This window comes from Mesocricetus auratus, unplaced genomic scaffold, assembly GCF_017639785.1.
Source record: "Mesocricetus auratus isolate SY011 unplaced genomic scaffold, BCM_Maur_2.0 Super-Scaffold_100025, whole genome shotgun sequence".
Taxonomy (NCBI): Eukaryota; Metazoa; Chordata; class Mammalia; order Rodentia; family Cricetidae; genus Mesocricetus; species Mesocricetus auratus.
The window spans coordinates 5,886,023-6,170,461 of NW_024429206.1; the positions used below are offsets into that span (position 1 = coordinate 5,886,023).

The window sequence follows — 284,439 nt, forward strand, 5'->3', positions numbered from 1 at the left end:
TCTTCTCTTTCCTTAAAAAAATAAAATAAAAAACAGACAAAACCAAAAAAAAAAAAAAACCACCAGGGTCACATGACCTCAAAATTGCTGTGTAGCCGAGGCTGGCCTTGAACTTCTGATCCTCCTGCCTCCATGTCCCAAGTGCTAGAACTGTACACATATGTTGTCATGTGCAACACTGTTTTTAGTCAAGTTTTTTCTTCTATATGTAAATACATGTGTATAAATATATGTGGTACATATATATGTATTTATGGGGAGGGCAATACAGAGACCAGGCTTGTTTTTTTCCTTCTATGTGGGCTCTGGCTGGGGACTAAACTCTGGTCTTTGGGCTTCGCAGAAAAGGCCTTTACCCAGTGAGCCATCTCTCCGTCCTGTGTGTGTGTGTGTGTGTGTGTGTGTGTGTGTGTGTGTGTGTGTGTGTGTTCAGGCACCGAGACATGGGTGTGTGTGTAGGTTGGAGGACATGTGGGCTCTGGCTCTCAAAGTCAGGTCATCAGAATTGCACAACTGCGTGGCCTCAGGAGATGGATTCAGATTGCTAAGCTTGACAGCAAGTGCCTTTACCGGCTGAGCAATCTCACTGGCCCATAACAGCACCCCCCACACATCCACCCAGTGTTGCCAAAATATGTCTGAACCATCAAAAGTACTTGAAGACAGCGATGTAAATCGCAGCATTCGCCACAGTTCTGTCTGTGGTGACATCTACCATCACACATTTTCAGTGCGACGGGAAAGCAGAGCTTAAAAAGGAGGGAGGAGGGAGAGGCAATGAGCTCCCGGTACTGGAAATCAAATCAGGTGTTCACACGTGCCAGAGCTGAGACTAGAACATGTGACTCAGACTCTGAAAGCCAGTACCCCCTCACCATGCCACTTTCCTAATGTGGCAGGGAAGAAACCTGGAAGAAGCTCTCACCCCACAATTCTCCAGCTCCTAATCCACTGTTAGAGAAACTGGGGGTGTCAAAGGGAGGTACTGGCCCACATTCACGCAGAGAACAAGAACTCACATGCAGGAATTAACCATGCACGCGGTGTTTAAGTAAAGGCTCCTTTTTATACTTTGCTTACTTTTTATTTTATGCGTGTTGGTGTCTTGCCAGGGGTATTGAGTCCCCTGGGACTGGAGTTACAGCCAGCTGTGACCTGCCATGTGGATGCTGGGAATTGAGCCTGGGTCCTCTGAAGGAGAATGGCCAATGCTCTTAATCACTGGGCCATCTCTCCAGCCCCAAGCAAAGTCTTTTATTGCCCTCAGCATTCTATGGGGCAGGAATGAAGACAGACATAGCGGGTAGAGTTGTCCTCCATAGGGAGCCGAGGAAGCCCTGTGTAAATCCGTACAGCCCTGAGTGAATGTGTGTGCTGTTGACATAGGCATGGCCATATCTGGAATCCCAGAGCCTCAGACCCAGAGGGAAATGGAAAAGCCTTTCTGGTCCCTGTGTGGACGTTGATAGCATGTGTAGAAATATCCACGGATGCTCCCCCCCCCCCCCCCGGATATTCTCAGCCTGGAGACTGCTCCTACCAAGCTTAACCAAAGATGTCTCCTTGTTCAGCCATACACCATACACCCTGCCCCTCTGTTCAACTCCATGGAGTAAACACAGAGCTGCTGGGATGCTGTGGCTTCTCCATCAGAGTCTGGACTACCCACCTGATCCCAGATCCTCTCTGTGTTTGTCCTTTCTGCATTTCTTCCCTGTCCCAGTCAGGTTTAAGTCCCTGGAACCATGCAAGGACATGTCGGTCCTCTTTGCTCTGTGATGACCACATCCTAATTTGGGGGCTTAAATGACTTGACAGACATCTGAGGTCCCTGTCTGTCTGTCCAGTGGGTTCCTTGGGTCTAAGTTACATGTACCTGGGCTGAATGCCCAGAGTGACACATTTAGTGCCCAGATGCCATGGCTAGTGTGGCTACAGCTGCCCACATCCCTCTCCCCACCAGCCTCCTTGATTAACCAGTTGGGGCTTCCCCACAACATGGCAGTTGCAGTGGCATCCTACATCTTACATGGTGACTGTCTTCCACAAGAGTTGACATTCTAAAATTTGGGATGTATATTCTCCTTTGGTGTCTGTTTGTTGTTGATGGATGCAATGCTCTATGCCAGCCCAAATGGCGGCTGCATGGTCTTAAATTTCATGTACCCCACAAAGTACAAAGATTACAGCAAACCCAGAGATCACGCAGAATCCCACCATGGAGAAATCTGCTCAGCAGCCATGACAGAGTCCAGCTCCTGATTGGATGCCAGACATTCTGGAGACAGGTCTCTTCCTGCAGGTGAATTCCTGAAGAGAAGAAGGTAATCTGGAGATAGATTCCAGACACTCAAACACAGGACAGGCACCTCTCAGTGGACCTCCACCACTGTTACCCGTAAGCATGACTGCTATCTCTGCCGCTGTTGCCGCCACCGCAATTAACCGCAATCATTACTGCTCTTACCACCACTGCTCCTGCCACAGTTAACTGCATTACTGCTCTCAGTACCTCTGTCCCCACCACCACCACCACGGTTAGCCGTGGTCACTCCTGCTATTACTACTACAGTTACCATCAGCCATAAACTCCCATAATGACAGTTACTGCCACCCTTTTTATAACTAAGAATTACGTCATTATAACTATTGCCACAGTGTTTGTCACCACTATTGCTGTCTGCGCTGTACCACTACTACCGTTGCCGTTACTGCCATTGCCGCTAGCACTGTTACCGCTGATTCCACTCCTGCCAGTGCTGCATGTTGTTACCACTTGACTGTGCTGCTGATTTTCCTTTCTCCTTTTTCTATGGTGTTTCAGTGTGTGCGTGTGTGTGTGCACATCTGCATGCCCGAGCATGACCATGAGTGCTCCATGGCATTCGTATGAAAGCCAAGGTCAGCAGACAGCCTTGGGTGTTGGCCCTCACCTTTGTTTTGGGACAAGGTCTCTGTTTTTTTTTTTTTAACTGCTGTTTCTGCCAGCAGCTGGCCTGCAAGCTTCTGCAGTCTCCTGTCCAGGCCTCTCAGTTCCTCGTAGGAATGCCGAGACTACAGATGCACTCTGCTGCTCCTAGCTTAACATGAGTTCTGGGGATTTGAACTCAGGTCCTTGTACACAGCAAGTGCTTTGCCCACTGAACCATCACCCCTCTGTAGTAATTGTCATTGCTACTTTTAAATTCTCATTGCAGAGGTAACATACTTCCATTGTGTAAAAATTAAGAGAAAGAAGAAAATAAAACTCATTCCCAAATGCCACAATGCAATGTCCCCGCTCTGTCCCCATCCTCAGCAGACCTGCAAGGCCTTTCAGGGCTGCCTACCTGCCTTGCCCTGCTGTTGCTTCTCTGGTGGCTTCAGTTAGAGCCAACCCCTGGCATCCCAGGACTTGGTCTACATTTCCTGCCTCTGGACTTTTGTACATGCTCTCTGTGTGGTACACCCCTAGGGACTAGCTCGCCCCCACAGGAGCTCCAGTGTGGTGAGTCTTTAGGCCCTCTTCCTCCTCCTTTTTCTCCACCTTCCTCCCTTGCCACTCCTCCCCTCTCCTCTCCCTCCTCCCCTCTTCTCCTTTCCCTCCCCCCCACCTCCTGCTTCCTCTTCTTCCTTCTTTTCAAGCAGCTAGAAGATACTCTGCCACTGAACCATACCCTCAGCCCATGCTTCTCTCTTTAATTTTAAGTGGCCAATGAGAAGACGATCTTAAAGCAACAGAAAAGTCACTTATATTAACTACATATGTAGCTCCCGCCAAAATTCTGAGAGACGGACTCCCCAGCCCTCGGTTCAGCCCTGGGCCTCTCTGCCTTAGAGAGTCTTAAGGGGTTAACAGGGAGCAGTCGGGCCCTTCAATGGCGCCACAGCCCTTTCCGTCCCTCTTCACCTCTTCCGACCCTTTCCCAGCTCTCCATTTGTCTCCCCACTCCCGCCACTGCCGGTGCACTGCACCCAGAGGCAATTTATGAAGCAGATGTTTACTGCAGGATTTTACACGTGCTTGGTGTCTCGCCAAACATTATAGTAATTGGAGGCTGTGTTTAATTACTGATCAATGTAAAGTTAGGACAAGGCAGGTCTGGAGATGCCTTTGGTCTGGGCTCTCTTCTCTGTCTCAGAGACAGCAGGGGTTCCTGGCATTCCACTGCTGATGCCTGCTCTGTGCCAGGCACTGGGTCACCATGGTGAGTGTTGCTCTGGGCCTGGGAGAGGTGATTTGCATACAGGCGATCCATGATAGCTGGGTGCTGGCTGCAAAAGCACAGTTTGTGACTTCTCAGGCTATGTCATTAGAACCAGCTCGGCCCCTGCTTTGCTTTCCTTGGCCACACGCTCCAGGGAAGCCGGCACGTCATGAAGAATCAGGGGACTCCAGCAGCACCGTGGAAGGATCGAACAGGGAGGACCTCAGGTCCCCGTGAAGACTGCAGGTCCCCATGAAGCTGCATGCTGCAGCCCTAGTTGGGCTTGCAGATGTCTGGGTCTCAGTGAGAGAGAGCATCGTGGTTGTGTCCTCATGAGACACTCAGCCAAGCCACCAGGGAAGCCAGTCCCAGGCTCCTGTCCACAAACCAAGGGCCCAAATGCTTATGTTGTCACCATATTTTAAGGCTTCCTGGTTAAGAAGGAAGCATGGGAACCCTGACAAATACAAAAACAGCACATGTGACAAAGGAGTGTCCAGTGACTAAACAGCTGTGTAGGATGCAAATGACAGGTTAGTGGAGATTTGTCTTTTAAAATACTGATTTAGTATGTGTATGTGTGTGTGTCTTTCTGAGAGTGTGTCTGTGTGTGTCTCTCAATGTGTGTCTGTCTATGTCTGAATGTCTGTCTGTCTCTGTGTGTGTGTCTGTCTATATCTGAGTGTCTGTCTATGTGTGTCTATGTATCTGTTTGAGTGTCTGTCTGTGTCTCTCAATGTGTGTCTGTCTATGTCTGAATGTATGTCTGTGTGTGTGTGTGTGTCTGTCTATATCTGAGTGTCTGTCTATGTATCTGTTTGAGTGTCTGTGTGTGTCTATGTATCTGAGTGTCTGTCTGTGTGTGTCTCAATGTGTGTCTGTGTGTGTCTATGTGGCAGGTGCACTCAGAGGTCAGCAGAGGACGTCAGGAATGCTCCTCCATCACTCTCTACCCGCTGCTTTTGGAGTGGGGTCTCTCTCTGAACCCCAAGCTTGTGGTTTCTGAGCTTGAATGGAAACCAGTGAACCACACCAGTGCTCCCATCGCTGCCTCACTCACAGGTGCAAAACAACCAGCTTGTTACATAGGTGCTGGGATCCAAACTCTGCTCTCATGACTGTGCAGCAAGTACTCCTAACTGCGGACTCCTCATCTCTCCAGCCTAGATACTAACATCTGGTGCGCGATGCTATGATACCACCATCATAATAAGTGTGAATGAGTTAAATTCACCAACTAAAATGGCAAATATTATTTCCTGCATCACAGAAATTGCATAACAGACACTATCAAACCCACTTCACAGGTGAGGAAGCCAAGGCTCAGAGTGGGGAAGAAACTTACCCAAGATCACCCAGCTCAGGGATGGTTAGGTTGGGATTTGAACCCAGGCCCTCCTAACTGTAAAACCCAGTGATTGTAACACCATACTGCATTGTTATCTCCTTTGGATAGAAAAGGAAACTGAAATCCAGAAAGGGTCTCTGAGGGTCCCCAACAGTGACCATTTCAAACCTGGAACAAAAAATGGGAATCTCACCCACGATCTGGCTGCTACTGTCACTGAAGCTCTGCTATCAAAGCATAATAAGGATATGAAAGGCAGCTGGGACCCTGGGCCATGGCCATGAGGCCCTGCAGGGTCGGGTGGTAGGGGATCCTGGGGAAAGAGAGGCATTGGCACAAAGCATAGGCAGGGGTGCGGGGCAAGGCAGCTCCATGCACTGAGCCGAGCTTCTGTAATTACACCTGCTGCAGTGTAATTTGTATCTGGGTGATGAATGTTTGCATTTTCGGGCCTGATTGCCCTATTTACGTTTGGGATTTGCTGAACTATTATTAATGTGTCCTGGAGGCCTGGGCAAAGGGCAATCAGGGAGCTCCCTTTCTCCATATCTCAGGGATCTGAGTCCCCATCCCTTTACATCTGACCCAGGCTTTCTCAGGGTTCTCGTGGACCAAGTAACAGCAAAGTTGAGTTGAGCTGAGATTTCCTAACCTCTTCGAGACCTGTACACACATAAGTGTGCACACACCCAGGCACAGCCATTGCATCCAGATGCACACTTACCCACGTATGTTTCATTGACTTACACACCAACATGCACACACGGGGGGTGTCCATGAGTAAGCAGAAATACCCATGTGTGTGCACATTTAAGTGTATATGCATGCAAACAGATGCACTATGTGCAAACTCTCCCCGTGGATGCCTGCTGTGCTATGGGCAACACAGTAGATGCCTGGGCCTCCTGACCCCAGATTGGTGACTGTTGAGAATATGTACCACCTGCCCAGGTGGCATCTCCCAGCTCTGCCACTCTCGTTGACTGTGTGACCTTGGAACAGGTCACCTCACCACTCTGAGCATCTCATAGGGTTGTTGTGAGGATTAAATGAATGGTCAGAACATATTATTCACATGCTTGGAATGCAGACAGTGAGCTGTTTTGTTGAAGGGAAAACTAAACATATTTTCCCACACCCGTGGACTCAGGACATGCCCCAAAACCTACACACACTTGCACATGTACACACACTCACATGTGCATGTGTACACACTCACATAGATGCCCATGTACACACATGCACATGTATACATGTATGCATATTCACACAGGCATGTGTACGAGCACTCACATGCACATGTACACACATGCATGTGTACACAGTCACACTTGCATGTGTATACACATTCACACACATGCACGTATGCACACATACATATGCAAACACTCACCTATGCACATGTACACACATACATGTGTATACACACTCACATGTATGTGTGTACATGCACATGCACACACACACACTCCTCCTGTCCCTTCCTCTGCCATCTCTGCCTGCTCCCTCCCTTACTGGAGCATCAAGGGCAATCACTGCAGACTGCAGATGGTGAGATGAGCACTGTGACCAGATCCCTAGACTGGGGATGAGAACTCACCAGAGCTCAGCCCAGCCACCTGCTGACAGAGGAGCCAGGCCTGGCAGCAGATGAGGCACCCTGCAGAACCACCCCACTGGTGGTGACAGACTGTGAGGGCCCAGTCTACTTACTTCCTAACAGGATTGTCGAGGAGGAAGTGACTTCAGTCCCATGCAAATGAGAATGAAAATTATGCTAATTCTTCAAGTATGGAAGCCAAAATGTTCTCTTCAGCAACTAGATGTTTGCTCCAAGACACAAAGGCAGAGGGACACTGATTGGAGTCAGGAGATGTGACACATCCAGGCCACATGCATACATGGACACGCATACAGATATCCCATTCCTAAGGAAGCACCTTCGTATACACATGAGAACACATGTGAACAGTCCAGCTGCGGTCCAGCTGCATGGGAGAAGCTGGGTCAAGGCAGGACTCAGTACCTCATCACATCTGCTCTTGTTCTCCGAAGATTGTGATGAACCACTGCTGGCCCATATCTGGGTGTGGTGGAACTGCCAGAGACAGTGGATGGTGGGATGGTTGCAAAACCCGCCCTGTGGACAGGACTGCTCTGACCTCTGAGGGCACCAGACATGCAGATACCCCATGTGTACATCTGTCTGTGCAGTCAATACACAGGGGTGGGGGGGTGTGCTCACCAACATTCATCTCTCTCTGCTTCCTGACTGTGGTGCAATGTGACCAGCTGCCTTTGGCTCCTGTGGTCCTATCATGGCTTCCTCACCAGGAAGGGCCATGCTCTCCAGTTGTTGTTGTCAAGTATTTTGTCACAGATAGAAAAGGAGCTAAAACCGACCATGAGACACGATGGTGGCGTGTGGCGCGCAGTAGGTGCCAATACATGGCAGCCACACTAGAGCTTCTCCACGGGGGACCTTCAAGGCTGAAGGAGGCACTCCAAGGTTCCCAGTGGCTTCAAGGTCCCTTGGCTCTGCGGTTTTCCTCAGAATCTATCAGCCACCTAGATTAGGAGTGGTGTCCCCCCCCCCAAAAAATGGTGACACTGCAGTCCTTCACCTGTGCCAACCTCTGGCCTAACTAAAGTGAGGAAACCGAGGCCAGAGTCACCAGGACCACCCTAGAGCTGGCAGTGGGGTGGTGCCTCGGAGGAGTGATGCTGGGAGCTGTGGTCCTCCCAGGCTGGGCTCCTACTCACCTCGTGCTCTTCACCTTCTGCTACTCTGTACAGAAGCAGGGCTTGAGGGCCTCTGCTGGGTGTCCCATTGAAGAGTTGACTCCTCCAGGGTGGCCAGGACCCAAGTAGTGCCCCCAAATAAAATCAAGTCATGTGTAAACATGGTAACAGGTGTGGGTATGCCCCGAGCAGACAAGATGTCCATTCTCATCCTGTTTCACGATCCTAAGCAGGAAGCAGATAACCCCAAGTTCAAGGTCACCCAGTGCAGTAGCAGCAGACAGGACTCAAACTTGCATCTTTGGGAATCAAACTCCTTAACTGGGGAGCTCTGGGGCTTGCCCTGTGAGGTAAGGCAGAGAGAAATAGGCTTGCAAACTGTACCTACCAGGTGCCCAGCAGAGAGACCTCCACAGCCTCCCAGAGACAGGGGAAGTGGCATGTGACCCCAGGTGCCCATAAGGATCCCCCACTTCACCCTCTAGGATGTGCCGTCTCCCTGCGGTGCGGGAAGGAACACATTAAATAAGGCCATGAATTTATCATGAAGGCCTGGAAATGAGCAGGCTTATCATTTATGGATGGAATAATTAAGCCCTGCTCTCCACAGGTTCACCGAGGCCTGCACCGGTTGCCAGGCGCTGCCAGCAGCTGAACTAGGAACCAATCTGAAGCCATCATTACCATTCTCACCCCATGCTGTGGGGGGAGATTCTACCCAGGCCCCACCCCCTGATCTCATAGAAATTGGCCAAAGGCAATTCAGGGACAAGCCTTTCAGAAGTGCAGCCTGTGTGGGGCCACACACACAACCTTAGATGGAGGTAGTGGCCCTAGCTTCTCAGGCAAAAGCCATCCCTAGATGTGACAGTTGGAGGATGTTGGTTGGACCTACCCTTGAATTTTGACTCTGCATCACTCCAGCTGTTTTTCTAGACTGGCTGCCTCCCCTCTCTGAGGCTCAAAACAGTGGGCAAGTGAAGATACGGGGCAGTGTAGACTGCTTGCCTAGCACACGTGGGGCCCTCGATTTGATCACTACAGGTCTGGTGCTGTGTGCCTGTAATTCCAGAGTTCAGGAAGTGGAGGTAGGAAGATCAGAAGTTCGAGGTCACCCTTGGCTACATGGAGAATTAGAGGTTAGCCAGGGCTACATGAAGATTGTCTCAAAAAAATAAATAAATAAAACCAGAAACAAAACAAAAACCAACCAGGGGAGCCAGGCAGTCAGTGGTGGTGCACACCTTTAATCCCAGCACCCGGAGGCAGAAGCAGGCAGATCTATGAGTTCAAGGCTAGCCTGGTCTACCAAGCAAGTTCCAGGACAATCAGGGCTACACAAAGAAACCTTGTCTCAAAAAAACAAAAAACCAGGAGCGTGGGAGCATTTTTCAACATACCTATATATACCTAGTTGTATCAAGATTGAAAAAATAAAATTAGGGGCAAGGGAGATGGCTGGATAAGTGAAGGCACTTGTCCCATAAGCTTGGCAACCTGAGGTCTGTATAGGAAGCCACAGAAACATGGATGGAACCAATTCCACAAAGTTGTTCTCTGACCTCTACATACAGACCATGGCATGATTGCCTATGCACATACCAGTACACACCACATACACAGGGTGGGGACTAAAGTTGATTTTTTATACGTTAAATTAAAACAAAATGCCACTTCATGGCCTCCGTGTATTGTAAAGAGCCCAGTATAGCACATGTGCCCTTAGATTCAGTATTTCATTGCTTCTCCTGATGGTCAGACAGGTAGGAATCAGAGGCTCAGAGAGGCTATGGGACTTGGCCAAGGATAAACAGCACCACGTGAGCAAGACATTGCTTCCCTCCCTGTCATTCATGGGAGGGCTTGGTCCATTCACCCAGGCAGACCCCTCCCCCAGCTCTCCAGGTCATTGGAGAGAGAGAGAGAGAGAGAGAGAGAGAGAGAGAGAGAGAGAGAGAGAGAGAGAGAGAGAGAGAGAGAGAGAGACTGTGCGAAGGTGAGTCTGACTGAACAAGTCTGGCACTGTGCTCCGTGATCCTTGATGACTTCATTTTATTCTGCAAACTATTCTCACAAGCCAGGGCCACAATTATTCCCTGTTCTCTCTCTCTCTGTCTCTCTCTCTCCCTCCCTCTCTCTTCTCTCCATGTGGTGGGGGTAGGTTGCACACACGTACATGTACACCACAGTGTACGTATGGAGGTCAGAGGGTAACCTTGTCCCCTGCCCCTGACTTTTAGAGATTTTCCTGTCTCAGCATTCCATTCCATCTCTCCATAGCGTGCTGGGATGATGGAGGCAAGTTACTGACCTGGTTTACTGAGAGTCCTGGGGATGTGAACTCAGCAAGGATATCCACTGAGCATCTCCCCAGTCCTCTTCTTTCCATTTTAAAGGAGAGGGAATCAAGGCCAGTGCTCTGTCCCTTATCCCATGTCACACAGCCAACAAGGAGGCTCACACAACTTCCTGGGTCCCACCCCTGCCAGACATGGGTTCAGATGCTCCTAGCAGAGTCCAGGACCACATCTTCTATGCCACATTTTTCCTGAATGGGCCCAAGCCTTCAGTTTACAGATGGGAACACTGAGGCCCCACCATAGAGCTTGTCCAGCCTGGCCATTGGTGGAAGGCACCAAGGCAGATGGGATCAGAGGGTCTTCTGGCATCTGCTTTGGGGAAAGGGTCCAGACCCTTCTTGCCTTCCTACCCCACCCATCCTCCGTTGTCAAGGCAACCACGCAGGTGAGGCTCATCACAGCTAATCCTCTAATTACCAGCCACCTCTTCAATCGGCGGTAATTACTTTGGGGACACAGTTAACCTCTCATTAGGAACGCACGGCCGCTTTCTCCAAAAGCACAGCGGTGACATGCCTAGTAATTTACCGCCCCGGCTCACGGGCCGCTTTGTGTTTAACTCGGGGCACCATCGCATCCCTGTCATTACTCCAGCCCGGTTGTCATGACGATTAATCATTCAATCCCTCATCAGCAACTTTTGCCAAATGTCACCCTGCTCTTGATCAAAATCCATCCTGCAGCCCGACACTGGGGGACTAATGACTTGGAAATGGGCCTCTCTACTCCTGGGGGCTTCCCACAGATGCTTTCAGCTCCTTCAGGAGAGGATAAGTACACTGGGGGGGCAGGAAAATGGGGGCATGTTGAGCTGTGTGTTAGACACCTGAGGGCCAGGAAGTGTTTAACTCTGATGATGATCCATTTTCTGGAAGAGGAAACTGAGGCTCTGGGAGCTGGGTTGTTTACCAGTGAGTAAATATGGAGACATCCTCCGTCTGTCTAGATCCGATGCTGGGCTCCTTCTGCCAGGACAAAAGGCATCAAGAGACAGCAGGGAGCAGCTTAGGGGACTGTTAGGAGCACTGAGGCCTCGGGCAACAAGCCACAGCCTCTGGCACACCTCAGAGCCCGGGGCAGAGACCAGCCGGGACATATCAGCATCAAGATCACAAAATCACCTGAACTAAGGTGACCAGCATCTGAGTAACCCAGGCTGGACCCAAACTTTCCATCTTCTTGCCTCAGCCCCCAGGTGCTGGAACTCGAGGCATGTGCCACCGTACCCAGCTTAGACTATGAACCTGACTCTGGGAGCGTGGAGCCTTACTGTGGGCTCCAGTAGCTCTGAGCCCCAATAAATAGTGGGGAGTACATTCAGATGGGGTGCAAATTGCTGCTTAACCTATCTCATATCACACACCCTGCCCCGACCTTATGTTACTAAAGGGGAAACTGAGGCCCAGAGGAGCCAGAACAGTTCAGAGTGAGAAACACAGGGGATGTGGTCTCTCTTGGATGCCAGGGCAGCCAGGCAGGGTGGGGTAAGCTGTGTGGTGCACAACTCCAGGGCACTGTCCGTGAGGGCATCAGCATGCATACCACCCTCTCTTGGAGTTAGATAAAAAGATTTTGTTCTACACAACAGCTTCTATCCCACTCTGGTCCCCAGCCTCCTGGGGAAACCCAGCCCCCTTCTCTGCTGAAGGAATCTCTCCTCTACCCCTCCCGGAGAATGTTCCTGCTGGCTGAGCCCGCCAGCATGTGTGAGACATAATTACAGCACGTTGTAAATGGCATTAACAGACTGTCACAGCAGCCACATGGTATTAGCAAATGGCTCTGTCTTCATCACACATTCCCTACAGCCCTGGCTGGAGCACTTCCCAAGGGGTCTTCTTCCAAGTCCAGGTTAGGGGATCTCCTTGTGGGGGGTGGGATGGGGGTCCATAATGCCACTCACAGAGCCCCACCCCCACAACTACACTCCCTTCAGAGAGCTGATCCAAAAGTTAGGAAACATGAAATGCCAGCCTGGTTCAGCCTAGTCTCCATGACGGAAGGGCATCCCTTTCTCAGATTGATACACACCAATGTCATCTTGTTAAGCCTTGTGACTGTGACAGAGATGGCCCTCTGGGTTGTACTGTGGCTCACAGGCAGAAGCTGATGGTCCCAGTGTCTTTCAGCTAATGAGGGAGGGATCCAAACCAAGTTCTGACACCTCCCCAGCCCATACTTTTCCAGTTACATGGTTACCTGTGTGGGAACTTCATCAATCAGTTACAATAGATACTGTAGCTGTGAAGATAATTTCCCATAGCTACCTGCCCACCAAAAAGTTACCTCCTGATCTACTGCTGTTGTAATAACTTTGTTTCTGCCTAATTTTTCTAGGCAACAATCCCACCAGGGAAAAAAAGAACCATTAGTCTAGTTTTGTTTTTGTTGGGTTTTTTTTTTTTTTTTTTTTTTTTTTGGTCTTGGAACTCACTCCGTAAACCAGACTGACCTCGAACTCTCAGAGATCGCCTGCCTCTGCCTTCTGAGTGCTGGGATTAAAGGCATTTGCCACCACTGCCCAGCTTGCAACTAGTCAATTTGGAGAGGATTTGGAACCAAGGCCCAGAGGGGGAAAGGCACTGGCCTCAAGCTGCATAGCTCTCTGTGTTAGAGTCAGAAGAGACTGTATTCCAGTTCCTGCCAACCAGCCAGGTGGGGGATGGGGGAGTGTCCTCATGCCTGTGCTAGAGACCTAGAGGCCCAGAGGGGGCATTTCCACTTCTGGCTTTGCTGTCCTCTCACCTGGCCCGTGGGCACAGTCATTGCCACTGATGGAGCAGGCCTCCCGGAGGCGAGTGACAGAGGACAGTGGGAGGATAGGCTGCCTTTGACTGGTAAGCAAATGTCCCGCTGAGCAGGCCATATTTTATCCAGGCCACCACCTGTCAGCTCATTTGCTTACAGGTGCTCTTGGGGAGGAATGATCTTCGATTTAGCTCAGGACCCCAGCAGACAGAGAGACAGTCAAGGCCAAGGCTAGGTGGGAAGCCAGGGACCTGATCTTGAGATCCCCATCCCCTGCCTCCTCCCAACCCTCACTCAGCTCTACAACCCTGCTTTGGGAGAAGCTGGCCCTGGTCCAAATCACCCCATTCTCAATGGCTTGGTGCCTGGATCTCCACTCTCCAAGGCCTTCCAAAAATCTCCCCTTCCTCTGCCAAAATAATTCAGGGATAGGAGTCATCCCAGAGACCATCCGTGTCTGCTGCTTTGTACACAGCCTCATTTTATCAAGATCCCTCCCCCCACAAGGTTCCACTGTGTAGCCCTAGCTGTCCTGGAACTCACTCTGTAGACCAGGTTGGCCTCAAACTCGTAGAGATCCTCCTGCCTCTGCCTCCCGTGTGCCGGGATTAAAGGCGAGAGCCACCACCACCTGCTAAAGCAGGGATTTTTACATCCCCCTCTTTTTGCATGAGGAGTGTGACCCTCACCAGCCTGGAGCCATAGTCGCACAGTGAGTGCAGGTGGGACCTGACCCCTCTTCCTGCTAGATATCCCAGGACACCCACCTAGCCTGGTTCCCTCTAAACCCTGCCTTTTGTGTTTTCCAGACTCTGTTGACCTTACTTAACTTTCACTTAACTTTCATTGAATCAGGCTTTCACTGTATAGCCTGAACTGGCTTGAACTTGAGCCTCCTGGGTGCTGGGGCTGTGGAGGTATTGCCCCTGTGCCCAGCTCCAAAGTAATGGTCAGGGTCATATTTACTGGGAAAAAAATACTTTAGCTTTACAGAAACATCATGTAGCCAGAACAGACATGTCCCTTATACCCCTATACCACTTCCTCCCATCTTAGCCTCTTATGTACAACATGTCACATCCATGTCACAACATGGATGAGCCAACGTTATCAGAGCTCTACTAATCAGAACAAAATCCTTAGTTTTGACCCATGGTCCGTTTTCTTTCCTATATCCCTGTATCCCATTAACAGTAGCTTTTCCTTAGTTAATTGGGACAGTTTCTGGAAATTTCCTTGGTTTTGTCTGTTAGTGTGGTGTGTGTGTGTACATGCATGTTCCTGTAGAGGCCAGAGGTCAACATCAGGTTCCTCTACCACTTTCTGCCTTGGTTTTTGAAGCAAGCAAGGTCTGTCACTGAACCCATGGCTCAGAAATCGACTAACTAGAAGAGACCCCTAAGGCTCCTCCTGTGTCCTCCCCATTCTGGGATTCCAGGTGAGGGCTGCCATACCTGGCTTTTTATGTGGGTGCTGGAGATCCGAACTCAGGTCCTCATGCTCGTACATGCTTCCACTGAACCACCTCCCCAGGTCATGTGGGCTCTGACCAGATAGGGTAACACCCAGGAGGGCATGAGATGGCCTCCTCCAGGTACCTTGGGGAGGAAGACCACAGAGGCAACATGTTGTCCACAAAAGACCCAGGGACCCTATCTTAGTTGGGATTTTTATTGCTGTGAAGAGACACCATGACCAAGGCAGCTCTTATAAAGAAAACATTTAATTGGGGTGACTCCCTTACAGTTTCAGAGGTTTAGTCCGTTATCATCATGACGGGGAGCATGGCAGCGTGCCGGCAGATGTGGTGCTGGAGTAGTAGCTGGGAGTCCTACATCTTGCAGGCAACAGGAAGTCAACTGAAGCACTGAGCCTTATGCTGAGCATAGGAAACCTCAAAGCCCCCCGAGTGACACACTTCCTCCAGCAGGGCCATACCCACTCCAACAAAGCCACACTTACCAATAGTGCCACCGCCTGTGAGATTATGGGGACCAATGACTTTCAAACCACCACAAGCCCTGTCTCCTACTTGATCACAGCCTTCGCCATGAAGCCCAAGGAATGTTCTGAGGCTTCTCTGTATGAAGTCTCTCCATACTTCTCATTCTGTGCCTTCAATAGGAAGCCACCTGAGCAGACTGACAGATAGGACTACTGGGCACCTCCTTCTCAGGGAAGAAGGTCCAGAGAGTGACTCTGCCAAGGAGACCATTGCCTTTACCTGAAGCATGCTGTTTTCCCGCCAGTGCGTTCTCACCGCCAATGTTTCAGACCTCCGTCCCAAGTCTATTCTCTCTATGCCTTTTGAATGACACTTGCTGCTATCCCCCTTGGCTGATCAACATCCCCCCGCCCCCCGCCGCTCCCCTCCCCCCAAATCTGTTCTGAGGCAATCTCATTCCAACGGGGTTTTAACAGACAATCTTCTTAAAATAGTTTCTGGAAGCAAAGTCATCCGAGGTCGCAGCACAAGAACAGAGATTCCAGCTGCAGGACATGTCAGGTCTTTTATGCGCTGATAGCATGAGGAGTGAGCCACTCGGGAGGACCTGGGAGACAGTCCTCCCCATGGTGCTGCTCCTACAACCCTGGTCCCAAAGGGAGGACCACAGCCACTAGGAAATCATTCGGTGAATGGAGGTGGGGGTGTAAAAAAATTTGACACCAGTAAAAGGTATCTGAGTTAACTCCAAATCAAACATATAACAGAGCCAAGAGCGTTTCCCGCTGTGCCTGCTGGTGTTCCATCTCGGGATGCCACTGCAGCCTTGTTAGAACTGCGCATGCGCTTAGTGCTGAGCGCGTACTCGCCCCACACGTTGCCAGCCAACATGGCCTGATACCCTGTGGCTCAGCTTCGAGACTATACGAGATCAATTGCAGTTGCTTCTACTGCAGGGTTGTCTGCTCTTGTAAAAATGTCATGGTTTAATTATGAAAGACAAAGATTTTTAATATTTTTCTGCCATCATAACCAGCATGTGTCAAACTAATATTCCTGAGTTGTATTGTGTTAGAATGCCCACAATTTTCTTAAGTTATTTTATGTGCGTGGGTGTTTTGCCTACATCCATGTCTATGTACCATGTGTACCTGATGCCCACAGAAACCAGAGGAGGGCGTCCGCCTCCCTGGACCTGAAGTTACGGGCAGTTGTGAGCTGCCATGTGGGCGCTGGAAATTGAACCAAGTCCTCTAGAAGAGCAGCCAGCGCTCTTAACCCCTGAGCCGTCTCTCCAATTTTCTCATGGCTTGCTGGGAATAAGTGATCTGTCCACCATTTTCATTGTCTGTGTGCCTAGGGCCGTGGGGTGTTTCCGCAGTGGGGGGGGGGTGTGGAGTGGCCTGCTGAGAAGGTGTGAAGTAAGGAAAAGCAGGCAGAGAAGAGAGAAGGGGCGTGAGTGGAAAGTGCATGGGGGATGGGGAAGTAGGCTACGAAGAGAGATGGACACGTGGATAAATAGAAGGTTTTGTGATTAATGGATGGGTGTGAACGGGTGATTTGATACTGATACGTGGGTGGATTGATAACGAAGGGTGTGCTGACTAGTTGTTTGTCATCGACACAGACTAGAGTCACCTGGGAGAAGGGGACCTTCACAGAGGAAACCGACCTATGGCAAGTCTGTGGGACCTTTCCTTGATTGGTGATTGTCTTGGGAGAATCCGCCCACTGTGGGCGGCGCCACCCCTGGGCAGGTGGTCCTGGGTAGTGAAGCAGCTGAGGAAGGCATGGACAGCAAGCCAGTGAGCGGCACCCCTCCATGGGCTCCACTTCACTTGCTGCCTCCGGGTCCCTGCCCTGACGTATCTCGGTGATGGGCTGTGATAGGGAGCTGTGAAGCCAGTGAAGCCTTTCTTGCCCGAGTTGCCTTGGGTTGCGGTGTTTATCCCAGCAATAGAAAGCAAACTAGGACAGAACGGTTGGTTGGGCAGGCTGGTGGACGGACGCGTTGGTGGATGTTGGCTCTTGGCTTTGATCTTTCCCTTCGTCCGTACTAAAACTGTCTCACCTCTTGGTTGCCCATGGGCCCCAGAACCAGGGCCTGAGTCGTCGTTGTTTGCAAATGGTATTGAAAACAGGGACAGCAGACACTGCCCTGCCTGCAGGCTAGTCACTTGGCATGCTCTGCTGTCTTGGAATGATCTAGAAGGTAGGTATTGATATTTCTCCCCACCATTCAAAGAAAGCAAATGAGAACCAGAGATGTCAAATTCCCTAGCAAGAGAGAAAGAGAGAGAGCTGGAGATGGACTGGAAGCTGAGATGGAAGTCTTTTGGTTTCCAGGATTTCACCAATGACCAGGGTCCCAGCCTACAGCCTCCTCCCGCTCTCTCTGCTCTGGGAGCTCAGGCAGCTCAAACGGAAACTGGCAGAGGTCTCCGGAGCCGGGGTTGGGGTGAGGCCCCGGCACAGCAGTGCTAGGCGGCAGCAGGGAATGGACACACCAGGATCCCAGAAGCGCCAAGCCTTCAGACCAGGTGTGCCAGCCTAAGTGCGTGCACATGCTTTTGAAAGGGTGTGTGTACATCCAAAGATCAGGATCAGGGGGTGTTTTATGTAGCTGCCTGGATTGCTTCCAAAAGATGATTTGAAGTAGTTGACATTAAAGAAAAAAAATCTCTGCCTAGTTAAAATTATACCATTAAAATTAGAAATACAATACAAGGTCTAAGAATAAATGCTGTTGGGAGCAGAGAAGCGCCTCACCCTCATCAGGGAGAGCGAGTGGGGGAAGGCCTGTGCTTCTGATGGAGGGGAGAATCTGTACCCAAAAAAGGCTCCACTCCCTAACTCTTGCAAGGTCAGCATTCCCTTATAAATAATTTAAAAGGCATTTTAAAGAAGAGTTTGAGCTCCCCATTGCCTATGGGGAGGATTATTACGCCAGAAAATGTAGGTTAAAGTCAACAGCAATTAAGTCTAAACCGATCCTAAGCCTCCTAGTAGCCATGGCAAAAACAAACAAACAAAACGAAAAACACAGATTAGTTTTACTAGTCATGGTTTACTAAAAGCAACATTCAAAGAATAAAATGACAAATTTTTAAGAAGTTTTCTCAGGCGCTAAAGCCTGTGTGTGCCCTGAACCACTCTGAACACTAGATGACACAGAATGAACCTGGGAAACATCATGATTTCTTGAGATGAGTCTCACTGAGGAGCATAGAATAGAACCAATCTTCAATCCTCCTGCCTCAGCCTCCGTGGCACTGGGATCACAGATATGATCCACCACACCCAGTCATGGCTTACCATGGCTGTCTCTGACATCCTGCATCCTGGAGGCAAACACACTACACTCTACACAGGATTCTGTCTTCAACCCTCTATGAGTGTTGAGGCTGCCTGGTGTGTGGGACTGGTGGCAGGCCTGGAATTCGACCTGATTTAATCTGAGGGCCAGGGAAAATCAACACTCAAGACAGTGATATTTGCTGGCAGGAACAGTGAATGAGGCCTGTCCCAGTGTGAGTCTAGGCAGGCCAGGCAGAGTTGGACACAGGGCTTGTCCTCTGGTGCACAAATGGGACCAGCCTGGCCAGTCTTTGAAGTCTTCTTTACAGAAAGTCATAACCAGGACCTCCATCCATCAGGCAAGGGCCACAGCCAACTCTACAGCAAACCTGGAGATCAGACAATCAAGGCTCAAACCCCTGAGCTGGGATGTAGCCTAATCAAGGCCTAGTTGTGAGCTTGGACAAGGACCTTGAACTTCCAGGAGCCTCAGCTTCCTTGGGACAATGACTCCACACCACCCACGTCCACCCCAGAACCCTGCAGAAAGACCCTGTGTCCTGGCATTAGCTCCCATCACCCAGCGAGGGTGGAACCTGATACACTGAAAACAGAGGTTCTCTGGAATCCCCTGACAGGTCTTGCTAACTCCTGAAATACAATGGAAAACAGAGCAAGTAGATTCCATCTCTGGACAGGTACCCATGGCCTATCAGACAGCCAAAGAGGCTCCCTGACTCCAGAAGACCAGCTGACAGACCGAAAGATCCTATCCAGGGATGCCCATCTGCAACCTCCCAGTCCAGCCCAGGGAGCCCCAAGCAGAGCTGGGAGGGCAACCCAGTGCCAGCTGATCTAGGGACCCTAGGAAGTGCTTAGGGCTATGCATGAAATGAAGGTGAAATTCTGCCTAAGATCCTGAGCTGAGATTTGCATAGCCTTCACCAGCCTGAACCACTGCTCTATGGCCTGTCAGCAGGAACATCCCCTTAAGCTACCCCATGACCTCTCGGTGCCCAATTTCCCCTCCCCCACAGCCTCCAATCTGATAGATTTCCCTGGTCTGCCCTGCCACAATGACTAATCAGAGTCCTGGCCCACTATCTGGAACTCAGAGACCTGACAAATGACTCTGCTTGTGGGAGTTCAAGTTAGACACAGAGTTCGCCTACACCCCCAAACCACCCAGGGTGCCTCTGAGACAAAGAGGTGGGGGAAGCCTAGGGACAGGGGAGCAGAAGGAAGGCCCTTCCACACCCTCTGAGGGACTCAACTTTGCCACTCCTATGCCGTTTAACTTTAAGCAGACTCTCTGTCTCTCTGGGCCTGGTATGCAGAGTCCTGTATCTCCAACCTCCCAAGTGTCCAACTATTGACAGTCACACTGGTTCAGTCCCACTTCCTGGGAGTTGGGGTAAGGTATATGTATTCTATGAGCATGTTTGTTACAAACTTCATTGTAAGCAATCATTCATTTCATTTTGCTTTTCAAAACAAGGTTTCTCTGTGTAGCCCTGGCTGTCTTGGAACTGATATTAAAGGTGGGCCACTATGCCCAGATTTAGCACCCGATTTTTTTTTTTTTTTTGGTTTTTCGAGACAGGGTTTCTTTGTGGCTTTGGAGGCTGTCCTGGAACTTGCTGGTCTCGAACTCACAGAGATCCGCCTGCCTCTGCCTCCCGAGTGCTGGGATTAAAGGCGTGCTCCACCACCTTGGGTGGATTTTTCTTATTTAAAACTTGTATTATGGGCAGGTGGTGGTGGTGTCTACTCAGGAGACAGAAGCAGGCAGATCTCTGTGAGTTCCAGGTCAGCCTGTTCTACAGAACGAGTTCCAGGACATCTGGGGCTACAAAGAGAAACCCTGTGTCAAACAAAACAGGAAAGGAGGGAAGGAAGGAAGGAAGGAAGGAAGGAAGGAAGGAAGGAAGGAAGGAAGGAAAGACTTGTATTAATTTTTTTTCGTATGTGTAGGTCAGAGGACAGCTTGTAGTAATTGGTTTTCAACTTATACCATGAGGAATCCGGGGACTGAACTCAGGTCCTCAGGCTTGGCAGCAAGCACCTTTATCCCCTGAGCCATCTCGAAGGTCCTTCTTTTGTATTTTCATTTGAGAATTAACATAAACCAAAGGGAAACAAAGAGAAAGTATGTCCAGGGTGTCCCTCACTCTTGGGGTGAGAGAGGCTTCTCTTCTGTGGCATAGACTCTAAACACTGGGAAAATGTTTCCTGAATTTTTTTAAATACCATCACATGTAACCATGGCACATATTAATGTTCTCTCTGTGACTTGCCAAATTTAGAGCATCAACAAAAAGTAAACTCGGTCCAGGCTCACCACGCTTACCAATTCCTGTGGTATAAATACTCTGTTGTTAAACTGGTTAGTGATGGAGGAGCTGAGCGGGAGTGGAGGTCTCACTGAACAGTGTCTACCTCATAGCTTACCCGATCAGTCCCTGAAGATGCCCTGTTGCGGGCCACATAGATCAGGGCAGACTGCTTGGTTAGCTGACAAGTCTTGGGTTTGATCTCTATGTGAGGGAGAGAGAGAGAGAGAGAGAGAGAGAGAGAGAGAGAGAGAGAGAGAGAGAGAGAGAGAGAGAGAGGGAGGGAGGGAGGGAGGGAGGGAGGGAGAGAGGGAGGGAGGGAGGGAGGGAGGGAGGGAGAAAGGGAGAAAGGGAGAGAGAGACAGAGACAGAGAGACAGAGACAGAGAGACAGAGAGAGAAAGAGAAGATACTGCAATGGTATACACCTGGGATCCCAGCACTCAGCAGAAAGGGGCTAGCCGTGGCTACATAACAAGTTTGAGGTCAGCCTGGGCTACATGAGAATCTGTCTCAAAAAAGGTAATTAGGATGTGGTGACTATCTGTAATCCCGGAATTCCAAAAATCGAGACAGGAGGATCCAAAGTTCAAAGTCTTCTTCAGCAACATCGTGGGTTTGCTTCAGCCTGGGATTCTTGACAGAGAAGAGAGTGTTCAAACAACAACCTGACGTGAAAACTGACCAAGGATGCACTATGACGGATTACTAACAGCTATGACATATTTCACTGTGAGTGATTACATGGTGTGGGAAGTGCAGTCTGAACTATGTAAGGAAACCCTGTCTTCGAAAAAGAAAGAAGGGGCCAGGTATAACTCTGTGATAGAAACACCTGCCCAGCATGTTTCTGCAAAAATCAGTCATTCCATCCATCTATCCATCCATCCTTCCATCCACCCACCCACCCTCTCACCAGCCCACCTACCCACCCACATATCCATCCATCCACCCATCCATCCATCCATCCCCCACCCATTCATCCATCCATCCACCCACCCACACACCCATCCTCCCATCCCAGTGTGGTGATGATAGAGCATGTGTGGCCTTGGTTCCTGGGAGGAAGGCTGGAAGCAGCAGTAATGGAAGTATCTTTGTTGCTGTTTCAGTTTGAGCTTGGCTTTTTTGAGACAGGGTCTCCCCGTGTAGTTTGGCTGCCCTTGAACTAATGATCTTGCTTCAGCCTCACAATGCCTAGAGTACAGGCAAGCATCTGTAGCATCACACCCACGGGGCTTTGCTTATTTGTTTTAGGTTTTGTTTTGTTTTGTCTTGTCTTTTTAAGACAGGGCTCCATCTTCCCCTGGCTGGCCTCAATTTCCTCAGCCTTCTGTCTCCACCTCCCAAGTGCTGATACCACAGCCATGGACCACCAAACTCAAATTTACACCTGGAGTTTTTCTGAGAGCTGAGATGCTTCAGAATGGGGGTTGATGAGCAGGAGGACAGAGATGCTTCAGGGTGGGGACTGATTTCATCCTGTGTGCAGTGGTCCCAATGGCAAGCACTTCCCTCAGTTCTTTAAGCCATTTGGCCACCTGTTAAACAGGAGGGGAGCCTTGGGTGGAGTCAGTGGGTCCTACTTATGTGGGAGCGGACTGGTGAGCCCTGAGCTTGCAGCTGGTGTCAGAGCTGAGGGCAGCTCTGCTGGGGGCTGTACCATTTGCATGTGGTGTCAGAGCTGGGGATCAGATGTAAGGGGGACCTGTAGCACACCAGCTAACAGCTGAGCAGTGAGTGTAACTGTGGCCTCTGCTCCAGACTCCATGACTGTGCCTTGGCACGTGCCCTGCCTGCAGCCCTGTGCCCTCTGTCACCTGCACTTACCTGCACCTGTCACCTGCAGCCCATTACTCACTAGCCAGGGTAGCCTCTGGGTCAAGGGCCATGTCCGGTACTTGGGAAAGGGAAACAAATGTGAGGTCTATGGTGGGAGCCCTGAAGCCCTGGCCATGGCCCCAGGACCCTTGAATCCCTCCATGTGTCCCAGCCCCCAATGATGAACTCCTACTTATGCTTGGAACGAGGCTTCCGCAGCCTCTTCTGGGTTCCAGGGCTGTCCTGGTAACTGCACAGCAGGGTCTCCCCTTGGCTGGCATGCTGGACTGCTCCTAGCCAATAGTAGAGCTTAACACCCTCTCTTGAAGCAGGACAGCTGTTTGCCACTCATCTGGAGTTCCTGGGTTGGGTGGGCACAGGCTGCCTCAGCCCTCCATGGGGCCTGAGTGTGCGATGCAACATGTTTGCCCTCTTCCCATCACTCCCAGCGCCCCATACCCCCTCCCTCTTCTCTCCAGCTTAAATAATCATTTGCATGCCAACCTCAGTCTCTGGGTCAGCCTACACCATAGCACTACCTCATGGAGCTCATTCTAGTTACAGGGCAAGTCTTAAGACCACCTCCCCCTCTTTCAAAAACTTCTAACATTAATGGAGACTCTACAGGGAAACAACAAAACAAGGCCCAGAAAGCTGCAGACATGCCTAGTGAGAGCAATCAGGAGGGACTCCCTGGAGGAGGTACAATGCATGAGAAGGGGTGAGAAGGAGTGAGGAGGGAGGAGGCTTCGAAGGCAGGTGCTCCCATTTAAAAAATCAGTCAAGGGCTTCCTTGAGAGCAAAGGCTTCTAGAAGGTCCCACAACCTGGAAAGGGGAGCTGAGATCTGCCTCTGTCCTGTGCTCAGCTCTGGGGACCCCGGGCCTGAGAGGGAGCAGGAGAGACAGTGTCCTAGAGATATTTGGGTTGTGGGAGTGACTAAATAGATCTGAGCATGGATCATGTACACATGTGCATGCGTGCACGCACAAGTACACACACACACACACACACACACACACACACTCACCTTATTTAAACCACAGAAACACAGCAGGGACAGGAGCCACTGCCAGGCCTCCAAGGGCTTACTTGGCTCCCTCACTATGCACGAATGTGCACTAGCCTGAGTCTCCCAGCTGGGACCCAGCTGACCTCTGAGGAGGAAGGGTACAGGATGGATAGCTAGCTCTGTGAGCTGGCAGGAAGGTGCTGGAAGCTGCACTCTCTTTCTTGCTCCCTGCCCTGTCCCCTCCCCACCAGTGAGTAGTGGCTGCCCCCTTCAGAGCCCTACAGTCCTACACTAAGGCTCAGGGAGGGACATGAATGTGAGGCTTAGTCTGTCCATAACCATGAGAGACAGATATTACCCACATCTGGAGGCCAAGATGGCCCAGTGTGTGCAGGGGGCCTGGGAGAAGTGTCACTCGCCTGGTCGGGGGTCACTTCCATCCCACAGGAGGCCCAGACCCTGGCTCAGCCTTACAGCTTCAGAGGCCTTTTGTAGAGGTGGCTGGGCAGCCACCGCCAGCCAGGAAGGGACTTCAAAGGCTTCTCTAATCCCTGTGACATTTTCTGACACAGGAGTTTGCTTTTTTATGCTGCACATCGAAGCCCGGGCTTTGTAAATAACCTCATAAAAGCAGAGGGGCTTATAAAGTTAAACAATAAGTCACCAAGTCTGAGCTGAGAGGAGACAGGAAGTCAGCCCTTAGTCCTGCTCTGCTCCTCCTCCTGGCTGAGCCCCAGGAAGGGAGGCACTGTGGGAGGCCAAGGGGGACAGGTGACTCAGAAACCCCTTCCTGCCTCCGTAGATGGCCTGTTTGAATTGACTGGTCCATTAAATCATTTCTTCAACTCTTCATTCTTTTAGTCAATCGACAGACACTCCCCAGCGCCATTCAAGTACAAGGCCCCTGACCTGGCTGGAGGAGTGTGGATTTTGGATTTGCTGACATTAGAATCTGAACACTGTGACTTCCTGGCTGGGGGACTTCTGGAGGTCACTGTCCTCCGTTGTGGAAAGTGGCTTCGGGATAGCACCAAACCATTTTAAAGATGAGGAACATCGTGGCACAAGAGGGTGGAGACGTTGGGCTGGATCCCCACCAGGTAGGGCTGGTCCCGCATCGCATTAGCCTCTATTGTTACAATCAAGATATGCCAGCACCCTGCCAACCCCCCACCCCCACCCCCACCCCCAGGCTTCCTGCCCAAGCCATCCCAAGGGAGCAGCGCATTAGTTACCAGAGCTGAGAATCACATCGCACACAAGCTACCAGCATCCTGGCTCTTGGCAGAGATGGGCTGGGACAGCCAGTCTGCAGTCTTGACCCCAACTAACCACACAAACTGGTGCCACATCTGTCCTGGGGAGGCAGGAGACACATCCAAAGTGACCTCAGCAAGGACACTTGATGACAGAGGTGAAGGCTGAACTGGGATAGACAATGAGAAGTCAGCCGGGCCAAGGAGACCTGAAAAGGCAGCTGAGGCAGAGGGAACAGACTAACGAAGATGAGACGACCCTGCAGAGCACAAGCTTTGTCGCATTTCCAGAATTTCCCGAGTTTTCTATGACTCCTCATAGCTGGTGTCCCCCACTCTGCCTCCCTAGGTGGATGTCCTTATACCCACCGTGACCCCTTGGATCCAAGACAGGTCTAATGGAAGCGAGTATCCAAGACCTGTGTGTTGGGGGCCCTCGCTGAGCCTCCCGGGGTTTAGACTTTGCACCCTTGGCAAGTCACCTCCCCAGTGGTCCTGAAATCTGCAAACTGTAGCTCGGGTGGGAAGGAGAGTCTCCCATATCTAATAAAGCCAGCTCCCCTGCCATCCTCATAGGGTGGGTTCCCAGAGGAGGAGCAGTGACAAATCCTGTCCCAGCTGGGGAAGGGACAATGGTAGTCCCCCTGGGGATGGCTGACCATCCCTGAGACCTCTGTCAGCTGTCTCCAGTGCTTTGGGGCTTAAATGCAGGCTGAAGGATTTGAGCTAGCTCCTGACCCTGGACTCTCTGTGACACCTGATGGGACCCTCTGCTCCCCAAGCCCAGGCTCAAGTCTCTATACAGGGGACTGGCCTTGGTAGCTGAGACACCTTGAGAGCTCAGTATCATGTGCTCACTGGCCAAAGGAGAGGCGGTTCCTGAGGGCACCCTGATGTCCCCATCTGGAAAGCAGCGAAGGTGGTGAGGCCACCCCATGAGTGGTTCTTCAGCTGTGGGATGTTTTATATCTGACTTGCTGGGTTAGGTCAAGTGTTAAACGCCCGCACCTGCGGAGCTGGAGAGACATTTCAGCTCTGAGAGCATACCAGGCTCTTCCAGAGGACCCGCCGAGTTCAGGTCTCAGCACCCACATCAGATGGGCCACAACCACCTGTATTCCCAGCTCTAGGGGATGTGACACCCTCTTCTGGCCTCAGCAGACACCAGTACACGTGTGGCATACATACACATTAAAATAAAAAAAATTCAAAAATGTTTTTTCAAGACAGAGTTTCTCTGGGTAGCCCTGGCTATCTTGGAACTCACTCTGTAGATCAGACTGGCCTTGAACTCACAGAGATCCACCTGCCTCTGCCTCCCGAGCACTGGGATTAAAGGTGTGTGCCACCACCGCCTGGCACAAAAATAACTTTTAAAAATTGTCAGATTATAGATGGGTGGTGGTGGCACAGGTGTTTATTCTCAGCACTCGGGAGGCAGAGGCAGGTGGATCTCTGTGAGTTCGAGGCCAGTCTGGTCTACAAACCTACACAGAGAAACCCTGTCTCCAAAAACAAACAAAAAACAACAAAATCCTGTCAGATTATAACAGTTGAGTACTTACTGTATGCTTGCTGTTGACTTTGTGAGATCTTGGAGGTGTCTCTTGCTTTTCTCCCCATTTGACACGCGAGCAGACAGAAACACCAAGTGTGTTAGGTATCAGAGTGCACGGGAGGGCTGAGCCCAAAGGAGGCCTCTGAGGTTATTTTCACCTCTCCCCCGTTCCCTTCCAGGCCAAGGGCCCAAGCTGCCCACACTGCCTCCAGTGATGACTGGGGGTGTCCTTCATGGGACCTCAGGAGTTACAGATATTCTGACATTAACTAAATTAGACCTAAGCCAGTGCCCATCATCCTAGAAGAGGCAGGTGAGCGAAAGTTCGTGGTTTACCTGGGTTACATAGTAAGACCTCATCTCAGTAAGACAAATAAGCAAAGCAAAACAAGGTAAGTAAATAATTGAAATAAAGTTGATCCCCAAAGGTCCCTCTTAGACTCAGGGATTGTGGGCAGCAGATGGCTCCCCAAGCTCAAGGCCTGGGGTCCGCAAGACCAGGAATCCTCAGTTATATGCCAATGCCACCTACGCTGGGCTGGTCTAACTGTGTGGTGTCATCTCACACGCGTCTACTTGGGCTGGGGTGCCAGGCTATTGTCTGATGATGGGGAAGGGAAGGGTGGTACCACAGTGACAAGGTCCTGGGATTGCTACAGACAGCCCCCTTCCGCTCCCAGCCAGCAGCCCCCCACCCGCAGAAGCCCAGCAGCTTCACTCCGCACAAACCTCATTTATCACTCTAAGGGGGGCAGTGCCGCCTGTCCCTGGGGACAGCGCCACCGTGGCCCCATCTTGATTGAAATCCAGGCCCAGCAAACACTCCACATGGGAAAGTGGCTGCTTGGAACCCGGCATAAATAACAACGCGGGCAGGAGGCACAAATCCACCGCTAATTATGGCATATCCTGATTAAATGGGGTGCGTAAATAAATATTGCAGCAGGAAGATGAATCGACCGGCAAGGCTGCCTAGGCTGGCGGGGCTAGGAGCCCCCCTTGTCTACTTCGCCCTGGTAGGGTGAAAGGATCTGGCTGTGGCCCAGCTGTGTGTGGGGCGAGAGGGCGACTGTCCCGCCCGCGGTCCTCGGTTTCCTCCCGCGCCAAGCAGAGCCTCAGCCACACTCTCTGGCCTGTGACTGCGTGTGGTGATAAACACGGAATTCAGGGCCCGGCAGTGCCGGGAGCCTCACCGTGACTCAGGTTCCCCCTTAGTAAACTGCATAGTGGAGGTCCAGCAGGAGGCGGCTCCACCGGATGGAACTGACGCTACCCACAGGAGCTGTGGTTCACAGTGGAGGGTCCCAAGGCGGCCCCGGGGAAGGCCACACCTCCCAGCCCTGCCCTGCAGCTCTCCAGAGACCTTTGTGTTTGCCTTCACGGATGCCATCTAGTCATTTCCGTGGCACCGTCATAATAGCGGCGAGGAGGAGGGGCAATCATTCTGGAAAAGTTTAAATCAATTAACTCGCTTCCAGAAAGCAGGCTGGGAGACGTAATGGGGAAATAATGACTTTTCTCCACAGGATCAAATGACAAAGACCAGAGCCAGGCAAGGATGCGGAGAAGCAGGCTTGGTGGCCTGTGTGGCCCTGGACAAGTCTTAGTCCCGTTGTAAGGCTTGGTTCCCAGGGAATGGGCTTGAGCAAAGCATGGGCCTGGCTTCTGGATAGCACACCTACCTATTCTCCCTTCCTTTACCACAACAGGCATCACTAATGGGTTGCAGCATCATTCTCACTCGGCCCAATCCAAGCCAGCTTTGCCTCCTAATGGGTCTAGTTAGCACACAGGCATCAGGCTGGGTTTAGAGAGTCTCCATGTTCCCCTCTGTCATGAGGCTAACACTCACCAACAGGGTCAGGTCTGCCCATCATGGCATTAGTAACAGTCCTTAACACTCAGTGTTAGCTGTGGGCCAACCACTGTTCTTAATGTCTTAATGCATAAAATCAACGCATCACAACCATCAGGTCAGGCAGTTATTATCACAACTATCTTACATTAGACAAGAGGAAACCAAGGCCCAGAGAGGGAAAGACAAAAGGTCACACAGCTAATAAGTCATGAGGCAAGGATTCGAACGCATGCCCCTGTCTTTCCTGCACCCTTCTCTTGTCATCAGAAGGGTCACCGTCTCTCCATGCTAAGCTCTGTGCCTAACTTAACACACAGCATCAGTTGGAACTGTGATTGGCCTCATTTTAACTGGGGCTCTGAGAGGTGATGGCCCTGTTCAGGGTCCCGTGGCTGGCTGTTTGCTTGGGATGAAGTGGTACCTTCCAGTGTGTGTCGTGGTCCCCATGGGCCCGAATACTGACTGTCTACCTTGGCAACTCCAGAGAGGCACCTGGGACCTGGCACAGCCAAGCAGCAAATGGATGAGGGATGAGCTAGCAACTAGGAGCCTGGTTCACCCAGTCTCCTGACACCCATCCTCTCACCCCCAGCTGGATGCTAGCCTGTTCTTTATTGACACACCGGCCCTGACACTGTGACCCCTTCTCTCCTCTTCTCTCAGCCCTAGATGGCCCTGGAGGCTTTGCTTTGTGTCAGAATCCATCACAGGAGGATAAAAATTCCCCAACCCTGCCTCACCGCCCATCTTCCTCTGCAGCTACAGAAAAAGGACTTGCCAGGATGGAGGGTGACAGTTCCCTCCGGTAGACTCAGCTCACTGAGTCCTCTCCCATGTCCCTTCATCACCTCCCAGCAGCTGGTGGAGGGTTCTTTTTTTTTTTTTTTTTTTTGGTTGTTTGTTTGTTTTGTTTTGTTTTTTTTTCGAGACAGGGTTTCTCTGTATTACTTTGGAGCCTGTCCTGGAACTCGCTGTGTAGACCAGGCTGGCCTCGAACTCACAGAGATCCGCCTGCCTCTGCCTCCTGAGTGCTGGGATTAAGGCGTGCGCCACCACTGCCCGGCAGGTGGAGGGTTCTTGGCAGTTGTGTGTGGGATTTGGGGGAGTTCCACCTGGTGGCCCCCAGCAGTGCCCAGGGTAGTGTCTCTCAGAGAACCCACAGAAGCGACAGAGGGTCTGAACTCCTGAATAGTTACCTGCAGCAGCATTCTTCCTTACTCTGGGCCTTGGTTTCCCTGTTAGTGAAATAGCTGGGTTGATGAGTTTTTGGAGTTTGTTTGTTTTTATTTTTATTTTCATTTTTCAAGTCAGGGTTCCTCTGTATTGCTTCTCACAGAGATCCATCTACCTCTGCCTCCCAAGTGCTGGGATTAAATGTGTGCACCACCAACGCCTGACTTTGTTTTTTTATTTTTTGGAGACAGGGTCTCAGGTAATACAATCTGGCCTCAAGCTCACTGTGCAGCCAAGGATGACCTTGAATTTGTGATCCTCCTGTATCCCTGTGCTGGGATGACAGGCACATGCTACCGCGTATGGCATATATGCTCAGGGACCTTGAACCCAGGGCTTCATCTGTGTTACATAAGTTCTCTATCAATGGAGAAAAAAGAAAAAAATCCAGATGGGCAGTGGTGGTGGTGGCGCACTGCCTTTAGTTCCAGCATTCTGAGAGTCAGAGGCAGGAGAAACTCTACGAGTTCGAAGCCAGCAGCATGGTCTACAGAGTGAGTTCCAGGACAGGCTCCAAGGCTACAGAGAAAGCCTATCTCAAACAAACAAACAAACAAATCGTAAGCCAGGGTCTGGAGACATGGCTCAGCGGGTTAGAGCACATGGAGGATGGCAACCTCCCCTAACACCAGTTTCCAGAAATCAGACACCCCCTTCTGGCCACCACAGGCACAGCACCCATGTGGTGCAAACACTAATATACATAAACTAGAAATAAAATTTAAAAAGAAATCAAACAGCTGGTTCACATGCCTTTAATCCCAGCACTTGGGAGGCAGAGACAGGTGGATCTCAGTGAGTTCCAGGACAACCAGGGCCATACAAGAAACCTGGTCTGGAAATGATACAAACAAACAAAAAGAAAGAAATCAAATGCTAAGTCTCATGATGAACCTGCTCTTGAGGAAGCTGGTGGGGGAAAGAGTGTTGTGATTCCTCAAATGCCATCTTTTCCATCACCCTCTGTCAAGCCCTGTCATGAATTTCTGGTTCTCGTGTCTCCCTAAAATCCTAACATTCCTAGAAAGAATTTGGAAGTACAAGAATTGTTCATTCCTTCCAAGTGTTTTGCTATGAAGATGTTCAAACACACAGGAAAATTGAAAGACATTTACAACGAACCTTAAATACCCTCCACCTAGCATGTGCCATTAATATTTTACTGTACTGGCCTTATCAAATGAGGGCACCCTGGCAGCTCACTCGGAAAGGGGTGTGCTGGGTGTAAGAGGAATCGGTACAGATGGCACCAGCTACGTCGAGGGGTGGACCCCAGGGTCGCTGGTGGGCACGAGAGCAGCTGTCTTTCACAGCCATTCAGGGATGCAGACGCCATCCATCTTTTGTCCCTGCCCTGCCCTCTGCCTTGAAGTAGACAGGGAAATTGACAGGGAAGAAGCCAGTCACTCCGCAGGCCACGCTTAGTCAACATCACTGGCAAGAGCTGTTCACACAGCCATCCCAGAAAAGAAATAGCTCACTGGGCACCTGCTCCCAGCCTTCATTCCACCCAGAAGGGGCTTGGTTTTCTGCAACTAGTCTGCAGTCTTGGCACATATCCGCTGTGGTTGGGTAACCCCCAACATACGGAGTCATTCCAGCCACCACCCCCCATCTCTGGAGTACCCTGTGTCCAATCAGAGGGGAACTGAGCAGCTGTCCCGAGGAGCTTAACACTGTTCTTACTGTCTACCCAGGGTCTGTCCTGGCAATTCTTTGTTCTTAGCTTCACCTTTCCCAACAGAGAGCCATGAGATTTCCCAGCCCGTGAAAGTGGGCGGAGCTAAAACTAGAAAGCTGGAAAAAGGCCCAGGGTCAGTATATATGTCTTCTTAAATTTGTTTTGTTTTGCTTTATGTGTGCATATATCTGTGTCGGGATGTGTGCATGTGTATGTAGGTGTTGGGTCTGCGGGGGCTGGAGTTACAGGCAGTTATGAGCTGCCTGATGTAGGTGCTGGGAAATGAACTCAGGTCCCTACGGGAGCAGTATGTGTTCCTAAACACTGAGTCATCTCTTCAGTGCTGTTTTTCTTTGTTTGTCAGAGACAGGGTCTCATAGTGTAGACCATGCTGGCCTGGAAGGCATGATCCTCCTGCCTCGGTCGCCTGTATGCTAGGATTACATGTGTGTGCCTATGTCTAGTTTTGATAGCTTTGCATTGGCACATTCTGTGGGTCTAGCCCAATTCCAAGGCTCTTGCAAGATGCTTCCAGAGGAGTGAAGATGCTGAGGCCCAGAGTGATGGAGAGCTACCCTAAGGCCACCCAACCAGCAGCTGAGATTCGACTCCTAACGTCTCCTCTTGGCCCTCTTTTTGCCCCTGAGGCTAACCTTGGGTTTTTGTTTTTATGTGTGTATTTTGTCTGCATGTGTCTGTGCAGCATGCATGTGCCTGATGCCTACAGAGGCCAGAAGAGGGTGTCAGACCCTGGAAGTAGAGTTACAGACATGTATAAGCTGCCACACAGTTCTGGGAATCGAATTTAGGCCTGCTGGAAGAGCAGCCAGTGTTCATAACCATTGAGCCACCCCTTCAGCCCCTGGTGCAGCTATTCTGATGATGTTCATCCTATATTTTTTTTTCAGGGCTGAGGACCAAAGCCAGAGGTAGTTCCCACTGGACTAACAGCATGTTCTTTTGTGGGAGAAGTAAAGTGACTAACCCAAGGTCAAACAGCCAGTTTGGGTTCATATCTGGTCTGTTGGACCCCAGTGGAACACATGTTGGTGTCTGTGCTGTTTATAGTCTGGCACCAATGTACTAGAAATGTTTGAAGGGTGACAAAATGCCTTCTCCATTGACTGCGCACAGCACATTTTGAAAGCAGCTTAACAGCCCCTCACAGCTGGATCCCAGCCAGAAAGGGCAGGGGAAGGGCCCTCTCCTGGAGTGCTCTGGGTCAGAGCCCAGGGTTGGTGGGGACTGGGCAGGAAGGGACCAGCCTATCGAGGACGACAAAGGGTCCAATCAATGCTATCTCTCCAGGCCATGCCTGGCCAGACATTGATTTCTAGTGCTGCTATTAAGTCCCTGTTTATGTAACGCCTGAACTTTGCACAACTGAACATTTAATGTGTGGAGAGGGCTTGTTACCATGAAAACCGGGCTGCCCTGACAGCCGGGATGCGGCCATGTCCCTGTTTTATTGGCCTGGACAGAATGTATTTTAGCCTTGATAAGTCAATAACTTTTTATACAAAAGGAAGTCTGCCAGGAGGGCTTAGGACCCACTGCCTCCTGGTAAGAGGGGAGGCACAGCAGCTGGCTTTAATCCCTGGGAATCTCTCAGCCACTCAGGGCCACAGAAAACCAGGCCTGGTCTACAAAGGCCAGCGCCTGCCTGGAGGGTTGGGGCAGGGACCACCCTCACTGCCAGTCTCTGTGTCTGGTTACTGAAAGCTTCCAGCAAAGTTGGAAACACTGACTGGAAAAGACCCAGGAAGGTCAAATCCCAGTTCCACCCTCCTATGACCTTTGAGCAAGAGCCAAGGTCACCAAAGGCCACATCTGTAATTAACCCAATCAGTGAGTCTTTTTCCTTGGCTTGTGCCAGGTTTACAGATCAAAAATCAGAAGTACTGAGAGTGATGGCTCCTCACAGTGATCCCCAAAGAGCTTCGATCGCCATTGTCACATGTATTTCACAATAAGACATGAGCCCATTTTCTCATTATTGTATTGAGGCCAATACCCTCAGTTTTCAGATGTGCAAACTGAGGCCCAGGGAGTTGTCTCCTCTATAAGAGGGTGGTACCCACAGCCCTATGTGCTTCCAATCTCAGAAAAACATAAACACAGGATTAGCCCTCCAAACCTCTGGTTCCCAGGCTCAACCGATGACAGCACAACACTCTCTCTGCTGAGCTTGCCTCAGAATCCCCTTTCAAGACAGCTGTGTTCCAGGTGGAACTTATATGGAACTGTATGTTCCCAAAGGGCTCTGTGCTCAAGTTCTACTCTGTCCCAAATTTGCTGTGTGACCCTGGGGCAAGTGCCTTCCCCTCTCTGGACCTCCTGATCCACAGCGATATAATAGGAGAACGTTAATGGCTCTGGGATTCTCAGAGAGTCCTGGTACCTAGAAGGAACACCCACGACACCTGACTTCCTGTTCTAACTCTGCCCTCTTCTCAGAACCCCTGAACCTTTCCCAACTCCACCAGCAAACACTGACCTAGAAGCCACAATGCAGGGTAACTGTGTGAGGCCACAATAAGCAAGGACACCTTTAGGGGCTTGGACAGATACCAGCCGTGGTGAATTCTGGGTAGGGAAAGGTGTCTTCTAATGAGGAAGTAGCTTTGTTCCTTTTCTGCCATTGTGACTTAAAAACACCCTGACAAAAGTAACTTGGTCATATGACATCCATCGGGAAGAAGAGACAAGTGCCTGCCAGTGTTTGGCTTCCTTTCTCCAGTCTTAATACGGTCCTGGATCACCTGCCAGGGGAATGGTGTCACCCATCGTGGGCACGCTTCCTATCTTAATATATTCCAGACAGTCGTCATCATCCCCCCCCCCCCATGTCCACAGGCCAACCTGATCACCATCCCACATTGGAACCCCTCACCCTGATGATTATCTAGATCCTGTCAAGGTGACATCTAAAACTAGTCATCACAGGGGTAGGGGAGGGTGACTCAGAAGAGAAAACAGATATGTTTGACCTAGGACCTGAACCACACTAAGCCAGAGGTGCAAAGAAAACTCTTCAGGGTGAACAGGGTGGGTGGGGAGGGGAGGCAGCCTCTGCCTAGCTGGGGGGGGCAGGGTGGGAGGGACAAGGGCGTGGCAGTCGGGAAGGGGTCAGAGGGAGCAAGGGTGGGCTGTGGGTGGGGAGCTCCACAGAAGCTGCTGCGGAGCCAGGCAGCCTGGGCCTCTTGCATTAAACCTCTGTGGCATGCCGCTCTCACTACCCCATTCCCTTTGCCCGCCCCTCCCCTGTGAGGGGCTCCAGGTACTGGGGGCGGGGCAGGTGAATGGCAAGGTTACCAGGGCTCCCTCCCTCCCCCCTTTCTCCCCGAGAAGCATAAAGAGCTCTTTCTTCTCTGCTTATTAATAGCTCTGATTAAATTATCTCTGGAAAACCTACATGGTGTGCACCAATGGGGGCTCGCTCCCTCCTGGCTGTGGCCTAGATTAGAGCAACCGGGGCAGGTGAGGCGACTGGGGGGCAGGGTGGGAGGCTGAGGCCGCCTGCTCCCCTGCCAGAATCCAGGCCACCTCAGTCCCAGCCTGTGACCCACTGGGACTCACTCACTCACTGCCAGCTGGAAAGCAGGCGGTGGGGGGGGGGGATGGGCGCTGCATTGGCCACCTTTCTGGCTATTTCTTGCTCCTGCCCACTGCTCACAGTGGGCTGTCAGTGTGTGTCCTACACCACCTGCCCAGCACTGGGGCAGCACCTGCTGGGGGCAATCTCTCCCCGGTACCCTGCATCAACCCTCTTAGCTGCCTTCTCAAGGACCACAGCAAACCTAAGTTCCACAGAGCCCATGTCTCCATCTGTCACTGCAGAACCTAGGGTCCTGCACAGGACAGCTGTTAGAGCACGCTGGATATATGGGCAACTAGCGACAGAAATGGGACAACCAGGCTTCTGTAGTGAGAGCAGGACTAACCTCCCATGTGGGGCCATGGATCTCCTTCTGAGGGAGGAAACTGAGGCACAGAGGAATGGGATCACATGGAGGTACACCCCCACCAGTTGTTTCCATGCCGCCTTCATGTTCGTCCTCTACAAGATAAGAAAACAGAGCCCCTGTAGTCCCAGCCATTGGGGAGAGTGGAGAGGTAGAGACAAGCAAATCTTCGTGAGTTCGAGGGTAGCCTGGTCTGCTTAAGGAGTTCCAGGCCTGCTGGGATACCTAGTGAGACTGTCTCTGAGAGAGAGGGGGGAAGGGGGCTCACTTGTACAGTCCCAGCACTTAGGAGGCCTGAGGCCGAAGGCCTTCCCTAAGGCCGGGTTGGGCTCCATAGCAAAACTCCATTTGAAAGAAAAATATCTGGGCCACCTCGTTCGTAAATTGGAAGATGAATTCAACACACCTTTCTTGAGCACCACCTGTTTGGAGACCGGTGCTAGGGAGCCCTGGGGAGCTCCAAGTTTAGGGAAACAGACGAATAGCAGACTACATGTATCAGGAAGTCGGAAGACCTTTCTCCCATAGTAGGTGGAAGTCAGGAAGGCTTCCTGGAGGAGGAATCCCATTACCTGCAATCTGAAGGAAGAGCAAGAGTTGGCTGTCAGGGCCCTGGGGTGGAAGAGGCACCCCTGAGGTAGGATATACATGTATTTCAACAAGATTGGTGTGTAGGGTCTTACAGGAATGCTGAGGGGGTGAGGTAGCCCCAGACTTCCCTGTAGTCAGTGTTCAAGGGCTGGCCTGCCGGGGGGTCCTGGTGACTGTAGCAAAGGAATTGTAATGGTGTTTCCAATCACATCATGTTATTATTGGATACCACTTAGAGCAAAGGCCAGAACTATGACCTCACCAAGGTGGGTCTGTGAATGCCTGCTTGTTTGGTTTGTTTGGTTTGTTTTTCGAGACAGGGTTTCTCTGTGTAGCTTTGGTGCCTTTCTTGGAACTCACTCTGTAGACCAGGTGGACCTCGAAGTCATAGAGATCCACTGCCCGGCTTCAGGCTGAGATCTTGCTGGGCCTTCAGCTGCGTGGAAGACACCCCTCTACTAACACTACTGCCCCCCAAAACCCACCGTTAGAGCCTCACAAGCTCCCTGACTTTACAGGCAGGTGGCCCCTTCAGATCTAGTCCCTAGCTGCTCCACTGCACTGTTTGGAGTCACGCCAGACCCTTTGGAAACTACTGACCCGCATCGGGGAGAGGTTGGCAGGAAATGGGCCCAGAAGAGGCAAGAAACACGTTGTCAATCAGTGGCTGGTGAGGGGCTCGATAAACCAGGCGGAGGGCTCTGGTGTTCAGGTTCCAGTTCTGTCATTGGTGACCTTGGGCAAATCCCATGACCCTCTTCCCATGCAAGATGTGGGTAGTAATTTTATACGCACAGGCTAGGTGAGAAGGGGCCACCTCGGTGACCTACACACAGAGAATCCCAGGCTTCGAGGAGGGTGTGCGTACCTTGGCATACTGTCCACCTTCACCCCTCCAGTTCTCTGCTCCTAGACTCTGGCTGCCACTGCCTCCTACCCTGTCCCAGCTTGAATCTGGTCTTCCCACCTGTCCTTGCCCTGGGTTCAGCCATCGAGTCGCCTGGGCAACTCGCCCTGACGTCAGGGCTGCTCTGGCAGTTGGCCCAGAGGGGAAGCAGCTGGCAGCTGATCCTGCTTCCAGGTAAACCTCCACCCCCACCAGCACTCAGGGAGCAGGGAGAGGGAGGGGAGGAAGGACAGCAGCCACTGAGAACTAGAACGAGTAGGGAGGCCTGGAGCTGCTGAGAGCCTGGCTCACAGTGCTGCCCTGAGACCCGAAACAGGGCCAGCTTCTGCCCTAGATAAGGAATGGGTGGCCTACTTGGGCCTGCCCTACAGGTCCCTTGCCAATGCCTCTCCCAGGTTCTGGGAAGGGGTTGGTTGGCTCTGGAAAGTAGGCTAAGGCCTGATTATAATCCTCACAAAACCCTGGACACACTCCCTAGCCCTCCAGAGCGGAGGACCACAGCTAACACGTATTGAACGCCCATGTTCTTCTCTCCTGGCAGTAATTCTCTCACAACAGCCTGATCCAGGGGGAATTAAAATGCCCCGTCTTCTCATTTTACAGACAGGGAACAGATACCGAGCCCTGAAGATAAATGGCCAAGGCCAATGGCAAGCAAGGTTCTGGGGGACCCCAGGCATCATTGAGATAAAGCCTAAGGTGGAGACTGGATGGGTATCTCCAATTCTTTATGTTTCTGCTTGGAAAGTTTGATGTCCACCTTGTTTTGTGACAGACACCTCACAGTGGAGGAGACTGTCTCTCCCGGGATTCAGTTTGTAAAGGAGAATGCTACCTGTGGGCTATCAGGCAAATAAGAATGGAAACAGCTGGGGCTGGAGAGATGGCTCAGCAGCTAAGAGCACTGACTGTTCTTCCAGAGGACCTGAGTTCAATTCCCAGCACCCACATGGCAGCTAACAAGTGTCTGTAACTCCAAGATCTGACACCTTTACACAGACACACATGCAGGCAAAATTCCAACACACATAAAACAAAAATAAATAAATTAAAAAAATGGAAACAGCTACCATGCCTCAGTTTCCCTATCTGTTAAGCTTCACCAGGCATTGTGGCTTGTGCCTATAGTTCCAGTACTCTGGAAACTGAGATAGGAGGGTTGCTTGAAGCTAGGAATTTGAGACCAGCGTGAATGACATGCTTGAGAGAACATTGGCACCTGCCTCCCAAGGTCACGGCATACATCTGCGGGATGTCACTTACAAAGAACTCAGCATGTAGTTTGTGCTTCACAGATCTCAGCGTTGATTCCAGAACTCCACCACCATCCTCAAACGCTCCGTGGAACAAGACATGCAGGGCCCTTCACATCTTACTTTCAGCCGTACACTGAGAACAAGTGCCAAACTGTAATATGTAGGTCCTAATACTGATCTCACAGTTTTGAAGACTACGTATAGTAGTATAGTATGCACTTTGTCATGTGGTTAGGGTGCTCTGTGTGTGTAGGGGGGTAAGGAGGGAGGGAGGGAGAGAGAGACTGGGCTCTGTACATTTGTACCTTTACCATTTAGCTACACTCCAACCTTTTTATTATCTTAGCACGGTGCCTACCCTCAAATAGGCACTCAGTAAATAATACTTTTTTCAAATTCTAAGTTTTTAACAAAGGGACTACAACTACCAACATGCCCTGCGCTCCCAGCCGGGGCCCCTTCGCCGGGTTTAGGCACGCAGCATGCCGGGAGTTGAAGTCCTCTAGGAGCCGACCCCGCCTCATCCCAGCTTGGGGAAAAGAGGTTGGAGAGCCGCCCTGCCGGCCTTTGAATTTTGCCGCGAAAAGCGCGCGTGGCAGCCCCCGTCCCCGCCTCGCGGAGGACGCGGCTCCGCGTCACCGTGGTAACCGCCTCTCGGCTGCTGCTGATTGGGCAGTGACGCGGGGGGCGGGCTGGGGGCGAGACGCCGCGGAGGCAGCGGGCACTCGCGCCTGTCAGTCGCGCCGGAGCGGAGCAGCGGACAGCATTGCTGGGCCGGCAGCTCGGCGAGAGGCTGCGCGCGCCGGCCAGGCCAGGCCGAGAGCCGGGCCCGAGGCTAGGCGAGGGTGCCGGGCGGTGCGAGGCTACGGTCCCGGGAGCTCCGGGGTCACGGGTGCGGGAGAGACCGGCGCACTGCCTTTGCTGCAGCGCTCGAGCCCCACGCCGGGTGCTCGTCTCTCCATTCTCGAGTCTGCCCTGCGCCTGCCGGATTCGCAGGTCCTCAGCGCCAAGGCCCGCGAGGCTGCATCCCAGCCTCTGCCGCTCGCTGCGGCTGCCACTGCCGCTGATCGCCGGCTTCCCCTCCCCCCACACCCGGGGCTCGGAGCAGGAGGAGGAGGGGCCGGTGCGTTCTCGGCTCTGCTCTCTGCAACCTGCGGGGGCCGGTGCATGCCGGGCTAGGAGCCGGGGCCGCTGCAGGTGCGTGCAATCCTCCGAGGAGACGGACTCTTCACCCCCGGGCAAACCCGGGAGCTGCAAGCAGAGGGCGGGCGGGCAAGCGAGAGGAAGCAACAAAGACAGGCTGCAGCTGGGGCTGGCGAGAGGGGCTGCGGCCGCCGGCCTCCCAGCGCGGACGGAGAGGGCGCCCTGGGAGAGGCGCGGGCAGAGCTACCGCGGTGAGCCGGGCCCCGAAGGGAGTCGCAGCGCCTCCCGCCGGATGCATGGAGGACAGTCTCCGGCGAGGATGCACCGCCTGAGCGCGCGAGCGGCTGGGGACCCGAGCGGACGCGACCGGTGCTGAGCAGAGTAACCCCCTTCCCCGACTTCGGACAGTGCTTTCGGGCATAGGAATCGCCATCACCTACAGCTCCCTTTCCCACCCGAGGAAAAGCATCGGCCCCCAAGGGGGGCCTTCCTCGGGCAATCTTTATCACCCCTGCATGGCCGCGATGCGCAGATTGGAGCGTCGTGGCCTCTGAGACTTGGTGCCCTTCGCCTGCCTGGCTGACACAGTGAGTTGCGGGACACGGGATTTTGGATTTGAGCTGGGGATAGCCACTGGCAACCGGGCAATCTGTACTGGCCCCCAAGGGGCCCTGGGCTATTGAGGGCCCAGAGGCAGCTATGCAGAAATCTGCCCCTGTTCTGTCCACATAACTTGTTTGGACTGGCTAAAGTGAAGGGTGGGGACCCCTGGTGGGTATTCTGCTGGGCTTCGGCAGATGCCTGAGAGGAAAGGTCACCCCACCCATGAAGCTAACAAAGGTAGTGGCTCTACCCTCAGGAAATTCCCGGGGAACTCTTGTAGTTTTGTAGGGGTTGCTTGGGGTCGTCCAGGATGGGCCAGCATGTAGGGTCTACAAGATCCTGAAGAGCCAGAGGTCGTGGCGTCCCAAAACTTATGTCTGAGGATCGTGTCCTCTGAGGCAAGACATTTGTGTCTCTATTGTTAACAAATAACTCACAAAGACAGCATGTTCCCAGCGGGCTGCGTGTGACATCACTGCTGACCTCTGATGTCAGAGGATTGTGGTGACAACGAAACTAGCCTTGACCCAGAGCCAGAATGGCCAGAGCTGGTTGTCCTCGGGTAGTAGAAGGCGAAGGCCAACTCCTTCCGTCCTTCCCACTGCAATCTTATGACCTAAATCCCCAGTCACCACCTGAGGTGGGGGAGGGAGGCAGTGCCAGCTGTCCCCGCTGATGCTTCCTGCCCATGAGGACAGGTGTTCCGGACTCTGCCCCATAACTCCCAGACATGCAGCCTCCCACTTGTAAGCAGAATGCTCAAAAGGAGGCCTTGGTGAACCCCATGGTGTTCCCAGCCAGCAGCCAAAGTTCCCAGGGTCCCCAGAGAAAAGCATGCTTCAGCCTTCGGGGCAGACTGCTTCTCTTTAAAATGGGAATGCTCTGCCCGGAGTCAGAAAGAGAGGAGCTGGGACCCTTCTGTTCCATGTGTCTGCTTGTCTGTCTGTGCGTCTGTCCAGGGAACCCCCTGCTGTTCACAACCCCAAGGTGAGGGGGCTTTGGCCCAGCTGGGACTCCCGCCTAAGCCGTCTCCTTCCGGTGTTTAAGATGATTTTGACAAGCAGTGTGATGGCTGCCTCCTAAGCAAATGCAGGGCAAGTCGGAGCCAAGGTCTGGATATGTCCAACTCTGCTGGGGCCAGAGGGCATGGGTGGGGAAGACAAGAGCCCCCAGTCCCCACCACATGCCAACAGCAGCCCTGTACAGTGCGGAGAACTCCTAGGCCAAGTCCCAGTGACTCATCTATGCCTGTCCCAGCAATGACAGCCAGGGTCAGATATGGGTACGGTAGCTACGGTCAAATCCTAGGAATGGTGGGAGGACCCGGTGTCATTGCTCCCTCAGTGAGGGGACAGGTGAGAGCCAAGAAGAGTGAGGGGCATTCTGAGAAGCCAGGACTGGTCTCTCGGTACAGACAACACCTCCCATCCTCCTTCCAGGATCTTCTAGTGACAGGTCAATAAATACCAGGGAGGCTGCTTTGGGGACTCGGTGGGGCGATGGTATTTCCAGCTGAAACAGTTTCCTTAAACACAAGCTTCCGAGGACAGTGCTGCTGCAACAGCAGATTGGGGGGGGGCAGGGGAGGCTGTGGGTACGGCCTCTCGACACTTCCCAGTTTAGAAACAAACTTGGAGTGCGCGCCAGAGACACACACAGGCGGTTGGAGGCCCTCTGTGGAGTATTTACACTCCCTCAGCCAAGGCGGAGGGAAAGGCTGTCAGAGTTGGGCAGCTCCTTCTGTTCCTTTCCCTCGGCTCCCTGGGCTTGGCAGTGAGTGCCAGACGACAAGCAGGGGAATGCCAGTTTACCCAGCGTCTTCCTGAGTGCCAGGCGTTTTGCAGCATCTCAGCTGCTGCTTGGAGTGTCTTGTGCTGTGACCCATTTCTCGGATGAGAAACCTAAGGCTCGAGCCAAGGAAGCGATGGTCTTTTTGTAGGTGTTCAGCCAGGCGGCTGCAGAGGGTTGGCCTCAGTGACCCAGGCTTTAGAATCTTCAGGACCTCCCTAACCTCACACTCAGGCACAAGGGGAGGCGCCCTGCCCTCGGATGGGTTCGTGGGTGAAACAAGACAGGTGGAGCCCAGTGGCAACTTCTGCCAGGTCTTGTGATCTCAGCCTGTTGCCTTCCCCTGCTGGGCCCCTTTCTGTAGCCCTGGGAGGAGGAATGTAGCGCATAAAACCCACCTGCCAGAGATAGTCAAGGAGCCAACCTTGGCCCTGTGTGTCATCTGCTTAGAGGGCCATGTGGTGGCCCTGGGCCATCCAGGGACCTCAGCTACCCGGAGCTCCTGGCAGGCTCTGCTGGTGGAAGGCTGGGTTATAGATGGCAACAGGATTTAATGCCTGGAGCTCCTGGCCCAGCAGCAGGTAGGGGCATACCCCAGGAAGATGGCACTTGAGTCTCCAAAGTGGCGAATAGAAGAGCAAGCCTGGAGGTACCAGAGTGGTTCGGAGCAGGGTGGCCTTGAGGTGGCTTGTATCCTGGAGTCTTAAGTGACTAGAGGCAGGTGTGTGAAGGAGCAGCACCCTACAGTCTTTCTAAGTGCTCGGGCAGCGTGCACTTGAGGCTCCCTCCTCACAGTGCCGCAGTTCAACGCCCCGAGCTGTGGAGCCTTACAGCTGCTCTGGACGAGGTATAGGCCCTGCCTGGTTGCTTGATGCCTTTGATAAGAAACCCGAAGCTCCCCAGGGAGGCTTATTGCAGGGTGGCCGACTGTGCAATTGGTTGGGTCTGGGCCTCTGCTTATGTGACTCTGCTGCATGGCTTTTGACTCGCTGAGGCTTGGTGTCCTCATCAATGAAGAGCTACAGGCAGTACCCACTTCCCAGGGGCGTGGTGGGGATTCCTCCAGGGCTCACTGCAGGCCACAGCCTACAGTAAGTGTTCCATAGATGTAGTTTATACCTGCAATGAGCATAATCTCCAGCTGTCCCAGTGACTTGGAACCCAGAGAAGAAGACCCAGCTCTGGGCTGGGGGTCCCCTACCCTTTCAGCACCCCAGCAAGGGGGCCCCCACGTGGTGAGCCCACATGGTGAGCACACGTGGCTCCCATCTGAGTGCCAGGGGCTTTGGGGCCTGGCCAGGGCATCCTCCCCAACCTCCCTCCTGCCCACTCTGCTTTGCCAACCCTCCCCAGTCAGAGGAAGCAGGCAAGCAGCTCGTATTCATGAACCGTAATTCAATCAGGCAGCGACTCCTTGGGGCTGGGTGGGGGTGAGAACGAGGAGGCGCGGACAAAAGGGCCGCTTTATTACCTCCTGCGGGCCGGGAATTGCTGCTCTCCCCCAGCACCGGCCGGAGCCGCCCTTATTGTGTTAACCCATTTGCGTGTCAAGAGCTATTGTGCGCTTTCTCGCCGCCGCCTGTGCGGTGCAGCCGAGGGAGAAGGGCTGCGCTGCCGGCCGGTCACCTCCGCGGGCGCCGCCCGCCGCCCTGATTGGTTGCTAAGCGATTTGCATCCAAGGTAATCACTTTTATCTCAGAAGGATGTCGACTATAATTATAAGCTACTGACATCTTTTGAAATCTGCCTAATGACTATTTTAGTCTGCCCGGGCTGGGGGTGGGGAGAGGGATTCTGCGAAGGGGCGGAGGCTGTGTGTGTGTGTGTGTGTGTGTGTGTGTGTGTGTGTGTGTGTGTGTATGCATTCCTTCCACCTGGACCACTGATTGCTTAGTTGAGAAACAGCTGAGGGCCTACTGGGAGCCTCAAACAAAAGGCAAGCCAAGCCAGTGGCTGGTAGGGCGCTCCTAGCCATCCCTGGTGGAGTTAGTGCCATTTCAGAGATGGAGAAATTGAGGCCTCTGAGGAGCCAGGTGACCAATAGATATCTCAGTCCCTCTCAGACCCCCTAATGTGTTTCACTGGGGACCAGAGGATATGTTCATGCCTGTGGTCACACAGCCAGGGAGCGGCAAGTGACGGAGGGCAGTGGATTCCTGCAGTCAGGATGGGGGTGGGAGCATGGGCAGTGAGGAGGGGTAATTGGGCTGAGATTCTTTTGCCCTGCCATCTCTAGTCCCCTTGGATAGACACTTAGTCCCAATCTGATGAGGGATCCCTGGTGTGCCCAGTGTTGCCCTGTCTTCCAAGAAGAGGCTTCAGAGAGACTGGGTGGGAGCAAGGGTGGCAGGAACCCCAGGAGCAAAAGGCTGTAGCTGCTCAGGGTGGGAGAATCTGCCCAGCCCAGGATGCATGAGGGTGTCTGACCACGAGGGAGTACCCTTGGCCTGGCCAGAAAAGGACAGCTTATAAGAGGGGAGAGTGGGTAAAAGAGAGAGAAGCTAGTGTTGGAGGGGATCATCTCGACGGCCAGCCTACGGATCCCATGTGGTCCAAGGAAAGAAGGGCTTCATCATGGGGAGGTGAACAGGGGCCATGGGGTCCTTAGGCCTGTCTGGGGTGGAACCCCAGTTTCTCTTCCTGTTGGGTATGTGTGTTCCCATACAGATCAATTTATTGACAAGAACAGTTCTCCAGTGGGCTTGTGGGTGGGAAATTTTTGTGTGTATAGACAACTCTTGGGAGACAACTCCTGGGAGCTGTGAGGATGTGTGAGCGAGGCTCACCTCCTGGCCGTTACCTCAGCTCCACCACAAGCCCTTGCCCCAGCTCCAGCTGCTGTGCCCCCCCCCAGGAGCTCCTGTTATTGTATAGAGGCCCAGGGGACAATGGCCTGGGAGGTCAGGAGTTGAGGCCAGAGGATGGCTGTGAACAGGCTCTCAGAGACTTCGACACAGAACTTAATGACCCAGGGCCTATGGGGAGAGGGGCCTCCCTGGGAGGAGGGAATCACACCACCGGCTGCTTCAGGATTCACTCCTGGCTCCCGCAGGCTGCCTGGCAGAGCCAAGGCTGAGCTTGGTGCTGATGGAGGCGGCAGCAGCTTCTTCAGGCCATGCACCCTCCCCATCTGTGTGACCACAGGATCCTCATCTGTCAGGTGGGCCAGAGTCCACCTGAGAGGAAGGCTGTGAGGCTGGCTAAGGTGAGAGCGGGTGGCTGGGGAGCAGGAGTGACCATTGCTGCCCAGTCAGAGGGCTTCTCCCCTCCTGGTGCTGGAGACAAAATTACAGAGACTTGAGTAGCCTCAAAAGATGGTGAGTGCTGAGGGAGAGGCCTCAGACTCTAGATTGGGTGACTGCCACACTAGAGGGATTCCCTGTGCCAGCAAGCCAGGTGGTGATGGCCCTGGTCTGCCCCTGGGACTCTCAGCTCTCCCAAAGCGTGTGGGGACTCATAGGTAGGAACTTAAGTCAGAGAGGAAGGGCTTCATGGAGGGGGAGGTCCTGTTGCTTTCTGGTCCTGCGCCCTTTAAACTCCTCTGCCTGTCATGAGACCTGGAATTTCCTGCACTGGCCTTTGGAATACTCATTTAACGCCCCTGTTGTCCTGCCAAGAGCACTTGTATCCCTGTTGTTTAAGTGGAGAAGTCGGGTGAAGGGGACCCCTCAGGCCAGGGCCCCATGCCAGGGAGGAGGGTCCTCTTCTGTGCAGGCCAGGGCCGGGAAGGTTATCCTCCAAAGATGCCTGGGCAGGAGCCAAGGGGCCTATTTATTGTAGGCCAATCATCTCTTCACATTTTACACAACCTTGAGTCAGTCACTGCCACCTATCTCAATCCAGACGCAGTATGTGCCTTAAAATGTCAAGGATGGTAATTCCTGTGGCAGACCTTGCCAGTCAGTCGCCGCCCTCTTCCCCTGCCTTGTTCCTTTCCTGACCTTGGGCTGCTTCCAGCGCTCTGGGCAGCTAGCGCCAATCAGTCATCTGGGCCTACGGGCTAAAACAAGGTCGGCTGCCTGGCCTTGATGAGCTCAGGGGTCCCTCTGCCATCTGTGGTTCAGAGGCCAGGGGACCACACCTACAGACTCTGAGGGACCTTTTTCGTGTAGGGGTTGTTCCAGAACTAAGTGTGAGGGCCAGTTACTGCCTGCTGTACGAGTTCCAAAGCACCTGGAATCCCTTTACAGTTTGTGTTTATTGATCTCTTCCGGGACACTCTCTCATTCATCACCCCACTGGGCACCCGCGTGCCTCTCTGTACCCCAGTGACGAACTTGGTCCATTTTACAGATGAAGAAGGTGAAGCTTGGCACAGCAGAACACTCCTCACACCTGGGACTCAGAGGCCATAGCCTGGGGGTGTCAGACAGATGTGACAGCCTCTTGAACAAGCTGACAGGCAGGGCTAGGAAGAGGGATGTGCCGGGCAGGAACGGCGTGACAGGTGGGTGGGACCCTCAGGAGGGGACTGGGAGGGGCCAGATGCTGGCCTTGACATTTGGAGGTGGCAGCTCTGAGCAGCAGAGGAGCAATGAGGTACCATCTCCGTATCTAGTGCCTCTACCAACCAGGGTGTTGTGCTTGATACTCCCTGCTTCTGGGCTACTAGAAGCCACCACGGGAGTACCTGGTGCATAGGAGGTAGACAGCCCAGTAGGTTAGATGAATGTATGCATGGCTACAGGGCAGAGATGTTCCTGAGCCCAGGGGATCCAGCTGCTAGGTGGAAAGAGCCCAGAGTCCCCCTCTCCAGGAAAGACTGGAGCCCCCAGGCTGGCAGGGGAGTGGCCCAGGAAGGAGACTCAGCAGATACCTGGGGTAGGGGCCCTATCAGCCCCCCACAGCCCTGTGGCTGTCTGAGGCCTCTTACCGACCTTGTGCTGCTCAGTGTGCACCTGAGCAGCCTTGCCCAGAGGACAGTGTGGGCCCGGCACTTGGGGGGATGAAAGATGAGAGTTCGTGACCATTTTTTAACTCAATAAAGGGAGAGACAAGCTGCAGGCTGCAGGCCGGAGATATAATTAGTCCGCAGCAGTGGCGCTTTCTTGATTTAGCTTCTGAGAGAACAAGACAAGGGTGTGATACCCAATTAGCAGTGACATCTAGTCGGAGCCCCAATAGCTGAGATAGCAAGCTGTTTTTATGACTTTTCTCTCCCAGCATGGAGCGGGCAGGGAAAGGTCCGTCAGGGCCTTATTTCTTTCATCATGGGACAATTATTAGTGATCTCAGGATGTCCCAAAGCCAAATGAGACATTCGTTAACCCAAACAACAGAACATCCTGGGGCAGCAGCTGGAGCTGTATGCCGGCACTAGGAGCCAGGGGTAGCAGGGGGACGCCGGTGGGAGGAGGCACACATGCAACGCCCATTGGTTTGGCAGAGCCGGCCGAGACCCTTGAGAGCGTCTTGGCACCTGCCTTGGTTTCCCTACCTGCTTCCCCTAAGCGGAGGCTGAACTAATTCCTCTGGGGACGAGAGTGAGTCGGATCTGGCCTTCGGCAGCTCTTCTTGGCACCGTTCTCCATCCCTTCTGCCAACTGGGCCGCGGGCTCTGGCTCCTTGGCCCTGCACCTGCATACTGTACTGTGGTTAAGGAACCCCCATCGTGGCATTCAGCATCTACCCTCTCGCCTGTCCCAGGCCCGGTTTCTGGCAGGGCCCGACCATGATTAGCCTCACTGTCCACCTCACTGCCCTGCAATCCAGGCACCCACCCCTAGCCAAGGCCCCACCCAGCTCTCTGCCTATCCTGGTGAACTCCAAGGTGGCTACCTAGAGAATGAGCTGATATGGTCACTGTCACGTCCTATTCATCCAGCCATCCATCAGGCCCCAGTCCTAGGTTCCTGGGCTACTGCCCATCCTGTGGAATCTTGCGTCGCCCCCCACCCCACCCCTCCCCAGCTCCTGTCTGTCAGTGTGGAGCCCTCCACTCATGGTTCAGACGGCTGACAAATCCAGCCATGCAAAGTGGGAGTTTAATTGCAGACAGTTTTTACGGATCATGGGCCCATCTGTGCTACCATATGCAAAAGGAAAAAAATCCCCCTCTTTTTTTTTTCCCTCTCTCTCCCCACTACAATCCCAAACTAACTCAAAAAAAAATATTGTCAGAGGTTTTTTTGGCTGAAGCCAGTACAGCACAGAACCGGGGTTCATCTTGGAAACTTTCTGCAGGGCGAGCCTGGCAAGGCTAGTGCTCAGCTAGCTGCTCCCAACCCCACGGGCTTCCGTCACCTCTCTGGGCCTCTGCATGTGTCATGGGTGTCCTCCTCATACACCTGGCAGGGGCCTTCCACATGACCTTTGCAGCCATGTGTGAGAGAGCAACGGGTTTCTAGGAAGTGGAGCCCTGGTCGTGGGACTGACATCACCAGTTGCCCTGTCCCCTGATCCCCCTTGTCCTGATGCCCTGCCTCGCTGTGCATCTGAGCCCTTGCCATAACAGAAAGGCAATGGTGGGGGGGGGGGTGGGAAGGGCTAGTCCCAGGATGGCAGCTTCTGAGAGGATCTGCCTCTGATGCCGTCTGTCCAGAGGTGTTTCCAGACTGACGTTAGTCTGTTTCTCCTCTGTGCCTCAGTTTCTTCCACTGTAAACTGGAGAAAGGATGACAGGGTGTTCTACACAAGTGCGTTTAGCGCTGTCATCTCTCTTTATCGTGAGGCTGTGAGCCCTGTCAAGGAGGCCCTTCTGAGGCTCTCAGCCCTGTCCCCTGATGCCTTCCCAGGTTCCTAATGGGGACACTTGGCGTCTTTGGGAATTCATGGGTGAGTACATGAGCAAGGATTGCAAGAACAATTCAGCTCATGCACAGGGGACTCAGCATGAGCGTGAACCATGGGTCTGTGAGCTGAGTACGTGACAACCCAGTGAGTGCGTGACAATCCATGTGTGCATGACAACCCAGTGTGTGCATGAGGGGACTGAGCATGAGCGTGAACCATGGGTCTGTGAGCTGAGTACGTGACAACCCAGTGTGTGCGTGACAGTCCAGTGTGTGCATGACAATCCAGTGTGTGCATGAGTGAGTACATGAGATCCAGTGTGTGCATGAGTGAGTACATGACAATCCAGTGTGTGCATGAGTGAATGAATATATGTGCAGTCCAGTGTGTGCATGAGTGAGTACATGACAATCCAGTGTGTGCATGAGTGAGTACATGACAATCCAGTGTGTGCATGAATGAATACATGACAATCCAGCGTGTGCATGAGTGAATGAATATATGTGCAGTCCAGTGTGTGCACGGGCGAATGAGTACATGAGCCAAGGCGTTGAGTACCTGAATGAGTGAGCAAGTGCCTGAGTGCCCGTGTGAGCAGATGTGTGAGCGACCTAGTGAATCAGTCAACGACATGCAGCATTTTCTCCAGGGAGGAGGCAGTATAGGGCCTTGGTCTGTCAGGAATTTGGGATTTCCCCATACCCCCTTTTCCTAGGGTTTAAAACTCACCTTGGGTTCGTTTCAGGTAAGGGAAATAGACTCAGAGATCAAGGGATTCTCCAAAGTCATGCATCTGGAGTCAGGGCAGAGTTAAACCTCTTGACAGGTAAGGCGACCAAGTCCAGAGATCGGAAGAGATTTGGCCAAAGTCACACAATAAGAAAACCGCAACCAGCAATTGTAGGGTTCTTCCTAGTCCATGGGGAACTGAGGGCCTCCAGCCAAAGCCAGACCAGCTTCCCCTCTCTGCTCACCTCCCCGCCCATGGGGCTCCCCACTGTTTCTTCATCAGCATTATAAACTGGCAACCCCGTAGGTGCTAGCAGCTAGGCCCACACTGGGGTTCCGTCCTGTGCCCAAAGTCTGGCACTTGGCGCAGCCCTCCAGCAGCAGGTAGCCGGGAAGTCAGGCTCCAGGCAGCCTCCCCCCACCCTGTGGTGATCACCAGCTCCCGATGTAATCATTAAAACTATTAGAAGGAAACGTTCGCTTGAAGCAAATGTCAGGCGCCGAGTTGTGCTTTGTAAACGCTCACAATTAATGCCAATCAGGCCCAGAAAAAAGCCGGCCCGGAATCCTGTCTGTCTCATCTCATTTGTCAGCTGGTGCCGCTCCGTGTCGCACATTTTCATACAATTGCTATAAACACAAAAGGGAAACTCCACAGCATTCCCAGGCACCCGGATGGTACGCCGTCTTAATTACCTGGTACTCCGCTGTTCACTTGGCTGCCCCAGCTCAGGCGGGCAGGCGGGGAGGAGGGAAACAGGGAGATGTGTGGAAGGGTCAGGGTTCCAGGGGGCAGCAGGGGCGATGAGTCAGGTGAGAGGCCCAGCTCTCCGGCCCCACCCGCTGCAGGCTGCAGGGTTTCTAGGGCTCTGGACCTCAGGGTCTGAGAAGTGAAATAAGAAAATAAAAATCTGCTAAAGACTTCCAGGGTCATTGGTGGGATCCTGGCCTACAAAGCCTAGTGTAGCTCCTGGAATGGCTGCCCGCCTCCTACGTAGCCAGGCACCAGGACACCACTTGTGGCCTTCAGTTCCTACCCTGAGCCTTTAGGGAATCCCCTTGGTTAAGCTTGCTGGACCTGGAGACACCATGAGTCGATTTTTCTCATGGTACTTTAGATCCTCTGAGGGTGAACATCATCTTATGTTCAGGGAGGGTGAGGCATTGAGGTCTTGTTGCAGAGCTCCAGTCTCTGACCGTGGCACCATCCAGTCGCTGTGGAGTTGGGAGGAGGTGAGGTAGCTCTGAGTCCCTGTGTACAGTAGTTGTTTAATAACCAGCAACTGCTGTCATGCCACCACCTAAAGACAGGACCTGAGAGTTTGGCCTGAGAGTCAGTGCCATCAGTTTTGGGCTTTGCCAGATGTGAGGTGGGTTGCTCGGTCTACTCAATTTCCTGAGTCAAACTCAAGAGATGCACATGGATGCCTAAGCCTATGAGATTCCTACCTACCTTCTATCCCCCAAATGGAACAGTTCCCCAGACTGACACCCCAGGTGGCTGGACACGTCACTGTCATAGTCCCCCCTCGACAGAGGGGAAACAGAGGTTTACCCTTGCCCCAGGCTTGTGTGACTAGGAGGTGCAGAAGCTGGAACTTGACGCCCAGAACCCTTGCTGTCCTCTGTCCCCTTCCCCATGGCACCTAGATGGGAAGCCTCACCACAGAGCGCTGTATACCCTCCCAGGATATTTCTGAGGCTCGTGCTCTCTGTGAGCAGGGTCCTCTGGGGCCAGACTGGCTCCACAGGGACACACTGGCCTTTGTGTCTGCTCAGCCGGCTGGGCGGCCAGCAGAGCAGGGAGAGGGTGGCGTGGCCGAGCCAGGCCAGGAACAAATGCTCGGAGAGAAATAGAGGCCCCTTTGTGTGGCTCTCAGTGGGGGAGGGGTGCTGCCACCTGCCACCCCATGTGATGAAGAGGCCAAGCCCTTCTCAGAGGCTTGCCCACCACCCACGGGGCCAGCCGGAAGTCTGTCATCCCTCATCACCACCAGCCACCTCATTTGCTGTGGGCCTACTGTGTGCTGCAGTGGGGACCAGGCCCCTATGAACCCTGATAAGATAGTCAAACGTTATGGCTTGACACCGTGGTTGTCGTGTACGGTGTGACACGGGGTGCCTTCAGTGAAATGAGAGCCAAAGATGGCCCAGCCTCAGACACTGGTCCCTGCCTATAAGGGGTGGGCAGACACAAGCAGCAGTGTCAATGCTGTAAGTCCAAGTTTAGGGTCAAGTGCAGGATGCCCTCAGGACAAAGAACCCCAACCTCAGCTGGGACTCTGAGGCCATCCGATGCTTGTGATATCCAACCATGGTCTTTGAATCCCAAGGCAAGGCGCCGGCGGGGTCCTAGGTGAGCGAGGACTCCGAGAGCTGGAAAATGGCTAAGGTTACCTGAGCTCTGTTCCCAAAGCTACACTCCTCTCCAGAGTGGGAGCCATGGCCACCCACCTCCCAGCAGAACAGCTGCCACCCAACCTCAGAGATGTGAGCTGTTGGGTTGGCTCACTTCTGATGGCCAAGGGAATAGAAGGTTTTGGAAGAGTCTCACTGTAGTCTAGGGCAGCCTAGAACTCGCTCCATAGCCAAGGTTGTGCTGGACCTCCCAGAATTCTCCCACTTCAACCTCCAAATGCTAAAATGAAAGGCATGCACTGCCATGCCAGCCACATTTCTTTTCTTCTTTTCTTTCTTTTTTTTAATTGCATGCAGTCAGCAGCACAAAGAAAAGCCGTGCACAGGCAGACGCGCACGCTTCAGCGATGCCATGTCGTCTGGGCAGGGAGCATGTCAGAGGTCCCAGGTCAGCCCTCCAGCCCTCAGAGCCCACCCCAAGTCACTGCAAACACCCCCGGAAGACACCCCTACTGTGTCTCCTCTACCAGAGGCAGGAGGCAGGGCCCAAGCCGTGAGGGGCACCACCCAAACAGCTATAATCAGCAGCCTCGCCAAGACTTCAAACTCACCCAATTATCCTGCGAAGGAAAAAAAACACAAAATGAAAACAAATTAACATGTTTGCATAGAAGCTGCTGCAGCAACACACACAGAAGCCTGCGCACACGCTCATGCTGGCATGTGCCCTGGCAAGGCTGAGCTGTACTGCCGCCGCTGGCCCTCTTCCTGGCACCTGCCTGGACCAAGACAGGAGCTGGCCCAGTGACCGAATCATCCCCACACTGGCTGGGCATCGCCTCAGGCTACCAGCTTTTGGTTTCTTTTATCTTTATTATTTTTTAGATTCATTTATTTTTATTTTATGTGCATGCATGTCTGTGTATGAGTGTCAGATCCTGGAACTGGAGTTACAGACAGCTGTGAGCTGCCATGTGGGTGCTGGGAATTGAACCCAGATCCTCTGGAAGAGCAGTCAGTGCTCTTAACCGCTGAGCTATTGCTCCAGCCCCTTCTTTTATCTTTAAAGTGCTGGGTATTATTGAACCCAAGACCACATTAGGCAAATGCTTGACTACTAAGCAGTATTTACAAAGCTTTATATTTTTTTCCTTAGTAGATGAGTACTATTTATTGTGTACTAGATTTCTTCCACCTGGTCTGTTATGAACTCCTTTCTAGAGATGGGAAACCAAAGCACAGCTGGCAAATGGGAGAACTGAGTGGGAATCCCAATGCTTTTAGCACTGCAGGTGAGGGTCAGGGCTCCACCTGGCCTCTGAGGACCCCTGCCGTCTCTAACCTGTGTCTTTCCTTGCTCATTACCCACACGGCCCCCCTTTGCCCCATGCTTTCCTCATGTCTAGAAGGACTTCAGACTCTCTGTCTAGGATGGAAGAGCTGTGGCCTCAGCTCTCAGAGGGTTGGGAGATTTAAAAATTCAAGACCAGCGTCTGACTGTGCATCAGTGAGTGTTTCCTCCTAGAACACGGGGATAGTAACAGTCCCCGTTTCAGCCAGGTTAGGACGGAGTGGGAGACTGCTGGCTGCAGTATCATTCCTGGAGACTTCCCCGGTAGCGGTTCCCCACCTACCATGCCTTGTGAACGCTGCCTGCGCCTCTAGCCCCACCAGCCCCTGCTGGGCATGTTTGGGCTCCATACCAAGGCTCCCCTGACCTTGGAGTATTCAGATGTCCAGTCACGGGCCCTCCTTCCCAGGACGCTGTCAGCCCTGCATAGTGCTCTCTTGACTCCCTGAAGTCACAGAGCCCACGGGCCAGGTTCCTGGCGTGTCTTGTCATCTGTGGGGTCTTGCAGTGTGGTGCATGCAGGCCCTTTGAAAAGGGTCGGTGAACATGCCCTGTGGAGCCCCCTCCTCTCTCTGGGAGTTTAGGAGGGACACCCTGCTGGACTGAGTCCCCTCTGCATCACTGCCACCATGGACAGATCCCTCACTTGGCCCTTAGTATTCATCTCTGTCGTCACCACCAAGAGCCAAGAGTGAGTGACAGGCGAGTTCTCCTCAGTACACATCAACCAGATCAGTCTTCTCTGCACACTTCAGATGGGGAAACTGAGGCAGCAAGGGACTTAGGGCAACCCTGCTGGGGAGTGGCAGAGCTGGATTGGAAGTCAGTTTGGGGTTTGCACTTCAGCCGAAGAGCTGCTTTGTGTTTCCTGGAGCGGAACCTACCAGGAGAGATGGGATTAGTGCTTTGTGGCTGGAGAAATTGGGTCGGTAGGACACCAGGATGGGGCTGGTGGTTTGAGGGCGAGGTCACTGGCCTTAGATGGTCCCATTGACATCAGCTTCTTGACATACATCGTGGCAACTAAGTAAGACCAGGACAGTGGCCACCCCTGTAGGGGCCAGTGCCTACCACCTCCATGCTCAGAATCTCCCATAGGACAGCTGTCCCAGTGGCTTCCGAGTCAAGTAGGCATGGGCTCGTGTTCAGGCCCACCAGGTGACCTTGGACGGATCCCTCTTCTCCCACGGCATCTGTAGCTTGCCCTCCTGGGTATGGGAGGCCTGAGGGGTGAGTCTTCTGCCTACCTGCCACTAGAGGAAGCAAGGGGACACCCCTCCTTCAGGGCCTTCCCAGCCTTTCAGCCTCTGTAATGCAGGTCGGGGCAGTGTGTGTTTTTTCAGCCCCAAGGACGGTTGACGGTGAGCCCAGGAGGAAGCCCCCCTCCTCTGCTTGCCACCCCTGCCCTGAGGGGTGTGTGCTCAGCCCTCTGTGACCCACTGTGCCAGTTTGTCATGTTGAGATGGTGAACTATGTGGTGAGGTGGGGTGGGCGAGATCCGACAGCCAGGTAAACCATCTCACCCAACCACACAGGAAAGAACCCCCGGCGTAAAGGCCCAGCCATTCCTGCCTGATTTGAGGCCCCCACAGCGTCACTGCTGGAGGCCCCTGCAGAAGCCACACAACCTCTCTAGATCTAACCTCACAGAACGCTTTGGGCGGGGTGTCTCAGTGAGGTAACATTCTGTATCAGGTAACTGCGAACATGGGTCTGGAAGGCCCCTTCCTTCAGGGGAGAGGCCTGTCCTAAAGGCCACCGTAGAGTTGCAAATGGTGGCAGGTAGCCTACTCCTCCTGGAGTTCTGAGGAAAGATACAGGGGCTGGGCTGCAAACAGTCTCCTCCCTGTTTCAAAAGAAGCATTCTGCTTTCAATATTTGGAAGTGACAAGTCTGATGAATGCTAGAAGCAGCCACCATCTCAAAGCCCTGAGCCAAGGACTTGGTGCCATTTGAAGGAGGATCTGCCCGGGTGTTTCAGAAGCATCCAGTATGCACCTTGCAGCAGTGGCTGACCTGGGCGGAAGGGCAGGCTCCGTGGAGGGTGTGTGGGCGTCACTGCGTCCAGGGTCCAGTCTGTCCTGAGTTCACTGAACTGCATGCTGAGCCCAAGCTCTGGGGAGCCACCTGTCCCCCGAGCAGCCTGTTGTCTGGCATGTGCCGGCGCTGGGTGGCCCTTGCTCTGCACACATCTGATCCCGTCTTTTCCACGTCGGATCATTTGTAACTGTCACTAGGCAGTCGGCCCATTGCTGATTCAGTCTTGGCTTTGTGCTGTCACAGCCGTTTTTCCATGCAGACTGATGGCGAAAGGAGGGCCCATCCTTGATTCCACTTCTCAGCAGCTGTGGGGAGGGGTGCTCGTGTGTGTTGACCTGCATACATGTGCACAGGCATTCCTGCACACGCGCATGTACACACGTGTGCACACCCTAGCCTCCTGCCTCTCACCACTCAATAGGATATGAAGTGAAATAGGCACCCAAGGGGTCCCTGGCCTACTGGCTTCACACGCGCATTCTCCTCTGTCCTCTTAAATACCCACTGTGTGCTCCAGCATGCACACAGTGGGATCTGTGTGCTCCAGCAGCACAGAGCCTTAGCCGTGGAGCAAGAGACTGACATGAGGGTGCCCTAGGAAGTCATTAAGGAAGGGTGGTGATTGGGTTGTGGCCCTGGGGAGGGTGGTTAAGGAGGACTTCCTGAGAAGGTGATAGAGCTGAGGGGGTGGCCTGGCAGGGGACTACCACTTGCAGAACATGGTGACAGGGACCGACTGGGGACAGCAGAGCCAGGTGCTGTTCACAGGTGGCTGCCGAGTCCATCTCCTCTAGATTTCAAGGCTCAGTACAGAAAGGAACGTGGCACACCTTGTCAGTGCCTTAAGGTCTAGCTGTGGACCTTTGGGATTAAGCAAGGTGTGTTGCTATATTAATTCCTCTTGGCTATAGAGAATTTATACTTAGAAATGGAGCTTGCCTAGTTCTGTTGGGCGGTGCTGTGCTGAGACACAGAACCGGAAACGTAAAAGCCCTGTCTGGAGGATCAGAAAGAAAGCCAGTGTGGCCAGGCAGTTAACAAGAGGACAGGGGCTATATAGGCTGTCCTGAGGAAGATACTAGAAACGCCTAAAAGTCAGTGGGGGTGGGGGATGGGTTGTAGGTGGAAAACTTGGCCTGGACCCTGAGGGTAAAGAGCAGTGTGGAACCTTTGGGGCCTTGGCTCTCCCAGAGCCAAGTCTATGGCAGAAGGGTCGCTGCTGGCACTTGTGCTGGCTCCCGAAAGCTGAGTGCTTTTTCTCTCTGCCTCGGCTTCTGGTCCTCTGTCTGTCTGTCTGTCTGTCTGTCTGCCCACCCCCCATCCAGACCTTCCTCCACAACAGCTGCTGCCTGTCCCATGAGTGGTTTACCCTGAGCCTTCTATCTGTCTTCCGACAGCTAGAGATTCTGAAAACTAACAAAACACAAGAGACGCTTGTCCGAGGTAGAAACATTAGGCTCCAGAAGGCACAAAGAAGAAAAATACAGCTCCCTCCCACAAACACCAAAGAAAACTGCCTCACAACTGAGCTGAAATTCGAACCAGGTGCTCCAGCTCTTGTGCTGGGTTCTTTGGAAACCGTGGTGCCCTGTGCCTGGGTGACATGGGGATTTTCTGGCTCGCAGCAGAGGTTGACAGCTGGAAACTGGACCACGCATGTGACTCCCTGAGGCTCACAAGCTCCCACAGTCACGTTGGCAGCCTAGCAGCAGAGCTGCCCTGGGGCAGTGTCTTCATCCTGGCCATGTCCTGAAGATGTCACTCAACCCTTGCCCCAGATGCTCCTCCCCTACACCACTCATCTCTCCATCTTTCAAACATTTTTGGACCATTCCAGCCAGCCCGCCTCCCCTCAGCTCTGTATAAATCCCAGTATCCCTCTCATCCCAGGAAGTTTTCTCTTTTCTCCATCACCCAATCACTAGGAATCCTGCTCAGCCATGCTGCTTCCTTGGGTGTAAGGTAACTGTCCCTGTGAGAGAGTGGGTTAAATGTGGCGATGTCTGACATTCTGAGTCAGTGGGGAGCACACAAAGACCTCCCCAGCCCTTGGTGCCCCTTCTGGCTGCCTGGCTTAACCTTAAATTATGGGTTCAGGAACTTGGGGTGCTCTCCCACTTTACATAGCTTTAACTTTGCATACAGCGTTGCCTCTTCAGAGACCCCTCACACCCAGGGTTACCTGATTACATGTTTCTTTTGGGACCCTCTGAAATATACGACCCTCTCCAGAAATACTGGGCTAGGGCCTGCCTTCCAGGCCCACACCCTCACAACACCCACAGCTCATATTGACTCCTGGCTTCTCCCAGCCTTTGCTGGGATGTAACAAGGAGGGACCCCAAGCTTCACACCTTGGGGTCTGGTACCGTAGAAGAGTTTCAGAAGGTCAGAACTAGAGAGGGAGTCTGCACGTCCCCTTAGCTAGAACCTGGTCCATCAGCACTAGTCCCCTGCTTCTGCCTGGATTAGGGACGAGGTTCCCCTCCAGTGTGAGCTTCACGCATCTACTCATTGAGAACAGCCTTGGCTCTGAGAGAGGATCAGCTATGTCATGACAATGGTAATGACCGATCCTCTGTCATTGCACTGGGAGTGTCTTTGAACCTTCATAGTGAGTCCTCATCACTGTACCTTCAAGTTTCTCCCAGTGCTGAGTTCACACTTGTCCATCTGAAGCCGACCACTTGTCCATCTGAAGCCGACCTCCTGAGGTTAAGGCCTGACTGGCTTCACACAAACTAGGCGCTTTGAGTGCACACGCTCACGCCTGCTCTCATCTGGGTGTGTTCTGCAGCAGCCAGTGACCTCCCAAGGTCTTCTCGTTAGTCCCTTGGGATCATTGCTGTTGAGTATGTTTCAATTGGTCTCACTTGAGTTATCTCCCATGGAGGCCTGGTGTATACCTTTACAGATTATGGAAAGGAAGTTTTAAAAGTTGGTAGTGTGTGTGTGTGTGTGTGTGTGTGTGTGTGTGTGCGTGCGCGCGCACGCGCGCGCACATACACCCAGGGATGGGGATGTGCATGCATGTGGAGGCCAGGGGACAACTTTGGGAATCTGTTCTCGCCCTCCACCTTGTTGAAGCAGGATTACCCTAGTTTTTGCTGCACACTCCAGGCTTATCGGGGTGTAGGAGCTTCCAAGCTTCCTTGAGCCTCAACCTTCCTTCTCACAGTAAGAATGTTGGGATTAACTGGCGGTAGTGGCGCACACTTTTAGTCCCAGCACTCAGGAGGCAGAGGCAGGAGGATCTCTGTAAGCTTAAGGCCAGCCTGGTCTACAGATGAGTTCTAGGATAGCCAGGGCTATACAGAGAAACCTTGTCTCAGATCCCCACCACTACCACCACAAAAAAGTGTTTGGATTACAGATAATTGCCACTATAAACAGCTTTCTCCTGTGGGTTTCCAGGATCAGATTCAGATTGTCTGGCATGGTGACTGCCTCCACCTTCTGAGTCATTTTGCCAGTCCACGGAAAGGAGACTGATGAAGCGATTGAGACTCAAACCAAGCTCAGACATAGGACTGTGAGTTAGTTCAGGGACAGAACTCAAGCGCCTGGACTCATAGTTCAGGACACAGTACTGCCACCTTCCTTATGGGATTGTTCGGTGGCCTTCTTCTTGGTACTCCCAGGCTGGGTAGGATGACCCCCATCATGGTGATCCCGTCCTGCCTTATTGTCCCTCTGAGTGTCATACCTCCTCAGGTCTGTGACAAGTCAGCGTTTGCACAGGACCTGGCACACAGTAAGGGCTTTGTCTGGTGTTCCCAGAAGTTGGCATGTGTAGAGAAAAGCAGGCACCGCTGATTCCAATGGCTACTGGCTTCCATGCCCTCTCAGAGTTGGCCCCGCCCCTTTCCTGGGACCTTGCTCTGGGAGCTAGCCATGGTTCTGAAGGACTTGAGTGGGCTGCCTACCTTGCATCCCCTGCCTCACAGGGTGACACGTGCTGAGACCCATATCTTGCCCATTCTTCCCTCTGGAGATGTTTCCCTGGGGACCTACTGTGTGCAGGTACTGGTGAGCCACACAGGAAGGTTGGAGATCTACATTAGGAGCTACGAGTCACTCTCATGCACCCTAGACGTCTTCAAAGTCCCATGGAATCTGGGCTTCAGGTGAAAGTCAAGAAACATCATAAAGAATATTTGCCAGGCAGCGGTGGCGCACGCCTTTAACCCCAGCACTCAGGTTCGAGGCCAGCCTGGTCTACAAAGGGAGTTCCAGGACAGCCAGGGCTACACAAAGAAACCCTGTTTCAAAAAGCAAAACTAACAAGAGAGTCTTCTGCCGGAAGGAGGGGCTAAAGTGCAGTGCAGGAGCCGGGTCCACAGCGTGTGTGTGTGGGGGGGGGGGGGGGGCTTGTGATGGGAGAGGCTGTCTAAGTGTTCCTGTGGCTGCCGTACGATGCCATGACCAAAAAGCGACCTGGGGAGGAAGAGGGGTGCTTCCTCCCAGAACTCTCAGGTCACACTGCATGCTGAAGAAGTCAGTGCAGGCACTGAGGCAGAGCCCTTGGAGGAACATTACTTCCTCTCTGGCTCTTCATGGCTTGCCCAGCTTGCTTTGCCATACACCCTAGGACCACCAGCCTAGAGGTAGCCCCACCCACCATAGGCCTGGCCTTCCACCTCAATCAGTAATTAAGAAAGTGAATTGCCAACTTTGCCTACAGGCCAGATTTCATGGAGACATTTTCCTAGTTGAGGTTCCCTCTTCCCAAGTTGACTCTAGCTTGTGTCAGGTTGACGTAAAGCCAGCCGGCAGAGAAGCCTACCCAAGCACTCTGCTTACATCCAGATTTTGAAATTGCCACTTTAGTTTTTGTTTTACCCTTTGGCCCAGAACTAACAGTGTCTCTGGCTCTGCCCTTCCCAGACTAGAAAGCTAAAAATAGCAGAAGAGGACCGAATGGGAGAGGTGTCGGGCCACACAGGAGCATATGGGGCGGGCATCTTAGGCGCCTCAGGCCTGTGGGGTTGGGGGTAGTAATCCTGTCTCGGGAGACGAGGCTCCCCATCCCTGCCCTCAAAAGAGTGAAAATCCCCTTCTCTTGCCAGCCCTACTGGCAGGGGGAAATAATCACTTTTCACAGGTCCCCTTATCCATAGCCCAGCCCTGGGCCTGTTTAATCAGCAGTGCCCACCCCTTGACTTGAAGATTCCCTGGCTAGAGAGATGGAGAGAGGGGTTAAAGAAAATTACCCTGGCCTCCTCCATGCTAATGTAATCTCTAACCAGATCTGCCCAGCCGCAGCTCAAATTGCTTTTTAGATTAACATTTAATTATTAACAGGGTCCCCTGGAAGGCCTTGGGCTCTGGGAACCCGGGGTGGGGGAGGGAACAACAGGAAGGAGGCGGGGTGGGCTTCTGCTCTGGCTGCCTCAAAGAGACAGTGATGGGAAGAGAGACCAAGAACAAGGCAGGGAGAGCAAGGGGGTCAGGCAGGGAGACACAGCAAGGGGAGAGGGAGGTGGAGAGGAGTCCTGTGGGGTCTTGTGCAGCCTAGGGACCCTTGGCACTTCTCTGCATTGTGCTGACTGGCATTTTCTGAGGAAGTGACTTGTGGAGGGGTAGTGCTCTCTCAGAGGCGCACAGCCAGGCTTTGACCCCAGTGCCTCCAACTTAGTGCTGTTTCTCCTTCCTGGGTCTGGGCCTCTCAACACTGCAGGACTCTTCCTAGTTCTAGAGGCGTCTGTGTGGTCAGGACAAGGTGAAAAGGGAGGCTTCTCTGACAACCAGAGGTGAGCAGAGCCTGTGTGAACACCCCAGGTTTCCTGTTTCTTCTCTCCACTCTGGGTCCTGACTCCTTAAGGGATAGGAGCTGCATCTATTTATATGACAACAGGCCAAGGACCCAGCCCTGGGTCTCACATATAGCTGATGCTATGGATTGTTCTGAAAAGTCAAAGGGTGGCATGCTCCCACTTCCAGTCTGGCTAGTTCCCATCAAGTCTCAGCCAGGGAAGGAGATGCAGAGAGGCACTGTACATCCTCATAGTCACTGGAGACCTCAGAGCCCAGCCCTTGCCTAGCGGCCGCCGCCGCCATAGCTCCCTGTGGCTGCCTTTCCTCTCTGAACTCCTCATGCTGGTAGGCCTGGTGTGACCTTCCTCTCCAGGCTGCAACTTGTATTTGGCCTTGAGAAGAGCTGCAGACATCTGCTTAGGCAGTTCTAGATAAGGGCAGAGATGGATGCTGGAAGGGGCACAGGCTGTGGCCTTCATGGAGTCATAACCCTCCCCAGAGGCCAAGTGTTTCTGTGCATTCAGCCGTACTCCAGGGACAGACTAGATTGCCTTACCCCTTGAGGCAGGTGGGCATGTTTTCCCTATGAGGGAGAAGAGGCTGGCACAGTCTATTTTCAGCTTACCCTGGATTTCACCAGGGAGGGCAATTCTGAGTGGGTGATATCCTGGAGCCTTATGACAGGTCATGCTTACATATGTCGCATAGGGGTGGCCCCCCAAAAGGTGTTCTCAAGTGTTACTGCCCAGGTGAATGGGGGGGCAGGGTTCCACCTTCTGCATGGCACGCATGCTATGTTCTGTTGAGTGGTTATAGAATGTGTGGGTGGCCTCCAGGGAGCCTCTGTCTTCTTTCTCTGCCTCTCCTCTCTTCCCAGCCCCTCTCAGGGTAGAATCCAAGTGGATTGTGGGCTCTGAGGGGAACCAGGGCTTTGCAGCTGTCCCTCCGTGGTCCCTTGACTGTAGGCAGGGGCTTCTGGGATTCCCCCGACTACGATGGACTTGCCGTACAGTGATCTGAGGGTTAGGATCTGATACCCTTGGACTCTGCCTATTAAAAATCCGTCTGATCTTGTACACATTGCGCCTCCCACACACACACGGTGATCATTTCTTGCCATGTGAAAGGAGGCTAAAACCAGCCTCTAGCCAGGGCCGCCCTGCCGGTTGGGTTGAAGGACAGGATGTACTCAGATCTCCAAGCAGAGTGCTGCATCTAAGTGCTGTCCTCAGTACCCAGCACCCTGCTAGTTTCCCATTCTCCCTCCCACCCCTTGGGACTCCCTGGCACCCCCTGCAGCCAGACCCAGAGGAGCTGATGACAAAAAGGTAGCAAGGCTAACCTCCCACCCCCAAGACGACTCTGAATAAAATAAAGACGGCCCGTAGACAGCGTTCGCTCATTGTTTGCCACTCGGGCATCAGACTTAATTCTCCTCAGCTCAGAAAGTTTCTGTCCTCCTTCCCTCCCCTGTCACAGCTCTTATCTACAGTCCAGCTATGAAAGGGCACATTGACAGCTGGGGGTGTTATCTGGTGGACGGGACCTTTTCCTTGGGTGTCTCCCAGATAAGACGTCTTATCAGCCCCCACGTCAGGGACAGTGCCAGAGCATTCTAATCATTGAGGCTTGCGACATTTTCCCTCCCATCCCCCACCCCCTTTTATTATCAAAGTCACAAAAGGCCTTGAGCTTATAAACAGTCTGATTTGCAGACAGTGTGGCTCTCCAGATGGTCCCCGCTGGGCTAGATGGTGATGGTTTTGTGCTAGAGGGTTGAGGGACCCACCATCTGCAGATGGGGTGGGGCTGGGGAAGGAGAAGGAGAAGGCAGGCCAGAAGTCACAGGAAAGGCGTGGTTGTTTGTTTTTTTTTTTTTTTTTCAGACAGGGCTTCTCTGTGTAGTTCTGGCTATACTGGAAATCACTCTGTAGACCAGGCTGGCCTCAAACTCACTGAGCTACTCCTGCATCTGCTCCCGAGTGCTGGGATTAAAGGTGTGCACCACCACCACCTGATGGCATGGGTTTTTAAGTGCCCACTTCAGCCCTATTCCTGGCTCACTGTGTGACCTTGTGCAGGATCCTTGATGTCTCTGGGCTTTTCATCTCACAATGGCCAGTTCGTTTGGTGCAGCCATTATTTGGGTGCCTTATTTTTACGTTATTTTTATTTGTATGTCTGCATGAGGGTATACCGTGTATACACATGTGCTGTGTCTTCTGTGTGAGGGTGTGCCATGTGTGTACCTCTTGGAGCTGGAATGACATGGGACCTAGAAACCAAACTCAGGTCCTCTTTAAGAGCAACAAACACTGTTAACTGCATAGCTGTCTCCAAACATCTACTTATTAAATGATTATTCCTGGCCAGACACTGGGGAGATGGAAACTAATAAGACATATCCCTCGCCCCATAGAAACTCACAGTTCAGCAGAGATGGACAGACATGAAGTTGGCAGTTACAACTCGATATGATTAGGGCTGTGGTGAGGGGCACCCAGATGGCCAGCCAAGCCATCTGAAATGGCCCTGAATTAACATGGCTGGGGGGCAGTGCCATAGGCCCAGGGTACAGCAGGTGCCATGGTCGGGAGGTATGAGGCTGTTAGCCAAAGGAGGGCCTTGTGGGAGCATTGAGAGATTGGCGGCTGGGAGAGAGCTGGACCAGTCAGAGAAGGTTGGTTATGTTAGGAGTTTAAAGGCCAAAGTGTTGGGGTGTTATGGGAACTTGAGGTGGGCATCTCACTCCCCATGATGCTTGGCTGGCCCCTGGCTTATCTGAGATCATCCCCCCACAACCCTCCATTTCCCACAGCAGGGCACAGGGTTTGGAGAGAATGGACAGTGATCTGGGAGACTTGAGGAAACAGAGAGGCCCCCTGTCCACCTCCAAATGAAGCTGGTGTCCCAGGCTATGTATGGGCCAGTCAGCCTGGTTCCTCCAGAGGTGAGAACTGCCCTGAGAAGCTGAGAGGAGCCAGAAATGGACATGGTCCATTCCCTCCCAGCCTAGTGGCCCCCGTGGCCCCGAGACTGCTTGGACATCCTAGCTCTGGAGACTAGAGGCCCTGGGAGGCAGCTGGGTTACTGCAGCAGGCAGGCTGCCCTCATTCAACAGCTGCAGCCCGTCATGCCCTTTTTAGCTCCAAGTGTGCTAGGGTGGGTGGCCCACCAGGGTGCCCTCATCCTGGAGTGAGGCTGGAACTCTGGCCTCCTGCACCTGGTCAGAGAATGGGTCAGGATTCTAGAGTAATATGTGGGGGGGGTCTGCTAGAAGACTCATGGAGTGGCTCTTACAAGCCAGAGATCAGTTCCAGCCAGGGCAGGAACTGGGGGGAGGGGACTCTAGGCTTTAACCTCCCTGTTCCTAGTCAAGGCTGCCTGGGGGCCCCAGGTTCTTCCCCTCCAGACCAGTACCACTTGTGAAGAGAAGGGCGTGGGCAGGTTTTGTGCATCAGGGTGGCAGGAAACAGATGGGGGGGGGGGTTGGGAGAAGTGGGCGGGGTCAAGGTAAGTGCCACAGGCCACTCACACCTGTGGGTGTACCAGCCGAGCCTCCCCGTGGGCTGTCAACATGTCCATTTCAGGGGCCCACCCCCGTGACGGAGTGTGACACAAGGTATACACTGCATATCTGCAGTGTGTGTGGAAGCCCGGCACACTCAGTCCGAATGCTGTGCACTGTGACCTCAAGGCGGGATGGTGGCGTGTGGCGGCGGTGGCCCCAGCAGGCCAGTTTCTGCCACCTGCTCCCATCCCAGGCCCCGCTTTCTGCAGTCAAGGACTTCCATCCCTGCAACGAGCTCCACTTCACTCCCTCCGCAAGCTGTGTCATTTCTGCCTGATTGTAATGGCATATTTTAAAATTACCAGAAATCAAAGCTGAGAAGTGGATATTGCTGCTTTTATTGCCTCGCTCACTGTGTTAAGACTGGCAACTGGGGGAGGGGGAGGCTCTTCCCCCTCCCCCACACCTATCCATCCCCCACTTCCTTTTTCTTTCTTTCTTCTTTTTTCTTTCTCTTTTTTTTTTATAGACAGTAATAGGAGAAAATTGGTTTTGAAACTGAATAAAAGTCCCTTTCAGAGGAAATCTTTACTCGCGGGTACCTCTGCTGAAAGTAAAATAGAAGCATAATGAAAGGTGGTTACGTGATGATTGTCTTTCATTTACCGAGAGGCCAGGACAGACGGGAGGCTGCCACCGTCTCGGGGAATACAAGATTGGAATAATTGCACCGTAACAAGGAGCTTGTTGTGAAATTAGTATCCTAAGAAAGTGGTGAAAAAAGGTTTTTCCTCATGAATACTTCATTATTAGAAGCAGCAGAATTCCGGGCTTCAGACACCTGTTTAGTATTAAATACCTTCCCTCTCTCCCCTTAAACACCCCCCTCCTCCTTTTCAGCCAGCTCAGGATGGAGGCAACCCAGGTTGGCTGCCAGGGGTGGGAATGGCTGGTGATGGGGAGGACGCAAGGACCTTAGGGTACCCAGGCTGAGCCCTTCTCTGTGGCACAGAGAAAGGATCAACCCCCGGGACACCCCCATCTTCTACGGTGGCCTCTAAGGCTGGCTTGTCAGGGTACCACACCCTCAGGAAGGTGGGCTTTGTGGGGGCATGTGTGTGTGCTTCCTGTGTCCCCTTACCCCTGGTGTCTGTCTGGCTTAGGTAGGTGAATAACAGCATGGGCTGTGGGGAGGCCCATCTCAGCTGCCATCTAAGGACTGCTGTGGGTGGCTCTGGCCCTGCCCAGGCCTCCTCCCCAGGACACCATCCTGACACTTTGTCTCCAGGGGTGATATGACAACACTCCAAACAGGTGCTACCCGAGTGACTTATTTGTGCAAACAGGGACACTGTACCTACTGGCCCTGCCTGAATATTCCTGACCAAATGGGCCCATTCCCTGTGAGCTGGGGTCCACACCAACCAAAGGACAGCTTGTTGGAGGGGTGACAATCTGAAACATTTGGGGGTGACGCACACACTTGAGCTAGCCAAAGGTACACAGGATTCATGAGTTCTGGCCATGCTGTGGTAGAAGGACACCTCTGATCCCACCCCGCGATGCCTTTGGGGCACGTATGGATGCCTCACTTTCCTCCTCTGAAGGAGATGCAATGTCTGTTCTGAACATCTGCCCAAAAGCAGACATGGTGGCAATGCCTCTGGGGGACTATATGCTGTAGGCTAGCCTGGAATACAAAGAGAGAGAGAGGTCTCAAAAACAACCCATCTGTGATGTTCCTTGGGGTGCTGGGGAGAGCAGGAGGTGGCTTGGAACAGCTCTCAGTGACCCTTTGTCTCCCTCTGCACAGGGACCCTGCTGCAGAACGTGCCCCACCTGGGGCTCCCAGCTCAGCCATGCTGGCCTGTCTGCAGAGGACTCAGAACCCGCCCGGCCAACACCTGGTCTGTCCAAGCAAGAGCCTGGAGCTGCGCAAGTGTGAGTGAGACCCGTCCACTGCCTCCTGTTCCCTGTTCCCTCCTCTGCATACCCTGCTTTCCCCTCCTCAGGCTTCTGTAGGGTGGGCCATGGCCCAATCTGACCCCCGTCTGGGGTGTTCATGCAGGACCTCTACATTGAGATACCTTGGGAGGCCTCTGCTCATCCCCCAGGGAACCCACCCGCCACATGCGTCCAAGTCAGACTACATACTTCAGGACATAAAGCAGGGATGGGACATGGATCTCCAGCGAGGCACAGGATATTCTGCCCTGTGGCCTCAAAGCGGCTGTTTACACTGTTGCTGCTGCTGCTTCAACTATTTATTTATCTTGAAAGTAGCATTCTTGTCCAACATTCCTAAGGAAGGAAGGAGACCCAAGCCCCACCCCCTCAGAGGCAGCTGTTGTCCATTTCCTGTGTGCCCTCAGATGTTTTATGAGCTCTGGCAAATGCTCACACATCTGATACGGTCCAGCGCCTCGCTGCCTCGCTTGGCCATCCATACTTACCAGGTCACCTGCCAAAGAGCTGCCTCTTCCCGTGTCCCCTTCTCTGGCAAGGATGAGCCATAATTTATTCGGTCAACCCTCTATTTAAACTGTCCACAACCTGTTGATTTGATGAGCAGTGTAGCAGTAAGCCCCGTGTTGTCACCAGGTGTGATACAGCGGGGGGGACGGACGGACGGACGACACGGGGGACTCTGGAATACAGGCTCAGGGCAGGTTGGACACGTCATCATGCTGGTGGGTGTGGTCTGATAGCTTTAGCTGTTGCACCCTGGGGCATATAAAGGTCCCACTTCCCCACATCCTCACGCCCTCCAGAACAGACCCTGACACCTGGGCAGTGGTGGGCACAGGTTTATGTGTGGTTTTCATTTGCGATGACAGAAGTTCAGTGTTTTTGTGTCATACCATTTGTTCTAACTTTGAGCATTCTGTGTGTCTGTTGGTCCTTTTTTTTTGATGGGGTGGTGGGTTTGTCCGTCTTTATTGATCTGTGGGAGCTGTGGTACGTGACATGTGAACTGCATGTCTCCCTGGTTTGTCCTTCGTGTAGATTCTGATCTCTTGTTTAGAAGTATATGACTTACATGCTTCAAAAGGCCTCTCTGTTTTTATAGTGTTAAAAAGTGTTTGCAGGTCAGGCGATTGGTGGCACAAGCCTTTAATCCCAGCAACTGGGGAGGCAGAGGCAAGTGTATCTCTGTGAGTTCCAGGCCAGCTTGGTCACCATGGTGAGTTCTAGGACAGCAGGGCTATGTAGAGATACCTTGTGTCAAAACAAAACAAATTGTTTCATAACTTACTGGCTTTGAAGTATGAGGTTGAGATCTAAGTGTCATCATCAGTAGTCAGCCCGGTACTGGTCTCTTTCCTTTCTGTTTGGCGACTCTGGGGCTTGAACCAGGTCCTCACTGAAGCGCTAAGCAAGCTCTTTTACCACTGAGCTAGCTATCAAGGGTCACCATGCTCTCATCCATATTCATCCTCCCCACCCCGCCCGCCACCCCCAGTTCACTTTTTTTTTTTTTTTTGAGGCAAGGCCTTAAGTAGCCTAGGCTAGCCTTGAACTCACCGTGAAGTCAAAGATGACTTTGGCCTCCTCATGCCTAGGTCACACTACCACAGCTGCTGTTGTCACTGCTGAGGGTTGGAAACTTTGGTGAGTTTACTGAGCTATGACCCCGTTCAGCCAGCACTCACAGTCTGATTAGCATCATACCCAACGGCAGCTGCCGCCTCCCTCCACCCCTTCTCCACAGAGAAGTCCAACTCTCGGCTTTCATAAGCGACTCACTCATGTGTGTTCTTTTGTGGTTGTTTCTCTGTCATTGCATTTCTTTCTTTTACGAGTGAGCACGTACACAGTGTCAATCAAGCACACGGGGAGGTCAGAGGACAGCTTATCTCATTCCATCATATGCATCCCAAAAATCAAACTCGGGGCCTTCTGGCTTGGTGGCCAGCACCTTTACCCACTGAGCCATGCGGCTGGCCCAGTGTGGCAGGTTCTCCAAGGTCGGCCACATTGCAGCATGGATAACATATGCTGACGTTCACTTGGCGCTTCGTGCTCCTTGGTAACCCACTCCAGATTCCCATGGTAACCTTGTTTATTTGCCTTCTGACCTGAGCAGCCACTTACTTAGGGGTGTTGTTCATAGGGGGAGTGCATACCTTGACAGATGGATCCCCGGAGAAATGGTGTTTTGTAATGCTCTTTCCCTCCCAGAGCGAGGCATGCCTGTATGTTCAGACTTCCTCCTGTGTCCCCCGGGAATGTTCTAAGTCACTGCATTTAGCTCCCACACATTTGGGGGCCAGTCTGCTTCTGGAGAGGAGAGCATTTTCGATGTGCTGCGTCCCGTCCCATCCCTGCCCCCCATAGCAGAAGCTGGTCATGTGACTGCAGCCGACTCCTGCCACCCTCTTGCATTCTGTTGTTACAAGAGCTTTCCAGTTTAGTCTCTCCGGTTTTATAATAGTGAAAATGATAATCTACTCACTACCTTGTCTGAGACCAGCCTCGTGTGGTCTGGCTGGCTGCAAACTTGCCACGTAAGTGAGAATGCACTCATCACCATATTGCTTCCACCTGTAGGGAGTTGGGATTACAGGCACGCACTACCAGCTGAGTTGTTGTTGTATATGGTGTTTTTCAGACAGGGTCTCCCTCTGTAGCCCAGGCTGGCCTCAAATTCACCAACATCCGCCTGCTTCTGCCTCCCCAGTGCTGGGGACTAAAGGTGTGGGTGACCATGTCTGGCTCCTAGTTTACCTTGGTTTTGCTGACTAGGGTTGACGTTCTGACTGTCATCCCTGGAACCCTGACGACGACAGTGGTAGCCGCCATCCCACATACTCTAGTGTGCAGATGGCCCTGCCAAGGAAACACTAGCTGTGAAATGAGTATTTGATCAAGTTAAGTCAGTCTCCATTTTATTAAAGTTTTACAATCAAAAATGGGGGCTGGAACATTTCCAGATGGCTTTGCAGGTTATGAGCCTAGGATTGGTGATGTCACTGGATACCTTCATGTACCCTTGCATTCTGGTTGAACCCCACGTGGTCATGGGGGAATCGTTCTTTTATAACGCTTTCAGGCTTGAATCTGTTATTTAAGATTCTTACCTTAGAGGTTTTTTTTTATCGTTAATGCAGGGTCTTGTCGCCCTAACCCTACTCCCCTGCCCTGCATCAGAACAATTAGGTGTTGACTGTCGCCATCTGCAGCTTCCCTCCCTCCCTGGACACTTGGTGAGCGAAGTGGAATTGTCTGTTGTAAAGCTTGCTCAGTTCCAGGGCAAAACTAAGCCAGTGTGTGCTGGGTGGGGCTGGGAGCCTTTTAATGCTGTTTCTTCTCTGGTAATTGTCTTAATTATTCTCCTGCTCCGTGAATGGGTCTGATACATTTTTTGATGAGGTTACATAGGGATGAACGTAGTAGTGTAATATGATCACCCTGACGCCGGATGTTTTCTTTGTGTTTGTGTGTGCGTGTGCAGCTTCATGCGCAACTCAGGGGCCAGAGGACCTGAGGTTCCCACCCTTGTCTGGGACGTCTCTCTCCTGGCCGGAACTTGCTGATTTGGCTGCCAGTGAGCTCCAGGCGTTGGGCTGTTTTGCTTCTCCAGTGCTGGGGTTACAGTCACGTGTCACTGCGTCTTTTGTGGGTTCTAAGGATCACAGGCACTTTGCTGAGCCATCTCCTGGCCTCTTCCCCTGTCCTTGATTACATTAGCTAATGATACGATCTATTTCCATTCCCTAAAGATCAATCTATAGTATTTATTAGGAATATTACCCTTTTAAGGGATTCTAAGTCATTGATTTATGTTTTTATCTTTATTAAAATCTTGCTGCTTTTTGAAGTTATTTTTGAGTTAGAGGCTTAGAAATTTTTTATTTCTACTTTGTTTTTTAAATTACACTTATCTGTGTGTGTATGAGAAAGTGGACGCCACAGCTGGTGGGTGGAGTCAGAGGACAACTTGCAGGGTCAGTTCTCTCCTTTCACCATGCGGGTTCCAAGGACTGAATCGGGTCTCAGATGTGGCAGCAAGTACCTTTACCTACTGAGCCATCTTGCTGCTCTGCAATGATTTAAATTTTTTCTTTTTTAAGAAAAAGGCTACAAAGTCTACACTGGTATTTTGAATTTTACTTTCTAGTTGTTTTACGGTTTTGGTTCTGACTTTTCTGAGCCCTAACTGTCCATCTAAGCATGAGGGGTGTAGGTGTGCAGAGATGCCTCTGAAAATTTATTGAAAAGTTTTTTTGTGTGTCTAGGGCCATACCACCCACAAATTACCAGATCTTGTTTGCAGCCCTTGATGATACAAAGTAACCTTTGGTTTTGTCAATGAGAACTTAGAAGAAGGCAAGCCTGTCTCTGGTCCAGCGGTTGGCACACACACTCATTCTCCTCTCAGTCTTGGAGGTGGAGCTAGGTGCCCTCCGCTAATGAGCTAGCTCCAGGCTGTTTCTTCTTGTAGACTCCATACAGATACCGCAGTGCTGTTTAACGTGCAAGGGTTAGTACTGTAAACCTTCATAGTAATCCTAAAGAAAGAAAAAATGTAACACATTGGGACCTGGATGAGATCGTAAGATAATTAACCCCTGCTTTTGAACTCACGTTTTCTTGACACCTTTGCCAGTTCTCTGAGTAACTTTGTTTCCATGTGACTCTAATGCTGTGATTGGGTTAAGCTTTGTGATCAAACACAAGACCTCCCCCTTTACTACTTACGGGGTGGGGGTGGGGGATGCCTTCATCCATTGCTCTCCACCATCTCCCTCTAAACGCAGTGCTCACCGGGTCGCAAAGCTGGATGCCCAGGCACTCCGTACCCATACAGCCAAGGGTCTGGACTTCAGTGCTCGTGTTGGCAGGGCAGGCACTTCAGACGGAGCCCAGTTGTGTCATTTTCCCTGGAGAAAATGGTGGAATCGGTGTGTTCAGCAGTTGCTCTTTGGAGTTGACTTTACATTTGCAACCTCAGCAGCTGCACGTGGCACCTTCTGGTCCCAGCTAGTAAAGACGATGGTGCTGTGCTGTAACCAGCCCCTCGTGCCCGTCCACAGACAGCAGCACCGTCACTGTGGCCTCAACTCAGCCCCTGGTTTTGTTTCACTGTGTTTTCAAGACATAAAATCAGCTCGCCAATGTGTTAGCTTTACGTTCCATCATCGGAAGTTAGGTGGCCTCGGATAATCCATGTTCATGATTTCGTGCTTCCCAAATGCTCCATCTCTTATATCTCTACTTGAGAGGGTTAAAGAAAACGGAACTTCATGCCGCCCTGCACCCACCCCTGTATCCTTGTTTTCAAACTTAGGTGTTCCCTATCCAGTTACTTTACCAAACTGCATGGGTTGACCAGTTTGTACCTCTTTCCCAGAACTGCTAAGCCCGGCTCCTAGCTTTCATTCCGCCCTTCCCCTCTGTCCTCTCCTCTCTCTCCCCCTCCCCCACCCCTGCACTTTGTGGCCCATTCTCTCCTTCTGTGCAGCTGCTTTGTGCTCTTGCCTTCCAGACACAGTTGCTGTCACCTGTCTCCCCTGCAGTCCATCTTACCACAGCACTGGGCTGCCATCTCTTCGATTGCGACGGTCTTCTCTTGGGATGTAGTTTTTATATCAACCATGACCTTGCCCGGGTTTTGTTTTGATGAGGTCTGATGCTTGCTCACCGTGGCTTACCTCTGGAGAAAGTGAGTTTGTCCCGCCCAGCTGTTTGCAGGAAGTTCATGGTTCAGAAAAGCTGAGGCCAGGCCCTGTGACTGGACTTTTAAAAGTGTCACAGATGTGGCCATTGCTCCCGGGCTGCAAAGCAGATGGGACATGGCTATGTGATTTTGTTCGTAATCCTGTGTTCTCTTCAGCCAGGTGTGTCCCATGTACCCCTCCTGTCTCTCCTGAAGGGGCTTAGGCTTTGTATTTGGGGTGTCCCCATGGCCTTGGGGAGCGCATCACCACTTTCCTGCAGTGCTGTTTTTTCACCTGACCTGATCTTTACAGCATGCATCTTTGCATTCAGGCCTTAGCAGCCAAGTGCACTCTACACGGGGGGAATGGCTCGTTTAGACACTGCTGGTTGTATCTGGGATGTTTCTAGTCAGTTCATTTCTTCTAGGAGGGCCTTGCGCTCACAGGATCTGCCCTTGTTCGATAGGATCTCATCGTGTAGTCTAGGTTGGTCTCGAACTCCTGGCGATCCTCTGGCCTCTGCTTCCCAAGGACTGGGATCATAGGTGTGGGCCGCCATGCCTAGTTGGGCAGTGGCTGCATTTCCTCCTGCTCCAAGGCTGGAACGGACGGAAGAGCACAGAAGGTCATCGCAGACACACTTCTCCCATCCAGTCCTTACCTCCACACCGACCAGAAGAGATGCAAGAGAGAGCAAGATAGGAGAGTGTACTGTGTCCCAGGCGCCGCTGCCAGCCCCTCCCTCACACCCGGGTGAGGCTCCTGCCTTTCCCATCTGGGTGTGGCCAACAGGAGAGGAGCCCTCTCATTTCTTTTGTCCCCAGAAGAACTTGGAGTGGAGGGGCTGGCCTGGGTTGCCACCAGGGTAGGAAGGTCTTGGCCAGGCTATGGACAGAGTAACCTTGGACAATTTGATCAGTCTCCTAGGACATGTGTCCCCTTCTGTAAAGCGAAGGGACAGATGAGGAGGATAGAAAAAGTCTAGCCCTGGCCACCTGTGACTGATAACATCTAAAGATTCAGAGGGTGGGGAGCCGGCTTGAGACCCTGTCCTCCTGTATGAGGGGATCACAGTGGCCTGACTTAAAGAACTGCAGCAAGCACCAGCTGCCACATGTGCCCAGAGCACACCTAAGGGACCAGCAGTGGCGGCCTATTCTAGGTAACTGCAGAAAGTGACCTGAAAAGAAAGAATAGTGTGTGTGTCCTACCCTACCTTAGGCCTAAAAGCTAAGTCTTTCCAACTGTCCAGGGTCCCCAGCCTGACCTGATCACCCACCCCCACAGAGACCTTCATCTCAGCGATGCAGAACCTCACCAGCTGATACGAATTTGCCTTTCTCACTGCAGTGCTAATACACAAACCGAGCTGTGTGCTACCACAACCACAGGCTCTGCAGAGAGCCCCCAAGGCGTAGCTGGTGGGGGGGCAGCTCAAGGACTGGGGCTCTGCTGTACCCAAGGCCACTGTGGGGGGATGGGCAGCTGCCCAAGAGCAGTGGCCAACTAGTCCAAGACCTTGCCCCCCCCAGGAACTGAGATGGATGGGTCTGAGAGGTCAGCAGCCAGACCCCACACAGGGCATGTGTTGTGTGACTTTAGGAGAGTGACTGACCACTATGACATACGAATAAGAAGGGAAGGAAAACTTCAGGGACCAACAGCCAGTTCCGATGGGTTGCCTGCCATCTTCCCAACCCCCAGCTCCTGTCTCTACAGCTGTGTAAGAGGGCCCCCCCCCATGGCTGAGAAACACTGAAGGGCATCTAACTCAAGAGCAGGTAGACTTTCACCCTGACTCACCCTTCCCTACTGCTGGGCATTCCCTATGGCCTACCCCAGTGAACTTTGAGCCGCTGGCAAGATGGCTCAGCAGGTAAAGGTGCTTGCTGCCAAGCCTGGTAACGTCACTGCAATTCCTGGGACCAACATGGTAAGGAGAGAACTGACTCTAACCTCCACATGTGTTGTCTTCACTCTGTCAAAAATGTAGGGGCTGGAGAGATGGCTCAGAGGTTAAGAGCATTGACTGCGGTCCTGAGTTCAATTCCCAGCAACCACATGGTGGCTCACAACTATCTGTAATGAGACCTGGTGCCTTCGTCTAGCCAGCAGGTATACATGTATGCAGAACACTGAATACATAATAAACAAATCTTTAAAAAATAAAAATTAAAAGAAAAACTGTAAGGAGCAAACATTCACTCACTGTGTCCTTTCTGAGGGGGTCTGGTATGCTGGGTCCATGCCCACTCCATCTGGAAAATCCAGGCAGACTCAGTGTTGGTGAACCTAAGAGCTCAGAACAGGGTGGGAGTAAAGGCCCCAGGCCACACTGCCTGTGCACAGGGCAGGGGGAGGGGTCCTGGCAGCCAATAAGACAGCAATAGAATATGAACACATCAGGGTCATACATAGGACATCTGGGAAAAGACAACTTGAGCAAGAGTGACTCTAAACCAACTTCTACAACAGAGGCTGCCGGACTTTGTGTAATCCCTAACTTTCTGAGAAACTGCCATACTGATTTCCACAGGGGCTGTACAAATTTGTACTCCCACTAGCAATGAAGGCGTGTTCCCCCTTACTCCACATCCTCACCAGCATAAGCTGTCATTGGTGTTTTTGATCTTAGCAAATCTGATCGGTACAAGATGGAATCTCAGGGTGGTTTTGATTTGCATTTCCTAAAGTGTCTTTCCACCATTTGAGATTGTTGAGAATTCTCTGCTTAGATCTGTGCCCCATTTTTTAATTGGATTGTTTGGTAGTTTGATGTCTAGTTTCTTGAGTTCTTTGTATATTTTGGAGATCAGCCTTCTCTCAGGTGTGGGGTTGGTGAAGATCTTTTCCCATTCTGTAGGGAGCCAGACTGTGTTCATTGCTATAGCTCTATAGTAAGAGTTTGAAGTCAGGGATGATGATACCCCCAGATGATCCTTTATTGTACAGGATTGTTTTGGCTATCCTGGTTTTTTTGTTTTCCATATGAAGTTGAGTATTCTTTCAAGGTCTATGAAAAATTGTGCTGGAATTTTGATGGGGATTGCATCGAATCTGTAGATTACTTTTGGTAGGATTGCCATTTTTACTATGTTGATCCTACCTATTCAAGATCATAGGAGATCTTTCCATTTCCTGACTAAAGAAAGAAATTAAAGACTTGAAGTTCTTGTCATACAGGTCTTGTACTTGTTTGGTTAGAGTCACCCCAAGATACTTTATTTGTGGCTATTGTAAAGGGTGGTTTCTCTAATTTCTTTCTCAGACCATTTATTATCTGTATATAGGAGGGCTACTGATTTTTTTGTTGTTTTAGTTATTCTTGTATCTGCTTACTGGCTTTTATTGAAGAAATGTCTGTACAGCCCCTCTTTCAACTCCATTACTTATCTTTTCCTCGGGTTATCCAGGCCCCATGTGTATTCTGGGTCCTAGTCCTGTTTCATGTGCGTGATTTGTAAGAATCCTCTCCCGTCCTGGGCTATCTTCCTCACACCCATTTGAAGCACCCAAACTGTTTAATTCTGACGTCATGTCCATTGTCAGGTGCTTTTGCACAAGGTCCTGTATGACCCGAGCTGTTGTGTGGCCTGCTGGGTTTTCTAGTCAACAGTGAGACCGTGCGGTGGGTGGAGGTGCCTGCTGCCAAGTCTTCGGACCTGACCTGATGCCCAGGACCCACAAGGTGGAAATAGTTGTCATCCCTGTGCACACTTGGAGCTTCCTGTCCACCATCACATATAATAAATAAAAAGGTTTTGAAAAGTTTTTAACTTTTCCATGATAGGTCTTGATTACAATCTAGAGTTGATTTTTGTATATGGAAATGATCCAACCTCAGTATTTCGAATGCAGCTGTCTGGTTATCACCACCAATATCTCCATACCTAGTTGTCTTCAACACCTGTCACTGGAAAGGTCAACTTCTTCCTCCTGAGTGCTCATGTGAATCTGTCCCCTGAGCTGCTGGTGCCTCTCCTTATGCCTGGTACCTATAGGGGCCCGGTCATTTTAACTCTTTATTAGGCTTCAGAATTAGAAATTGGACTTTTCTGGATTCCCAGAAAGTTGGGACAAGCTTCTTAGTCCCAGTCCATGGACATGGGGTACCTTCCCATTTATTCCATTCTTTCAACATTTTATCACCTTCAGATTATTTTGTCCTTCTGTTAAAATTTGTTCCTGTTATTTCTGATGCTGTTTTAACAGAATTAAGCTTTGTTTCTGTGTTTTGTTTCTCCTAGGGCCTTGTACCCCTGAGCTACATGCTCATCCCTAGTATTTAATTTTATTTTCTGAAATGTGAGCAGATAGAAATAGAACCGTAAGAAGGCAGGGGACTGACTAGCAGTGGGTAAAGGGCATGAGACCCGGAAGAGGAGGCTTGGTGTAGCAGGGCTGAGTCAGGCTGACCCGTGTGTGGCTAGCACAGACTAGCGTCATACATGGTGGAAACAGCCAGGCCGAGGGGCAAATAAGAAATCATGAGGCTTAGGTGAGGGGCAGGCTAGTTAGGGTGGAGAAGGATGAAGTGACACAGAGGCCAACCCAGGGCTCCAGCCCGCCTGGGGGTGAGGAAGGCCCCGGGAGCGCCTGCCTGCCTGGTGCAGGATGTGCAGGATGTCCCCTGACTAGCTCTCGTGGCTTCCTCCCCATGCTTGAGCATCTGAACATTCTCCCACTCAGTCTTCACCTCCATCCCGAGAGAGACAGGCCAGAGAGCTGTAGACAGACAAATGGGGATGGAGACAGACAGACAGACAGACAGACAGACAGACAGACACACACACACACACACACGAGGTCCCCAGCCATTAACAAACAGAGCATGCCTGGAATTATCCAGGGTCCGATCCTCTGGTTGACCACCAGGGGTCAGTATGTGCAGCGGATTGGGGTTCCTGGGACAGCCAGCAAGGTGCCAAGCAGCCATCCCTGTGACTGCTTGAGTCCTTCCCAATAAAGACCAGAGAACAGCTGCTCTCCCCTGCCCAGTCGCCACCCCCACCCCCACCCCGAGCGGCCTCATTAGGCATTCTGCTGGTGCCACCAGCTAATTAGTGTCACGTTAATTGAGCATTCAGGAGGCTGCCACCTCCAAGGGCACAGCGTCACAGTGAAGGGGAATGCAGATGGAGGGTGGTGCCCTGGGACTTCCTGAACCCGTGTGAGAGAGGCAGGGGCTGGACGGAAGAGAGGAAGTCATCTCACTGGTGGCATTATCGCTCTCGCACTCCTGTGGGAACATGACAGCACCCAGAAATCTGAGGTTCCCCTGGAACTGCTCTGGGGGCCGGGCCACCAGGGGAAGACCCTGTTGTAAGTGTGCTGCCCCAGCCCCAGGCCCCTGAGCGGAGCCTGCCCTCCCAGAACCTCACGTCTTTCTGTCATGTGTAGCTAGCCCCAGTAAACACCTCACAAAACATCCTGCCCCGCCCAGCCTCTTCAGTGATACAGGCCTGGATCCTGCAAGGGTATCTGGAGCACAGGGCCAGGAATTCTGGGGTGGTGGCTTCCCACTCTCCCTTGGACAAGCATCTCGTTGCACGCTTAGGTCTCCTGGAACCCCCTCTTCAGCCCCACGCTGGAAGGAACACAGGCTGCCTGAGGTTGGCATTGTCAAGGTGAAGCCCATGACCCAGTCCCACCACTTAGCCTCTCCTGTGCTCCGTGGCCCCCATAGCAGAGCCCCGCCCTCCCTTCCCTTCCCACCACCACTGGCAGCAGTGCAGTGAAGCCCTCTCTTGTCTCCCTGAGGCAACATTAAACCCCACTCAGAGGGCTGGTTTTAATTGGCTTAATATACTCGTTAATAACCGCGTCTATTTAACACACCTGTAAAAGGCCCATAACATTAACTTAATGGCAGCGACAGCTCGCCCGGCACTTCCTGCCAGCCTTTTAAATCTCCAGACAAGCCGTTAATGGGGGCTTCCTGGATGGAGATGGATTAGGGGAGAGCTGAGCTGGGAGAGGCAGGCCAGGTCACCCTTACTTGATGCCAACCCGCATGTCTAACCTTTTTGGAGCACTGGGCCCTTCGAAGCAGACTCAGGAGGGCACAGTGCCTGACCCAGGGGAAGCTGTGACACTGTGTGTGCCTTCAGGGTCTGTGACGGGAAAGGAGGCTGCCAAAGGAGGTCTGGGTCAGGCGGCCAGCACCTCCATTGAACAGTGTATCTTACTGAAGGCTGTTACAGAGGAGCTGAGTGGGGATGTCACACAGAGCTTCAAAGAGATCATTGTCACGCTGGCCCAGGCCCAGGCCTCCCAGGAAGACTAGTCCTCTGCTCCCCCACCCTCCGGGCTCAAGCAGTGAAGCCAACTTAGCATGGGCTTGGCAGGGGCAGCCACACCCTGAGGGCACACGGGGCAGACCTGGGAGCTAAAAGCTCGTTCTTACTCAGTTGGCCTACTTTCTCCAGCCAGGCCCACCTCATGGTCAACTCAAGATGAACAACACACTGACGCATTAACCCGTTAGTCCCCTCAAAGCCCCATCAGCCCTACTTACGCCACCAGCAAGGGACCAAGCCTTCAACACAGGGGCCCTTCAGGGGATTATATGTAATATGGTGTCTCCCCTGGGAACCTACCATGTGGAGCTCACACCAGATGACCACGGAGGCCTGGGGTCTGGACATTTGGGCTGCTGGTCCCTCTGCTCAGATCCTGTATGACTCCTCCCCCCCCTCTCCTCTTCTCCCCCCTACTCAGAAGTTGCATCCTCACTGACCACTGGGTCCTAGCCACAAGCCCTTCCAGCCCACCATTCAGCCCACTGGACCTTACTGTTGATTCCCAGGGTAGCACATCAAACTATCCCAGGAGTCAGTGCCAGGCAGCCGCTATGCCCCAGACACGACAGTGAGGAGCTGCCCAGGGGTGTTCCCGCGGTGGAGGGAGAAGGGTCTAGGGTCTTCTGAACTCGAGGTACCTGTCTTATGGCCTTTTACCAAGTCACCACGAGTGGTAGTGAACACCTTTAATCCCAGCACTCGGGAGGCAGAAGCAGGTGAATCTGTGAGAAGTTTTGTGAGGTCTACATAGTTAAGTTCCAGGACAGCCAGGACGACATAGAGAGACCCTATCTTTCAAAAAAAAAAAAAAAGTCGCCTCGTGAAAGTCACTTAGCACCACAACTCTACCTACCCACCCACACTACAGTCTTCTCAATATAATGAACCCACTAATCCAACTCATGTCAAACTAGGGCAGCCAGACACCGCTATTTACAGTAGACGTGCCCAAGAATGCGGATGTGTCCACGACACCTGTCAAGCTGCCACCATCCCGTTTCTGGGGCTTGTTGCTGCCCACCATCCCCATGCAGGGTGCTGGCTCCTTCCCTCGCTGTCTGCATGGTAGACTCAGGAAACTGAGTGTGCAGCCAAGGCAGTGGCGGGGTCCCGAATGGACGGGCTCCAGCGTCCACAGTGCCCTATGGGTAATGGAGCCCCAGCCGTGCACAAGCCAGTAGAGGGAGCCCTGAGTGTGGAGGCCAACTGCGGTCGGTCCACTGTGGTCCCTTCAGCGATGACAGATGCCACTGAGACTCCCAAACCAACCAGAACACAGGGAGTGGGTTGGGTGGGGGTGGGGGGCCGCGGGGGCCGGGCTTCCCCAGCGAGGCCATGCAGCCTCCCCCAGCCCCCAGAGCTCCACAGCCCCTCCCATAAGGACCTTTCCCTATTCACTACTGCCCTGTGTTTACTAAGCAGACCACGTGGTGGTGCAAGCACTTGTAATTGGTTTTTCTCCACTGGAAAGTCTGGGACTTTGCCAACCTGGGCCCAGGAGCCAAGTAGTTTAGGGTCCCAAGCCAGGTCCACTGCAGAACAGGCTGTGTTTAAAGCACTGTGGGGTAGCCAGAAAAAAAAAAAAAAACAAAACAGGTCTTTTAGGGACCAAGGCTTAAGCCGGGGATACCATCTCAAAGGCGTATATGGGGTCTACGATTAAACCAGGCTGTAATGGGAGACTCCAGCAATATCGCTGTCACCATGTCCTGAAAGAGGCTCACTAAACACCAGCCCAGCCAGTCCCTGAGCAGCTGAATGATGGCGCGTGAGGGTGGCCTTCGGCCCTCAGACATGCCCCAGCCCCGCCAGGCACTGCCCGGGATGGAGTGACGGGGACACAGAAGACAGTCTGAGTTAGTCTGCCTTTGACTGGCTGTAACCTCCGACCTCTTCACCTATAAAATGGGGACCCGTGTGTCATCTTACCATGTGACAGGTGACGACCCTGTGTGAAACCCAAGGGCCTCCTGGCTGAGTGTCTGGAGGGGTGGCTGGGACTGAACATGGCTCTCATTACCTCTCGAGGTCCAGTGTGACTGGGTTCTGTGGGAGAGCCAAACTTCAGAAACCCGTGGTCCTTCCCAAGGGTCCTTCTGGCTGTACAGTTCAACCCTGCCTAGTGTGGGAACCTGGAGACTGCAGGGGCTTGAGTACCAGGTGGTGAGAATCACTAGGGAAGCAGGGCTCCAGGCTGGATGCCACATGTCACACAGTCCCTTCGTACATCGCAGAGATGCCGTCCCCACCCTCTCACCGTTGTCCGGCCCTCCACACACAAGCTACTCAGAAAAAGATGGATGCAGGGCCCGCACCTAGCCCGTGAGGCTCTGCATGCAGGACACACTCTCCCTCCAGAGCCACCACCTGCAGGATGGCCCACTGGCCAGATGGGGGCGAGGTGGGCCCTCGCTTGGTAAGAGGGCCAGGGAAGCAGGCATTTCCTCCCCTTTCTTAAGGTTCTGAACACCTAATTTATTCCATCCATTAGATAGATTTTGTAGATTTAATCATTTTCACAGTTGGTGGCTCATTGGATACTCAAGATAAACTCCGAATGAAAGCATAATGCAGAGGACAAATGAGTTTTCACACCACAATGGCAGAGCCTTGCTTGGAAAGAGAGTTTAAGGGGAACAAAAATACACACGGCTATCATTTTTTCCCCCTCCCGGCAGCTGCTTTTGCTGAGTCTGGTAGGTTTCCACAGCTAATTTCACCAGTTTTGTTCATCTGTAAAATTGCATAAAAGTGACATTTTTGTGCTCATTATAGCAACTGCTGATTTATGGCTGGCAAATGAAGAGCTGGTCCCTTTTTCACGGGACTCTCAGAGCGGTGCTAAGCGCCCATGAAATTGCTTGTATAATGTAGTTTAAATCCAATCGCAGAGAAAGATTCCCCCGTTGGCCAAAGTGACATTTCCATTCTCCACACCAAGTTTATTTTAGGCCACTTAGGAGCTGGGGATGCCCAGAGCAGGGTTGAGGTGGACTTACCTTCTGTGCCCAGGTTAGGCTTAACAGACGGAGAGATGGAGAAATGCTACCCTGTTCCATGTTGTCACTGTCTCCTTCTGCCCTGCTGCATCTGGGCCTTGCTGGCCCACGGGGCTGGGTGGATCAAGCCTGTTCTGTCCTGTGTACTGTGGCATGTGAGGCAGCCACCAGTCTGCAGAGCCCTAGTCATGACAAGCATATTATCTCCAACTGTTTGGAGTGCCCGGGGTGGTGAGAAGCCGCCCTCAGGTGCACAGGCGCTGCCTCTGGCAACCCTGTCTGGGAGAAGCTGCCTCTGCTGCCAGCCTACCTAACACAGAGAACCACCGGCCAGGCTAAGGTTGGACCAAGGCCATGAGGGTCAGGGCTCTGGGAGGACCAGGTAGGAAGCCTCCAGCTGAAAGGTCGTCATGGGTGTGTCCCTCCCTGGTGAGGCCCTGCCCCAGGCCAGGCTTGAACATTGCTCTTCCTCACCACCGCCGAAATGGACCTAAATCCTCACAGCCACCCTCGGGGGAAATGGAGGCTCAGCATGGTGAAGCCCCTTACCTAAGTCCCCCAGGGTTTCGATAGCCCATCACCCACTGTGTGCCTCCCGCCACCGGGGCCCCTCGGCACTGCCGCCCTGGCACCGTTATTATACCCATTCACCAAGTGAGAAAGCTGAAGCTTGCTAAGCACTCAGTTGCCTAGGCTACACACATTACCAGAGTTCCACCCAAGCTCTGCCAGCACCAGTACAGGTCTTCCTGTGTGTCACTCCGAACCCCTCTCTGTCACCCCACCTCAGAGGATCCAGCAACTCACCTGCCCCATGGCAGAGCCAGTAGTGACTGTCTATGGTGGGTAAGTCTCACGATCTAGAATGTCACACACAGTATCAACAGGCCAGCCACCATGGGCACCCGGTGTTCGAGTCATCCCATCCAGCCCAGAATGCCAGCACAGCTACTCCGTGTTGCTGGACGTGGGGGTAGAGCTGAAGATGCCTGGTTGGTAGGGCGCTTGCCTGGCACTGTGAGGCTCTGGGTTCGATTCCAGGCATGCATAACAGATGTGATGTCATATAGCTGTAACCCTAGCTCTTGGGAGGGAGAGGTAGGAGGACCAGAAGTTCAAGGTCATTCTTGTATACACATCAAGTTTGAGGCCAACCTGGGACACACGCAGGGCCCTGTCTCAGAGAGGAAAAGAAGTGGCAAGCTTGGCTGTGGCCGAGGAGGGGTGGGGCGTGTATCTCAACCTTGGACGCGTGTGCAGGTTCCCCTGTGAACCTTACGCTTCCGGGAGTGTGGGAGGAGCAGAGGAAAAACCAGTGAGGGACGGGGACTCCGCGGCTCCCGGGAGTCCTGGTAGGGAAGGAGGGGTTGTGGCTGCCAGCCTGACTCTCACTGTGCCTTCTGTCTCCCTGCAGGTGAGTCAGTGGCCAGCCCTATGCGTTCCTCCCGCTACCCCAGCCCAGCCGAGCTGGATGCCTACGCCGAGAAGGTGGCCAACAGCCCACTGTCCATCAAGATCTTCCCCACCAACATCCGAGTGCCCCAGCACAAGCACCTGAGCCGCACAGTCAACGGCTACGACACCAGTGGCCAGCGCTACAGTCCCTACCCTCAGCACTCCACCGGCTACCAGGGCCTGCTGGCCATTGTCAAGGCTGCGGTCGCCTCCTCCAGTTCAGCCGTGCCCTCTGGACACACCAAAGGCGTGCTGAAGAGTGTGGAGGGCAAGCGGACTAAACTGTCCCCGGCCACCGTGCAGGTGGGCATCGCACCCTACCCGGTGCCCAGCACGCTGGGGCCTTTGGCTTACCCGAAGCCACCCGAGGCGCCCGCCCCACCGCCCAGCCTGCCTGCAGCTGCCACTGCCACCTCTGTGATCCCTCTGCCGGGCCGGGGCCTCCCCCCTGCCACCCTCCAATCTGCCCTCTATCCATAGCATCCTCTACCAGCTCAACCAGCAGTGCCAAGCCCCAGGTGCTGCACCAGGCGCCTGTCAGGGCGTGGCTGTGCCCCACCCCAGTCCAGCCAAGCATGGCCCGGTGCCCAACTTCCCTAGCATGGCTTACTCAGCCACAGCCGGTCTGCCAGACTGCCGGAAAGGCACAGAACTGAGCCAGGGAGCCACACCAGCACTGACACTGCCTGGGGCCACCAAGCCCGCAGGGTATGCAGACGGTGGCCTGGATTACCTGCTGTGGCCACAGAAGCCACCCCCACCCCCACCCCAGCCACTTAGAGCCTACAGTAGCAGCACTGTAGCCAACAAGTCCCCGGAGACTTGTGGCGGGCGGGCATTCGAGAGGGCCAACGGGTCGCCCCACAACTGTGGCGTGGGGCTGCCCACCAGCTTCACCGTGGGCCAGTACTTCGCTGCCCCTTGGAACAGTGTTCTGGTGACGCCTACTAGCGACTGCTACAATCCAGCAGCAGCTGCAGTAGTGACGGAGCTGGGGCCCGGAGCTGCCAGGGAGCTAACGGCGCCTCCTGCAGACACACTCTCGGGCCTGGCCAGCAAGAGTGTGTGCAACACAGCGGTGCTGAGCAGCAGCCTGCAGTCCCTGGAGTATCTTATCAATGACATTCGGCCACCCTGCATCAAGGAGCAGATGCTGGGCAAGGGCTACGAGACGGTGGCTGTACCGCGGCTGCTGGACCACCAGCACGCCCACATCCGCCTACCGGTCTACAGATAAGGTCTGCCCCGCGGGCACACGGACTGACGGGCGGATGGACAAGGTGCTGGGAGTTGCAGGCCACAGCACAGGGCAGGATGCTAGCAGGGCGTCCCACCTGCCCTGGGGCCATGTGTCCTGCACGGCGGTGGGCAGGCAGATCGACCTCACACAACAGGGCTTCCCCCTGCCCCCAGTTTGCTGCCCTAGGAAGCAGGGAGGGTCCAGGGCTGCCTGTAAGGCCCATCCTTCCTCCTCGGGGGCGGGGAAAGAGGACCTTCGGCAGACAGGAAGTTCCTTCTGGGGCTCCAGCAGAGGCCCTCAGACCAGGGGTGCTCCAGTCAGCCAAGCCACCCACTCGGTTTCTACCCACAATGCCCTAGTCTCTCAGAAAAGGAGCGGAAGGAAGCATGGGGGTCCCTGGGCCCAGAGTGCCCCATCCCCACCAACTAACCAGGTAAAGACCACTCCGACTCCAGACTCCTAGAGGCCTCAGGACAACTCCCAGCCCCCCAGCCCCGAGCACCCTTCTTACTAGGAATCATGCCCCACCCTGCGCTCTCCACTGGCTGGACCCCACCTCTTCTCCTTCCCCTCGGGTACACCTTACAGGGCTGTTGGGGACAGCTGGTGCATCGCACAAGGGCACCCTGCCCAAGGAGATGCCACTCGCCTCCTAGACTTGTATATTTATTACAGTCGTCTGCATTTCGACAAAGGGGCACCATTTTCCTATTCGCACAAAGATGTCACAGGGGCTAGCAAGGGGCCTGTAAATTCAGACTCTGTTCACAAGGACGATCTTGCTTCTTGGAGTGTGGGGTCTCCTGGGAAGAAGTAGTGAGGGGGTCACCTACTGGCTATAACTGGAATACCCCACCCAGCTCCTTTTCTGCACTCGCCCCTCCTCCCAGGCCTGCACTGTTGGGGGGGGCGGGGGAGGGCGTAGGTAAGTCCAAGAAGTGGTCAAGGCCCTGCAGTCCCCTGGCCCCAGGCGCTCGCTCCGGAAGCAGTACCGTATCTCTCCAAGGCCTGTCCAAGCACTAAGTGCATTTACAAATCTCCGAGAATGTTTTTTTATACTAAAATTGACCATTATATTCTACTGTGAGAAGTGCAGTCTGCACTATATTGTTTTAAAAACGAAGAGAAAGAAAAAAAACAGAAAACAGATGGTGTCTCAGATGTGTGCTTGCTGCAAAGCTGTTGCCACTCTTGCTGGCTCCCTCCCTCTGGGATCCATGGGAGGGCGCCCCAGGGAGCCTGGTGGGCGGGGTGGGGTGGGATAGCATAGCAGTGTTCCAAGCCCCACGTTATTACAAAGCTCTGCGAGCTTGGTGCTACCCCATGCATTATGCATCATCTTTGGTGGCCAATGGTCCATCCACAGGAGCGAAACCAGAATCAACCCTGAGCTCTTTCTAATGCTGAGTGGCTCCTAAACCACCCCCACCCCCATTGTCAGTCCCTCCCCAGCCCCTTTCTGTTTGTCATCCTCCCAGCTTAAATGGTAGCAGAGTAGCTGGGGACAGGCTTGCCATCATCCTGGTCAGCCCAGATGATGCTGGACTAGACACCTATCAATCCTGTCACTAGGGGCTCACCAGGGACCAGTAGGACCTTGTCAGACACAACATCCTTGGGAGGCAGGAAGTCTCCTGCCTGAGGCCACAGTGGCGTGGGCTGGGTGCCCACACGGAGAAAGGTAAGAGACCTGTCCTACAGTCTGCCGGGGGTGGGGTGTCTAGGTTCAGAGCACTCAGTAAGAGGGGAGCAGGAGGAAGGGTCCAACCCCACAACATGAGGGCTTCGTTGTACCCTGTCCCCACCCCTGCTTGTCCCCAGCTCCATTCCTGGCCAAGAGCCAGATATCTATGCCAGGAAAAACTGGGACCTCCAGTCTGAGGCAGCCCTCCCATCCCACATGGAGCCCGGGCTGGTGTGGTGGGGCTTAGAGCAGAGGTCCCGCCAAACCTTCAGCCAAGCCTTCAGCGGCGGCGGCAGTCTCCTGAAACCTTCCTGCAACCCGGAGTCCACTCAAAGGGAACAGTTTCAATGTGGACATAGCCAGGCTTTTTCGTGGTAAGTGCAGGAGCCAGGCACCATCTGATAGCCCAGGGGATACATGAGACCAGGCGATGGGTTAGCACGCAGAAGACAGCCAGGGTGGAATCACAGAGAATCAGCAGGTGACAGACATGATGACCTCAGTGACCCAATCAGGTGAGAATGAGATCATACCTGTTTCCCAGACACAGGACCCAAGGAACACCTGCAAAATAATGGCAGCCCCACACCCCCTAAAACCAAAGCCAGTGGGACACCCAGAGCCGAGACAGGCATAGCAGCAGCTGGACAGGGTCTGAGCCCCAACTGCCACACAGAGCTGCCCTTAAGTAAGCTTTCCTCCCCAAACTGGCATATTGTGATGAAAACAAAGTCGTCAGGAGCATGATAGAAGGGTCGGCCAGTCAGCCCTGTGGCTGGGTTCCTTCTCCCTAGGCCTCAGTTTCCCTTTCTGGGAGCTGAGATGGCTGACCTGAAGGACATTCTAGATGTCATGGCACTGACCCATGCTTTCACAGGGACCCTGGATGGACAGGACAGCCTTGAGACAGGTCAGGCCACCAGAGCGATAGAAGGTGACAGTCAAAGCAGGCTCAGGACCAAGCAGCTCCTGCCGGCACAGAACGGTGCACAGGCGAGTCTGGTGAGGCCCACCGCAAGCCCACGGCCTCCTAATCAGGGCTGCCCTCCCATTCCATCTCCTAACTGCTCTATGCATGGCTGGAGCAACATACATGCTCCAGGCTTTGTTTGCCTTCAGAAGCAGGGGTTGGCTCTCTCCCCCTGGAACTATCTTGGGCTCCCGTGTCTCCAGGCTGAGCAGATGAGGTGGCCAGGCATGCTGAACTACATTCATGGCCACAAAGTCAAACAAACCGAAGAGCTGAAGAGGTGGCTCGGTGGACCTGGGTTTGATTCCCAGCATGCAAAGGACAACTGCATCTTCCAAATCACTACAGCCAGGGGCTGAGAGCAACTGGGACAGACCTAATGCCTTAGGTACCCAGCACTGCCCCAAACAAGAAACAGCACTCCCGAGATACACATAGCACCGGCATAGCAAAGACTCCGAAAAGGTCTGCAGGCTAATAAATACCCTTTAGACTTCAGCCCATTATTCTGCCAACATTTGAACCTAAGTTTGTGTTTCAATTAATGTCCCAGGGAACAAAACTTAGTTTGGAGAAACTCTGTGTTGCAGTGGAGGAAAATGAATGCCTCCTCTACACACACACACACACCACACACACACACACACACACACACACACCACACACCACACACCCCTGCCTCAGTTTCCCCAGTTGTAACACAAAACTTCATAATGAGCTGCAGGGGAGTAAGGATTTGACTCCAACCATAACCAGGAGTCACCGGGCCTCATACCTAGATTCATAGCATCCTATTAGGGATGTCAGTGGGGCAGATCCGGGAACACACATTGGTTTGTTTGGGGCAGGGACCCTAGAACACGAGATTCCCTGCCTCAGGTTGCGGACTAAGCTAAAGTCCCTGGCACTACCTGAATGATAATTAACAGTCTTGAGAAGTAGTTGTTAAGACCAGAGTTCCCGTGAAGCCTCACTTGACCTGACCCCTTTGCTTTAATCGCCAATGTATCCATTATTTCCCAAAGAGCTTTAAACTTGGGGGACAGTGGCAGTCACACATGTATGCATGCTCACCCCTAATGAGCCCCTCCAGGAGGGAAGTCAGAGATCCTTGAAGGGACAGGGTGCCAAGAGAGCAAGGAGGTGGGGGCTGGGGGCCTGCTGACTGTCAGGGTCCCCACGCAGAAGCAATGGAGGGAGGCAGAGGTCATGAGGGCACCAAACTGGGTTCAAATCTTACCTTTACTGTTGGTGGCCCTTGCAACGGTCCTGGCTTCTCGAATGCCATAGAGTTCTGATTTGGGGTCTGGCTGGCTTCTGAATCCATTAACTATAGCTCACTGCACTATCAGGAAAATAAACCAAGGGCTGGAGAGATGGCTCGGCGGTTAAGAGCACTGGCTGCTCTCGAACAGAGGACCCGGGTTTGAGTCCCAGCATCCACGGCCATCTGTAACTCGTTCCATAACCTCCGTGGGCACTACACTCACACGGTGCACAGATAAACACGCAGGCAAGACAAGGATAAAAATAAACCATCTTAAAAAATAATCAAGGAAACTCAGCAGCATCCTAACTCGTTCACATCTCAGGCATCTGTGGGTTTTTCGTGAGCTCTGCAAACTCACCTGGGGCACGTGGCTCCGCACCTGCAGAGACCCTCACGCCCGCCTTGAGGCTGACCGTGACCATCTGCTCACATCCCATTGGTTAACACACATCACGTGGTCTCACCCAGGTGAAGTGAATTATGCTCAGCTCACAGCAGGGGCGAAGCAAAGTGGACAAGAAATGGGGCGTGATGGCTCACACCTGTCGTGCCTGCCTGCACTCGGGAGGCGGAGGCAGGACTGAGGGTTCAAGGCCAGTCTGCGATATGGGGCGGAAGTAAATAAGTAAAAACAAAGAGAAGAGCTGTGGTGCCATCTAGCATTAACTGCTACAGGCTAACTTTCCTGGGTGGGGGAGGTGGCTGGTCCCCCTCCTCAGTCCCGCCTTGGGGGGGGGGAAGGGACGCTAGGCAAATAAGATCTGACCAATGAGAGCAATCCGCTTCCCTGCCCTCAGAGATCAGCTTAGGACGGACAAGTGTCCTGAGCCGTCCCAGTAAGAGGCAGCCCTGGGTACGGCTGGAACGGTGCATGAAGTGGCAAGTGCCCTGGACCAGCACCCTGGGAAAGCCGGCCTGGAACAAAACCCACAGGAAAGAAGCCGGGGTTGAGGCCCGAAAGACGGAATCTTGAGGACCCAGGCTGAGCCCCTGGATCCAGCCATGCCTGAAGCCAGGATGCATGGTCATTCTCCTCCAGCTGGGAGGCTGAGTTAGGGCGCTGCGTTCGTGGCCAGCTCGAACTACAGAGCAAGTTCAAGGCTGAGCTGGGCAGCCCAGGCGGATTCAGTCACCAGGTCATACCCAGACGTCTTGTCACATACAGCAGAAAAAGTATGTGAGATACTCGTGGGGAGTATTAAGGCTACCAGCCTGGGCCATTGAGACGGCTCAGCGTGCAAGCGTGGTTACCACCAAGACAGGTGATCTGCATTCGGTCCCCAGTATGCACATAGTAGAGGTAGAGAAACCGGCCATTGTCTTCTGACCTTCGCACATGTGTGCTCCCATGCACACAAAAGCAAATAAAGGTAACAAAGTTTAATTAAAAAGAGGGACTGGAGAGGTGGCTCAGTGGTCCTAGGTCCTAGCGGTCCTGTTGTGACCCACAAGTCGACTCACAACAGTAACTCCAGTTCCAGGGTACCTGCGCCCTCCTGTGGCCTCTGCATGCACTGCATGCACCACGGTAACATGCAGGCAAAACACCCACACGCATAAAAAAAATTAAATTTCAATTTAAATAGTGCCAACTTTGTAAGATTCCCCACGAGATTAAAATGGGGTGACAAGGAAGCCTGGAGGTGTCTGTGTCTGTTAACAAAGGTAGGCCTGCACCATCATAAAGTCTGTGAGAAACACTAGAGACCCCTGCAGAACGGGCCTCTGCAACCCTGAGCATGCAAGAGTGCAGAACGGACCTCTGCAACCTGAACATGCAAGAGTGCAGGGAGGGTGGGATGTCTTTGTAGGCCTGCACTCACGGGGTGGCTGTGTGCCCCCGAGCAAAACTCCCCTGAACTCATGGGAGGTTGGGGTGTGGCTCCATGACAGAGTCCCTGCCTAACACACTTGAGGCCCTGGGGTCCATCCCAGAACCCCAAATAGCACTAGAGAAGATGGACTGGGCCTCAGGATAAGTGGGTCCATGCCCCGGCCATTGTGAATTATGACTTATGAATTATGACATCACAATGCTTCATTGTGACATCACTGCCCAACTGTGCCATCACAGGCCTTCCTAGGCTGGCTATTCCACGTGAAACAGCTAATTCTCAGAGTGTCCCAGCTTGGTGACACAGCCCTGCACATGTGGGAGCTTTGGCACTTTCCCAAAAATACTGTCCCACAGATCACTAACGGGACGGGACGGGACGGGGGGGGGGTCAAAAATTCACAGCACGGCCCTAACCACAGGTGGCTCACTTGCCCACCATTGGGAAGTCTGAAAACATGTAGCATCTGTCAAGTCCTCAGCCTTAGAGACACTTCAGGCAGGCACTGGAGACACGTCACAGGGAGGATCATGGCCGCTGGAGGGAGGGGCTGGAGGGACAAGGGTGGGCAGTCTCGGGTGCGGTGTGGGCTGAGACTGAAAAATCAAACATTACTTTTTTTTTTTTTTTTTTTTTTGGTTTTACGAGACAGGGTTTCTCTGTATTGTTTTGGAGGCTGTCGGTCCAGCCCGGCCTCGAACTCACAGAGATCCGCCTGCCTCTGCCTCCCGAGTGCTGGGATTAAAGGCGTGCGCCACCACCGCCCCGCAAGACATTACTTTTTATTTCTTCTTTAGATGGGATCTCATAGCCCAGGTTTGCCTTGAACTCATGGTGTAAACTTGAATTGTTGTTCATTTTGAAACAGTCTCACTATGCACCTCTGGCTGGCCTGGAACTTTCTGTGCAAACCAGGCTCTGGCCTTGAACTCTAGAAAGCCATCTGCCCCTGCCTCTGAGGATTGTGTCACCATGCCTGGCTAAAGAGTGATTTTTTTTAACACCCCCCCCCCCCCCTTCACACACACACAATGAACCACAGCCCTTCTCGGTGACATTGCTGAAGGCAGAGACAGGACATCTGGGGCAAGGACCATAGCAGATGCTTCTGAAGCCTCCCCGGATGCCCTCAGCCTCCTTTCTCACACAGCTCTGACCTGCTAGGGATCACGTCTGCCATTTTAGGGATTTACTGCGTCCTGTGTGCTGACTGGCTGAAGCGTTAGACACACAGCCCTGGCCAATAGTCTGAGGGCAGAGGCGAGGCTAAGGTTGTTCATGGCACAGGCTGAAGAGAGAGAGGCAGAGGCAGCCCTTTGAGTCTTCCTGGGGTGCCTGGATCTGGCATATATTGTGTCCCTGTGGGAAGCCAGTGTGGGAAGGCCTGCACGAGCCCAAGGGCCTCACATGTAGTTGAAACTGAAAACCTAAACGAGTGTAGAACCGGGCTCTTTTATGACTCGGTCCTGGAATCAGCCAGTATCAGTGGGATTTTCTGCCATGCGGGATGATAAATTCTAACTTTTCTGTTGACTGGCTGTCTGAACCACACAACTGTGTGTGCCCACCACAACCCTAACCCTGTGTATTTGGGGAATCCCAACGAGTCACTGTATCTTCATCCCTTTTAGTGGCCAAATCCTATTCCATTATATAGCTTCATGGCAGGCCAAATCCTATTCCATTATATAGCTTCATGGCATTTTGTTTATCCACGCACACCTAAGCCTGGGAAACAGGCTTGTGGCCGTGTCCTAAGGACCCTGAAAATTCCTAAGGAAAGGCTGGAGCCCAGTTCCCTGCTCTGAAGGAAGAGCCCTCTGGAACCTTCTCCCATGTTTTCAACCTCACTGTCCCCAAACCAGGAGCACCCAAGACAGACAGGGCCTTCCCTGTGTCTCCAGCACACACCTTCAGAGAACAGCCAGGTCCCATCTTGTTTTGTGACCACCCAAAGAGCAAGCCCAGAACCTGGGATTATGCACACAGGTACGCCCACCTCAGCCAGAGTCAAGGATGATCAGCCAACCCCACCCTGCTCAGAGCCCCACCTGCTCCAGCTGCAGCTGCCCCACCCTGGCCTAAGGGGAAGGCTCCTGGCCTAAGGGGAAGGCTCCTGGCCTGTCACGTGGCTCTTCCAGCTGCAGTCCTGTGGGGTTCTGGAAAGGCCCAGCGAGGTTAGTCACCCTGTCTCCTGGTCACAAGGTGGGCTCAGGCCTGGCCTGACACCCAAAGTCCCTGCAATGGTTTCTGGGACTCCTGTTGAGAATGCTAAGTGGGCCGCTCTTGCTGGGTGCCCTGGGAGGCTGGGCACCCCCAGGCTCCTGGCCCCAACACAGAGGGAGAGTTGGGCTGTCAGGAAGGACGGTGAAGATCCGGCTTCCTCCTGTCACCATCCACATCCTCTGGCAAGCAAGGACACAGAGGCCCAGATGTCACACAGAGCACAAGATGCCACGGCCTAGGTGTAGGCAGAGGAGGAAAGCCAGTGTGCAGCCCGGGCTGTGGACTCTGTCCACTACAGCTGCCTTCAACTGTGACCTCCTCGGGCACGCATGCTCCCTGTGGACGCCACAGGATGGGAGGTGCCCGCCTGAGCTGGGGAGGTCAGAGGTGACATCGCCAGCTATGACTCCTTTTGAAGAGTCCGCAGGTGTGTGGGGACCTCTCCTTGTGCCAGCAGAGCAGAGTCCTGACAGCATGGATCCACTGCCTCTCCCTCCCCCCCATCCCTGTCCCCATCAGTGTCTCCTCCCCGACCGGCCCTGGGCCTCCACACAGCACCCATCACTCTTCCCTTATCTCTGCCTCCCACCACGCTGCCCCATGCTTACCTGTCTCCCAAATACCACCTCCCCGGGGTCATACCAACACCTCCTCCTTCACACCCGTGATCACACCCAACACCTCCTCCTTCACACCCGTGATCACACCCAACACCTCCCCCATGATCACACCCAACACCTCCACCTTCACACCCGTGATCACACCCAACACCTCCACCTTCACACCCGTGATCACACCCAACACCTCCACCTTCACACCCGTGATCACACCCAACACCTCCTCCTTCACACCCGTGATCACACCCAACACCTCCTCCTTCACACCCGTGATCACACCCAACACCTCCTCCTTCACACCCGTGATCACACCCAACACCTCCCCCAGGATCACACCCAACACCTCCACCTTCACACCCGTGATCACACCCAACACCTCCTCCTTCACACCCGTGATCACACCCAACACCTCCTCCTTCACACCTGTGATCACACCTAACACCTCCCCCATGATCACACCCAACACCTCCACCTTCACACCCGTGATCACACCCAACACCTCCTCCTTCACACCCGTGATCACACCCAACACCTCCTCCTTCACACCCGTGATCACACCCAACACCTCCTCCTTCACACCCGTGATCACACCCAACACCTCCTCCTTCACACCCGTGATCACACCCAACACCTCCCCCATGATCACACCCAACACCTCCACCTTCACACCCGTGATCACACCCAACACCTCCTCCTTCACACCCGTGATCCAACACCTCCTCCTTCACACCCGGATCACACCCAACACCTCCCCTGGGATCACACTCAACACCTCCCCGGGATCACACCCAACACCTCCCCGGGATCACACCCAACACCTCCCCGGGATCACACCCAACACCTCCACCTTCACACTGGGATCACACCCAACACCTCCACCTTCACACCTGTGCTCACACCCAACACCTCCACCTCCACACCGGGATCACTCCAACAACTCCCCCGGGATCACACCACTAGCCTTTCCCCTGCCAATACTCGAGTGCCTGGTTCTCACCAGCTCTCCCGTTCTCCCACCTCCCTTGGTGTCGCTGTGCCTGTCACCCTCCCATTTCCGTCCTAATCCCCACCATCTCCACAATGAATAAACAAACATTTATTGAGCACCAATGGCCCCAGTCTCTACAAAGCACAGAAGGCCTGCCCTAGCCAGGGCTAGCTGGTCAGGGCGTGGCTGCTGCAGGGTCCCCGCGTGAGCTACAGCCCTGGCCGGGTCCCAGTGCAGGTGGGGTCCTGCCATGTCACTTTCCTGAGGAGAGCAATAAATAATGCACAGAGGGGCGGGGCCTCAGCCCTGAGCTGGCTTAGATGACTCCATGGGAGTGAACAGGTGGCCAGGAGCCCCATCCCCCACGTGGGGAGGAGCAGAGCTGAGGGCAGGAGTCTTGGTGGAGACCAGAGGGTCCTGGGGCCTCCCATTGCGTCCGTAGGCCCTCACCTCTGGTCTCACTAGTGGGCGTGGGAAGACACAGGACAAACGGTGAAATGCAGGCGGACAGCAGACAGGAGAGAGGGCCAAGGCTGGGCTGCATGCCCTGGCCCTGGAGCAGCCCCTAGAGGGGAGCGTCCTCTGCCCTCCACTTGGGGGCGTAGCCCTGCTGGTGGCGGTCACAGTTGGGGTTCCCCAGGTTATCCAGGGGCACCACCACCTCGTCTGGGCTCGTGCTCTTGTTCAGCTCCACCACACGGGGCACCACTGAGGACCAGCGATCTAGAGGGAGAATACAGAGAGGGAGAGAGTTGATGGGCGGCTTGTGCAAGCACTGGGCGCCACTGAATACTGGGCACTCTGCAGTGATTTACCGAGAGAGGTATTAGGAGGGTGCTATCACGTGCTGGTGGCCCCTCCCACCTTCCTCTTCTCTGGAAAGGAAGAGTCTGCGGCCAGACAGTCCCTCCTGGGGGGGACCCCCACCACACTCACCCCTGCCCAAGTGCCACACTCACCCCTGCGGAGGCGCCCCACGGTGTGGGAGAAGCCATAGTACTGGTAGATCTCGCTCTTGCCTGGGTCCTCGTTAATGATGCCCAAGTTCTGATTCCAGTGAGACCAGTTCACCTCGTCCACCCTGGCGGACAGAAGCAGTTGGGGGGGGGAGGTCTGCAAATACTGTCCCCAACCCCATGTCCCCTCCCTGACCTAGCACTTCCCAGCGAGCCCCGCCCACACGCCAAGCCTCCACTCCAGTCACTTTCTAGTCCACAACCACATCCACAGCGCTGGGCGGCTGTCACCAGTTTCCCAGAGTCCTCAGTGCTCACTCACATGCAACAGCCCCTCCCCCTCCCTGCTCCTGGGTGTGCCTGCCCTGTCCTTTTACAGGAATATAAATGAAACCAACAGCCCCATGGGATTTCATGTCTGGCTTCTTTCATTTAGCAAGTGGTTCTCAACCTGTGGGTTGTGACCCTTTTGGGGAGTCACAAATCAGGTATCCACATTATGATTCACAACAGTAGCAAAGTTGCAGCTATAAAGTTGTTGGGGGCCACCACAACATGAACTGTATTGAAGGGCTGCTGCATTAGGAGGTTTGAGAGTCACTGGTTTAGCATGTTTTTAAGGTTCATACACGCTGTGGCAGGGATTAGAACTTCCTTTTTAACAGCCAAATAATATTCCATTGTATGGATATACCACACTCTGTTTGTCTGTTCATTCCTTAATGGATATATTCCTTGATACAGTATCCTCTTTTTATTAAGACATTGGTAAAGTCTGGGGATCGTCTCTTAGAACAAACTGGCCCAATATAAGTTGTGTTTCTTAAAGTTATTCTGTGTTACGTTCCATACAACCTCTATTTGTGAAGCAACAGCTGCATGAGACGCAGCAAGAGAGATGCATTTGCTGTTACTATTTACTGATGAGGAACCCAAGACCTGTGATGGGCGCTTCTTTCCTGGTCACAGAATTCTAGACCTCTGGAGGGGGTGCTGGTGCACCTCATTCCCCAGATAAGCAGAGCAGACAGGGCCTGCTTCCCAGGGGCATGCTATACTCTACGCTGGTTGGTGGGCTCTTGTCGAGGAACAGAACACCTTCTAACAAGTAAAGGCATCAGCAATGTGGGTCATCTGCAGATGAGTGGGGGGTCCCAAGCCCCCAAGATGATGACCCCTCAGCCTCCCCATTTCAGACACCACACAACCTCACCCATGGGCAGCAGACAGCGGGTAATGCAATAGATGAGCCCCCTCCCTTCCCCCCATGAGGGGCCATGGAGCCTCCAGGCATCCCAATATCCCAACATGTATAGAACGCCATTGAAGGTTCTAGGTGCCAAGGATGGCGCCATCATCATGCCCACCTCACAGTCAAAGGAACCGAGGCTGAGAGAGCAAGACCCCCTTAAGGGACTGAATTCTAGAACAGCCTATCAGAGCCTCAGGATGCAGTGTGTTGGAAACCCAGGCTCCCTCTGGAACCGGCCCCTCTGGCTCCAGTGCCTCCAGGCCTCACCTGAAACACCATCTGCGGTCTGGAGTGCCGTCTGAGCTCTTGCCCACAGTCACCATCTCTCCAGATCGGAAGGCCTTCCTCAGAAACACCGGGAAGGAACGCTCAATGTCCAGGATGGTGGTGGCCCACTGCGGGAGCAAGGACACGGGTGCACCGGTAAGCTTCCCCGGCAGGCGCCTGCTTCACGGCAACCATGAGCCAAGTAAACGCCTTTTTTCTTTAGGGCAGGTCTCATGTAGCCCAAGCTAGCCTCAAACTCCATATGTAGCTAAGGCTGGCCTTGACTGCCCCATCCTCCTGCCTTTACCGCCCAAGTGTTGGGATGTATGTGTCCACCACCACGCATGATTTTTAAACAGTTCTGTTGTTGTTGTTTGGGACGGGGTTTCTCTGTGTGACCCTGGCTGTCCTAGAACTCACTCTGTAGACCAGGCTGATGTCTGAGTCAGAGATCCACATGCCTCTGCCTGCTGGGACTAAAGGCATGTGCCACCACACCCAGTTTAAACAACAGCTCTGATTGGCTGAGCCCGGTGGGTAAAGTGCCAGCCTCAGGGGCCTCCTGCCTAGAACTGGTCCATAAACCCTTTTTCCCAGGAGATCCTGTAGAAAAACAAAGCAAAGCAGACCAGGGGCAGAATGGCCATGGGCTGTGGCCATGTCACAGCAGCGACCACTCTCTAGGGCCTGAATACAATAGAGACAGTCTCCCCTGTAGGTATAGCATCTCTCCCTCACCCAGGACTGCCAGGCGGGGAGGCTGCCATTGCCTGGGCCCCAGCCCTTTGCAGAAGGGCCAGGAGCTGGGGCTTAAAAGGGGCGGGGGAAGGGTTGCTTCACTTTTACATGACATTTTTTTTATGGGGTGGTCTGGTGAGACTGTGGCTCAGAGAAGTTGTAACACGGGAAAGCTGGGAGCAGACCCATATGGATTCCCTCACACTCAGACCAGAAGGGTGACGGGGTGTGGGGTGGCCATAGGTTTGACATTCACTGTGAATTTTCAGGTTTGCGGATGCAAATGGCCCGGGAGTCCCAGATTTCCAGAACACAAAGAACCCTCTTCTGGGAGCAGCTCTCCAGCCACAGGCTACTTCATCTCTGAGCTGTGGGTGGGAGCAGAGAAAAGCCCCCAGAGAACACTGAGCCTGCCACAAGGGGGCGCCGCGGGCCTGCTGTGTTCATGTGGATGGGGCTGTCAGGCATGAATGCACCTGAAGTCAGAGGACAACCTAGGGTGCTGCATCAGCGTCCATCTTATTTGAGATGGGGTCGCTTGTCTGCTGTTTGCACCCCAGGCTAGCTCGCCTGTCTCCAGGGGTCCTCCCACCACCCCAGGCTAGCTCGCCTGCCTCCAGGGGTCCTCCCATCCCATCCTCCCATCTTGCCATGGAAGCCTAGGACTCCCACACCCAGCTTTACAAAATGGATTGGGGGATCTGAATCCAGGCCCTTTTGTTTGTCGTGTGGCAGGCACTTTGCCTGGAGCTATCGGCCTTTCCAGGTCCTATTCTCACTTCTGAATTAAGGTGAGGCACAGGCTCAGCACAAAACCCCTTAAAATGTCTGAGCTGCCCGCTGTGGCTTCCCTCGGGAGTTCCTAGGCTCCTGTGTTGATGGGGTTTGAAGTGTGAGGGCATTCCCTGCAGTCAGCAATTAAGGTCAGATGCGGCCTAGGCAGAGCCGACACGAGAAAGTACCAGAAGACAGACTCACAGTGAAGCCTCCACCACAGCAGGATTAAAGCAAGAGGGCTCTTGCCAGAGACAGCACCATACCTGAACTTCCAAGCCTCCAAAACCATGAACCAAACGAATCTTTATTCTTTTCGTTGTCGTTGCTTTGAGAGACAGGGTTTCTCTGTCTAACAGCTCCGGCTGGCCTGGAACTGGCTCTGTAGACCAGGCTGGCCTGGAACTCACGGAGCTCCGCCTGCCTCTGCCTCCCAATTGCTGGGATTAAAGGTGTGCGCCACCTTCGAGACCAGGCTGGACCGACAGCCCCCAAAACGAGAAACCCTGTCTCGTAAAAACCAAAAAAAAAAAAAAAAAAAAAAAAAAAAGCCGTGCGCCACCAACCGCCTAACCCCTTTCTTCTTTATAAATGGCTCTGCTTCAGGGATTTTTGTTACAGTGACTGAGAATGGAGGGAGGCTCTCTGAGCATGCTCCGTGCTGACAGCTGGGTCCCCTGAGCAGGACCACGGCTGAAGTGCAGAGAACTAAACAGATGTTTGGGGGTGGGGGGGAATGGAGCAACTTTTTAAGACCCAGGCAGTGACAGTGCTGGAAGGTGAGGGATGCTCGTGCCAGCCTCACCTGCAGCTTCCAGATATGCTTGCTCTCCTTGGACACCTGGCCCACAGTCTCACCCATGAGGGCGATGAGCATGTTAAGCAGAAGCACGAAGGTGAGGATGATGTAAGTGACCAGCAGGAGGATGAAGACCACCGGGTACTTGGCGCTGCTCAGCATCTCCAGGTCGCCCATGCCGATGGTGAGCTTGAAGAGGTCCAGCAGGAAGGCGCTGAAGGTCTCGCTGTCGCGGCAGGCGGGGTACGTGGGCACCGTGCAGTTCTGGTCCTCATCACACACCTTCATGTTGGTGCATGGGTTCAGGAGGGTGACCAGGGCTGCAGAAGGGACGGGAGGGGTTGAGCGGGTATTCCTGCTGGATGGGTGGGAGGGGCATGCGGGTCTCAGGTTAACCAGCAGGAAGCCAAGCCGGCAAGCACATGCAGAGCCTGGGGCGTCTCTGCACTCCCCCCAAACTCTCTGAGGAGTTAGGGGTTGTCAGAATGGAGTCTGGAGCTACCCAGCCTCATTATTTTCTCTCAGGGCACATTTTGTGGTACCTTCTGGAGACAGGGTCGGTAGTTATAAATGACCAGTGGGTGGCTATGCTGGCATCTAGTGTGTGGGGTCAGGGATGCAGCTACATCCTACAGTGCATGGGACAAGGGTGGCCAGACCCTATGTGTCCCCAGAAGTCCTAACGCAGCCTGTCATTTGCAGAGCATTGGGCACTCCTAGAGACAGACTCCACCCAGGTGCCTCTTCCCCCTCCACACTCCCAGAGATGAAGCACAGGGCTGACCACCCCATCCCGCTGGTCCCGGAGACTCGACTCTGTAAGGGCCCTCATGTCTGCACACATCCCATGCTGTTCTTGGCGCCATCTTTTCCTGCTAAGTCCAGATGGAGCTGTGTAGCTTTAGCAGCAACAAGCTACCTACGCTACCCCTAAGCCAGCCAGGGCAGGGAGCCAGGGCAGGGAGGCTGAGGCCCGGCACTCAGCAGGCTGTAGGAAGCTACACTGCCTTCAACTAAAGAGTGTGGTCAACACTCTTCAACTCACAGACCAAAGCAATCAAATTGTGTAGTGGATACGCAAACGATGTGTGTGAAGGACTCTAAGACCTGATTTAGGTGCAACAGAAAAATCATTCTGTGCTCCATTAGCAATGTCTGCTTTGGGCACAAGCGTGAGTAACTTGAGCATGTGCGTTCTGCTTGTGTCATATCTAGCCCTGACCTATAACCTAGTGTACCATAACCTGACCTCTAAGTTTCAGCTTTAGTTTGCTTCACAGAAGTAGATAATATGCCACTTGCACATTTACTGGCTTAAAAAATGTTTTCATGGGGGCTGGAGAGATGGCTCAGAGGTTAAAAGCACTGACTGCTCTTCCAGAGGTCCTGAGTTCAATTCCCAGCAACCACACGGTGGCTCACAACCATCTGTAATGAGATCTGGTGCCCTCTTCTGGCATGTAGACAGAACACTGTATATGTAATAAATAAGTAAATCTTTTTTTAAAAAATGTTTTCATTACACTCATTTAGTTGAGTGTACCTATGAGTGGGGGCGGGGCATACACACACGCCATGACACACCATGACACACATGTACGGGTGAGGGGATGACAGTCAGAAGTCAAGTGCTTCCTTCCACTCTGTGGGTCCCAGGGATAAAACTCAGGTCATCAGGCTTGACCGCAAGCCTCTGCGCCCACTGAGCCATCCTGCTGGCCCTCCATTTCGTAGCTTTTGAACACATGCAGCATATGGGACCTCTCTGACCTGAGACTGCTCATCTGTACTGGGATGTTGAAGGCTTTCGCCTTGCAGGCTTGCTGGTAAGGGGAATGCAGCTTGGCTGGTCTTGGCCCCCACCCACGGGGATACCCCTTGTCCTCAGCCTATGATGGCGTCCCTCCTAGGCCTGTCACCACCACCACCCCGCACCCCCACGCTCACCTGAAGCATAGCCGATCATGAAGAGCAGGTAGACCAGCAGGAACCGGAAGAGGTCTTTGAAGAGGATCTAACGTGGGAGGGGCGGGGGTGTTATAAAGGAAAGGGCACACACCGGGCACACAACCCTCCACTCCCCTGTCCCACCTTTCTCTCCAAGCCCCACTCTGTCTTGGCCCAGGCTGGAGCAGGCCCACCGTCCCCCAGCACTCGTCCTCAGGTCTACAGATCACAGAACAGGCATGCTGGGAGCGCAGCGAGTCCCTGTGCAAACCTTCTGGATCATGATGCTGTAGGTGCCGGTCAGTTTCAGCCCTCGGGTGAAGTAAAGGGCATTCATCCAGCCCAGCGTCAGAGCAAAGACCATCACAGCCAGGTAGGCCTCGATCCCTGCCAGGTAGAGCGCCGCAGAGACGACCACCAGCACGGAGTAGATGAAGCTACAGGGCAGTGGAGATGGCGGGGAAGGGGGGTGAGACCTTGCAGGAGACCGTGCAGGAGAGTTGTTCTCAAACCCTTCAGGGCACCAAGAAGTCCCAGTGCCTTCAAGACCCCGGAAGACAACAGGGGTACCCGACATCTCAGCATCCAGTCAACAAGGTAGTGTGATGTCCGTCCCCCCGGCCCCCCCCCCCGTAGAGACAGGGTCTATTGTGTGTCCTTGGCTGTCCTGAAGCTCACTCCGTAGGCCAGGCTGACCTAGAACTCCCTGAGACCTGCCTCCCTCCTGAGTGTGGGATTAAAGGTGTGCACTGCCACCACCTGGCTCCAGACACTGGCTCCTAGGCCCTACAAGACCCCAAAGCCATGCCTTTGGGAGTTGTTAAGAAAGATCAGAGGGCTGGAGAGATGGCTCAGGGGTTAAGAGCTCACTGTTTCACGAAGGACCTGAGTTTGATTCCCAGCACCTAGATCAGGCAGCTCACAACTGCCTATAACTCCAGCTCCAGGTGATCTGGCATCCTCTGATCTTCTACACACACACACACACACACACACACACACACACACACACACACACACTCATACACACACATAAAAATGAAAGAAAATGGTTAAAGGAAAGAAGGAAGGAAAACTGGCGGATTGATTCGGAGTTCTGTGGAGATTTTGTGGCTAAATTTCATAGTTTTCTAATTCTAAAGGAAATGGAAAAGATGTAGCACACGTACAGTAATTCCCACATTCTGTGACCTGGGCAGACATCATTAATCGATAGCAGCACTTCTCCACACTAAACAGAGACAGTAGCACAATTCTTTTTTTTTTTTTTTTTTTTTTTTTTGGTTTTACGAGACAGGGTTTCTCTGTATTGTTCTGGAGGCTGTCAGTCCAGCCCGGCCTCGATCTCACAGAGATCCTCCTGCCTCTGCCTCTCGAGTGCTAGGATTAAAGGAGTGCGCCACCACTGCCCGGCCAACAGTAGCACAATTCTTAATCACAAGCCAACACTAGCATTTAATCACCAGCATAAGAGGTCAAAATTCTTTCTCTCCATTGTATAGGTGTACTCCCTAGCAAGCAAGCCTTGCCATGCCCAGCCTTTTGATTATGGCTGCCTGGCTGGACGAATTCACTGCTAATAGTGCCACCTCGCCCCACTATGTGGGTGGCCATCCCCACCCGGAAGCTCCGCCCTGGCTCCTCTACTCACTAGAGCAGCTGGAAGGAGCCATCAACGAAGAGAGAATTCACCCCAGGGCACTTCTTCATGAACAAGTCTTTGATCTGGGAGAGAAGAAACAGTCAGTGGCAGGAGAGGAGGAGTCAGGGGAGGAAGGGGAAGGGATAGAAGAGAGGGAGGCAGAGTGGAGGAGGGGAAAGGGAGCACGGGCTCAGTTGCTGAGGGAGGAAAGGGAGAGAACAGAATTATAGGATGGAGAAGGGAGAAGAGAAAGAGGAGGAGGAAGAGGGAGAGGAGGAGGGAAAGGAGGAGGGAGGGGGAGGAGGGAGAGGAGAAGGGAGAAGAGAAGAAGGAAGAGGAAGAGGAACAGGATGTTATGAAACAATCTTTTTGTACAATGTGAAGATGTCACTCTGACTGGTTTAATAAAAAGCTGAATGGCCGGGCTGGAGAGGTGGCTCAGAGGTTAAGAGCACTGACTGCTCTTTCAGAGGTCCTGAGTTCAATTCCCAGCAACCACATGGTGGCTCCAAACCATCTGGTGCCCTCTTCTGGCCTACAGGTGTACATGCAGGCAGAACATTGTGTTCATAATAAATAAATAAAATCTTAAAAAAAAAAAAGCTGAATGGCCAATAGTGAGGTGGGATTTCCAGGCACAGAGGATGCTGGGAAGAAGAAGGGTGGAGTCACCATCCAGAGGCATAACAAGCAGCATGGCCGTTATGAAGTAAAGGGAGCAGAGCCGTGTGGCCACACACAGATGAATAGAAACGGGTTAAGTCACAAGAGCTAGTTAGAAACAAGCCTAAGCTATCGGCTGAGCTTCCATAATTAATAAGAAGTCTCTGTGTTGTTAGTTGGGAGCTGGCTGGAGGGACAGAGAAATTCTGCCTGCAAGAGGAGGAAGGAGGAGAGGGGAAGGGGGAGAGGAGGGGGAGGAGAAGCGAAATGAGGAAGAGGAGTAAAAGCAGGAGGGAAGGAGAGGAGGAGGGAGGGGAGGACTCTGCAGGCAGATGGCACTGGGCCAAGCACTCACACTGGTAAAGAAGAACAGGACTCCCGTGAAGAGTGTGATGATCTCACCAGCCAGCCTCAGGTAGTCCACTGTGGTGCGGTAAGGGTAGGGTGGCTGGGGAGGGTGCGACAGGTCCTCATCTGCTCTCAACATTTGGCCCCACCCAGGTGCTCCCCACTGCCCCAAACACCTGGGTCCTGAGCAACGCCCCCCTCCCCGTCTTCAGGGCGGCTCCTGCCCTGGCCCAGCTCCCGAGCAAGCACTCACCGTGCCCTCCAGGGGCTGGTAGTAGGCCGTGAGGGTAAAGATGACCATGGCACACAGATAGGAGACCACGTTGATGTAGAAGGACACGGCCCCAAACTTGCGCCACTTGTCCCTCAGCAGCTCGTTGATGGGCTCCACAGCCAGCATCTCATGGCGGTTCTGTGAAAGGTGGGGTGTCATGGCTGCCTTTCCGTGCAGGGGATCCAGGCAGGCTCACTGCAGCAGGGCTTCCCTCTGTCTATACTTCCTCTCCCAAGCCATTCCCCGCTACACTCTGAGATCCTCAAGGAGGCGGGTGGTCTCGGTGCTCAAGGTTCTACACAGTTCTGCCTCAACTTACCCTTCCTTGAGATCCTGTGGCACCACATAACCAGAAAGTCCTCAAGGAACATCTATTCTGGGCCACCGAGATGGCTCAGCAGGCAAAGGTGCTTGCTGTGTAAATCTGAGGACCCCAGTTCAATCCCAGAAGCCCATGTAATGGTGGAAGGAGAAAACAGATGCCACAAGATTGCCCTCCAACCTCCACATGTTCACTGTGGCACACACATGCTTGCACACACACAGTAGTTGAGCTTGGAGTCACCCACCCAAAATCATAGCACTTAGGAAACTGAGCCAAGGGGATTACAAGTTCATGAACTACATGGCAAAAGCACCTCTCAAAAAAACCAAGGATGCAGAACTGAAGAGCAGGCTTGGAACACCACACAGAACCTGGATTCAGTTCTCAGCACCCACACTGTGGCTGGCAACCATCTTTAACTCCAGATCCAGGGGATCCAGTGCCCTCTTCTGGCCTTGATAGGCACTGCACACATGTAGCGCACATACATAAATACATACAGGCAAATAGTCATAAACATAAAATAAAAATAAATAAAATCTTTTTCTTTAAAAATGGGCTGGGCTGGGCGGTGGTGGTGCATGCCTTTAATCCCAGCACTCGGGAGGCAGAGACAGGCAGATCTCTGTGAGTTTGAGGCCGGGCTGGACCGACAGCCTCCAAAACAATACAGAGAAACCCTGTCTCGTAAAACAGAAAAAAAAATGGGCTGGACAGATGGTTCAGCAGTTAAGAGCCTTGATGCTCTTGCAAAGAACTTGGGTTCAGTTCCCAGTACCCACATGACAACTCTCAACTGTCTGTAACTCTAGTTCCAGGGGCTCTGGTGCCCTCTTCTGGCCTCTCGGGGCACCAGGCATGGACATGCATGCAGGCAAAACACCTACACATAAAATGAAATGAAATTTTTAAGGGGATGGGGTCACCAGGTGTGGTAGCACACACCTTTAATCCCAACACTCGTGAGGCAGAGGCAGGCAGATCTTTGTGAGTTTGAGGCCAGCCTGGTCTAAATAGCTACTTCCTTACCAGCCAGGGCTACATAGTGAAATCTTGTAAACCCAAGGGGCTGGGAAAATAAATCAGAGATAGAAGACTTGCCTAGCAAGTACAAGGCACTGGGCTGGTTCCACGGCACCACAAAAATCAACCCCCCACACACACTTTTTGCATGCTCCCCAAATCTGATCTTGCTGAAAGTATAAATTCTTGGTTCCACATTCAGAGAGTCTGATCAGGGAACAGGTTTGGGACACTTAGCGCAACAACACATCACTGATGTGCCATAATTCTCCAGTGATGGATTTTTCACCCAAGAGCAGACATCAATAGCTGAGCCCTGCACAATAGCGCTCTACAGTTCTCCCAGAAGATGCTAGCTGTGGGTAGGTTTACACTGGAGACACAACACCTACAGCTTGGATCTCTGAAGTCGGGGTCTCATCTCAGGAGTGAGAGGACACCTCAGTGCCAGAGCCATGAGCCACAGCAGTGCTGGGAGGCAGGCTACCCAACCTACCCCACCCCATCTTCTACTCATTGGTTCAGCATGCTGTTCATCTAGTGGCTGGGATCCCGTGACAATGTGGCCATAAAGGACTACCGTAGCCCGTTCTTCAGAGTTATGGGACGGACCCACTAAATGACGGAACATTTACACACAGCACCGAGGCACAGGGAGAGTATTCCCTGATGGAAACTGGTATTTACTAAAGACTGCTCAGTGAACAAGGCTTTCAAAGCTCTGTATTACAACCACATATGACAATGGCTGATGGAACTGTGTCCGTTCCATGATTTTCTAAAATGGACTCATCTGGTCCCCCAACAACCCCGCACTACAAATGAGAAAGGTGACTCAGAGACATTGAGCCACTCACCCTGCGTCACACAGCGTGTATTTGACAGAGTAGGACCCACATCCAGGACCTACCTGTCCCAAAGTCCGCCCTCCCACAAGCCCTGTTCTGCTCCCTAGCTGCTGGACACTGTCCTGGATGTTTAGTTGACCCTGGTCTCCTGCTTTAGGTCCCAGAGGCCGCAGCCACAGCCGCAGCCTGACCACCCTCCCAGCCCCGGTGCTCACCTCAATCTTGCTGTTGTAGACCAGAATCTCCAGCACTGACACCTCCTCCCCACACGTGTCCAGGGAGGACAGATCATAGAGGGAAGAATACACAGGCCCGTAGGCCCAGTCCTTGAACTTGCGAGACAGGTGACGTGTGTCTTCATCCGTCACCTCCCGCCGGATAATGTGCTGGAAGACCTGCAGAGAGGACGTTTGCTCTCAGACAGACAGATGATTGATAGAGATTGATAAGAGACATATCTGACAGACTGACTGACTGACATATATGACAGGTAATAGACATGATATATGATAGGCGATAGACATGACTGATAGACAGATGACAGACAATAGGTAGGTAGATTGATTGATTGACTGATAATAGACGGTTGATAGGTAGATAGATGATAGACAGATAATAGGTAGATAATAGGTAGATAAACAGTGGATAGATTGATTGATAATGGACTGGTGGCAGACAGTTGATAGAGACAGATGATGACTAAACATAAAGATGATTGATATATACAGACAAAAGTGATAAACGTGATAGATGACTGATAGATTGTCAGGTGACAGATGATTGATAGAGACATAAAGATGCCTGTGGTGGTGAGAGAAAATGGCCCCCAAAGGGAGTGGCACTATTAGGAGGTGTGACTTTGTTGGAGTGGCCTTGTTAAAATGGCCTTGCCAAAGGAAGTGTGTCACTGTGGAGGCGGGCTTTGAAGTCTTTTATATGCTTAAGCCACACCCAGTAATACAGACCACTTCCTCTTGCCTGCAAGTCAAGATGTAGGACAATTACCTACTTCTCCAGCACGGTCTTCCTGCATGCCACCATGTCCCAGTATGATGATAATGGGCTGAACTTCTGAAAATGTCAGCCACGCCAATGAAATGTTCTCCTTTGTAAGAGTTGTTATGGTCTTGGTGTCTCTTCACAGCAATAGAAACCATAGCTAAGATAATTATAGATGGCTAATAATGATGGACAGATATACAGAAAGATAAATGATTGATACGTTGAGGCACAGATGATAGGTGGTTGATGACAGACAGACAGACAGATTTTCAATGCTGGGGTAGAACCCAGGGCCTTGAGTGTTCTAGACATGACTTCCACCACTGAGTTATTTGCCTGGCCTTCCCTTCGCCTCCTCAAGTCACCCAAGTTGTCCTTGAACTTGCTCTGTAGCGAGGCTGATCTGAACTTTCAATTCTCCCACCACAGCCTCCCAAGTCACATGGCTGTCCATGGTGCTTGGGTCCCATGGCTAGTCCTTCACCGCATCCTGAGCACTTGTCCCCACCTCAGCTGTATGTGCCTCACCTCTTTGTCACAGCAATGCTCCACCAGATAAGGAAACTGAGGCACACAGCCAGACAGGGTGGGGTGGGGCCTGAGCCCCCACTGGGAAGCACCGAAAACCACAGCCCGGTTCCTAACTGCAGACTACTCTGGCCTGGCTCTCAGTCAGGGCAATGGCACCTCCCAAGGGACAGTCAGGCAGTATCTACAGACATGTCTGAGGTCACAGTGCATGGCAGGGGTGCTGCTGGCATCAGTGGATCAAGGCCAGGATGTCCCACAACACAGAAGACAGCACAGACCAGCCCACACACAGTGTCCACAGTGAGAGACTAGGAGGAGAGGGCCCAGCTGAAGGAAGGCAGCAGGGCAGAGGCTGGGAGCACTGCAGGGCCAGAGCCCTGGGCCTCAGTTTACATCAGTGACTTATCCTGACTGACAGGGGCGGGACAGGGAGCAACAATTGGGGATGATGTAAGTCGACCTGCAAAGATGGATATGGGGTAATAAATGCCAGTGACAGCTCCAGGGGGAGCTGGGTCCACTCACCCCGATCTTGCCCGTCTTGGCAGCCATCATGAGGGGTGAAAGGCCATCATTGTTGAGCACGGTCTCCAGGTTGCTGTCAGGGAAGAGGCGGGAACACTTGAGAAGCAACAGGTCGTACATCTTGGTGACAAACTTGGTGTTCTCTCGGGTGTTGTCGGCGATGGCCACCAGCGCATGGAGCACCGTGTTGCCCCGGGAGTCCTGTCTCCGCATATCTGCTTTCTTGTGAGGGTTCTCCGTCAGGTAGTTGACGATGTGTGGCTGGTTGGTGCAGGCTGCCAGGGACAAGGGCAGCTCCCCTGGTGCCAAGGAAACGGAGAGTCAATGCAGGGGACCAAGGTGGGGCTTTACCTGCCATGCTGGGGATGGGGACAGATGCCACCACCTGCTCCACACAACTTTGTGTGGGCCTGGGGCTTCTCATGGTGACTGCTGGAGAGGCAGGGCTGGCATTCTGGGGACACGGCCCATGCAATCTGGAAGCTGTGTGGGTCTGGACTCCTGGTGACAGGACTCTTTGTGGAACTTTGGCTCTGAGTCCCATGTCAAGTGTGGTGTTTGCAGGGTGACGCTCAGAATGTTTCGTTGGTTCAATTGTGGCAACACAGTGGCAACTGTGACTGTAAGATCCCACCCTTCGTATGGCGTTAGTCAGACCAAAGGACACTTGCATATTAGGGTGCAGGATGCTGACACCCCACCACAGCCCTCATCGTTCTCCTGATCTCCAGCTATGGATGGGGAGACTTGAGTATCATTCAGTCATGTGCCCAGGGGGAGCAAGGTGAGGATTTGAACCTCAGGCCCTTCTGAGCTTTCTGCAGAGCTCCCATGCTGAGGCATGGCCTCAGCAAGCAGGACCCTGGGGATCCATGTCATAGGAAGGGTCAGGACCTATGGTACCCCAGCTCTGAGTGTATTGGGCGTCACCAGACCTGTCCCCGGTCTCCCACCCTCAGCCACCCCTGCTCACCAAAGTAGAAGTAGCCGCCCTCATCCTTGGGCTGGAAGAAGCGGCCTCGGGCCTGGGCGTGCACATCGGCTCCCTGGGCCACCAGCAGTTCCACATAGTGCTTGCAGCGGCGTTCAATAGCGATATGCAGGGAGGTCTGGCCTGGGGAGGAAGGCAGCCAGGCTCTGGCATGGCAGGGGTTCAGCCACACTCACTGAGGGGTACAGAGTGGGCTACCAGATGTGGAAATCGGGCTAGGGACCTCAAGGCCAAGCCTTGGCCAGCAATCACCAGAAGACTGACGTGGAATTTGGGGTGCATGATGGGCAGGGCCTGCTGAGTTCTGAAGCAGACCTTTACGCTCACAGGAAGAATGACTTGAGGGATCCAGGAGTGAGGTCTCAGACACACGAGCTTTAACCCTGGAGGCGCGATGCCCCTCCAGGCCTCAGAATTTTGACTGCTCAGTGTGAGTGTTATCTTAGAGTCTAGCAGGAGGGGAAGCTTCTCAGGGGACACTGATGGAGTATACAGCCTGGAAAGATGCCCATGGCATAGTGGAGGAGGAAGGGAACCCCCACCCAGCCATGGGGTCAGCAAAATCAACCCTGGAGGTCAGAGGGGTGACAGGTTAGCTAGTTTGGTGACTCTCTGACACACCCATGAACTTCACAGACTTTGTTGATATTTTACAGTCTTAGTAGAGGTCAGCTTTTGTTCCTAGGCTCTCGGAACCAGAGGGCAGAGAACTTCTGCACAGGACACCTTTGCCTCCCGGAACCTCTGGCTCAGCATGGTGCACTGTGGAGCCTCAAGTGGCCTAAATGCCCAACCCCACAGCCTCTAGGGTTCAGTTTCCTAGATCATGGGAATCTCTCATCCTGAAATTCAGAATAGCAAAGGGCAAGGGATAGTTGCTACCCATTCATTCATTCAATCATTCATTCACTCACCCATCCATTCAGTAATGGCATGGCATACCAACACTGCCCAGCCAGACCTACCGCGGTAGTAGATGTCTCTGAAGGGCGAGTTGATGAACTCGCGCATGTTGCCTGTGCGCTCTGCAATGTCCAACAACACTGGGATGGTATCATTGCGGCCATTGTGCAGGTTCAGCAGCGCCTTGGGTAGGCAGGTCTTCCCTGTGGATGGCTCTTTGGGGGGAGGGCAGGAAGAGGAGAGGGCTTAGATCCTGGCTGTGAATTTGGGGCAGGAACAGGATCCCTGGCCTAGCTGTCCTGTCTCTGAGATGCCCTCTGCCTGCTTGGTGGGGACACAGTGTCCCTCTGGGCCTCACGGTGCACAGGGTGTCCAGGTGTGTGTGGTGATAGATACACTTTGACATATAGGAGACCACAGCCTAGACTGGTGTGCACTTAATCATATTTGGGGATCTCTCTTTGACACAGGGTCTCATTACGAACCCCAGGCTGGTCTTGAACACTCCATCTTCTTGCCTCAACTTCCAGAGTGCTGGGATTACAGGTGTGTGCCACTGTGCCCTGCACTTGAGGGAAGTTTTCGTTTTTATTTTATTTATGTGTATGGGTGTGCTGCCTGTACATATGTCTGTGCGCCATGTACATACAGTGCCCGTGGATGTTAGAAGAGGGCATCGGATTCCCTAAAACTGAAGCTGCAGGTGGTTGTGAGCCACCGTGTGGGGGCTGGAACTGAGCCAGGTCCCTCTGCAAGAGCAGCAACTGCTTTAACCACTGAGCCACCTCTCCAGCCCATAGAGGGAATGTTTTAAAGGGCTTTGTAAGCAGAGTAAATGGGAATAGAGAGCTAAACACCACCCAGGCTGGGACAATGTGGGTACATGTGTGTACATGTACATGTGCGCATGTACGTGTGTGTGTGTGTGTGTGTGTGTGTGTGTGTGTTAAAAAGAGTAACCATACATCTTTTTGTTGGTTTTTGTTGTTGTTTGTTTTGAGGCAAGGTCTCACTGTATAGCTCAGGCTATCCTGGAACTCACTACTCAGACCAGGCTGGCCTTGAATTCAGAGATCCGCCTGCCTCAGCCTTCCGAGTGCTGGGATTAAAGGCATGCACCACAATGCCCAGCCCCAACCATCCATCTTTACCACAGGACCTGGCAGAGCCTCTCTCCTCCCCTCTGTCCTTCCCCGACTTCCTTCCTGCGTATACAGGTGTTCCCATGGTATGGTGGCCAGAGGTCAACACTGGGGGTCCGCCTCCATCTCTCTCCACCTTACTTTTCAGACAGAGTCTCTCATTGAACCTGGAGGTCACTGGTTCAGCAAGGCCGGCCCTGAGGAATCTGCCTGCTCTCCCCTCCCCAGAGCTGGGGCCCCTGGCATGCGCCATCTTGCCTGACTCTTTCCATGGTTGCTGCATTTCTGAAGCCAGGCTCTCAGGTCTGCACAGCGGGCACTTCCACACTACTGAGTACTTCCCCTTTAATCAGCTCTGAAAGCAAGACATGCCAGCCAGCACGTGGCCACTGTGGGAACACAGAACCCTGTGCCATGGGAAGAGAAGGGTCACAGTGTCCCTGAAATGTGGACTGACTCTGCGGAGAAGGTGACATCTTAAGACCAGTGGGATGTCTGGGGGTCCCAGAGATGGGGTAGGTGTAAACGTTTTCCATAACTGTCCAACACCTTTGGAGGTCTGAGTCTGCCAGGAACCTGTCACCTCTCCCTGTGTCGCCAACACGCTCTTCCAAGTTTCCGTCCTTCGTTGTGATGTGTTTGGTTATAGGAACTAGCATCTATCTCTAGACAATCATTGAAAAACAAATCCCCCACTACATTACCAATCTTGCCTGGAAAATGGATTCAAGGTGGGTTGGGGCGAGGACCTGCTCTGCAGGCTGGCACCTCAGGGTGGGAGTCGTGGCTTCCCCTCTAGTTCAGCAGCAACCAAGGGGACACCAATGATTCAACCAATGATTCAACCAATATAGTGGTTAGCAGGACCCCAGGGAGCAATGTGCCTTGTATACATACATATCAATGCTGCACTTTGTGTCCTGTGGGAGAGAGTGTAGGACCACCTCCCCAGATGCAGGGAGAGCCGGAAGCCTGGGAAACTTCCAGTACAAACACCAGGAGTGAGCATGCCTGACAGCCTTTCTCTGCAGCTGCTCTCGCCTGTCAGCTGGCCCAGGATGGCACCAGCTAGCTGTCTGTCGAATGCACCAAAGACTACACCTTCCCACAGGCTTCAGGTAGGGGCTGTCCTGAATGCTGGCCAAAGCCCTGGGGGCTGTGCAGATGTACCCCTCCCCAATCTCTGGTCTGGGGGTGGCATCAGTATCGTCAGACAACCACCAGCTGTCCGTGCCAACCCAGGTCCCCTCCCAGCCCTGGCGTCCCATTCCCCCAGAATACTGTTCCCATCAGCCTACATCCCCAGCGGGGCCCCTTCTTCCCACACCTGCCCCCGGTGTGTCTATTTTAACCATTTTTCTTGTACCCCCTGGACTGTCACCTCTGCTCGCATCACCCTGAGCCAGGCGCAGTCTCTCACAAGCCCAAGCTACTCCCCTGGTGTGACCAGCCTCTGAGATTCTCCTTCATCCACATGGCACACAGCAGCTGTTACAAGTCGCCTCAGAGATCACGGTGGGCCAGCTGTCACTTCACTGCCCCCCAACCCGAAACACCCCTCCCTCCCTTCCTTTTCACGCACAAATGCAACTCACTCAGACTTAGCTTGGGATTCACATCCTCCAGGAAGCCCTCCTGGGTTTCCTGACATTCCAGTATGTCTCTTTTTTTCTTTTTCTTTTTCTTTTTTCTTTTTTCTTTTTTTTTTTTGTTTTGAGACAGGGTTTCTCTGTGGCTTTGGAGGCTGTCCTGGAACTTGCTCTTGTAGACCAGGCTGGCCTCGAACTCACAGAGATCCGCCTGCCTCTGCCTCCCAAGTGCTGGGATTAAAGGCGTGAGCCACCAATGCCCGGCCCCGTATGTCTCTTGTAGACACCTTTTTACGGTTTTAACTGTACTTAGTTCTGTGGCTGCTTGATCAATGTCTGCCCCACCTGGAAGCCTGAGAGCCACTTGAGACCGAGGCCGTTTATCTGCCTTCCTCATCCATTCCTCATTTTCAGCCCTCCCCCCAACTTCCCTACCTAACCACCCACGGGGGCCCAGTGCCTGGTACTTAATTGGTGCCCAAAGGCATCTTGATAAACCAGGAAGAACTCACTAAAGGAGCCACCCAGGCACCTCCAGTGACACCAAATCACAGCTGGCACAAGGGAAATGGGGAAACTAGGTCCTGGGCCCAGCTTCTATGCCCTCCTCCCAGGTTATGGAGAATCTGGGTCCAACCACTGCTAAGGAGGAAGCAATTCCTCAACTGACCACCAGGGGGACTCTCTGGCTATGGAGCCTGCTGGAACCAGAGGCCCTAAATTGCCCATTGACAAACAGGAGGTTGTGAAACTACCCAAATTGGGGGCAGGGGACAGATAGTCCACCCTGAAAATTAGATGAGCTCATCAGCCCTCCAGCCAGAAAAACACGCAGGGGAGGAGCCAGGTTTGGTGAAGCCAGAAGTTTGTACAATTTGGGGGCTCTGTGGTAAGACCGTGAACTGTAAATACAAAAGCCAGTCTAAGACCCTAGACAGAGTTTGTTCTTTGCAAGAGAGGCCGTAAAGCTTTGCTGGTGTTAGAAGTCCACACTAGGGCCCCCGGTATCACATTACAACCTCAGGCCCAGCCGAGTCCCCCACATTCCCACTGAAATGTCTAGGGTTTCTGGATAGGGCTAAGAGACCCTCGCCTCAGCCCCAAGCCCAGAAGCCAGAAGCTTGGAGGACCAGCTCCTTGGGACTCTGTCCTGCCCAAAGTTCTGGGACAGTGGCCTTGCATCAGAGCTACTTCCTAGAAGACTCCCTTTGCCTGACGTGTGGGGTGCACAGGAGAGGGGGTACATGGCCAATATGTGCCACCAACATACTCTGTGACCTCTCCAAACTCCAAACTTGCACCCACCACAAAACTGGGCATCACAATACTTTGTTGAATCCGGTAATTCCCAATGGACAGACCCAAAGATCTGGAGGGAGCTGTGACCGTGTAAAGAATCGGGTTGAGGAACTGGACGGACAGCACCGTAGTTAAGAGCACTGGCAGTCAGAGTTCAATTCCCAGCAACCACATGGTGGCTTGCAGCCATCTATAATGGGATCCAGTGCCCTCTTCTGGTGTACAGGTGCACATGCAGATACAGGTGTATATGCAGATAGAGAGCACCATATACATAAAATAAATACATCTTTTTAAAAAAGAAACCTTGTCTTGAAAAATAAATAAGAACAAAGTAAAATAAATAAATAATTTTTTAAAAAGAAATCAGGTTGATACTCCGTGAGTTCAAGGCCAGCTTAGTCTACAGAGTAAGTTCCAGGACAGGGCTGTTACACAGAGAAACCTTGTCTCAAAACTCCTGCCACCACCCGACCCACCACCGCAAAAAATCAGGTTGATAAAAAGCAAAATATAACAGTAAGGGGGGTAAGGGGGAAAAATCAAACCAAAAGGAACAGTCTAGACAACTCTGGGGAAATGTGACTCCCAGCTTTGGTGATCTGCTTTGGCACTGAGTTTACCCTGAAGTCTCAAAAAAGCGGGACCTCTGGTGACCACCTCCCCAAACTTTCCCAGACTTGAGTTCCAGGCCAATCAAGCCAAACTTGCCCAGACGGGCACTTTGTAGCAGGGACTACACTTTGCACTGATTTGTGGGGTCCTTCGGCAAGTCATCTCCAGTGGCCTGGTGTCAGCACATGGATACAGGTGAGACCAGGGGAGCTCACAAAGATCTGGGTCCACAGAGGGGATCTGAGGTTTGACAGGAAAAACAGGCCCTGCAGAGGGAAAGTTCGGAGTGGTGGCCCAGGGAGTCAGATCTCTAGAAGTGCAAGCAGGAACCCTGATATCCTCCAGCCCTTACCCCTGGGGAACAGGGAATCCTGGCTACCTGTGTTTAGCACTTCAAGCACAGTCTGTCATGCTATGGAAAAGCCACACCACCATATTAAGTGGAGAAGTGTGTTAGAGTCCCCATGGTTAAACTCTGTGTAGCTACTATATGAATGAATATTCGCAGCAGTCAAGACCCAGAGAGATTTTGTATGTGGTAAAGGACGCACCCAGACTTGGCCCAAGGTTCTACTGATGTATTTGGCCCAAAGAGATTTGTGAAAGAGGAAAGCTTTTACCCAAAGCCGAGCAGATCCCCCGCCCCCGCTATGCCCACCAGGGCAGCTCACCCCGGAACTCCTCATCAGTCAGGCGCTTCTTGTGTGTCAACAAGAAGGAGAGCAGTCCGTCCAGGTCAGCAGTGGAGCCCCGGGACACGATGTCAAAGAGGATGGGCCGGTTGAAGACTTTGAGGATGGGGGGTGGCTGGGGTGCAGGAGCCTTAGGGATCTGCGGCTGTTTCCTAGAGGAGGGAGAGAGAAGACACCAGGAGCTTATTCTCTGCCTGCCTTGCTTCCCTGTCCTTAAGGAGCCAGAGGTTGGGGGAGACGAAACCCAAAGGGAAGTCCAAACTGAAGAATGCTATGGATTGCTTTATCCAGGAAGGGATAAGCTGGCCTACTGTGTGTTGGGCAGAAAAACAGAAGGAAAATCACACAAGTCTGCCCGATCCCCTGCCCACCTACTGCCCATCTACCCACCCTCTCTGCCTCCATCTAACCACTCAACCATACATACATACATACATACATCCGCTCATCCATCCACCCACCTCTCCATCTGTTTATTCATTCATCCATCCACCCATCCACCATCCATCTATCCACATACCCACCCACTCACCCCCATCCACCCACTCACCCCTCTATCCACCCATCCACACATCTACATACTCACCATCCATCTCACACCTAGTTACCATTCATCCCTCCCCTCACATACCCACTTACCTTCCCCTCGACCTACTCATCCATCCATCTGTCATTTAATGAACACTGGATACCGTGTGCGTGTGTGCATGTGTGTGTGTGTGTGTGTGAGAGAGAGAGAGAGAGAGAGAGAGAGAGAGAGAGAGAGAGAGAGAGAGAGAGAGAGAGAGAGAGAGAGAAAGCCTTCACTCTCAAGTGCTGGGATGCAGGTGTGTGCCACCATGCCTGGTTTACGTAGGGCTGGGGACGGAAGCCAGGGCTTCAAGCACGCAAGGCTGGTACTCTACCACCTGCACTGACTGCCTGGCCCTTGCTGAGTACCATCTAAGGTAGATGAAGGCTGAGAGAAAGCAGGGAAGCAACAAAGTAAAAGAACACATCTCATTCACTCCATCACTCATCAATTTCATCGGCAGCAGGGACTGAACCCAGTGACCACTACACAGGAAATATGTTAGCTACAGTCACCATCATTCCTGAGAGCCATTTGTCTGAATCCTGTATGTTCAGGGGAGAGGTGCTGAGCTACAGAGGCAGGCAGAGGGATGACGTGACCCAGAAAGGGCTGAGGAAGACAAAGAGGGGGAAATGACTCGTTGACTCATTCAGCAGGCATTAAATGGGCAACAGTAGCGTGCTAGGCTCTGGGAGAGAAAGGGCTAGCCTGGGCACCATGAAGACAGAGATCTTTGCTCTGCCATGTGTCCACACAGCACGCATGGAATGCAGCAGAACTTGTTAGTGAATACGAGGACAGAGAGACAAAGAGGGAGGCAGGGGGCTGGGAAAGGAGAGAAATACATGGGGCTAGGAGAGGGAGGCCTGGGACAGGCAGTCTCTCTCCTTCAACTATCTGTTCGGGGCCCAAAGGCGCCATGGGAAAGGGGGTGCTGGCCATGGAATGGGACTTTACGAAGTGCAGCCCTGCCCATAGAGCAAGGACCAGGGAATGCTCCAACCAGCACTCCTGAACCTGGGCCTGTGAGCCTCCATAAAAAGAACATTGTTCCCACCTGACGCCACTGGATGTCACTGAATGTCTTTTCAGTCTCAGCCTCTCAACTTTGTCCTCCAAGCTCTCTCTAATGCCTCCAAGGACCAGGGACACAGCTAGGCTGAAACCCCAAGAAGACTCAAGGAAGGAAGGGAGGCAGTGACCCCAGCATGCAGGACCTCAGTGGACCTGGCTCAGAGGATCAAGTACACTGGGGCTCCTTGTTGCCCTGGGCCTCAGTTTCCCCATCTGAACAGTGGGTGGACAAAGTGCCCAATATGAGGTGGACTATGAGCTCCCTGGTCCTGACGAGTCACACTTTTGTCCATGAGTTTGCCCCCTAGCCTGGGATGTCCTCCCAGCCTGTGGTTGCCCTGTCTCGTTGTCACCTTCTTGAGAAGTCTTCTAGAACCACTCACTGCTCCGGTCCCCAGTCCCCATCTAACCTGAGTGCCTCCCAACAGAGTCATGTATTGTCAAGGCTCTTCTTCACTCTGGGGCTGAGTCTGGTCTGACTCATTGCAGGAGCCTCGGGACCAGTCACGCCCACCTCTGAGCAGCTGAGGTGCTCAAGAAACACCAGGGAGTCCACAGTAACAAGCCAGCTCCTGGCTGTGCAAGGATGGAGGAGACAGTGGGCTCCACTCTGCAGGGAAGCCAGCCTTGGTGAACAAGGGCTAAAGGCCTCAACAGTCCCAGGCATCTCCAGACTTCAGGGTGGCACTTTAGGACACACACACACACACACACACACACACAGATCCTGGGAGTTTCCAAGAAGGAAAAGGGTTGATGTCCATGGAGAAGACAGGCCTAGATGAGGGTATCTGGTACTGAAGGCTCTTGTCCACAACTGAGCTAGCAGAGAATACAATCCAAGGGACCTATACTGTGCCCCACAGGGGTTTCTCGAACTTTTCCATTGTCCAGCCAGGCCCCCTTCATGGGAGACGGCTGGGTGATGGGCAAGTAGGAAAGGAATGGGGAGGGGGGAGGGATGGCAGCTAAAGATGGAAGGATGATGGACAGGTAGGAAATGAAAGGAAGACGAATGTATGAATGAGTGGATGAGTCAGTGGCCAAGAACATGGGTGAATGAACTGGTAGTTAGCAAAGAGAAAGGAGAAAGAGGAAGGAGAGGAGAAGCAGGCAGCCACCAAATATTTAGTGAACGAGCATGGAGCGGTACCACACGCCTGTAACCCCGGAAGTCGGGGGCCCAGACAAGAAGTTAAGGCCAGTAAGGCTGTACACCGAGCCCTGTCACAAAAAACATCTTCTACACATATGTGGGTAATAACGAACAAGTGCACTACTGGGTGTGTGGGTAGACAGGTGGACAGATGGACAGATGGGTTTGTGGATGAAGGCACACGCCTTTAATCCCAGCACTCAGAGTCAGAGGCAGGCAGAGCTCCTGTGAGTTCAAAGGCAGCTTGGTCTACAGAGATGAGAAGTGACAGATAGGTATAGGTGGTTATATAAAGGAGAAGATAAATGTATGTGCATATAGATAGGTAGATGGAGGGAGAGATAGTGGATAGGTAGAAGGATGGATAGATGAGGAATGGGTGGATTGATGAGTGGGTGGATAGGAGGTAGAAAGATAGATGATAGATGTACTAATGTATGGTTGGAGGATGGATGAACAAAGAAACAGATGGATGGGCAAGTGGATGGGGATGATGGAGGGAGGGATAAATGTATGAATGGGTGGGTGGGTGGATGGATGAATGAATGGAAGGATGGGTGGATGGATAATGATAGGTAGGTGCATGGATGGGTGAATGGATGATGGATGGGTAGATAATGGATAGATGGATGGGTGGGCAGATGGGTGGGTGGGTGAATGGATGGATGGTTGGATGGTTGGATGGATGAGTTGGTGGATGGATGAATGGGTGGATGGGTAGAAAGATGGGTGGGTGAATGGGTGAATGGATGGATGGATGGATGGATGGATGGATGGGTAGGTGGATGGGTGGATGGATGGGTGGGTGGATGGATAGATGGATGGATGGATGGATGGGTGGGTGGGTGGATGGGTGGGTGGGTGGGTGGATGGATGGATGGATAGGTGGGTGGGTGGATGGATGGATGGATAGATGGATGGATGGGTTGGTGGGTGAATGGATGGGTATGTGGATAGATGGGTGGATGGGTGGATGGATGGATGGGTGGGTGGGTGGGTGGATGGGTGGATGGATGGGTGGGTGGGTGGATGGGTGGATGGATGGGTGGGTGGATGGATGGGTGGATGGGTGGATGGATGGATGGGTGGGTGGGTGGGTGGATGGATGGATGGGTGGGTGGGTGGGTGGATGGATGGATGGGTGGGTGGGTGGGTGGGTGGATGGATTCAATATAGAAGAGACTTCCAACCAGAGAGCCAGGAATACTCACTCTATGACCTTTCTCCTCCACCTCTTGTTGTCACTGGGGTGGTGACGGTAAGTGCCATAATCAAACAATGAGTCCATGGGCGCTTTCTTGGGCCCGGGCACTACCGAGGACTCATACAGGGTAGACTCCAACAGGTCAATGGGGTTGGGAACCCCCTTGCGGAAAGCGCCTTGGAACTTCATACGCAGGTTCGGACGTCCATCACCAGAGCCAGCAGGGCGGCTAGCATCAGCCGGTGAAAGCGAAGAGGAACCTTCCTCCCCCTCGAACAGATTGGCCAGGGAAGAGAGGGGGAAGGCCTCCCCACCAGAGGTGCCGCTCTCATCTCCAGGGGGCTCAGTCATCTCCCCAGGCACTGCACGGGGGCTGTCACCAGGATCCGCCATACTGGCCCCAGATCTGTTCCTACTGTCCAGCCTGCTGGGGAGCAAAGGGGGTCAGACAGAGCCCAGTCAGTAGTGGAGGCTCCAGGAAGCCCCCTCCCACGTGAGCAAACAGCACTGCTGCCAGTTGCTTCAAAGCCACTGTTGTAATGACAGGGGCTGAGGTGGCCACTCCCAGATGTGGTCAGCGGCCAGCCCCAGGCAGGAGCTATAACAGGGCCTCTTTGAGGAACCTAGAGACATGGATCGGCCTCCAGCTCAGCTACCCTGGGCACTATCTGGATAAAAAGGGCTAGGAGTCACCCCGAAGCCTGGATACTGACCCCTCTGGCCCGGTTTCATAGCCAGGCTCCACACAACTGCTGTGTAACGCTAAAGCAATCAGCATTCCACAGCCTCCATTTCCTCCTCTGTGAGACGGGACACCAGGCTTCACAGGGAAGCTAGTAGAGAAGACGAGGGACAGTGCCCTGCATGCCCACGGGCACCATCTTGACCAGTAGGTGCTCTGAGGAGCCACGTGAACTTACTGGGCAGGGCAGCGGTCCCGGCAGCCACTCCGGCATCTTCTTTGACCCCTCCTACAGGTCTGTAATGGAGTCTCCCAGATTTAAATCCATGTCAGAGGCTAAGTAATGCCCCTCCCCTCAGCCTGAGGGGCTTCTACCCACCTGTGTCCCCTCCTCTGAGAAGTCTCTCCTATCCTTTAGTGTCTCTCTGTGTCTCTGTCTCTCCCTTTCTCTCCCTCCTTCCCTCCCTCCCTCCCTCTCCCTCTGCCCCTAGATTAACTGCCAGGCCATGACAGAAGGGAACACATCCATCCCAAGTCTCCATAGCATAGAGGACCAGACACAAAGGTGTCCTTTGTACCCATTTCTCAAATGAGGAGACTGAGGCATTTAGGGGGCAGACACACTAGCTTGTAAAGACAAGACTTGCCAGTTCTCAGGCCCAATGTGTGCTCACCCAGAGTGGACAGGGCAGAGCCCCCTACAGCTAGGCCCTGGAATTTGTGTGTTGGACCTCCTAGGGCCCCACACGAAGAAGACCAACACACTGATGCCCATCATGTTTGTTTTTGCAACTGCCAGGAGAGGCTTGCCTAGGTGGGAAGATGGCAAGGGGCCGCCCTTGTGGGCATAGCTGGGCACGCAGAGGGGAGGAAAGCCTGGCAAGAGCCGGCTTCTCTTGACGCCAGCAAGAGAAGCTGAACTTTCAAGTCACTCTGGCTTTAGTTCTGAGCCCAATTTTGCTGTTTACACAGAGTGTGCCTGTGGGTAAGTTACTGGAGAGCCAGAGCCTCTGTGTTCCCCTCTGGGCAATGGGCACAATGGTAGCTTCTTCAGACCTATGGCAGGAGGAATGAGGCTGAATCTAGTTGGAATTTCTTACTCTGGGCCTTGGCTTTGTCACCTGTAAGCTGGGGTGACCACACCTCCTCCTGGGGTCTCCCAGGTATGTGAGGCATCACTCAGAGCTGGGCCTCTGAGGCCACAGGCCCTGTCCACCTGCCATCTGTACGTGATGGGACCTTGTGACTACGGTCTCTGCTCTGTAGGAGCAGAGGGTGGGTGAAGGCACCGTGGGGGAGGGGCATTAAGGGGCCAGCTGCTTGAAATATCCTCCCAGGCACAGTGTACCCACCTCAGGGGGGACCCCGAAGTCGGGCAGGAAGCAATGCCAGCTATGTGCCATCAGCATTACTGACCGTTACGCCCCTGGCCAGGGCAGCCCTGTGACGACACCAAAGTCCCACTAAGAAGCTGCCACCGTGTCTCATCTCCTCCCCTGCAGAACCCCAAACTGGACAGCAGCCGGGCTCTTGGGGAGACGCCAAGTCAGGACACCCGGAGTCAGCCAGTCCTGATCATGCAACATGAAGCTGGCATGGCCACGCTGATCATGACTGGCTTGGATCACGTTGGGATGATTGCAAATCAATCACCATTGTTGGGAATACAGAGCTTTGATTGTACCTGGCCCTTAGTGCCTCACACACATGCCTCCTAAAATGATGGACCAGGGACATAGGGCTGTGTTCACTGACACACGCAGTTGTCTTACTGTCCAGGGGAACGAGCCACTGACGGCTAGTGGGTCAAGGCCAGGATGCCAAGAACCCTCATTCAACACCCAAGGCAATGCTTCAAAAAAGTCAGCCCCAAAAGCCAATAGGGCAGAGGCTGAGAAACCCTGTCCCGGGGGTGAGTAGGCGCTGCTACAATTATCCTGTTATGGATGAGAAAACACAGAGGTTCAGAGACATGAGGTAAGTCGCCTGAGGCCACACAGGTTAGTGGCAAAGCCAAGATTCAAATCTCTAAGAGTGAGTCCCTACAACATGGCAGGAGAGCTTCTGGGCCACCCAGGGAGAGAGGGCTTATCTTCCTCTAATACCCTTGAGCTTCAGGGTGTCTACCTGTGGAAGAGAGGTGCCCACAGACAGCAACCTCCACTGTAGGCTGTGACAGAGAGTCGGTCATATGTCTCCAGGGCATCAACCACACTGAAGATGGTGCCTCTTGTACCTAATCACTATTGTCACAATGTAACACGGTCCCTGAGGTATTCCCCACTCCTTCCCACTCCACTGTAGTACGGCCCCTGGGAAAGTTGGCCACGCCCCTCCAGCGATTCCATCACTCAAGTCCCCTCCCACTACCACCCTGCGGAAAAAACTGTTTCCATTTTACAGCTGAGCAAAATAAAGCCATCCAGGGGGCAAATGACTTTGAAGAGTCTCTGAGAGGCTCCTTCTCCCCTCAAACACCCAGGATGCCCATGTGCGAGCGTGCGCTCTCTTTCTCTCTCTCTCTCTCTCTGTCTCACACACACACACACACACACACACACACACACACACACACACACACACACACACACACACACTGCCAGGGCTCTTTCTCTGTGGCCAGGAAGAGTTCACTCCCTGTTCTAATTTGCCCTGAAGGCTGTTATTACGCATTCCAAGCTGTGCCAGCCAAGCAGGGAGGGCCCAGCAGCAGAGAGGCGGGGGTGGGGCAGTGTCTCCTCTCTCCCATGTTCTGTTTCTTTCTCCATGTTCACACACGTGCCCACTCTGGGAGCAAGCCCGGGCCCTTTGTCCCTTCAGGTCAGTATGATTTGCTGATGCCACTAAGCGAGGGAGTCTCTACTGCACATCTGGGACACCATGCATGCAAAGGACAGACACCCTCGTACAACATCCTCCCCACTGCATATCTTAGTCCCAAGTGTCTTTACTGTGCTTATCTTATTTATTTTTTAAGTCTGTATATCAATCAGACATGGTGTTGCATGCCTGCTATCTCAGTATTTGGGAGGTGGAGGGGGGTAGGTCAAGGGTTCAAGGCCATCCTCTGCTACACAATAAATTTAAGGACAAACCCCTGTCTCAGAAAAACCTAAGAGAAGCAAAACCCATAAATCAAAGCCAGGTACAGGGTTGCACACCTCGCAATCCCAGAATTGAGGAGGAAGAGGCAAGAAAAGCCCAAACTCAAAGCCAGCCTGTAAGGTTTGCCAGCGATATTCCTCCTCGAATCTATGCGGCAAACTGGCATCCGCACAGATGACAGCTTCCACAGAATGGATTCAGGGAAGGTACAAGTCACAGGATCACTCCTGCAGTCCACAAAACCCTCCTGACTACCTACTGTGTGCCAGATCCGTGTCCAATCAGGGATACCAACGTGAGCAAATTTGGTAGCAATCCCTCCTTGGGGAACAGCACGCTAGACAGACCAGCAGAGTTAGCCAGTGGCGTTGAGAGCTGTACAGCCCATAGGAGCTCAAGAGTGGCCCAGGGAAGCAGAGTGGGATCCCAGTGGGACTCAGGTCCAAGTCAAGGTCCCCTTACCTTCCTTTCTGCCCACAGAAGCCCAGACTCTACAGTCATGGCCCCTTGGCCAGTGGGGTGTGGAGAAAGTGTGCAGGCCGACATTACACTTTCTGAGGGTCTGATTGCAGGCCCTGGCTAACTGTAAGGTTCGCCGGCCTCTGGGAGCCTTGGTCTCTGCACTTGCTCAAGGGCAGAGGTTTCCAGGTGTGCCGGCACCTGATCCAGCTGCACCAAGGATGCCCAGTACTGAGACCCCAGGATGCTGTGCGACCAGTACTGAGACCCCAGGATGCTGTGTGACCAGAGGGCTCTGGCGCCATTGTCTACTCTGTTTGCACACCGTGGCATGGGGCCCAGCTTCGTCACTCCCAGGGCTTCGCCTGGCCTCATGGAAACCTTGGCACAAGTCTACCAGATGCCGACCTGATTATATGAGCCAGGAAAGCTGCTTAAATCTGGGGGCAGGTTTGGGCATGCAGGACATCTCTCCTCCTGGGGATGGTGGCAGGGGGCTGGTTTCTCTTACGTCTTTCCTTTTGGATCAACACATTCCAAATGGGCAACTGTTAGCTGCCGTCTGTATGCACTGCTCTGGGGTGGATAAAAAGGGATGAAGGACATGATACCCTAGTGTGGGGGGGGGGAGGCTGGTGGCCTTTGCTGTGTCTGCCATGCCTTCTGTCACTGGCTGGCTCTGGTTCACTCTCAGCTCAACATTTCCTATTTCTTTATTCTCCCTCCAATGTTGGGGCAGGAACTCAGGGCCTTGAGCATGCTAGGCCCTGCTCAATCTGAGCCGCCTCCAGCCCCACAAGTCTCCTCTTTAAAGAACACAGGGTGTTCCTAGGGAAGACCTTACCCTCTCTGTGGAGCAGATGGGAGGAGGAGGGGGAGTGGGGGGAGTAGGAGGAAAGGAGGGACAGGGAACTGGGATTGGAATGTAAAAAATAAATTAATAAAGAAAAAAAGAACACTGGGTGGTGGCGTACGCCTTTCTTTAATCCCAGCACACAGGAGATCTTTGTGAGTTTGAGGCCAGCCTGGTCTACACAGAGTTCCAGGTCTGCTTAGTGAGCCTCTGTCTCAAAAGAGAGGAGTGGGGGGCTGCAGAGACGGCCACTCTTGTAGAGGATCCAGGTTCAATTCCCAGCACCCACATGGCAGCTCACCACTGTGACTTCAGTCCCAGGAGACAGGATGCTCTCTCTGGCCTCCATGGGCACCAGGCACACGTGTGACACACAGACACACATGCAGGTGAAACACAAACAAAAATAAACAATAGGATTTTTGTTGTTGTTCTTGTTGTTTGGTTTTTCGAGACAGGGCTTCTGTCTGTCCTGGAGCTTGCTCTGCAGACTTGAACTCACTGGAGCTCTGCCTGCCTCTGCCTCCTGAGTGCTGGAATTAAAGGCATGTGCCGCCACCAACAGGTCAGAGAGGGAGGCACAGGAGGGGGAGAGTTTAAAAATGAGTAAAAAGGATCACTGGTCTGGAAAGCTTCCCTGGTTTAAATCAACTTTTTATGTCACACTGAGGGTGACAGGAGATGTCCTGTGCAGCACATTTCACATCCAGCATAGATCATCTTTGGTTTATCTCCTCTTTCCCTCCAGGAACCCAGTCCTTGAAGAAGGCAGCCATCTGGGGCCACCAGTCCTCTAGGATTTAACGCCATGTGGGACCACAGTGGGACATCTGCCAATACTTCTTTTCCAGACCACAGGGGCCCCTGAGGTTCCTGCAGGTGCTGGGCAAGAGAGCAGAGTCCTGGGGGTGGGGTGGCTGGAGGAGCAGCGTGTTTGGACCAGAGCTCCCTACTGATGGGGGAAGTCCTTCTGTATAGGTGTTACTGATTGATGAATAAAACACTGTTTGGCCAATAGAGTCAGGAAGATAGGCGGGGCTAGGAGACGAGGTGAATTCTGGGAAAGGTAGGCAGACAGGGCATACCATATAGCCAAGGAAAGAGTAGCAGATCTGGACCCTTCTCCGGTAAGATAAGACCACATGGAAATACTTAGATGTATAGAAATGGGTTAATAATTAAGACAGAGCTGGCCAGTAAGAAGCCCTAGTCATCAGCCAAACAGTTTTATAGTTGATATGAGTCTTCCTGTGTTTATTTGGTGCTGAGAAGGGTGGCGGGGCCTGCTGGGACAAGAAAACAACAGTTACACCCTACCTAGGGTGAGATAAAGGTGGGATTCAGAAAGTGCAGGGCAAGGACCAGGGGCGAGCGAGTGACGGCAGGGGCAGGACAGGTAGGAGACAGACCCTGGACCCTCGGACAACCCTTGGGTGCTTCAACCTCTCCATCCTGGGGCTCCTTGGCCAATCTGTGGGAACCGATTCCTGTGGAACCCTCAAATAAATATGACTGCTGTGGAATATTAACTGGAGATGGGTTACATTCGCTTACACTGTGGAGCATTTTAACAGTGCAAACGGATGTTGGATTCTTTTATGCTGCATTTGTTTGACTCTGTGAAGCTGTGTTACTTTGCCTGTCTAAAACAACCCGGTTGCAGCTGAACAGCCAATAGCTGGCCAGGAGTGGGACAGGTGGGGCTGGCAAGCAGAGAGGATAAATGGAGAAAAAGAGAAGATTGAGGAGTGAAAAAAGAAGGGGCTAGCCACCCAGTCAGACATGGAAAGAAAGGAAAGAAAGGACACACAGAAACGGAGAAAGGTAAAAACCTGACCATCTTAGAACTAGGCCAGACTGGTCTTAAACTCACAGAGATCCACCTGCCTCTGCCTCCCGAGTGCTGGGATTAAAGGTGCGTGCCACCACTGCTCAGCCTAGATAGGATAATTTAGGAAAAGCTGGCTAGAAACAAACCAAGCTAAGGCCAGGCATTTATAACTAAGAAAATGTCTCAGCGTGTGATCATTTGGGAGGTGGGTAGCAGGCCCCCAACGAGCATAGAATGAAAACCAAAACCAACAACCAACTATACATAACCATGAATGCCAGCTATCTGGTTCAGTCTGGGGGAAAGGGCTAGAAGGATGGGACACTAAGGCTATAGGGTCCCGGAGAGAGCACCATCTGGGTGGCCCCACCTTCTGAACTAGGAAGCTAAGGTCAAGAAGTGGCTTCACCACTTCCTGGCTCCTGGGGTGGGGGAGGAGCAGGGCAACACCCAGGCACCGGAGCTGGACTGTGTTTTGAGACAGGATCTCTTGCCTCTCAAGCTGGCCCTGGCCTTGCTGAGAATCCAAGGACAGCTTTCAACTTCTGCTCTTCCTGTCTCTACACCTCCTGGGTGCTGGAGTTCCAGGCTTGTGCCACCATACCCAGTGCATGCGGGGTTAAGGATTAAAGCCAGGGCTTCATGTGGCCATGCTAGGCAAGCATTCCATCCACTTAAGCCGCTTCCCCAGCCAGGCCTGGGCCTTCCGTGGGCTATTTCACTCAGGGGACTCAGGTAGGTGAAGGGGCATATGGGTGGGGTTATGGGACTCTGAGATAGGGTCCTGGTCTTCCTGGGCCGTGGGTGAATGGTGTCAACAGCGGCAACCTCCCCAGAGTACTGTCACAGGAGTTAGGTGACACAAAGTGAGTTAAGTACAGCCTGGGAATGGCCAGGCTGGCCTGTGAGCCCTCGGTGTCACCCTCATATTAGTACTATCATTAGGACACTCCTGGACAGACAGGGGACCGAGTGTGGAGGTAGAAAAGGATGATGGGTCCCCCCGGGAGGTGGACTCTAGCAGCCACTTGAGAGTAGCTGCCACCGGGAGCAACTAACGGGAGCGCAGTCCCTTGGCAGAGTGAGACCCGCTGCCTGCCAGGCTGTGGCTGCCCACAGCTCCCCAAGCCCCTGGCAGGCGGCAGCACATCATACCATGAAGGGCCCTCCCTGCCTGTATTTACCCAGGCTCAGCCCAGCCCATTTCCTGGTTGCTGCACAGTGGCCGTCTGTCCAGAGCAGACAGAGCCCCAGTGTCCTGCGGGGTCCCTCCACCTGGAGGGTGTCCCCCTCGATGCTCACACCATCCAAGCTGGACACGGCTGGAGTGACTCACAAGGAGGGCAAGGCCAACGTGGCCACAGCCGTCACTCAGTTTTTTTCATAAGCCTTGGAGGACTGGCTCATGTCACAGAGACATGCCTAGGAGCCCTCACTGAGATGGGGGCAGCTGACCCCAGCTCTGGAGGGCTGGACTGGTGGAAAGACGTGGTTCAGACACTAAGGCCACGTCCTGTGGGACTCCATTCCTCGTGGGGCGGCAGCACACTCTGGAGTCAGTGACGATGTTCATTCAGCTGGCACTACTAAAAACCCACTAAGCTGTGCGTCTTCAAAGTGCCAGCAGGTGGCATGTGACTAGACCTAAGTGACCCTTCCGAGCTCAGTGACCCTAGTAGTTTCTCACTGCATTGTGAAGGGCTGAACACATATAAAAACGCAGTTTCACAGAGCCTGGCACACAGAGACAGGAAAGCTCTGTGTTCTCCCATGACCCACCAAGCCAAGTTCCAGCTTGGAAAAAGGGAAAGTGGTCTTATGGGGCCTCCTTCTCCCCAGCCAGTTCCTGTCCTGGGGGTGGGGTAGTTCCCGCCACAAAGAACCCTGGAGAGGGTTTTGCAGCCTCGAAACGTTGCCCAGTCTATTCTGCACCTCTCCTGCTGCTGCAGAAGTCACTCCTCCTGTCCTGAGCCCTTGTTTTCTCATCTGTAAAATGGGGATAAAACTTTCTACCTCCTAGGGGCAATTGCTCCTATTGCTGTTCATAGCTATCTATTTGGTACACTACGTCCCTGCTTTCAATCATACAGTAGGGTGTGGCAGCATTTACCTGTTATCCCAGCACTGGAGAGTCAGACAGGAGGATCCTTAGCCTAAGGCCAACCTCAGCTGGTTGAAGAAGTCCTATCTCAAAAATCCAAGGGCCGGGCATGTACCAGTGTTGAAGGCATTTGTTTGGCATGTGCCAGGCCCCGGGTTTTACCCCTGGCGCTGAAAAAGTAACAGCTCCTATCCCAAGGGTCTCTGTGAGGATTAAATGCTATCATTTCAGTTCTGGCACAAAGGAAGGGATCAGTAATGGTGGTCTCTGTGTCACTGTGTTTAACCTCCCTTCAGCTCACGGCAGAGACTCGAGCACTGGGTGGGTGCTGGAATCCAGACTTCCTGGTTCCGATTCCAGGGCTGGTCAGGGCTCCTTCGGGTGAAGACAGAAAAGCTTCTCTGTGGCAATGGGGCTCAACAGGAAGGGACTCTGAGGCATAAATTCAATCAGGGCCCTGCCTGGGCAGTCACAGCATGCCACCGTCTCCAGGGATTCTACGTGGAGGCTCAGCTAAATGCCCGCCCACTAAATGCCTTCCACGTGTTCCCATCTAAATCCTAACTCCTCAAGCTAGGCACCACTGTCCTCCCCAGAAGAGTAAACTAAGTCACAGAAAGACAAGGCCTGGTATTTATCCAAACTGATGCGTAATGGGGACAACTTCCACATGAGGTTAGGATACTATGCTTCCAAGGGCCATCCTGAACCCCCGGAATGCCCTAGCAGCTGGCATCATGGGCAGTGAGGAGCTGACAGGCTTGGAGTCTACAGATTGGCTCTGGCGCTAAGTAACTCTGTGAGGCCAGCTAGAACTCTCCACCTCTGCACCTGCTGTGGGATCCTTGGTCACTGTGGGTGTCATAATGATGGAGTCAGAGGCACAAGTAGTTATTCTCCTTAGGGACAACTAGCCTGGAAAGTAGAGCCTCTACCCAAGTGACTACCTACCCAACTTCTGCCCTCCCACCCACAAACAGGTAATTTACTGAGTACCTACTGTATATAGGGCTGACTGACCTCTGAGACCCAGCAACCCCATAGGGTGATATTTTATCCCGAGTCCCTTTGTAGATAAGGAAACTGAGGCTCAGTTAGGCAGGACACTCCCCCTACTGGCTCTCAAAGTCAGAGCTTGTATCTAAACGGGGTTCTGATGGCCTTCATGGTGCTGACATGTCTGGCCTTCCCTCCCGTCCCAGCTCATAAGCATTCTGATACCCCACTGTGTCAAGCTGACACAGGAGGGAGCCAGGCCAATGGGCCCCCCTGCAGTTAGCTCCATGATCGCTGTTCCTACTCACCTACTGGGATCGACTCAGAGCCTGTGGATCCATCACACACACACACACACACACACACACACACACACACACACAGACCTGCCCACAGGCAGTCGTCTCTTTGGTGAACAGGGTGGACCCCAGGCCACTCCACCCTCAGGAAAAACAGTCACCCAGGGGACTGAAGAGCCCTTTGTGCCGGGCAGGGAGAACAGTGGGTGGGGGAGGTAGCCTTACTCACTACCGAAGGAAAACACCGATTCCCACTGCCTGGCTGCCCACTCCCCACTCCACCTCCTGGGGCCGCTCCAACTCCCTGACCTCATCTGGGACAGACCCGAGAAGGTTTCCTCTATCCCGGGCCTGGTGGCCTGGGACCCTCCCTTACTATTGAGGGACTGTGACGGGAAAGGTGGGGCGGTGTCCCTGGGCTCACACAGCTAGGAGAGGCCAGAGCCTCAGACTGAAAGGGGAAGCCACGGTCAGGGATGGGCTCAAGGGTGGGAAGGAAGCAGGAGGGAAGGCCTGATCTTCCTGCCTGGCCAACTTACACGACCAAGTGGACTAATAATGTCCAGCTCCCAGGACCCAAGGGCACCCAAGGTAGGGAAGCCCAGGCCAGGGCAGGGGTGACAGCTAGAGTGACACACGCCTCCCTCGTGCTGGCAGAAGTCTGATCTACAGCAATTCCTGGGTGGCAGCTCTGGGAACAGAGAGGTGAAGCCACCTCCAGGAGTCACACAGCAGCTGACAGCTGAGCTAGAAAGTGGTTCAGACTCAGGAGGGGTGACTGCAAGATGGCTTTTGTGACAACAAGCTGAGCCAGTCACCGGCTGTTCTGAGACCCGAGAGGACCAAGAGTTACCCGATGCTGGCTTCTAGGTCTGCGAGGACCCAGCTGTCCCTGTGGACTTTCTCCCTTCCCAAGACTCAGTGTCCTCACTTGTAAGGTGTGCCTCCATTGGAAACGATGCTGTCACAAGTGGCTGGATGACAGATGGTGACTGAGCTGGAGTAGGTCCACAGAGACTCAGCAAGGCACGTGCAGGTGGGGAAACTGAGGCTGGAGGAACCCTTCAACCACCCGGGAGCTGGGCTCAGACCTGAGCAGCCGGCTTCTGAACATTAAGCCAGGACAATGGGGAAGTTGAGGGACTCTGGCACTCGGCCACTGCCCAGCACTGCTGCATGGCCAGAGGCCTTCATCATCCATTCAATGCAAGTCTAGTTTTGCCTGCTGCCTGGCACAGAGGGCTCCCAGGGTGCCAGGAAACATATCCTGGACCAGACGGAAGGACAAAGGGTGATGAAGAAGCCTGGAACTTCAGGGGTCATCTGTGGGTCTTAGGCTGGCCTGGCAGAATGAACCTGAGAGCAAGCCCCTTTCACAGGTAAGAAAACTGAGGCTTGGAAATGCCTGGTAACCTTCCCAAACTCCCAGCAGAAAGTAGCAGGCTTAGGCTTCCCCCTATGGTTATAGGACCCCTTCCTCATGTCTCAGGCCTTTCCTAGAGAGGGTCCCAACAAATGGGGACAGGCCATCTCAGAGATTAAGGACATCGATTTTGAAAACAAACAACCAAGACTTAGGTTGAGGTCCCTTGTGAGCAGAATGATTCTAAGGGAAATGACTTCACCGTGCAGGCCTCAGTCCCTACCTCTGAATAATGGGCACAAGTTTTGTTATCTGATGTACTTAGCATGTCTGGCCCATCACCTGAGACATGGAAAGTGCTCAGTCCAATCTTGCTACCATCCTAGTAACTGGTAATGCAGCACAGGCTTGACCAAGGCACACTGACTCTGTAACCAGAGTTCACGGCAGTTACAGGGGCCAGGACCACAAGTATCTCCAGAGATCAGAATTAATGGTTAACAGGTGCTCCAAATCAGTGATGTGGAACATTCTAGAGGACCTGTGGCGTGAAACAAATGTTCTTTCAGATCCCTAGATCTTGTTACAGACAGGAACCATCTCCCAGGTCCCATGGGAAACAGACTGGGTTATTTTCCCCAAAGTCAAATTAGAGGAAACTGAGGCAAAGGTCAGAGCCATGACCCACGAGAGGTAAAGACACTTAGTCTCAGCTGCCCCCCCCCAACTCTAGGTATACAAAACACTAAGGACCTCTTGCAAGCACTTGCACAGGGGAAATCTGGTAGTCTTGAGAAACCCAGGGGCCTCTTTGAGCTGTGCCTCAAACCCTGAGCAAATGCTTGCAGGAGGGCCTTAGTGTGGCTTCCCAAGCCAGCTCCTGCAGCCATTTCCATGCAGCTAAACAGGATTTTTCTATACCACACCAGCAACAGCAGCACCGCTCACCCCAGCTTCCAGGGCTTCTAAGTCGGCCTTGGCCTGGCTCACACACTCTGGACAAATGGAAGTCTCTCTGATCCACACATCCTACACCCCCCAGCGGTAACAATGCGAGACATGTCTTAACCAGCGCCAGTCCCTCCAAATGCCCTCTCCTCTGGTTCTGCATTTACTCTTCAAGGTGTGGCCCAGCCACCACCTTGACCAAAGGTGCCCGGACCTGATGCCTTCTGGGTCTGCACTCCACTCTCCACCCTCCGATCGTGCATTTTACAACAGCCATCTCCCTGATGCACCAGTGGTGCCCACCTGGAAGCTGGCACTGCGTGAGGGAGGAGGGCGGGGCAGACATGCACTGTTCACACCCCTCAGGCTACAACTAAGCCAGTCTTAGGGACCGGAGTGCCAGCATCCAGTGGTGTCCAGCTTCCAGAGCGCCTACTGGAGACAAAGAAGTAGGCAGGCGATGCCCATGAGACAGGAAGATGCCTTCTTTACTGGCCATAAGGTATCTGGATTTCCCCGGGAGCCTAGGTACCTTCTCAGGGCTCACAAGAATCCTGCCCCAAAACTGGAGAGATGGCTCAGCGGTTAAGAGCACAGGCTGCTCTTCCAAAAGACCTGGATTCAATTCCCAGCACCCACATGGCAGCTCACGACTGTCTGTAGTTCCAGCTCCAGAGGATCTAACACCCTCATACAGACATGTATTATGAAAGCAAAACACCAACGTACATAAAATACAAATAAATAATTAAAAAATAAAAGAATCCTGTCTCAGTATGCCTCAGGCCCCTCTCTCTGGTGAACCCCATGTAAACACCATCCCTTGTGGCTGAACAAAGCAAGAGGGGTGTTTGCCAACTGTGGGGAGTCCCCCCTCCCAAAAGGCAACAATGAGGGGTCTCCTCTGTCTTTAGGATCCCTCATTCCCCACAAAAGAGCAGGAGGGAGAATAAAAACGGCTTCTTCCTGGTCCTCTGCTAAGACAAGTAAGGAATGGCCAGCACCAAACTGCTGTGGCAAACTCCCCACAACAGCCCTGGAGTGTTCCCAGTGACTATATTCAAAAGGCTCAGGCAGCGAGGGGACTAGGCCAAGGTCACACCGCAGAGGAGAGCAGAGCATGCCCAGAGCCCACCCAGGCAGAGCTCCTAAGCTGGCAATTCCAGGACCTGGGCCTGGAAGGCACCTCACCCTCACCGTGGGCAGCCTAGGGCCTGAGCTGTCCCCAAATGGCAAACAGCCAAGGCAGCCGGACTGAACTCTGCCAGGGTTTCTTACCTCCCCGAACAAAGCTCACATGTGACATGTGCTTACAAGTTCAAGGTTCATGCCACCCCTTACCCCAGCCCCCACCACTTCCCAGCCCCAACTCTGTTGTGCAGAGCCGGCTGGGGACAGGCCAGTGGAGAGGGTTTCAATCCACTTGGCTCCATCCTTACCCCAAGCCTGGGTGTTTTCATCCCCACAAGGGAAAGGGAATGGATGGGCTGGGCCCCTCTGGAGTGGAAGACATCCCCAAGAGAGTCTGGGCTTGGATTTTCCGTCAAGTGAGGAGTGTGGAGGTCTCTCTCTCCTTGGAGATCACCAGGAGTCTCCATGGAGAAGCTAAGGTAAAAGATTTGCAGACTCTCCGGCTGAGCCATCTCTCTGAAACTCCAGAAGCGGCCCGGCCCAGAAAGTTGCCAGCTCGCAGTTCCCTCCCGCGCGCACCCATCCCTGCCACGAGCCCTAGGTGGGGCTGGTCCCTGCCTGGCCATCGATTTGGGGACTTGGGTCTAGTTGACCTAGATCTGTACCCCTCAGGCCCATGCCAGCGCTCAATCCACAGGTGACACTCTGAGTGGCGGCGCCTCCCGCTTCCCGCGAGCGGCGGGGACGGCGAGTCTGGGACCCCTTCGGCAGGGGGCGGGAGGCGCCGGGACATCGCGGACCCTTTCCCTCCGGGAGTCGCCCCACTCACCTCGGGACGCGGGCTCAGCGCGGCCGCTTCCTGATCCCGCCGCGTCCTCCTCCCGCTGCGCTTGGGCCGCACCGCCCCGCGGGGTCCCGCCCACCCGCGCCCGCCCACCCCAGGGTCCTCCCCAGCCTTTGCGCAGATACCTGGCTCAGCGCCTCGCTCTTCCATTCATCACTGGCCCCTGCTCCTGGGCCATCCCCTGCTTGGCCAACCCCGGAGCCCGCTTGACCGCGTCGTCCATCAAGGCTGGTAGAAAAGCCCGGGAGGCACCTTTCACTGTAGAGGACTCTCTGCCACTCACCACACTCTCCCTCTGCAGAGCCTGTCTGTGCCTCAGTGTCCCCACTCTGAAGGCTCCACGTAGCCATCTCCAGGAAGATGCTAGAAGCACCAGGTCCTCACAGAGCCCCAAACATCAGCCACTCTGATCAGGATTACTTTTCTTCAGCTGAGGGGACTGACTGACTGCCCTGGCGGGCACAGGGAGGTCCGTGCTCAGCCTGGGTACAGGCGCAGCCCTCAGGAGGCCCAGCCGGAGCAGACAACTAGCAAGAGGCAGGTGGAGGAGGTGGGGTGGGGGATTAGAGAAGGACAGGAGGAGTCTAAAGAGAAGCAACATGACAAAAAAACTAGAGAAGGAACAAATCTTAATAATTAACTCACTAATTAAGGTGGGAGGGTGGCATCCTCAAGTAAACTTCCTTTAGCTGGGCCTGAGGTGAGCTGCACTGGGCCCACTAGCAGGTGGGAAACCGACCCAGAGAGAATGATGCATCCCCTCAAGCTGCTGCCTCAGGCTGGGGAAAAAACATCCCTCTCTGGGTGGCCATGGTCTCCCGCAGAGGGAGCTGGCAGCATCCGGCAGTAGCAAGGTGTGCACAGGCTGTCCCTCACCTCCCTGACAAGAAGCCTCCTGCAGAGGCCTCTCACACCTCAAGTTGGGGCTGAACCAGGGTAGGGACCCAAGAAGCTGAGTTACTCTTCTCCAAGGTCAGCGGAAGGAGCCTTCAACCTACGGTAGCCATACTCTCCCAACCTCACCTCACAGACTGGGAGACAGGTTCCCTGGTAAGAGATGCCTGGCTTGGGCTAGGAAGCCGGTGACTGACAGCAACGTGGACACCTGGATAAAAATCCTGCCCCGCCACGGATCAGGCAAGAGCTCCCATGTGCTACTCCAGGTTCTTCAACTAGAACATGGGTATTTGAGGAGGTAGGGGACCCTGTGTCCAGTCCCCAGGACAAACACTTGGCACTTAGCAGATACTTTCAAAAGCTCGGGTTGAGGGGCCCTGGGAGATGGCTCTGGGTCTTGTTTTATTGGGTGGAGTTTTAGCCTCAAAAGAGGCAGGGAATACAGCAGGTGGATGGTGGTGATGGCTGCCCAGTACAAATGTCCTCAGTACCACTGATCCGTGCTGGGGCAGAGGGCTTGCCTGTGAGTCATTGTGTTCCATCCCCAGACTCTCTGTCTCTCTCTGTCTCTGTCTCTGTCTCTGTCTCTCTCTCTGTCTCTCTGTCTCTCTCTCTCTCACACACACACACACACACACACACACACACACACACACACACACACACACACACACTCGAATAGTGATCTTGGTGAACATCTATCTGATTTACATTAGCAGTGAAAACAGGGAAACAGGGTTAGCTGAAAGCTAGAAGATCTGCCTGGGTAGAAGAACAAGCAGACAGGAAGCAAATGTGATGAGGTACCCAGCAAATACAAGCTGGGGCCACTGAATACTGTGGGTCCCCTGGTGGGCTGGAGACCCTCTAACTCTACCCAGAAAGAGAAGAGGCTGTTGACCTTTTGCTGGAAGGGAAGAAACATAGAAGATCTTTAATGACAGGGAGTCCCATAGAGGCACGGGGATGGATGTCAGTCCTGAATCCCACATAGCTCCAGGATGGCTTACCTGGTGGGTCTGACCACTCCCCCTCCAGGGCCTCCTGGAGAGCAGCAGAGGGCTTGGTTCTGCGCTTATGGGGTGCCTCTTGTATGCCAGGCCCAGGGCCATGTACCATAGAGATCCATGAGCCGTGCTGTTAGGAGCAGGTTACTAAATAAGATAATTGCACATCAGTTGACATCCTACCAGCCTAGAAGGGAAAGGGTCTCACACCACTGAGTAGAAAAGAGAGGCCGCTTATGGAAGATGCCATAGCTGGGAGGATTTGAACCCAGGCAGCTGACCCTTGGGCATAGCACAGCTGGATGGATCACAATCTCTACAGAGGACTGAGTTCGAGGATTTGGACACAGGGCTCCTGTGGAAACCAGGCACCTAGTTCCTCAAATGTTGAGAACACAGTGACACATGACACAGCAAGGCCACTCCTAAGGGACACAGCTGAGGGAACTGAAATTCAGCTTATGTTTGACAAAATCAGAGTGCTGAGAGCAGTGTTATTCAAAATATCTTAAAAGGAACCCAAATGCTGAACAGATAAATCAGGCAGGTGTGTCTGTTCAATAGAATACACTGTTTCACTATTCACAGTGAAAAGAAACAACTAATTAATGGTTCAGTACAGATGAACCTCTAAAAGAGATGGGCCAGCAACATGTTTGGGCAGGATGTGGTGTAACAGTTTTGATAGAAACATTCCATCTTCAGAGAAGCTCCTTAAGCAGGAAGGTGAACAACTTAAACAGCTTCAGGAAGTCCCTAAAACTGACCAGATTCATTAGGCTCCTCCCTGCCAGAGTAAGCAGAGTCAAGCTGGGGAGAAGACTTGGGTAGGCTGAGCTACAGCCATCCGGAAGAACCAAAACCAGTCAAGTTGCCAAGGTGCACCATGTGATCCAGTGTCACCCGTGTGTGAGCTGTCACCCATGCCAGGGTGGGCTTTGGTGATCAGGTGTCTTTGAGTCATTTCTGCTCTTTTAAGTAACCCCAATAAAACTCATGGGTTCACCAAGTTGGATTTCGGTGGTATCTGTACTTTGGTCTGTTGTAGGCTCCCTATCTGGGGTGAATAGATGTGTGTGTTTTGTCTTTCCAAGGAAAGTTTTGTCACACAACAGTGGGTAAAGGTGCTTGCCACCAAGCCTGACAATCTGAGGTCGATTCTGCGATTCCATGTAATAGAAGGAGATAATCAATTCTCGCAAGACGTCTTCTGACCTCCACATGCATGATTATGTGCGTGAGCACATAAACAAATAAAGAAGCCAGACCTGAAAGGCCACACATTGTGTGACTGAATGTTTAGAAATGACAAGACTCCGTAGAGACAGTTGTGGTTGCAGAGCTGGAGGAAGGGGAAGAAATTGGACCACGGATGATGACTTTGAGGTTGGGGGCTTGTTTTTAGGGTGACGAAAACGCTGTGACATTGACTGTGATGATGGCCCCTTGTATCTATGAATACCCTGAAGATGACTGCATCACCTGACTCACGTGAGACGTGATTGTGTCCTAGGCTGTTAGGAGAGAGTAAAAGAAAACTCTGGTCTCTGACATCAAACAGTTCCACACATCTAAGCCATGTGACCCTGGGCAGAGGTGACCCTGCCTCTCCGATCCTAGAGTCCCTCTGCTGTATAATGGGACAGAACCTTGTGGATCCGGAGAATTGAATACAGTGTTCATGAAGCGTGGGTAGTGCCCGTGAATTATGTAACTGCTCAGTAGACAATCACGCTCAGTGGTGGGGTATGGTTTGAGAAAGTTGCCGTCAGTCAAATTTGCTTTTCTAGAAAGATTTCAGAGTGTGTCCACACAGACTAAGTTGGCTATGGTGTCCCTGGGTAGTATAGTGTCATAATTCATCATGGCACTTGTCCTTAGCCAACTTGCCATTATTCCATGCAAGACTCTCAGAATGGCAACAGCCTGCCTCTACCTGACCAATTCCATGTGTTCTCCAGGTTTTCTGAGACCTTGTGTAGTTGTGTCATGCTTCCCACTGACCTTGTGAGCTGGTTTTAGTGTTCCCACTTTACAGACAACTACAATAGCAAATGTTGCTAAGAGGGAAGCCCTCAGTCCTGCCCTACATTGGGCCCAAGGACTAGTGACTAGGTCCCTGGGGGCCTAGAGTAGTGCCCGGAATTACAGACAAACCCAGAACTGAAGCGGAAGAGAAGGGAAAAATCAGGCTGGAGAGATGGCTCAGTGGTTATGAGCACTGGGTGCTCTGACAGAGGACCCAGGTTCAATTCCCAGCACCAACATGCCAGCTCACAGCTGCCTGTAGCTCCAGTTCCAAGGGATCTGGCGCCCTCTTATGGCCTCTGCAGACACCTGCATGCATATGATGTCTCGTAGTACATAGAAGAAAATGAAGGAAGGGAGGAAGGGAGGAAAAGTAAGTTAGGGAGTCTTGAGAAGGGGAGAGGCCTGACCGGCAATGTAGCCTGCTTTCCTTGGTGACCAGAGTCAACTTTGGCACAACTGATAAAACCAAAGTTGCTGGCAGAGTTAATGTGTTTTCCTCAAGATACCTCAAATGAGGATTTAAGTGCAGCAAATGAGGGTTGCTCACTTAGGGTCAGAATGTCTGTGACCTTGAGTTTGATCTTGTTGGTCCTCCTCAGTCACCCCCAAATCTAAATGAAGAGTGCAACATCATCAAAACACATCTTACAATTTCATTTACAAAAGGAAAAAAGTTTTTTTTTCAGTTTCCTCAAATCCACTACAAAGCCAAGGATGACCTTGAACTTCTGAACATCTGACCCTCCCGATTACAGACCTGCCACCAAGCCTGCTTTATGTGGTGCTGGGAATGGAAGGCGGAGCTTCAAGTGCGCCACATGCCAGCCCACCAGGAAATCCTTTAACGGAAGCAGCCAGCTCATACATTTCTGCTTCTTTGGTTTGTTTTTATTTTTTGAGACAAGGTTTCTCTGTAGCTTTGGAGCCCGTCCTGGAACTCACTGTGTAGACCAGGCTGGCCTCGAACTCACAGAGATCTGCCTGCCTCTGCCTCCTGAGTGCTGGGATTAAAGGCGTGCGCCACCAACACCCGGCTTTCTGCTTCGTTTTTAACTGAAAATGTAAGTTTGGCTTAATCTTTAAATGTTGTTATACATTATTTCCTTTCATCAATATAAAGACAGCATATATATTTATATGTGTGCGCGCACGTGTGTGCGTGTGCGGACACACACACACACACACACACAAACGGACTGGGAAATGCACATTTGTGTAGCACTTGCTATGCACCAGGCACTGTATAGAGCTTTGTCCTCTGAACTCCCCGTGGATACAGGAGAGGAAGCACACACCCAGAGAGGCAAAGACGTCTACCCAGAGCCACACAGCCGAGGGCAGGGTCAAATGAGCTCCCCATGAAGTCACACCCCCATGTCTTCCCAGAAGCCATGGAGACACAGGGTACAAGGAGGCTGGGGACGATGAGCTGGTTTGTATACCTTGGTCCTGAAAAGAGCTGGCTTTCTTCCCAGAGTCTGAGACTCCACCCTGCCAAAGACCCAGCTTCAATCAGGCTCTTCTGGAATTCTCCCTAGGGCAGAAACCTGAGGCCAGGTGGGGTGGAAGCCTGTCTCCTCAGATGACCGTTACCATGGGCACAGCCACTCAAAGGGTTTAGCCGTTGGGTGTGATGCCAATCCTCCAGGCAGCTGGCCTGGCAGCCTGTGGGTGTGGCTTAGCCACCGCTGGCCAGGGGACTTCAGAGGCGGCACGGGGAGGGAGAGGGCATTAGGACTTGTTCACAGGGGTCTCTGGATGGCTGCTGGTGCGGGTGAAGGTCTCTGAGATGTGAATGAGTCTGTCCGAAGCAAGGACTATGATGATTTTTTTTTTTTTGGTGACCACAAGTATTCTGAACTTTCTTTGAATTTGCTATGTAGCTGAGGGTGACCTTGAACTTCTGATCCTCTTACTACCACCTTCTGAGTCTGGGATAATAGGTGTGTGCCAGCCACCACATCCAGGCTATGTGATGCTGGGGCTTTTGCCTGCCTTTGCTGAGTGCTCTAACAGCTGAACTATAGTTCCAGACTCGGGACCATGACTTGGAAGACACCACCACCACCACGCTATCAGGTCTGGCCACAAAGGCAAGTAATGCAGGTACCCATGTCTGTACCAGCAGGAAAGAGCCAGGCATTTATTAGGACAGGGAAGGGCACAGCTGTTTTCTGGAGTCCATAATAGGGCCTCCTTGAGCACCTGGCGAACAGCTGCTTACAGTATAAACTTGTCATTGTCTTCTCAGGAGTAATGAGACAGTTCCCCGTTCTTAGGACAGAAACCAAACCCTCATGGCTACACTCGGCACCTATAGGCAGCACATTCCCTAGACGGTCTGCCTCTGGCTACCCGGGCCTCTGTTTGTCCCTAAGACATGCCCACTCTTGTCTGAGACATGGCTCAGTGGTAGAACTTGCCTGACCAGGAAAGACAGAATGCTCCAATCTGTCCTTTCCAACTCCCTGACCTGTGCATTAGCTACTACCTGCCTCTCTCCAGATTTCAGAGAGCTCACCCAACACCCACGCCCCCTCCTGGTTTAAATCAAGACTCCCATAACACTACCCTGTCTTCCATTCCCTGCCTAGCTCCATGATTCTCCTCCTCTGCTCTGTGCCTGGGGGGTGGGGGGCAGGCACCTGTATGCCTTGTTGCAGGATTCCCTGAGCCCATGTCAGGGTCTTACACAGATTAGGTGCTCAGTAAGCAGGAGCCGAAGAACTCAGTCTACCAGGCAGTCATCTCAGACCAAGGAATGATATACTGTTAGTCACCAAGTAGCCATGACTTCTCCAGAGCTCAAGGCTTCACTGAACCCCTGCATGTGTGGTCTCATCCCAGGCCACGGACAGAGGACTGATGTCACTGCATAACCGGACAAGCACAAGGCTGGTCTCAGGGATTAGGTGTCCACTGCAGATTAACAGATTAAAGATGACAAAACAGAGGCCCCAGAGTCATACAACACACCTGAGGAGAGGCAGAAAGAGCAGCCAGATTACAGGACATGTTCTAGGCTGTTGGTTGCTTGGTTTGTTTTGAGATAGAGTCTCACTATACAGCCCTGGCTAGCCTGGAACTCTCTAGGTAGGTCAGGCTGGCCTCAAACTCAGAGATCTGCCTGCCTCTACCTCCCGAGTGCCGGGATTACAGATACACACCACCACACTGGGCTCCTGGGCTGTTCTTTATCGTTGTGTTACACGTGGCATGGGTTCTGCTGTGTGATTAAGAACAAGAAGTAGGGGCTGGGTTGTCCCTTCAGAAGCTCTGGTCAGGTGGCAGAATCACAATAAATAAAAAATAATAGCAAAGGTGAATGTTGCCCATCTGTGCATCAGACATTTTATTAAATTAAAAAAAATTATTTTACTGTATGAGTGTTTTGCAGGCGTGTGTGTACATGTGGACACCATGTGCATTACAGCGCCCACAGAGATCAGAGAGGGCGTCTGTCCCATGAAACTGGAGTTACAGGCGGTTGTCACCCTCAGTGTGGGTACTGGGAATGGAACCTGGGTCTTCTGGAAGAGCAGCCATCTCTCCAGCAATATTTATTTGTTTGTGTTTGGTTTTGCGTCAGGCATTTTCACACAGTACTGTACATAATCCTGAAAAACAGAGATGCTCCTGTCTCGTACACGTGGGGAAACTGGGGCTCAAGGAGGCTGACTGAAAGAGCCGCGGAACTGGACTGGCATCCAAGAACCGTCAGGTGCTGATAGCGCAGCAGCAGCGACATTAAAAGTTTCCTAGGATTCCTCCAAAGCGGAAACTGGCTGAGCCCGCCCACTGTGGGCGTGGCCACATGCGGGACAAGAAGGAGGGACTGGAAGATTCCGCCCCCTGGCTCTCCAGAAGCAGCACGTGCCGACAGCGCCACCTACCCGTATACGCGAGAACTGCGGGCACGGTTCCATTGGCCGAGCTAGGACCTGTGGGTACCGGAACCACGCGGGTGGGGGTGGTTTCGCCTAAGCTCAGTCACATCCCACACGCCCTCCACTTGGCGGTGCAGTTTTAACACTCGCCAAAGCAGTTCCAAAACGCTGCAGTCGCGTTGTAGATACTGCGGTAAGATTTAAACTTATGCCTGGTACGACCTCAGCGTTACACATTAGGAAACTGAGGCCTGAAGAGTGGAGGAAGCATTGGTCTGTCGTCGGTAACCAGCACTCGTTAGAATGAGTTTGAGACTAGTCATTTGAAATGGAGCAAATAGATCGAGGGCAAGCTCGGGGCTGTTGGAGTTTCTTGGCACTAAGGGGTTGGTTACCTACGGGGTTATTTGGGGGTTGCAGGACCATGGACTCACTGTCGGGGCATACAGTCAGGTGGAAGCTCCTTGGGGGGGGGGCTTGTTTTCTCCTCTGATGAGTGGGGCTCCCGATATCCCAGATGGCTGCGAACTGATGTATTAAAGCACTTTTGCTGGGCCTGGTATACAGGCTGTGTGCAAAGTGTGTGCATTCCCTCCCTGCCCGGGGCAGATCTCAATGCCCGGATGACAAGGATGAGCTAGCTGCCGGAGGGAAGGAGGCTGGCCCTGGGCAAGTCTCTCCCTTCAAAAAAGAAAGTGCCCACTGACCTCACTGTAGAACATCAGCGCTAGAAGGAAGACACAGAGTTCTCTTTGTTGGCAGAGTGTTGTGTTTCTAGGAAGCTCTGGCTCCGAAAGCAATTTCAGCGTAGTAAGAACAGCGGCATTCTGAGTTTGAGTGATATTAGAACACATCACCAAGTAGGAGACAGTTAAAAACTTGGTTCAGGCTTCTATCCCTTAGCCACATCTGAGGCAGCCTTCCAAATCGGGTATCTGGAGGCTCGAGCCTCGTGAGATGATCTGTAATTTTCCGGATGAAGCCCCAATGCCATAGTAACAGTGTGAGACACACACAGCTGAACCCACTCAAGGCAACGTCACCGTGTCTGTGTCCTGGAGTGTCCCATTCCTGCCCACACCCTGACTTCCTTGCAAGTTCTGATTCCTCAAGGTACACTCTGGGGGGGGGTGGCATCTACCCAAAGCCCTGACTCCCTCTGGGCACTGACCCACCTCTAGTGTACCCAGTCTGGAGAGCAGAGGTCAAGGGAAGCATTTTCCTCTCCTTGTCACTGTAGTATCACAGAAAGGGTCAGCATTTGGTCAGTGGGCTGAGCAGGAACCATGACAAATGAAGAATACACCCTTTTCTCCTTTCTAGCCAAGGGTGGTCATTTCTCAGTTTCTATTAAGAGTGATTCTGCTGGGCGTTGGTGGCGCACACCTTTAATCCCAGCACTTGGGAGGCAGAGGCAGGTGGATCTCTGTGAATTCAAGGCCAGCCTGGTCTACAGAGCGAGTTCCAGGACAGGCTCCAAAGCAATACAGAGAAACCCTGTCTCAAAAAACAAACAAACAAACAACAAACAAACAAAATGATTCTTTCTTCCCCTTCTCTCTTGCTCAACAATCTTTCTATGTAGCCCAGGCTGGCCTGAAATCACAAGCACATGCCACCATGTCTTCCTCCCGGGGTTTCAAAAGGAGTTACATATGTGACTTCTCTGTGAAATACAACCCAGTTACATTTTTTACAACAGAGGCCAGAAGAGAGGTCCTTGCAGGATTTGGCCTAAGGCTCCCTATTCTAGTGTGCTTTCTGTGGCTGTGGCCAAACCTCAGACCAAAAGTATCTTGGGGGATAAAGAATTCATTGGTCTCCCAAGTCATGCCCGGTCTGTCACAGAGTGAAGTCAAGGCAGGAACCTGGAGATGAGAACTGAAGTAAAGACAGCTTACTCCTTCCTTTCTTACATGGTGCAGGTCTCCTGCCTGGGGATGGTAACACTGAGGCAGCCGACCCTTCTGCATCAATTAGCAGTCAAGAAAATGCACCACAGATGTGCCCACAGGCCTATCAGAAGGAGCAATTCCTTAGCTGGGTTCCCTTTTCCCAGGTGTGCCGAGTTAACGCCTATGACACTCCCCAACTGTGACCTCTGATGCAGAAAACAATAAAAGAATCAAGAACCACTGAAGCATCCAGAAGACTTCAAAATATAGATTTATTTATTACGGATTATTTAATTTCTGCATAAAAATCACCAATTGTTCCTCATTGGGTTTTTTTTTTCCTTTAACACACATCAGGGTTTTTTTACCCTTATACTTTAAAAAATATAGCTCTTCTTAGCGCCAGAAGGACACTTAAGGCAGCAAGGCAGTTACTTGGGTCTTCAGAGCTGGAGGGCTCCTGTGACAGGCAGTTTCTTAGGTTGGAAAACCCGTCCCTGAAGAAAATAATTACGCAGTAGAATGCAAATTTGGTCACGTACCGTCACCTGTGTGTGCCTAGTCAATTGCTTGAAAAGGCTTGCTGGTACATTTCGGCTTAAAAAAAAAAACCTGTCTGACAGAGAGAGAGAGAGAGAGAGAGAGAGAGAGAGAGAGAGAGAGAGAGAGAGAGAGAGAGAGAGAGAGAGAGAGAGAGAGAGAGAGCAGCAGGGCTGGCAATGTTAGATGTGCTTGTCATGTGAGGGCTCCTGCCAGCTTGCTTTTTAAACAGACACCACAGCAGCAAGGACCCTGCTGAACTTCCAATCAGACTCCATTGTCCTCCAAACATCTAAGAGATCCTTGGGCCAGACAGACCAGGTTTCTTTGCTGGGTGAGGTGTATGCCTCCCCTGAGCTGGGCTCCTCCTGAACTGGGTAGGAGAGGAAGAGACAGAAAACCCTAGGAATTGATCATTAGCAACGTTAGTTGGTTTTGACCACATTGGAAGGAAGGTGTGCTCCATCTGGGTTTCTGAGGAAGCGGGAGTGAGTAGGTATTTATTGCTCCATTAGAATAGGCGAAAAAAGACAAGACAAAGAGAACGACCTCTAACAAGCTGAGGCTGCCACCTGCAGACCTAGGCTGGCCTGGCAGCTGGGCTGGGGACCCCAGCTCGATTCACAGTGATGCGGGGTTGGTTGCTCCCACTCGGGGCTGTGTGTCTGGGCGCCTACACCGTGTAGTCGAGCTCCGCGTTCATCTTGGTGTACAAGTCATAGATGGCGTCGATGGTGGCCGTGTAGTTGACCAGGAAGAGGCGGATCTTCTCCAGGCACTCCTCCTCTGTCACGTTCTGCCCCTTGGAGAGTGCCTTCAGGAAGTCAGACTTGTAGGGTGCTGCATACAGCGCTGCCTTGAGAGGAAGAGGGAAAGCAGGAGCACCATTAGTAGGACTAGACCAGGCTAGCCCACTGGCTCCAGGGGCGTGTGTCCCTGACACCTTGCTGGTGGTCTATCCGCTCACGTTGGAAGGGAAAAGAAAAGTGCGCCTTCCTTCTCCCTTTTAAGTACCCTGGTTTATGGGGTGAGGGGGGGTCACACATGATGGAGATAATAACTGCTTTGGGGCCTTGAACCTAAGTCACGCGCTGCACACTGTGCAGATAACTCCTTCCTTTCCTCAGAGATCCAGAGGTGTGAGAGATGAGGTGACGGTGACTGAGCTCAGGGAGGCAGGCTCCCAGGTGCCCACTTTTGTTTCTGAGACGGGACTCTGAGTGTGGCTCAGAAGGCCCGTGTCTGCGATCATCCTGGGAAGAGGCGCAGCTGCCAGGCCAAGGCGGAGCCAGGACCTTGAGACCATCACAGGGCGAAGCATGAAACAGCGCCCACTAGCGGTGCACTCTCGGAGAGTGGGTTGCCCGAGATGACCCCTCACACCCCTCCCCGCCATGGCCAGGTTGAAGGCCCAGAGGTGGCCACATTTCCTGTCTCATGATCTGTTCTTCCTGCTTGGACCCAGCTTGCCTTGGGATCCTTCCTGTCAGAACCTGGGCTTCCTGGGGAAGGAGGGGTAGTCTGATGAGGACATCGTGAGGGGCAAGATAGCTGGGGACATTTGGGAGGCCTTTTGCTATTCCTTAAGCCTCCCAGCCTGATGAACCTAGGGCCTCTCAGGTACCCAAGTTGGCACAAGAGCCCTTTCCAGGAACTGTGGTCAGTATCACCCCAACATAGGCCACAGCACACCGAGGGCCGGGGTGTTCACAGCAGCAGGACCCTCCCCTTGGGGGCAGGACCCTTCTTCCCCTCTGTGCCTGGGGTGAGAGGGAAGCCAATGAGGGCCAGCCCGCCATCACCCCACGGTTGTTGAGTCTGCAGACCTGACTCTTCTCTCAGCCATGGAACCAACAGGTCAAGGGGACTGCAGGGACACTAAGGAGCACCTGCGGCCACATACATGGTTGGCCATGATTGCACGAGGGCCTCTGCATCAGGCCATCCCATTGGGTGAGCCTGCCTGGGATAAGCAGGGCAGTGGGCAGGGCCCAAGTCTCCGGGTCCCCGGGGCTCACCTTGAAGATTTTCTGCACTAGCCAGCCATGGTATTTCTTTAGGGCCATCTCATAGGCCTTGTTGGCGTTTACTCGGATGAGGTTGGGGTGGTTCTCATCCCGTTCCCCGTCACAGATACTCTGCAGGAACACCTGGATGAAGCGCAGGCCCCTGTGGGCCAAGGGGACAGTCATTTAGGACGGTGGCCCATAGCAGTGCACGTACAGGGGAGGGCCTCCCCAGGTGACCCTGGTCGGCTCTGCTTCTGAGCAATGTGAAGACCCAGCTCTGGTGCTACGTGCCACTGGAGCCTATTCTGGGTCCCTGCAACCTCTCGTGGCGAAAGGGATGAAGCCAGCATGGCCTTTGGAGGGTTCAAGGGTAAAGGATAAAGCCAGCATGGCCTTTGGAGGGCTCAAGGGTAAAGGATGAAGCCAGTGTGACCCTCGGAGGGTTCTAAGGCCAGGGATATGTCAGGCATACTGCCTCCCGGGCTATTAGCTTCCACTGCACAGTGACCCTGGCTAAGGGGCTTCATGGGGCCCTGAATAGAAAACAAGGCCACAGCCAGTCCTGTGGTGTGGTTTAAGACAACAGAAAGGTCCCCAGAGGTTCCTACGCTGAAGGCTTATATGTGCCGAAGGAAGTAAGTCCGTAGTGACTTCCTGTTTCCTGTCAGCCATGAGATGAGTAGCTTCTTCCTCACAGTGCTGTTTGGAGGCTGTCTTGCCTCTCAGTGGGCCTAGAATCATTGAAGCTGACCCAGGACTGAGCCCTCAGAGACCGTGGGCTAAAAGGAACCCTTCCTTTCCATCTGGCTCATTCTGCCATGGCCACAAGAGTGTAATTCACATGGGCCCCATATCATACTCCCTTCAAACAGGGAGCAGGGCACTGAGAGCGGGTCTCCGTCCCAGCTTGTCCTGACCGGAAGCTTCTTCATATGACAGGTGTCCAGCATACTCCATCTGTGCTGGGCTCCAGAGCCAGCACCGCCTTCCCAGTCGCCCATGGGTCCACAGGTGACTTAGATATGAGGCGCAGCATCACCTGCCTGGGTAAATGGGCTAGGGGCTGTCCCTCAGTCCAGGCCTTCAAAGCCTGCTGACAAGGTGGGGCAGTGTGCCTGGGAGCAACCACCCAGCCTTTGGGAAGCTAACTTCCCCAGGCCCAGTTCACCAGAGAAGCAAGTGTTGGGGGCTGGGAGATGGACTTTGGGTGACAAGCTGTCTTCCTGGGTCCTGGCCCAGGCCCCTGAGATGTCCACAGTGGGAAGTGATGGAGGGTAGGGCAAGGGTCCCTGGTTTCTTAGTGGCTACTGGAATCACACAGCTAGAGAATTCTGGAGCTACTAGCCCACTGAAAAGACTCAGGAAGGACACACCTGTGCAAACCCAAGAGCACTCCTACTGTGTTTCTATCAAGAGAGTCATAACACGCAAATCCACTGTGCACGCAGCACACCACCTGTCCCACTGCAGAAGACCCGGATTGTGACCCAGATGCTGCTGCGTCCTCCGTGAGATGGGGAGGTGCCACATCTAACTCACAGTGTGTGATATTCTATCGGGTCCACAAAGAACTGAGACGGAGACCAAAGCTGGAAAATGCACTCCCCTGCTTTCTCTGGAGCTAGAGCAAGGCAGCGCCACCGTGAATCTGTCATTCTTGGGAAGTGTCTTGTGGCTATTAAATGGCAGTGCTGGCACGCTCCACCCGACATGGCTCAGCCCCGCCCTGCTCCGCCCCCCCCCCCCCCCCGCCCCCAGCCCATCACCCGACATGGCTCAGCCCCGCCCCGCCCCCAGCCCATCACCCGACATGGCTCAGCCATGCCCCGCCCCCAGCCTATCACCTTTTTAGCCACAGCAGTGCCAGTGTGGCTCCCACTTTGGGCCACTCTGCTCCATACATTCCCTTCTCCACTTCCAGGATGTTCTGCAGGGTCCTGTACTTGGCTGGGTCAGTGTCGTACACGGCTTTGATTTTCTGGAACAGAGCACAGACGCTCTCCCGTCACAGGCTGCCCTGCAGACAGCTTCCGCACACTGGGCAGAGTGTCCCACCCTACAGGCACTGCCACCCACCTGCCCAGGAAGCTGGGCCCCTGAAATGCTTCAAGTGCCTCACATAGTCCTTTTGGAGATCCTGACCCCACTCCCAGAACCCAGTCAAGGGATTAGGACATTGAGGCTGAGGGGTCAAAGGCCACAGGTTTGGGACAGGGAGTGGGTCCTAGCCTGCTGGCTCCAAAACCCATGTCTTCCCACTGCTATCGACACTGTCACAGACATCAGAAACCTGAAGTCCCACGGTGAATGGACACAAGCAAAATGGTTCAAAGCTATGCACACAAAACAGCCCCTGAACCGGCTAGTCAGTCTAGCCAGGCTGGCCAAGTCTGAATCCCACTGAATTGCGCCTGTCACTCTCTTGCTGTGTGACCTTAAACTGGTCATCAACCACTCTGAGCTTCAAGCTCCTCATCTGTGTGAAGGCAGTAACTCACACAGCAGGACCAGGCTCACAGTTCCCTAGGTTGGAGAAGTGAGACCGTGCAGCGGATCCCAAGTCCGGTGCCACCCCGAGTGTGCCTCTCCCCAGAAGCACCTAGCATGGAAGAGCCAAGATGGCGCCACCATGGACTTGACTTCTTGTTCTTTTCTTGGTGGTGGGATGCCTGACGAGATAGCCTAGGCTAGCATGGATCCTTGGTACTCAGCCTGAGTGCTGGGGTTACAGGACTGCCTGCATGATGATGCTTAGCTGAAGGGGTGTGTGTATGAGAGGACAGCTGTGTGCGAACACATATATGTGTATGCATGTGTGTATGTGTGTGTGGACACATGTGAGTACCAATGGAGGCCAGAAGAGGGCATTAGATCTCTGGAGATGGAGTTACAGGCACTGGAGAGCTGCCGGTGTTGGTGCTGGGATGAAACTCCAGGCCTTTGAAAGAGCAGCAAGCACCCTTGACCACTGGAGCAATCTCACCAGCCTTCCACCTTAACTTTTTTAAAGACACAGGCTCTCACTGGCTGGCCGATGACCAACAGGAATCCACCTCTCTCCACTCCTTCAGCACTGGGGTTATTCTTGGGCTGCCCAGTGACACTTTTCAATAGGTTTTGGGGTCCTAACTCAGGCCTGCATGTTTGTAAATCTGCTGAACTATTTCCCCATGTCTGGAGTTCTTGTTTGGTGGAGGGGGTGGCAGAGTGTCTGGCCAACCCTGAATTGTGTGTTTGCAAGGGGGCACTGAGAACCTTGGCCCTTTGGGGGAGGGACAAGGACTCCATGCCTTCTTCCCCGACCTCAGGTGGGAACCAGGCAGGGGTGGGTTCAGACTTACCGTGATGTTCCCACTTATGTCCGCCTTGATGGGTGTGAACACTGGGGATCCAAGGCAATCTGGGAATAGAATGAGAAGAGATTTAAAGAGACTTAGATTCCCATCCTCGATGGCATTCAGAACCATCGCAGGCCGTGGAAGACAACACCCGTGCGTTTAGGGGCCAGGAAGAATTGTTTGCAGGTGTTTGGAGGGTCCCGTGGTCAAGTGAATTGAGGGGGTGCTGGGCTCTGGATGAGAGCAGGTTGTCACCCCCAGAACTGGTCAGGGCCTCTGAGGGCTGCTGGAGTTGCTCTCCTCATCACGGCACCATCCAAGAGAACTCTCTACAGCGGTGGAAATGGCTAGACAGTCTGCACTGTCTAGCTGGTGACCTGGGACTTCACTTGTGCCCCCTCACTTGGCAGGGTAGGCTTGGACACTGCCTTTCATCTGAGCTTCAAGTTTCCCACCTTGTGAGCAGGACAGGTGTGTGACGAGCAGCCCCAGACACACATGCTCTTCACCCTGGGGCCACAGTGCTTCCATGTGGAGGTGGGAACCTTTCTTGGCAGGTCCCGGTAGAATGGGGTGCAGTACAAGCAGGGACACCTTCGAGCAGATGGCACACGGACCAGGAGACACCTGGTCATGCGTGCTTGGAACCCCAGGCTCCACGTGGGGTGTGAGTTCCGCTCCTGTCTCTTCTGCCCCTCCCGGCTGCTTCGCTCCTCTTGGCACCACAGCCAGAGAGTCACACCAGCCAAAACTGCTCGTGGAGGAGGGGTGCAGGCCTGGGGCGTCACCTTCCAGCACTGGCCTCACTGTCAGAACCTGGGCAAAGATGTCGTGCTCCCCTGACACCTTCTTCCTGCTGGGAAGTGAGCTTGCTAAGTCTGACTCAGAGTCAAGGGCACAAGGACACTCTAGTGGGTCAGAACTGGCGTTGAACCGACAGAAGGGAGGCGGACAAGGGCTTGAGGACTTCCCTAATGGCCACAGGGGAAGAACTTCTACAGGTCAAATCCCAGTGAAGGTGACCGGCACACATGGCTGGCCATCTAGAAAACTCTTTCACTGCTGACATGAAGAGGTGTGTGCTGGAGCACCTGTGGTGACACATCCCAGACACAGTGGAATGATGGATGAGGAACCAGATAGGTGGTGGTGAGATCTGCCCGGCATCCCTCCGTGAGACATCTCCCAAACCACATGCCTGTTTCCTCCCGTGTGAGCCAGGGAACTCAGTGCTTAGGACTGGCACACAAATTAGGGTTTGAAATGCACCAACCAGGCCGGTGGTACGCACCTGAAACCCCCATACTTAGGAGGCAGAGGCAGGAACACTGAGAGTTTGAGGCCAGCCTGGGCTACAAAGCAGAGTCTCTGGAAAGAAAACAAGAAACAATGATGTATCTGGGTTGGGGACATGGCTCAGAGCAATGGTGGCAGAGCCACTGGGTGGCATGTGTGAGGCCCTGGGTGCGACCCTCATCACCAAAAAAAATTAAGGGCCAGAGAGATGAGTCAGTGGCAACCTTGGTGCCAAGCCTGGAGACCAGAGTTCAATCCCTGGGACCCACATGGTAGAAGGGAGAACAGATCTCCACAGGTTGTCGTTTGACCCCCCACTCAGGTGCCATGGCTCACACACACACACATGCTCACACAAATAAATGCAATAATCAATTTAAAAGAAAAATACTTTGGACCTACTTAGCAGGGTGCCCCGCACAGGGCAAAGACTGGGAAAGGGGCACTGATCATTCTATGACTCTCTAGTTCTAGGGTCGGGCTTCTTGACCTATCAAATCTCCCCAAACCTCTGCAAGTGCAAACCCCGCTGCACCCCATGCTTCTCTCTTTCTGAGAGACAGCATTGTATAGCCCGTGGTCCCCCTGCCTCAGCCTCCATACTCCGGGATGACAGGTGTGTGCCACCACATCCAGCCCACTGAGGTCCCTCATGCAGGGACTGCCCCAGGTAGCATTGAGCCGGTCTCTGTGGTGCCCATGAAGTGGGTGAATGGACTCTCCTTGCCACTCACTGAAGCCGGTGCTCACTAACCGGACAGGTATCAAGCTCCAAGGATTCTCTTGTCCCCACCCCTTCCCCATACAGACAGACCAGGTGTCATTTTGCCCCCTTGGGAGCCAGGCATTCAAACTCAGCTTCATGGTGGCACAGTAGGCACTTTACCAATGGTGACATCCTCCTCCCTCTTTGTCTATACTCTTTTCTTCTTTTAAATATTATTTAACTTTATTTTATGTGCGCCAGTGTGAAGGTGTCAGATCCCCTGGAACTGGAGTCACAGACAGTTGTGAACTGCCATGTGGGTGCTGGGAACTGAACCCAGGTCCTCTGGAAGAGCAGCCAGTGCTCTTAACTGCTGAGCCATCTCTCCAGCCCCCTTGTCTGAACTCTTCAGCATAGTTCAGATGACCCCCAAGGGTTAGTTTTAAGCACCCACCCACCCAAGATAGCAGAGGGTCTGTATAGCAACTTGGGCTTTGGTCTTCCTCTCTGTGAAGTGAGACTAGGACTCCCGTGCAGGGCAGGGCTGCTGAGAGGGACATACGGGCTGCACACAGGTGTTGAGTGGTCACAGCCTTCAAAGGGAGATGCCGGGAAGCTGGGCTGGACGGCAGAGCATGGGCAGCTGCAGGCTGATGTGGGACACGATCGCTGTGGTGTGGTGCTGAGCACACACCCTGGTGGCAGGAGAAAGGGCTCATTGTTTGCCATTCTCCTGACAGTGCGACAAGGGTCACAAAGCCACTGGCTGTGGTCAGCGGGCACTGTCCCCACAGCAGCAGTCATTGTGTATGGCTGATAGCTGCTCCCGGGCCAGGGTGCCTATTCTGCTGTGGGGGAAGGGTGTGGTGGGTGGAGGCAGAAGCTAAGGCAGGGATTGCAGGCTCCATGAGGGCCTTTAAGAAAGAGAGTGCATGCTGGACCCTGATGCTGGAGAGTCATGAGTTCTAGGCTAGCTTGGGCTACCCAGTGAGACCCTATCCCAGAAAGGAAAAGATGAGAGTGTTGGCCAGGGTGACCCCAGGTAGATGGGCAGGACAGGCCTGGGATGGTGTGTCCCATGCTGTAGGCCAAACAGGCCAGTAGCATGTAGAAGGTGGGCAGCGTGGCTAGTGGGGACGCTGCCTGTCACTGGGTGTGAACTGTGACTCTGAAATGGCTTTGACAAGTGACTGAGTGTGAACCCTTCACTTCCTGCAGTCCAGAGGTGCTTTGCTGAAAGAAGAGCTCTGAGGACAGTGGGCGGGGGTCTGCTTTCCATGGCTTACATGGGGACCACAGTAGAGAAGCCAGATGACTCAGATGGGAAACAGGGCCAAAGTAACCCACTAGCCCACGTTAGCTTTCTAGAACATACCTGCTGGTGTGAGCTCAGAGAGGGCAGGGCCCCGAAGCATGGCTTGAATCCCCACGCTCATGGTGGCCTTTCTAATAGTTAAATCCCTGCTGGTCCCCACCCAGTCACCTGTTCCCACAGCCTATCAGCTTAACTGTTCCCCCAGAATGCAGCCGGCCCACAAGCACACAAACCACCTTTCTCGTTTGACTAGTTCTGCAGTTCCCTCAAACTCGTTCTGCCTCTGCCTGGAGGGGGAGGGCACTTGATGGTTTTCCAGTTTGTCCTGTAGCCCGCAAAGGAAAGGGAGCAGCCTTTGACACCAGGAAGGTCCACAGTGCCACCACCTCCTGCCCCACAACCAGCCCCAACAGGCAGGCTGCATGGGGAGAGCTGTGGTTTTCTCAGAACACGGGTGGAAGCCCTCTTATGCCTAATAAAGGTTTTTTCCCCCTTAACCCAAAAGGATAAGAAAAGGTCATTAAATCTGATTACAAAACCCAAGTGCTTCTTATAAGAGGCTATCAACAAAGTGGGACAGGAAGCAGAGAAAAATCAATAAAGGCTGTTTATTATCCCAGATATGTAAAGAGTACTTACAGAAAAATAACAAAAAACATTCTTTAGAATGAATAACCCACAGATGAAATAAAAAGATGCTTCATCTCAGTGATAAGGAAGACAAGTAAAATGGAGATGTTTCTATCAACTAAGTAATTTTATGAATATATCAGCTACTAGCTTCACCATTCTGGAAAGCATTTATTAAAATGTAGCACATGGGTTGCAGAGATGGTCAGCAGCTAACAGCACTTGCTGCCCTTCCAGAAGAACTGAGTTCAGTTCCCAGCACCCCTGTCAGGTCACTCACAACCTCCTCTAAACTCCGGTATCAGGGATCTGACTTCCTCTGAGGGTAACACTACACATATAACATATTAAGACACATATACATATAAATTAAAACCATCTGTAGCCTTCTAAATAGGGTCATCATAAAGAATATAAAGGGGTATCCTGTTGATGTCACAGTCTCCCTCAAACCTTCACCATGGGGCACTATATTGAATATCTTCCATCTTTTTAAAAGCACCTCCGGGCTGTTGATGGATATATTTTTCCTGCTTTGCCTGCTGAGTCCAGTAGTTGCTGGGAGAACAAATAGCAAAACAGCAAACTGTTAAAACTACCCGCAAAACAAAAGGAAATGGGAACCAGGAGGGGAATTCATGTGTACCTTCTGGGACAAATGTACCTGGACAGGGGCCACCTGGGGCTTCCTGCCTGGGTCTCCACCACTGCCCAGATGTATGACATTGACCAGAAAGCAGAATTGTCTGTCCGCCAGTCAGCCTGTCACTACATGCCACCCAGAAACACTCATTTCCTCCTTCAGCACAGCTGAACACATATCACTGTACTCAGCCCAGCTGGGGCGTGGCTGGGTGTCACGGGCAGTGCTTGCCAAGTGTGTGCAGGCGTGTGCAAGCCCTGGGTTCCAGCATCGAGATGTGGTTGTGCGTGCCTGCAGCCTTGGCCCTTGGGAGGCTGAGTTCAGGTACTTGCTGTAACTTAGCAACTGACTGAGTTTCCCTTCGCTCCCTATCCAGAAAGGATCACAGCACACATCTGGAAATTTCCATCCTAGATTCCAGATGTGTTTACTGTTTTCCTCTCTCTTTGGGTGTCTGTCTGTGTGGGTGCAACAGGTGTTTGGAAGTCACAGGTCAACTTCAAGGGTCTCTCATTGGCCTGTGGCTTGTTAAGTGAGCTAGACTGGCCAATCAGTGAGCTCCAGGAAGCCACCTGTCCCAATCAGCTTAGCGCTGAGATTGTAAGTGTGCACCACCACACCTGGCTTTTTACCTGGATTCTGGGAATTAAATTCAGGTCTTCTTCCCAAGCCCTGTTTCTGGTTTTTCTCTCTCCCTTCCTCCCTCCTCCTCTCTTTTCCCCCTTCTCTTTCCCTCTCCCTCTCTCTTTTAGAGACAAGATTCTAAGTACAGGCTGGTCTTGAATTTACTTTGTGGCTGAAGATGATCCTGAACTCCTAAGCCTCTAGCCTCCACTTCCCCGGGTGCTAGAATTACAGCCTTGCAGGTTTATCTAATCATAACAAAAGGTGTTCCAATTGTCCCAATTTGGAGCAACAAAGTAAGAGATTAGCCATGTCCTAAGCCTGCACCACCACCACCACCACCACCACCACCACCGGCACCTCCATCGCCACCACCAACACAAGAGCTTGCTTAAACACACACACACACACACACACACACACACACACACACACACACACACACACACACTTCCTCTCAGAATTTTTTTTTTTTTTTTTGGTTTCTGGAGACAGGGTTTCTCTGTATTGTTTTGGAGGCTGTCCTGGAACTCTCTCTGTAAACCAGGCTGGCCTCAAACTCACAGATATCTGCCTGCCTCTGCCTCCCAAGTGCTGGGATTAAAGGCGTGCGCCACCAACGCCTGGTAGAAATCATTTTCATTTAAGAAAAAAAGTCACCCCAGTTCTCAGGGGCTGGAGCAGGAAGATGGAGGGTTCAAAACCAGCCTGAGCCACAGGGCCAGACGCTGTCACAGGTAAGTGAGCAAACACATGAAGGACCAGGATGCACTCTGCTTTTGATGAGACACGCCTAACTCAGCCCCTGCACACTTTCCAAGGAGTGGTCACTGTGTGGCAATAGATGTTAGGTGGTGTAGAGAGGTTCTCCTGGGAATGCCTTTGTTCATAGCCAGACAATAAAATGTTAGTCACTCCCAGCAGATTAATGTTACAGGTCCCAAGTTACAAGACCAGAATGGGTGGTTCAAATTACAGCAGATGGAGATGAATCTTTTATTAATTGGGGAGGGTGTCCAGGCTCAGGTCACGGGCCCGTTCTGAAGGAAGATGTCCACATTCTAAGGCTGGCTCTGCTCTACATTATCCGCCTACCAAGGGAGAAACACCAGTCCAGAGCCCTACTTTAAGAAGCCACCCTGCGTCCACACACTGTCCACAGCTGCCCTTTTTAATAACAGCCAGCCTTGAGGCCAGGCATAGTGACACACACGTTTAGTCTCTCTGCACTCAGGAGGCAGAGCCAGAGTCAGCAGGATCTTCATAAGTTTAAGGCTATTCCTGGTGACCTACATAGTGAGTTCCAAGCCAGCCAGGCTCACAAAAGCCAGCCTCAAGTTTAGCAAGCACAGCTGAGAAAAAATCTGACTTGCTGTGTGACCTAGACGTTTCTGATCTACACTTGCCCGTTAGTAAAATAAGAGCTATGATGACTCCCATCTCACAGGGAAGCTGTGAGGCCTCGGTGAAGGGCTTAGCACAGTTCCTGCAGGGCACCTCAACAAAAAGGCTTATTTATTTATTATGCTTATTACACGGCATAGCATCATTTTTCTCAACAGGCAGGATTTTCCAGAAAGAACATCTAGAAAATAATGATCCTGGTTGCTGGGAAAGAAGGAGACTGGAACTATGATGGGGTGTATGCCTAGCTAGCATGCACAACATGGAAAGGACTAAAGAAATCTGAGAAGGGAAGGGATGGAAGGAGAAATTCCGATGGACCAAGGAGGAAAAGCCAACAGAAATCACCCAGGCATGGCTCCAAGGGAGTTACAGGGGTCTTGCGTGTGAGTCAAGGGATGTCTTTAGAGCAACAGTGTACAGTAGACTTGGGAGCCTGGGGAAGCTGACTGACTAGGGACAGGAGTCTGTTGGTACCTTAAAAGAGCTTAGAAAGCTTAGTTACATTGTAACAATAAAGGGAAAGGGGGCTGAGTAAGAATGTAACAGAAGCAGGGAGACTCACAAAGACATTTAAAAACAGAAACAATAAAGCCTAAGACCAGAGTCCCTCTTTCACCCCACAAGCTCTGACCCTGTCACATGTCACACCCAGCTTCCCCTCCCCTTGTGACACAGCAGTCCAGGAAGTTTTTGCGCAGAAGAGGACTTCCCACAGAACACAGGGCTAGCAGCCCTGTCCCAGGGCTGCATCCACCTCAAGGTTCTCTTTAAGAGACACCACTATCTGCCTTTAATCCCAGTACTCAGGAGGAGGAGGAGGAGGAGGAGGAGGAGGAGAAGGAGGCAGGTGGATCTCTGTGAGTTCGAGGCCAGCCTGGTCTACAAAGTGAGTGTCACGTCAGTCAGGACTGTTTCACAGAGAAACCCTGTCTCAAACAAACAAAACAACCGCCACAATTCCCTTGTTTCTTATTTCCTTCATAAGGGTTAGAAATGCATTTCCACCCACTTCCATGCTTGTCCCCGAGAGGCATCTTAAAGGGGTCAGGCTAGCTGTGATGGGGGCATACATGTGTTTCACAAGGTCCTGGGCCAGATCTTCCATTTGAGCATTGCCTAGCCACCTATGCTCAGTCACGGGAGATTCCCAGCTCTGTGCCTCACCCCTCTGCAGGCCAGGTGAGGAGGTGCCACTCACTATCTGAAAGCCCAGACACACACTTGGCTATTTCCTTTTCTCCTCTGCTCTCACACTAACAGAGGGCAGGCTCCAAGACCTCAGAATCAGATGTCCTGAACAGAGAAAGACCGACAAGCCATCTCAGGAGGCCAGGACGAGCAAGTGGATGACACCAGGGGCCCAGACCTAGTCCACATGGCTCTCAGCTGCACTGGAGGGATTCTCAGACTGAAGCAGCCACCTGTTCATTCTGGGCCCTGGCAGTCAGTCACCAAGGCTCAGGAATGCTTTCTCTGTGGCAGGGCCATCTCCCAAGTGCTGTACTGCGTGCACTCTGGCTGCTTCTCTCACCCATGCAAAAGTGGGGTGACTCTAGGCACCATCATCACCTTGTGAGGTCCCCTTCTGGGGTTTTCAGATGGCAAGTGCATGGGCATGGACTGGATGCTTCTATCCAGACACCAGCAGAACTCGGCTGGATGACAGCATCCGTGTTTCTGTCCATTCGCCTGGCCCAGGTGTTCAGATCACAGGTATGGGAGGAAACTAGTTGGATTCAAAGTCACTGCTCCCCTCTGCTCCTTAAAGTCAGCCATCCTATGGACTGACAACAGTCCTCTCCTAAGGTGCTCACTCACGCCGCCAGGAGCACCAGCACTAGGCCAGGCCCCCATGCCTCCCTCACTACACACCGCCTCCCTCTGATGCCACGGCACTGCAGGACTTTCAAAGAGGAACAAACCAGGACAGAAAGTGTCCCTTCAGCTCTGTGTCCCCTCAGGTACTGTTTCTTCTCCCAAGTGCCCCCTATATCAGCACAGACTATGTGTCCTGCTTTGTGCCTAGAGCCCAGCTCTCAACATTCCGCCACTAAGATTGTCACCAGCCTGCTGGCGCGGCAGGGGAGCACAGCCCCACTGCATTTCTCTTAGGAGAGTCAACAGACATGTTAAACACGGCAGGGCTGTGGACAGGGGTGCAGGAGGCGCATCCCATGTGGTTGGCCTGTGCATCCCGATTAGAGGAAGCACTGTCCTGCTTGGGGCTCCCCAAGCCTAATGGTCCCCAGCCATTCTAATTTGTATAGCAAGAAGCAGGAGTCACAGGCTCAGAGTGGCAGGAGGGTGGTTGACAGAGGTCCCCTGGAGGGACACATGGACATCTACTCTGCAGCTCCCAGGCCATTTGCCATATGGCAAAGTCACTATCATGCCAGAAAAGCTACTGGACTTCTGCAGGGGCCTGACAGCCTGTTTCCACAGGGGGCTCTTCTCCTCTACTAGACGGAAGCCAAGAGCACTGTATGAGGAGTTCAAAGGTCTGGATTCTGGTCTGGATAGACTGGGGATTCATTGGTTGTGTGACCTGGGCAAGTCTTTTTTTTTAAAATAATTTATTTAACTTTATTTTATGTGCATTGGTATGAAGGTGTCAGAGTTACTGACAGTTGGAAGCTGCCATGTGGGTGCTGGGAATTGAACCCAGGTCCTCAGGAAGAACAGCCTGGTGTCACTTCTTCAGTCCTCTGGGCAAGTTTTGTAACTTGTCTGGGCTTGGTTTCTTTGGCTGCAAGAAGCAGGGGACTCTGAGATCGTAAAGCACCACGGCCAGCCACCCCAATGGAGCAAGCATTAAATCAAGAGACAGAGAACCACGTTTTGGACTCATTTTTAGGAACACTGGGTGCCAGTCACCTGCAAAGCCAGCACCCAAGAGCACTGACTTAATTGTGCTGAGAGTCTCAGATGAAGGAAACACATCCCAGCATTAAACCCTCAAGAAGTGAGAGGCAGAGACCATCACCTTAGGCTTCTCCATCCCAGGATTTTCCTTAGACAATGACAGCCAATAGTTGTCACAGGTGTCACCTCACTGACCAATTTTAACTGACCAAGAGAGTGGTCATTCTAAGAAAGACGCTGAGGCTGTGTCTAAACTCAGAGGGGAAACAGAACTGTGGTTGATTAGCAAGGCCTGCCACATGTGCAGGATGGGCAGAGGCGGCAGAGGTTGTGTCTTCTGATTCAAGCCTGTAGTTTAATGTGGGTTAGCCAACCATTTTTGGCAAGAACCTAAAAGAATGGGAATGGGGGGAAAAACAAAAATAAACAAGCAAATAACCCCCCTAAATTCCTTTCATGCAGCCAAGTGTGGAGTAGATCGGAAATGCCAGCACTCTGGAGGCTGAGGCGGGGTGTCACAAATTCAAGGACAGACTGGGCTACAAAGGGCCTCAAAATACTAAAAAAAAAAATAAAAAAGCAAGTAAAGAATAAAGGATGTACTCAGCAAATGTTCCAGCTTGCAGAGTCTTGGGCACAGAAGCTACTCGGAGACACAGAATACAATAGGTCCTAGGAGTTCCTGGGAGGAGGAACGACTCTGGGCAGGGTTATGGCTAAGCCAATTCCTTAAGGACATGTGGACTCCAGCCAGCCAGAAGGAAGGAGGTGTGGGTGGGCAAGCGGAGTGGTATGCAGAGGGGGAGGAAGGCTGACTCCGGAATGCTCTGGGGACACTGGCGCAATGCCATCTGTGGGCCTGGGAGTCATTCAGAAAGTTGGCAGCACAGATTTTAGGAGAGGGAAATAGGGAACCAGTGAGGCTTCTAGCCAGGGGTGGGGGTGGGGGGCAGCAAGCCTCCTGGACTCTAGAGCACTGCATAACTGACCTAAAAGATACGCGAGCAGGAGTCACAGGTCAGCCTTGTAACCGATCAGTTGGGAAGATCCAATTACTAGGTCAGAGGGGAGAAAAAAGATGGGTAAAGGACCAGCCTCTAAGTGGATGTGGGAAGACCTGAACAAGTGGAATTCAGGCTAGAGATACAAAGGCGGGGTGAGTTCCCAGAGGGATGCTGTAAACCAGGGAGCAGGATGACATGAGGCCCACACCCATAGGGGCAGAGAGTCAGTATTGACCAAGCCCAGCCAATGGTCCCAGGCCACACCCTGAGGAGTTAAGGTGGTTGTTCCAACAGGCCCAAAGCCTTCGTGCCCTTGGATCCAGAAAGTTCACTTCTAAAACTGAGAAACACACAAAGAACTACACAGAGAAATAGACCTGGAGATATTGGCAGCAGTACTATCTGCCACAGTGACAAGGAAGAAGCAAGTGGGTATCCAGCATGAGGGGATTGCTAAATTTTGGCCACGTTCAAGCAGTAGAATCTTAAGCCACCGTGGATATGACAAGTGACATGGGAAGGCAGCCTCACTATGTAATTAGATGGGGGAAAATGAGGTTGGGCATTCTCTCTCTCTCTCTCTCTCTCTCTCTCTCTCTCTCTCTCTCTCTCTCTCTCTCTCTAGACAGAAAGAAGAGTCTAGAAGGAAATATTCTGAAGTGACAGCAGAGGGATTGCTCTTTAAAAATCCTACTTCAAAAGGCTGTGAGATGCCAAGAGTGCTGTGATTCCAGCTGTTTGGAAGCTGAGGCAGGAGAACTGTGTTTGAGACCAGCCTGGGATGCACAGTGAGTTCCAGGACAGAGTTAAGTCTTACCACAGAAAACAAAAAACAATAGGTTTCTGACACTGAGTATGGTGGTACTAGATCCTTAGTACCTAGTAAGCGCTCAATAAATGGCAGTCATCATTTGGTTTTGCTCTGATTTGAGAATCTGTTCCCACAATGCCTCTCAGGCTCCTTGTGGCCATCACTCCAGCCAGCCATAGGCCAGGGCCACACACACTGTGCCCAGCTCACCCAAGAGATTGGGGACACTCCAAACACGTACACCAAGACCCCACCTTAAAGTTGACAGTGAGTCTCCAAGGCCAGGGTGGGAGAACCCTACTGACACCTGAGTCTACAGAAGAAATCTCCACCCATAAAGAGCACATTCAACATGTTTTCCTTTATATGAGTGCCAAGAATGACCCTCTTTGGTGAACAGTAAATAGCTCCAGGGTGACCCGTGCCAGTTAACCCTTCATAGGCAAACTCCACTGAAGCATCTGTCTAAACGGTGCTTCTGTCCACAGCTGTGACATCCCACAGCCCAGGATGGCAGCAAAGACAAGAGTCCTTTGAGACCAGGATCAGGGAGGGAGGGACACTCCTCTGCCCTGACTCCAGATGCCTCCTCCCATCTCCTCCCAAACCAGGAAGATGCTCCTAACCACAAGGGGTATCCCCAAGTGCAGAGCTGGCAAGTCACCTCAGAAAGGGAAGAGAAACCATGTCATTATGAGTGGCGCCACAGACAGGCTTTAGCACTCTTTGTGCCGGGACTGTCCTGTGTGTCGAGGGGTGTTACAAGTACCTGGATAGTGCCCCTGTAGCATTCAGCACCACCCCTTCAACTACGAAAAACAAAGCAGATACCAACAAAGGAACAAAACTGCCCTCATTTGAGAACCACTAGCTCCAGTAGATTCGGAACCCACAACAGGCTGGCTCTAACTAGCAACTACTAAGAGAGCCCAGGAAGAAACAGACACAAAACACAAGGCTGCCAGGGTCGACCAGATGGCTCAGTAGGTAAAGGAGCTTGCTGTAAAGCCAGATGACCTGTGTTCGATTTCCAGGACACATAAGGTGGAAGGTAGTAAGTGACTTCTTAAAACTGTCCTCCAGCCCTGGCATACACACACACTCAAATACGTGTGTGTGTGTGTGTGTGTGTGTGTGTGTGTGTGTGTTTAAAAAAACATAATGTAGTCATAAAAATCAAAGCAAAAGCCAGCAGCTCCCTTCCTGGAGATGCAATTTCATCTCCAGCCGAGATACTGATGAGTAGTGATGTCAAGCAGGTCTCATGTACTCAACAGGCTTGACAGAGGACCTACTAGGAGGCCATGGCCAGGGTACCTGGGGCACAGCAGTGACTGTGGAAGCCAAGACCATGTTCTCAGGTCTCCACACTGGTTGGAGGCTCTCACAGACAAGTGCATTCAGGGTTAGGGTTAACACCCATTAGACATCCATGGAAAGGGCCCAAAATTAGATTCAAGAACGTCATACATTACTTCCTCTCCCTCCACAGCAAACATCTGCCCTTCACAAGCCCTCATTTTTGCCCCATATCCAGCCTAGACAAACACCTCCATTTCACAGATGGGAATCCTGAGGCTTAAGAGGAAAACTGGCGTACAGAAGTACACCGCCACAGACCCGCTGTGGAAACGGCTGTCTCTACTAAGTCCTAATCATCTCAAGGCACCAATCAGACCTCCTCTGGCTGAGCAGCCTCAAAGCTCTGTCCAAGTGTGGGTTTCAACTGGACTCTGCCCTGGGGGCTGGTGCTGTCCTGCAAAGTCACTAAATGAGCTAGCAGGGCAGGGCACTGGGAACGTCCCCACCAAGAAGAACGCGAGGCTCAGGTTGCACCCTTAGTGGACTGCGAGGCAAAGGGCAGGGCATTGGTTTTCCTTCCACTTTCCAACAAGGCCTGAGCTGGAGGAGGGGAGGAAGAGGATCTGATGCTCCTAAGAGTTTCTTCAACTTGTGTGGAGCTGTCCTCCTTTTTCCTTTCCAAGCCAGAGCGAGGGAGGGATTCGGGCTAAGCACCCTACCGCTGACATCACACCCACAACCCACCCACTCCCCTTAGGACCCCCTTCCTAAATGGAGGAAAACTTTTTCGGGACTTCCTCTAAAAAGTGCTCTTGAGTTTTGCAGCTCCTTCTTCAAACCCTTGGAGGTAGGGGACGGCCTTTGATGTGGGGTGGGGGAATTGAGAACCATTCCGAAAGGGACTAAGAATGAAGCCGAGGATGAAGGCGTTCGGGGGCGGTTCCGGAGGGTTGGTGCCGCATGCCGGTGGTGCAATAGTAAAAGGATGTTTGGGGCAGGCAGCGATGGGTGAGAGAGAGTGAAGGGCTCGGGTGCATTTGAGGGAGGAGAAGGAGACAGAGAGATCTGGGCAGGTGGGAAGGGCTGGCGGCGCCCGGGACTCACCGAAGAAGGGCGGCAGGTGGGCCACCGCCTCCAGGAAGGGCCCGGTCTCGATCTGCCGGTCCGCGGGCAGCGGCTTGAGCAGGTGCTCGGCCAGCAGCGCCATTTCGGGGTCGAGGCCCTTGGTGATGCCCCAACCCGCGCCGAGGGCGTCCGCGCCCGGGCTGTCGCCGCCCGCCGCCGCCTCCTGGGACGCCAGCCTCGCCACTTCCGCCCGCACCTCTGAGCGAGCGCCGAGCGCCGCCCGCAGGCCGGAGCCATGGAGTGCTCGGCCACGCCCCTTCGCGGATTGGCCAATAGGCGCCCACCGCTGCACCCTCTTGGCCAATGGGAGCCCGCCTCTCCCGCTGCCGCACTGCCATTGGTCTGAAGGCGGGGCTTAGCGGTAGCGCGGGCGGCTGGCACCAGGTGAGACACAGCACTGCCAACCTGTCACTTGTTACTTCATTCCCTAACTTGCGGTTCAGACCGGTGTCGCTCTGTCTCGACCCGCCTACAGTCCAGCCCCCTGGCGGGTCCTTGTTTCCCAATCCCGGGTCCTACAAAGGTCCCAGGTGCACGCCTCCGCAGCCTGCACCCGAGATCGCCTCAACCAGAATCCAGCCTCGCTGCTGTGCCCTAAAATCCAGAGCTCAGTGCACCCCAAGTCCCGCGTCCTGGAGAGCTGGTATGCGCCCGCATTGGATATTCAAGGACTCTGTTCTGCGCGGCTGCTGCTCACTGTGCCAGGCACAGAGGATGCCGTGACCGTGTAGCAAAGTCCTGGAGCAAACAATCTAGTCGGGACTCCGTGCAGCACAACACGCAAATTAACAGTTTCAGAGTTGGCTTGTAAGTGAAGAAAACAAAGCAGATTTGAGGGTATAGCTCAGTTGGCCCTGCGTTGTCTCCCAGCTCCGCATATACTAGACGGGGTACATGCCCGTGACCCCAGCACCTGGGAAATGGAAGCCAAGGGACTCCACTTCAAGGTCGTCCTTGGCTACATAAGGAGCCCGAGGCCAATCTGGGGTAGAGATCCTGTCCCTAGATAAATAAGCAAGGCTGTTGGCTAGACAGAGAATGATGCCGGCTTGATGTAGAGGGTCCGGCCAGCACTTCAGCGTTGAGCAAAGCCTTAAATTGAGGGAGACAATGGTGTGTGCAAGAAACCAGAGAGCTGTGAGAAGTGGGCAGGGAAAGAGATGTGCTAGGAACTGAGATGGTTAGGTGAGCAGGGGCTGCAGAGTGGTTAAGAACTGGTGGTTCATGAGGGCTGCCAGAAAAGCACATGCTAAACCTTGTTAAAGGACTTTAATTTACCCTTTTGGGGGGCAGATGACAAAAGAGATTGATCTAATAGACAGGCATGACCCCTGGAAACCAGGTAGTCACAGGCTGGGAGAGATAGGACCATTATTATCTCTTGCTCACATAGACTATAACATGCCACATCAAGTTAGATCTGTGGATAGACGCCCAAGCCACCAATTTCAGCTTGTTCCCACCCCACCCAGCCTCACTGCCTCAGGCTTCCCAAGATACAATCTTACTAAAGCTACAACAGTCTGCCTACAGCCCTACCTCTGCCAGAACCCCACCTAGCTTTCAGACACCTCCATCAATTCCACAGAGAGATAACAGCCTGTGTGGGGCCTCTGACTTCAGATGATACCCTGATTTCTCAACCTGCTCATCCCAGCCAAGCAGGCCATTCTAAAGCCCATGTGACTCAAGAAAGCTGGTCTTTAAGATGACTTGATGTCCTGGGGCAGGTCCTCCATATGGATATGTGGTGTTTTGAAAGTTCATCCCTCCTTCCCTCCTTCCATCTACCCATCTACCCATCTACCCATCTATCCATCCCTCTCTTCTTCCATCCATCTGGCCATCTGGCCATCCCCCTACTCATCCATCCAACTCATTTGAAAGTGTTTGCTCTCCTGTTGACTCTTGTCTTCCCACAGCTCTCAAGGGTGAAGTCTGGCAAGGGGGTGCTGTGGGCTGGTGTGGTGTGCTGAGCAGTTGGGTCAAGGCTGGGAAGTTAAGGGTGACACAGCCCATCCAAAGGACACTATTATGCTGTTACCCCACCAGCTGTTGTCCTCAGGGTGCTCATTTTTCACATCCCACAAAACAAATTGAAAATCTAGGGTTTTTTTTTTGGTTTAAAAAATAACTTTTTACATATTGGCTACTTAAAAATTACATAAACCACATAAAAATATTTTCTGCTTTTTCTTTCTCCCCACCTTCCTTCTTTTCTCTTTTCCTTTTCCATTTTTATTTATTTACTTCTATTTATTTATTTATTCATTCATTTACAGAGAAACCTGTAATAGAGAAACCTTGGCTGTCCTGGAATTCACTTGTCCAGGTTGGTCTCAAACTCACAGGAGGTCTGTCTCTGCCTCCTGAGTGCTGGGATTAAAGGTGTGCACCACTACTTCCCGATTTATTTTTATTTTTCTTGAGACAAGTATTACTGTATAGCCAAGGCTGGCCTAGCATCAACTATATAGCCCATGCTGGCTTCAAACTCCAGTCAAATCTTGCCTCAGCCTCTCAAGTACCTGATAGTTAAAAAACAATCTTAAATTCTTAGAAATATTGCAAGCCCTATGCAAATGACTTGTCACTGAAATTACCTTAAATACTTTAATGCTCATTTTCTCCAAACAGAGGCGTTCCGCAGAACCGTGTTTACCCCTGAGCAGGAAAACGACGACATTCAGCAGTCTCAATCTGTCTTTTGTGTCTAGGGCCCCAGTCCAGGATCATGTGTCCCATGCCGTGTAGTTGTCCTGCCTGTTGGTGTCTATCATTCTGGAATATTCCTCAGTCTTTCCTGGGCTCCCATGACTGACACTGTTGAAGAGGACAAGCAGATTCTTCCATTGAGGTCCCATTTTCTGTCTCACAGCACAGAGGCAGCATGCTGAGCCCTCTCAGGACACAGATGACATGATGACAATGTGATTTCAATGGTCCTAAATTGAAGTTGTTGAGTTTTGTTTGTTTGGGTTTGGTTTTGGTTTTTCAAGACAGTATGTCTCTATGTAAGAGCCCTGGCTGCTCTGGAACTCCTATGTAGACCAGGTTAGCCTCGAACTCACAGAGATCCACCTGTCTCTGCCCCCTGAGTGCTGGGATTAAAGGCATGAGCCACCACTGCCCAACTTGTTTCATTTTTTCAACAGGGTCTCATATGTAAATCAGGCTGACCTCAAACTCACAGAGAGCTGCCCATTTATGCCTTGTGAGTGTCGAGTTTACAGGTATGTGCCACCATAGTGGGCTCAGACTTTAATTTCATCATCTTATAAGGCAAGGCCCCTTCCACTTTGCAAATACACCATACTTCATGCTATTGTTGCAGTTCTTATCCGAGGTGACAATCCACTACTGCCATGATCTGACTGTCGCAGGTGTGGTCTGTGACAGCCCCTTCAAGCCGGCCTCCGTGTCTGCTCAACACATCCCCACTATGTAGTAAGTACTTCCTCACTCGCTTGCACAAACTATTCCAGGCTTACTATCTTATCCCTCTCTGGCCCCCCTGAGATTAGCCCTCTCCCCAGAGCACCCCCCATTCCCTTCAGTGGTATGTCCTATTCAGAAGCAGAGATCGGGATGTGCTGGTAGCCACTGAGATGACACTGTTTCTGGATCCTCTCAGAGGAGTTTTGAACATACATCTGGAGATGCAGCCTCGGTGGGCATTTGTCTGAATGGAAACTCAGGGTTTTGGCTCTGGTAGATCTAGTCCCAGTGGAAGTCCAAGGGGCTTATTCTTGCCTCTGCCCTTACCGAAGGCGCACCTAGCCCCTTTTTCAGTGCTCTCATTGTTCTGTTGATTTGAGCAAGTTCTTCTTGTTGCTACAGCCCCAAACCCAAGATACTTGTCGTGTCTGCAGTTCCAAGAGGAGACCCGTTTCCTTTCCACGGATCCCAGTTTCCATGCTGGGCCACCTCCATCCATACGAACACCCTTCTTATTCCATTTAGTCTCTGAGACCCCTCTTCAGCATCAGGTACCCTCTCCTTCACCACTGACCCTTGTTCAAGAATGAAAGGAGACCGGTGATGTGGGACACACCTTTAATCCCAGCACTCGGGAGGCAGGTGCATCTCTGTGAGTCCAAGGCCAGCCTGGTCTACAGAGTGAGTTCCAGGACAGTCAGGGCTCTTAAACATAGAAATCCTGTTTCAAAACACCAAAGCCAACCCAAACAAGCAAACCGCCCAGGGAGGCCCCTTCACCACTTGGCACTGCACACTTGGAGCACTTGGTGAGACCGGATGAACTAGTGGCAGTAATTTGAGGGACTGGTACTGACTCTGAGAGGGTGTTCACCTGAAGTTTCTTCATTTTCCTGAACCGTACCCACCCTCTGTTAACAACACCTTCCCACACTGAGTCATCGAAGCCTGCCCTACCCCAGTGGCATCTAAGTTCACAGCCATTGTGACACTTCATCTGAGGAACAGCCTCCAGTGCAGGATTGCTACAATAATGATGACATGGTGACCGTCATGATGATGGTCGTCATCGTGATGGCAGCTAGCATGTATTGAACTCTTGCTATATACACAACCCAACACCATATTTACTTCAAACTAGCTGTGCGGTCTTGGAGGAGTCACTGAGTTTCCTACAGATGCTGAAACAAATGTCTCGGTGACTGAAAACTGAAGTTAGTTAGCTCACAGTTCTGGCATCCAGACATCCAAGCTCAGTATCACAGGGCCAAAATCAAGGTGCGTCTGCACTGCTCCGGCCTCTGCCTCCATCCGCACCTGTCCGCTCCGGTGTGTGCATGGAGTCTCCCTTCATACTCTCTTACATCTGTGGTGGATGGTGCATTAGTCAGCTTCCTGTCACCTCAACAGAACACCCCTGATAGTCACTTTATACGGAGCAAGAGTGGTGGCTGGGGAGACGGCTCTGAGGTTAAGCGCACTGGCTGCTCCCAGCATCCACAGCTCCCAGCTGTCTGCAACTCTGGTTCCAGGGGATCTGATGCCCTCTTCTGGCTTCCTGAGCACCAGGCATAAGCATGGTTCAATACAGACATGCGGGCAAAATGCTCATACACATAAATCAAAATAAATAAGTCTAAAGAGAAAATAAAAGGTTTCTTTTAGCCCTCAGATTTGGATGTCTTTACCCTTGAGCCATTGCTCTAACGGAGGGTACCTTCCTTAGGTTGCTTTTGTCAGGTACCTTGTCATCCCAGTGACAAAAGTAACTCGGATCTTTCCTGCAGATGAGGCAGGATTTAGATGTCTCAAGGGTTAGGAGCTGACCGACCGACAACCCACCATGCTTCTCTTCTGCAGATCCTGGTAGTCTCACCTGTCACGTGAGGAGTCACAGTAGTGGCCTCAGTGTAGGGTTGATGTGAGGCTTCATGGGAACCTGGATGCTGGCACACTGGCAGGAAAAGCTGCCATGAATGGCACAGTTATTAAAAATTAATTTCTTGAGTTATTTCTACCCAGATTGGTTACTGTAGGGGAATTGATCCCAGTGATTGTGTCTCTCCCGTTGCCAGATTTTCTGCAGGATTAAGTGTACCAAACCAGCCTTCTTGTGCCAACTCCCCTTACTGTTAAAAGCCTCTGTGCCAACTACCATTCTGTTCCACAGGGCTGTCTGCCACCTCTCTCTGACGAGTGCCAAGGTGACACACGCTAACAGGACTGCTTGCTGCTATCCTTGGAAGCAAGGCGACATATGGCAGCCAAATATTTGAAAGCTTTTTCAGCTCCTTGAGGAAAATAGCGTATTGGTCATTTAAACAGCAGAGTGCGTGTGTGCGTGCATGCGTGTGTTGTCTGGTGTATCATGGCAGAGTGGTGTGCGTGCATATGCACGTGTGGTGTTTGAGCCAGCACCTTAGTATGTAACCCTGTCTGTCCAGGAATTCGCTCTGTAGACCAGGATGGTCTCAAAGTCACTGATCTACCTGACTCTGCTTCCCAAGTGCTGGGATTAAAGGTGTGCATTTTTTGTGATTTACATATTTTTATTTTATGTGTATGAGTGTTTGCCTGCATGTATGTCTGTGTACTATGGCAGTGTCACCAGGGTCATACACACAATTATGGAGTTCCCTTCTGTAGGACAGCCTAAGACCCAAGTGTCCTCCCAGTAAGCTTTATCACTTTGAAGAGGAACTTGTCTACAATGGCAGATGCCCCATGACTCTCATCTGACCTGTGTCCTGTTTATTCTGACCAAGAGTCTCTGTCACTAAGCTCCACTGAGGTGGGGCATAAACTCCACTTAGCCGGCCAGGTAGGGGTAGAGACATTGCAGTTCTCGTTAAAGGCCCCAGAAGCCAGACATGGTGGCACAGGTCTGTAATCCCAGCACTTTCGAACCAGAGACATAGTCTCAAGTTCAAGGCTAGCCCAGGTGACACAAACCAACAAACAACAACAACAAAAACAACCAAACACACACACACACACACACACACACACACACACACACACACACACTCAAAAACAGAAAACACCCAAAAGAGGGGGAAATGTCCTCCGGGCAATGCAAATGCCATTCTGGATGTACATGTTCAACCAGTGAGAGGTGAAAGAGGGTGACAGAGAAAGACAGGGACAGAAGCAGAGTGACAGAGTCAGTGCTCTCACTGCAGCTAGGGTAGAACTAGACCAGGTTTCTCAAAGGTTTTCTAAATGGTGTTGTAGAGCAAGCTGAGGTAAGGTTCAAGGGATTATGTTGTGACTGAGAGGAAGCCATCGAGGCATATCTGTACAGTCCAGGCAGGAGGAGGCCATCAGCCTGGGTCTCCATTGGAGGAGGCCAGGTAGCTGAGTAAGGCAGATAGCTCTTGGACCACCTTGAATAGCTGGGGAAGGCAGACAGCTGAAACCTGTCTCAGGGCAGATATATGTTACATTTGTTTATGCTGCAGAATATTTAACTGTGTAAAGTTGTGTTACATTTGCTTATGCTGCAGAACATTTAACTGTGTAAAGATGTGTTACATTTGCTTATGCTGCAGAACATTTAACTGTGTAAAAATGTGTTACATTTGTTTATGCTGCATCTGTTTAATTATATAAAATGTGATGCATCTATTTCACCTTGCCTGCCTAAGAGCCTGATTGGTCTAATAAAAAGCGGAATGGCCAATAGCTAGGCAAAGAAAGGATAGGCAGGGTTGGCAGGTAGAGAGAATAAATAGGGGGAGAAATCTAGAGTGAGAGAAGGGAAGAAAACAGAGAACGAGGAGAGACACACACACACCCTCGGCCAAGCAGGCAGTCGACAGCCAGCAGGCATGAGAAGCAGTGTAAGTAAGATACACAGAAGGAAAGAAAAGTAAAAAGCCCCAAGGCAATCAGAAGACAAAGAGAAACAGATTAATTTAAGTTAAAAAAAGCTAGCCAGAAATTAGCCTAAGGTAGACTGAGTGTTCAAAAATAATAATAAGTCTCTGTGTCATGATTTGGGAGATGGTTGGTGGCCCAAAAGAAAACAATCTGGTATATGGGGAAGTTGTCTACACTCACCAGGATGCCAAGACAAATGAACTCTCACACAGCTCCCCAGGTGGTGGAATGGTGTCAGTCAAGAACTTTGTTGTGAATGAGTTTAAGGACACGAAGCCGCAGCCTTAGAGATATTTGAGAGGTGAAGCTAACATGGAAGCATTTGTCTGTCCCCATCATAAAAAATAAAACAATCACACCTTGAATAATTCTGTTCTAGGAAAGTCTGTCCATGAGAACGCTTCCCAGTGACTGAAAAGGACTTAAGCAGGAAATGGAGATAGCTTTTTTTTCCCTCCAAGACAGGGTTTCTCTGTAGCTTTGGAGGCTGTCCTGGAACTCACTCAATAGACCAGGCTGATCCCAAACTCACAGAGATCCATCTGCCTCTGCCTCCCTAGTGCTGGGATTAAAGACATGCACCACCACCGCCCGGCTAGGAAATATATTTTTTAATCTTCTAAAACAGGATCTCAAAGCCAGATGTGACGTACACTCACCATCCCAGAAGGTTGAAACAGGAGGGTCATCCTGAGTTTAAGACCCAAATTGGCTCCACAGTGAGTTCCAGGCCATTCTGAGCTAGAGTGAGACCGTATTTCAGAAAAAATAATGGGCCAGGCAGAAATGGCTGAGGACCCATGTTCAGGTCCCCAGGGCCTACATAAAGCTGAGTGTGGTGGCATACATCTGTAACCCCAACAGGTGGATCCCGGGGTCTCTCTAGTCCAACAGTCTTCAAAGTGATGAGCTCCGGGTTCAGTGAGAGCTCTTATCTCAGACAGTGAAAGGCACGTGCATAGGTGCCTTCTGTCCTCCATAAGCACATGTATGGGAGAGAGCACCTGCATATACAAGTGCACACACACATGCATATATCACACCGACAGAGAAGCACATAGCACCACACATACACCACACACATGTATTTCATACATAACAGATGCAAATATCACACATATGGATACATATGCCACATATCCATATACCACACTCATGCATATGCTACACTATGCATATATCACACATACAGATGCATATAGCACAATACATATACCACCCAAACATGTACATATCACATGCACAAATATATCACACATGCATATATACAACAGATACGCATACCATGCACATACATAGATCACACAGATGCAAACAGCAGATGTACATACACCACACACATGCATTTGCCATACACACACGGACATGCACTCCATAAAATAAAACCGAACAATTCTTTTAAAGGACCTAAGTTATGTGGTCAGGCTTCTTTTTAAGTTTACTGTATTTGATATCGTCATCAGGAACTGACTTCTCCCTTCATTTTACTCTGGTAAATGCAGTGCTGGGTGTATTCATGCTGGGTGTTTTCTTGCTGGTGACATGACAGCTACAGCAGTACTGTGGGTTTCCTGCGTGTGGGATAACAACCCAGTGTCACCATCTCCCCAGCAGATGTCCCCACTTGCCACTGAATGGAACTGTGCCTCAAGCCCATACCCATCCCTGACATTCACAAGGAGTGGAGGTGTGCCGTAGCTGGCTTGGAGGAATCGGGATGTATATCAACCAGAGGGCACAGCTGGAGCAGGGAAACCGAGGGAAGAAAAACAAAGTCAGTCCCCAGTTTCTGGCGTTAGCAGGTGCTATGCAATAAACTGACAATCGTCACACACCACATGCTGACCGTGCATGTCCCTGGCCATGTGTGTAGAAAGCTATTAGTCACTCAGCACCATTTTATCCACAGTTTATACTCAGCAAACCCTGGCTCAGCACCAAGACATTCTTGGAAGTCCATATAGGCTCCTTTCCCACAACAAGCTGGCCTCTAAAGATGATATAAAGGCAGCAAAAACTGCTAGTGCCATTCCATCAGACAAGTGTACTCCAGCAGAAGGAAGCAGGTGGGCTACCTGAAGGTTCTGGAATGGAATTCCACATGTGGCCTCTTGTACACACAAAGCAGGCCTGTCAGAACAAGTTCTGACGAGCTTACCAGATGCTGGGGTATCTTGGCCACATATCTGAAGAAGGCCGTGGAGGGCAGTTGGGGTTTCTGTCTGCAGGAGTGCCCCTTGCGTAGGGAGGACTGTGTGGGACAGGGCTGTGACACAGCAAGCCCATGTGTGTTGGGGGGGGGGAGTACTGTCCCTCCTGCCAGTTTCTGCAGGCAGTTGGAGGGAGAGCAAGGGGCCACGGACAAGTGAAGACATCCGTACAACCCTGGGACCGTCACTAAAAGTGAAGTTCCGTGTGAGCGGGATAGAGGCCTCCAGAGGTATGTTCCCCCTGATGCCCAGAGCTGGTGACCATGTGACTGTATATGTGGCCATAGGGCCTTAGCAGATACGGCGAAAGTAAAAACCCTGACATAGCCGAGCGGTGGTGGCAGGGCACGCCTTTAATCCCAGCACTCGGGAGGCAGAGGCAGGCGGATCTCTGCGAGTTCGAGGCCGGGCTGGACCGATAGCGTCCGAAACAATACAGAGAAACCCTGTCTCGTAAAAACCAAAAAAACAAAACAAAAACAAAAACAAAACAAAAACAAAAACAAAAAACCCTGACATAGGCAGGGTGGCCCATATCACCTCGGCGGCCACACGAACAGAGCTGAGGTGTCTCCAGAGCTATGCTCAGAGGGAGCCTGACCACTGAGGAGGAACTGTACGTGTTCGTTCCTCTTCTCCCCATGTCCGGAGCTAGAGGGGAGCCAGGAGCCTTTGCCTCCCACCCCCCCCCAGCTTCCAGTGAGAATCACAGCCCGGCTCAGTGCTTGACCCTAACCCGCATCATCCATGGTGGACTTTCATCTCACAGAGCACAGAACATGCCAATAATGGGGAGAGAGGCTGCAGAGCTCCACTGCCCTTTCTGGCTTGGTCACAGCCAGGGGTGGGGTGGGCAGGGGTGTAGGCCATCCATGGGGATCTTCATGTATGGAGGCGGCATTCCACGAGTAAATATCTCACAACTGAAGGAAGGCCGAAGAATGCTCTCTTTGTACTGGTGGGATGGACATAGACCTCTGACTCCATACCCTCTAGTTAGCCTCCCTCTAGTCTCTTACAAGGTTGCTCCTAGGGGTCCCCAGGGTCAGCGGGTGAGGTGACCAACCAGGATTGACATATCTAGCATGCTGCAGGTTTGAACCTGGTTGTAGAGGCCCAACACCACCTTGGCTTCCATGAGAAACAGAGGAACAAAGGAATGTGTGAAAAAAATAAAATGGGTGGGAAAATTAAAGAAAAAAAAGAATGAGTGATGGAATATTTGTCTGTTATTTTTACAATATTTTGGGGGTACTGGGTGCTGGGGATTTTGAGTTCAGAGCTAAGCACATACAATCGCCGAGTTCCCCAGCCCTGCTTTGAAAAAAGGGAATAGTTAACGCATAAATACGTGCAGTCATGTGAGCTACAGTTATTAAAACCTCTGCAGTAATCTAAGACTACAGTAGAAATTTACCAAAGACTTGTAATTACCCAGATCAGCGGTTATTGGCCTCCGCTGCCGATGGGCAACACCCCGGGAGCATTGAAAATCATTTCTTTTTCTCTCGGGGCGTCTCCCTGGATTATTTTGATGCTCCCTGTTTGAGAAACATGGGCTTAATTCTCCTCTCAACTATTTCCTTGGCTTCCATCTCCACCCCAGTGACCACCACCCCGACTCTGGGTCATGACTCTGGCACTAGCGACACTTGCTGTCTATTTCCCTCCTACCGCGAGGGGGCGCAAGGACAACCCCTTCACTTTCTTTTCCCGGTGAGCGGCGTCGTCGCGCCGGGGGTATCTTGGCCTTCGCGGCCTCCGTAGTTCCGCGGGCTGCCCGGCAACCGAAGAGGAAACGGCTGGCGTCGCTGCCTCGGGCGCCGCGGGACTCTGGAATCCGGTGAGCGCGCGCTCGGGCTTAGGCCAGCGCCTCTTCTTGGAGAACTTGGGGTGCGGGGAGACACGAGTCAGAGGCTAGGCTAGGCCGAGGCGTCCTCTGTCGTCGCTGGTCGGAGGTCTCCGAACACCGGACGGGTGCATGTCGGGTGCTCTGCACACACTGATAATCTCTAAGTCATAGTCTCTAGTTACTTTTGTTGCTCTGGGGACAGGGCTTCCTGTTTTGCCCACGTTGGCTTTGAACTCCTGGACTCAAGTGATCTCGTGCTGCCTCGACCTCCAAAGTCCTTGGGGCTGCATGGGCCTGCCACGGAGCCCTGCTCGCCCCTGGCATTTTATGGCTTACCCGACCTTGTCAGGACGATGTCTGTGTCGGCAACGTCCCTGATAATGGCTGGCTCGCTGCCAGGTTCATTTAATTTGATAATTTGCAGCCTTGGTGGCACATCATTTAAAACATGCTGGCCTGGGCCTCGTTCTAAAGTTTTGGTCGTTCAGTTGTTCGAGGGTGGGAATGTGGGTCCTAAAGCTGTTATAAAGGTGGAGCCAAAGGGCGAGCGACCCTCGTAAAAGAGAGGAGAGCATCCAAGTCAGGGTTCCTGGGTTTGCAGCCGGCTTCGTTTCTGCCCACTGATGTCCCCTTCAGATGGCGCTCCCCACGCTGCCCTCTTATTGGTACACCCGGAGACCTCTGGACCAAGAGTTAGCACGTCAGCGCCAGCGAGAGCAGGAGGCCCACCTTCGCCAGCAGTGGGAGCAGAACAGCCGTTATTTCAAGACTTCGGACATCCACAGCTCCAAACAGGCGGAATGGAGCTCCAAGACCTCCTACCAAAGGAGGCAAGTATCAGTGAGTCCCTGCCTGCTGGTTCCTACCACTAGCTGCTCGGGGGATGTGGCCTCAGGGCCTTGGGACCATGGCTTGTGACAGCAATGAGTAATCTACATGGTGGTGCTATTCTAGTTGGAAATGGTGTGTGTGTGTGTGGGGGGGGATAACCAGTGAAGTAACGTGCATTTGGAAAGATAAAATGTATGCCAGCAGTTGCCTTCTCTGTAGGTGTTTGTGTTTAAGTGCATAAAAATGCATGTGGAACTGTGGCCTGGGTGTGACTGACGCACAGTGGGCTCCTTACCTAGCATGCACGCCTACCAGCGTGAGAAGATGAAGGAGGCGAAGAGGATGAGTCTGGAGGCCCGCCGTGAGAGACTCAGGCAGCTTGTGCTGGAGGAGCAGGACCTGCTGGCCGCTGAGCTGCAAGAGCTGACGCTGAGCATGAGCCTGCGGGAAAGAACAATCCGGGAACAGCACAAGGATCTGAAGTCAGCCCGAGAAGAACGAAGGAAACTGGTAACCAGCCTAGACCCGGGGAAGGTTGCAGAGTGGGAGTGTCCGCATCTGGGGGTTATTCTTGGGCGCCTTGGTCAGATGAGATGGCCAGTTAATTCCTCATCCCCTAAAGGCACCCGGCTCCTCTGAATAGTGCCACCAGTTGGGGAGCAATTATTTTTGCTGTTGGATTTTTGTTGTTATTTTGAACCGCTCTCACCATGTAGTCCTGGTTTGCCTGGAGCTTTCTTTGTAGACCAGCCTGGCCTCAAAGTCGAAGCGATCTGGCTGCCTCTGAACTTCCTCATGCTGGGAAGAAAGGTGAAACTTGCCTGGCCGAGGGCAAGCATTTAAAATGTGAGCCTGGGGGATAGCTAAGATCCAGCTCATAGCAGTAATCAGAACCAGATATGGTAGAATGTTCTGGATTGCAGGAGGTGGGGAGAACAGCCATGCTTTGTTGGCACTTTGAGCATGTAGTCATGTAGTCCAACAATGACTGTCTCACAACAGACAGGCCAGGCATCCAGCAGTCCACAGGTTTGGATGTCCTGCATGCCCAGCCTGGTGCTAGAGTCTGGAAGGATTTCTGGAGAACATCCGATTTTCTTTTTCTTTTTTTCTGAGACAGGGTTTCTCTGTGTAGCTATGGTGATTTATCATTTATGATTTAATAAAGATTGCCTGAAGTATCAGAAAACAAAGCCAGCCATACTTGTTAGCTGTAGAACCCAAGCAGTGGTGGCACATACATTTAATCCCAGGACTCAGGAGACAGGCAGGTAGATCTCTCTGAGTTCAAGACCACCCTGGCCTACACAAGAGTGAAGAATAACAGAGCTCACGCCTTTGGTCCCAGCACCTGGGATCACATGCCTTTAATCCCAGCCCTGGAGAGGTTTATAAAAGACAGGGACCCAATGTCTCAGGCTGCATTCTGAGGTTTATTCTCCAGCCACACTGAGGAGAGGCAGCAGTCTGAGGCTTGGTAAAGAGTTCGTGGAGACAGGACAGCCCTTTCAACCTGAGGTAGAGCTAAGAGCTAATGGCTGGCTTTACTTTGTCTACCCACAGACAATCTTTATTAAATCATAAATAATGTATTACCACATGTAGCCCTGGCTATTCTGGAACTTATTCTGTAGACCAGGCTGGCCTCAAACTCAGATATCCACCTGCCTCTGCTTCCCAAGTGCTGGAATTAAAGGTGTGCGCTATCAGTACCTAGCTAACTTCTGGTTTTCTGTCTGTAAGAAGTTGGAGTTAATGCCGGCCACAGAACAGGGTGGATGAGTTTGCCAGCAAGAGTGAGGGCAGACAAAAAGCGAGGGCCCATTCTTAAGTGCCTTTATAGGGAGTGTTTGGTTTGTGATAGCTTCTTCTCTGCCTCACAAATCACTACAAGTGATTCCTCCCTCCCCTCTTCAATTCTGCGGTCCCACAAAGGTCTGGGAACACTGTATTTTATCTTCAAGTGGTTCTGGTAACTAGCTTCAGTCTGTGTTTTTCAACTTGCTATGGGCTTGGAAACTCCTAGAAGAGAGCCAGCCATAGCATCAGATCTTAGCTAGCTCTTGGTCCATCCTGCTCTGATATCCTGTCCCCAGACGCGCGCGTGTGTGTGTGTGTGTGTGTGTGTGTGTGTGTGTGTGTGTGTGTGTGTGTGTGTGTAAGGAAAGCAGACTTGAGTGACAGATGTGTTGACATTGCTGAATGGAGGTCATGACCTCACTGACTTCTGTTGGCTTTGTCTAGATGAATGTATTTGAACAGTGACATCAGGTGTTCTGTGTTTTCTCCATAGATTGCTGAACAGCTTTTATATGATCACTGGAAAAAAAACAATCCCAAACTTCGTGAGGTGAGAATTAAGAGCCTTCCATTGCTTTGCCTGGGTAGGTGACAGGGTGTTTTCAGATCGTGTTTGAACCTGGATTCAGAGGACCAGGCAGAGAGAGGCCCGGTGACAGGACTACGCAGTGTCAATGAGCTCTGCTGCACAGACTGCCGCTGGGGATGTGCTCCCACAGACTGAAGAGACCTGGGCGGGTGGGCTCAGGACGTCTCTAAGAGCAGTTTCTGTGGAGGAGTGTGCAATGATGCTGGCTTTAGTTCTGTAGTACGGAGTGAAGAAAGGGCCTTCTGGATGGAGGAATCTAGGAGAACTGGCCTGTGGTGCGAGAACAGAGCCAGGAAGCTGTGAAAGGCCAGGTGGGACCTGGGGGGCAGATAGCAGGACTGGGGGGCCAGATAACGGGACTGGGGAGCCAGATAGCGGGACTGGGGGCCAGAGAGCGGGACTGGGGGGTCAGATAGCAGGACTGGGGGGCCCGATAGTAGCGAGTCCTGAGGTGGTGAAGCTGAAGTAGATGGGCTAGACCTTGAGCAGCATTGCCTGGCCTCCTTCAGCAGTGTGGGGGTCACAGCTGCATCCTGGGGCACCCTTTCGGCAGCATTGTTGGCATGAGCTGGGTGGAGGGTGCTGCTGCTGTGGGGCTCCTAAGGTGAAGGCTCAGACAGGGGCAGAGGGGACACCTGGGGACAGAGAATGTCTTCCTTAACATCACTGAAGGGTATTCAGCCTGTTACTGATAATGTTTATTTGCTTCAGTGTTTGTGCAAGTTTGGTTCTGTCACTTTATATAGCTTCTTAGGCCTAAAAATTTCCAGGTGAGATGGGCTCAGCAGGTAAAGGTGTTTGCTACCAAACCAGGTGACCCGAGTTATCCCAGTACCAACAGAGAGGAGGGAGAGAGCCAACTCCCACAAGTTGTCCTCTGACCTACAGACACACAGACACACACACACAGACACACACACACAGACACACACACACTAAATAAATGTAAATACTAAAATAAGAAAGTTGGGTGGGGTGGTTCACTTTTTTAAATCTTTTTTTATACACTTTTTTTTTCCTAAGATTTATTTAATGTATACAGTGTTCTGTCTGCATGTATCCCTGCAGGCCAGAAGAGGACACAAGATCTCATTACAGATGGTTGTGAGCCACCATGTGGCTGCTGGGAATTGAACTAAGGACTTCTGGAGGATCAGCTAGTGTTCTTAACTACTGAGACATCTCACCCCCACTCCTTTTTTAAAATCTTTTTGGTATCTTGAGATAGGGTCTTCCTGTATAGCCCTGGCTGACCTAGAACTCATTATGTAGACCAACCTGTCCTTTGAACTCACAGAAATTCACCTACTTCTGCCTCCTAAATGCCAAGATTAAAACATGCACCACCACCCTTAGGCTCTGGCTCACTTCTTTAATCCCAGCACTGGAGAGGCAGAAGCAGGCAGATCTCTGAGTTCAAGGCTGGCCTAGTCCAAAGCTGCTACTGTGTAAAGGAAGTTTTGATGAGCCAAGCTCAGGGCTGGTTCTGCTTCTCCTGGGCTGTCCTTTCCAACTGCAGGTCCTTTTCTGAGTGTGCTGGGATGTGTCCTGCTTACCAGGGGCTCCGGGAGCATGCTAACTGGGCTTAGAAGCAGCAGGTCTTTGGTTTCCTATCTGCTGAGTGTTCAGATTGGTTTTGTTGTCATTGATTTTATGGATTACTGTGTGTATGAGGGGCACAAGTGTGCCATGGCGATTGTCTGGAGGTCAGAGGACAACTTTTGAAAGTCAGAAATTTCTCTCCTCCCACCTTGCTGAGGTAGTGTTTGTCTTGTTTCTGCCACTTGGCTGAGCACGCCAAGCTGGCTAGCCCTTGAGTTTCTGGGCTTCTAGGCAGTTCTCTGGCTTCTGCCTCTCATCTTACCACAGAGCTGCTAGGGTCACACACATGCCACCACGTCCTGCTCTTTACATAGGTGGCTCCAGAGGCTGAGCTCAGGTATGCCGGTTCACCTTGAGTGTGTCGTCAGCCCTCTCTTACTGTTCTCATTGGGTTCACCTTACACTTGAAGTTGACAGAGAGAGTCATGGGCAGGTTCCAGCAGATGGCACAGACAGCAAGCAGGTCACCTCTGTCTCACCCAAGCCCACAGGGAAACGAATATTCTCTCTTTCTCACCCTCAGCTTGAGTTGGACCTTCACAAGAAGCACGTGATAAATTCTTGGGCGACACAGACAGAAGAAAAAAACCAGGTGTGTGATGTGTGACGGCACTCACTGTGCCATGGCCCCTCCCCTCCTCCCACTGTGTCTTGTTTCTATACTCTCGGCTAGATGAGCAGCAGGTGCCTGCCTGCATGTTTGCTCTGTGTGTGCCTACATGCATATTCATGCATGTGTCTGTGTGTACAGGTGTGTACACATACATGTGTGGGTGTGCATGTACATGTGTGCATGTGTGTGTGTCTGCATGTGTGTGTACATATTGTCTGTGTGGATGCAGGTGTATGCATTTTTGGGTGTTTGTACGGGTATGTGCATGTGTGGGTGTATATGCAGGTGTGTGCATGTGCTTGCATGGGTGTGTGTTCAGGTGTGTACATGTGTGGGTGTATATGCAGGTGTGTGCATGTGTTTGTGTGGGTGTGTGTTCAGGTGTGTATATGTGTGGATGTGTGTGCAGGTGTGTGCATCTGGACAACCTCTGGTGATGCTCCTCAGGAGCCAGCCGTGTTTTCCTGAGATAGGGTCTCTCAGTGGTCTGTAGCCTTCCCACGTAGACTACTGGGGAACTATGTGACTCACCAGTTTCCACTTCCCGGAAATGAAACTACTACAAGCATGTGCCACTTTGGCCAGCTTTTTAAAATACTTTTTACAAAGTTATTTTTCTGTGTATGGGAGTTTTGCCTGCTGTATCTGTCTACTTCAAGCATGTCTGGCACCTGGGGAGGCCAGAATAGGGTGTCAGGTCATCTGGATCTGGAATTATGGGCAGCTGCGAGCTGTCATATAGGTGCTGGGAATTGAACCCAGGTCCTCTGGAAGAGCAGCCATAGTGCTCTTAACTGTGGAGCCATCTCTCCGGTGCCTAGTTTTTACTTTTTACTTTTTTATGCTTGAGTGTGTGTCACACATGTGCTGGTATCAGAGAGGCCAGATGGGGACATCAGACAGCTGGGAGGTAGTGCGGGTGACTGTGAGATGCCTGAGGTCGCTGCTGGGAGCTGAGCCCTGCTCGTCCTCTGGAAGAGCAGAGGAGCCGGTAACTGCTGAGCCATCTCTCTGGCCACAGCGTCATAAACCTGTATCGCAGGCACGCAATCCTGGCTTATCTATCGCAGCACCTTGGGGAGTCCAGTGTGTACACATCACATTGCTTCTGAGTTCATTGTGTTATGTTGTGGAGGGGGAAGAAGCCTGATGCCCGAGTCCCAGGGTCACTGCTGGAGAGGTGGGGTCCAGGCTGAGCCAACTGAGTGGCAGCAGCGAGCTGAGTCTCTGCGGGCGGTTTGCTGATAGGGCTGCCCTCTGTTAGCAAAGAGCCAGTGCGGAGCAGGAGAAGAAGCGGTTTGAAAATGAGTATGAAGCTGCCCGCAGGGAAGCGATGGAACGGATGCGAGCAGAGGAGGAGAGGAGGCAGCTGGAGGACAAGTTGCAGGCTGAAGCCCTGCGCCAGCAGATGGAGGAGCTGAAGCAGAAGGAGATGGAGGTGAGGGGCCCTCGAGCCCGAGGCAGCCGCTCTGCCGCAGCCTGTGGGGCAAGTGCACACATTTCCAGGGCAGTTCTAAGATGGCAGCAGAGCTGGGGATTCTATGGATGGATCCCCTTCACAGCGCTGGGTGCCCCTCAAGTGTGCACTCCTTTGAGGTTCTGCTGTGACCCTCCATGGTGTGCTCAGACTTTGGGACATTAATGGACACCTGTCCACTTGGATCGGGGGCTTTCCAGTGGGACATGCTGTAGCACACAGTGTTCCCCTTATAGCAGGTTCTGGGTCTCAGAACGTGAGCCATGAGGGATTTTGGTCCAGGAGGCTGTCCTTGAACACTGGTTTCCTGAGAGAACTGAGCCTTGTGTTGAGATGGAGGGAACCTCATCTCTCTGGTCTCTGACCATTTACCTTTCCCAGCCCCATTGTTTTAATAACTAGAAATTGAGTGCCCATCACTAATTCTAGATGCTAGAGATAGGACCTGAGGAAACAGAAGTTAAGTCAGAGTATGTGGGGCCTGCACAGAAAGGAAGTTTTGTTGAGGTGGGACTCGGAATCCCACGGAGGGGACCACAGAGGAGGCCAGGCCGTGCTCATACAGTGCCTGCCAGAGGTGGAGATGATGTAGGAGGACAGTCTGGCTGCCCACCTTACTTGAGTTTGCTGTTGTAACCATAGGCAACCAAGCTGAAGAAGGAGCAGGAGAACCTGATGAGGCAGCGCTGGGAGCTGGAGAGGCTGGAGGAGGAGAGAAGGCAGATGGCAGCCCTCCGGCGCAAGGCAGAGCTGGGGTGTGTGGGGAGCCTGGGCTCTTCCCAGAGGGGGGGCCTCTTACCTTCTCAGACTTCATGGAGTCTCCCCGGAACCAAAAGGGGTGTGGCCTGCATGCTCAGTTGTCGATTGGCCATGCGGACTGACGCTGCTTGATGCCCATCTTTAGGCGCTTCTTGAGACATCAGTACAATGCGCAGCTCACCAGGCGGACCCAGCAGGTCCAGGAGGAGCTGGTGAGTGAAGACGCCCCAGCAGTCCCTTCATCCTTTGGAAACAGCATCCTCAGGAGAATTGCAGCACTCATGGGAGTGGGGAGAAGCCGGTGGATGGTACAGAGGAGTCGAGGACTTTGCAAACATTGGGCCACACTTGACCGTGCTGTCAACACTGTTCCATAGCTGAACTGTGAGGGCTCGGCAGCTCCATGGTGGACTGCCTTAGGTGATCCAGATGCTAACGACTCAGCTGGATCATTTCACAGTGTGGGCACTTGATTCCGGCTCAGTGAGGCGCCGAGCGAGGCCCTCCTCCATGTCCTTCCCACCTCCGGAGATGGCTGCTTCGGAGCGAGCGTGCCCCTGGCTTGTTTACATACACTGCTGCGTTCACTTCCAGTTGCCTTGCTCAGCACATTTCTTTTCGATGTGGTGGAGTGGACACTAGTTGGGCTGTTTATTGGTAGCTGTTTGGTATTCCTGTCACAAGTTTTAATGAGCTTGTGAGTGAGCACATTCAGATTTCCTGACTCTTTGCCTCCTTTGTTAGACCATTGGCTCTGATGTCACTGTTCTGCCCCCACCCCTAGGGTCCCCTCACCCTTTTGTTGTATTATATAGACATAGATAATAGGTCACTTCCTCTCAGTGGTGATTTTGAGTTTTCCCCATTTACAGTAAAGCTGCAGTTAGCAGTTGATACATGCATCTATGTTCATGCACTGCTGTGAACTGAAGCCGAATAGCGCTCTCAAATGTGTCATACACATCCAGGGACATGTGCCTGTGGTGGCACATGTGGCGGGAGGGGTCACTTCAGCGGGAAGCTTCTGGGCCAGTGCAGTACATGAAGTGGGCCTAGGTGGTTATGCAGAAGCAGTCCAGCCCTCCCCTTCTATCCTGAGAATACTTCAGGCCCTGCATGACTGCATGTGTGGGACATGGGACATGCAGACGGGGCTGTGCAGGGAGGCGGCTCCTCTCTGTCTCCTCACTTGACCCCATCACCCATGGGCTACACTCCCTCCTCTAGGAGGCAGACGGGCGGATCCTGCAGGCACTCCTGGAGAAGGAAGATGAGCAGCAGCGTGTCCAACTGGCCAGGCGGGAGCAGGCCCTGGCTGATGCAGCCTGGATGAAACAGGTCATCGAGGAGCAGCTGCAGCTGGAGAAAGCTCGGGAGGCAGAGTTGCAGCTACTGCTGAGGTGAGGGGGCAGCCGCTGGCCTCTACTCTGGTTCTGTGAGACGCCCTGTGAGGTCACTGGGTAGGCCACTTGTTCTGAAGCATCTGTCTTGTAATTCATCATCCCCAGGGAACATGTCTGCTAGTAGCTTGGGGTAATGACCTAACGTTAGTCAAGGTGGGAATGATTACTGTTCAGAGTCATCATCTAAAGTCTTAAAACCATGTGCAGAGAGTGGTTTTTACAGAGCCTCTAAGATCTGTAAAAATCAACCTGTATCCTAATATGCTCCTAAGGACAGTCCTGCCATGTTGCCTTGGCTGGTCTCCACCCCTTGAACTCCTTGGGACCCAGGGGCTGGGACTGCTGGCCTGTGTGCCCAGCTTTGGGGGTCTCAAAGTCCAACTCACAGATGGAAACAGCCAAATAACAGGCAACACACACTGATATACAGACACTGTTCCGCCAAGTGGTGGGTACATGGCTTGTGGAGGCCCGAGCAGCTAGCAGCCATCCTGGGCGTGTGCTGATCAGGCTTGGGCACAGGTAGTGTCCTCCTGCCTCCTGTTTCTGGTCCTGATGATTTATTTACCTCAGTGCTAAATGGCTGTGGTACTTTTTTTTTAATGTAAGAAGATTAAATGATGACCTAAAATACTGGAGAAGTGTTGTCCTTAGCTGTCACCTTTGGGAAGCTGTGTGGATGTGCTTGTCTGAAGCTTGGCGGTTGTGTGTGCTCTGTCTGCCATCACTCCCTGCCTTTGGTGGGGATATAGAGCCTCTGTTGTCCCTTTTGTGCCTGTCCAGGGAGGAGGCCAAGGAGATGTGGGAAAAGAGAGAAGCAGAGTGGGCTCGAGAGCAGAGTGCGCGGGACAGACTGATGAGTGAGGTAATTCCAGCTGCAGGGGCTTGGACGGCCCATGGGGATGTGGGTGACCCCGACTAAATCAGCCCTGGTTATCTTCAGTAGCGTTTACATCACTGTGTAAGTAACACAAGCTTACTAGAAAGAATTCAGACTTACAGAAAGAACAGCACAAGTCCTGAGAGCCCTCTCGTCCACGGCCGCTTACTGCTCTTCTGTCTGCTGTGGCTCAGAGCGTGGCTTAGCTACATGCAGTTCCCCATGCTGTCTGAATGGGGCGCTCTCACCAGCACATCCAGCATCTTGTCAGCGAACACCGCATGCCTGCACCTGCACCTGCCCGTCCTCCCTCCTCAAGTGGATATTCTATGAGGCGCCTGCAGGGCACCTCATGCAGGAGTGTGTGTTCCCTGGGGCCAGCAACCAGCAGTAGACCCGAGTGTGTGAGAGGACCAGGGGATCTGGCTGGCAAGTCCTTGTCACCCTGCGCTGAAAGCTGTGCTGACGTGGGCTGGATGATCAGTTCTGTTGGGAGATCAGCCCTGGTCGGTCGGTTGGTTGGTGCTTGCCTTCGTGTAACATAGCATCCACCCTGCGACTTCCATCCCCCTGGTGATGGCCACACTACGTGTCCCCCTCCTGACAGTGCAGGTGTTGGCCATGTCTGGGGGCTCCTTGGTTCCTGGGATGGGGTAGGGGAATCTCATTGCTCTGGCTCAAGGTCCAGGTTCCACAATAGCAGGTGTCTGCTACTCGGAGCCCCAGAGGATGGTGTGACTGTACACTGTTGCCTGTGGCTTGCTGTTGGCAGGCTGAGTCTTCCTGTATTTGCCTGAAGCTCCTGTGTGCCTGTATAGAGGGCTCTCCAGTGTCTTCCCCCGTAACACTGCTGTGACCTGTAGGCTGCTGCCTTAGTCAGGGTTTCTATTGCTGTGATAGAACATGTGACCTAAAGCAGCCTGGACAGGAAAGGGTTATTGAGGCTTAAAACTCTCAGGTCACATCCATCACTGAGGGAGCAGGGCAGGAACTTGGAGGAAGGAGCTGATGCAGACACCATGGAGGGGAGCGGCTTACTGGCTTGTTCCCTATGACTGGTTTAGCCTGCTTTCCTACATAACTTAGGACCATTTGCCGAGGGGTAGCATCACCCACAGTGGGCTGGGCCCTTCCATGTCAATCATTAACCAGGACAATTCACCGCTGACTTGCTTGTAAGCCAACCTTATGGAGGCATTTTCTCAACTGATATTACTTCCCAGGTGACTCTAGCTTGTGCAGAGTTGGAAGGAAATAAAACTAATCAGGACAGTTGGGATGGCTGGGGAAGGGCCCACACCGGCCTGTGGCCCAGGTCTGCTGCCTGTGAGTGAGGATTAGGCTGGATGAGCTGCATCCTGTGTGAAGCTGGGACTGGGTGTCTTCCACTGAAATGCAAACCTTCTTTCCCCTGTGCCAGGTTCTGGCGGGGAGGCAGCAGCAGATACGAGAAAAGATGGAACAGAACTGGCGGGCTCAAGAGGAGACCCTAAAACACAGGGAGAAACTCCTCCAGAGTCTGGAGGAGGCAAGGCAGTCAGCTCAGCGTGCAAAGGAGGAGCGTGAAATGCTGAAGTCAGCCAGGAAGCAGGAGCTGGAAGCCCAGGTGGGCACCGAGGGCAAGGGCAGCCCCTGCAGTCAGGACCCTGGAGGCAGCAGGCCCTGCAAGGCTCTCAGGACACCGTAGAGCAGAGCTCAGAGTTATGTGACTCAGCTGCTTTGCTCACATCCAGATCCCTTTTGATTTCTGTGTTAGCCCTGACATTTGCCTGTGAGGCTGAATATGGGTTTGTGTACCTGTGTGCAGTGTCCAGGGAGGCCAGTAGAAGGCACTGCATCCCTTGGAGCTAACTCACAGGCAGGCGAGAGCCACTTACCTGCGGTTGCTGAGAACTGAACTTGCTCCTCCGTAAGAGCCATTTGCCCTCCTAACTGCTGAGCCATGTCTCCATGGCACAGGCTTCCTCCTGGTTCCTTTTTTTTCTATCCCATTGCTCTCCAAACCCACGGCTGCATCCAAAGCTTTTGCAAGGTCCATAGCACTGTCCCCATGGCCTCAAGTTCCCATCCTGGCTGCTGGCACTTGCCATCTGCCTCTTTGCTGGGAGGCAGGGCTCTGCCCCATGGGCCTTGTCTCTGGTGACTGTGTTGTTGGTGTCCAGGTTGCAGAGCGTCAGCTCCAGGCTTGGGAAGCAGCCCAGCAGGTGGAGGAGGAAGAGGAGGAGCTCAAGAGGGCAGAACAGCTCTCTGATGCTCTGCTGCAGCAAGAGGCCAAGATCATGGCTGAGGAGGGCTACCGGCCTAAGGTAGGCACCTGCCAGGTGACTGGCCGCCACGTCCCATCCTGGGCTCTCTTGTCCCTCCCTTGTGTCTGTCTTTTCTGGCTGGTTATAGCCTCAGTGCAAAGGCCATCCCTTGACTGGACCTCAAATGGTCCAAGTGGTTTTTCTCTGGTTCCTGTTGCTTCAGTCTTTGCAAAGATGGAGGGCCTGACTGCTGGTCTTGTACCTGTCCACCCTGTTGGACAAAACACAAATGATGACCATATTGGTAAGAGGTGACAGTGGGATCAGGTGCCAACTGCCAGTGAAGCCAGGCGACGGAGAGACCTACTTCCCTGCTCCCCCTTTCCCTTGGCTCTTATCTCTTTCTGTGTTGTTCTTGAGTGACTTGTGTGAGCCCCGAGCAAGGCACCATGTTGTGAGGGACCTGCTGACCAGGCTCTCTGTAACCGGGAGGGACTCAGGCCACCTGGCTCCTGGCATTCCGAGGGGTGTGCGCTGCAGAGAGAGGGCTGACTGCTTCACTGTCGGAGTGAGGGGCCGGGGTGGGCTAAGACTAGCGCGCTCTTTCATTTTCTGTAGGACTTCAAAGTCCGACTAGGCAGAGGGCTCCAAGCACAGGGAATAGCATTTCCAAAGTCACCTGAGCATGCGTCAGTGAGCCAGGGTCAGGGCTTCACGGAGCATCTCAGGGCAGGTCACAGAGGGTGGGCCTCCTTGTGGTTCAGAGTCAGGGTTTTCTCGGCTGTGAGTGAACACTCACTCGTGTGCTCCTAATAGAGTGGGAGGTCAGTTCCCAGAGTTCCAGACTGCCAACTTGATAAATCGTATGCTTTCTTTCTCAGCCCTATGGACATACCAAAATTGCCTGGGACTGACGACGAGCACAGGGAAGCATGCCAACTTGATGCACAGCTCCAGACATTTGTACAGTGCTTGGTTCTGACCAGGGCTCAGGATGTTGCTGGGTAGTTCAACCATGCCTGCTCAGGCACATCATGGTGCAGCTACATGTCAAGATGCCACAGATGTGCAGCGCCTAGTGAGAGCCCTCCCTGCCTCCCTCCCTCAGACAGGTCTTACAGACAGACCTGTTTATACTGCTGCCCAGAAGTCCTATCTAAGTAGATTTGAGAGCTGGTACAAGTTGTATTCCCAGGACAGGATATGTAGGTTCCCCTTGTCTCACCTGTACTTGTCAGCTCTAGATGGGACCATGAGCCAGAGGGAGGAAGGAACATTCCAGGTTTTAAAGTTGCCATTTAGTAAGTTACTCTGTTGAAGGCACACTGGTAGGTCTTGGTGTAGTTGTTTCAGGTTATTAGCTGCTGCATAGCCCCAGAGGTCCATGTGTGTGTTCTGGAAGAGCCTGGCAGCCTGGGCATTTATAGTGCTTTCTGGAAAGTGGGCGACAAAGAAGCTCTGTGTTCTGGAAGTGTTGTGAGGATTCCTTAAGGGCTGGGATGTAGCTCTGTGGAATGCTTCCCTGGAAGTCTATGGTCCTCATTTCAGCACCAGCACCTCCAAGAAAAAAAGAATCCCATAGAGCATCAGAACACATGCCACCCCTGAAGAGTCCTCAAGTCACCAGGTGGGCTAGCCTGATAAAGGCTTTGTTTAACTCTGTGAAGCTGTGTTACTTTGCCTGTCTGAAACACCTGATGGTCTTATAAAGAGCTGAACAGTCTATAGCGTGAAAAAGGATAGGCAGGGCTGGCATGCAGAAAGAATAAATAGGAAGAGAGATCTGGGGAGAGAGAAGAGGAGGAACAAGGGAAGGAGAGGAGGACGCCAGGGGCCAGCCTTCCAACCACCCAGCCAGCCACGGAGTAAGGTGTAAAGACAGGTATATAGAACAGAGAAGGATAGGGACTCAGGGGCAAAAGTTAGATGGGATAATTTAAGTTAAGAAAAGCTGGCTAGAAACAAGCCACGCTAAGGTTGGGCATTCATAAGAATAAGCCTCCCTGCGTTTATTTGGGAACTGTGGCAGGCCCCCAAAAAGCAAAGATTAAAAACAAACAAAAAACTAACTACAGTGTGTGACTTAATCGCTGTGCAAACTGAACTTCCACAAGCCAACACTGTGGGTTCTACACCCCTGGACCCTAGTACATTCCTCCATGACCGTTATTGGTATGTCATTATGTAACACATGACCCTGTTTGATTTAAAATGGTCCAAGATTTCTTCAGTAGGTTCCTCTCACAATCATTCTGTAATAGAGATGGGTTGCAGCCACTGTGGCCATGGGATAATAGATACTACGTACAGTTGTCCTCTGCACTATTCTCAGTGTAGTCTCCCTAGGGAAGTTCCCTCGCTGGCTAAGAACCCTGACTTAGCCACAGATACACGGACAACACTGCGTGAGACAGACCATGGTGCGACCAACAGGAAGGCGATACAGCCCTCTTTGTCTTCTTTTTCTGTTAGCTTATCAAGACAGCGCTTCTCTGTGTAGCCTTGACTGTCTTGGAACTCTGTAGACAACTCAGAGATCCACCTGCCTCTGCCTCCCCCAGTCCCATGTGTTTCCCCAGTCATGGTAATGGCAGCAAACTTCCAAACCAAGTTCTAGACACTAGTCATACCTGGGTAGGCTACTCAAAAGCAGTACTTAACAGAATTCCAGTTTTAAGGAAACAGTATGCATTATGGTGATTTCTAACAGGATAAATGGTACTTTTCATTCTGGCATGTGCCTGCCCAGCCTTGTTTATATGGTGCTGAAAATGGAATCCAGCCAGGGCTTTGTATGTTTGGCAAGTACCAACAGGACTACATCCATATTATTTTCACTTTGGTATTTGTCTGTATTTTATCACAGAGAACAGCTATAGCCTTTGAAATGTAATTTTAAAAATAAAACAGCTGGTGAGATGGTGCAGCATGTACATGGAGCCTGCTGCCGAACCTGGCCGCTGAGGTCCAGCCTCTGGGACCCAGAGAGCTGACTCCTAAAGTTGTCTTCTAAATAAAAACAGATGATGCGAAAGGCAGACAGCAGAGATAAACTTACGGGGTATGAACCAAACCCTAGCTCCTATGGCATGTCCCTGGCAGGGAACATTCACGGCTGTCCTGTCCTGTGTGAGGGAGTCTCCTGTCAGGGTCAGGCCCCTGCCGCTGAGCTCTGGGACTACGTGGAGTGTATGCCAGTCTCAGGAGGGCTCTTCACCTGTTCAGTGAGGTCAAACTGATCCTGGAGATACACACAAGCTTTGTTCAGCTGCCCTGAAGTCTAGAGGATAGAGGCCCACAGGGTCTTGGAAAGACTGCTTGGGTCTCTTACCTGGGCTCACAAGGTCACTTGATAACCCTGCATATAAGGCAGCCACATTCTGGGGGGGAGGAGCGAGCACAGCTCTCCTGGGCCCAGGTTCTGCTTCAGCCAGTGCCTGTCACACAGCAGCCAGATAACTCGTCTTGGGCCAGGTCTCCTTTCTGTGACATGAGTATGGAAATGTAGGCCATGGGGAGCTTCAACGGGGAGCTCAGAAGATCCAGCCTTCCAGGGATGCCTTCTGTGTTGTGTCTGCCAGGCATGTGGACAGAATTCTTCCCATTTGAATCTGGAGTGTTATACCTCATCCTCCTACCTTGCCTGGGGACACCCCTCTACTCAGGATGCACGAGCCTGGAGGGGGCAGGGGCTTCCTTCCTCAGCTCCTGTCAACACCCTGTGAAACCTGGTCCTCAGGCTGTTCCTGTGAGTGAACTGGGCAGTGTCTTCACAGAAACTGGTGTCAGGCAGCAGAGGCTAAGGGTTGCCTCAGTGTGAAACAACCAGAATAGATATCAGTGGGGAAAGGAGGCTCTGGCAGACAAAACAGACGGGGACCGGAGCCACTCTGGACTCCTTCCTTACCTCCCCCTTTTAGCTGCAGGTCTGCTGTCTTTATACTGAGCATCCACTCTCCTGGTAGAGAGAGCCAGGGTTCAGAGCACGGGCCTCATACCCCAAGCTGCTCCACGCTGCCTGTGTCAGCAAGTCTGAGCCTCAGGCTCCTGATCTACAAACTGGGGGAGTTCCAGTTCCTAGTTCTCAGGTGTTGGATAACTGGCAGGAGTGGGGGACTGCAGATAGCACCAGAGTAGTACCATAGTGGGGTTCTGGAAAGGGGCTGGAGAGAGAACACAGAAAGGTTGGAAGATACCAGTGTGTGGATTGACAGGTACAAACTGCAATTTCCAAATGTGCCTGTCTCTTGGGTGTTCTGGGCAAGAGATGAAGTTTACAGAGTAGGCCTCTCAGAAGCAGCAGCCCAGGCTAGCAAAGGGAAGAAGCCCAGGCTAGGTGAGTGTCAGCCTGGACTTTTGGGGAGAGTCTGACCAAGGTGGGCCTGAGAGATGGCAAGAGTTGGGAAGAGGGATTTTTGTAGGCAGAGGCTCTGGAGTCCCTGGACAGATGCTCCATTTGGGAAACAAGACTGAATTCTGAGTGGGTGTGGAGAGTTTGGGAACCTGGGAAGAGGGGAAGCTATGGAGCGTGTGGGATGGGGGATGAGAGCCAGGTGTGTGAGTTGAGGTCATGCCTGCTTCTCTTTGAGACCTGCTTCATGGCTGATGCCATGTTTGTGCAAAGCAGGTAGGCGGGTTTGCGGTTGGGCTAAAGCCTGGAGAAAGAGCCATGGTCAGAGGGCAGAGGTGAGCACCCTCCAGGACTTGTTACTGGACATCTCACACTGCTGGCCTGCTGGGTCCCTCTGTGAGGTGGCCTGTGCTTGGCCTACAGATGGAGGACACATTCACACAGTGCTGAGTCATGGCCAAAGCTTGTTAGTCCTTTCCAACGGCCTCAGTGGACACAAGAGCTCAGCACAGACCCCTCTGTGGAGACCCCAGGCTTTGGGACACAAGTGACAGTGCCATTTGTTTAAGTAGTCTTCGTGGTGCCCTGGCAGCAGGGTTTTGAGGCTTTCAGAGCCCATCACTGGCTACTTCTGCCACATTCTCAAAGATGCCTTGATTTTATGAAAGGTCAGATCCCTCACCTTTCCCAGGCGGGGAATCTGCCTCCTTGTGTGCCAGTTTCTTCTTCAAATGGAAATAAATCTTTCTTCATAGGTTGCTGTGAAGACTGAAGCAGTCATTATTTTGTGTGTGTCTGTAGGTGTGTGCACTTCCCTGTTCATTCACGGGGTTAGAGGACAGCTCACGAAGCCGATGGTCTCTACATGTGGGTTCTGAGTTCAAACTCAGGCTATCAGGCTTGGTTGGAGGCAAGTGCCTTTACTGGCTGAGTTATCTTGCCAGTGCTTTGAAGATGTCCCACGTGACCAGCAGTAGCAGCTGGGATGACAATGTCATGATCAAGAGCTGGAGAGTGTTGTGTGGCGCACAGACCTGCAGCAGCAACAGCCTCAGGGGCACCCACACAACTGAGCCAGCCTAGCATGGGTCTGTGATGGGCTCCGCAGCTCTGCAGGGCTTCTTGGGGACCTGGCCTGGGAAGCAAGTGCTCTGGGTGAGAGCTGCTGGATCTGCCCTGTGGACTGTGAGTTCTCCCAAGATGTCCTCCCTAGAAAGCTGGACCACAGGAGTAACATCCCACCTTTCTTAGGCTTTATTTGGACAGCTGCCTGAGCTACATGTTGAGACCCTGCCTCAAATACAAAACAAACAGCTTACATGCTAAGCACAGGAAGGAAAAGACTAAGCTGGGTCCCCCAAGGTAGGGAGACTTAAAACACCACCTCTCCTTAAAGAAACAGTGACATGGGTACTTGCCCCACCCCTACCTAGTGTCTGGAATCATCCACCAGCCAGAGGGAAGCAAAATGACCACAGACACTTAGACTATTTATTGCATAACTGGCAGGCACAAATTCTAGAATGATTTTCCATGAGGGGACAGTAACTTAAGGACAATGAACAAGAGCATGGCATGATGGACACAGGTGAATGCTTGGGATGAAATGCCTCTCATTTTTTTTTTTATGCAGCATTTTGTTTTGTAAGAGCATGGGTTATATTCAACCAGGATGGGAGCTGTGGAGGATAAAAATGTGTTCCTGTAATCCCAGGCATCAGCCTGGAATCCAGCATGGGACTGATCAAGACCCCCTGAATCTGGGTGTCAGTGAGGAGGCCTAGGTAATCTATTGAGCCTTGGACAGCAGATCAGTACCCATCCCAAGTATACACACGGACTCTGGACTCCCATAGAACAATGTGAGGTGCACTCTCACCCTGAACTCTTGGGGAAGGGTCTAGGCCCTGCCCTATATGAAATGACAGACTATGGACACCCCCATGGAGGGCCTCACCCTCCCTGGGGGAATGAGGGGATAACGGGGGGGGGGGGATGGGGGGAGGGCACGGGAGGAGGGGAGGGAAAGGGAGAGGGACCTCGAACTGACTTGTGAAGCAACCTTGTTTCTTATCTAAATTTAAAATGGAAAATAAAAAAAAATAATAATAAATAAAAAAATGTGTTCCTGTCAACCTAGGTTCTGTGACGGAGGTCACTAGAGTCAGGGCGGCACCCCCAATTGTTCGACTTAAGTCTTTGGCAAGTAAGAACCATCATGCTGAGGCTGTGGTGCCTTCTGCAAATGGAGCTTGGGGCAGGGCCTGCTCAACCTTTGTCCTCTTGGTCTCAGGAAGTAGGGTATGCAGGCAGGAAGGCAGAATAGGAACGAGGGACAGAAAAGCTGGATTGGATACAGAGCTGACTTGTGCAAGGTGATGGGACCCACAAGCAAAAATGACCAGGACAAGCGTTGAGACAAGATGCATTTGCCTATGGGAGCAAATGGAAGGGCTCTCCTGCTGTTTCTGTGGCCTCCACCAGGGAGGGGGAGCTTCAACTGTGAACTCTGGTGTTCTTGAGAACAGCTGGAAACGTAGTACTGGCCCATGTTCCTTAGTTTTCTATAGTGTCCTCTGTGGCAGGCCCTTGCCTCTAACATTTCTCTTGTGAGAAGCCTCCAGCAGACATGGAAACCAGCTCAGGATCGGAACCAGCTCCACAGAGCCTGCCAGGAAGGGTGGTAGAGCCCTTGAAGCAGCAGGCAGAGAAGTTTGTCAAAGACAATGCCTGAGCTCAAGCCAGCAGGCCCCTTTCTGAAAGGCACTCCTAGGCATCCAGCAGCGACCAGCATTTCGGGTTGTACAGACAGGTAAGCAGGCTCAGCTTCTGGAGAGCTGGCCCTTCCGGTGCACACACTGTAGGTAACCTGACCTGGTGAGCTTGACTGATGGTGTACTCCCAAGAGGTGAACTGCACTTTGATCACTCCCACAGAACACACAGGGTGGGGGTGGGGGTGGGGTAGGAGACTGACAGTGACCTCGCATCGGGTCAGAGCTGTCTTCCAGGATTGCCTCAGGGGCTACTTCTGGTGGCCAGTAAAGCCAGCCCTCATGCTGCAGTTTAAAGGCCCAGCAGAGGCTGTGAAAGACAGCCTAGACGCCACAGCTTACTTCCGACTGTTCAGTGGGCATGTCTAGATGACATGCATAAAATAACCCAAATTTCTGCTATCTTGAAAACCAAAACTTTAGCAACTCAGGTCTATTTCTCCACAGCAACATGAGTGAGAGGGAAAAAAGCTGCTGTCCTTGCAGGTTGGGTGGGGCTCCCCAGCTGCCCTCTGTGCCCTGCTGTACACCTGTCTGGGCGGGGCTCCCCAGCTGCCCTCTGTGCCCTGCTGTACACCTGTCTGGGCGGGGCTCCCCAGCTGTCCTCCCTCTGTGCCTGGCTGTACACCTGTCTGGGCGGGGCTCCCCAGCTGCCCTCTGTGCCCTGCTGTACACCTGTCTGGGCGGGGCTCCCCAGCTGCCCTCTGTGCCTGGCTGTACACCTGGCTGGCTTCCTAGCCATACACTGCCGGCTTTCTCAGGTGAGCTCCACCCGTATAAAACAGATGTGGCAAGCTGGGATAGGGATAGGCTGTAATAGTCACAAGAAAGAGCCTTAAGTAATGTAAACACCAGTGCTGCTGTGGTCTAGATGTCAACCTCTGCCCTTACAGAACTATGGGAGAGAGGCAGCTAGAGCATGCTGAGAATATTCCACAGTGCCAAAGGATGTCTAATCTCTAAGTACCAGTGGGGTGAAGGGAAGAGACTGACCATGATGTCTTACCTGGGAAGAAGCCCTTCCAGAGGAGACAAGTGAAGCTGTAAGAGGTCAAAGGATGAAGGGCACCAGGTGTCCACCCACCACAGGAATGTCAGTACCGGTCTGCAAGCCATACATAAGTTCTGAGTGAATTGTCTGGCTGGGGGGAAGGTAGGTCCCTGACAGTGCGCGGTACTCCTGCTCTGAATGTGCCCAGCTGGAACCTGATATGGAGGGTGGATTCGTAACTACTATTTGGACATTATGGAGACTTCAGTATGATGGTAAAATCTTTATAGATAGAAAATCAAGATAAAAATATTAAATAACACAACACTTAACATTATACAAAAGTTAGAAATGGGTCATTCCCTTGTTCTTCCCAAGAGATTTGCTCTCTTTAGCAAGAGGCAAGGACCCTGCTCTCCACACATGCCTAGAGATACCCCAAGCTCTGAGACTCTACGGCAGGATGGAAAATCTACTTATTGCACGATGCTTGGAAGGAAAGGATAACATTGATTTTTTTTTAAGCTCAACTCCCTTAAGAAAATGTTTTACTAAAATATCAATTATAGTTTTAGCCATGGGCAGAGAGTTTTAAAGGATGGAAAAGTTTTAGCAAACTCCAAACAATCCCTTTTAAACACATCCGATCATGACCTAAGCGCTTGGTGACAACACAACAGAAGCTAAGCTGCAAACAGGCACAAATAAGGCAATGGTTAAATCACAGTCAAAAATCTGTTAGAAAACATGCAAAAATAATACTGAGTTTTCCTTTAAAAAGTTTCAATCATTACTAAGCGTCTCTGTAAAATCTGAAGAGTTCATGTCTACACTGAAGCCAAACGTTCAGAAGCCTGCAAAAGAGGAGGGCGAGCCCTTCAGTTCAGCTGTTGTTCTCTTTGGTGGTGATGGTGACAAGCTGTTTGGCAGCCTTGGCGATGTCATAGGCACACTGGATGACCTGCTGCGTGACCAACTGGACATCCGTGGGCAAGCTTGAGTCTCCTGGGAGGGCCTTTCTGCACTCTGACTGGAGTCGGTAGGCACTGGACGTCAGTAACCGGAGGGAAGTCCTCACCGTGTCAGACTTGGGTTTCTAAAATGAAGAGTACAAGTGTTTACTGTGGGCTGCAGGGTAGACATCCAGCAGCAAGGAGTAAGTAAGTCCGCCCCTGAGACCAACTGAGGTTGTTGCGTCCAACCCTTTTCAACTGGGTGTTTTAAACAATCCTAGTTTTATGAATCCTGGCCTAGGAGTGAAGAAATGCTTGCATTTGAGAAGAATTTTAATATGTGCTATTAAAAATATAATCTTGTAGGTAATATATCCTAAACTTCATTCTACTGCTTTGCCTTGTAGCACCTGACTTACATATCCAGATCTTACTAAAACCAATATTCTCGCATAGTGAAAACACCTCAAAGCCCTATAAGATGATGTATTTAAAAACTCTGTGCTACAAAACATAAGAAAAAGGTTATGAGCTGCTGTACAGCTCTATAGGAGAGTGTTTGCCTAGTGTGCACAGGGCCCTGGGTTTCATCCCAACACCCTGCTCCTCACCAAAGACAGTATGAGGTCAGGAAGCAATGCTGAGAAACTCAGCAGAGAGTCAGTAGGAAGTGACTTACTTTGGGGAACAAGGCTGCCATCTCGGTAACAGCGATGTGTATTCTCTCTGAGCAGGGAATATAACTGTAAAACATTGAAGAGGTCATTAAAAAGCAGCTCAAATGATTTAGAGGTAAAGAATGCTCAGAGGCCGGATGAGTTCCGTTTCCACCTGGGTAATGAAGGGCTTAGGTTGGGGCTAGTTGTGTGCACACCCACAGCAGGCACAGCTACAAAGCGTCCCCCTCCTTTCGGGAATACACCCACCCTCGTAACAGTCCCCAGGCCTGAAATCTGCTCTGTGTGCTCTGGGCAACAGAGAGGAAAAATCCACACACGCTCAGCCTGCTTGTTTACTTCTCATACCTACCTTCCAGATTTCTAGAAAGAGAGCAACAGGTCCATGCCAAGGTCCATTAAGGTGAAGAATAAGAATAAAGGACTACTGAAAAAAAATCCCTTAAATGCCAACCGGTGCCTACACTTCACTATTTATGTGCTGCTTGGCCAATGAAGGCGTACAGTTCCTTGCATTAGGAGGCTCCAACAGCAAGGAGGTGTCTGCTTCCCAATGTCACGTATGAACAGCTGTGATGATCTGACTTGTAATGGGAAGAACCAAGACCTCAGTTTTATGCAGGATTCTTATTTTTAGACCCTCACAGAGCAGATACAGCCTGTCAGGTCTGCAGCCTGACGACTATGTGCTATAGGTGTAGAGGGACAGACACAAACTGAGGGGGAACTGAGTGACAGTCACATTGTCACCAAGCCTTGGCTATAGTGCAGGACTTCCCCACTGCCTGAGAGGGACAGGGGCTCCGGGAAAGTACATTAGAAGGCATTTTCTGCAAAGAAACACTGCCAAGACTGCTGTAGGTTTGGCCTGACAAAGCTATTTCTAACCACCAGACTCAATCCTTGAGGAACATTCTTTCCTTGTTTTTTAAAAACCATAAAATTGACTTCTGAATAAACACTATCAAAAGTCATCTCTATTTCTAATTTTATATTGCTCTGTGTATGGAGGGGAGGAAGGGGTGGAGGACAGACATGACCTGGAGCAAGTGAAGCTGCAGGAGCTGGTGTGGGGTGAGGGGCTGCAGGAGAGCTGAGGTGGGGTGAGGGGAGCTTGCTGGACTCAGGCAACTAGAAGTAAGATGGTGGTGTGGAGGCGAGACCCCTAGGTAAACTTATCTAGACCCATATGATAAGGAAGCAGGGAAGGGAGTAAGGCTGTCATTAGCACAGCACCAGGTCCTATGTGAAAGCACAGAGCACCAAATAGTTAATAAAAAGTAAACCCCTTGGCCAACTCTAGTTTTGAATCAGAAGCATAAGCCAGTGATTTTGAAATCATTCTTTTCCCTGGTCTTCAAATGAAAGGAGAGCAAAGCATGAAAGGTGCTACTTGATTTCTATGTAAAAAGCCTTCCTAAACGGAGGCCAATAGCATATTGCCATCTTTGAAGGCTGAAACGGCCTCAGGGCGCACGTTTATATTTCTGACAAGCACTAGAGAGCAGTCACAGTGTGAGGGCAGCCTGAAACACCAGCAGCGTTCATAACTGTGAGGAGTCACAGGCAGAGCACCCCACAAGCTGGGAGCACTCCAGGCGTGGTTCTTGTGTGAGATCCCTTACCACTGTCAGGTGGGGTACCCTGCTCTATGCAGGAAGGTGTGGCCTCCTCCTGCCAAGTGAACATGTGCAACTGTGTGTGTGCACAAGGAAACCAGACAGCTCCAGAGCAGGCTCCCCTCGGGACACCTCCTGTCTGGAATCCTAGTTCTCAAGGAGAATCTTAGCTGCAGCAGTGGCCAGAAGAATCACCTGGGAGTAGTGAGGTGATTTCCTCCCCTGTCTCCAATACATTGCAGTTTTATTTCTAGATGTATTTATTTTCAGATTACTTTGTAACACGATGAAAACAATAAAAACCTCAAACTCAAGACATATATATCCTACTTAAGTTTCCATCCACCCAGAAGTCAGAGCAAAATTCAAGCAGCCCCAACTGGCGCAGACGCACACTGTCAGAGCACAGCTGCAGCTCATACCTGTCGTGTTTGTTCTCCTGGGCTGCTCTTAGGAGCTCCTGGATGTTCTTGGTGATCTGTTCAGTCTTCCGGATGACATCTTCTGTGCTGGGGAGCGCGGGGCTGGGGACCAAGTGGGACTCTGTCGTGTCTAGCAATGAGCCATCACCTTGCCACACCATACTCCTTTGCCGTCCCTTCCGGTTTGACCTGTGGACAGTTAAGAATGGCTTAGCATGACAAGTACTCAGCTGTTTCTGTGGTTTCCTTCCTCCTGCTTACCAGGAGACACAGCAAGCCCTGCTTATCACCAGCACCTACAGCCACATTAAGGTCTTTCATTTTGTCCTGGGCTGGAGTTAGGGCTGCGGTAGACAGTGTGAAGAAGGCAGACAGAGGAAATAACAGATGGGGAGGGTGCAGCTGGAAACGGCCATCCCCAGGCTGCCAACTCCTTGACAAACAAACTCAGACTGTAGCTAATATCGGCCTGGCAGCGCAGCAGACGGAGCACAGCAGACACTGCAGACTGGCAGGAAGGTACAGTACGCTGGCACAAGGGCAAACAGCGGTAACGTGAGCACAGAAAAGACAGCTATGACACTGGGAAACCAAGGCAGCTTAAGACCTTAATGGTCTGAAGACAAAGGGGTGAGGTGGCTCAGGCCTGCCATGTCTGTGCTAACAGCCCCTCCCTGTGCTCTCCCCCGCACATACACTGTGTCATCTGGCTCAGTGCCATAGGGAGTGTTGTCATAGTCACTCTCCGGTGTGCTGTTCTGCTTCTCCAACCTGGATGCCTACAAAAAGAGAAGGGGACCCCAGTTAGATTTGAACATCACACACTTCCTCAGTCTTCCCAGGGAAGATTCCTGCCAGGCTATGCACCTTCATACCCAGAGCTCATTTGGGATAGAAACCAGCCCTTTACTGGAAATGTAGCAAAAGATGAATGAATACTGGGTCCATTTCTCCTTAGCTCACCAGCGGCTCCCTGAAGAGATACACACACTGACACAGGCATACACTCAAGCCTCTCAATTAGCTCTCAACAGAATGGAAGGAGATGCAGTTAGTAACAAACACACCAGCACTTATCTGGACACACACCTTCGGAGCTGGAAGCTAACTGTACATGATCTGGTTTAACACAAGATGAAGAAAAGGACCAAGAGCTAGCTGCTCACTCTCAGGCATTCTGCAGGAGGAGACAAGTGCCAGGCCTCCAGTCTTCTGGAGATACCCACGTCACTACAACCTTGGGAAGTCTGGATGACTGCTCTAAGAACTGCCTTCAAGGATGGTTTTTATGAGCCCTTAGGAAAGCCAGCCATGTGTTGCCTGTGAACCAAGTGGATCAACCTAGTTTGACTCTTAGTTCCACACTTCCCTCTGAAGATATAGGGATTTGGTATAATTGAGAATGTTCAAAATGGGCTGGAGATTCAAAGTAGGGATCCCTAGAAACATTGCAAGGGAACGGCAGTACCGTTAAAGGCAGGGCCTCTCAGTGTGACAAGATGTGGCAAGGACCATGTCCTCTGGAGGAATCTGGTCTGGACCGTGTGGAGAAACTGTCTCTCAGTGTTCATCTTACCGTGTGTGACAATCCATTATCTAGAAATGAGCGTAAGCCAATGCAAAGCCTACACTGATTACTGATTGCTCGTTTCCAGCCGTGCATAGCCAGGGGACTGAACTGCTGAGGGAGTGTGGCACAGGCTGCAGCCCTAAAGGTTTGCTTAGACACATCCAGAAAGAAGGCTGCTGGAGGAGACTGGTTTGAGGAAGTCTGCATACAGTCTGTGGTTTGGCCAGCTCCAAGGTGGGGTGCCTCCTTAGTCCCTCCACACTCAGCCTTCTCTGTCTGTCTGTCTGCTGAGGTCCTTCACATTCCCTCCTGGACTTCCTCTCTCCCGTTCTACAGAAGACACCAGGGTTGGCTTCCTAATACGAACTTTCTTATCCATTCCAACCCATCTGGTAAATGACTGGGTGCTGGCTTGGAACCCTGTGAGATTAAAGCTGAGTTCTTAAGCGCCTGCTCACTGCTATGGGATTTTCATCTGGCTCAGGTCAGTGGGCTACTGACACCAGAGGCCCAGGCGCCAGGCAGAGGAGGTCCCAACCATATTTAGTGCAGGGGCAGTGAAAGTAGAGGCTTGAAGACCTAATCTCAGAACTCCACCACCCCAAGACTTTTCTTACCTTTTACAGGGAATGTCTGACTGATCTTTATTTTTTTCTCAAATATCAAACATATGCACATAAAAACACATGCACACACACACTGCATTTTAATTATGCTGCACAGTCAACTCAGAGCTGCTCCCATGGGAGGAACAATTTAGAAGACAGGATTAATATCCTCTGCACCTTATATTTTGGGTTTTGAGATACAGTGAATTCTGCTATGTAGCCCAGGTCTGCCTTAAACTTGTAATCCTCCTACCTCCTGGAATCCCACGTCTCTATAAGAGATGATTTTGCCTTCCTGGTGTTAAGATGGCAGTCAGAAACTGAATACATTACCCACAATGATCACAAGTGCCATGTTGTTTAAACCTCAGAAGAGGGAGCTGCACCACCATCAAAGTGCTCAGCAAGCCTCCTCAAGTGCAGAGGACCATCACCCAAGGTCAGCTACTTACGCACTCGGTCCTCCTCCGTCGTCAAAAAAGCATACAGGATTTCAATGTAGCCAGCATTTAAGTTTATGAAAATTACTGTGAACATGCAGAGCCAGGGCTGTTAAGTGCTGCTCTCAAAGCTGTTAATAGAAAAGTCACCTTATAGCTGGTGTTGCTTCGGTTCTCTAACAACTTGTCATTTACTCTGCACAGACCGACCACAGAAACCTAAGCCCACGGCAAAGTTGCCGGGAGCTCGGATGAGCCTCAACAACTTCACTCCTCACTGTGCACAAAATCATTTCTGTAACTGGTCCGTCTCAAAGCTACGAAAACTCCATACATTTAAACACCTACAAAATGTTATGGTGGATAAGAAGGGCTTACTTGTCTCTCTTTAAGAAAATCATTAACAGACTGGGGGAATTTCATTATTATTTTGGTGCTCTTAGCTGGGTTATTGGAACAAAACCACTAAGTACATTTTCAGGACAGCCCAGAAGATGGCAAGTATCAAACAGCAACAATTCTTTTGGCTTCACTGCTTCAAAAGGGCTTTGAGGAATCTCGGAGACCTGGCTAGCCATGTGACCCTGGCAGTGGGTGGGGTCCCCATTGCTCTGGGGTAGGGGGCACACAAAGGCTTGCAGGGAAGGAGCTCTCCTGCCCACAGTTCCCTTCCCTCTTCTCACCCTTGCTACAGACTAGGCTGGAATCTGAAGGGCAGGTCTCCAATCCTCGGCTCTCCCCACAGCCTCCCTCAAGAGGAAGTCATCAAGCTCTCTGTGCATGCAAAAACACTTTCCTTTTTAAATGACACTCCTTTGGGAGCAGGGGCCATGACACTTAAAACCTCTGCACCCTTTAGCTGCTCTTCTTAAAGGTGAGTGTGGCAGGGCAGTGGTGGTGCACACCTTTAACCCCAGCACTCGGAGGCAGAGGCAGGCGGATCTCTGTGAGTTCGAGGCCAGGCTGGTCTACAAGAGCTAGTTCCAGGACAGCCTCCAAAACAATAGAGAAACTGTCTCAGAAAAAAAAAAAAAAAGGGGGGGTGGGGTGGGCCCTCTAAAGGAGCTTGAACATGTCCTACTCTGTGCTGTGAGGCACACACCAGTACACATAGGCAGCTTTAAGCCTGCAGCCACCTCCTTTCTGCACTGCTAGCAAGCATGACAGCACCAACTAAGGGCTGGGTTTGTCAGATAAGATGGCTAACATAAAGTCAGTCAGTAGTTAAAAAAAAATCCATGACACTTTCGTGCTAACCCAAGTACTATAAATACTTTTAGTAACTGTAGCTCCAAAAAAAGAAAAAGAAAAAAGAAAACGAGACAGATTTGCCCTACAATATTTAACCAGCGGCCAACTTAATTTTCTGTTTAACAAGACAGTATGCTTAGAATGGCTGCTGCAGGCTGATCGTGAGCTTGGTTACCAGGTGAAAAGGAGCAATGTGGAGTTACACAGGAGGGAAGTGAGGCTGGATCTCAGGAACAGGTGTGCATGAGGGCATGTGCCTGCTGCTGTGAGAAACCAGGAGCCAAGCGCTGTTTCATGCAGGACAGAGGGCAGTTAGCAAGGGGCATGGACAAGAGGACCAGCACCCAAGCACAAAGCACCCAGGAGCACTGCCCCTCCTTCAGGGCAGACCATTCAGAGTGTACTTAACCCTTCGGGCGCTTTCGTCCCTGGACCAGGAAAGTGTGGAGGGGAAGGAAGGCAGAGACGAAGAGGAGGCCACAAGTGCACTCCTCCCAATCTGGAAGTGGAGAGAGAAACAAGCTTGGGAACACACAAAACAAACAGACGCCCACCTCCCGCCCTACAGTTCATCATACAAGAGTCCCATGAGCTCGGTGACAGTGGTGACAGCTGTGACACAGCTCCTGAGAGGCTTAATCCCTGGTGAAGCTAGTGCCTGCTGGACACCCCTCTCCACTCAAGAGGCCTCTTCTCCTTAAGGGAAAAGACACCATAGTTATCATAGCTATGTTCAGCATAGCTGTCAAAACTGGCAGCACCTACCATTAATGCACAGTCTACAATGATGCTTGTTCTCCAATTAAGAGGGATAATAGGACCTAAGTGCTGTGGATGACTAAATTAGTGCACACCATTACTCCAATCTTTAGCACTATAGATACAGGACAAACAACAGCCGTACATCCAACTTCCTCTAAAAATCAAGTACACTGTGTAAGTTACCAAGGGGGATTTTCCTAAGTTTTGTTTTCAGTTATATAAAAGCAGGATTCTTTTTCACTTAGTTCAGATGCAAATACACTGTCTTCAAGCATGAAACCAAACAACCAGAAGCTGAGAGATGGACCCCGGGGTCCACTCCGAAGCTGACAAAATTAAAATCAGGTTCATTTATTAGATTTTCCCCCCCTGGTTTTTCGAGACAGGGTTTCTCTGCGTAATTGTCCTGGCTGTCCTAGAACTCACTCTGTAAACCAGGCTGGCCTTGAACTCACAGAGATCCGCTTGCCTCTGCTTCTCAAGTGCTGGGATGTAAAAGTGTGTGCCACCGCCACCTGGCTAATTTATTAGCTCTTATCATTACTTTGCATTACCCTAAGGATTTTATTGAAACTTTCTATGTACTCTAATTTTGACACCTAAAGGATAAATGTGATGTTCTGAAAAAACAACTGCACAAGGCAGTGTATGCTTGTGGCACTCTGTGAAAACAGACATCTTCCTAATAAGCCAATCAAGAAGACAGAGCATTTTAATGTTGGAGAACCTGGCATCCCAATTTGCAAGCCACTACATAGACCGTGAGAACCTGACACAGAGCAGTCTTCGGAACTGACAGTGCGGGGTGGATGCAGTTTCTATTATTTACAACTTTATTTGTTAAAGTGTATTTTGGAGGTCTCTTCACACAGTCCAGGCAATCCCTCTGTTTCACCTTCCTGAGTGCTGCTATAACTGCTGCTCACACTGCATCTTTATGAAGTGATCAAGCCATGCTAACAGGTGCTGAAGCCCAGAGTCTCATGTATCAGGTCACAGGGCCCAAAAGAGCATCTTTGGTCCTAAGTGCTACAGTTCATAGAGGGGGCATCCTCTGCCGACTTTGTTGCGCTCTAAAAAAGATTAGTTTACGTATAAGTGTTTTGCAAGCATGTATGTGTGCTACGTGCATGCATGTATGTGTGCCTTGGAGGCCAGGAGATGTCAAATCCCCTGAAGCTGGAGTTACAGTTGGCTGTGTGCTGCCATGGGGGTGCCAGGAAATGAACCCAGGTCCTCTGCAAGAGCAGCCAGTGCTCTAACCATTGAGCCATGCCTCCAGCCCCAACCTCTGCCTATTTTGAAGACAAAGACATTTCTGCTACTGACCTTTACAATTGGTTTTTGTTTGTGGAACTCGGGAAGAAAACTTTGCACAAAAAATGCCAACAGAGGCTGTCTGGGAAATACATCACGGGAGAGAGGAACTGGAGGGGAGGGGCTAGTAAGAGCCAGAACACATGACTTAGCCCAAACCTTCCTGTCCACAAGTCTGTGCCACATTGGGCGCAGCTGTAGACATGTTCACGCAGCAGACGCAAGGGCACCTCTCAGAGCCCAGAGAATCTACACGGTCAGAAAAGAGGGGCACACAGTAGGGACGGACACACAGCGGTGCTACTTACATGAGCAGGGAAGGGTTGAAGTCTCGTCCTGGCCTCCTCAGGACGGCTAGCTTCCCCCATTGGGAGGTATGGTTTCTGACCTGACCCAGTCTCATACATGGACATGGGCCTACTGCCCCGGGCAGATGGCCGGCGCTTTAAGGACGAGTGGCTCGAAGTGTCTGGGTAGTCGGGACCAGTCTGCACTTGACAGGCACTGGTTGTGGCCTGCTTCCTGAGGCTTGAATTCTCACACTGGAGTGTTTGAAGCTGAAAGAAATGTTAGGCAGTGGGCCTATGATTTTGCACAATAAGCAGACAAAGCAAACACCAAGTACACGAACACAATACCGACTTCATGAGAATAGTAAAGCTAGCTGGGCTGCAAGTGAAAGCGACAAGAACTCTTCCTTCTGGAATAACCCATCTGCAGACAAGCTATACTCTGGATTACCCTAGGGCCAGAACACATCTGCAGACAAGCTATACTCTGGATTACTCTAGCAGACAAGCTATACTCTGGATTACCCTAGGGCCAGAACACATCTGCAGACAAGCTATACTCTGGATTACCCTAGGGCCAGAACACATCTGCAGACAAGCTATACTCTGGATTACTCTAGCAGACAAGCTATACTCTGGATTACCCTAGGGCTAGAACACATCTGCAGACAAGCTATACTCTGGATTACTCTAGCAGACAAGCTATACTCTGGATTACCCTAGGGCTAGAACACATCTGCAGACAAGCTATACTCTGGATTACTCTAGCAGACAAGCTATACTCTGGATTACCCTAGGGCCAGAACACATCTGCAGACAAGCTATACTCTGGATTACTCTAGGGCCAGAACACATCTGCAGATGAGCTGTACTCTGGATTACTCTAGGGCCAGAACACATCTGCAGACAAGCTGTACTCTGGATTACTCTAGGGCCAGAACACATCTGCAGATGAGCTGTACTCTGGATTACTCTAGCAGACAAGCTGTACTCTGGATTACTCTAAGGCCAGAACATCTGCAGACAAGCTATACTCTGGATTACCCTAGGGCTAGAACACATCTGCAGACAAGCTATACTCTGGATTACCCTAGGGCCAGAACACATCTGCAGACAAGCTATACTCTGGATTACTCTAGCAGACAAGCTATACTCTGGATTACCCTAGGGCTAGAACACATCTGCAGACAAGCTATACTCTGGATTACTCTAGCAGACAAGCTATACTCTGGATTACCCTAAGGCTAGAACACATCTGCAGACAAGCTATACTCTGGATTACCCTAGGGCCAGAACACATCTGCAGACAAGCTATACTCTGGATTACCCTAGGGCCAGAACACATCTGCAGACAAGCTATACTCTGGATTACCCTAGGGCCAGAACACATCTGCAGATGAGCTGTACTCTGGATTACTCTAGCAGACAAGCTGTACTCTGGATTACTCTAGGGCCAGAACACATCTGCAGACAAGCTGTACTCTGGATTACTCTAGGGCCAGAACACATCTGCAGATGAGCTGTACTCTGGATTACTCTAGCAGACAAGCTGTACTCTGGATTACTCTAAGGCCAGAACATCTGCAGACAAGCTATACTCTGGATTACCCTAGGGCCAGAACACATCTGCAGACAAGCTATACTCTGGATTACTCTAGCAGACAAGCTATACTCTGGATTACCCTAGGGCCAGAACACATCTGCAGACAAGCTATACTCTGGATTACTCTAGGGCCAGAACACATCTGCAGACAAGCTATACTCTGGATTACTCTAGGGCCAGAACACATCTGCAGACAAGCTATACTCTGGATTACCCTAGGGCCAGAACACATCTGCAGACAAGCTATACTCTGGATTACTCTAGGGCCAGAACACATCTGCAGACAAGCTATACTCTGGATTACCCTAGGGCCAGAACACATCTGCAGATGAGCTGTACTCTGGATTACTCTAGCAGACAAGCTGTACTCTGGATTACTCTAGGGCCAGAACACATCTGCAGATGAGCTGTACTCTGGATTACTCTAGCAGACAAGCTGTACTCTGGATTACTCTAAGGCCAGAACATCTGCAGACAAGCTGTACTCTGGATTACTCTAGGGCCAGAACACATCTGCAGATGAGCTGTACTCTGTTTCAAGGAAGAGGTTCAGAGCGTTAACTAGGATTGTTTCTACATGATCCCTGAGCAATTTACAAATGGGAACAGTGACAGGAGACACCATGGAAGCAGCACAAAGAAACTAGAGGTGCTGGGCAAAGAAGAAACAGAGTGAGGTTCAGCTCAGGGAAAATTTCAGTGCCTTGCGCTTTCCAAAGAGCCAACAAGAAAAATTAGGATAAAAATTTTTTATTGTATAGCACTCTTGATATTCCAAGCACTTTCAAGCATGTCTTTAAAAAAATACGAGGGAACAGAACCACGCTGACTATGCTAAGTTAATATATCACAGAAAACTGGCAACCTAATGGACTATGTTAGCATCTTCACATGATGGGGTGTTCCACGAGGCATACTTGCTTCTCTTTGGTGAACAGTCCTTTTTCTGCCAGGGCTAGTGTACCTGGCCTTTCTCTCATGTGGCTTTGTCACTCAAAAACCATGCAGTAGGTGACGTTGGCTTTAAATGAGCTAGCCTGCCTGGTAGCACCTCACTTTGGTGAGACACTGTCACTTGGAGCCCAGTTTTCACATGTAGGCTGCTTCAAGGTTAAGAGATCAGCAAGGAATTGTGGGGCTGGCAACTTAAATACAAGCAACCATATCCATGCTGCACTAGTCCTTGCATGTCACTGATCAACTGCCTACTCTTTGACAGGACGCACACTCTGACCAAACTGCCCTCCATCGCCAAGGCTTAAGTCCGTAAGCAACTGTGCCTGCACCAGGAGATCCTTGTCTCCAATATCAAGCTCATGCAGGGTTAGGAGTTAACTTTCAATTTTTGTCTAGATATCACGGATCTGTGGAAATACACCAATAGTGGCCGGTCCTCTTCATTAATTAGCATCGTTTCCAAGCAACTGTTAAATGTGAAAGATCAGACATAAATCACACTACTTTGAAGTAAAAATCAATACATCCTTTGCTATGTAAACAAACCCCACATCTTTGTATCAGTAGAGCCACACTTCCACAGAAGCATGGCTTCCTTGCCTGTATCTGCAAACTCTTCTTCCAAGAGAGAGCCTCCAGAAATTCTTGCACTCCAGGACACAGACAGGATTATGAATGGGGAATAGGATGGCCTCAGTGAGAAGTGTAAGTGATTAGGCCCCTAAGTATTAGCCTCATGTGCTAGCCTACATAAAAAGGTCACTGTGGCTTCTCAGACTAGGCTGTGAAAAAAGAAACTCTCAACACTGTTGCTGCATCCAAGATATCCAGTCTGGATTTTGCCCCCTGTTTTCTGAGATGAGCACAAGTTCCTGGTTTCAATCTCCCAGGCCCCTCACAAGGGAGTCTAACCCAGAGTCTCAAGCAGGGAGGCACATGGTCTACTAGAGCCAGGACCCTAGCACACTGAGGCAGCCCAAGTTACTCAGGCTGGCCTTGAACTGGTTCTTAGCCCAAGAAAGCTTTGGATTTGTGATTCTTCTGCCTTACCTCTGAAGTAGTTGGGATTGCAGGTTTGTGTTTAAAAAAAAATGTAATCACTTTGTATTTACAAGAGAAGACACCCTTAGATAAACTTTAATTATGTTCATCTTTATAAGAACCAGGCAGCCAGGGGTGGTGGCACACACCTTTAATCCCAGCACTTGGGAGGCAGAGGCAGGAGGATCTCTGAGTTAGAGGCCAAGCTGGTCTACAGAGTAAGATCCAGGACAGCCAGGACTACACAACACAGTGAAACTCTGCCCCAAGAAACAAAAACAAAACAAAAAAGAACCAGGTTACTATACTCTGTTTGGAAAAAGTATGGCAGGAAATAAAAAGTTACAGGTAATTAAACAGTTTCAGAAACCAAAAGGCATTTGTAAGAATTGAAGAGAAAATCAATGAGCAATGGCCCTGCTCAACATTTCCTTTTAAAAATTTCTATTGATTTCTTTGTGTGCATGTGTATGTGCCTAGGTGGGTGCACACCATGGCACCTTGTGTGGAGTTGGGGAGCTGGGGTTTTCCTTCCACTGTGTGTGTTTGGGGAACTGAACGCAGGTCATCAGGCTTGGTGGCAAGTGCTTTACCTGATAAGCCATCTCCCCAGTCCTTGTTCTACATTTCCTAAAGAAAAACAAGACATCTGCTTTTGGAGATATGGGTTGCCTCTAGAAATTAAAATAAAAACAAAAAAATTATGGTGTGTGCATGTGTATGACGTTTGAGTTGTGGTGGTTGGAGGACAGTTTTATGGTGCCCTTTCCTGCAGGCTGTCAGGCTTCTGCAATAAGTTCCTTCACCTGCTGGGCCATCTCACCAGCCAATTAGTTTGCCTTATTAACTTTTTGCATGTGTGGGTACCTCCCGCAATCACTCCCTCCCTTATAAATGGAGACAAGTTTCAGGAAAAAAATCACTCCAAGAAAACGATTTGTATGACAACCACACTAAACTACATCTGTGTGTCTTCAAAGAGGGTGGAGGAAATGCAAGGCCTGCATGTTACAGCAAAGGGCTCTGAGGCCCGTCGGTCTTGGCTGTGACAGGCCTAGATGGCCCTGTGCGGCAGGGCCGAGCATCTGCAGGCATTCTCATCCTTGGTAGTACAGGTATGGCAGCCACCCATTTCAAAGGTTCTCACAACCATAATCCCCAGCAAGCAAGAGCTCGAGTCTCTGGCTCTCCTTTGGGAGGTGCACCTTGTGACCAGATCTTAAGGGTTTTAGTCTGACCCAGTGCATTCCTCAAAGACAGCATAAACCACAAACCAGCCTCTGGGTGCATATAAAGCTTATTTCTCAAGAGAGTCAATGAGTGTAGTCCTCATAATGCAGGGACAATACTGGCAGCTTTTCAATGCCCTGCTCTCGCCCACTCCTACAGGTGAATGCACTCACGCAGTTCCCCGTCTCCAGAGCAGAGGTTCTCAACCTTCCTGATGCTGCAACCCTTTAACACAACTCTTAATGGTGTGGTGACCCCCAGTCATAAAATTATTTTTGTTGCTACTTCATAACTGTAATTTTGCTACTGTTACAAATTGCAACACAAGTATCTGTATTTTCCAGTTGTCTTTTGGGGGTGTGACCCACTGCACTAGGGAACTGGCTAGGAATGTGCTGAACACATGGTTGTCACTCCTTGCTAGTACAGGTGGAATGTGTGGGAATCTGCTATGTGTCAAAGCCTGCTCTAGGTGGCAAGTTCTAGCAACCTGAGATGCTGAAGAGGGTTGCAGGGTAGCAGCTAGAGTCAGTGCCAACATACGACCTTCACAATGTTTTGCATTGTGTGATTAAACTTTACAATCAGTAACGGGGGGGGAGGGAGAACCACATCCTAGAAGTAGCTTCCAGACTCCCAGGAAGCCCAGGGTAAGGCAAAGCTCTGCTGCGTCACACAAACACCAGGCTGTTTGTTAGGTCTTTGGAGCATTTACTCTGAATGCATTTTTAGATGCCAATAATGCATTTAGAAGCACACACTGAGGGGCTGGAGAGATGGCTCAGCGGTTAAGAGCACTGACTGTTCTTCCAGAGGTCCTGAGTTCAATTCCCAGCAACCACATGGTGGCTCACAACCACCTTGAATGAGATCTGGTGCCCTCTACTGGCATGCTGAAGATTGTATACATAATAAATAAATAAAATATTAAAAAAAAAAAAAAGAAGCACACACTGAACTGTATCTCCAGCCAAATAGGAAAACAGAACCCAGGGCCTTATGCATGCGAGGTAGATGCTCAACCACTGAGATGCGGTCCCTCTTCCTACTCTGGATGCATTTCTAATCAGAAGCATTTCATTTCAAACATCCACAACATCTGGCTTTCAAGAAGACAGCTTGGCCCGGAACTTCTATCTGTCACAGTAAATGTTTTCTTCCCTCGCCCTTCTGCTCTGGGATCAGCGAGTCAACCATCCTGGCATTGATTAACATGTTACCTTTTTCTGCATAATTCTCAGCTCGTCACTCAAGTTGTTATTCACCTTCATTAGCTGCTGTATCTTGGCCTCAGAAGCCACTAGGGCGTTTTTTGACCTCCATAAACTCCTGCACAGTGACTGGTCCATCTGACAAATCTGAATCTAGGCTCTAAAAATAAATTGGGGAAAATGTTCACAATCTGAGACGATAATGTTAAAGACTAACAGCTAAAGAGTTTCAATCTCTGGTCACGCCAGTGAAATTGCAAAGTTAAACCAACAAGAAGCAGGGCACTGCAGTACTTTTGAAGTTTTAGTCAGAATTTCCTAAAGTCAGGTAGGGAGCTGCAAACCTATACGGACACTGACTGGCTACAGTCTGTTCTGACTTGCATACATTTCCCTTCATTCATTCCACACTATTTATTCAGCACCAAGCAATTTCAGAAGAAAAAGCAAACCGAGACTGCTGCTTCCATGGTGTTTGTGTCCCGGTGTTTGTGTCCCAGCAGTGTGAGAAGGAGATAACTGACATGTGATACCCAGTGGACTGAGGTGATTAGTGCTATGGAAACAGATGCAGTGGAGCAGGGCAGGGCGCAAAGCTGAACCAGCACATTAAGGAAATGAGGTGAGCTGTAAGTAGTAACTGACAGGCTGAGAGCATCAGTGAGAACGTCTGGGGGAGACGCTTCAAACCAGCAGGGAGCTCAGCTAGAAGGAGCAGGTGCTTGGAGGGGAAGGTGGGAACCTAGTCAATCAATGGAGGGTCTAGCCCTGAGGGTCTGGTAATGATTTAGGCTTTCACTGAGTGTACTAGCACCTGGGCAGTCCTGGCAGGGATGTCCTTTCTGCAATTGTGAGGCAGCAAATGCTGGACACATCTCTAGGTCTACCTCCCTGCTTCAAGCCTCCAACTCTCTGGCCTATCTTCCTCTTATTCTAGTATCTGTAGGGTGCCTGTGGGTCAGTCCTGGGGCTTTAGCTTGCAGTGGGGCAGGGCCTTGCAGACTCCTTGTTCACAGTGCAGTGCCTCGGTCTCCTCCACTGGCCCCTGTGGTCCGAGCGCTGAGGCAGATCTGCGGTCAGCCCTTCAGCTAGCCATCTAAGCAGCTTGCCAGCTACAACTTCCCGGGCTCTGCACTGCCTGCCCTCTAGGCCTCCGCTCTCCTCCAGTGTGGTGTCATGGACCCTGCACTGTGGGACTTTGAGGCCCTGGCTGCTCCTCCCCTCTGCCCAGACTTCCCTGCCCCATCTTCTCCCTGTCTAAGATCCCTAGGCTGTGGAGAGCTCCGCCTGTGTGCTCTTCGCACCCCTAGCTTGTCTGTACTTCGTAACCTATGCCACCTGTATGGCGTATGCTTTACTGTCACCACCCCCATCGGTGACATCTGGGGCAAGGAGAAGAGCATGCAGAGAAGCTGCTCAACAAAACTTGAGTGCACAAAAGCCTCTGGTCATGCTGCACAAAACAGTCATGACACCAACAGGCCGACTCTCCATTTGCTCAGGGACAAAGGGTCTTATTTTAAGAGCATCTACTTTTTGTCAGTGCTTGGCCTGAGGTAGCAGGGAACACAACTTCATCCACAGCACCTTCGAAGGGCTAACCTTGCCAATTTTTCAGGCAAGCTTTATCTATCTATCTATCTATCTATCTATCTATCTATCTATCTATCTATCTATCTATATCTATCTTTACATGTGTATGTGTTCTTTGCCTAGTGGTGCTGGGAATTGAACTCAGGGCCTTGTTCATGTTCGGCAAGCACTGTGCCATTCAGCGTCAGCCCCAGTTTAAGAGACACAAGTCTGTCCTCTGTGTGTGTGTGTGTGTGTGTGTGTGTGTGTGTGTGTGTGTGTGTGTGTATGTGTGTGTGTCCTCTCACCTTCTGCCGGTGTGCCTTGCTTGCTCTGGTTTCCACATCTGTGTCTTCATCTGAGGCCACACTGTCATAGTCTGGCTGGTCGTTGTCCTGGCTCTCAGTGCTATGCTGGTTACTGACAGTTCTCAGTATGAGTTCGACATTATCTAGTCACAGAAGAGGGAAAACTATTTCAGACTTAAAATATAATTTTTTCCTTCTAAAATAAACTATTAGGATGACTTTCTGGTTTACCTAAATAAAAGACTGAAAGAAAATGACAGAAACAGTAACATTATAATCTTGCTCACAGAGGGCTAACATAGTAAGCAGCCCAATGGACAGTTATACAGAGAAAGTCAAGTCCCTTATCCAAGCCTGAAGGGTCTCACCTAGGTCCCCTGAACATATGCTACGGCTGAGTACCTTGGTGTTCTTGTGGGACTCATAATAGTGGGAGCAGGGGCTGTCTCTGACTCTTTTGCCTGCTTGAGGAACCCTTTTCCTCCTACTGGGCTGCTGCGTCCAGTCTTGATGAGATGGTGTGTGCCTGGTCTTACTGTGGCTTGTTATGCTGTGTTTGGTTGATGTCCCTGGGAGGTCAGCTCTTTTCTGAGGGGAGACAGAGTAAGAGTGGTCTGGAGGAGAGCAGAAGGGTGGGGTTGAGACTGAGGGGAGGGGAGGGAGGGGAAACTTTGATCAGGATGTAATGTATGAGAGAAAAAAAAAAAAGTCCCTGATCTGCGTGCCGTGGCTGGACAAACTCCAGGTCTGCTAGAGTAAGGAGGAACATCTTGGGCTTGCATACGTGGAGCACAGCTTCACAGCTAAAAACATAAGGTGAAGTGATGCAACTGGATAGTACTTTTGACACTCCTATAGGGGATGGCAAGTTAAACAGAAAGTAGTCAAGTGTGGTGACACTTGCCTTTAATCACAGAACCAGAGAGGCAGAGGCAGGAGATTTCTATAGGTTAGAGGCTAGTCTCATCTACACAGAGAGTTCCAGGACAGCCAAGGCTACATAGAGACCCTGTCTCAAAAACAAACACCCAGAAAGCACACAGCCTAGAAACCAGGTGCTCAAAGAATAGGGACTGTGGTTACAAGTCAGACAAATGAAGAGTGGATACACATGTACATTAACAGTCATGTCTGCTTCATGGACAAGCAATGACTTACAGGCTCTGATATGTTTAGAATAAAAAGCTCACAAACCACCCAAGTTTGTGATTTATTTTGGGCAACTCAAGTTATGTTCCAATTTCTAAGACTGTTTTACAGGCAGCTTTACATGGAGGTAAATTCTGGTTTCTTATAATTTTGGTAGTAAGCCTAGCCTTTAACGGCTGAGCCATTTCTCCAGCCCAATTCTGGCTTCTTAAGAGGTAGAGGTGTTATTTTAATTTTTAAGATCAATCTTTAAAAAAACAGCTGACTACAGGGGATGGTAACACTAATGAGTGATGGTGGGGACTACTGCAGGCTCTGCCATACGCTGGCCTCTTTCTCTCTGGTCATCTCTGTTATTCTTGCCACTGAGCTTCTTAGAAGAAACAGAGGACTAGAATTCTTGAGAGCCACTGGTCACAGCATTTTCATGAGTCTTGTTTTACAAGCTTCTGTCTAAGGACTAACTCCCTATGTAACACACAGTGGATTCATGACCACGGTCTGTAACACACAGTGGATTCATGACCACGGTCTGAGGCCAACAGTCATGCCAGGAAATCAGACACACAACCTAACACACACACACCTTCCCCCACGCTTCTTTTCTGCCTCCTGGCACTCAGGAACACTGCTCAACACCTTCCCCACTATGCTTGGAGCCATTTTTTTTTAAAGCAGTGAAATTGCTAACAAAAAGTATGAGAACATGGTACTAAGTGGTCTATGAAAGGCACTTACACAGTATGCGACCTGAAACACAGAAGCAGGAAGTCACAAGACTCAACTTCAGCCAGGGATACACTTTGGGCAAATACTGAATCTGCTGTCGAGGAGCACAGTTACATGTGCACATTCACATATGGTCTAGTCTCCTGGGCACAGCCATCTACGTAAATACACTTCCCTTACAAAATGGAGATGACACCAAACTTTTAAACATGTACTGTTTCACTTCATATCACTGCTTCTGGAATATGTCTGTGTGCTACTCATGTGACTGCTTCTCTAGAATTTATTATTTAGCTGTTTCTGATGTCTTTGATATTATACACAACACACATGAGACATCATTGCTCTTTTGGAGTAGGCTTGTTTTGAGGTTTTATGCAGACTCTCCACACTGCACCTTCACCAATCTAATGCACCTTCCCAGTCTTCATTCCTGGTTGAGTTAACAGAACCAACTTCTTCAAGCAGGAAACACAAATTATTGTCAGTTTACTGTCTGCCTTATGCAATAATGACTAGAACCTTAATTTTTATGACACAGATATCTTATTAAGTGCCTCAAAATAAAAGACATCATTTCTGTACATAGAAAAATTGAGAGTAGAGTTACGAGTTGGCTATGGAGGAAGCGGCTCCTATGACTGCAGACTGGCCCTGTAAGAGTCATTCTGAAATGGATGCTCAGCGCATTTTACACTGCTGGTCACAACGTTTCTTGCTACAGACACTTAAATTTTACAGCAGTAAATTCCAATTATTTAGAGGCTGAGGGCTCTGAAAGTAAGTGACAGCAGTGAAAATGAACTCTAATCAAGAACCTTCACATTCTCATTTACGTCCTTGGTAAAATTTAAGTTAACTTTTGGGTTAATTTCAAAGTGCCAATTTTATGGGGAAATATGTGATAAGGGAAAAAATCTCATATAAGATAAATCTTAATAATACTTGGTAATTTTGAAGTACTCTTTATTCAACAGGGCTCCAACAGGTACCTTTCGTCATAATATATTAGCAATGATGCTCCCAGGATGGTAAGGCTATACTTGTGACTGCCCCATTACCCCAGCTCTGGATTAAACACTGTGTCTTAGAAGGCCCAGGCACACTCTCTGTCAGGGTGGGACACTTGCCTTGTGACCGGGACAGAGGACTGCCCTGCTGCTGTCTCCTCTTGGCATCACCAAGGATGTCGATGACCAGCGTAGCAAATTCATGTGCATTAAACCGAGCTAATTTCTGTCTGCCCTAAAGGGGAGAAAATAATGGGAAATAATCTTCAATGTAAAAATATAAACATGAGTAGTGACAGCAAATGTCCAAGACTGTCACATTTATGCCAGGATCGTCCAGCTCAACCACATAACTCCATTGCCACCCTTCTTCAATCCACACCAATATTTGCTGTTACAAATTCAAATAAAATGGCTCTGGCAGGATGTGTCGCTCACGCTGGAACATGTGATTAGCACATGAGGCCAAGTTCAATCTCCAGCACTATCAGAATATAAAAACATAGTTCTAGCCGGCCGGTGATGATGCATACCTTTAATCTCAGCACTTGGGAGGCAGAGGCAGGCCTCTATGAGTTTGAGGCCAGCCTGGACTACCAAGCTACACAGAGAAACCCTGTCCTGAAAAACCAACCAACCAACCAACCAACCAACCAACCAACCACCCACCCAACCAAAATCCCCCCAAAACAAACAACAATAAAACAAATATAAAAACATAGTTCTATTATCAATGATTTAATTTTGAGTTGAGTGAAAAGTGAATCTGGAGGGAAATTTCCAAATTTAAAGATGAGGTTATAGTCTGGATATGGGCTCTGTTCCTTCAGACAGTTGTTAGCTGGAACTAAAACCCTTCCTCATTTTCTCATTCCTCTGTCACACAATGAGACTCCTTTTAATGTACTATTGTTACAGACAAAACACATGTATAAATCTGCTTTTTTCAGAAGTATTCTTAAATGATTCCTTCGTACAAGGATTTACATAAATTTGAGGCTTCTGATCAATCAATAAATCTTTCTCCCTTCCTCTCTCCCCCATCTCTGTCACAGTCTTGCTATGTAGCCCAGGCTGGCTTCAAGCTTGAGGTCCTCCTGTCCCAGCTTCCTGAGCATTGAGATCACACAAGGAGCCAACAAGCCACCTGCCATACGCAGCCACCCACAGTCTTGTCAGTGGCATGAGAGCCCATCCTGCTCCACCACCAGCCAAGAGTGCCCTTTACTGTCTTTTACCATTTCCTTTCATGTTTGTAAGTTCTTTGTATTTTTTCTGTTCATATCTGCTTTTCTTATTCAATCTCAAGTTGTCTATTTACAAGTATACAGGAATACAGGACACTAAATACCAAGACATAAGTCATTTCCCAAATAATACTAACTTTTCACACTGGGTCACTTGCCTGGTTTCGTGTTGAGGAGTACTCAGGATTGACCGGAAGGAAGGGGACGACAGTTGTCTCGGTTACCAGGGTGCTGTGGTTTTGCGTGGCAAGCCAGACTAGCCGGAGGAAAAGAGCCAGAGACAGAATCTCATCACACCTGTGGTGCCAGAGCTCTGCAGGGAGGCACGGCTCACATACTACGAGGTAGACTTGGGGAAGCACACTCCAAAGCCAACACACGCAAAAGTACATGTCAACACATGGGTTATGAGGACAGTAGCAACTGGGCAAGTAAAACAGGCTGGCAGCTTGCCACCTCCCACTGAGAACAGAAGCCTAGTAAAGCCACATGTTAAGTCACCTGCATCAGTCTCTCGCCTGTCAACTTCATCGTATACATCCATGGCAAGTTCTTCAAACAAATGATTACTTAGCTGAAAGTAAAAATATCAGGACACAAGGGACAACAGTTAACACCAGGAGGATAGCTGTGAAGTAGTCACCCTTTATCTCCAATGTCGTATGCAAAGCCAGTGCCTAGTGAACACCTGCTGTTACCATTTCCCTGCTAGCAGCAGCTGCCTCTCAGAGACCCTACTCTATGACAGGCAGGTTACTGACATGGAGAGGCAAGACAGGTTCCCACCCTGCTGACACTGTGGCAGCCAGCACCCTAGTCTCTGCTGTCCTGAGAACTGTTGTCTGCTCCCCCTAAGTCCCTGCAGGATAAACAAGTGGAAGCCTGGGGTGGTGGTGGCAACTGAGTGCAGGGCAGGATGGAAGGCCCTGGGCCCGACAGCCACGCTGGTGGGAGTGGGTGAGCACGCGGCTGCTCCACACTTCCCAGCTAGGTTTCCTTGCTGACTTTCAGCACAAGAGCTGAGCTTCCCCATCAAGCAAAGCAGACTGTGGCTCACCACACAATCACACAGAGCCAGGAACTGGGAGGATGACCAGGGTCTTCCCGGCTGAGATAAGAGCCAGGCTCTGGCTCTTCCATGTCATCCTGACACTCAGCAACTGTGATCTCTTTACTAACTGCTTCGTGCTCCCAGGGCAGATGCGGAACTTGTCACACTGCCACTCTGTTCCTGACACCACAAACGGTGCCTGGCATTTGGAGGGACATCCACTCAGATGAACCTGGAGGTCTTTTATTTAACACTAAAAAACCCACAAAAAACAGAACACTGGCTACAGAGCCCTCAGGGGAAATGCCTATGATGCCCTGCTGGGTTAAAAAAAAGCAGAGTATGAAATTCTGGTATACAACTTCTAGAAGAAAAAAATAGAAACAGGTACAAATAGGAGATAAAAACTGAAGGAAATACCCCAAATGCTGAGCCTGAGCTCATGGAGAGCGAAATAACTCAGGACAAGTCATCTCCTTTTAGTTTTTCTAGTGTTCTCACAACATGTTAATTGTTCACAATAAACCCTGCAAGAATCTTGCCAGGGAATAAGAGGAAGTCTGGGAGCTCAAGCATGCTTGAGAATCACCCAGTTTCTACCTCCAAAGACTGGACTGCAAACTATTTTGTTATCACCAGTGGCAACGTGGCCCACACTGCTGAGGGCCTGCATCTTTTTTTTTTTTCCAAGACAGGGTTTCTCTGTATTGCTTTGGAGGTTGTCCTGGAACTTACTCTGTAGACCAGGCTGGCCTCGAGCTCATAGATCCACCTGCTTCTGCCTCCCAAGTGCTAGGATTAAAGGCATGCGCCACCAACACCCAGCAAGGGCCTGCATCTTAAGACATGGTACTAACAGCACCCTGTTTAATACCTTCAGTGAAGGTAGAATTTACTATTGTCCCATTTTACAGACAAGAAAATTGAGGAACAGACATTACTGGCCTTAAGACTTCAAAATGTTAACATTTAATAATTCAAGAATACATTGTTTTTGGTTGTATTTCCCTCAGTTTTTCACTAGGAAGGAAAGTGAGCATATGAGACAGGGAGGGAAGAATGAAAGAAGGGAAAAGAACAGAAGGGCACATGGAGGAGGAAGGTGGTAGGAGATGGATGCTACCCTAGCACTGGAAGAGCAGCCACCTCTGAGAAGCAGACCCTGGGACACCCTTTTCCCCAGCACCACTGCTGGAAGGGGGGAGGTTCTGTGCTTGTATGGCTGAGGGAGAGCCTGGCCGTTGGGCCTTACACACAGCCTAAGGTCTTGAGAGCATTCTAAACTCTGTCCAAGCTGTTTATTTAATGCCTGTCCCATGTTAGATATCATAGACAAGCTCAGGTTCCCTGTGGCATCCAGCTTAGTCAACACAGTCAGGAGTCTGTCTGTCTGTCGTGTATCAAAAGTCTACCTACAGATGACCAGTACTAAAGGAAAACACACATTCTCCTGCTGCCCTGAAAGCTCGGCATCTCATTTATCTTACTATATGTCCTCCTGAATTTAAGAAAGGCATTAAAACACACAAACTGCAGATACAGAACACAGAGACACCAAACAAATTGCATAAAACACATTTATTTCACAATACATTTAAGTACTAGTAAGGATAAATTTTCTTTATGTGATACTCAGTGGTACTGGGTGAGGTTCTAAAAGGATCTCTTGTGAAAAGGGGAAGGAGGGGAAAATCACAAATCAGGGAAGTTGGGCTTTACTGACACTGGAGGCGCTCAGACTCCACAAGTGCTAAGAGGAATGGGAACTAGGCAAGGCAAACGTGCAGCAAGACTCCTGGAGCAGGGCTCGAAGCAGTTACTTTTGACTTCAGAGAGCTAATTCAGAGTCACCCCAACATCGCTTGTATACCTAACCATATGGGGAAGTAACACTGTGCTAAAGGATCCTTAAGGGTGGCAAAAAGAAGCAAGGGATCTTGGTTCTTACCCAAGGAGCATCGAGTAGAGGAAAGGAGTGAAATCTCACAAGGGGAGCAATAAGCACATGGTGAGGTTTCATGGGAAGGACTGATAAAGGGAAATCACTCTCCCGGGGCATCTCCAAATACAAAGATTAATGTAACCAACAGGCCTGGGTAGACACACATAGGTCCAGACCATCAGCTTTCAGAAGCATAAACATAAAATGCTCTGAGGAATGGCATACAACGGGCAGCAGGAAGAATCATGCCACTCCAGTGAATGAATGTACCTGACTCACTGCCCTGGCTATTGCTATTCCTTACTGTCCTGTGTGACTGATGTAAGCAATGCCACAGAAGGACACCTCACTCACTCCAGTACCTGAGAAACACCCAGAATTCTGGCAAAAAGCACAGGCAGGGGCTGCATTTTTAACACGACAGAGAAGAACATAGATTGTTTGAAGTCTGCAGAGCACTGGATATACTCAAGTGCTTTTGGTCTTCATTGCTACATATAGCCTGACAGTCTACTTCTAATTCAACAGTCATTTGATGTAATAGGTAACTCAGACCCACAATAGGGACCAGCAGGTTTCCATGCTGGGGCTCACCAGGAAGAGATACTCACAGACTGAAGCTTCTTCTTGGCAGCTTTTGCCAACTCAGATACATCCAGGCTGCTGAGGAAATGCACAAACCATTAAGCAAGTAAACAGAAGCTGTGAGTGCTCTATAAGATTAAGATGCCCAAGGGACGAAACTACTACGGTTCATGGAACCGCTGGAACCAAGCATCTGTAGCCAAAGAGTCACTAAGAGACTGAAACAGTTTGGCCAGCGACTCCTAGAAACCCAGCAGTCAGGTAATATGCTACAGAGAAAAGGTGCTGCCCCACAGCTGGATGACAAAAACTACTGTTCACTTCATCAATAGGCCTTGGCGTGTGGTTAAGTGTTTGTCTAATGTGTGAGCTGCTGAGTTCCATCCGTAGCACAGAGGAAAAAAAGAGCAAAAGATAAAAAGAAAAATGGAGAAGAAAACTGAAGAGCCAGGCAGACAAGAGCACAGCCGGAACAGCGGTGACTGTCCCTGCACTCTGGCAGCACTGGCTGAGAGCTGTGGGCGCATGGCTGGGACAGTGAAGCCACCTCACCCACCCCATAGCGGGCGGCCGCAAGCTACGGCCTTTTTTTTTGCCCAGCTCATGAAGGAAGGATGCTTTTACATTTTAAACATTTTGGGTAGAGAAGGAAAAAGACCATTCATTTCTCAAGATCTAAAAATTTGAGTTTCAGTACCCAGTCCATTATCTTAAGAGTCCTCTGACTCTAGAGGACAAGCTGACAACTGTGACAGGCTCACAGAACTTAACGTATTTCCTAGCCTTTAACAAAATTGTTTGCCAACCTCTGTTGTAGGCCAAGAATATAATCTCCTGCGACACAGAAACACCTGTGAATATGACCTCTCAATACAAAATACCAGGACAACTGGCCAAAACAGTGGCAGCAACTCCTTATTAGTCTATCTGGGATCTGTGCTCTTTCCAAGTTAAGTTTCACACGGTGGTTTACTTACAGCCGTCTTATTTCCAAAGTGTATAGCCATAAAAGAGAAAAATGTATGGGCTCTGTTAAACACAAAATATAACACACTTGCATACTGCAAACCAAGGCAATGCTGGGCAGATAAACTGGACTGGTCCTTACCTGTCTGCCATTTGAGGGATTATAAAATGCTGTCCATTTTTGTGATCTGAAACAGAAACCAAAGTTTTGTTCATATCAACATTGAGATATACAAAGGAGTGACACCATTTTTTACTTTCAGTCTAAATTTTCCTGTTAGTCACCTTTCATAATCGTATGTCACATGGGGAAACAAAGAAGTTCCGAGTGGCTACAAGTTCCCTGAGACCAATCCAGTTCCAGACATCATTCGGCAGAAAACCCATGCTTGTCCCAATCCTTGCAACTGATTGGCTCACCCCCAGAACTGACAGAAGAAAGCTGAAGGAGCTAGGTCAGCTGAGAGCAGGCTCGTCAGCTCCGGGTGGCAGATGGCAGAGCCGCACCAAGCTTGGGAGAGGTTCAATGGAACAATCAGGGAAGATGGCCAGGGCTAGAGCAGGTGTGCTTTGCACATAGATCCAGAGCGACTCCACCTTGCCATCTGCTGAGCGACTGTGCCCTAGACTACATTCTAGATCAATGATTTACATTCCAATGAACAAACCACTACAAGCACCTATGCGGGTTTTGTGTATACTCAGTTTACCCTCTTAGGCAATGCCTGGGAGTGAGAGCACATGGTAAATGTGCGTCTTACTTGGGAGGACAGCTACAGAGTATGGTGGCTCAGGCCTGCAATTTCAGCACAAGGGTAGCTAAGGCAGAGGCACTGTGAGTCTGAGGCCTACCCGAGCTACACAGCAAGATCCTGTCTCCTAAAGACAAACAGTAACAGCAAACCCCGTCTTCAGTGTTGTCCGCACAGTGGTGCGCATGTGGGACTTACAGTTACTCCATGTCTTTCCCTAAACGACACTACTAGTTCTGGGGCAGCGTCTGTCACACTGGTTCTAATTTTCTAATTTGCATTTCTGTAGTGGCTAATGACGCTAAACTCCATGTGCTTGTTTTTTGTTATTGTTTGTTTTGTTTTTCTCTTTCTCATCTTTAAGAGATGGTCTTGAACTCCAGGGCTTAGGAAATGGCCCACAGCTCAGCAGGTAAAACCTCTAGCTGTGAAAGCCTGACAACCCGAGCCTCAGATGTAGTGGCAAACACAGGTGCTCACGCGCACACACATGCAAGCCTACAGGGAGGTGGGAGATAGAGACAAGAGACTGCCTGGAAGCTCCTGGGTCAGCTAGGTTGGCGTACAGTCAGAGACAAGAAAGAAGCTCGATGGGGCTGCAGAGATGGCTCAGAGATTAAGAGCACTGACTGTTCTTACAGGGGTTCTGAGTTCAATTCCCAGCAACCACATGGTGGCTCACAACTATCCACAATTCAATCTGGTGCCCTCTTCCGGCATGTAGGCAGGGCACTGTATATGTAATAAATAAATCTTAAAAGAAAGAAGCTCCACAAAGTGGACAGAACTGACTTCAGAACATTGACCCACGTGTACACACCCACATAAACCTGTACACACAGTCTCACACATACACAGACATGATACTGCATGTCTATAATCCCAGCCCTTAGGAGGACAATCAGAGTTCAAGGTCATCTTTGAACACATAGCAAATTAGAGACCAGCCTAAGTTAATGAGATCCTGTTTGATTTTTTTCTTTAAATTAAAAAAATATTTATGTGTATTCATGTTTCCCCTGCATACCACAAGGGTGCCTTGTACCCACAGAGCCCAAAAGGTCAATAGATCTCTTGGAACTGGAGTTGTAGGCAGTTGTGAACCCAGGTCCTCTGCAAGAGTAGCAAATGTTCTCAACTACTGAGCCATCTCTATATTTTGATCCCTCCCACCCTCACTCTCTTTTAGACAGGGTCTCACTTGTGTAGTCCTAGCTGGCCTGGAACTCAAGAGACCTTCCTGCTTCTGCCTCTCATATGCTGAGACTAAGGGTGTGCACCACCACTACCCTGTCAAGATTCTGTTTGCAAAACTATGAAAGAGAAACGAATCTTCTGAGGAAACAAGACTACATTCTTTGACTCAGCTCCTTTTATGGGCAGTCAGGTGTTCAGGCTTCTTACAGCAGGAGTATCACGAGAACCAGATCGGTGCCCAGTCCAATTGTCATCAGAAGTCAATTGTCATCAGAGGCTTCTTCCAGCAGCAGATGGGAGCAGATGTCAAGACCCGCAGCCAAACACTAGGCAGAGAAAGAGCCTAAACTGGAGATCTGCACTGAGTCCCTCACCTTGGAGCTTGGGGAACCTCCAGAAAGGAGAGGAAGAACTGTAGAAGTCAGGAAGGTTGAGGACACCAGGAGAACATGGCCCACAGAATCAACTAAGCAAGGTTCATATGGGCTCAGAGAGCAAAGTGACAATCATGGAGCCTGTACTGATCTATGCTAAGTCCTCTGCATGTATGTCATGGTTCCTAGCTTGTTTTTATGAGAGTCCTAACAGTGGGGGTGTCTCAGACTCTTTTGCCTGCTCTTAAAACTCTTCCTCTTATTGAATTGCCTCGCCTGGTTCTGGTTTGAGGGTTTGTGCCTAGTCTTATTGCATCTTGCTATCCTATGTTGACTAGGTATCCCTGGGAGACCTGCTCCTTTCTGAAGGGAAACAGAAGAGGAGTGGATCTGGGGGAGAGGAAAAATTGGGGTGTGCTGGGAAGAGTGGAGAGGGGAAACTGCAGTCAGGATGTGTTGTGAAACAGAATATTACTTTATGTAAAGATGTGTGGCATTTGTTTAACTATGTAAACATGTGCTGCTTTGCCTGCCTAAGGCACCTGATTGGTCTAGAAAAAGCTGAACAGTAGTAGAGGGATAGGTGGGGCTGATAGGCAGAAAGAATAAGGAGGAGAAGGGCTCTAGGCGTGAGAGACTCAGAAAATGAGGGAAAAGAGAGGGAGAGGCCTGGGGCCAGCCAGGCAACCACCAGTCAGCCACAGAGTAAGACATACAGAATGAACAATAAAAGCCCCAAAGCAAAGCATAGATAAAGAGAAACAGGTTAATTTAGGTTATAAGAGCTAGTGGAACAAGCATAAGATAAGACCAGGCATTCATAACTAATAAGTCTCCATGTTATGATTTGGAAGCTGGTTGGCAGTCCAAGAAAGGCTGCTACAAGGATGTATTGTATGAGAGAATAAAGAAAAAACCCGATCCTTCCCCAGACTCTACTACTGGTGCTGCAGGTCTGCTGCGCCAGCACTGCACGGCTGAGCTTTGGTGTTTAAACTTTCCAGATGCATATGTTCTTGGTGCACATTCTTTATTGAGGTTGTGGAGTGAGCAGGACCTTCTGGTTTTGAGGCCAGGTGTGATGATGCACACCTGTAACCCAGGACTAGAGGGCTGAGCAAAAAGGACGGCATGACTTTGATGTCAGTTTTGTATATGACAGACAGAGACTCACAAACAAAGTGAGTGAGGAAATGAGAGTGTTTTTGACAAAGCACAAATTATTAACAAAACAAAATCTAAGAACTTTAACCAGGATCACAAGATCCTTCCTTAGTTTATAACTTTAGGTCTTATAATTAGACCTATGGCCTAGATTACTCTGGTATAGTTTTGGTAGATGGAGTGCAGTTGTTTCTATAAGGCAATACCACATGCATTCGCACTAAATAATAAAGGGAATGATTTGGAGCTGTGGGTTTTGTGCTGTGATCTTCCTATACTTTGTTTTAGGGATTTTCTTTTTGGTTCCTTGGGATTCTCCATATAGATACTATCTCATCTGAGTGGGAAAAGTTTTAGTTCTTCCTTTTTCAATCTCTATGGGAGGTAGATTTCTGGAATTTCGCTGAGTAGAAGTGGTGAGAATGGACACTGGTCTCAGGAGAGCAGCTGCTTCTCTGGGGTAGACAGGATCCAGTTAAGCAAGCCCCATCTGTTTCTAGTTTGCTAGTCTTTTCCCCCAAAATTATGAATGGATGTTGAATTTGGCCAAATGCCCTTTCTATACTCACTGACAATTGTATAATTTCTGCCTTTTAGTTTATTAATGCCCTGAACTACATTAACTGGTTTTTTTTTTTTATTATGTGTATGGGTGTTTTGTCTGCAAGTATGTATGGGCACCATGCGTGTATCTGTGTGCCCAAAGTCAGAAAATGGTGCCAGATGCCGTGAAACTGGAATTACAGATGACTGTGAGGCAGTTTGTGGGAGCTGAGACCTGAACCTGGGTCCTCTGCAAGAGAAGCAAGTGCTCTTTCTTAACCATCGAGTCATCACTCCAGTCACATTCACTGTCGTCCTCAAGTAAGCTATGTTCCAGTGGTTATGTTGCCTTTTTTTCTTTTTATACATCGTTGGATTTACTGTGCTAAAATTTGCTGAGAATTTTTGTTTCTGTTCATGCCCCCCCATGGCCCATTCTTTCCTACGGCTAGGTTTGGTATCCCGCTAAACCTCTAACATGCATTGTGAGGCATTCCTGACCTTCTCGTTCGCTTTCCTGAAAAGATTCTCATTTTGTGTGTGTGAGTCTTTTGCCTGTGTGCAGCAACACCACTTCTGTGCCTGGTGCCCATGGAGGCCACAAGGGGATGGAGACGCCTTTGGAACTGGAGTTACACATGGCTGTGGACTGCCACGTTGGTCCAGGAAAGAGCTTGGCGCTCTGGAAGAGCCATCTCACCAGCCTTCTTCCTATTTTTTGAACCTGACGTTTTCTCTAATGAGATATGTTAAGGTATAAATTCAAATTCTTGAAAAATACAGTTTTACAGGGCTGGGAACCCAGCCAAGTAGCAGAGCATTTGCCTAGCATGCACGAAACCTGATGCCCTGGGTTTAGTCATGGCAAAAGGGATTGGGGAGGAAATGTGTGTGAGTGTATTTATGAATATGCATATAAGATTGTATGTTTATATCCTCCTTTTTCTCAGGATGGATTTTGGTAGCCTGTGGCCTTTAAAGGATTAGTATTACATTTTATCTAAATTGTCATATTTATGTGCACAGTTGTGGTATCTTCCTACTGTTGTTTTCTAGTGCTTGGTGATCAAGCACAGAGCCTTGCACACACCGAGTCACAGCCTCGGCTCCTGTTTTTTTCTTTTTTAAATTCACTTTCTAGATTCCTTCTTTCTTTTTTTAAGATTTATTTATTTATAACATATCCAGTGTTCTGCCTATATGCCAGAAGAGGGCACCAGATTGAATTGTAGATGGCTGTGAGCCACCATGTGGTTGCTAGGAATTGAACTCAGGACCTCTGGAAGAGCAGTCCGTGCTCTTAACCTCTGAGCCATCTCTCCAGCCCCTCCTGTTTTTCATTAGCCATTAACTGGCTGGTGTTAAGATCCTTCTTTCTTTAGTTGTTTTTTTGTTTTGTTTTGTTTTGCTGGGCATGAATAGCCCCTCTATCCATTTTGTTGATCTTCTATGAAGCACCGCCATGGCAATGCTAATTTTCCCCACTGTTTTCAGTGTAACTGTCCCATGCTGGGCTAGCCATCCTCATACTGGGTCACCCGTGCTCACACTCATCCCTAGCTCCTTTGTGAGGAGACTGACTTGAGAACTACCTTCTCTTCACATACAAGTATTTAATGCAATAAAATCTCCTGTAAACACTGATTAAATATACCCCCATGAACATATCTCTCTCCCTCCCCATCATCCCCCCTTTCTGTTTTTGATGCAGGGTCTTACTATATAGCTGTGGCTGGCCTAGAGCTCATGGCACAAACTAGATTGGCTTTGAATTCACAGGTATTCCAAATGCTGGATGGATTAACAGTGCGCACCACCAGGCCCATCTAATCCTACAAATTTTGATACTGTATTTTTATTTTCATTTAGCTGGAAGTACTTTTGAGCCAGGCATGGTAGGCTGTGGTGAGTGTGAGGTTAGCCTGGGATACAGCATGCTACTGTTTTAGAACAACTCTCAAACCCCGTATGTACTAACTTCCCAAAAGGTGGGGTACAGAACTAAACAGAGGATTCTCAATAGAGGAGGCTAAAATGGCCAAGAGACACTTAAGAAAGTGCTCAACATCTTTAGCCATCAGGGAAATGCAAATCCAAACAATTTTGAGATACCATCTTACTCCTGTCAGATGGCCAAAATAAAAAACACCTAAGACAATTTATGCTGGAGAGGATGTGGAGAGAGGGGAACATTCCTCCACTGCTGGTGGGAGTGCCAGCTCGTACAGCCACTTTGGAAAGCAGTATGGAGATTCCTCAGGAAAATGGGAATCAATCTACCACAAGACCCAGCAATTCCACTCTTAGGCATATATCCAAAGGAGGAAAATTCATACAACAAGGACATCTGCTCCACTATGTTCATAGCAGCATTACTTGTAATAGCCAGAACCTGGAAGCAACCTAGATGCCCCTCAACTGAACAGTGGATAGAAAAAATGTGGTACATTTACACAATGGAGTATTACTCAGCAGAAAAAAACAATGGAATCTTGAAATTCGCAGGTAAATGGATAGCACTGGAAGAAACTATCCTGAGTGAGGTAACCCAGTCACAAAAGGACAAACATGGTATGTACTCACTCATATATGGATTTTAGACATGGACCAGGAGAGTGCCAGTCTACACTTCCACTGACAGAGAGTCTGGGAAACAGGAAAGAACCTAAAAGATATGCATGGTACCCAAGAGAAGAGAAATGAGGCAAGATCCTCTGAACAGATGGGAACACGGTGAGGGGTGGAGGGGAGGGGGTCCTGGGAAATAGAGAGGGGGAGAAGTGGAAGAGAGAGTAGGACGTGGAGGAACAGGAAGGTTGACTGGGGGGGGGGTAGGATAAGGGGAAGAGGGAATCATAGGTTAGAAGACAGATCAGGCACCATTGTAACCTCTAGTGATCTAAATTGGCAAGCTAAGCAATAGTGTAGAGACCACCCCGAATGCCCATTCCTGATAATGAACTTGATGTCTATAACCATCCTGGAGCCTTCATCCAGTGACTGATGGAAGCAGAGGCAAACACCCACAGTTAAACACTGAACAGAACCCAAGGAACCCAGCGACAGAGAGAGAGGAGCGATGAGCAAATTGGCAAACAATGGGCTGGCAAAACCAGCAGAGACAGCTGATCTGAACAGGGGAGAGCTCTTGGACCCCAGACCGACAGCTGGGAGGCCAGCATGGGACCGATCCAGACCCCCTGAATGTGAGAGTCAGTGAGGAGGCCTGGGCTACCTATGGGGTCCTGAGCAGTGGATCAGTGTCTATCCCTCGAATACTAACAGACATCGTGTGTCCATAACACAAAGAGGGTTGCTCTCTCTGCCTGGACTCTTAGGGAAGTGCCTGGACCCTACCCTGAGTGAAATGATAGACTCTAGATATCCCCTATGCTGAAGAAATTGGCAATAGGGTGGAGGATGGGGGGGATGGTGGGGGGTGCGGAAGGAGGGGAGGGAGAGGGAACTGGGATTGACATGTAAAATTTAAAATTAAAATTAAAAAAAAAAGATTGTCTTTGATACCCACAGATGACCTAAAAATGTGTTCCAAGCTCTTGAGTATTTTCATTTTTATAAATTTCTAGCTCAATCATTATGATCAGAAGATAAACTTTGTAGAAGTTTAAACTTTTTAGAATAGCTAAGGTTTATCACCCAGAACATGGCTTCCCTTGCTAAAGGTGATTCCAAAAGCAGTATGTGGAGTACGCAGGAAGGACTGTGCCTGAGCTTCCTCTCAGCTCTACTGGGTTCAGTACTCTGTGCCCACACACATACATGTGGATTCGTGGGTGCCATGGCATGCGTGTGCAAGTCAGATGACAATCCCCAGGTGGGTCCTGGAGCTTGAACTCAGGTTGTTCAGTGCTTTGCCTGCTGAGCCTTGGAGGCTCTCCCTCGGTTCTGTTAACACTTGCTTTCTGTGATTTGCAGTGCTGCAGCTGGCTATGCAGTTAGGCTTGCATCTTCTCAGTGTATGCTGACCTTTTTGTCATTGTCTCACGTCCCCTCTATCTTTGCTATTTTTCCTTGCCCTGAGGTCTACTCTGACCCATTCAGGTGGTAGGTCACAGACAGCCTGACACTGGCACAGCTCCGAAGTCTGCATAGACAACTGTTTTCTACCTTCTAGTGCTGACTTAGTCATAGTACTGAAGCTGGTTTCTTATACAGTGTAGAGCTCAGCTTTTGTTCTGTAACATTTTCCTGACATCACTGCTTCTAAATGGTCTGTTTACGTCATTAACAGTACAGTTGTATCTAGATTTATGTCATTTATTACTTTCTTTTTGGGTTTCAGTTTCCTGTTTTCTTTTAATATTTTCAGTAAAGATCTTTCAATTATTGAGTACTACTTAACATTTTAAAATTTACCTCTAAGATCTTAAAAAAGATTTATTTATTTATGTATGTGGGTGTTTTCTTGCACGTATGTCTGTCGTACCATTAGTGTGCACTGCCTGCAAAGGCCAGAAGGCACTGGATCCTATGCAACTGGAGTTACAGATGGTTGCAAGCCGCCAAGCAGGTGCTGGGAATTCAACCTGGGTCCTCTAGAAGAGCAGTCAGTGTTCTTAACCTTAGCACTATCTCTCTAGCCCCTATCTCTAGGCTTTTTGATCACACCACTTTGTCTTTCTCTTGTAGTGGCTGTGTTAAGGATTACACAAGAAATTACTCTTTAGAAATGTTACCTTCCCACTTCAAGCAGAATGTAGGAATGTCACTGTATTTCTTTCACCCTTTTTTGTTCCTGCTGAAGCTGCCCAGTACACATACACAGTCTGCAGTACACCGCTTGGTAGAGCCATTGCTGTCAGCTGCCATGCAAATCTGCAGCCTGGACTCCTCTGCTACCATGCACTACTCGATGCGGCTGTTTATCCTGGTCTAAGATGCCCTCAGGTCCACGCTGACCTGAAGACCCTTCTCTAGCACTGCTGTTAGAGCAATGAAGTCTCTGGTTTTCTTCATCTTGCAATGTGTTTAATTTGCCTTCACGCTAATGGTAAGGCTTTACTAGTGGCTGAGGCTCCAGGCAGGTAATTCTTTTGCCACTTTAACAATAACATTTAATCTCTCCTTCATTCCCATGACTTCTGAGGAGCATAAGGGCAACCATAGGATGCTCAGAAAGGTTGGCACTTCAGATTTCTGCTTCAGAAATCTACAGCAAATATTCCAAACCATTTTTTAAGGAAAATATGAAACCTGTAGCATTTCTGGTACTAGGCATTTCAGATAAAAGATATTCAACCTTGATGTGTGAAATGCTGCTCAGGATGTTTTTAAAATATTTTTCTTTTCCAGAAACCCTGTCTCAAAAAACCAAAAAAATTTTTTTCAATGTTAGCTTTCAGTAATTTGTTTTGATGTGTCTCAAGTATAGTTTTCTTTTGTATTCACCTTCTTTGAAGTTTCATGAATCTATGTAGCCCTGGCTGTCCTGGAACTTGTTTTGTAGACCAGGCTGGCCTCAGACTCAGAGATCTGCCTGCCTCTGCTTCCGAGTGCTGAGATTAAAGGAGTGCACCACTACTGCCAGGCACAAGTTTCACAAATCTTTGTTTTTTCACAAACTTAGATTTTTTTGGGAATATTTCCTGTGCATAAATGTAGAGGCCAGGGGTGGACAGTGTGTCTTCCTGAAGCACTTTTCCAACCCATTATTCCTATTTTTTAAATATTTATTTTATTTTATGTACATGTGTGTTTTTCCTGCATGTATACACATGAACCAATTTGTGCTGGGTGCCTGCAGAGGAAGAAGAGGGCTTTGTGTCCCCCCAAGAACTTGAGTTACAGGTGACTGTGAGCTGTCATGTGGGTTCTGGGAACCAAATCCAGATCTCATGCAAGAGTATCTAGTGCTCTTAACTTCTAGTTCCTCTACCCTGACTGGCCTGGGACTCACTCTGTAGACCAGGCTGGCCTTGAACTCACAGAGGCCTGCCTTCCTCTGCCTCCCGAGTGCAGAGATTTAAAGGTATGAGCCCCACTTCTACTCCTTTTAAAAATTATGTATTTTTGAGATTATAATTATATCACATTCCCTTCCCCTTTCCTCTAATCCCTCTCATACAACCCTCCCTGCTTTCAAACTCATGGACTCTTTCATCATTATTTTATGTGCACACATGTATATGTATATACCACTCTTATTTTTTGAGATAGGGTCTCTCACTGAAACCTGGTACTCACTGACTGGTCAGACCAGCTAACCAGCAAGGCCCCATGATCCTACTTTCTCTGCTTCCCCTGTGGTGGAACTTATAGCACATACCACAGGCCTGGTTTCTTACACCTGCTAGGACCAAGCATAGATCTTCATGCTTGCAAAGCAAGCATTGTAATAATGTAGCGCCCCACTCCACAGGTGGTATTCCCCACAGGTCCCTGAAGCACGCTGCTGTGGGCTCTCCTTCTCTTGTGCTGGGGACTGAGCCCAGAGCCTTCCTTCCACATGGCAGGTAACCCCTCTACCACTGAGCTACATCACTATCTATCTAGTTTCAATTTGCTTTTTCTAATATTTCCAGCATGCTATTAAACCTATTAATTTGGAATTTTTAGCTACTGTAATCTTCAACTCCAATATTCCTTCTCTGTTCTTCTCTGTGTCTTTAAGAAAGTTCATTGCTTTTCAGACCATGGTCTTAGCGGCTGGTTTAAAATGTTTGTGACAATTCCAACAGGACAACTCCTGTGAACTGGTTCTCTCCCTCTATTATGTAGGTCACAGGTCATTCAGGTCACTGGACAGCTCATCATCTTCACCTGCTGGCCACCAGCTGGCCCCAGGCCTAGCATCTGTTGACTGCTTTCTCCTGAAGCCCCTGAGGTTTTCTTGGCTCTTTATACACCGAGTCATTGGGGATGGAATATGAGATGTTCTAAACATCGTATTGTAAGACTTTGGGCCTTTTCAAATCTATGCAAAGTGTTACTTCTGTTTAGCAGGCTACAGAGCAGGTTGGGCTCTGCCTGCTGAGCAGGCAGCAAGAGAAAGCAATAAAAGAAAAGCAATCCATATTCCCCCATGCAGTGGTCAGACATTTAGGCACCTGAATTGTATACTGCCATCACCGTGCTGCCTGCCCATATTCTGGGATAAGAGAAAGCTGGGGAATCCCCTTCCTGTCTGCCTCGAGTCTCATTTCTTTTCAAATCAGAAAACCTTTTGGCACCTGTTCGGCAGCTGCAGCTCACAGACCTCCAAGAAGTCCCATCAGAAGTGAAAGTAAGACACCGCCACCTTGATGGGACTTCAGGTCCTGTCACTCTTATCTAGCATTTACTTTAGAGTTACTCTGAACATCCTGTCCATAGCTTTTAGCTCCATTCAGCAGGAGAGATGGGGTAGAGTATGCTTGTTGACACCTTGCCCCCAAAATGGCTCCTAATTCCATTGCACAACCAGGGTGAGGAACAACTGTACACATCTGCATGGACGCTGCATCAAGAGATGGCTCAGCAGGTAAAAGCACTTGCCACCACATCTGACAACCTAAGTGTGATCTCCAGAAACGACATGGTGGGACAGAATGACTCCTGTAAGTTGGCCTCTGTCCTACACACACATACTCACCCACCCAGTATGTGGCCCCAACAAACATTTTTTCAAGAGATGGCAAATGCCTTATGAGTCGAACAGATAATGCTTTAGGCTTTGTGTTTATCTGCTGCAACTGTGCTTTGCTGCTGTTCTGTGACAGCAGCCACACATTACAGCATCAGCAGGCATGGCTACCTTTCAGTAAAATATTATTTGATAAAACTGGTCACAGAGCTGGGCGGTGGTGGCGCACACCTTTAATCCCAGCACTCGGAAGGCAGAGGTAGGCGGATCTCTGTGAGTTTGAGGCCAGCCTGGACTACAGAGTGAGTGCCAGGACAGCCTCCAAAATAATACAGAGAAACCCTATCTCAAAAAACCAAAAACCAAAAACAAACAAAAAAAAACACCAAAAAAATAAAATTTCAGGTTGACAAGACAGTTCTGTAAGCAAAGCTGCTGATGACCTGAGTTGTCTCTGTAGAACCCACACACTAAGAAAGGACTAAATCATGCAAGGTGTCCTTTGACACACACACACACACACACACACACACACACACACACATCTATAATTCTAGCATTCAGGGAGCAGAGGCAGAAGGATCAAGATCACTAAGCAGACCTCCAAAGGAGGAAAGCAACCCCCAGCTATGACGACTATGAACTACAACAACTATCAGTACCGCATGATAACCCTAAGGGTGCAGTAGTGGCAGGCACACCTTGGCTGCAACCAACAGTTCTGTAATTGGACTTGGGATCCCCTCAATTAGAGGGAAGTCATGCCTGGTACTGGAAACTCAAGTCAACTATGTTCTAAATATTTGTCTTTATTCCCACAGATAAGTACAGTCCTCATCCCTCAAAGGAAACTTCTCTCTGAAACAGATAGGAGACCATCACAGAAAAACACAATCAAAAATGCAGTTCCAACGGATCATCTACATCACAACCCTTGCACCTAAGGCTTAGGGATAATTGTAGAAGAGGAACTGGGAGATTACGTGAGACTGTGTCTCCTAGAAATGTCACAAGCTACACCCATGAAGTTTCACCAACACGGCTGCCTAAACGAGATCTGAACAAGGACGGCACAAACAGATAAGCTAACATGGAAGAGGTAGCTCACCAGGCTCAACCCTCCACAGAGAATTACAGGTAACCAGACTGCTGAGAGGAGAACAAAGTCTTTCCCAGGGAAGCACACCGATTATAACCAATGCTAAGTGGCCAACCATTAAGATATACCTACATACAAATAACATACTACAAACAGGTAAAGTTCTACCTATATGCTTAGAAATATATAGATGTATGTACGAACACACACACACACACTCCACCACCAATTAAAGAAAAAAGAGGCCATGAGGTCAAAGGAGAGCAAGGTGAGGGGAACATGGGAAGGTCTGGAGGGAAGAAAGGGAAGGGGGAAATGATGTAATTATATTATCTCAAAAAAAAATTAAAAAGTTAAGACAGCAAAGTTCCAGGTCAAACTGGGATATACTCTGGGACCCTATCCAAAAAGTAAACAAAAACAAAAATAAAAATTCTGCAGTTGTTATCCTTCCAAATAGAAACCCTCAAGGCAGTCTTCTTGAGGTCACTTTAAGGCAGAGGAAATCATAAAAATGTTGTCCTGACCTGTCTTTCCAGACCAGAGGAGCAGCAAGGTCACCTCTTCTCCCTCACCTGGTTTCCTGCCGCAGAGGTAGAAGGCCAGCCTGTCAGTCAGCTCGTACTGTATCTCCACGAGGCGCTCCGCCAGCTCATGGTGCCCTCCTTGCCTACCAAGAGAACAAAGCCCCATTGACACGGCTCAGTTCACCGGCATTGAGTCCACAGAGCACAGAACCATTCTGAGACACTGAGCAGCTTATCACACGTGACTCTCTGGAAGGCTGCATGCTGCCTGTCATGATCCTTTCAGTGCTTCCTTGGGAGCCGTGCAAGACTCATGAAAGGGATCATAAGGTGAGAAAATCTAATAAATAGAAGAGGTTCTCAAAGCCAACTAGAGTGTTCCCAGAAACACCCACCTTGGGAGCTCTGATCAGGAAGGACAGGATGGCCCCAGGCTGCTATCCTGAATAAGTCCCTTCCTCCACAGGATCTTGATGCCTGTGGCCACTGCCCTGTCAAAGCCTTGAAGTCACTTTAAAGACTTCAAGGCAGACAGACTAACCTGATGCACAGCTCATCCCTGCAGCTTCTTCTGTCTTTGTACCTGCCATTTCTGCAACAGGAAACAGTGTTTTCCTTTCTTTATTCATAAAACATGTGAGCTGCTTGGAATCCTTTGAGCATATAAGTAAACCGTTACACTGAGACTATTACATGCCAAGTACATGGGAGATTCCAAAGTGAAAAAAGTATTGACTGTGGATTCTGTTATCTTCCAAGATCAAATCTAGCTCCAGTCAGTCTCTCTCCACATACTTCCTGACCTACTACACATACCTGAATCTAACAGGCGTGCTTTCTCAGTAGGTGAAATGGGCTGTAGTGGTGCGTCTGGTGGAGCTTTCTCTGTTTCTCTGTCAGCGGGGACCGAAATGAAGCAGCATGGTCCAATCCCAGAGCTGATCAAACATTGCCTTCCTCTCCCCACTCCCACACCCTTGCCTTCTCCAGTCCCATCTCCAAGGTGATGAACATACTCTATCCATCCTCACCCCCCACCCTTGACTCCGCCTTTTCTCTCTCAATGATGCTTTAGTTCTTCTTCCACAGGTCCAAATCCAACCCACTCCTCAACAACCACTGAAGAAATCTAATCATTAGGGCCACAACGAAGAAACCTTACATATGCTCATTTTCTGTTACTGTGTGTATGATGTAGACATGAAACACGTTTGCATGTATGTGGGCCCATGTGAGCACATGTGTGCGTGTGGATGCACACATATATGGAGGTTCAAAGCTTATGTCAGGAATCTTCCTTGACTGCTTTCCACCTTATCATTGAGGCAGAGTCTTGACTGAGCCCAGAACTTGATGACAGAGCTAATCTTGATAGTCAGGTAGCTACAGGGATTCTCTGTCTGACTTCTACTGCTGGAATAAACAGGACCACTACGATCACACACCGCACTCACCCACCACGATCACAAGGTGTTTGTGTGAGCTCTGAGGATCTGGTCTTCATGCATGTACAGCAAGTGCTTTAGTCAGTAGGCCATCTCCACAGCCCCTTACACGTGCTTTTTAAACTTTTACCATGGATTTGAAGGCATGTGTGGGAATGGGTTCTTGCTCTCATCTCTCTAGATTGTGCCATGCTGCACATACCAACATAGCTGGCTCACAAGCTTTATAACTCTCTCTGCCTCCCATCTTGCTGTGGGTGCGGGGACTACAGATGTGTGAACACCACACCTGGCTTTTCATATGGGTTCTGGAGACCACACTCAGGTTTCCATACTAGCCACGTGTACTTTTTAAGACCCACTTATCAGCAGTGCATAGTAGCTCACACCCGCAATCATGCATGGGGAGAGGGAGGATATCATAGGCAGGAATACTGATGTGAATTCAAGGCCAACCTGGGTTACACAGTCAGACCCTGTCTCAAAACACAAAACACAAAACACAACATGGCTAACTGTCCATTTTGTCAACAATTCATATATAATCTTGCCTCAATTCCTTCAGGCATTTATTAGCCAACTCTTCCAGAGAAGTAAAGATAGGATTCTGAGATAGACTTTGGTCATTTCCCCTGTTTAATTCTTTGTGAAGCAGAACAAGATGCTTCATAGTTAATACATCTGGAAAGAGAAGGAAAGATTTCCATCTTCCCTCACCTAGACCTGCATGTTTAAAAGGATTTATTAAACCCTGTCAAATTACTTCATGCTCCAGCATTTCAGCTGTAGCAGGACATAGCAGTTACTCAGGTGCACATAGTAAGAAATTCAAGATCTGCATGGGCATCAAAACAAAACAAACCACAGCAGGAACAATTTAAAGATGCATTAAAAACTTGAAGAGTGGGTTTTGCATTTTCCCCAATGCCAGGGACTGACTCGTGTTCAAGCCCTGTGCTATGGTTCTAGCCCTATTTTGTTCCTCATATGTATAGGCAGGCAGGCCACTCAGTGGGCCATTTCTCTAGCCTCCTCTCTAATTCTTATTTAATTTTTTAAATTAAGATTTATTTATTTCTATGTGTAAATATTCTGGCTGCATGTAAGTACATTTCAGGTGTGCCTGGTGCCCTTGGAGGCCAGAAGAGGGTGTTGGAGTTACAGATGAGGCAACATGTGGTGCTGGGAACCGAACCCTGAACCCCAGTGCTCTGCAAGAGTAGCTGGTGACTTTAACCACTGAGCCAAGTCTACAGCCACCGAGACTCCCAATTCTTGATACTTGATTTGTATGCTGTGGCTTGAACACTACTTTGTTACAAAGACTGGAAGTTAAGCACACCAGTTTATGATTCTAGATTCCATGATCTTGCCTGTCTCAGCTGATGTTGAGATGTCTTCATTCACAAAATAATAGAATGTAAATCTCTAAAGGGCTGAACACAAGTCATACACAATTCAGTCACTTAGTAAGGAAACATATTCAGCATACAGGCTATCCAAGACCCTCAGCCCCTGACCTTGCATAGTCAACAGGAGTCTTCCCAGTAGAGTCCTGCGTGCCTGGGTCAGCTCCGTATACTGCCAATAATTCAGCCTGTAAAATCTGTCCTGCTTTGGAGGCGACATGGAGTGGAGTGCTTCCTTTTTCCTAAGAATTAATAAAGGTAGACAAAAAAAAAAAAAAAAAAAAAAGAAAGAAAAAAGAAAAAAAGAAAGAAAGAAAACTAAACAGCGTATTCAAATGCAACTCAGTCAATCTGACATCTGAATCAATTGATGTTTCCGTACAGGATGAAAGAAGTTGGCTTGGGCTCCTAGAGATAGCAGTCTCAGACAGGTCTCCAGGTTCCCTGTTCTCACACTCGAATGGAGTTGCTGAAAAACAAACAAAGAGTAGTTGTAAAAAGAGTTATGAGTGATGTGCTGGAGCAGCTGGTGACCTATTTTAATGCACTCTCCGTTAGTAACAGATCTTTCTTTGGCTCAGGAAGACAAGGACTTCACAATGGCTGCAGGCTGTAGATGAGTCTCACACATTTTTACCCACAAGGAGCTAGAACTGTGAAGGCCAGTCTGCCAAATATGGGGTGCCAGGTAGAGGTACAACTATAACCCAAGTGGGAAGCATTTTAAGATGGGGGGCTCTGAGGTTGAGTGGAATGCATTTCAAGGCCTACTGCTGCCCCCCTGTATTATCTGACAAAAGCTCTTTGGGCAGTAGAATCTGGATACCATGAAGATTCAATGACACAGGAAACACTTCAAAACTCAGGCATAACTACACCAGTCATTATTAGATGCTGCCACGGGTACTTGCTGACCCTGAGCTTCAAGCTGCCCTGCATAACTACATCTACCTTACACCATCCGCCATCAGTCTGCATTGTTCATCTAGCCACTAAATGCTTTCACCAGGCTGCTCTTAGTGGGAAACAGGACTGTGCTCCACCAAATTCCTTATTACCACAGAAAATCTTTAAAACAAGCACAAAGCAAGGCGCTTTCCTTCAAGTTTAACCTAGAGCTGCTCCAGATGCAGTAATTGGCACCATAGGAACAGAGAAACGCACCGCAGCCAGTCTTTTTTTTTTAATTATATGTATGTGTGCACATATGTGCGCATTGAGTGCTGGTGCCCAGAGAAGCCAGAAGAGGGCATCAGATCCCCTGGAGCTACATTACAAATGGTTGTGAGTCATCCATCTGATAAATCATCAGCAGGAACACTATGCATTTGCTCTTAATTACTCATCCATCTCTCCAGCCCCCAATTTTATTAACACACACACACACACACACACACACACACACACACACACACACACACACACACTTTTACACAAGGTCTTACTATGTAATCCTGGCAGGCCTGGAACTCACTGTATAGACCAGATCAGCTTTGAATTCACAGCTATCTCCCTGCCTCTGACTCCCAAAAGCCGGGGATTACATAGCCACCACACCTGGCTGTTTTTTACTTGGTAAAAAAGGAGAGAAACTATATAGGTCTATTAATTAGCAGAAAATTATGCATATATCTATGTAAATTAGTACTCTGAATTGTACATGTGCTCTGTTCAAATCACTGCTCCAAAACTTAAGATGTGCGTTTCTATACCATCTCTCCTAGACACCCGAGGCTCCTAGACACACTGTTCACCAGTGTGACAGATCCTGCATGGGACGAGTCACACTCTACCTTCTCAAGGTCCTCCTCTCCCTGCACCTGGGAAGCTGAAGCAGTTAGCCTCCTCCCTCCTCTGTTCTAGTCTCAAACATCCTGAAAACTTCCTAGGCCCTTCCAGAAACACTCCTTTGAAATGGCTGTTATTTCCAAGTAGAGGACTTACCAAAACATATACGTGAAAATCGTACTGAAAAAAAAACACAACTTAATTAAAAATTTTTTTTAAAAAAAAGGAAAACAAGGTGGTGGTGCACGCCTTTAATCCCAGCACTCGGGAGGCAGAGGCAAGGCGGATCTCTGAGTTCGAGGCCAGGCTGGACCAACAGCCTCCAAAACAATCAGAGAAACCCTGTCTCGTAAAACAAAACAAAACAAAAGGAAAACAAATCCTGTCTCTGAGACACTTATTTTCCCTCTTTGGCTGGTATGATCAAAAGAGCAACTGCCACTTAAAAAAACGACAACAGACAGCTGTCAGTTACTTAAAGGTGCGGAAGATCCTGGTTTCCTCCTCCTGTACTACTTCCAAGTGAATAGGACCACTGTGTCACCAGGCTCCCCGAGGGACTGTAAAGAGTGTGCCCACCTTACTAAGATCTTTGGCAGTCACACTGTCGTCGTCACGGCAGGGCAATCGGTGGACAAACGCTAACATCTGATACTTCGCTCTGATGAATTCTGCTTTATTGGGGCTGGTTTGAAAACAAAAAGGAAAACAGTTCACTTGCAGTTCAGGCACATTTCATTCTTTATACTTTAAGAGGAAGTGACCACATCCCCCACTTGAGAATACATTTCAGCAGTGCTGAAGAATGATCTGAAAACACATTACCACTTTTATAGCGTCTTTTTTCCCTTTCTAACTTTCTTAACTGATGGAATCTCAGGAGGAAGCAGCATTTAGTCCCTCATTAGGTGAGGCACTGGGCAGAAGCTGCTGGAAGCCAGGTTTCTGGTCTGACTGTCAACAGTTCTAACCACACCTAGTCACCAAGCTCTGGTCTCTAACTGGAGAAATCATTGCATTCAGCTGGATAACCAAACAAGCACCTGCCTCACTCTGCCTTTCGAACAGCAAAAGCCCCAGATACAAGGCCATTCAAAATAGCCACATTCCTTCCAACAGGGCCATTTGTCGTGAAGAAATAGAAGTAGTTTGAAACATGGCACTCACTGTACTTTATCCTGTGGATTAGCTTTCCGTCTTCCACTCATAATAGATGCGGGGTCCAGCAAAGAATGCTCCCATATAGAATTAGCACCATTGTTATACAAGGTCTCAACCATCTGAAACCAAGTAGTATGAAATGATATTTTATTTCCTCAAATATTCAAAGAGAATCAGTGAAAAAAAATGGAAAATAGTACACCATTAAACATACTAGCACGTCTGCATACGGCCCCATTACTATTCTGATCGTAGAGTCAGACTGAGGAGCTCCAGGCAGAATTCAGCTTTGCTTGTAGAATAGCCAATCTGGCTTGATTGTACATACTTATAAACTGAAGAGAAAGTGACTGATGATGCTTTAGGGTGGCATTTCCGTGCCTGAACAAATGCTACTTTAGCCCCGTACACACTAGTCATTTTAATAATTGTTAGTTTTCTTATACACGCCTAAGTAAAATAATGCAATAAATGTATATCTGAGTGCTATCTCTTTGACATGCCCCATTGGAGTTCATGTCCCACCTTAGTGTCAACCCTGGCATTTTCAACTACTCATCTCTAGACAGTTTGTAAATTCTTAAACTGTAAACAAAGACAGTCCTGGGAGTAGCACACTACTTTCGTGTGAGAATGGACCTTTGGGAACTTCTAGGAAGAATGTTTTTGTTTGGTTGTTTTGAGTTTTGGAAGACAGGGTTTCTCTGTGTAGCCCTGGCTGTTCTATAACTCACCTCTTGAGTGCTGGGATGAAAGGCAGGTGCCACCACTGCCTGGCTTAAGTACACCACCTTAACAAACATCTCAACTTCATTTCCCAACAGGATTCCTAGGAAGGCCCATCTGCTCATGGGCATCTCTCTCTCTCTCTCTCTTTTTTTTTAAACGAAATTATTTATTTAACCTTTATTTTATGTGCGGGGTGAAGATATCAGATCCCCTGGAACTAGAGTTACAAGTTGTAAGCTGCCATGTGGGTCCTGGGAATTGAACCCGGGTCTTTTGGAATAACAGTCAGTGTTCTTAACCACTGAGCCATCTCTCCAGCCGTCATGGGCTTCTTTTATCAGAAACTCAAAGCACTTGCTTTGATACCTTGGTTCCTCTGAGTTTAAGGAGTGCCATGTAGAGCGATTGCAGATTTAGTGAGACATGTATTAAGACAAATAACACAAAAAAATGCACTGCTGTGGAATAATCCTTCTGTACACTGTGAAAATGTCCCACTGAAAAACTCAGGCTACAATGCGCGATTAATCCCAAGTTTCAAAAGAACTTAAGAAGTGTACCCCAAATAAAAGTAAAAGGAACATGACATCAACTCCCAAATAAGACAAAGACCCCCCTGACAAGTGTTAGGTACACATCAAAACATGTTCGCTTAGTCTCTGCCTGACAGTGAGGCTTTAAGAAAACCTCAGATGCTGAAGGGATTTCTGAAGAATCCCAGTCTATGCTTTGATCAAAGCAGGGAAAAATGGTATAAAAATATGAGCAGGGACTCAGGAATTGCAGGTTAACGACAAGTTTTTCAGCAGTGGCTTTCAGGATCATTTATCACAGTATACAGGAAAGACAGACCTTTTAAAAATAATTTCTAGGGGCTGGAGAGATGGCTCAGTGTTCTAAACGAAGCATTTGTTGTTCTTGCAGAAGACCGGGGTTTGAGTCCCAGCACCCACTTGGTGGTAACTCCAGTTTCAGGGGATTCTGTGCCCTCTTCTGGCCTCTGTGGGCACATGTATATATGGAGGGAAAATACTTATACATATAAAATAAATAAATCTAAAAAAAGGCTAAAAAAACAAAAATAATTTCTGGGGGGCTGGAGAGATGGTTCAGTAGTTGAGAACACTGGCTACTCTTCCAAAGTATACAGGTTCAATTCCCAGAACTCATACGGCAGCTCACAGGTGTCTGTAACTCCAGTTCTAGGGGATCCTGACACCTTCATACAAACATGCATTCAGGCAAAAGCACCAATGAATTAAAAATAAATTAACTAAAAAATAATCTCTGATGTTGGGCATGGTGGTGCATACTTTTAATTTTAGCACTTAGGGAGCAGAGGTGAGAGGATGTCTGTGAGTTCAAGACCAGCCAGGGCTACATAGTGAGACTCTTGTCTCAAACAAAACAAAACAAACTCTGGTGACAATCTAGAAAATCAGCAGTGAAAATTTACTAAGAAATATAAACTTTTATTGATACATTCTATTGATATATCTGTCTATGTATAACTGCATTTCAGGGAATAACATTATGTTAGGTGATCAAAGAAAGAATAGGTAATGATTTCAATACAGGACAATACTTTATACTATACATAGAAATGAAGGGCAAAACACTTTATCCAATTATGATCCAAACATTTTTATGTTAGATCTTTTAGTTGCTAAAACAACAATCCTAAAACACAAATTTCCAATTATGAAATTTTTTCTTATCATTTACCTGAAGCAGTGTTGGAGGCCATGGTGTGTGTTTAAGATGCCTTACTTGGGAGATATGGCGCCCTAGACTCCGATGTACACTGCAACACTCGTCACATATAAAAGTTCCCCTATTTACTGATGCCCAGGAAGGATCTGGAAAAAGAACGACACCTCAGTGGCAAGGACACTAATTGGCTGCTATATACATGGGGATGAAAGATGGCTGATGCTTGGTTTTTAAGAAAAAACAGAACACATTTTTGTTGTTTTATATGTTTCTCAATATATGACTCGGATGGACTGGCCTGAGGGTCCCACCCATCTTGACTGAACTAAGACTCACAGCCCTACACAGCAGCTGTCTTCTTCCTGTGCAGGCCCATCTGCAGCATGACTGTGGATCTACCACCATTGACAGGTACTCTTACAGAACGGTAAAGAAGCAGATTGAGGGAGCAGGGTGGGTCATTCTACTCTGTTTCCTTGCAGTGCTGGGGACTGAACCTGGGGCCTTGCCCATACTGGGCAAGTGCTCTATCATTGAGCTACATCTCAGCTCAATGAAATCATTTTGCATCCATCTTTATAAATAAGACTACCCGTTCTTGACAGTGAATTATCCTCATACAGTATCTAAGGTAAACAGTGACGTGCCCACCGCCCGATGCAGGAAGTCAAGGACCATATACTAACAGAAAGCCAGAAGAGAACTGCAGAAGCACTCAGCTCTTCTGAGGCAGGAAAGGGTGGTTCACTCCACTAAGGTGATGCTCTTTGACAACACCAGTTGTTTTAGATAACCTGTTGGATCCAGTTTTGCAGCTGACTCGAAGGAAGGCGTCTCACAGAAATAAAGACATAAAACAAAATGAACAGTATTTCTTGTTGAGTACAATATTTTCTTTCCTTTGAAATCCACAAAATTTCATCAGACAACCTTTCATAAGAGGAATAATTTACACTACTCAGGCATGATGGTTCTGGACAAATAAACTGAGTCTTAGAAACCTGAAATAAACACAGGCCTTTCCCATTCCATCAGACGCTCAGTGGGGTGATAATAGGTGCTACTCAAGCTGCCTGGCCTAAGGGCTACACTTTAAACTTTTTCAATGTCCACAAAAATCTCTAAAATGCATGTATATCAGTTTATTCTGACCCCTTCAAACCATACAATGAAAAGTTATGGGATTTCAATCAAAGACAAACCCTGGGAGACAGAGAATATGGTGGTAAGAGGGTTGATTATGGAGACAAAGAGTCCATGGTTTGAATCCCAACTCTGTCACCACTTCTTGAGCAATAATCTGAGGCAAATTACTTCTTTGAGTGTCCTCACAGTGGGACAGGAAGGGCCGATGAAAATAAGAATAAATAAAAGTATCTGTCATGGGGGCACAGAAATGATGCATTTTAAATGAACTAGATTCATTAAAAAAAAAAGAATCAGGGCTGGGCAAGCGGCTCTCCTAGCACCACAAAGGTAGACAAGACATAATCATAGTGTCTTCCCTAGGACAAACAGAAAAGAATCCAGCAGGTCCAACCACAGGTGCTACTATGGTGTTCTAAGGAGTGGGTGGGGAGCATGAAGACTCTGGCAGACGCATGACAACACTGCTTCTGCATCCTCTGTTAGTATTAGGATTGGACTGTGGCTTTGTTTTTTTATTGTCAGAGGTTCACAGTACTCTTGGGCAAATCAGCCAGGAGGGGAGCAATGGTTTAGCCCACATTAAGCAATGGTCTCAATCACTGAAACACTGTGGATCAGAATCCCAAGGATTCTGACAACACAGAAAATGAAAATCAAGCTTTTGTGAATGAGGTTGGATGAAATCCTTCCAGGTTCTCTGGAAGGCTCCATGAACAAACACCACACATGGATTTCAAAGGTATATGTGCCCCCGCCCATCACTATGCAAATTCTGTCCAGGAGAGTTACGAATTTGAGCATCTTCTGAGATGGCCTTAGCATTATTTCAAAGGAGCCCTAACCCTAAGTGGTGCACAAAAGACAGTACAAATTCCTAGTCTGCCAGTTCACCCTTCAAGGTAGCCTCACTATATACAAAACAGGAAGGAAATGACTCAAGTCTTTCTAGATTTTGGCATTCAAGACAACTAATATGAAACAACATACAAGGTCCTGAAACGGCACAAATGGACAAGACAGTTTTTGGGGTGGCAGGGAGAAGCCATCTGCTTTTGCCATGTACCTTCCCGTGGAGAAGTAAAGAATGTGCATCCCAAGAGGAAGTTTTAAGTTAGACACACATGAATCAACGGAAAACAGGCAAGAAAAGAAGGAAGCGGAACAAACGACATTTTAAGAGAAAATGATAGTTTGTATAAACCTGGCTTACAGTATAAAGCACTCCTTTAAAAACCCTCCCTGCCTGCCCTTTACCTTCCGTCCCAACTGTTAACCCGGAGTACCCAGGTCTACGAAATGAGTAAGGGTTGGCACAGCACCATTTAAAATCAGCCTCTGCTTCTAATTGACAAGATGAAAACAGTTGCAAACCTGTGTTCAACGACTTAATTAGGCTTGCTTACTGAACACCGCTGTTCCAGGAAAGTCATCTAATACGTAACTGACTTCACACTCGAAGTTAACCAAGTCCAAGAACCAAAACGAGCACAGAAATATTCGAATCTAGACCCGTCAATTGGGTTCCAATTACTAAACCAGATCCAATCTTCAAATCCAAACACTATCTGCAGTAGGAGTAGTTTTGGCCGTTCGATGTCGCCGAGTTTACAACGCCAGCGACTGTGTGTTTGGTACGACTCTGAAGCCAAACTGCAGCTGAAGGAACTACAACGGTTTTCAACTGAGTAACGTCTTACAAAAGACACGACCCCCTAGGGAATATCCACTGACCACTGGCGAACCGTACTGGTGATAGTTTCCACCGGGAAAACGAGGAAAACCAGGTTAGAGCAACTGAAGTAATCAGTGCAAGGTCACGCAGAGGGGCGAAATCTGGTGGGAAACTCAGATCCTCAAACTTGAGAATCCGAGCTCGGGCTGTCCCCCCAGGAGCGGCTGCCGGACGCGGGCCAACCCTCCACTCGGGGCCCCACGGGCAGCGCAGCCGAGCGGTAGCGCGCACGCTCGGGCCGGGGGCCGGGGAAAGGGAAACACCTGCAGCCTCGCTCGGGCCGCCGGTAACTGCCTCCTGTCACTCGCTTTCCGGGGCCGCCGAACCCTTCCCGTCCTCTCCGCTCCCGGGCCCCGTCGCCTCTGCCCTCGGCCGGGCCGCGGGAGGGAGAGAGGGGAAGAGGGAAGAAGCGACCCCCGGGTCGCGCGGCTGACAGGCCCGGGACCGTCTCGCGCCCCGGGCGGCCCGGAGGTCGGCGTGGCTGGGCCGCAGTCAAGCTCCCGCCCGCGGGGACCGCCCCGCCAGGGGTCCCGACCCCGAGAGCGCGGCGAGCGGGCCCCGCCGGCTTCGCTCACCCGGCCCGCTGCAGTCGGCGCACACGTCGCTGCTCCGGAGCCGCTTCGACATGGCTCCCGCTTCACCTGCCGGGAACCCCACGACCGCAGAGGCGGCGGCGGCGCTTCCGCTCTAACGGGTCCCCGGGCGGCGCTGGCGGCGCCTCTCCCCTCAGCGCCTCGCAGCCCCGGCACACTACGCACGCGCGGGGAGACGTCCTGCGGAGCCTGGCGGGTCATGTGACCGGAAAGGGCACGCTTCCTTGTCGCCATCTTGAATAAGGGCAGAGGTCGCCTGAGCATCCTTTGACTGTAAATACTCCCACAGTTGGACTCTCCCTTTTGGGAAGCGATTCCTTGATCCAGGACTGATTAGTACCAGAGGAAGAAGCAAAACCTTGTGACAAAAACTCTAAACGTACACTCTCCCGGAGACAGTCAGCAGCTAAGTTCATTTAGTCATGCCCATCTCTCCCATGCGATGTTTGATAGTTGCCACACACTCTTCCATTAAAGCTTTTAGGTACCATCTTGGTGTTACTGATACCCGTACTAGCTTCACTCAGGAGAGTGGGCTAGGTCGGTTACAATCCTTGACCGGCCCTTGCACTCATCTGAAAAACTGGACGGAACAGGGAACGCTCGCCTGTCACACTGGACGACTTCGTGGCAGCTGTAAACATCTGGGCAGACAGCACTGGGTTCTTCACTGTGTCAAGAAGAAGATATAGTGCCTGTAGTCGCAGCCCAGAGGATGGATTTCACTTGCGCCTGTTGTGGGCCAACCTGGATACTTACTCTGTTAGTCCTCTGGGACACAATCCTAAATCCGAGTGGTTAGTTTAACGAGACTGGTGCGGGTTAGACCTTCACGGTAAGTACTTTGAATTATAGCCGAGTTGGGAATTCAGACTAAATAAGTGGTTTTCAACTGGGCGAGTTTTGGTTTTTGTTGTTGTTTGTTTTTAACCTCCGGAGGACAAATGAGAACGTCTGGAGACCGTTTTGGGGAGAGTGATGATGGCATTGAGTAGGCAGAGCTCAGCCTCCTACAAAGCGTCGGATAACCTCCATATCAAAGAACCCTCCAGTTCAAATACTCCAAAACGTAGAATCCCAGAGACACAACTACCCTGATATTATGAGGGTATGTAGTGCCACCTCTCCAGGGTTCAGTCCTTCCGTAGAAACGATTTCGCGTTGCCCACTTCCAAAATGGCTTCTGACCAATCGTGAAAGGCTCCAGCCAGATGGTTTAGTCCAGGCTCGCACCCCTAGGGCTGCAGAGCCAATGGAAAGGGCCCAGTTTGTGGAGTGAACCACTGGAGGGGGCTGGAGCGGGTGGGGAGAGTCAGGGGGCGCGCACCCTGAATTTTGCGCACGGGGATCTCGGGCTTCCCGGGGGATCCCACGGTTCCATAGAGCGTTGATTGTTGTGTGTCCTGGCGTGGGGATGCGGCGGGACGAAATGTATAAAGGCTCGGGTCGGTCTCGGGGCCGCGTCCCCCGCCGCGGCGCTCGGTGGAACGCCCCGAGCACTTCCCTGTTCGGGGCGGTTCGGCCGGCGGCAGTCGGTTCGCGAGCTGTCAGCGCGGGCGCGAGCGCGCGGGGCGCGGGGTGGGCGCGGCCGAGCGGGTCCCCGAGCCGGTCCCCAGCCCGGCCCGCGACCCCGGGCCTCCAGAGCCGCCCGCTCCGGCCTCGGAGACCCGCGGCGCCCGCCGCGCCCCGCACTCGCCCGCTCGGCGCTCTCCTCCCCTCGCTCTCCGGCCAGTCGGGCGGGAGGGCCCCCGAGACCCCGTCGGATCGAGACTGGTGGCGGCAGGCGGGCGGTCAGGCCCGGGCCGCGGCCTCCTCGCCATGTCCTCGGACCGCGACGCCAGCAGCCGCTTCCCGCTGCACCTCCTGGTCTGGAACAACGACTACCGGCAGCTGGAGAAGGAGCTGCGGGGCCAGGTGAGGTGCGCGGCGCCAAGTCGGAGTCGATTCGTCTCCCGAGCCCCGCTAGGACCCGCATCGAGCGATTCCTGTAGACCGGGCCGTGTGCCGAGGGCTTTTGGTACAGTGTCCCCTTTCCAGCGTCGCTAGGAGTGAATGCTGATATGACAGGGAAGGAAACTGAGACCCCAGAACCTACTTGCGCAAGGCCACCAGGCTAATGAGTACCAAGTCGGGAGCTTTTATCTCAGGCTGGCTGGCCCCAGAATGCACCTTTAGGCCTTATGGCCTCGAAGGCGGAAGAGCAACACACACAGCCCTTACTTCACCTACCCTTTTTCTGGGGAAGAGCTTGGTTGGCTTCGGAGGCCGGGTTCTAGCTCCCTAGTGACCTTGGGCGAAGCAGCTGCGTTCTGGGGCCCATTCTACCTTACCCGTAGGGTGAGGATGTTGGCAGCGATGTGGGAAAACCCAGTACCTTTCAAGATTGATGGTTCTGGGTCTGGGCCTAGGAATCAGAATTTAACGAGCTCCCCAAGGCGGCTGATGTAATGTTTGAGATTGTCTGGAGCTCAGACCCTTAGGATCCCTCCCTGTTCTGAAATGCTTTGGTATTTTTTTTTCCTTTAAAAAAATACATCGCTGCCTCTCAAAACTCAGTGGTTCTCAATTGGAGATTACAGGGGGCATGTGGTAGTGCAAGAAGACATTTTGGTTGTTATACTTGGGAGTTGGGTGCTGCTAGCATCTAGATGGGTGGAGGCAAGGAACCCTTCTGTGTCCTACAGTGTTCAAGCTGGCCACCCACCCACAACAGAGTTCCCTGATTTCAAATGTCAATAGTGCTTTGGTTGAGATTGAGAAGCTTTGCCTTATGAGTATATTCTTATTTTGTTGTTTGGGGTTTCTTGGTTTTCCTTTTCTTTCTATTCACTGTGTAGCCCAGGCTAGCCCTTAACTTGGGAGATAGCCTCCTGAAGTCTGAGCCACCACCTGGCCTGAGATGATGACATTACTGACACTGCAACAATTTTAGTAGGTATTGGTGTCTTCTAGTTCCATATTAACTCGTAGCAAATAAGATAAGGGTCTGTAATTACTCCTGGAATCTGTCATGGCTGTTAGTGTGGCTTTGTTCATCTTATTCAGTGTGTAAAAGGCCTGCTTTTGGACGACTTGACATCCACACCGTAATTGTCAAGAACCTTTGGTGCTCTTGGTTGGCAAACATTGGGCACACTCCATAGACTGCTGTTTGAACAGGTCTGTTAAGTGTTGGTTTGCAGCCTGCCATATGTATTTTAAGTTGTATGGGCACTCAAAAAGAGCCAGAAGTCACTTTTTTCATTAAAAAAAAAGATTCCTTGGAAGGTGTGGGGGGATGCACTCTATTAAGCCATGGCACCCAGGTGGTTGAAGCAAGATTAGAGTTGGAGGCTAGCCTGGGGAATTTGGAGAGAGTCTGTCTGAAAATAAACAAGAAAGCTCAGTGGTTGGTATAACACTTGTCTGTTATGTGGGAGGCCCTGGGTTTCATCCTCAGAGTGAAGGGGGGGTATAACCAGACAGAACAAGGTTCTGTAAGAGTCATTGTTCTTAATTAGATGACACAGTAGCTATCTAAGAGTTAACGAGATAGTGACACATGCCCCCAGAGAGAATGATTCACTGCCAACCATCTCAATGTACCTGCTGATATCATTCAGAGACCTTCTCTAAAGTCTTAAATCAGGTCTCTGGGCATAATGACCCACACCTATAACTGAAGCTGAGGCAGGAGAATTGTAAGTTCAAGGTCAGTATGGGCAAATTAGACTCAGTCTCTAAATAAACATTTTTTAATTACAGAAAAGGAATTGGGGTGTATAGCTGAGTGCTGACACTTGCCTGGCATGTATGGCTCTGGGCTCAGACCTCACTCACGCTCCTTTAACTGTAGACCCAAGTTCTCAGCTTGTGCCTTGTTGAGAGTACGGAGAAAGTCACGGAATTACAATCCCATATGATAAAAAAAGTTCATTATCAGCCCATGGACTTCCAGTCCTGAGTTTTGGAAACGCATTCTGCTCATTGAAGAGGAAGAACAAAAGTTAGAGCCACACCTTGGTGCAGGCTCTCCTCAGCAGCTAAGTCACCATTTCCTGCTAACTCTGGTAAAGGTGTCCATTGAAAGTTCTGTCTTTGACTGTGACAAATGTTAAGGACATTTGTAATTAAAATTTAGGAATTAATTTTTTTTGAGGCAATGTGTCACTGTGTCACTAACTCTAGGTAGCCTGAAAGTCATCTGTGTAGCCCAGGCTGGCTCCAGATCCTCTCTGTGACACCCCACCCCAACCTGACTTGGATCACAGGCTTGGTAGCGCTCAGGAATTAAAATCTTGCGGTAGATCTTGACTTCAAGGCTGAGAAAGAACTACTCATACTCTCTGGTTTGATGTTGCTCTTATTACAATGGGCCATTTCACAATGTAGCACTTGCCTTTGGGGAGGAGGCCTTGTCATGGACATCTTGACTGTCTAATGGTACAGTCCATCTTGAGCCTTGGAATTTCTTTGTTCAAGTGGTGGGGACAGCAGCTGTGTAGGGCCTCATGCTCTGCCATCACCATTGTGAATTCTTCACTATTTTGAACAAGGGGCACCTTGCACTTTCATTTTGTCTGAGTCCTTGCATTTTATAGAACCGGTTTGGGGTCAAGATAATCAATATCACTAAAATATCCTTAAGTAACATGGCAGGAAAAGTGTGTCGCTTCATGTCTATCCACATTCCCTGTTGATTATGACAGCCACCTTCCTTTCTGACCAGGAGACAGCTGGGTTTAGTGGTCAGTACTAATGGTGACCAAGCCGTGTGTGGGCATGTGACTTGCCCCTGTTGAATTGTCACCTGAGGAGGTGGGGAGTGGGACATGGAAGGCAGCTTGCTCTTGCTGAATGTGGACTGAGATGAGTGGTTGGTTTGCTCATCTGTAGTGGTGGAGCTCAACTGTAGCCGAGGCTGGCCTTGGATTCCTGGCGGTCCTCCTGCCTCACTCAGTCTCCTAGTACTGGAATTAAAGACATGAGCCATTGTGCTCAGCTTCTACTAAAGTATTTTTTTAATAATTAAATTTTGCTCTCGTGGGTGTTTGCATGCATGCGTGTGTTTCAGGGAAGGGGGAGATTAACCTGTGCTCAGGAGCACAAGTGCACTTTCTTCTTCCACTGTGTGGTTCAGAGATCAGAGTCAAGTCTTCAGGTTTGGTGGCAGGTGCCTCTACCAGTGAGCCACCCCATCTCATGGGTCCCTGGGATCTTTGATTCAGTTCTGCCAGCTCTCTGAGGCAGGAGTCACTGTGTGTCTCGTCTTGGAGATCTGAAAAGCATCTCACTTATGTGCTTAGCTTGTGTTTGAGCCATAATTTGAAACCTGAGAGGAGAGCTGTATTCTGTCTGAATCCTGTCTCTTCTCCGCTTCCTCCCTCTTTCCCTCTTTACTTATCCCCTTCCCTTCTGGAGAGACAAGTAGAAGAAATTAAAAAGCAAAATTCTGTACTTTTTTTTCCCTTGGTGTTATATATGTTTGTGGTATGTGTGTGTTCCTGGTTGTGCTTGGCTGTGAGGGTGCATGGGGGAGGCCAGAGGATGTTGGGATGTCTTCCCCAGTCATTTCTCTTTTTGAGACAGGGTTTTATCACTGATTCTGGAGCTCATGCTGTCTGCTAGTCTAGATGGTCAGTGAAGCCTCAGGGTGCTCTTGTCTCTGTCCTACTGTGAGAGTGGCAGGTGTGTGCGATGCTTGGCTTTTAAGTGGGGTTTTGACTTCAGGTCCTGTCTTTTCTCTCTAAGCCACCTTTCCAGCTCCTGCTTTGTGTGGCTGTTTTTTTGAGACAAGGTTTCACTGTGCAGTCCTGGCTGCCCTCAGCAGTCTTCTTCCTGCTCAGCCTCCTGAGTGCTGGGATTGTAGGGGTGTCCACCACCCCTGGCAATTAAAATCTTACAACCAACTGGCCCAGGCTAGCCATAAAACTGTCTTTCTACCCTCTGTTCATCCTTCAGGGAGCTTGCCTCTCCCTCAGGGGAACTAAGGATGACAATAGATCAAACTTCTAGTATACGGTAAGGGGGCGCAATGCCACCGAGCAGCCTGGGCAGTAGCCACTGATCCCAAACCTGGGAATTTAGCTGCTTTATACATGTCCAGTTTTCTGCAGGAGTCAGGAGTTAACTGCAAAATCAAAACTAAAGAATTGCCATTATCTCAATAATGAATTCCTGTTTGCCTTTCTGTGTCATCGTCATTGAGTTTCTGCTGTCTGCTCCCTTCAGTCATCAACACACAGTGGGGCTTGAAGTTGGCATATTAGAATTTATTTTGTTCCAGGACCTATTGCAGCACAAAAAAGAGTTGAGTTTGTCCAAACAAGGACACTAAAGTCTTGTCAGCATCAGCTTTGAGTGTTGCTGGTGGCTGGAACTGGTATAACTTGGCTGCCTGTGAGTATTTCAGACTTCAGAAGAGGCACTTACAGTGCCTCTTAACCCAACAGCTCTTTAATGGTCAATGGGGCTTGAAGTTTGGCAGCTGTAGTAGAAAGCGTTTGTGTTCAGTTGTGGTTAGCCAGGAGGTCTTTGGAACTTCATTGGTCATCCACTCGTGCTGGAGAATGAATGAATGCCTGCAGGGATGAAGGTGAAGGGGCGTCCTAAGTGAGCTTAGGAAGCACTGGGATCAAGTTGGGCAGAAAGTGGCAGATAGAAATTCTTCTCTGAAGCTAGCTGCGGACACAGAGCAGCCACCAGGGGAGAGAATGTTCCAGACAGCAGCAGGCAGGACAGGTGAGGTCACTAGGCACACATTCTAGTCAACGCCCTTTGCCTGGAGCCAGTGTGGAGCCATCAGAGGTGAAGCATCTCCTCCTTGGTCATCACAGGCTCTGCTGCTCCTCCTTGGTCATCAGGAACTCAAGCTCACAAAACCACGTGGGAATATCTTTTCCTATCTAATGAGGCAGGAGCCCCAGGCAGTCTGAGAGAGGAGAGGAGTGAGGGTGGTTCCTGTGCTGCACCCTTCTGTTAGGGGCCTCAGGTAGCGATTGCCATGCACTAGGTAGCACAGGCATTGAGAAGTCATGGAAGCTAGTAGGGAAGCTGGAATTGGGGCCCAGGTTGTTTGCAGCTGGCCCTCAAAACTCAGCTACTCACTGCCTCTGCTGGTAGGGTGGTAAAGAGACTTTTGTGCAAGAAAAGTGGATTTAGCAAGCATGAAGGAGATGTGAGAGTCCTTATTCTTTGACTTCACTACAGACTCAAAGGAGGGGAGGGACTTTTAATTTGATACAGCTCATGGCTGAGTCAGAACATGGAATTTGTTGAATCCTGAAAGCCCACACTCTCTGAACTCCTGTTAGCTGCAGTGTAACTATCGACACTAAGCCAACCTCTGCGGAAGAGTGACAGCTGATCCGAACCTCCAGTGTGGGTAGCTGCTCACTGTGGTGTCAAGCACCGTGCCAGCTCGGGCCTTGCCCTGTGAGAACTGCGAGGTGGGTGCCTTTATAGCTCTCCTTTTACAAGGGAATTGAAGCAACATGTCAGGTAGTAAAACAGTCTATAAATGGTAGATTAGTCTTATGTGCCACATATAAACACACATGGTTTTTCCAATATCTTTATTGACACACAGTTCACTTATAAATCTGTCTGTGGTGGTTTGAACAAACTATATTTTTACACCTAGTTCCAAGCTAGTGGTATGTTTGGGGGGTTTTAGTGGTGCAGCCTTGCTGGAGGAAGTACATTACTTGGGAGTGGACTTTGAGATCTCTCTGTCTCTCTCTGTCTCTGTGTGTGTGTGTCTCTCTCTCTATCTATCTCACACACACACACACACACACACACACACACACATGCATGTACTATAGTGGACTCCTAACTGTAAGCAAATAAATAAATAAATAAATAAATAAATGCATAAATAAATAAATAAATAATTTCATTTCAGTTGCCATGGTCATGGTATTTTTTTCACAGCAACAGAGAAGTAGCTAATACACTGTCCATCTAAAGCTCTTGGTTTTTAGTGTGTCCACCCCCACTTGCCAAATGCTGCATGTCACCTGTGCCACTGTCCATCGTCAAGCAGTTGCCTGGTCCGTTTGCCTCAGCCCAGCCCCTTCAGTGTGCTATTTTTGGCAAAATCCAAACTTGGATTTTGTTTTTTAAACTATTAACACTTGAAATTCTAAAAAAACAAAAAACCAAAACAAAAACCATTTAAATTATTTTTAAAATAGTAAAGGAATAAAAAAGGAAGCATATATTCTTAGCATCTACTTTTCGCCTCCCTAATCCCTCCAGTCCCAGGCAGCTAATGTATTTTCTGTCTGGTAAATCTGTCTCATCCATACACTGCACATAAATAGACTTGTGTAATACGGCCTTTTGTGTCTAGCATGATGTTTTGCAGATTGATGTATATTATGGTGTGTATCAGTTCTCCATTTTTATGGCTAAATGGAATTATTTTTCATAGATAGGCTGTCTTGTTCATTTATAATATGCTCGCTGTTTAACTTTTTGAGGAATTTCTGATTTTCAGAGTGGTTACTTTTTTTTTTTTTTTTTTTTTTTGAGGCAGGCTTTCTCTGAGTAACAGCCTTGTCCTGGAACTTGCTCTGTAGACCAAGCTGGTCTCGAACTCACAGAGAAAGGCATGCATTACCATCATCCACCTTTATTTTTTAGACAGTCTCTGTGGAGTTTGGGCTCCTCTGAAATGTGCTGTGTAGCCTTTGGTAGCCTTGAAGTTATGAACCTCCGGCCTCTGCCGCCAGCGCTGGGACTCCAGGTGTGAATAGCATGCTCCGCTAAAGGGAATGCTCCTTCCCAGTGAGTCATTCTGGTGCCGTTGTTGAACTTTTACTGAGTTCCATGGTGCCTGCTGTAATACAGACACTGGGGTAGAGGCACACAGGAGCCCCAGGTCATATTCAACTCCATAGCAAGTTCAGGCCATCCTGGACCAGGGAGACCTTGTCACAAACAACAGCACAAATCTAAATAAAGCAAAAAGAGTGTTTGTGTATTTCAGGGTTCCAGATTAAACCCCAGTAACTAGATGTCTTTCCTCATGGTAGCACCACGTTTGCCTGATAGCTGGTTTTTGTGTAGTAAGTTTTAAAATTGTAAAATGTATGTCCTTGAACTTGTCTCTTCTCTTTTAAATCCGCATGTATGTCTGGGCACCATGTGTGCATGTATGCCTGTGTGCCATGTGTGCATACATGCCTGTGTGCCATGTGTGCATGCGTGCCATGTGTGCATGCATGCCTGGGTGCCATGTGTGCATGCATGCCTGTGTGCCATGTGTGCATGCATGCCTGGGTGCCATGTGTGCATGCATGCCTGTGTGCCATGTGTGCATGCATGCCTGGGTGCCATGTGTGCATGTATGCCTGGGTGCCATGTGTGCATGCGTGCCATGTGTGCATGCATGCCTGTGTGCCATGTGTGCTGTGCATGCCTGTGTGCCATGTGTGCATGCATGCCTGTGTGCCATGTGTGCTGTGCATGCCTGTGTGCCATGTGTGCATGTATGCCTGTGTGCCATGTGTGCATGTATGCCTGGGTGCGATGTGTGCATGTATGCCTGGGTGCCATGTGTGCATGCATGCCTGGGTGCGATGTGTGCATGTATGCCTGGGTGCCGTGTGTGCATGCATGCCTGGGTGCCGTGTGTGCATGTATGCCTGGGTGCCATGTGTGCCTGTGTGCCATGTGTGCCATGTGTGCCTGTGTGCCTGTGTGCCATGTGTGCATGTATGCCTGTGTGCCGTGTATGCCTGTGTGCCATGTGTGCCTGTGTGCCGTGTATGCCTGTGTGCCATGTGTGCCTGTGTGCCATGTGTGCATGTATGCCTGTGTGCCGTGTATGCCTGTGTGCCATGTGTGCCTGTGTGCCATGTGTGCATGTATGCCTGTGTGCCATGTGTGCCTGTGTGCCGTGTATGCCTGTGTGCCGTGTATGCCTGGGCGCCATGTGTGCATGTGTGCCATGTGTGCATGTGTGCCATGTGTGCATGTGTGCCTGTGTGCCATGTGTGCATGCATGCCTGTGTGCCATGTGTGCCTGTGTGCCGTGTATGCCTGGGCGCCATGTGTGCATGTGTGCCATGTGTGCATGTGTGCCATGTGTGCAGGTATGCCTGTGTGCCATGTGTGCATGTATGCCTGTGTGCCATGTGTGCATGTATGCCTGGGCGCCATGTGTGTGCCTCCTGCCCTCAGAAATCATAAGAGAGCATTGGATTCCCTGAATCTGGAGTTGTGGGTAGTTGTAGGTTTTGTTGTGGGCGTGGTAACTTTTGCTGAGGTCCCCTGAAAGAGCAGCCAGGCCTCCTAACTGCTGAGCCTTCTCTCCAGCCCCCTGGCTTTTTCTTTTTATGATTACTCTAGGTTCTGTGCATTTCCATGTAATTTAGAATCCATTTGTCAGTTTCTACAAAGGCCTGCTGGGATTTTGATGGGAATTGCATTGAGTCTACCTTAATTTGGCAAGTGTTGTCTCTTGCTTGTCTTCTGAACCATGAACATGAGCTGTGCCAATGTTTATTTAAATTCTTTTTAAAATTCTTTTAGACTACTAAGTATGTCTCTTTTGGTTTTTTGAGACAGGGTTTCTGTGTGTAGCTTTGGAGCCTGTCCTGGCACTTGTTATGTAGACCAGGCTGGTCTTGCACTCACAGAGATCCACCTGCCTCTCTGCCTCCTGAGTGCTGGGATTAAAGGTGTGTGCCACCACCATGGCTAAAGTGTATTCCTTAGGATTTTCTGTGTCCATGATCCTGTAATGAGTAGAGATATTTTATTTCTTTACATTTGATTTATGTGTAGTCTTGTGCTTTTCTTCATGAGTGTATACCATGTGAGTGGGAGTGCTCAGAAAGACCAGAAGTGGGCGCCAGATCCCCTGGAACTAGAGATAGAGGAGGGTGAGCTCCCTCTGTAGCAGCAGCCTGAGCCCTACAGCCCCCACACTTTACCAGGGCTCTGGGAGCGTGCCTAGGGGGGCAGCTTGTGTGGGAAGTGCTTCCACAGGCAGAGATGCATCCTCTGCGCCCGTTCATTCTTGATTTGAACAGCTTTTGATTTAATACCCCAGGTGTTTTTTCTTAGCATCTGTCAGTGCAGTGGATGCCTTTGGGGGGCTTTGCTGGTTTGAAAGCTCCTTATCCCTCGCCCCCCCCATCTTTATTCTCTCACAATTTTCAAGTCACATTGTCACCATAATGTAGTCAGGGGATTTATTCAAGCCTTTCTCTTTTCAAGTAAGAAAGGGAGGCATGGTAAGCCCTGGAATATTCCCATCAGCCCCACAAAAAGTGATGCCGAATGTGTCTTCCTGTGGCTTAGGACAGAAGGCAGTTAACAGCATAGTGAACTGGAGTTTTTGTTTTTGTATCATGTCTGAGATGAATTGCCCAGGAGGTGAGTGTTGGCTGCAGCCTCAGTTGGTGCTTATTTGTTTCTGGGCATGGGCTGAGTAAGCGGTTCCCTTCCTATGGTCAATGTGGTAATGCTAAGAAGCCCTCCTGTGTGCTGAGCCTGCGCCTTTAGTCTACACTGGAGTTCTGCATGTGTGTCATGGATAGGAGGGAAGAGAATGAGTTTGCTAATTCCTTCCTTACAGTTGAGCTTCAACTGTGTTCCTACTTCACAAGTTTACAGTCTTGCTGCTTTTAGGAAAACAATTATTTAATGCATGTTAAAGAGGAGGATGGCAGAAGCTAAGAAATGTAATACTTAGACCCTGTTTCTGTTTGTCTTTATGGTTTCAATCTCTTTGATGCAATGGACTAGCCATACCTTGGTGAAGTTTGGAGAGACCTGGGAGGTGGTGTGGACCATAGATGGGAACATGATAGTACAGTGGTCTCCCCTTTATAAGGCTTTCCTTTCTGTTAGGTTGACACAACCTAGAATTGTCTGGGAAGAGATTCTGCAGGGCTTGTCTACCCTGGGTTGACCAGTGGGCATGTCTAGAAAGATTGTCTATACTGGGTTGGCCAGTGGGTGTGTCTGGAGGGATTGTGTACATGGGGTTGGCTAGTGGGCATGTCTTTAGGAATTGTCTATACTAAGTCGGCCAGTGGGTGTGTATGCAGAGAGTGTTTACACTGGTCTGGTCAATGGGCATGTCTAGAGGGATTGTGTATGCTGGGTTGGCCAGTGGGCAGGTCTGTAGGGATTGTCTACACTGGGTTGGACAGTGGGCGTGTCTATAGGGAGTGTCCACACTGGGTTGGACAGTGGGCATGTCTAGAAGGATTGTCTATGCTGGGTTGGCCAGTGGGTGTGTCTTCGGGGACTGTGTATACTGGGTTGACCAGTGGGCAGGTCTGTAGGGATTGTACACACTGGGTTGGCCACTGGGCAGGTCTGTAGGGATTGTCTTAATTGTCTTAGTTGATGTGGGAAGATTCAGCTCATTGTGGGTGGCCCCATTCCCTGTGAAGGGGGTTCTGAATGTGTTGAAAGGGGGTTGGAGAAATAGTTCAGCAGTTAACAGCAGTGGCTCTTCTCCCAGAGGTCCAGAGTTCACTTCCCAGCAACCACCTGGTGGCTCACAACCATCTGTAGAGGTATCTGATGTCCTCTTCTGGGATAAAAGTGTACATGCAGATAGAGCACCATATGCATAAAATAAATAAATAAATCTTTTTTAAAAGAGTGGAGAAACTGAGAACTGGCAGTGAGCATGATGTGTTTTTTCTGCTCTTGACTGCACTTGTGATGTAAGCAGCCATCTCAAGTTCCTGCCATTGTAACCTAATGGACAGTGAGTGGCCTGGAATTAGGAGCCAAATAACCCTCCCTCCTCCTAAACTGCTCTTTTGTCAGGGTATTTTACCACAGCAACAGAAGTGAAACTAGAGCATCACCCATGACCAGCCACAGTCTGCAGCCACTAAGCGTTAAATTCCAGAGGGAATTCATCCATTCTCAGTCGCGTGTGGCTCCGAGTACTGGAATGAAATCCCTACTTACCACTGCTCAGTCCTGCTGTCCTGCTGGTGACATGGTCTTCCTTGTCCAGCAAGCCCACACTGCATGCTGCTGTCCATCAGTCACTGAGCAGTCACCATGCACATCAGCTCTTGAGGTGGAAGTGCATCACCATGTTGTACTCAAATGCCCCTTATTTTACTTAGTGTCCCCAAAGTACAAGATGTTGTAGGCAGCTGGGATGTGCCAAAGGGGAAGCTAAAGGCAGTCCTTTCAGTGCAGAGATGAAAAGGCTGAATTAATTAATTGAAACAGGGTCTCACTGTGTAACCCTGCTGACCTGGAAATTGCTATGTAGACCAGGCTGGCCTTGAACACAGAGATTCCCGTGCCTTACCTCCAGGGTACTATGATTAAGCGTTGGTGGCGCACGCCTTTAATCCCAGCACTCGGGAGGCAGAGGCAGGCGGATCTCTGTGAGTTCGAGACCAGCCTGGACTACCAAGTGAGTTCCAGGACAGCCTCCAAAGCCACAGAGAAACCCTGTCTCGAAAAACCAAAAAAAAAAAAAAAAGATATGGGCCCCCTGCTGGATGAAAATTCTTCATCTTATTCTATGAATATGTGAGTAGGAAAAGCATAGTGTATTTTTGGGGTTCGTACTGTACTTAGCGTTAGCTTCAGGCTCTCACAAGGTTTCCTGGGACCTCTCCCCCATAAAAAGGTGGGGGGTATCCTGTTTTAGCACCTGGGAGAGTGCTGAGGCCTGGGATTGGCCCAGGGACTTCACATTCAGCAAGAGCACTGCTTCCCACTTCTTTTCCTCGATAACGATTCTTATCTTCATTGCACAATAGCTACGATATAATTTTAGCAGAACAGGAGGTTGCGTAACTGTCAGAGCGTGGCCATTAACCCTCCGCCCACTTTACTTCCTTTCCTTAGCCTGTGATGGTGTTTGTGACCACAGTTTACCAAAACAACTAGGTCTCAAGGCAGAGCACTTTTCCTATGGAACTGTCAGCGCTTAGAAAGCCTCATTCCCCAAGTCCACAGCAGTGCACCGTGTCCTTGGAAGAACTTGCAGAGCTGTGCAATGCAGGCAGAGCCGCGTCATGACGCCCGTTCACACCAGACTCTGCTGCTTGGCTCTGGAGCTCCAGAGGAGGGCTTGAAAGGAGGGCTCTGGTAGCAGAATAGGAGTGAAGACTGCAGGCCGTGTGTGTGTGTGTGTGTGTGTGTGTGTGTGTGTGTGTGTGTGTGTGTGTGTGTGTGTGTCTTCTCCCTCTTCCTATGTGTGTCCACAGACGTCCTGACAGGTCTCTCTGACTGCCAGTCAGTGATACCCACAGCTGCTCCATGTGTTCCTTCTGGACATTTGGAACTCAGCACACACCATGAGAGAAGGGCTTTGTACAAGTCCATCTGGGGAATGTAATCCTAATCTGACTCAGTTATCGCCTATGCTTTCAGTTTTGATTATCGCCCTGCACTTCCTGTTCTGAGCATGGTACTGCCATGCGCTTGAGAATGACACCATCTGTGGTACATTGAGAAGTGACACCATCTGTGACACAGGGCAGTCCTTCTCCATGGAAGCCCCTGGCCCTCTTAAACCTCACTTGAATGGTGTTGAAGGCTTCTTGTTTATGGTGGATGCCATGAGGCCTAGAGTCTTGTTTGTCTATTAGGCCCATAACTTCATAGAAAAAGGAACTCATTGTTTAGAAACTTAGCTGAAACAAAGAACTTGGGCACTGTGAAATCTCAGCACAGGGGTGGGGGGGCGGGGTGCAGGCAGGAAGATGAGGAGCTCGAGGCCAGTCTTGTCTACATGAGAAACTGTTTCCAACAATAACAAAACCCACCCGACTCAGTGACAACCTCCTTTGTCTCTAGTTCCCCGCTGGTGTTTGACCAGTGCTCACATGCACACACACCTTGTAGCACCTGCTGCTAAAGTGTGCCCATAGATGATCTGTTTTCCTGCACTTCATAAGTTCAAAAGCACATTGTCATACTCTTCGTGCCCAGTATGTGAACACCAGTGTTTGTTCCCCAGAATGCCGAGGTCCTGGACCCGCGGGGTCGGACGTTACTGCACCTTGCGGTTTCTTTGGGGCATTTGGAATCTGCTCGAGTCTTGCTGCGACATAAAGCAGATGTGACCAAAGAAAATGGCCAGGGATGGACAGGCAAGTATACATATTACCTAGTCATTCATCTCCATGTCTCTGGCTGAAAGTAATGAGTCTCGGTGGTAATTTTCCTCTCAGTCAGCTGTCTTTCTCAGGGCAGTGGGCAGGGATGACAAGATAAAGACAGGATGCTGGGCTTGCAGTCCTGAACCCTCAGTGGAGGCTGACCTCTCTTCCAGAAACGGCCCTCTCCAGCCTCTGTCAGCAAAGCCGTTTTACTCTGGGGTATGGTAGGAACTCCATTGAGGCCAGTGAGATCAAAGATATATGGGTGCCAGAAGTAGCCTCTTGTGGTGAAATTTTGGTGTTCCCTGTTTAGACACCCTCTTCCTATCAGTGACAGTAGTTTTAGTTTTGTGTGGACTAAGCAAGGGTATTGTATGTGCAAGTGCTACCTGCCAGAGCGATGTCTGAATACTTGCAGAGGTGTGATCAGAACTGTAAGCATGCTACATTTTCTTGTGAAGTGATGAGTTAGCAATCAGAAGTCATGGCCATGCCTCATCAAATCCAGCTTCAGTCCTCTGCCTCTCTGAGGTACATATTGAGCTGCACAGATGGCTTTTCATGCTGTCACTGGAATTTGTCAGAGAGCGTGAGGCTACTTAGTGATTCAGTTTTGCCCTTTGTTTTCTAGTTTTACATGAAGCCGTGAGCACGGGCGACCCCGAGATGGTATACACAGTCCTGCAACATCGAGACTACCACAACACATCCATGGCCCTCGAAGGTGTACCTGAGCTGCTACACAAAATTCTTGAGGTAACCATAAGACTGGCCACACCATACTCTGAGCCAAATACTGCCGTGGTCACTGGATCTGCCCCACAGCCTTGTTTGTCTTCTTAAGCCTTAAGAATAGTGAAGATGGTATTTTGTTGCCAATGCTGACTGACCTCTGTCTATCTTACAGTACAGGGCCTCTTACAAGTTGTGTTTCTGGGGCACAATGCTTAACCTTTCTCACAGCCACTTTAAAATTCAAGCTTCAGGACAATGGATAGCAAACACAATTTACCTAGGGCCATGTGTTCCTAACAGCAGAGCCCTGTGCTGAGGCAGTCATAGGAATGGTGAGGGCATGGTTGCTGAGAGGGCATTGCCAGGGTCTGCGTAAACACATCTCCTCACCACTCTTGTCACTTGTAGCCACTAGTATGACTTCAAATCCATTTCCTGAATCCATTTACAGTTAATGGCTTTGGGGACATTATCTGTCAGTGTGAGATTCTTTAAAACCCAGTCACTCCTAGGTTCCAGGGTAGTTTGGGATGTTGGCTGCCGTTCTTTAGGGGAATCTGCTATTTGAGGGACTGTCTCAGGAGCACCTGTGGTATGCCCAGGGCAGCCATGGACACAGGCAGTGGAAACTCATTGTTCATTGTTCTGGGGTCTCAGCTTAAGCACAGAAGTGACTTTTCCTGGAGTAGCTCCTTGGCTGGTAGCTAGTTCAGTCAGTTTTACAGCATTAGTTAAGGCACATTCTTGAGGAAAATGGCTGTCTGGAGAGAGGGAAGAACTTGGCTATAAAGAAAGCAACTGCTGGGCCTTGTCTTTAGAACAGTTTATATAAATCTTAAGAGAAATCTTGTAAAGATACATACTCATTTCTCATGTAACCATGATGCAACTTCCCATGAAGTATGAAGTAGTTACATATGTTGTTTTAAAAATAGATATCCATGTAGTGGTGTGCAGAGGTCACATGACTCTGTACTGTAAGTGGAACCAAGTCATTTGTGGTTTGGTTTTTTGCTGTTGTTGTTCTTGAAGCAATGTCCCATGTAACTTAGGCTGGTCAGCCCAGGATGACTGGGCTCCTGGTTCTCCCACCTCTGCCTCCCAAGGCTGGGATCACAGGTGTGCACCATGCCTGCTTCTTGTAAGTGCTGGGATGGAATTCAGGGCTTCTGGTTGTGAGGCAAGTACTATATACACTGAGCTATGTCGCCAGCCTTTCAATTGTCTGTTTGATCAAGAAGAATTAGGATTCAGTGTAGAGGATTTTTTTTAAGGTCCTGTATTGACCCTTAGAAGTGGATTGCATTGCTCAGGGTACAGACAGTCCATAAAATATTTCTAGTGGCACTGGAACCTATTGTTGATGGGTGTATGTTTCAGCGATGTCTCTTAGAACATATATTAGCATTCCTTTCTTACCAGCTGTCCTTGGATGTTGTTGTTGCTCAATATTAAGACCTTGACTGATTTCACTCAGGGTAGAATTCCTTGCCTTCTGCTCTATGCAGGGGCAAAAACCAATGCAAACCCTTGGTGGGAGAATAAGGAAACAATTCAATCTCCCTCAAGACATTCTCACTTTGTAGCCCAGTGTAGAGCCTTGGAAGTGGAAAAGTAATAGGAAAATAAAAAAAACAGTTTGATCTATATGGTGCCCAAGACACCATATGGTGTCTCACTGTGTAGCCCCAGCGATCCTGGAACTCACTCTGTAGATCAGGCTGGCCTCAAACTCAGAGATCCTCTTACCTCTGTCTCCCAAGTGCTGGAATTGAACATGTGCAACACAATGCCCAGCACATCTGTCCTTTTGGATGGTCAGTTGGCTTTCTTAAGTAGCTCTTCAAGAGCCCTCTGTAAGAAATTAATGAGAGGTGTGCACACACGTACCACAAAGTCCTAAAAACAAGGATGTTGTGGTGGCATGAAACTTCAGAAAGCCGAATTCTAAAAGTTTAAGAGGGAACTGGGACATTGGTTAAGCAAAGGGAAACCCACTTCCTGAGGAGGTGATGTCTAGCCTCTCAGTTTCATTTTCATACCGTTGGCCAATAAATGTGGAGAACTTCCCAGCAGGTCCAGCCTTTTATAATCAAGTTCCCCATAGGGCACTGAATTCCTCCTCTTCCCCGTGTGTAGCCGTCACCCACGTTATATGGCCATTCTTGATTCTTTAATACTGAGAGCCTGATAGTTCCATCCCAACCTGGTCACTTTCTGCTAACTTTTTTCTTTTCTTCTTTTAAGTGGCATTTACTTATTTGGAGTGAGGGGTGCATGTGTACCACCGCATGTGTGTGCTTCATAGGACATCATGTGGGAGTTGGTTCTCTCCTTCCACCATGTGGGTCCCAGAGAGGGGACTTGGGTCATCAGTCTTGGCTGCTAGCACCTTTGCCCACTGAGCTGTCTAGCTGATGCCTCTTAGCTTTCTTAGCTATTTGGAAGCATTTTCATCAGGGCAAAGTAACAAATAAGATGCAAATTCTTTGTTTTAGTGCTCACAGTTGTTTTCTCTCTCCTCCCTTGATTGTTTAGTAGCCACATTAACCCTGCTATGCTTGTTTGGTTGATCATGTCATAGGTCACCTATTATAAACCTTTGTCTGCCCTTCAGGCCCCGGATTTCTATGTGCAGATGAAATGGGAGTTCACCAGCTGGGGTGAGTGGCTGTGGGCTTGGGATTTATTTGTGTCCAAATTTACAAAGACTTTTGATAGATTTATGTTCCTTTGTAAAAACTGTGTGTGTGTGTGTGTGTGTGTGTGTCTGTCTGTCTGTCTGTCTGTCTCAGTGTGGTATGGGTGTATGTATTTTACACCCAAATCTGGTAGATGACCTGCATTCCCATTTAGTTTCTCCTAGTGTGTCCTTTTGAGTACTGGACTGAACATGTATAAGCAGAGCATACAGACACTTGTCTCCTCCTGGCATGTATAAGCAGAGCATACAGACACTTGTCTCCTCCTGCCATTGTGCATCCCCAACACCCACTTTATTAGCTTGATTGCTTTTTATTATTTTCAGGGCTGAGTAGGATTGGGTTGCTATAGCCTTGCTTGGCAATTCTACTTTATGTAGCCCATGCTGGCCTCAGATCCTTGTCAGTCCTGCCCCTCAGCCTCCCGTGCTGGGATCACGAGTGTGTACCGAAGCGTGCAGCTTCTTTGAGAAGCAGGGTTTGGTTGTGGCCTCTGGACCTGGGCTGAAGTAACCTTCTTGCCTCAGCTGGGACTAGGTGTGTACACTCACTCTGCCTGGCCATCTTACTAGTTTTAAATGCCTGTTTGTAGTACTAACATCTCTGTGACTTACTACAATTTGTTACTTATGTTGTTTAGCTTGATTTCTTGATTCTCTCAAGCTTGTTGTTCTTGGGAAAATGAGACAAATATTTGGAATAGTTTTCTTTGTTTTTTTATTTAATTTTCTGCAAAAATGAATGTTTTTCCCCAGAATGCTCTATAAGGCAACTGATAACATATTTTCCTAGGTGTCTGCTTTTCTTTCTTGTAGCTTAGTGAACTGACACTGGCCTTTATGGCTTTTTCATATCACTAGGATTTCCAGTTTTGATAAAAAGCAGATTTTAGAGCCTTGATATATTGTGAGTGGAGGCTGTAGTGTGGGTGCTGTGGCCACGCAGCAGATGTGTGAGAAACCCAGACAGGTGCACTCCTCACTCAGCCCTGGGAGACCAGTCCAAGCTGGAAACCACTGGGAAATCCGTTTACTCTTTTCTCTGATGTGTTGAAATAACAGACTCAGTTTTCTTTATTTTTAGTTATTTTTTAATGCTGGGAATTGAGCCCCAGGCCTGTCCACACTAAGCATACACTGTACCACTGAATTACACCTGTAGCCTTCCTATTTGTCTGTCTGTCTGTCTGTGCTGCTGGGGTTGAATTAGTGTATGCCAGTGACCTATCATGGGGATGGATATATAACTCCAGCCACTTGATTTTGTTGTTGTTGTTGTTGTTGTTTAAAATGGCCTTATTAGCTTGGCTCTTCTCAAACTTGCTGTGTGGCACAGGCTAACCTCAAAATGGAACTCCTGCCTCAGCCTCTTGGGTGCAATGAGTAGAGGTAAGCTTCACCTTGCCCAGCTTCCATTTCTGGTTTTCAAGATGAGTTCCTTTACAGGTGTGAAGGGAGAAGTCCCGTTGTGTTTGACCTGTCATGACCTAACTAACCACTCTGCCCCGTTTAAGTCAGAACCCCAAGTTCCTGGCTCACGCATTCTGCTGAGCCCTGCTTTTTTCTCAGTAATACACCTTTCTCTTCCAGTGCCCTTGGTTTCTAGAATATGTCCAAATGATGTCTGTCGCATTTGGAAGAGTGGTGCCAAGCTGCGTGTGGACATTACTTTGCTGGGGTTTGAAAACATGAGCTGGATAAGAGGGAGACGGAGTTTCATATTTAAGGGAGGAGGTAAGTGACCCTATTGTAGAAATCCCTGTTCAAGCCAAGCCCCAGGGTTACTTTGTTGTTGTTACTGAGACAGGGTCTCACTGTGTTGCCTTGGTTGACCTGGAGCTCTCCTTGTAGACCAGGCTGGCCCTGGGATAAAGGTATACACCACCATGTCCAGCAGCACAGAATTGTGAGCCATCCAAATGTGTCTGTGTCTGCTCAGTGCTTCGTCTTTGTGGTTGTTGTAATCAGCTATTTGGCTTTTCATCCCTCTCGTTTTGGAGACTGGCTAGTTCCCCTGGTCATTCCATTCATTACTTAACACCAGTTGTCTACCACACGTGCGGTAACTCACTTTCCTGGGCCTTGGAGTAGACGTCTCTGTCTGTGACATTCTGTATTCCCTTCATAACAGGGCAGGACTCTCTGCTAGTGAAGGGTGAAAAGGAGCACTGCTCGCCAGGGTGGTAAACAGACCATTTACATGAACTCTGCAGCAGTGTTTCCTGAAGGTCATAGGTGAAATGTGTTGCTAATGAAAAAGGAATATTACCTTTAAAATCTCCAGGCTCTGGGGTCTCCTAGAGTTGTAGAGAGCTGGCCAGACAAACCCTGTGCAAGGAGAGCCAGTAATACGGGGAATCTTGGAGGTACTCAGTGGTGGTATGCTTCCTGTCACCCTGAGCGCTGGTTCAGTCTCCAACGTCTGGGGCGGGGAGAGGAAGCCAAACAAGAGAGAGCACTGTAGGTTTGCCAGCAGTGCATCTGAGGGGAGAGACGGGCAGGTGGCATTGCAGGCGTTCTCCTCACACGAGCGCTCTTGTTAACAGACAACTGGGCAGAGCTGATGGAAGTCAACCACGATGATAGAGTGGTCACCACTGAACACTTCGATCTTTCCCAAGAAATGGAGCGCCTCACCCTGGACCTCATGAAGCCAAAAAGCAGGGAGGTTGAGCGGCGACTCACAAGCCCAGTCATCAACACCAGCCTTGATACTAAGAATATCGCCTTTGAAAGGTAGGAATTGGACCCCAGTTTACCATCTAGTCTGGGACTGCTTCATTAATGGCATGTGTGCAGTAACTGGAGTTGTGGTTGGACTAGGACCTTGTCTTTCCTAATATGGTTGATGCTAGTGACTTTTAAGGGAGATCTCTAATGCTAACTGAATAAGAGTCATAATTGATGTTGTGTGTTGTGTGTTGAAGTCTTGTCTTTGTATATTTCTGTGGGCACGGTCTTCTGGGTTCCCTGGATCTTGTTTTCGTTTTGGTGATTTTGGATGTGTAACACTTCTTCATCCCAAAATGTGGAACGTGAGTTTCCTGAAGCTAGAATTGGCATTGACATTGTATTAAACTATGTTGACATTAGGAAGTCACATTTATACTCACTGTAATGTATTGTAGTCCCTCCCCCTTCCTGTGAGGCCCAGTCATGTTGAAGAGTCTGAAGGGTGGCCCTTCTTTCCAGGTACTATGAAGGCAGCTCTCCAGAGAGGCCTGTGCCTTGGTTCACACAGTTCCTAGTATTCACCTGTGGGGCATGCTGGGCGGTACAGGATGCTTTAAGCATGAAGGAAATAAAAACTGTCACCATCTCTGGGGTGGAGCACAACAAACTAAGGAAGTCTGTAGCATCCCTGGTCTTTGCCTAGGATGTCACATCCAACTGCCTGTGACTTATTGTGACCTGAACTAATTATTCTGGACACTTCCGTATCTAGGCATTCCTCTTTCTCCATGAATATTCTAACCAATCTCTTTAAATTATTTCCTTGTTTCCAGTATACAAGTGGCTAAGAAAACTGAGAGATGTCTCTTTAGGCAAATCTAAAATATAATTGCCCCTTTCCTTTTTGTTTAAATAAAGCCATGAAAGCAGGGTGTCTGTAACAGGCCAGGATGTGCAGCCTGTTGTGTCTGGGGGCCGCTTCTGCTTTGGAAGGAGGAAATGGATTCCTGAAGACACAAGTCTCTTGCCAAGCTCCAGGCTAGGGACACTGAGGGTTAGGGACTGACTGTGGGATCACCCGCAGGGATCATGCTAGATGTCTCCAGGCTTCAGTGTGTGCCTCTACAGGCAGGGGAGACCTTTCAGTGTGAGGCTCTAGACTGGAGGAGGCCACTGTCAACACCACAGCCTGTCAGCAGAGAGAGAGCAGGATGATTAGCATCAGTGGCTGTGGGCAAGTGGCCCAGCTCTCCAGTTTCCTCGGCTGGAAGGAAAACAAGCAAGTGGGCTTCAGAACAAAGCTCCCAAGACCTGCGACCCTAAGGTCGTGATTCCCTGTGACCTTCCCAGCGGGATTTTTAGAGCCATTGTTTGCCATGAAATGAGGCGTATCCAGGGCCTGTAGACTGAACTGGCTTTAGTCCACTGAGTGCAGAGGAAACAAGGGTGCTTTCCGTTGTACTGAGGACGAAGGTACATTGTGTATTCGTGTGGGAGCAGTGTTTTCAGTCAGTGCTAGCTGGCTTGCTTGACGCTGGCAGTGGGCTGAAGCGAGAGTGCCAGAAGACAGCTGTTGGCTCAGTTCTGTTGTGACGATGCTCATATGCGGTCAGTGAACTTTGGCGTCAATGGAGATTTGAGGCACTCCTAAGTGTGAGGTCTGCTGAGTCAAAGATATGTGAACAATGGTGATTGTGGCTCTCTTTGTGGTCTTTTGCCATGTTGTCCTTTCCCTGGGTCTGCACCAGGAGTTGGATGCTTACAAATCGCTACCCTCCCTGATGAGCTTAGGCAGGTGGTATGTACTGGTCACATTTGGGATTTTACTCTTTTTCTGAAAGATTATGCTATGCCATATCAAAAAAAAAATCCCTACCACTTCAGAGTTGCCTTTAAATTGTGTGATAGTCACCAAGTCACAGTGCCTGCTAAGTGACCTTTGGTGTTGGTGTCAGGTGGAACAGGCAGGAGGAAACTGGCTGCTATGTCATCTTTAGATGCCTGTGCATGCAGAGCTAACAGGAGGCACACGGAGTCATAGGAACTGGGTTTAAAATAGGTGACACTGACATTGAGCAGTCTAACTCATGCAGAGTGGAATTGTGGGGAGGGTAGGGGGGGCTGTGCTGAGCATGGAGGGACTGGTCCGCCAAGCACTGATGCAGCATGGGGTGGAGTACGCATCAGCACACCTTACGCTATGTGTCTGGAAACAACAGTTAAACATTGTCATCTGCAAAAATAAGGAACTGAGGAATGAGTTAGTTAGCTACTGGTGACACAAGAGTTGTGACTTACTAGTCAGTTGGGCGTGGTCCCTAGCCGATGTTCTTTGTGCAATGTTAACTAGAGCAGCTAGCATTTGCCGTAATCCCTTTAGCACTCCATCTCTTGCTGTATGGGTCTTGTTACACTTCTAGACACCCAAGAGGAAAATTAACATCCATGGGTCTTCCTCTTATGATGGGTTAAAACAGACATTAAAACGCATTATGTCCCTTGATTTGATTTACCAAATTCCATTAGGAAGGAAACCAAAAACAAAATGTAAAACTTGCACTCTGCTTTTGTGACTTGGCTAACCTGCCACCATTCTCTGAGTTTCCTGTGTCCACTTCACTCGGTCAGACAGGGCAAAGGGTAGACTTTTGACAGCTCCATACAGTGCCAGGCAAAGCAAGGATGTGATGTCCTAGACAAAGGGGGTGCTGGTTGGGCTCCTGAGGGGAAACACCTCCCAGGGCAAGATGCTCTGAAAACAAATCTCACCCTTGAGAGATGGGAACCTCTTGCCTGTAACTGTAGCACTTTGGAGGTAGAGACAAGAGGCTCACAAGTTTGGGACAAGCCTGACCCATAAAGCAACATCCTCTCTTTAAAACGCAACACATAAAAGAAAAATAATCAGAACCTAGAGGCTGTTCTTGGATCCTGAATGTGTTTTCCCCCAGAAGTGTGTGGCCCTGGGTAACTGGGTTTCTAAGCACATAGCCCATGCTGCAGCTGTGACTGCACCCTGGGCTACCTCAAAATTCGCCCATAGATTGGAATCAGTGGCTGGACTGAAAAGCCACTTGTCATGTCCTTCCCCAGTAGTCTGCCTGACCTGATGGACACGTGACTCTGCAATCATTCTGAAAGCTTTAATGGCCTTCTCTAGCCTCAGCATTATTATGGGCTTCTACTCCATCTGCCTTTCTTCGAGAGGTGGGGAGCCCTGGGTTTCACTTCTGAGAATTCCTGGGTGGAGATGGAGGCTCTTACACCCCTGCCTGCAGTAGATATTTCCTTGTAGCAAGCAAGACCTTGGACAGTGGTCATCCTTCACTCAAGTCTTTTGGATAGATGTTCAGCAAATGTCACCTTTGTCCCCTGTGCTGGCAGTTCCAGTTTAGAAGCCAAGAGTGCAAGCTTTCTTTGCCTGGAGTGAGGCAAAATGATTGATAACTGTGGGAGGCGGGTGGGGGATGTCTAAGCCATCTGTCATGGGTAGCATCCGTTTGTGGACAATGGAACCATGATTTCCAAGTGTCCTTGACTAACTTAAGCTGGGGACTGTAAAGCTACAGGGGTGAACTCTGAATGGCTTATTGTACATGTGGAAATTTGTGGTGTTCACTTTTTATCAGAACTAAATCCGGATTCTGGGGCTGGAGGACAGATAAAGCAGAAGTTGTTAATGGTTACGAAGCAAAGGTAAAAGGAAACTCTTAAAATAAGATTGTTATAGCTTTGTAGCTGCTATGCAAATGAGGAGTCTGTTCTGATTGTCTCATGCACCTGTGTCAGAGGACCCCTGGGGATAATTCTAAAGTGTCTCTTACTGGATGTCCAATCTTAGTGATTTTCAGAAAATGGGGTAGCATGCCCTGAGCAGGTCCATAGCTTCCCAAAAGAGAAATGATTGCTGAGAAATGAGTGAGTCATTCCTTTGATTCTATTTCTTTACATTAAATGTCATCGGTCTATCTTTTTAAAGAAGGCACCATGTAGTCAGTAGTATCTGTGAGTCTTTATTACTTAAGTTTAGTTGATTCTAGAGCTGATGCTGTCTCAGTTTTTCAAAGATCAGTCCTGCCCCCTTACATGGCATGAGTGAACTGAAATACCACTGTAATTGTAGGGATGCCTGTCTGCCATCGGGCACGTTATCAGTTGACAGGTCATTTGCTGGACTTCCCTTGGTGTGCAGCGGGGATGAAGGGAGCCAGGTGCTGTAGAGTCCTCTGCTGGCCTCTGAGGGAGCAAAACAGCTCCACATACTCAGCAAGCTGCATTTAGAAACAGCTGCCATGGTACAGACTGCTTCTGCAGCTGTCAGCACAGCAGACCCAGACCCTCAGACAGCACTGAAAACACCGCTTCCTCTGGCAGGTAGCAGCCTTTTTCTTGTGTCAGTGTCTCTGACCTCCCAGTCAGTAGTTAGAAGAGCACCACAGGTCACGGGAGGCAGGTTCAGGAGCAAGAGGAGCCCTGTGGAAACCCTATTTGCAGTTACCTGCTGAGCCCCTTTAGCAATAAGAAGGAAGGGTAAGGCTGCTGCTGTGTTCCTGGGGTTCCCAGGTGGGAGCTGTCTCTCCATCTGGAGGAGACTGGGGGTTGGTGACCGAGCCTCACTTTTGTCTTGCTTGATTTTTGCTTCGGCCTTCTTGGTCTTGCTGAGCTTGCGTTGGCTTTCGATTCCCTGTGTCACTGTTGTCTTTTGCACACATCTCTCAAGGTTTACACAGTGAACAATGTGAGTGTGATAACCAAAATACGCACAGAACACCTGACAGAGGAGGAAAAGAAGAGATACAAAGGTAATCGGCGCCACCCACCTCTTTTCCCTGTTGATGGATTGATTGTGTAGAGGTTCTCAACCTTCCTGCTGCTGCTACCCTTAACACAGTTCTTCATGCTGGTCTGCACAGAGCTCTGTTTAGTTTGGGGTAAATATATTTGGACATACAAATTCTAGCTTTCCTTTGTAAAAATTTCCTTAGTTTGATTCATTCTTGGAGTTTTTTCACAGTTGGTTTCAGTTGTAATTAAAGCCATTCACGAGGGCTTGTCTATGTGTTATTGAAAATAACTGTTGGATTTAGAGCAACAACAATAACAACAAAAATGGAGTGTGAGAAGATATTGGGGTATGTTATCACTGGGATGAGTGGCTTTGCCTCCATTATAGTGATGAGATTTTCATAAACTTGGGCTCTCCCCAGGCGTTGGTGGTACACACCTTTAATCCCAGCACTTGGGAGGAAGAGGCAGGCGGATCTCTGTGAGTTCGAGACCAGCCTGGTCTACAAGACCTAGTTCCAGAACAGCCTCCAAAACAATACAGAGAAACCCTGTCTCGAAAAACCAAAAAAAAAAAAAAAAAAAAAAAAAAAGAACTTGGGCTCTCTGCCGAATCACCATGGATATGTGGTTATTATATCCTGGCTTTGCCATCTCTGTGACCTTGTGAAGTGGTCCATGCTGTAGACCTCATTTGCCTGTGTAGTTAAATGGAGGTGGTGCTAGGCCATTCTTACAGTCGCTGAGAGGATTCGATGAGTTACCACATGCAAACATCTAGGAATTGCAGGTAGTGACTTGGCCACCAGCTGTACTCCAGGTGGGCAGGCCAGTGCCAGAGCACATTACTGAGCGGCCAGGGTGAAGGGATCTACACCCAGCTGTCCCCTAAGCAAGGTGCTAAACTCTGCTTGAATTCTTGTTTCTGTTTTTTCTTTTCCCTAATTGATACAATGGTTTCCATGGTGATACCATGGATTCTTACAGTGGTCCTCCAGGCTAAAGCTCCTAATGAGAAGATACTCTAAGGATAGACTCACTTTGTGGGTGGTTTTGATTATCTTGATCTTCCCTCCTCTCTAGAGGACCGGAATCCACTGGAGTCTCTGCTGGGAACTGTGGAACATCAGTTTGGTGCTCAAGGGGTGAGTTGAAGACAGGGTATCCAGTGTGGCAGCCACGGGGTGCTGGCTGGGTCACGTGACTTAGGAAGTAACATCAGTTCCCAAGATGTACCACGGATAGGATATTCTTTTGGGAGAGAATTAGATGAATGAGACTTTGAAACATGAAGATTTTGGAGAAAGGGTAGGTCCTAGAATTGGGCTGTCTCTCGTCTGTGATAAGCAAGGGCCTTCTCTGCTTGAAGCTCTTGAGACAGGCTTAGGGCTTTACTATGCCCAGCAAGCATTTGGTGCAGTGGGCGCCAGCTTCCAAACCCACACCTGCTCACATGGTTCTGTCTTCTATACCCAGGAAGTAAAGCTAGGAAGAGGGTGTGGACTCAACCAGGAAGGCTGTTAGACTTGCTTGCTCATGCACTGACATAACCTTAGTGGAGCCGGTTGTGGGGCTGCATGGTGGAGTCGGGCACTCAGTCCTGACTCTCCTGACTTCTGGATCAGCAGGACCTCACTACGGAGTGTGCCACCGTAAACAACCCCACGGCCATCACACCGGATGAGTACTTTGACGAAGACTTTGATCTGAAAGACAGGGACATTGGAAGACCAAAAGAGCTAACGATCAGAACACAAAAGTAAGTGGAGGTGTGCTGCCCCGTTCACCTCTGGGACTGCCTCAGATTGCACTGTCAGGGTTGGGTTTGGCCATGCCTTGCCCCTTCCCTTTAAAGGCAATGCTGAAGTTACTTAACCTGACAAAATCCAACAGTTAATGGCTCTCTGCTTAGCCTTTGTCATAGAGAACAGATAGGAGAGCACCTCTGTTCTATATTTATATTCTATTCCACTGAACCAGTAAAGCTCAGCAGATGAGATGAAATGCTGTTGGGCCCTTTCCCTCACAAGTCCTGAGTTCAGGGATGATGAGGAGTCCCGGGGCTGGAGGGTGGTGTCTAGCCTGCTGAGTAGCAGTGACCTGCCTCTCACAGCAGGGGAGGTAGCTTCAACCCTCACTATATGGAACCCTGCAGGTTTAAAGCTACACTGTGGATGTGCGAAGAGTTCCCGCTCTCCCTGGTGGAACAGGTCATTCCCATCATCGACCTCATGGCACGAACCAGCGCTCATTTTGCAAGGCTGAGGGACTTCATCAAACTGGACTTTCCTCCTGGATTCCCTGTCAAAATAGGTGTGTGTGGCTAGATAAAATGAGGGGCATTTGCAAGCTCTTGCCTGTTTGTTTGGGACTAAATGTGCATAGGAAAAATTGGCAGCAGGGTGTGGTGGCACATGCCTTTAAACCCAGCACTTAGAGACAGAAGCAGGTAGATTTCTGTGAGTTTGAGGCCAGTCTGGTGTACATAGTGAGTTCTAAGACAGCCAGGGCTATGTAGAGAGCCTTTCTAAAATGGGGGGAACCCCCAGACCAATAACATTTAAAAAAATCAGAGCTGGGCAAGTGTGGTGGCACACATCATTAATTTCAGCACTTGGAGACAGGAGCAGGTAGATCTCTGTGAATTCTCAGCTAGCCAGGGTTACATAGAGAGACCCTGTCTCAAAAAGCAAAAAGAACAAGTTTGCATACGATAATCAGAATGGAGGAGGCCAAAATTGTCCTTGGGCTTGACTGCATTTGAAGACTGGGTATGATGTTGATTCCTTTTATCAAAATGAAAGGGTTTCCACCAGCAGTTCTGTGTGCAGACGGTACCAACAGGCCTGAGACGGTACCAGTAGACCTGAAACAGTACCAACAGGCCTACCATGGTACCAACAAACAGGTGTAAGAAGGGTCAGGGGTGGTGGTGCATGCCTGTGATCCCAGTACCCAGTAGACAGGCCATGGGATATATGTGCGCTGAGGTCAGCCTGGTCTACACAGTGAGCTCCAGGCAAGGCAAATCTACATTATGAGACCTATCTCAAAAAGCAAAAGCAATCCTCCTCGCCTCCCAAAAAATAAGGAATATGAATTTTTGTTTTAATGGCATACCTTTAATGTAAGTAAGCTTCAAGTTGAATAATTTTATTTTAAGCTTTTGGATTATTTTTAATATTTTGTTAACACTCTGATAATTGTGTGTGCACGCACTTTGCATCACACTTTATGCCCCCTCTTCTCATAACATAACTAATCCTAGATTCTCTCCTCGCTATTAGGTAATTATTAAATGAAGGCATTTGACGCATGATACACATGCTTTAGCTTTAGGATTCATGTGGACAAGGCTGGTTTGGATTTTGGATGATTGAATATTCATGACACTTGACTCCTGTCTTGATCACCCCTTGCTGTGATCTAGGAGAAAGTTCTTCACCTGGGTCTGACCCAGTCTCAGTTTTCTCATCGGTGGGGGGGGGCAGCGCTGCCTAGGGACCGAAGGAACCCTGCCGGTAAAGTGTGCTTTGCGTAGTGTGAGCCAGTGATTATGGTTCTCAGTGAAGTCTGCTGACAGAAGCTCTTACTTTGTCAGAGATCCCCCTGTTCCACGTTTTGAACGCACGGATTACGTTTGGAAATGTTAATGGCTGCAGCACTGCTGAGGAGAGTCAGAGTGTGGAGGGGATCCAGGCCGACACAGGTACAGCCCAAAGACTGCTTTTGTCATACCGAACAGTGTGAGTAAGTCTGTGATGCATGAGGGAAAAATTTAGATGAAATTTATGGGGCACTGTATCAGTTTTGAAACTGTGACAAGAACTTGGAGCAACTGAAGGAGGAAGTGTATACATTTCAGCCATGGTTTCAGGTCGGTCCATTGGCTCCGTTAGGGAGAAGAGCCTCCCGCTCAATCTCTACAGTCCACCAAGTTTCCATGTTATGATTACATGTTAGTTTTCCACCAAGAAAAATCAAAACACAACGAAAAACGGTGTTCTGGTGAACTTTACTGTCACAGTTGTTCTTTTGAAGTCTTTGAATGGCGGATTGATTAATACTATTTCATCTTTTACATTTTATTATTCACAGCCCTGCACTGCTGAACCAAGAGCCTGCCATGCTGGCGAGCTCTGTCCTACCCAGCTACACCCTGGCTCCTGGGTTGTAACTGGTTTCATTCTTTTAATTTGAAATGTTTTTAAGCTGGGTGCAGTGATTCATGCCTGGCACCCCAGCACCTGGAGGCTGAGGCAGGAGGATTTTAGTATAGGACTGTGAAGTCAGCATGAACATTGCAGTAAGATTCCCCACTTCAGGAAAGAACAATCAAGAAAACATCTAATTCCTCCATCATACACACACACACACACACACACACACACACAGGAAAACACACCATAGTATGAGACAGGAGGGTTATGTGTTTGCAGCCAGCCTGGGCTATGTTTTCAGTTTGAGGCCAGCTTGAGCTACATAGACCCTATCTCATTAAAAAAAAAAAAAAAAAAGGTCTGAATTGCTTGTAATGAGTAGAGACACTGGACAGTTGCCTTTGTCTTTCAGCTTCCGAGGTCACAAACTTCGAGGTTGATCAGTCTGTGTTTGAAATCCCCGAGTCCTACCATGTGCAGGACAATGGCAGGAATGTGCATCTCCAAGATGAGGACTATGAAATAATGCAGTTTGCCATCCAGCAGAGCCTGCTGGAGTCCAGCAGGAGCCAGGTGGGCTGTCAGGAGGATGCATCCCCCCCCTCCTCATCCTTTCCCCACCCTCTCCTCACCCCGTTCCCACCCTCTCCTCACTCCCTATACCCCACACCCCCATCCCCACTCAGGCTAGCCCTAAGTAAGAGGGCACGCTCACTCTGTGCAGGTCTGTTCACATCACCCCAGCTGGCGTCGTCCACAAGGTGCCTCCAGGCACAGTTCCTTTAACTCAAGTTCACCGTGTAGCTCTTGTGTGTTTATCGAAGTGTGCGTTATAATCTTCTAGAACTGAAGTGTTATGTTTATGTCAGTAGTCCCAGTTAAGGTAGTGATGTGGACTTCCATCCCGGCTCCCCAAAGACGACAGTCATTGTGTAACAGTTGCATGGACAGTTTTTTCCCATGTACTCTGAGGAGTCTCCTTAAACTCTTTGTACATCTCAGTCAGAGCTGCGGTTACACCTTGTCCCCTGCCTCCCTCGGCTTTTCCAGGAGGCTTGCTCGTCCACCCTCTGCTGTGGTCTCCCTGCCGCTGCTCCTAACTCGGGCAGAGGTCAGCTTAGGCACACAGACAACTCCCTACCTGCTGAAGACAACGGAGTATCAGTACTCTTTGTTCTTTGCTTTTTCTCTAAAGCGGTCTCATGTGGTCTACAATGGCCTTGTGTCCCAGGATTTTGCTTCCAGTTGTTGGTTATCCGTTTCTTCTTTCCTTCCACTGTCCATTCCGCAGGAATTTGCATAGCATGCTGGGAATTCTTGGTGAAATAACTTCTGCTCTGTGAGCTTCTTTTTCATTAGTTTTTAAATGTGTTTGGGTGTTTTTCTGGCATGTATGTCTGTGTCTGGTGCCTGAGGCAGCCAGAAGAGTGTTGGATCCCCTGGAACTGGCGTAGAGATGGTTATGAGCTGCTACATGGGTGTTGGGAACCAAACCTGGGTCCTGGAAAAGCAGCCAGTGCTTTTCAACACTGAGCCATCTCTCCAGCCCTCATTTGGGGGTGGGGATGGGTAGGGTGGTGTTGGTTATTTACTATTTTGGCAGCTGGGCTATCATCTGCTTTTGGGAAGACCCAACCCCTAGACAAAACTGTCAGTGCTTCCTCTTCATGTGCAAATGAGCTTAGCTTTGCTCTCCCAATAGCTATAAAACCGTGGTAACTATTGATGAGGGCAATAGCTAGAGTCTAGGTCAACACACACCGAACTATGTCTTCTCAGTTTATCTTTAAAGCAGGCCCTGCCTTGATTCGATTTGACTGTTGCCCTGGGATAGTGGTTCAAGACTAGAACTATATAAAATCTGAGAAGGTGGTAATTACTGATGCCCTGTACCATATGGTACCTGACAGTTGCTGTGAGCATCCGCACGGCAGTCAGTGACACGTTGTAAATACTGTACATTTTGTTAATTTTGGCAGCCATTCCTCCTATGAGGTGTTGATGCCATCCTTTATTTTTTCCAGGACCTTTCAGGACCAGCATCAAATGGAGGGATCAGCCCCACCCACAGCTATGAAGCCCAGTATGAGAGGTAACTATGGGACTTGTCCTGATATGGCTTTTGTCAAACCTGGGTTGGCACGGGCACTTGATACCAGGCACCTGTGTGGCTGCGCTCAGTGGCAGGTTTTAGAGTCCGCTTTCCTGGTTCTTCTCACCGTGGTTACTCATCAAACCAGCTCTGAACCGAGTGCCGACTGCTTCACAGGTTAGGGCTGCTCCCAGTGAAGCGCTGGGTAAATGGTTTCTGACTGCTTGGTCTTCTGTGAATGTGAGATTGCAGGTCTGGCTGGGTGAGGATATATGTGGTTAAAGGTGGTTGGGGAGGAGCTACGGATGTGGTGGGAACTGCAGTAGTGCCTCCTTTTCCCATGTGAGGCATGTGTGAGCACTGGAGGGCAAGCACCTCAGCTGTGCTTTCCAACAGACCAGAGTTCCATTCATGGCTTAGCACTGGGTGATGCAGTCACATAGGCCCAGCAGCATCGTGCATCAGGACTGCTTGGTAATCACTAAGGATGTACTTGCTGCCACCTCCAGGATAGGAATAACTCTGTCCCGTTCCCACCCTAGGGCCATCCAGGAGAGCCTCCTAACCACCATGGAAGGTCCGTGCCCAGGTGCCCTCAGTGAGTCGAGCCGTTTTGATAGCGACCTGCAGCTGGCCATGGAGCTGTCTGCCAAAGAGCTGGCGGAGCAGGAGCTACGGCTCCAGGAGGAAGAAGCTGAACTCCAGCAAGTCTTGCAGCTGTCACTCACTGAGAAATAGACATTTCTGTCCAGGGGCTGCTCTGGGCTGCATGGGAGTGCTTCATCAGCTGAGACCCTAGACAGAGGGCCTACACTTCCTGCAGACAGCAGCTGCCCCTTCCTTGGTGCAGGACCAGGAACTCCCCAGAGTGGAGGAGGGGAGCATTGGCAGGCCCCATCTCCAGGCTGCAGGGAGGAGAGCATCGTCACCTTCTTCCATTTAGCTGTCCTGGCTTGCAGGTCACATTTTTACTACCAGCTTTAGACAGAGACGCCAAGCCCTGCAGTTAGTAGATACATCTTAATCAGACATGGTAGCAGTTACTGCAGAGTCAGGGTGCTTTTCTACACGAGAGCAGCAGCCTTTGTAGAGTGTTCACCAAAGAAACGGGTTCTGCTGCCCTCTTCATTTTCCCTTCTGCCAGGGTTCCTAGGACATGGCCGTTACTCCTCCCCATCTCTGCCCTGTTCCATGCCCTTTACCCCAGCTAAGAGGATATGTACAGGATCTATTTTAGATTATGGCTAACTATTTGCATCAAATTAAGATATACAGATGACTACAGATGTTGCCTTAGCCTTAAAAATTAATAGTTTTAAGTCACCTCACTCCACACGCTGAGGACCTGACTTCAGTCCATAAAGGTAGTTCCTTTGGGAGCAGCATCCTCCAGGCTAAACCGAAGGCAGCTAATCCTGTCCTTAGGGGCAGCTAGGGGAATCCAAGGCTGGTTCTCATGACCGGCAAGCTGACCAAACCATTGGACAGCAGAGAACCTAGCCACCGTGGCGGTGCCCGCTCCGGTGAAGGATTTCCTACCGCAGGAGAGCCAGCGCATGGCCTAGCATCGTTAGAGAGGACAGGATGGACTTGAAACCAGAAGGGAGCTCACATGGAGTAGAGGTTCTTCATTCAAAAGGGAAAAGTGACGACTCCTCATTGCTTTTTAGAGTTCAAATCAACATCTTTCTGGATAAATATATTTTTTAACAGAATCTTTTTATTATTTTTAAAAGATATAAAAATGACTACTCCCATCAGTAGCAATACAAGGTTATGCATTTTAACCAGATTTTCTCAGGCCTTTTTTGAATACGTTTAGTAGTTAACTATTTTGTCTAACCCTCCTGTAAATACCTATTGCATAACAGACTGCCCCTGGGGAATCAGCCAAGGGCACCTTGCGCCTCTCACCTGGTGCAGGCATTCACCCCCACAGGCTGCGCCGATCACATGGTAATAATACCTTCCCGTTTTTGCTTCTGTTTCCTGTTACACTTCTGGGGACAGGAAAAGAATTCACAGTCCCCAGAAATGTCTGTTCGATACAGTCAGTGTTGCCAGTAAAATGTTCTTAGACAAAAAGAATTGTGATTTTAATTCCTCATGGCCTCTTGTGGTCTAACCAGATTCCTTCCCTGTATATAAGGCCAGCATGGCCATCACATTTGTACTCAGCTTGGTGGTCTGTTTACTTGGCATTCGCTAGGAGCAAAGACACTGGCAGGAATGGCTGCACTGGGCCGTGTTTACTCACTAAGATGAACCCTGTGTCTGCATTCCATTGCTCCGTTTCCTGAAGTCTGTGTCCCCAGGCAGTCACCTAAAAAGGGACTGAGCATTGTTGCAGCTTTCCCCATGTGTTCTATCTTAAAAGGCAAATAAATACGCTTCCACCGAAGGTGCTGAGTCCTGACAGCCAGAGTCCTGTCTCTTCCGCAGTGCTTCCTCTTGTCACTGGAGGACACGCACTCCCTGTCCAGTGCCTGCCCCAGCCTTCCTGCCCAGGGCACAGGCAACACTCCTCACAGCTTGTGCCAGGTGGAAATAAATGAAAAGCATCCAGTGCTGCACGTGCACCTTCTCAAAAGAAGAGCAAATGGGCCAACATCAGCACCACTGATCCTGGAAGCCAGAGTGCTGGGGGGCTATTAAGATATTCAAGTGAAAATTGGGGCCTTAAAAGAAAAAGGCCGTGGCTGGATGACGGTGTTGGGGTTCTAGAAGGGGCTCTGCCTTTGGGGAGGGAAGGGAAGCTGCCTTTGGGGAGTAAGCAGAACTTGAGCCACAGGCATCATGAACACCCCCTTACAGGCCACGGTGTGTGCGGTCTAAGGACTACTTCACACTGCGCGGTTCACCACGGCTCACGCTCCAGTCACTTCTACCTGGGAGCACTGCCGGCACTGAGTGCAGGTTTCCGAGACACTGTCCAGTCTTGTCATGCTACACAAAGTGAAGTGTGGAGGGAAAGTTGGCTTTGAATAGTGACAGGAACACATAGGCAGCAGCTTGGCCTCAGGCTCCTCCTGACCATGATGACATCAAGGGAGATGGACTGGACTGTAGAAACTTTTAAGTGACCATGGGACAGTAAGTGATGGAGGGTAAAGTACTACCTAGCCCTGGGTCTAGAAGTGGGTGTGGGTTTAAGACTGAAGTCCAGCTAGAAGCTGTGTGACTAGCGCTCCAGAGTCCCCAGACCTCAAGCAGCATGAGGACACAAACCCAATTTTAAGAGACAGGTGCTTCAAACTTGAATAGATTAATGAATAAACATATACACATTAAAAAAGTTTGCTAGCAGCTGTGTGGTTTGGACTGGTCATGTGTTCAGTGGCTACATATGTGAGCACCATTCCTTACAGCCTTGCATTCCCTTTCAAAAAGCTATTTATGTGGGACAGGATCCATCTGTGTAGCCCTGATTGGTGAGAGAACATCTGCGTCTGCCTTGTGAGTGCTGAGATCAAAGGTGTGCACCACCAGGCCTGGAAATTTGTCTTAAACACATAATCGTGTGTCTGAGGAGGGAAGGCGTGCATGAATGTTAGTGTTCTTAGAAGCCAGGGGCTCCCTACAGCAGCAGTAGAGGCAGCTGTGAGCTGCCTGACGTAGATGCTGGGAATCAGCTCTGGGAGAGCAATACATGCTCTTAGTTGCTGAGCCATCTCTCCAGCCCCACAACTGCCATTTCTAACCAGGTGTCTCTGGTCTAATTCTTTGCCCTGGGACTCATCCATGTCTGCAGCGGCCTACTGGTTGTCAGCAAGCCAAGAGCAATAATGAACATTATAGGCTTGGCAAGGTACTCTGTTAAAATCTTAAAAATGCAACAAGTAGTATAGTGGCACATCAAAACAGGCTGTCCATCAAGTGGGACTGAACATGGATCTATCAGGCAATAACCTGGAACTCCTGGGGACAGCAGCCCGGCTGTGGCCATGTCCTCTACATTTCAGTATTTTACATCACCCAGGAGTCAGCATTACTGCTGATAAGGAAACTGAGGCTCCTTATAGCTGGCCTTGAACAAAGATGCAGGACTGCTGTCCCAGCCTGAGAGTGAGTCTAGCTCAGCCTTACTATTTCACATACGAGTTTAAATTCCACTGCACAGGTCTTCCTTAAACGAATGAGGCCAGATTCAAACCACATCACACCACACCACACCACACCACACCTGCATTAAAGTTTTTAAAAGACTATGCCTCTGATGTCTGTTCACTACATGTATCCTTGGTCCACCAGAGGTCAGCAGAGGGTATCAGACCCTTGGAACTGGACTTACAGGAGGTTGGTTGTAAGCTACCACCTGGGTCCTGGGAACCAAACCTGGGTTCTCTACTAACCCATGCACTCAGTACAGCTCTACCCCTGACTGTAAACACTTGGGAACATGATGATGAATAAAAGAGCAGACAGGTTTCTCTTTAATTTGGACATTTTAATGGCTCAGTGTTACAAGGTCAAGACCCCAAAAGTTACAGTGCTCCTCAGTTAATTCAAATCAAGTACACGTTAGATTATGAAACAAAAAAGACCAGTGCTGTGCTTGCAGGGAACACAAGATTAAACGTTACAACAACATTATAACAAAATTAAATCTAGATCTTTCAAATAAATACTGATAGCCACTCTATAACTATGAAAAGTATCAACAGGGGAAATCTAGTTCAGTAGCAGCACTTTGAGAGCTGTCAGTCCTGTAAACACAGCAGCCTGCACAATGGACACATGGATGACCCCTCTACACCAGGGAGAAGAGGGAGAGCTAAGTCTCTCAGGCTCCCGTTTGGAAAGCTACCAAAAACTTCAGGCTGTGGGTGAGAAGGACAGCTAACCGTGAGTCAGGTGGAGTCGTTCTTCTGATAGACAGTAGCATTCCCAGTCCAACCCAGAGCCTTCCAGGCCAAGGGGGCACGACTACAGGCCTAGGATACAATTCTGGTTCAGCTTTGGGGACTCAAGTACAGCACAGATGCAGGTAAGGAATGATGGCCTCAGTTCCCCACAGTGAACACTGGCTCTCCAACCAGGAGAGTGGAAATGTGGGCTGTTTTTATATTTATTCGGGTGTGGGGGTCAGAGAACCTGCGAAGTCGGTTCTTTCCTTCCACCATGTGACTTCCAGGAACTAAACTCAGGTTATCAGGCTCAGTGGCAAGCCTCTCTACCTGCTGAGCCATCTTGCTGGCCCCCATGTGTGACTAACACACCGTGACAGAATGGTTGAAAGCAGGGGATGTCTACATGTTAAGTCTTCCTTACTATTTCGAGCATCAGTGATTAGTCCTCCAGCGTGGTTCTTCTGCACACTTGGAAATGGACACATTTTACAGGGAACCTTGGAGCTCCAGGCTTTACTTTTAACCAGCACAGCCAAACAAAAACAAATACTGAGACTCTGACTCAGTTGCCAATAACCGATGTTAGGGAAACAATTACTGCTAGATGCTTTTCTAACCTGTAGCATTTACCACCCGTCCAGATCAGTGGTCACTTCCTAGATGTTCTGATCCCACCATCTCCAGTGGCTCACATGCAACACAACTTATGCTGTTTCAGAAACTTGAAGCACGATGATCTTGCGTAGCTGTCACCGGCGACGAATGGGCTTGTAGACACAAAATGCCATAAGGATGACGGTCACCAGCAGGATGCTAAAAATGGTCCCCATCAACACTGCAAAGGGAAAACAGGTTACCTCGTGCACACTCCAGGCTCCATGATTTCATTAAGAGACAGCGCTTTTCCAATTGCTACCGGAACCAAGGGTACTTACTGGGCTGGGTGCCAGAACTAGCCATAATAGGCACTTCCTCAAGTCACCCCACAGATACGGGAAAGTAAATGTGAGGTTCTTCTTATAGCCTGAGTCCAGGAAGAATCCCAATATGACAGACGAGGCTGGGCAACAGCAGACAGGAGGGGGCGGAGCAACTGAGGGGTCAGCAAAGCAAGGGCCTTGGGCACCAGAACAAGCCCAGCACATGCGGCAAGCAGTCAGGCTGGTATCACAGAAGGCACACTGAGAAGCAGGAGGCAAGCCAGGGAACACAGGGCCGTGCAGACAACCAAAGAAGCGAGACTGATTGCTCACTAATGTGCAAGTGTCCACCCCGTTCATGTGTTTGCAGGGCCAACACAAGAGTCAGGTCTCTTCCTCTATCGCCCTCCACCTTACTGCCTTCAGAGGGTCTCCCACTGAACCTGAAACTGGCTAGTTTGGGCTGGGTTAGCTGAGCAGTTGACAAGTTCTTTGTCCCCTAATGCTGGGGTTACCGCCCCAAGCAGCCATGTGCAGCTCTTTGTGTGGGTGCTAGGGACTCGAACTTAGGTCCTCAGGCTTGCAGACCAAGCGCTCTTACTGAGGCATCTGCCAGGTCCATCTGCCACTAAATGTTAAGAAAGGCCTTTGGAAGGCAAGGACCATTGTGATCTGGTTAGTTGAGGAATAAGGTCCTCTAGATTCTGCCTGAGACTACAGGAGATGAGAGCCGGGGCCCATCCATCTTGCCTGGAGATTTGATAAATAAGCCAGTTCAGTGGCTGGATGAATCCTGACAAGGGGCTTCTCACCAAAAC

The 284,439-nt window shown here is 50.6% G+C and overlaps 7 protein-coding genes and 1 long non-coding RNA gene across 13 annotated transcripts in view; 3 read left to right on the forward strand and 5 right to left on the reverse strand.

Annotated features, from left to right (window-relative positions):
• Positions 1-38,869: 38,869 nt before the first annotated feature.
• Fam222a (family with sequence similarity 222 member A) lies at positions 38,870-84,912 on the forward strand. The gene is given in 4 exon segments (XM_005078942.4): positions 38,870-39,826; positions 65,922-66,049; positions 82,485-82,969; positions 82,971-84,912. Coding segments are annotated over 3 exon segments (1,359 nt in total). The 5' UTR covers positions 38,870-39,826; positions 65,922-65,967; the 3' UTR covers positions 83,763-84,912.
• LOC110342591 lies at positions 68,981-71,499 on the reverse strand. Its single transcript, XR_002384710.2, has 2 exons — positions 70,811-71,499; positions 68,981-70,620 (listed from the first exon to the last, which is right to left on the reverse strand). It is a non-coding gene; the product is annotated as an uncharacterized LOC110342591 (long non-coding RNA).
• Positions 84,913-93,448: 8,536 nt separating the features above from the next.
• On the reverse strand, positions 93,449-133,195 carry Trpv4 (transient receptor potential cation channel subfamily V member 4). 2 transcript variants are annotated; one of them, XM_013119805.2, is made up of 16 exons: positions 133,106-133,195; positions 118,516-118,935; positions 114,480-114,652; positions 109,226-109,378; positions 108,243-108,383; positions 107,270-107,568; positions 105,427-105,606; positions 102,995-103,153; positions 102,749-102,841; positions 101,740-101,813; positions 100,360-100,525; positions 100,089-100,155; positions 98,148-98,461; positions 95,831-95,958; positions 94,315-94,436; positions 93,449-94,078 (listed from the first exon to the last, which is right to left on the reverse strand). In XM_013119805.2, the coding sequence occupies exons 2-16, from the start codon at positions 118,899-118,901 to the stop codon at positions 93,921-93,923; spliced, it is 2,613 nt and encodes an 870-aa protein (XP_012975259.1). In that variant the 5' UTR covers positions 118,902-118,935; positions 133,106-133,195; the 3' UTR covers positions 93,449-93,920. The 2 variants fall into 2 exon arrangements, with proteins under 2 accessions (XP_012975259.1, XP_005079000.1); XM_005078943.3 differs by having other exon boundaries at positions 118,516-118,932; positions 133,106-133,169.
• A 9,895-nt stretch (positions 133,196-143,090) lies between these two features.
• On the reverse strand, positions 143,091-162,629 carry LOC101826984 (glycolipid transfer protein). 2 transcript variants are annotated; one of them, XM_005078948.4, is made up of 5 exons: positions 162,429-162,629; positions 148,728-148,786; positions 147,231-147,364; positions 145,396-145,546; positions 143,091-144,233 (listed from the first exon to the last, which is right to left on the reverse strand). In XM_005078948.4, exons 1-5 carry the CDS (start codon positions 162,529-162,531, stop codon positions 144,051-144,053), a joined length of 630 nt encoding a protein of 209 aa, XP_005079005.1. In that variant the 5' UTR covers positions 162,532-162,629; the 3' UTR covers positions 143,091-144,050. The 2 variants fall into 2 exon arrangements, with proteins under 2 accessions (XP_005079005.1, XP_040587286.1); XM_040731352.1 differs by lacking the exon at positions 162,429-162,629 and adding an exon at positions 152,102-152,181.
• Positions 162,630-173,711: 11,082 nt separating this feature from the next.
• LOC101827258 (trichoplein keratin filament binding) lies at positions 173,712-191,148 on the forward strand. Its single transcript, XM_005078949.4, has 13 exons — positions 173,712-173,822; positions 174,468-174,661; positions 174,962-175,172; positions 176,956-177,012; positions 179,177-179,245; positions 180,531-180,704; positions 181,386-181,498; positions 181,648-181,714; positions 182,730-182,902; positions 183,689-183,770; positions 185,206-185,391; positions 185,948-186,091; positions 186,913-191,148. The coding sequence occupies exons 2-13, from the start codon at positions 174,468-174,470 to the stop codon at positions 186,943-186,945; spliced, it is 1,503 nt and encodes a 500-aa protein (XP_005079006.1). The 5' UTR covers positions 173,712-173,822; the 3' UTR covers positions 186,946-191,148.
• A 3,266-nt stretch (positions 191,149-194,414) lies between these two features.
• Git2 (GIT ArfGAP 2) lies at positions 194,415-245,776 on the reverse strand. The gene is given in 21 exon segments (XM_005078950.3): positions 194,415-195,242; positions 195,779-195,842; positions 197,818-198,006; positions 198,514-198,596; positions 202,096-202,185; positions 204,074-204,322; positions 210,107-210,199; positions 210,201-210,257; positions 211,978-212,120; positions 214,986-215,100; positions 216,271-216,368; positions 216,614-216,686; positions 219,717-219,768; positions 220,799-220,844; positions 233,943-234,037; positions 236,860-236,990; positions 237,131-237,217; positions 239,116-239,221; positions 239,704-239,816; positions 242,152-242,285; positions 245,596-245,776. Coding segments are annotated over 21 exon segments (2,283 nt in total). The 5' UTR covers positions 245,648-245,776; the 3' UTR covers positions 194,415-195,029.
• A 535-nt stretch (positions 245,777-246,311) lies between these two features.
• Ankrd13a (ankyrin repeat domain 13A) lies at positions 246,312-280,252 on the forward strand. Of its 4 annotated transcripts, none has more exons than XM_040731118.1 (15): positions 246,312-246,448; positions 260,564-260,696; positions 261,337-261,461; positions 264,058-264,103; positions 265,732-265,875; positions 266,688-266,877; positions 270,444-270,510; positions 271,535-271,616; positions 272,683-272,744; positions 273,225-273,358; positions 273,755-273,912; positions 275,201-275,308; positions 276,172-276,332; positions 277,784-277,851; positions 278,394-280,252. In XM_040731118.1, exons 3-15 carry the CDS (start codon positions 261,372-261,374, stop codon positions 278,587-278,589), a joined length of 1,506 nt encoding a protein of 501 aa, XP_040587052.1. In that variant the 5' UTR covers positions 246,312-246,448; positions 260,564-260,696; positions 261,337-261,371; the 3' UTR covers positions 278,590-280,252. The 4 variants fall into 4 exon arrangements, with proteins under 4 accessions (XP_040587052.1, XP_040587050.1, XP_040587051.1 ...); XM_040731116.1 differs by lacking the exon at positions 246,312-246,448 and adding an exon at positions 247,197-247,527; XM_040731117.1 differs by lacking the exon at positions 246,312-246,448 and adding an exon at positions 247,199-247,527 and having other exon boundaries at positions 273,228-273,358.
• A 2,025-nt stretch (positions 280,253-282,277) lies between these two features.
• The window catches only part of CUNH12orf76 (chromosome unknown C12orf76 homolog), a 5,599-nt gene continuing 3,437 nt past the window's right edge, over positions 282,278-284,439 (reverse strand). Inside the window, exon 2 of the mRNA XM_040731430.1 lies at positions 282,278-283,536. Within this exon, the coding sequence (XP_040587364.1) occupies positions 283,451-283,536 (86 nt within the window). The 3' untranslated portion in view covers positions 282,278-283,450. The remainder of the gene's footprint in view (positions 283,537-284,439) is intronic.

Bases quoted from the DNA above. Each gene is read 5' to 3' on its own strand.
- Trpv4 (XM_013119805.2), bottom strand. From the start codon at position 118,901: ATGGCGGATCCTGGTGACAGCCCCCGTGCAGTGCCTGGGGAGATGACT. The intron at 109,379-114,479 runs GTGAGCTGCCCT...CTCCCCCCAAAG, and splicing joins GACTGATGAGGAGTTCCGGG to AGCCATCCACAGGGAAGACC. The intron at 105,607-107,269 runs GTGAGTGGACCC...TCCTCTCTGCAG, and splicing joins CCAAGACGGGCAAGATCGGG to GTCTTCCAGCACATTATCCG.
- LOC101826984 (XM_005078948.4), bottom strand. From the start codon at position 162,531: ATGGCGCTGCTGGCCGAGCACCTGCTCAAGCCGCTGCCCGCGGACCGG. The intron at 148,787-162,428 runs GTGAGTCCCGGG...TTCTATTCCCAG, and splicing joins CCACCTGCCGCCCTTCTTCG to ATTGCCTTGGATCCCCAGTG. The intron at 147,365-148,727 runs GTAAGTCTGAAC...GCTCTGTTCCAG, and splicing joins ACATAAGTGGGAACATCACG to AAAATCAAAGCCGTGTACGA.
- LOC101827258 (XM_005078949.4), top strand. From the start codon at position 174,468: ATGGCGCTCCCCACGCTGCCCTCTTATTGGTACACCCGGAGACCTCTG. The intron at 174,662-174,961 runs GCAAGTATCAGT...CTCCTTACCTAG, and splicing joins AAGACCTCCTACCAAAGGAG to CATGCACGCCTACCAGCGTG. The intron at 180,705-181,385 runs GTGAGGGGCCCT...TTGTAACCATAG, and splicing joins TGAAGCAGAAGGAGATGGAG to GCAACCAAGCTGAAGAAGGA.
- Ankrd13a (XM_040731116.1), top strand. From the start codon at position 247,432: ATGTCCTCGGACCGCGACGCCAGCAGCCGCTTCCCGCTGCACCTCCTG. The intron at 261,462-264,057 runs GTAACCATAAGA...TCTGCCCTTCAG, and splicing joins TGCTACACAAAATTCTTGAG to GCCCCGGATTTCTATGTGCA. The intron at 266,878-270,443 runs GTAGGAATTGGA...ACTTTTTATCAG, and splicing joins AAGAATATCGCCTTTGAAAG to AACTAAATCCGGATTCTGGG.